Source organism: Rhipicephalus sanguineus, chromosome 8 (assembly GCF_013339695.2).
Source record: "Rhipicephalus sanguineus isolate Rsan-2018 chromosome 8, BIME_Rsan_1.4, whole genome shotgun sequence".
NCBI classification, from domain to species: Eukaryota; Metazoa; Arthropoda; class Arachnida; order Ixodida; family Ixodidae; genus Rhipicephalus; species Rhipicephalus sanguineus.
In genome coordinates, this window is record NC_051183.1 from 68172138 (window position 1) to 68405895 (window position 233758).

General features: G+C 45.1%; 5 protein-coding genes and 1 long non-coding RNA gene across 8 annotated transcripts; 5 read left to right on the forward strand and 1 right to left on the reverse strand.

Moving 5' to 3' along the window:
• Positions 1–18661: 18661 nt before the first annotated feature.
• Positions 18662–30340, reverse strand: LOC119402800 (uncharacterized). The gene is made up of 6 exons (XR_005185935.2): positions 30124–30340; positions 28242–28483; positions 22759–22883; positions 20800–20921; positions 19691–19870; positions 18662–18813 (listed from the first exon to the last, which is right to left on the reverse strand). It is a non-coding gene; the product is annotated as an uncharacterized LOC119402800 (long non-coding RNA).
• Positions 30341–43997: 13657 nt separating this feature from the next.
• Positions 43998–82374, forward strand: LOC119402045 (uncharacterized). The gene is made up of 10 exons (XM_037669125.2): positions 43998–44092; positions 44169–44266; positions 48019–48191; positions 50006–50095; positions 50588–50702; positions 51694–51771; positions 72161–72285; positions 73390–73467; positions 78718–78851; positions 82293–82374. The coding sequence occupies exons 2-10, from the start codon at positions 44188–44190 to the stop codon at positions 82372–82374; spliced, it is 954 nt and encodes a 317-aa protein (XP_037525053.2). The 5' UTR covers positions 43998–44092; positions 44169–44187.
• A 6277-nt stretch (positions 82375–88651) lies between these two features.
• LOC125759455 (uncharacterized) lies at positions 88652–90367 on the forward strand. The gene has a single exon (XM_049418260.1). It carries the CDS (start codon positions 88652–88654, stop codon positions 90365–90367), a length of 1716 nt encoding a protein of 571 aa, XP_049274217.1.
• A 32721-nt stretch (positions 90368–123088) lies between these two features.
• On the forward strand, positions 123089–166532 carry LOC119402801 (venom metalloproteinase antarease-like TpachMP_B). Of its 3 annotated transcripts, XM_037669868.1 has the most exons (14): positions 123089–123264; positions 127232–127404; positions 132036–132125; positions 133154–133268; positions 134168–134245; positions 137321–137445; positions 142319–142396; positions 147909–148048; positions 151025–151071; positions 155845–155953; positions 157950–158114; positions 164617–164761; positions 164950–165078; positions 166412–166532. In XM_037669868.1, the coding sequence occupies exons 1-14, from the start codon at positions 123186–123188 to the stop codon at positions 166526–166528; spliced, it is 1590 nt and encodes a 529-aa protein (XP_037525796.1). In that variant the 5' UTR covers positions 123089–123185; the 3' UTR covers positions 166529–166532. The 3 variants fall into 3 exon arrangements, with proteins under 3 accessions (XP_037525796.1, XP_037525797.1, XP_037525798.1); XM_037669869.1 differs by lacking the exon at positions 164950–165078; XM_037669870.2 differs by lacking the exons at positions 164617–164761; positions 164950–165078 and having other exon boundaries at positions 123090–123264.
• A 17602-nt stretch (positions 166533–184134) lies between these two features.
• On the forward strand, positions 184135–196761 carry LOC119402046 (acetylcholinesterase). Its single transcript, XM_037669126.1, has 4 exons — positions 184135–184351; positions 191581–191861; positions 192704–193917; positions 196289–196761. Exons 2-4 carry the CDS (start codon positions 191607–191609, stop codon positions 196428–196430), a joined length of 1611 nt encoding a protein of 536 aa, XP_037525054.1. The 5' UTR covers positions 184135–184351; positions 191581–191606; the 3' UTR covers positions 196431–196761.
• A 23262-nt stretch (positions 196762–220023) lies between these two features.
• Positions 220024–224793, forward strand: LOC119402047 (acetylcholinesterase). Its single transcript, XM_037669128.2, has 3 exons — positions 220024–220306; positions 222464–223677; positions 224628–224793. The coding sequence occupies exons 1-3, from the start codon at positions 220052–220054 to the stop codon at positions 224776–224778; spliced, it is 1620 nt and encodes a 539-aa protein (XP_037525056.1). The 5' UTR covers positions 220024–220051; the 3' UTR covers positions 224779–224793.
• The last annotated feature ends 8965 nt before the right edge of the window (positions 224794–233758 follow it).

Here is a 233758-nt window from a genome sequence, read left to right on the forward strand (position 1 = left end):
AGACTTACTTGCCTTGTTTTTTTGCGAGTACAATATCAGTGGCATTGATAGCTAGTAACGATATGAGTAGATTTTTGTTGTTGTTTCCGCCGATTCGTTATGTGTGGTGGTATCAACCATACAAAGGGTCCTGTGTGAATGTAAATCAGTTGGTTTCCTAAAAAGAGAGAATTGAAGAGTCCATCTTAGGCCCAGTGCGCACGATCAGCTGCGGTGAGCTTTCGATTCTACGGGACAGCAGTTCCATCGCGTCGCAGAAATGGTGATTGTGTGGTAAAATACGTTTTGTGGATCTCGTGGCCCCTGTAACGAGTATTTTTAATATATGCAATATGATTCATTGACTTATATAATATGTAAAGCGGCTAAGTTGATTTCTACAGCCAACGATATTGGAAGCAGGTAAAGTATTTCACCGTGCACATTTACGTTTTGCTTATTATTTTTTTTATCTGGGGTTTAACGTCCCAAAACCACGGTATGATTGTGAGAGACGCCGTAGTGGAGGGCTCCGGAAATTTCGACCACCTGGGGTTCTTTAACGTGCACCTAAATCTAAGTACACGGGCCTCAAACATTTCCGCCTCCATCGAAAATGCAGCCGCCGCGGCCGGGATTCGATCCCGCGACCTCCGGGTTAGCAGTCGAGCGCCATAACCACTAGACCACCGTGGCGGGGCGTACGTTTTGCTTAGGTGCAATAATCAGACTGCTGGAACTATGAAATCTGACATTGCCCCATCAATCTACCGCAATCTTAAAAGCAGGAATGAAAGTATCATTTTGCTAATTTTGCGATTCTTACCAAATGTCAAGTAAATAAAATGGGTGACAAAACCGCGACATAGCCACCTTCTGAGCGAGCGACTTGAAATTGTTCTCGTTTTGTTAACATCTGCACATGAATATTACATCGGTATTTGTTTATTGTTAAGGTATATCATGCAAAACGCTTCGTTAGTTTGATGTGGGCTTCCAAAAAGCCATCTCGACTGCAGCATTCTGGGCTATCCGTATACATCCTAGTAGTGTTAGCAAATGATGGTAGCTTCGGTCAGATCTCAAGATCGTCAATGTTCCGTAGTTTAATTGACAATATAATTATTACAGTGAACGTACCCCTTCACACGAGACATCACTGCCAGCTTTGAGTTTCTCGGCAACGTCGGTCCTCCATTGCTTGATTGAACACTAACGCATTTCTGTTGCACTTACAGCTATGTCGAACTTGACATTTGATTGCGATAGCAAATATATTAACACTGTCGACGGGTTTTGCCGTCACCGGCCCATTGCGTAGAAAGTCCCATTCAATACCATCACCCCGTGCACCATATGTTCTAGTCGCGAATAAAAGCTCGCGAGTGCTGGCGACGAACACGGCTGAAGCAGACATGAAACGAGCCAGCCATCTCCGTAGAACGGAGGGCGCAAGCGATAATACCATCTCGCGTAGGAGGCCTGCCGTCGATTCTACCTCAAGAAGAGAAGAGACGCACCGTCCGTTTTTCGTAAGAAGCATGCAGGGTCGCCAGGGAAGGGAACTGAGGGGGCGGGGTGCGTCGCTTCGAGTGGCGCTGTCGTGCGCGCACTATCTCTACAGACACCAGGAGACAGCTCGTAAATTTGCTGTGCTCTCAAAGCTTACTTCGCGTTTAGAGAACTGACCGCACGAAAACCGCATACTTCTTTGGAGTGGCCGTTTTCCCTTAAACCACCGTTTCGTTGAATTACGCGAGGTCGGATCCAAAAGAGTTATCTTTACTTCTTATAACAATACAATTGGCTTCTATCGTATTCATTGTTTCGTCCTTCAGCGAAACTTTTTTTAGGGGCGAAGCTCCTCAGGGTGTGAGCCTGTCCCTCCTTTGTAGTATGTAGTATGTCCCCACACATAGTGGGATGTATCCACTCCATGTGATAAAGATGACGATGACCACTGATGACCATGAATAAAAAGCGTTCCAGTATAGCGGAATGTACCCACTACACGTGATAACGATGACGATGACGCTGATGACCATGAAGTATAAGCGCGTTCCATGACGATGACGACTGATGACCATGAAGAATAAGCGCGTTCCAGTATAGCGGAATGTACCCACTACACGTGATAACGAGGACGCTGATGACCATGAAGTATAAGCGTGTTGCAGACCACACATTCTCTTTCTGCCATGGATGAAAACAATCGTGAAGGCGCTCTTGCCCTCGAAAGGCAAAACGGCAACGTCGACAATAAACGTTCCCCTGAGCTTAACGTCATATATGAGGACCCCCGCGTTTGTGTGTCACGTCTTTGTATGATGATCAAGTGGGCAAAATTTACGGGGATTGGCGGTTAACCAGATTACCTCCGGAGCTTCGCCCACTCATCATCATTCACTTCGTGGATATGGCGTGATTTTTTCAGATATCTACCAACGGCAACTTTATTTTTTCTTGAAAATGCACAGATACGGCTGTCTTCTTAATTAGCAGCCTTGACTGACGTCATTATCATTGAACGAGCCTGCGTCGCGCTTTCATTGACTGTGACGACATTCTTGTTCAATCTCGAACGAATTTAACATTTTATAGTGCCTTCAGGCAACTGAAGGGGAGTCATTGTCCAGCGCTTGCGTTTGTACCTTCTTTTGGTGTGCTTGAATCTGCATTTTGTTCGCTGTTGCATCAGTATCATGGGTCACAAACTAGCCCATCAGCATATATTAGGATAGTTCAGCGGCTGTTTTAGATGCGAGCATCTTATGGCGGAGTACAAACAGGTGGTGGTGGTGGTGTGCGGCGTGACCACCCTTACTGCGTATGCGCGAACCCTCTCCACACACCTCCTCTCCAACTTCCCCTCTCCGCCTCCCATCCCCCTTTCCTCTCTCCCACTTGCTCCCTCTCCCACTTCCCCTCCCAATTTCTCCCGCTCCCCTTCTCCTCCTCCTCTCTCACTTCCCCCTCTCCCACTTTCTCCCTCTCGACTTCATCTCCCCCTCTCCACTTCCCCTCGGAAACACGGGCTCGACATGCCGAAACACTGCTTCGCATCGCCTCATGGTCCCCTTTAGCGGAGATGGTGTGATTTTTTTAATGACAGTGAACGATTGCCCCGAGCGTTCAAACTGTGAACAGATTATGCGCGTGGTTTCCTGGTTTGGCTAAAGTTTACATGTGCAAACACGACTAAAGGCTTTCTTCGCAGTTTGACTCATCAGTATCATTTACGTTGGTTTCAAATGTTTCCCAGCGGCAATGTATGTAGTCGCGCTCAATATGACTTGCAACATAGGAACGCGTGTCGTCACGAGCTCACAGATAGCTTATGGCTTCCACTAGCTTTTACTTCCACAACTAAACGGTGTTCCGCCATTCGGGGATGATCCCCAGTAAGAAAATGCAATTTACTTGTGGAAATAACGGCAACTTGACGCCATGCGCAATCGTTTAGTTCGGGAGGCCAGATGCTCCCGTGTTGCAAGTCATATTGAGCGCAACTGTACATCCACACTTCGGAGCACATTGGTAAAGCCGGGTGCGGCAATGTATGCCACAGCTCACTCCAATGAAGCAACGAAACCTACAAGTCCACAAATTTCACCATAGATTTGCATATTGTTTGGCTGTCGATGCATTCTGACATTCGGTGTTACTTTAAAAATAAGCGCTCAAAATGAGCGTTTCATGAATAGAGCTCTTACCCTTGCAGTATCTGAAGGCATTGCTAGAGACAACGCAGATAAAGAATACGTCACGATGCGCACATGAATTTATTTTCAGTCAGAATATTACTTCCCAGCTGCAGTTTTAAAGGGGTATCTTTAGGGAAGGAAAATGCGCACAATTACTTGCTGCTTTCCGACATCGCAAGGCAATATGAGGTTGGACTTGAACCTGAAACAAGTATTTGGATTCGATTGATCAGACATGCCTAAACAATCTGTCGCGAAGTCTGACAACATGGACTTTCTCGAGCATCGATTTGATATCATTTTTGAAAGGAATACAGAAAACAGTCTGAATATTCGCATGTTGGTGTCGGAGCTCGGTCGGGGTGCGGTAAAATGTCTGTGTCCGTTGCTTCGTTTTCAGAGGTTTTACATCTGGGCCAACTGAGTGCTATTAGATTCGAGGGCCAGAGAGGACTCATTAGGCCCGCCTGGTGGCCAAGATGCTTTTAAATATATTCAGTGCCATGAAGATTAAGGACATCAGGGGAGCTCCCGATTCTCAATGTCAACCGAAATATGCATGAAATCGAAGGCGCGCGTCATATCCCTGAACCCGCTATTCTGAAGAACGTGATGATAAGTGACGCTTCTTGGAATAATCGGTTCCTGAATAGCAGTACACTCCCAGGCCATTCCCGGCAAGCCGACATCATTTTTGATGATGTAACAAGTGCTATCTGTACAGAAAACATTCTACAATAGTAGCACTGATCTCATCAAGCAAGTATTTGAAGGCAATATCGACGTGTTTGGAAGCATGACCATAATAAACTCCAAAACTTACCGAAGTGTTGCGATCGCCCCTTTTATCAAATTCGAGTATGAACGCTTTTGAGCAAAACGCATGTCTCCTTCACCCGTCTCCTGCGACGCTATACAAGGCCAATCAAATGTGGCCTTGTTTCTCGTAGTGGTAACGCTGTTACTCGCCCTTCTTTCACTGGCTGCAGCGGAAATGGAGCGTATGCGAGACTGGTCATCCGAATCTCTGGCTGCATCTTTGACGTTTTTTTCTGGCCTCATTCTATGGGACGTAAGCGACAGTTCCACGAGCTGGCTGCTTTGCCACTGTGTCCTGTTTCATTGCGGCCTATGGCTCGTAGGCACCCTGCCGTTTTTGAACTACTTCCGAGGAGAGCCCATTCAAATCGCCAAACACCAAGATGTGAGCTCCCCAGTAATAGGGTGACCTACGCCTGTGCTCACGCATATACCACACATCGCTTCAGGAATTCGTGAGGCAAAGTTCGTAGATTAGGCCGTGATAGCGGGAAGGCAGGAAGGCGTTCCGATTAGCGCATTACTGCATCAAAAGCCTAAACTAGAAGCGCTCACTGTCAGCGCTCGTTAGTGTCTTGATGCAATACTTCAATTCACCGATCAAAGACGGTGATATCTCCAAGGGCCAACATAGACCAGACGAATGTGAGAGATATAAGGCGGGTTGTGAAGCCTCTTGCATTGAGAAGCCTCATATGAAGCCTCATGCAGTTTAACTGGATGCTACAGCTCGGAAATGACCCCAATGAAGTTAGGGGAAGTTCATGGGCGAAAGGCCAACTTGATTGCTTCTTATTATTTTTCGGCGTCTGTGTTGGCGCCCACGGTTGTTATTTCGTGACTGGTTGTGCGGCACCTAATCGTATGGGCTCAAAACGTGTCACATTGCAATCGTTTGATTCACCTATCATGCTTCACAATCGCGACCACTAATATTTTGCTATTTAGAGTGATGCTCTTTTTTGACGAGCATGTGAGTGCAAGCCCTGTCATGACAAAGTCCAATTTCGCACTCCGCTCAATAAATATAGCCGTAAAACTCCATCTGAATCTAATGATTCTACAAGGTATGTAACCTTTATTACACCAGCGGTTATTAGTGTAGCAGAATTATTTTGTATGTATTCGACAAATTGCTTTCGTTGTCTTATTTACCTGTGTTAGAAATGTTTATACCCACCCCTAGTGTTGATCATTTATGGTGAACAATAAAGCTCTAGACCTACTCTCATTCATACTCCAGTATGCATTTACCTATTCATGTCTTTGGCAGTTATGTTATGGTTTCCACTAAAAGGTCAACCATATTCAACCTGTTCCTTTCACAAACTGCAATGCTCTTCTTCCCGTTCATACGGAAGGGGCGTCACCATGTATGGGGGGGGGGGGCGCCCCACTTTGCCATCCCCCGCATGAACAAACATAGAAAAACAGAATGTATAAGTTCCCGGCCTCGCCGAAAGCACTGAGGTGTCGTGTCCACCACTTCAGTAAAAAAAAAAAAAAATCAGCGCCGGCCCTGTTGTGTGAGTACAAATATGTTCAGATAAGCGTGCTGTCGCAGACCGCTTCTCCTGCCCTACGTGCAGTTTGTTTCGAGGAATGAAACCTTCGTTATTTCTAAATATTCCTTCGAAATTGCCACCCTTAACTGACGATGAAAACACTTTTCTCTGATGTGAAAACATGTATGAAGTATAATTTCAGATGACAAGTTAAGGCACATGTTGCGCCAAGATTTTATAGGTAGTCATTCGAAATTGGAAAGTTCACCTGGTGAAAACAATCGCTTGTTTGGATATGGATTGAAATGCGGGTGCGTGAATTCATTCAGATTAAATGATACATTCTTGCTAAAGGTTATGAGCAGGTGGTGGTTTTAGGCTTGTAAACTGCGACAGGTGCAGCTTACAAGAAAGAAAAATAGTTAAGTTATGCATATATGAGATAAAATAATCGGCCCTTGCACATTTTGAGGAACTCGATCAGCGAAAGTGTGCAATATTTTTATTCAACGTTGACTTACTTGTCGCACTTGGCGCCCCGTTTAGGCCGACCTTACAGGGTTTATCCGCGCGAACATCGCTTAGCCACCATTAACGAGGAACACATTGGTGCCGGTATTATTAAACAAGAACAAAAACATTTTGGCAGTAAGACACACGTCGGTTCATTAAAGTATTTGCCAAAGTAGTGGACCATAATGAGATTTGCCCAATTACTGTGGCATATACATTTTTTTTTTACTACAGACGACTTCCTAATTTTAGTGGACCTGTGTAGAGCAGTGGGACTTGCCCAGTTTCTACGCCGCATACCTCCTAGGAGTTGTCTGCGAACATCGCCAACGTTCAGGCGACTTATAGAGAGCCTCGCTGTAAACACTCAATTCAAGCCCAGAAGTTTCGATGTGCTTTGATACGACAGGATCGACCGACGATTGCGCTCGAGGCTATTGTTGCACTGAGCTAGTCACCTTTTTCTTTCTAGGCACGAGCTCGTTCAGTAAAGTGTTTCATCCTTTTCTGCTGGAGTTCTGCTTACTTCAGCGTCACAACCACGAGAGAATATCCCGTGGTTCATTCAAATACACCACTTCCTGAGGGATAACCAGGTGCAGTGAATTTTAAAAAGGCGTTACCTGCTTCAAGGCATTTTTCGACCCTAAAACTTCGTAAGTACATCTACAGTGTCTGAGACACTGACGTCGAGGCTTAAAAAATGTAATTTCCTGCATTAAAGGTAACTACGAAGGTATCGCTTTCTGCATATTGGAACAGTCATCTTGGTACATTTAACGAAGTAGATAATGCAGGTTTCTGGCTACCCATTTCCTGCTCGTTTCTTTCGTGCTTTCAAGAAATAAAGAATTATGACTCTAAACGGCATCATTGAATATTGTGACATATCCATCTTGTCATTTAGTTTGAACTTGAGCTTCAAGCTATAGGCATCATGCGAAAGCGCTCGAGAATCAATTTCTCGAGTTCAGTATGGCCGCCTATATGGTACAGCTGACATGCCAAGCCAATAGTAGAACAACTATGACATATCTGAAACGAGCGAATGCAGGTGTTCTGTTTTGCAGGTGCGTGGATCGCCGATAAATGGCACTTGGAAACGAAATATTTAATAGAAAAAACAAGGATTACGAAAGATATTTATAAAACACTGAACAATGGGAAAAGTGACTTGCCACCGGCTCATATGCGATCCGTCTCACGTTCATTCTGGCAAATATATTAAATATATATATATTTTTGCTTTGAAACACTATTTGTAGCTGCTTTTACCACAAATTTGATGCCCCATTGACGTCAAAACATTGCCTTGCTTATTTTTCATAGATTTTTACATTAATACAATGGCATTATGGGTCTGCTTGTCGAGTATGACGTTAAAAACTTCAGGTTTCAGAGAGCAAGTTCCCACTAGAATGCTCCTTTGTACATCACAGTTCACACAGAGAGTCGTTGTTTCTTCTGCTTCATTATCACCGTGTTTTTGTTTCTTGAATAACACGTTTCATTAAAGTCTGTGTAATGATTGCACTCTTTGCGGGTAAATGTTGAATCCAGCATGTCATGTAGCAAGAACACTAGGTTTAGTGATATCGACAGAGGCAGGGTAACGGTATCTCTTCGGGGCTGCAATTCAAGTCACTGTGTTTTCTCACGCCTGAATGTCACCCAAAGGAGCCAGATTTGCGGACTAGCAATTGGCGATGTTGAAATTTTTTTGTAGAGTAGTCCGAGAAAGGGCCTGCAAAGTTTTATTCGATACATCTGCCAACAGTGACAACACTGTTGGAGGTAACCCATTGTTTAGCAAAATCAATCTATAATGAGGTTATAATTAAATGCAATCGTTTTAAAATGCGTGCCAGGTATTTCGCAGGTCCGCAAGTGGTTGGACTTGTTCGTGTCACTAAAAACACACGTAGGAGTCTTTCTGTTTTACGGCCCAACCAGTACAGATAGACTATGGCCGCATTGTTGAAAGCTGCGTCCAATAGGCAGAAGACGTGATGATAGAGAAGAGTGGTTTTCTATGCAGTTTGATGGAAACAATGCACTGTAATGGACATTCGCACTGCACATTCAGGCACAACAACAAGAGACCTACTTGTCATCGCAGTCTTATAGGTAAATGCGGTGCCTGCGAATGAGTGCATTGCTAAAGTTCGTTGTGTACCGAAGTTATTATGCCATAAATTTACTGTTATATTCATTGAAACATTGTCTGAACCAGTAGTTTGACAATGACAATCGATTTCGTGGTAAGACCTCTTCCAAACTATAAACACGGGCGCATATTACTTGTTTGCATCAGTTTCTTTTTTCTTAATTATACAATAATTCGCATAGCAGGCATGAACGGCTGGATGATTTATTGGTCCTCAGGTTGAGAAAGCTCAAGTTACAGGGAGCGATGAAAACCAGACACAGTTTCATTTTCTATACTGCTACCATAAATTGTGAAAAATTTTCATTTTCTATACGCTATTGTCCTTGGAGGCTGACGATTGTGAAAGACACTGTTCCAGCTTTCTGTCGACTTGAAATTATCACTTCGGCCCAACTGCACTGAGAAAAAAACATCAATACCGACCTCCCTACATAGCGACCATTATGTTTCCTTTTGCCGCGGCAGCGTCGTTAGTTTCTCTCACTTGGAAAACATCGTTTCCGGACACCAATAGAGTATCCATCGCCAACCCCTCTTTGACTTTTCACATAATCAGCAATCTTCGCTATTGTTAGCCTAGACTGACACCGTTTTCCACGTACCAGATTTGGAGGTGACATCATTGAATTGTGAGATCATTCCAGTTATATCGCGAATCACAGCATTATTTTATATTGCGATCTCGTACTTTTCTCTCAGCATATTCTTCAGGTTCCTTGTTTTTTTCAAAATTTCATTCCTCAAGTGTATAAATCGGAAGCAGCATCAGAATATGGCGCGTGTGATTGTCTCTATTGGTTAAGGTGTACCTGTGCAATCATTTATTTGTGTTTGCGTCATGCGTTAGATTTTCCTCCATTTCTGACATCGCAGAACAGCGAAGTATATCTTCACGTGGGAGCCCATTTGCAGCGCAATATAAGGCATTATACATTGCTTCTCTCTAAATTAGAAACGAGTGCTACAAGGCTACAAATTACATCTCAGGTTTCGCGATGTTTCTGCAGTTGGTCGTGCATTCTTGCCATGAGAGCCCATTATGATACGTTAGGATAAGGAGTATATGTAAGGCAATATATAATCCCAGAAAAAAAAACGCCAAGAAAGACAAAGTCGCATAATCGTAGTAACAAGAAAAAGTTGCCAGAGATGACGCAGGTCATGTTACGATGTAAAAAAGCATTTGCTATTCTACTTGCCGTATTACTTCAGAACTGCAGTCCCAAGCTGGTACCTTTCCTGGAAAGAAGGTGCGCACGCTAACGTTCATTCACTCGCGTCAACACACAACGTTGTTGCACTTGCATCGTGTAACAGGTATTCCCAGCCGATTTATCAAGCATGGTTAAAGAATATATTGCGAAGTGTGACAAAGTGGTCTTTGCCGAGCCCAGATTTTGTATCATTTCTGAGAAACAATACAAAGGACAGCATGAAAACTGACACTACTTCTTTCCAAAATCGGTTCTGATGCGGTCAAATGCCTACATGTCCCTTTCTTCGCCCACAAAGCTTTTACATCTGGGCCAACTGGGTGATATTAGATACAAAAGCCCGACGCGACTCACTCGACACCTTTGGTAAACAAGCTCCTATTAAGTATATTCGCTGTGATACAGATCAAGGGTATCAGAGGACGACATTCAGGCTGCCTATCGTTTACATCAAGCAATATTTATACACGATCGCAAAGTTTGCACCATAGACATGAACCGACTCCACTGAAGAACACGGAAATCCGGGTCGCTTGTGTAGGTCACACGGCACTAAATCCCAACGCACCACCAGATTGTCATTCGTGGCAAGCCGACATCATTTTCGAAGCTGTCGCAATGCGAAATGGGACTGTACGGAAAACCTTCTACAGTAATAGGACGGATCTCGTACAACAAATGTTCGATGGCAACATCGACGTGTTTGGAAGCATAGCCGCAATAAACTCGGAATCTCACCCAAATTTTGCGATCCCTCCGGTGATTACATTCTGGTATGAAAGCTTTTGGACAAAACGCATCTCTCATTCACCACTGTCCTTTTACGCCATACTAGACGAGTCGAAGGTGGCCTTGCTGCTTGTAGCGGCGGCAATGTTGGTCGCACTTTTTGTACTGGTATCCGCTGACATGGGGCGTATTCGAGACTGGTCATTCAATTTCGTGGCTCTTTCCTTCACGTTCCTTCTGGCTTCGTTCTATGGCACGTCCTCGACAGTTCCACGAGCACGCCATTTCACCACGGCTGTGCGGCTTCGTTTGTGGCCTATGGCTCGCGGGCATCCTGCCATTTTCAACTACTTCCGAGGCGAGCTGACATCCAGAAGTGACGCTCCGTACGAGTCCAGAACAGCTTGACAATATTAATAAGCTCGAGCGCGCGCTTGACGAGGGCACTGTACTGCCATGTGTCGTTGTGCACACGTATTTGCATCACCCTTTGTTGGGCACCTTCACTATGGACAGCATTCACCGCAAACTGCACGAAGCGTTTGTGCAAAATAGCGAGCGTACGGTTTCTCAAGGTTGGTCAATTTCATGATTGCCTGCGCTGTAGTAATCACACAGATCGAATCTGCTTTGTGTACAACACACTACGGTGGTACCTGCTTCATTTCAAGCGCGGACTCGTAGAGTCTACGGAGCCATTGGGCATCATCTTTATCTCGGTACCCGTTCGAAAAAATTATCCGCGGAAGACTGGTTTGCACAAGCTCATCAGAAGAATTCTTGAAACGGCCGTACTGCGCCAACCCGAGGACTTCGCTAAACTGGAACACCTGCGTAACTATGATGACCAAAATGTTACAGAACCACGCCCCCTTAAACTGAGCGAGTTTGCCTCTTTCTTTCTCGTCATCATTGCTATTTTGTGTATATCTGTTATCCTCCTAGCGTTCGAGTTGCTGCTCAGACCAAAGCAAGAATATTAGTAACGGCAACAATGCCACCATGTTGCTGAGGCTTTGACACAGAGAACATTTGTCTTATGTCAAACGAAATTGAAAAGTTATCACAAAAATGACAAGAGATAGAACAAGTAACGCAGTCGTACAATCTATCTATCTATCTATCTATCTATCTATCTATCTATCTATCTATCTATCTATCTATCTATCTATCTATCTATCTATCTATCTATCTATCTATCTATCTATCTATCTATCTATCTATCTATCTATCTATCTATCTATTTAACGGAAACAAACATTTAATTTCTGTGTGTTACGGCTCTGGACTGAACGTTATAAAGGAAGAGCAGTCCTTGGATAAAAAGAAATGTTTAATGTTTGTAAGAGATTTTGCAATTATGTGTTCGCAACCTGCTTTGTGAACGTTTCGCGGCACCTAATCTTACGCGTGAAGGACGTGTCACTTTTTAGTCGTGTGCTTCAAATGTCCTGCTTCAAGCTTGAGACCACCTTTATACATGTATTCAGAGTGAATCTGCGTTTCGCTGATCATGTGATCAACGACTGCTCCTCATGTGCTCATAAAATTGTATCTTGCACTTCGCACGTATCACATATTGCATAAAACTTTGGCTGATGTTTCTAGAAGGCATACAGGCTTCATTATGCCGGTGATTATCTGTGTAATACCATTGTTATTCCTGTATTCGACGAATCGTTTTTGTTGCTACATGCATCTCTGTTACAAATGAAGTGTATTGACCTTGTTTTCTGATCAATAAATGTGAGCAATAAAGTCCTATAACCACTTTTATTCAAATTTCCACTACTTATTTGTCTCACTCGGTATGTATCCCATAGTGTTGCGATTAAAAAAGCAACTTGTGCTTATGCTCCTCCTTTCACCAGTCGTGTTTTTTTTTCATTTGTGACTGTAGAAATAACTCAAATAATAGCGTTTTTTCAGATGGATTCGCATTACAGTTGCGTTGCCAAAAATAAACCGTTCGATACTATAATTATTTCTGCAAATTGCAAGGATAACATCACCATCATTATCATCATAGGCCTTACCACGCCCACTGCAGGGAAAAGGCCCCTCCGATGTTTCGCCAATCAACGCGGTCCTGTACTCGCTTGCCCACGTTATCCCCGCAAACTTCTTAATGATACCTGACAACCTAACATTTTGCCTCCCCCTCGCGCGCTTGCCTTCTCTTGAAGTCCGCTCTGTTACTCTTCATACAAGGACAACATGGATAACATGCACGGATAACATAACATACAAGTATAACATTCACGCAAGGTTAATTGGAACATGCAAGGACATTTGGCTCATTCTAAAGCCTGTAATGAGGGAGGCGCCGTAATCACAATGTAAAGTACTTGCCACGTAATAAAGAACAAGACCGTGATAGCCGCGCATTACTATTTGGAATGTTTGCCTGTCTGGTAATTATGCACACTTACAAAATGCAGTGAAAAAGTATTTAGTTTTACTCTTTCTTACGGACGCTGATGAGCAGTCTCAGGGTTTTAGTGTTGTGAGTTGCAGAACGTGCCCGTATGATGAAATAACAGTTCAAGAATGAAAAGAGAAAAGTTGAGTCCAGGACATTGGGTTTTCCTCAGAACGCGAAGCACAGATCACGATAGCTAGGTATTACTCAGCAAGCGCAGAACACCTTCGCGGTCCATAAAACTGTACAGACTGTTCTAAGCTTTGGCTTGCTTACCACATCAAATTGCACATCTTCCTGCATAAAAAATGAAGAGATGTCCATCGCTGTGGACATCTCTTCATCTATGGTTCAAATCTATGGCTCCTTATATTAATCCAGGTAACTACTCTCATTGTTCTCGAATAGCAACCATTTCAACTTACACTCAATATATGCGCTAAGGTTCCTTCTCATAGCGGCAATGTTTCTCTGTTCGCACAGCGATTCACGATATCGAATAAATTTCAACACGAAGGTCTTGTCGCCCTAAAACGGGTTAAAAAATTTCTTAATCTTCTTTTTGTAGCATATCGTAGAATATAAACAGCTCGCACCAGCATATATGAAGCGAGATATGTCCTGCGTAAGAATAAGAATGACCACGGAGTTCATGATATAATAAATAATAATATCTGGGGTTTAACGTCCCAAAACCACGATATGATTATGAGAGACGCCGTAGTGGAGGGCTCCGGAAATTTCGACCACCTGGGGTTCTTTAACGTGCGCCTAAATCTAGGTACACGGGCCTCAAACATTTTCGCCTCCATCGAAAATGCAGCCGCCGCGGCCGGGATTCGATCCCGCGACCTTCGGGTCAGCAGTCGAGCGCCATAACCACTAGACCACCGTGGCGGGGTGAGTTCATGATCGGCGTATCATATACAAAGCCTATATTATATTTGTTCTAAAAAATGTTCAATAAAAGTTCACTAATACTGCAATACTTCCCAGATAGCGTCCTCCTTGAAGTTGAACACGTAGAAAAATACAAATGAAGTTGACATCGCTTTTTTTATCGTCGCTTTCAGGTGTGGTTTTTCTAGGAGATCAAAGAAAAAAATGCAAAATTGTATTAGTTTCCATTTCAATTCAGCAACGAAATAGATATCACGAATGACACACTCACAAATACTTCTGTCAGAGTGGTCCAGTCACACAGGCACAGTCGTAAGTATATGACACGTAAAATATTAAAAACGCTGAATAAGACTGTTTCAGCGCCCATTAACACGAAATGTATCCTGCGTGGTTCCAGGCCTGTAGCCAGGATTTTTTTTCGGCTGGGGGGGGGGGCACTTGCTGAAAACCTTGACTATTTTAGAAAAGCACCTGTTTTTATTATTTATTTTTTGTAAAACACCCCCTCCATAAGAATTTCAGGGAGAGGGGGGGCCCTAGCTCTACCCCCCTCCCCCAACTGGCTACGGGTCTGCTTGGCTCTGATACCCCATCGGTTCTGTTTTGTCTACATGGGTACCACAGTCATTGAAAAGAAAGTTGGTAGTGTTGCAACTAAGCGGCGATGAGCCAGTGTGAAAGTGTTGTGTTTCAGTGTTCCATTATTTTACATGGAGCTGCACGTGCGTGATTTTATTCGTCAGGTCATTTTATATTTCCATTTGCTTCCAGATGCCAAATCGAATGAGCGAGGGGCAGGCGTGTAGTGTTCCACTCGCTACTTGTTAGTATTAAGAATACCATGAAATATGAGCCTACCGGAGCCTACAACTGACGAAGAACATCAGCATGATACCTAATCACATTTAAAAAAAAAATAATAATAATATCTGGGTTTTAAGTTCCCAAAACCACGATATGATTATGAGAGACTCCGTAGTGGAGGGCTCCGGAAATGTTGACTACCTGGGATTCTTTAACGTGCACCCAAAGCTAAGTACACGGGCCTCAAACATTTTCGCCTCCATCGAAAATGCAGCCGACACAGCCGGGATTCCATCTCGCGACCTTCGGGTCAGCAGCCGAGCGCCATAACCACTAGACCACCGTGACGGGGCATTCTTTTTTTTTAAATTAAGACCACTGAAACGGCCCCAGGTATGTAGACGTTCTGAGCCATTACTCTTATGCTACGTGCGCGGTTGCCCTAGCAACTGTCCAATCATAAGAATGAGGGTCTTGGCTGCACAAATGCAGGGAGCTTCACAACACAGTGAGAGAGCTCCCTTAATGGTACGCTGTCGCTCATATATGAAAAAAAAATAATGTTAACTGGACGGCTCGTGCAATGAAAGGCGTCGCAGGCTTTCAAGGCGTAAATGGCTTAACTGCCGAATAATTACCCATGAAAGATAAAGAATGAAGGCCCTCCCGCGCCGCTGCTGTAATTGGTGAAAATTTTGCCACCATTATTTCAGCACAGCTTTGTCTGCCTACTAGTTGGCAGCAAGGCATCTGTAACTAAAACAAAACAATAGTTTTGCGCATATGCCTAACCCTTTTCTAGTTATTTTTCTTCCTACTACGCTCCTTCAGGTCAGCGTGCAAAACTGAGGGACACGTAGGTAAAGAATAGCGTAGAATGAGTACGTGTAGACAACACAAAAATGAGTCCTGGATTGTAGTTGGTACTGCCGTCTAATCACCAACATTGTGTTGGGACATGAACATAATTGAAAACTCTTGCAAATGTTAAAGTCATCAATAAGCGGCCAATACAAATTCTTGTATTATTCGTCTGGTACGTCTCCGAGCAACAGCGCAGTGATCCAGAACTACGATTCCTTATGGAGTACATGGAAGGGAAGACCGACGTTGTCACAAAAGAATTTAGGGAGGGATTGTCTTTGTTTTGCTAACAAGACGGCGTGCTCGTAAAAACTTCTCGACAGCTCGCGCGAACTTCTCGTCATACCCTCGCCAATGCGTCCAGACGTTCTGCAAACCCTGCATGACGAAGCGGCTGCTGTTCACCTCGGCTTCTCGCACACACTCGCGAGGATTCAGGAGAAGTAATAATGGCCGCGTCTAAAAGAGACCCTGCAACAATTTTCGAAGTAAGCACTGAATAGCTTCATTAAAGGAGCCTATATGTTGCCTCACGAATCGACGGCCGCAACACTTTTTAGTACCCATCATGTACGAGCGGAGTTAGAGAGATTTACCGCACGCTTTCTCTCTCCTTTCGCACCAGCGAGCGCGCTGAAAGCTACACAAAGGAAGATCACAAGGGTTCACTAAGCCTACGTCTGTTCGTCAGCACGCGTGATAACCTTGAATGTTTCCTTTTTTTTTCTTCGAACGCGCGGCTTTTTTTCAGTATGCTCGCCAGCGTGCGAGTGGGCACGTGGCGGCATCCCGCGGCGGTAGCACCCACCTTGCAGATCGCGATCTTCAGCCAATGGCCGAGGACTTTGTGTTTATGCCATCATTTGTCGAGAGAAGAGTGAGCGATTTCCAGCTGAGTTTGAGAATGAATTCTAAATTTCAGGCCGCGTTCTGCGCTCTATTTCTTGGCTAACGTGCTCTCGGGAGACTCGACTATCCATCAGCAGCGTTTTCTCACCATGATAAAAAATTGCTGCACGGCCCCTATAACACCGAGATTGCCCGTTACGTCAAAACATGCCGGGACTGTCGGCGACGCAAAGTGCATCCGACAAGGCTAACCACGACCGATACAGCCACCTTCTAACCACCTGGCTACCTTCGAACACACACGCATTCGTTTTTACTTATAAATGATGATGAAGGCTGCAGCAAACGTCGTAAAAATGTGCTGTCAGGATAAGTAGGTGCGACAACATAAAGGCGCCGTCGTCACCTTTATTCTCTTTCTACGCAGTTTCTTGTTTATCAATGATATCTGGGGTTTAACGTCCCAAAACCACGATATGATTATGAGAGACGCCGTAGTGTAGGGCTCCGGAATTTCGACCACCTGGGGTTCTTTAACGTGCACCTAAATCTAAGTACACGGGCCTCAAACATTTTCGCCTCCATCAAAAATGCAGCCACCGCGGCCGGGATTCGATCCCGTGACCGGGTCAGCAGTCGAGCGCCATAACCACTAGACGACCGTGGCGGTTTATCAAGCGCCTTCTAGCGTCAAGCAGGTGCCTTTAGCGTTTTGAACGGCTAGTATACATAGGATAGAGAAATCATTTATCTTTTCAGTGTGTCTGTTAAACACTGCTACCGAAGTCACATTTAGTGATAATGTACAATAGTGTATGAGAGGAGCCAAGGACACCTCCTGCCTGCTCTCAAACACAAAGTAAAGCTAAGTAGTGAAACCTGTAGCAACAGCGGCTTGTTTTCGGGTCAACTCCCGCTGCCGCTCGCGATAAGTGGCTTTTTCCTTGGGCACCCAAGAAGACTTGCCCACCTTTGTAAAGGGTGGGTAACCCCGACTTTGCACCCATAACCGGTCGCCTCGTCGCCACCTGCGCCTCTCCTACTCGGGCCCAGCGCTGCCTCGTATTGAATAACGCCTTTCCGGTGCGCCTCCCGGCCAAAGCCGCCTACAGATATCGCTTCGCCCGTGACTGAGGCAGTGATGCAATCTATGGGTGTATCTGAAAGCCGGAGCTTGACATGTCGACGCTCATGTGCCACCAGGCTGGACGCTCCGCCGTTAAAATAATAATCCAGAAAGGAGCATCATAAGGACGATAAACACCTTCTGCGATGGTTACCTCGTTACTTCGTAGTTGCTTTTGTCATGATGATGAATGCGTGCCATCTTGACAATATCCCGGCATCCCAATAATAATATCAATCTTATTTGGCGGACTTCTGTCCATTCATATTATGCTCACCTTTCACATCAAGTCAATCACTTCTCTGAACTTCCGCAGACGGCTGTTTACTCCGCCGCATATGCTGGGTGCAAGGTTGAATGAAACGTTGTACGCAAGCCAACTTAGCACTGGAGCGTCATGGACGATTGCGTAAGCGGCTCTCATCTAAAGTTAGAGATGGCGCAAGAGAAATGACATCGGAAGTTGACGTTTCTTGGCACAAACACGAAATCTTTTTCAACTCCTCTTCAATTCGAGAACTCTGCAAATGCGACAGACGAGAGCATATGGTCCAACAACTTCTCCTGCAGATTTCTTTTGGTGCCATGACTTAAGCTCATCGAGTAGTTGCGGGCACTTTATGCAAATTTCTGATTTTTTTTAGTCCGTCTATCTCTCCCGTTTCACTACATGCTTCAAATGGTATTATATACCATATTTACTGATTTGCAGAGCCTGCCAGGAAATTATGTGGTAAATAATGACTTTCTTTATTGTGAGGTATGAAAAAGAAAGAAAAAATAAAAAATAAAATAATATAAAAATAAAACCTCGGCCTGCACCATACAGCCGCATAAGCTCAGACATACGGAAACTCCCGTATTGGAAACCCCATATTATTGAATAAACATTTTTTATTATTCCTAATACACGGCAAATTAAGTCACATTACGTCGTAAAAATGAACCCTTCAACCCGAATTGTTGTGTCTCCCATAATATTTCAGTTTGTATAGGTTTTATAATCAACATTTCTGGCGCATAGAAAGGCAAGAACATAATATATAGGGTTACAAAAAAAAGTGTTCTTGCCTTGTCCTCTATGGATTTCGGCGTTTCGAATGTGAGTACTTCGTTGGGATATCTGCTCTCGACGAAGTTGCAACAGCCATCCGGCAGGTAATGCACGTAATTTATCGCATAACTTCCAGAATAAAGCCACGTGCGACAAACCTGTAAACACGAAAGCACACAATGGTGTTGGCATGCCGTCTTGGCACTCGCTTTTAGAGAGCATATTCTCACTATAACCAAATTTATGTGTTGAAGGTCACTGCTATAACTTAAGCTACATGATTTACATTGCAGTCGATATGTGCTAAAGAAAGGTCTACGAATAAAAGCAAGCCTCCCCAGTGCTAGCCCCGATACAGCAGGAAAGCCCCCGTTGAGCAACCATCGCCGTGTGCACATGATGACACGGCTCTCCTGGGTAACGGTGCTGGGCCGGCTTTCCAAACGTGCAGCCTTCTCAGCATCTTTGGCGGGAAAAACCTTCATTTGTGACGCAGTCGCGCCTTCTCTAGACCTATTTTGACATCGTCTTGACCTGTAGCGCCCTTGCATACCCTATTTGGTATTGACTTGACTTGTAGCGCCCTCTCTGTACCTAGTTTAGTACTTTGAGCGTGACGCCAAGCGACGACATCTGACGACAGCTCCGGGCCCCTAAATTGCTCCGCATATAAAAGATAAAGAAGCCCCCAAATCTTCAGGCACAGCCGGTCAGTATTCTGCTTGGGAGCCGGCATCGTGTAATAAACTACCTTGGTTCTACGAGGAAAGCATCTCATGATGAGCCAACATTTGATGCATCTAGGCTGCACACAAACGCTCGCGTAGATGCGGGAACGTTACTACTGGCCACGCGTTCTGGAAGTAGTCGAGTACAACGCGCTTGCGTGCAATGACGGCACGTACTTGCTCCAACGAGTACAACTGTAGCATTTTCTGTGGGCGCCAAAACATGTAGAATACTCCACGCTGCTGAGCACGGCTGCCGACATAAAACAGAACAAGCACTTGAGAACAAAGTGCTTTCGACCTTTACCACTTCGTACTTGTCTTCTGTCATATTTGTGCATTTAGCCCGCTGTATCGCATGCGGCCTTCCAGCTTGCATGATGGCACTTATGTCGATACCCTTTATGACTGTCATGGTCATACTCAGGGTAAGTGCAACACTGGAGGCAAAATTCTTCAATTTTCCGGTCATCTTGACAATGTCGACCTGCGGTAGAATAAAGGTAAAGAAACGCTTGAATGTTGCTTCATTTGTGAACACGAGTCAACAGAATATTTGTCAAGTGGGGCTATCAAAGTATTGTAATAGGGAGTAATAATTGCTGACCGCACTCACTACAGATTCATTTAGAGTAACGAGCAACCAAGTACAATTGCACGCAATATGTTTAAGTGCTCGCGAAAAGATTGCTATTGTACCTGAGGTCGCCTCATGAAAATGGAGGCTATAACCAAAAAAGTGCTAAATGAAAGAAATAGATTAAACCACCAGCACATAGCAGGAAATTGCAATAACTCAAATACTATCATTCTCTTTTAATCACAACGTTTCCATCCAACATTGCATCTGTAAAACGCCAAATGGTGTCAAGTTCTGTTCTTTCGGTTCTTCCGTTTGACTAAAGAAAATTGTATTCCTAGATATCTTCCCGGTGCTGTTTTTGTAATGAAGCACCGATAGCAGCTTGAAAGTGAGGTTCTCATTTCCACCGTTCGTTGATCCTACGACGTCAAGTTACTGCTGTTTACATTGTGGGCATACAAGCAGCTTAAGCATATGGCCTTTGGTTCGTGAGCGCCATTGTGATAGGCGCACAAACAGTTGACTGACATTAGGAACTTAACGGCTGTTATGACATGACATTGCTTCATTTAAATGACTGACACAATATGGAACATGTATACAGAGATATGGCTCCCAGACACTATAGTACTTCAAAGCACTGCTAATTGTAGCCGAATTTCGTGGCTTCTGTGTTTCAAATATATATTGGAGCAGCGTCTTATGCCTTATTTTTCAGAGAGAAGACGCTGTAGGTATACGCTGAGAAATTAAAGCAATTACTTAAATTATGGTTAAGAATATCAGAAAGATAGTATCACAAAATAGCTGATAAGTGATTAGCTATTACTTACCATCGTCAGTTGACTGCTGTTGCTAAAGAAGCATCCCGTATCCCACGAAGACCTTGCTTGAGCATAGCAAGGAGATGATTCGGAGTTTTGCGACTGTGTTAACAATGATGAAGCGGACAGCGCTAGAAAACGGGATACCGCAACGGTTTTATTAGAACGCACCAGAAATATCTCGCCTAAACCAAGCCTAAAGAAAATTGAGCTTTAAAAACACCATCGTCTAATCGTTCTTGATTTTCGTAGTGTACTCTCACGCGCAGACACCTCTCGCTAGTTATTTATTTAATATTGCTTTCTTCGACTTGTATTGTGACTTTTATAAGCCAAGGAGAGCACAAGCAAAAATTCACTGCTGTTGATTTTTCTGCAAAACAGCCTAGAACTAGTGACCAGCCAATATACACGCGTACATTATTTTAACAACTTTACACTTTAAAACTATTGAAGTTAAAAGCCTAGAGAATCGTACGCAGTGAAGCTGATGACTCAATGGGCCTCGTCATCCGGTCTCGTGAATGGCTCAAGTGCAAGTCAATGAGAACTAACAGACAATAATGCCAAGGAAAGCATAGGAGGTGTTATTTGTAATAGTTGGTATATAAATGTGTAGAAAGTAAAGTGGAAGAAAAGATAACTTTCCGCCGGCAGGGACCGAACCTGGGACCTTCGAATAACGTGTCCGATGCTCTACAACTGAGCTACGGCGGCAGTCATCCCCCGTCCACTTTATAGGGTATATATGTAAATTTAAACGTAGAAGTGTTAGCGCCAATCGCAGCCATGGCGGCGAGTGTGGAACACTCTTTTTCTGCCTGATGGCGTCACGTGCTACGTGCTCCGTAGCACGTGTGCCCTTAAAAGCCACCTTCTTTACTTCAAAGTGCAAGTCGCATTACATGCCAGTAAATTACAATGGACAAGAAATAACTTAAGGTACGTCTGCGAAATTTCGTTTACGCTCTCGTGTACGCCTCAGGGGCAAGTGGTAGAGTTTAGTAAAACAAACACTGAGTAGCACGTAGGGGAATAGTATACACACAGGCAAGGCACTTTTAGTGGAGTGAGTTGGCAGTAGACATAATAATTAGCGCAAAAAATGGGCAAGGTGAAGACTTCTCGATAGTTTGTTTTTTTGCACTAATTAGTTATGTCATACAGGCAAAACACATGACGGAAAGGATTACATGTGCGGCAAATTCTGCCTCTTAAGTGGTGGCTTTGATGCTCTTTTCCTACTAAATTCTGGCACTACGTCTGCAGCAGGATATCTTCTAACAAGCATGCAGAACACTTCACCAATTTCTAAAAAAAACTTCAATTTGGCATAAAGATTATAGAGAGCCATTTATTGAAAAGTAACAGTTTTTATAAAACACAGGGCTAAGGCAGGGTGTATGAACAGGCACTAATACTCTTATTGAAAACGAGAAAATAAAGTTTGTTTACACGAGTCACACCGGAGCATCGTAGTCACCTACTGACAGGTTATTGTAAAAACTCATAGGCACAGATCAAGCGTGCTAAGTGGAGAGTTGGTATGATTAGGAAATTTCCATGATGAATATTTCTTTCTGCTGATAACTGAGAACATCTTATTTATGCAAAGATCCTAAACTCTAGCAGACTTTTCTCAACCAAGTTTTACTACAAAATATTTTTCAATTTGGATGGCACTGAAATAAATGCTATATTTGGTACGAATTGCAAATCATATCACCACTCTCTAGCAGCCACGCGAGAAGTTCGTGCGATCGGTCCTTCTTAATAAAGACAAGTGAAAATTTGGCGCTGATGCGAGACTCACAATTTGTATTTGCTAATGCACATGTGGTCTTGCACTGGTTTTATAATTGTGAGCGTTCCCACTCCTTGAGTAAACGGTCGGCGTTGTACGTTGGTGTGTTAGCAAGAACGCGTGAACCAGTGTATCTAAAGCCAAGAAGCTAAATTTCTCCTTACCCGTCAAGGCCTTTCAGAAGGTCCTGGTAAACTGCGGTGTACTGAGTTGAGTCTGGCGTGACGGTGAAAAAATTGGAAATCTCAGGAGCTCCAACTCTCGCTTCCAAGAGATCATATTCCAGGTTCTGCAAGAAAAAAAGTAGTTTTGATAGATACGCTGTGAGCAACTTGGAGTTGGGACTAACGTTGTTGGAGTTGGTCCTAACTGGTTCTAGTGCAAAATATGGGTCATTGTCCTGACGAAACCACATAACTTAAAGCAGGTGCTGTAGCAGAGAGAGTAAGGAGAAAAGAGTTGATGGAAACACTATGTACACAGTTATTAAAGTGCGTAGCCCTTTAGGTGACCGGCTTCTCGTCCATCTATAGATCTCATGTGGCTTGGTCACGTTCACAATAAAGCGCTCAATACAAGCCTAAAACATGGCCAGGGATGCTCAAAACAGGATTAAAATAAACTAACCAGACCGAAATGATATAATTTACAGCAATACCCAAGAGGTAATTGCATTAATTAACTTAAAAACGCTAAAACACTTCGGAAACATGCGGTTTACTCCTGCCGCCGCCTCGCAGAGTTCACAACTGCTCCTCCCCGCTGCACTTCGCCGGAGCTTAATCCTGCATCTGAAGGGGGAAACAACGTGACGGAACTCGCTGCAGATGACACTTATCTCAACTGCCATAACAAAGAGAAAGTCGATAAAGCGCATCAAAGAGTAGTGCTCATGTTGTGTGCCTTGTCTGCGCATCTTTATAACTACATTCTACTCGTTACGGGGAAACCGTACATTCTTACCTTCAAAATTGACGTCATCGACAGGTTTGTTGAACGGAGCAGTACAAAATCTACAAACGGGAAACACTGCGTCATCAGTGCCACGGACTTCCTCAGGTTTCGCTGTAGCGGAGTTGTTTTTCAAGATATCCTCTGGCTTAACGTGCCTGAGTCACGGTAACATTGCGTAGCAGGTATTTGAGAAAATCGCTGGAATACCTTTGACACCGTAGATTTTCATGATATTGAACCCATAGATGCAGAGCTCACGCACTGAAGCGCCACAGTTTAGGGCTAAGAATACGCGTACTTTTTTACAGCGAAAGCTGTTGTGAGATCACAACAGCCGTTTTTGGCACCGTAGGTTTCCGCCGCCGCCACCGCCACCGCTGCCGCTGCCACCGCCGGTGTCTGTAACCGCTGGCGCGCATCAAGAAAAAAAGTGAAACAAGCAAAAATATCCAGGATGGAAGGGGTTTCGAACCTGGGCCCTCTCTCTGGCACCCCAGAGCCATGCCGGTGCTTCAAAATCCTTTACAAAAAAAAAGCCCTATACAGGTTTCATGTCGGGAAGGAACCCAATTAGCATATGGAATATAGCATCGTAGAAGAGTAAAATAACAACCAGGCGTCGCACAACGCGAATTCTGTAACCAGGCGTCACACAGTGAGCATTGCGGAACAGTGGGTCGTTGATGCTTTCAACCCTTTACAAAGGGCTGAGCCATAATTCTTCCAGGTCATCAGACACAGTATCAACAAAGTGCTCATAATGTCTTACATTTGTGTAGCGGGTACCACGGTTCTCCGCAGAACGACGAAAAATGGCATAGTGGGTGCTTCACAAAAAATATGATGATTCATAGCGTAGTGGGTACCTCGAAAGTGTTCTTGTATTAGTAACCAAGGAAGCCCATAAGGCCCCCATGATCCATTTCCTCAGAGCCTCAATAAAGTCCTTCCCCCCTCTCTCTTTCTCATTCTCGCGTTAACGTATGTTATATTGCATGGCAGGAGAGTGAAATAACGGCCGGGCGTCACACAGTGCGAATTACGTAATTACTGTTTCGTTTATAGCTCCCCACCCATTACAAGAGGCTCAGCCATAATTCTTCATCATCAGCCGACGTATCAACAAAGTACACATGATGCCTTACAGATGTGTAGTGGGTACCTCGCTTCTCCGCAGAATGACGAATCATGGCGTAGTGGGTGCTTCCCAAATTCACAAAAATGATTTATGGCATAGTGGGTACCTTGCAAGTGCGCTTGTATTAGTAGCCTCAAGAGAGTTCACAACGGGCTCTAGAAATGCCGCTCTTCCAGCTTTCCCTGTGACTGCTGCTGCGCTTTCTGCGCAAGCCTGGCATTTTCTCTTTACTTCCATCGTGTGCAATTCGTGTCATGCAGGCGTTGTTTTGACAGAACACTTATGTAAGGGCCAATATTACCTCTTAACTCATATATGCCCAAACTCAGAAAAAGTGCTAAAACAAATATTTTTTTTAACAGAAAGTGTACTTCTACCCTCAAAAGAAAGCACAAGTTGTTTATTTACTGCTAGCTAAACTCAACACTTTTTCAAGCCGTCCTATACATATAGGACACTGGGCGTTAGGGGCGCTATATGCGGGTGTGGTAAGCCTTGAAACATTTCCCCTGCACACCGACATTGCACTTCTTCTCCATGACGTTTTTAGTACAAAGCACGCGTTTGCCCGGAGAAAGCGGTCGGCACGTGGCAGCATGAAAAGCAAGCAATGTCTAGGCTTGCACACGTTTAGAACGAGGCCTGCTTAATGTGTGTAGGTGGCGCTAGTCATCAGCTAAAGAAATAGCGATGTTAGAGTGCATCAAAGAAGCGTCCTATATGTAGGACACTGGGCATATATGGGTTAAGGCCATATTCATCGCGAGGCGCGGAGTCTATACGAAGAAATCGCACATAGCAGTAGTTATAATAAAATGTTTTGCACTGTGCCTCAATCAGTAAGCACTGTACAAGTCACACTATTGTTTATGCGACTAGCGCGGATGGGAATCAGTGGGCTTCTGCTCATTCATGACGACGAGGCCACTGTCACTCAACCACAATCATAAGTAGTAGGCGAAGCCAATGCGCTTTCTGGTACGCCAGAAAATAGCAAACTCTTCGAAGGGCCACTGTGAGATTTACATTAAAGTGAGTACCCTTTGTCTTCATGACTGAAAGCTATGTGAACGAATCAGCGACAAAAAAACGGGCAGTTTATTTATAAGAAACATTTCGCATTCAGCCTCGCAGTTCTCTACTTATTGTCTAAGTAGCAATTAGTGGTTATGTATAGAATCATTTGATAAAGCAGTTAAAAATTTCTGATGAATACACTTTTATGGTCAGTGTGCTCATGCTCAGTGCGTAAATACCGATGTGTTCAGGCTGTGCCCGATATCATGCTTGGATAAGCGGCAGGAGAATTTTAAACGGCAGTTGGATTTATCAAGGATGGGGGTACTGATTATTCTAAAGCGCTTGGGAAGATCTGTACATAGTCCAGCACAAATTTCTAGCTAAAAGAACACTAATATTTCGTTAATTCAGAAAATAAAACACGTATAAATATTTACATATTCACAGACTCATTCGCTCGCAAATGCAATTTGTGACGGCGATTCAAAGAGAGTGAAACGCAAACATGTCCAGAGAGCTCTGGAAATGCGCTGATTTCACGAAAGGGTATCCTACGACGGATCACATTCGTGTGATCATTATGACTAACCTCTTCACATGATTTTCACATACTGTGAAAAGGCATTCGACCGGGTAGAGATACCAGCTGTTATGAATGTACTGGTCTTAAGGTAATACGTAAAGCACAGCTACCTCGCTTCTCAATAACAATTGCGAAAAAATAGGAATGTATACACTGCTCATGTAGGGTGAAACAATTTGCCCAGTGGTGTTTACTGCATGCTTCGAAGCATCCAAACAACCAGACATGAAAGGACAAGAATTAAAGACCAACTGCGACTTCATACGCCTCGGTAACATACAATTTTCTGATGACATTGCCCATTTCATCATCCTTGGACATTATTTTAAACAAAGCACTCAGGATGCCAACAGACGAAGCGGTTATGTAGGGTTCTAGATAAACGTACAAGAGGCAAAGGCAAATGATAAACTGCCTGGCGAAGAAAAACAATCCATGATTGGGAACTAGCCTCCACAAAATCGCGAGTGTTTCCCCAGGTCAGTCATTACCAGCGGACCAAGAGACCCATCCAAATTGTATTACTCCGCTGGAAGACTAGACTTTCGGCAGATGTTGCCGAATGCCTTCGAAAGAAAAACGTAGAATATTTGCATTATACCGGTACTAACAAATGAGCCTGAATTTTGATATGTTATCACATCGACTGGAAAATAAGTCAAAGACTGCGAAGCGATCATGGGTATTCAAGTGTTGCGTGCATAAATGACAAGAAGAGAGCATAGTACTATGGAAGAGGAGTAGCCGCTACTGTAGCTGAGATTAGGGGCCAGTGTAGCGGAGCAGGCAGCCTAAATAATAATAATACTATTTTGGGTTTCATGTTCTAAAACCACGACATGATTACGAAGCATGCCGCAGTGGAGGGCTCTGGAAATTTGGACCATCTGGTGTTTTTAACGTGCATTGACACAGCACAGTACACGAGCCTCTAGCATTTCGCCTTCACCGAAATGCGACCGCCAAGGTCGATTTCGAACCCGTGACCTTCGGGTCAGCAGTCGAGCATCGTAACCGCTACACCACTGCGGCGGACAGGTAGCGTAAATCAAGCAAGTTAGGGTGATTGAATGAGCAACGACAGATAGAAAACGCAGCAGAGAATGGTAAAGAATTAGCGGATGCTATCAAACTAAGACGTCCGCTATGATGAAATGAACTTCGGCAGTATGTTACACTCTGTGCAACACTTAAAGGCGAAAGCCTGCACTTGGTAACGGATGCAGTAATAAAGTCGCCGACCAAACTTGTTGCCTGTCATAAAAAGCCGTAGTGTTAGAGACACGCAATAAATGACCTACGAGACGTTAGCCCAGAAGTGAAGAACAAAACATACCTTCGAGAGAAAGATATTTTGCGGAATTGTGTACTGAATTTCATTGTACAGTGTTTACGTCAGAAGTGTGAAAAGCTGGGCCGGTTGGTTCATGTTTAGGTGCGAGGAAACCAGCGAAACTCAAAAACAAGGACGAAGATGAAGGCGCATTCAAGCACACACCATCGGCGGTGTGTGCTTGAATGTGCCTTCTTCGTCCTTGTTTTTGAGTTTCGCCGGTTTCCTCGCACATAAGCAGTGTTTACACCATCCAATATAATAGTTATTTTATTACGTGTGTTACTGCTTGCCGCTTTTATTTGCAATGAAAGTCAGAAACTCGAGCGTAACCCTGAACTTGACAAAGTGCCGCAACAACACGCACGCTTTTTAGTGACGCAAGTTTTTACCGGGTAGAAATAGATATACAGCAGAGAAGATAGTAGGCGCGCGGTCTTATATTTTAGAAACCTACGACAATTTTTCTAGCGTATTAGGAAATAGAGTCAAATAATGGCCAGTCATATAAATATGTACTCCCTCCCCAAAAAAGTTACATTGGACACTGTCCACTAAGCCGACTACCAACTATAATGTCCAGTACTTAGCGCAATGTGTTCGACAGTCGCTCGCTTACCTTGAAGAGATCGCGGAGTACAGGTACAATGTTGTTTATCGTGGATCGTTGGTGTAGACCGGGAATAGATGCAAGGTAGCCTAAGCCGGCAAACGTTGGCAGGTCTTTGCGTACTAAGGCAAGGTTACTGCGAAAGGCCTTATCGTGCGTTGCTTTCCTGATGTCTGCGGGCATGGCTTCGTCAATTGTGAACAGAACGACGACGCTTCTTGAGAAGATTAGAATGAATTCGTAGTCGGCAGCTGCACAGAGAAATACAAGAAATACAGTGTTCAGGACAATGGTACCGCAACGTTGCGAATGGCATATTTACAGTAAAAAATACATATACAGCGTTCGACGTGTAGTTCGCAGTGATGCCAACGTTTTCTGGAATATAAATGTGTAAATAATAGCAGCTGAATTATAAAGCCCTTGGCTGATCATATTCGCTTGCTATTTTTCTTTTTACCAATAATCAATCGGCAAATAGCTTCGGGCCTAATGATTTTTCCTACAATCAATCGGCCCGAAGCTATTTGCACCACACGTCGTGTTGTCGTGCCTTCTGTATTAGTATCGGTCATGACGGCGTCATCGGCTCTCACGTAACGACGCCAACGGTCACATTTCGCGTTTGATGAGTCATCTAAGGCTTTTCTCCTTAATATTTCAACTAAACATCCAAAAGGCAATTACATTCCAGCCTGCCAAGTAAAATGCAACCATCGGCGGTATTTTGCCCGGAACTATATACAGACGGCACACTGCCGCGCTAGGCTTGGCATACCCGCCTCATACTCGCTAGCGGCCCGTGATGAGCAGTCATTTGTAGTTTTAAAGACGATAGTCTTTCTTGGGGAACTTCAACGCAGAAATTTTGGTTTGCCTGTCTGTCACACGATTCAGCCACCTGGCCAAAGTTTAAGCACTTGCTGAATACCCAGCCATATTGAACTGGTAGCTGCGTTCATACTTGTGAACAATGTCGATCAAACAGCAAATATTACGCTTATCTGAGGTGCAACATCAATGAGCAAGTATTAGGTAGTGTGTTCCTTTGCTAGAAAATACATGGATACGTAATTCTCAAGACCCTAGTGTTTCTTACGCTGCGCTGAAACGGCGCAGAAACGGCTGGCAGAAGAATATCGTCTTTCGACGACATTTGCAGCGTAGCACGGAGATAAGCTGCCAATTGTTTTATCTGTAATAGCGAGGTCGGCGTGCCGACATTTATCGGGGCCGCGGCGCCCTTTCGAGGTCGTTTTCCTAAGCGGCCGCCGCGAATTGCCCCACCTCAGGTTTAAGACTATCTGCCACGCTCTTGCGTGTTCCCTGGGAACTCGCACTGCTCACGATATGACATCTCTAAGGTACGGTATTCCCTCTTTCCCTTGTACTCAGTGATCGCTTTCGTCAACGAGCAGTCTTACATATCGTTCACGTGATTGTGATAGTGAAGGAAGCAATCGCAGCCGGGAAGGGTCACTCTTTATTGGGCGAGCTTGTGCCCAAAAAATGAATGACACTCAGAGAGCAACGCCATCAGCGCACATAGACGTCGGTCGGCGAAAAATGTGAACAGCAGTAAATCGCGTCAGCATTTAAACATATGCCATCGAAGATTCCAGAGTTATCGTTGGTGGCAGGCTTAGTTCCACAACAAACCTTATTATTCGCGTTAGGCGTGCAATCTTATCGGAAGAGTCTAAAATAATCGGGAATGTTGGATATGCCGGCGCGGCGTGCATAATGCAGTGATGACACGTGTAACGTGTCAGTTACGTGAAAGCAGAAAGAGCGTGTGGGAATATTGTTAATTGAGCTACAATAGCAACTTCGCTTTCAAAATCTTGTCACAACTGCGAAAGCTCATTGCGAGCAGTTTTTAGTATCGTACCTTGGTAGTTTGGCGGTGACCCATGTGCAATGTCCACTATGAGGTAGTGACAGATTCCGGCAGCTGGGAAGAAGGCTGGGAATTGTTAGCCCTGACACTTTGGTTGAACCTAGTCGGAGACGTGACTGCGCACAGAACGGACTTTTTCGCTGCGTATAAGCATAAAGAAACGATTGTGTTCGTATTGTCCCTATTCAGACAATGAAGGTAAAGGGTGGTTCCGTCAGATAAGAAATGAGCAGCAGCCTGGTCGTTAAATAAAAATTATATGATAACTGTTTTCTGGTGGCAAGCATACAGCCTGGGAAAATTCAGCTGCGGGAGGTTGAGGTAATTTAGTAGTATAATTTACAAGTTTTATTTTTTTATTTATTTAAGCAATTTAAATGTCACTACGGCCTGCTTTCACATGTCGAGGTGCCTGTCTTTGAGAATGACAGATCTGGGTTGCTTGAAATGGAGTCGGGGAAGTCATTCAATTCACATAATGTCTTTCACACTAACGAGTGGAACAGCCTGTTAGTCTAGGAGAACGGATGGTGCACTTTGGAGTTGTGGTTCTCAGTGCTTTTGGAACAAGAACTCTCGCTACCGTTGGTCACGTTGGCTGATTAAGGAACGTTTCTCTATATTACCCTCAACACTTCTACTGTATTTAATATTAACAGCAAAATATTAAAAAGACAGGAGGAAGAAGAAAAGGAGGAGACAGCGCCCAGTTCTTCGCTTCTTTTCTTTGTTCTGTGTGCGCTCATTTTAATGCTTATGTGCCATTTGACAACATGTACCAACCTGCATAAACAGGCACGCCGTGGTGCACAGTATTTACCCTTCATTGTCTTAAAAATTAAGTTTCAGAACTCGTTACACTTTTACAGGGTTTAAAATCACCTTATGAAAAGCTCGTAGTGGCAAGGAATAAGTAACGGAATATGTTCGGCATATACCGGCATAATTAATGGCCTGTTCCTCTGTTGGGCCGTAAACAACGTATTACTATTCGTTAATTGACATGAGTGTTTTACAGGTGCAACTGTGTAATGTTAGCGATACTTTTAAATCATCTAGAAAGTCAGCCTTGAGATGGACGGTAAGCGAGCCTTAGCGCTATAGTTGGAAAGTAGCAATGGAAAAAAATCGGGTTGCTTTATATACAGTATGCTTGACGTCTGCATCCCAGGTTAGTGGGCATGGACTGAAGATTGCCGTTGTGAGTGCTTCATGCCGCTTGAGTTACGTCCGCGAAAAGGTGGTGGACATACAAAATTTCAAAAAAATATTTCTCAAGTTTAAAAAAATAGTGCCCTTTTCTAACTTTAACAATGTTCAGCTAATACATAGAGCTTTCAAATGAGGTATCGTGCACATTTTTAGTCCGAAAACCAAGGCAAGTTTTTTGATGCTGAATACAGAGCTTTTTTCAAAAAAAGTGCAATTCGCAATTTTTTTCAGACGATCTGCTGCACCTTCAGCGACTGAATTGTTTTCATTTTGTAGAATATCGAACAGGCCACCAGTACATAATTCATTTCTACCCTTTGAGTTTGGTTTGTTCCTGTAAAAAAATATCAAACTTTACAAATTTATGTCGCTCGTGCGAAAAGCCCTCGAAGAATCGATATACATGAATAAGTCATTATTTTTACAGTTACATCACTTCACTAGCTTGCCGGAAATACCATTTTATCGACTGCATCCCATAAACGTCCTTTGAAAAAATTGTTGTTTGATGCCCTTTAGCTCAGTTGGCACAGAACTACAGACTCTCACAAACAGGCGGGAAAATTTTTGGCAACAGAAATAAACGAGCACAACGAGTTTCGAACTTCAAGAGAAACGTGGAAATTTTTTCCGCCATATTTGTCATGGTCGGAAAAACGCGAGATGGTTTGGCATGGAATGACACCATGGCAAAATGGAGGTCATAGGCATTGGACAGCAATTTATGGCCGGCGACTTCACCGGCTTATTTGGACTGGAATCTTCTTTTGCAGTCCATTTTCTATATATATATATATTTTAAATTTGTGGGGGGACTGTCATGACCCCTTAAATTTATATCAGGGAAATGTCGCCCGGAACGCGAAACAGAGCACTATTTCCATAATAATAATCAAGCTAGGTTCCGTAGCTTATTGGGTATCGGGGCCAGTGCATGGACAACACTAGTAACGCTTACTGTCATTTCTACTTAGTTAGCAACGCTGACGTCACCAACTGTAGGATATTAAATGCAACAAGCACGTAGCAAACCCTAGTGACTACCATAAGAGCTTTTATAAGAGCGTGCATTGTCAGCATTGAAACTGGCTTCAAATATAGCACAGCTTACGTGGAAAGAGGGACACTAGTGACGGCGTGCTTGGGGTAGGCATAGACACACCTGCAGAATTCAATTATTATGAAACACCATCTGCGAGCAAGCGTAAAGTGCATGCAAGCGTAAGTTGTCATTCACGAAATATTGCCGGTGCAGCCACTGCAGTTACGATGACCAGTAAAAGTGAGCTGGTGAATGCAGTGACTGAGAGAACGTGAAGACCGTTTTGAACTTAATATTATCGAGACATTGTACACCCATGTGAATGGTGTAACTTAGATGTGGGCATAGCTCTCGGTAATTTCGCGTTACATTGTTTTTTTGGTTTTCTCATTGTGAGCACCTTTCTTACATTGTACTGACAGCGATACTCGTGAATATAATTAACATGACACTGTGGCAAAAATTCTTCAAATTTGAAAAAAAAAAGATAAATAATGTTAAACCATTCTTCACTGACGTTACAGTTAGTCCAACGTGACACATTTCGCAGAACAGCATGTAGGCTTCTAATGTATATGTATGGACAGGCACATTTTCGCTGTATTCTACATGAGCAGCACCAGTTCCTTTGATTCCAAGCAGTAGTGTACTAACATATTTTTGCATGTTCAATAGAACTATTCTCAAAGAAAACAATGGCACCACGTTGAAGATTGTCTGCAATAGTTTTCTTTGAAAAGTGAACAATGCAGAACGCCAAATGGCTGCTAAGGTTGGTTCCTCCTATGTCACATTATTTGCTGATGGTATTTTCAACAAGTAGTGTTAAGGCACATTCACAAATATATCGGTGCCTAAATCATTAAAACCTTATTTAGGGTGGCTGAAGATACTTACTTGTTTCCGCTGAAAAGCGTGTAATGCAGAAAAAAATAATTACGATTAAAACTGTGCATTCATTTGTACGAAGGTTACAGTATTTGCAGTTCAGTAGCACATAACCTGCAATTTTTATACAATGATGAAAGACATGCTAGGTGTAAATCATTGACGTCACGGGAACGAAGCTACATATGCTGTATTTAAGCGAAACGTCAGTAAATAGAGTGTATGTACGTATTATCAGCAAACAATATTGGCGATCTAAGGGGAAATATCTCTGATCACTTAGAGTGGTAATTGTTTCAGCGATCATGTAACATGCCCACGGATTCTAAAACCCTTTTGCTATAAAACAGCACTTTCATTCAAGTGTGGGCGACATTCCTCTGTTTTCAAAGAAAACATGCATATGAAGAACGATATACAGAACGACCGAAAAACGTACGGTTTGCAAAAAACACCAGGTGTTCTTTTCAGAGCATGAACGCTATTGAACATTGTCAGCAAAACAGCCGTTATTCACAAAGCTTACGCTTTGTGAAAACTTCGGCTATATGTTTATGTTCATAAGAGTGCAACAACCGCTCAGTGAGACCTCCCATATAAAAAAAAACAATCTCTAATGTATGCCCCCTATTTCATGTTAATTCATCTTGTTACATATAAAGTTGAGAATTCTATAAAAATGCTTCTAGAAAATAAACGCGAAATAAACTAAGCGTAGCCTGAATATATATATATATACATATATATATATATATATATATATATATATATATATATATATATATATATATATATATATATATATATATTGAGAGAGAGAGAGAGAGAGAGAGATACAGCCCGGTATTTCATATAAAGAACCACACAGGAATAAAGAATATTTTTAACGAGCTTGTGATACGTTTCCCATGGCTAAAATTTCTTGCATGCGCAGGTAACACCGATACATACGAGATCGCGTTAGATCCACAGCATGGTGAGATCAAGTAATGTGATAAAATGGTATGCGTTGTTTGTGCCTGTCATGTGATAGTCGATTACAACAATTATTTTGTATAGATAGCTAATTCAAACATACTGATAATGCCGCTTAGACAAAAATTACACCATTTTCCGCTAAAGGGGACCATGAGGCGATGCGAAGCCGGAGCACTTGCACGATCGCGTTCCGTTGGAGCTCGTTGGGCATGCTACCGACCTCGCGTCGTGGAACGCGAAGAGGGACGCTACGCGCGTCGTATCTTCCACCTAACCTGGCCGTTAATTCTCACAGGGCGAGCGGGGAACGCGGTCGACAGGCGGGCGAGAGGGGGGCAGCGTGGAAGAGGAGAGAGAAGCGGAGGGGACGCGCATGCGCTCGAGCTCATCGCGGCGTTGCGCAGGAGAGAATTTCGGCATGTCTAGCCCGCGTTACAGAGGAAGAGTAGAAAGGGGGAGGGGAGAGGGAATGTGGAGAGGGGAAGGGGAGAGGAAAGTGGAGAGGGGAGGGGAAAGGGTGAGTGGAGAGGGTATGCGCATGCTCAGTAAGGGTGGTCACGCCGCACACCACCACCACCACCACCACCGGATTGAGCTCCGCCTTAAGATACTTCACATGTAAAATCTGTGGATATTTACATCGGCCGTGCGCGACACTATAAACCTAGGAAATATTCCTAGCGAGGCCCTGTGTATTCTGGCTCTTATTTTAGATGGCAGCTGTAGAGAAATTGCCCAGTAAAACAGAAAGATAGAATGAGTATTTCGGGTATGTTTTAAACAGTAGGCGATTCTGCACAAAATATGAAAATTAAAACCCAGTGTTTTAACCCGAATCTTCAACAACAAACGCAGTATACGTGTTGCATTTGGAGAAGCTAGGTACGCAATCGGCCAGAGCGGAAGTATAGAATTGTGCGATATTTTCAGCATTACAAATGTCCCATTCTATCCATTATTCTCCGGCATAATTTAAATATTTTTAGAACAGAGTGAAAAGACCTTTCTAGCTCATAACTTTCCACCACCTTGCGGTAACATGAGTCCATGTGCTTCGTGTTGTCAGTTAAGCCCTTGAGCTTCCGATTGCTACCTTCCTGGTTAGCTCAACTGGTAGAGCGACTACCACGGAAAGGCATTGGTCTCGCGTTCGATCCTCAGAACAGCACAAATTTTTTGGGCAACTACGAAGCTTTCTTTCTGAAAATCCGTATGAATTTGCTTGTAGCTTTGCGCTACAAAGATGGACATTGTCAATTTCTCACTCTTCACCCTTCTGCTACCTTACGGAATTCCTGAGAACTGATTTGCATTATTTTAGGAACATTCAAGCTCACAAATAAGAGTTAATTTCTACAAGATACATTCTACATTTAACCGCTCTCATCAAATGCTGCACGACTATAATTCGTCCTAGAAATGCCGGTGAAACCATCTCGGAGTTGTATATGAATAATACTCGAATTAGACATGACCCTGAGTCAAACATTACTGGTTTACTCAAAGGAAGCACTTTAGCACTTTACTCACAGGACTATGACATAGTATGTCCGATCAAACCTTGTAAATGGGCAGCCGTGATTTTCTAACTCAGAGGTCTGTAGTACAAGCGAAAATTAATAATCAATTCAGCACGAGTGTAGATAAAATTATGACAACTAACGAAGACAGCCACAGCACTGATCTTTAAAAGATGTATAAAATTTTTAAGAACTTCAACACTCGCTCAACTAGAGTATTAGGTCTTTCGTGCATACTAGAAGAAAATAGACAATGTACCTCACCGTATGAAACACGTGTAAATTTCAGGAAATCCGAGAAACTGCCGTAGTTTGGTGAAATCGAAGTATGTATACCTCGACGTTCCAACCGGACCACAGAGAAAATCATTTCACGGTGAGCTGTAAACTGTCCTGGATAGCAGAGATATTCAATGCAAACGGCCTCCATGTTGGCGGGCAGCGTGGGAACAGGAACCGTGCTCGAGCAGCTGCGAGCGAAGAAACAGTGACTTGAGAATCAGCTGGCCCGGCGTTGAACTTATTCAGTAGCGATGGCGCTGTAAGCAAAAGGTGTAGTAATTCGATTGTTGCAGTTCGGTTAAAACCAGCCTCACATCTAACTGTCATTGCTTCGACAGAGACAGACTAGAAAACAGACTAGAAAGAAAGGCCTCGCCATTCGAAGAACACAGTTGCCTTTACACCAGCGGGTGGGCCGAGCTGGCTGGTCAGGTGCCAAGGGCTTGACGCAGAGGTGCGGGGAACCACGTCATGAACGTGATATTAATAATGGCGGCTAAACCTTTGTTAATACCCACAACAGGGGATTGCCATGAAATCATGTGTGTAAAAAAACTCGGTGTGTGTTTTCCGTGCGCGTAAGTTAGGATAAATGCAAAAATAACTATATCCAGGGCTAGGCAAAAATACTTTGAAATTGTATCGCGATACGATACAAGATAATCAGGCAAGAAGTATTTGAGATACAGATACAAAATACCACAACGATGATCGTATCCGATACGATACGTTACAATTGTATCTCAAGATACTTCAATACATTCACGAATTGGCACTTATATATTTACATAATGTAGCAGAAAACGCCTATGCACTAAAATGATCGCTTTAAAATTTATTAACTGCTACTAATTTTGTTTCATTTGAATGAAATTTATGTCAGTATCTCAAAAGTCTTGTATTTCTTGCTCAAGGTTTATTACTTTCATTTCGGAACAACTTACAGACGTTGCTTTAGCTGCTTAACATGACAGCTCTCTATACACTTCGCTGATAGCGGTTCTTGCTTCGTACTCTTGTAAATGATGAGAATCGCTGCTCTCTTTGCCACCTAGTTAGCGGGTTGCCATCTAATCACAAGAAATTTATATTCGTTCAGCGAACTGGGAGCGCGGGAACAGAAAGCGGACGAGGAGGTACCACACAACACGAGTGCTCTGTAGGGATGGCAAAATCGATGAACGATTAATCGATTAATCGATAAAGGAGCACCGTTTTCGAGTAATCGTAACCAATTTCCGCCTTTCTGTTAATCGAATTGATCGATTAAAACTCTTCGAATTATCGATTACGGCAACACCTCCCCCCCCCACCCCCCAACACCGCCCCTTGGCCGGTGCGCATCAGTGCGAGGCGGTGATTCGAGACGCAGAAGTTGAGGGCACCTACTCTTTTTGACTACAGCGCATATTTGTACGCTAGCAGAACGAGCCCAAAGCCGGCGGCGGCCCTATCCTACAGAGGCAGAAATGAACTCGCCCTAATCTCCGTCGCCTACAGCGTGTACCTCCAAGCCCTGCCCAAAGCAACCTCCTTGCCAAGGCTTCAAGCCCTGGCAGGAGGCGGCCCCACCCCGACGAGGCAGAGATGCACTTGACCGCTTCTCATCACCACAGCCTACCTTATTCACCTCCTCTCGCCTCTCTTTCTTACATCGAGTGCTGGTTAACCGTCGGCAAATTGAACGCGATGCTTGCTTACTATATTGCCTTATTATTACATTTTGTTGTGTACACTGTTTCCTTTTCATGTCACAATGGCGAGCAATCGCAAGAGGAGCACGGTGTGGATGTTGTTCAAAGAAGATCAAAAAACGACAACTGCGATGTGTGATACAGGTGGTAAGGATTACTCGAAGCCAGCGACAGAAACTCTTTAGATATCACCTGCTTCTTGCCTACTTTATTAATGTCCCAAAGAGTCATCCTCCAAAGAAAATGGCCATGAGCAAAATTACATTGTTGAAGACCCCGTTCCCGAAGGCAAGAATCCGCCTCTTCTGATAGGGTATCGGTAACTCGCTACATAGCCAAGAGTTTTTGTGTAAGTTATCTTGAAGATCAGGTCGCTCTTCAATTACATAAGCGATTTTTATGCTTCAAAATGTTGGACTGTTGTTAATTCGTATTCGTTCAAAAAGCTGCGTCCTCTTCGTACGACCTCTTCCTTGGTCCCTGTGTTTTCAGCGCTATGGCTTTTTGAATGAAAGCAGCAAGGCGGTGCGCCAACGCTCAACAGCGAAGTTTGTTGTTTTCTGTAGATTTCAGACGTGCTAACGCATCGTCTAGTTGTTGAATTTGTATATGTTCGTTTTCGGCTCCGCGCTGCTTCATCGTGTTTGATCGCACAAACTCAGCTCGCCCTGACTTTGATAAACTAGCGATTTTCTTCGCCTGGAGTGTCTATGGGAACTTTCTTGGGTATTGTATTTAACTCTCAGGTCCGCCATGGTGGCTTAATGGTTACAGTGCTCGTCTGCTCACCCGAAGGAAGCTGGTGCGAACCGGCCGCGGCGGTCGCATTTCGATGGAGTCAGAATGGTAGAGGCCCGTGTACTGTGCAATTGTTAAAGAACACCAGAATGCCAAAATATCCGGGGCCATCCATTTCGGCGCCCCTCGTAATCATATCGTGGTTTTGCGACATAAAACCCCACGTATTTGTTATTTGTTGTTTTTTTCCTTGTTTAACTGCACTATGCAGTGTTCCAAGAGGTGCCACATTGGAATATGCGTTGTTTATTTATTGACTGGTTTTTACTGCCGTTATATTTTACTCCTGAGCAAATAAAAGATTATTATTTACCAATGAATGAAAGAGAGAAAATATATTAGAAGGCAAGGAGAGGGGCCTGAGCTAGTACGCCTGGGCCTCCTACACTGCGCTGGGGAGAATACAACGGGGGAAAAGTAGTGAAGTATGATGATGGTGACAGAAAGGAGTGATATATATATATATATATATATATATATATATATATATATATATATATAATAAGACGAAGGGGTCAAGGAAGGCATTATTATTTTCCATTATACTATATACCAACTAGTCCAAATGTCCGCCTGTTAGCGTATATATACCCTTTTCATGATTGTAAAGCTAGCTTTCCTGCGATGCAGTTAGCCAGTTCATAGCAGTTAGGCTAGTCACTTCTGCAAACAGCGTGTTCAAGCGCAGTTTGCTTGCGCTATGACGCGGAAAATGTGGACTCGGCTCTATTTAAATAAACACACATAATAGACAAACCCCAGCACGTGCAACTACGTCCTCGCCTCCACTTAAAGCAGAACACGTGCCGCCTTTAATTCGGCAGATATGGAGCGCAAGGAAGCGCGCTCGCGGATTATGAAAAAAAGTCTAACAAATAGTCTAACAGACCCTGGAGAAAGGCAGCTTTCAACTAATGCTTGCACTCCCACCTCAGCCAGCCTATAAAGGCCCTCGTCTTCTGCTGTTACGCGAAAGGAGAGTCGCGAAATACAATGTGTTGTAATGAGAACTAACAGACAAAAAAGCCAAGGAAAGTATAGGGGATGTTATTTGTAGTAAATATGATGTAAATGTGAGGAAAGTAAAGTGGACGAAAAGGAAACTTGCCTTTGGCAGGGAACAAACCTGCGACCTTCGTATAACACGTCCGATGATCTACCAACTGAGCTACAGCGGCGGTCGTCCCCCGGTCCACTTTATGGGGCATATATGCTTTTCTTTGTGCTTAACAAAGAAAAACGAGCCATTAAAGTTCTTTTTTTTCGTTTTTATGTTCTAATGCCTGATACATTAAACACGCTGACAGTTCGGGCTCCACGGTGGTCTAATGGTTACAGGGCTCAACTGCTGGCCCGAAGGTCGCGGGATTGAATCCTGGCCGCGGCAGCCGCTTTTTGAGTTTAAGCGAAAATGCTTGAGGGGCGTGCACTTATATTTAAGTGCACATTTAAGAACCGCAGGTGTTCGAAGTTTCCGGAGCCCTCGAATACGCGGTCTCTCATAATTATATCGTGGTTTTTGGACGTAAGACACCGGATAATAATAATAATAATAATAATAATAATAATAATAATAATAATAATAATAATAATAATAATAATAATAATAATAATAAGTGGTCTGTTTGAGGCCAGTATGTTACTGTGCAATCTCCCATGGGTGACCTGAAAAAAGAGATCACGTCAGTCTGCAATTATAGTATTATCAAGGGCCTCCACAATACCTAACGTACAAACAGAGAAAAGATGGCGTGCCTACGAGTGAGAGTGTCTTATTTACTTCCTCTTCCTCCTCGTCTCTGCTTTCCCTTTCGCGGGATTTTGCCATGCTCCATGTTTCCGGTGCGTCTTTTCGACCAGTGTGGCAGCCGACAACGCCTCCGATTTCGGTGCGCTCGAGGAGGCAGGCTTTGAGGAAATACGACCAGCGGCCGAATTGTCCATGGATTACGGCCACAGATCCTTCATTCCGTGACATCACCCGAAGACGGAGGGTTCCTGGTAACGATTGGGCGAAAGTGCGAATTCTCACGAAGGCGCAAATGCGCACATATCATCTCTAGCGCCTCTGGTAGAAAGACTTCGGTCGAGATCAAACTCAAACAAAGCCTCTCAAACAGTGAGATATCTTTATTAAAGCACCCATCAAACTGCCGATTAATCGAATAAGCGATTTAAACATCACATAGAAATCAGTTATTCGATGAAAGGCTAAATCGACGAACGATTAACGATTAATCGATTAAAAATTTTAATCAACCATCCCTGGAATTTTTTTTTATTGCGATAGCAAGTATATGGACAGTGTCGGCTGATTTTTGCCGTCGCCGTTGCCGCCGTCATGCCCCGTATATATATCTATATATATATATATATATATATATATATATATATATATATATATATATATATATATATATATATATATATATATATATATATATATATATATAAAAGCCACAAAGTAAATTTCTTCAGAAAAACTTTCCGACGCGCGGAATCGGACGGGCGACCTCTCGCTTTCCAGCGCGCGGCGTTAGACGGTTATGCCACCAGCAGTACCGCCTTTCAGCCTGCGAACTGCGAGCTCTTTATATAAACTATACAATTTAGCATGCTTTCTTAGTCACCACATAGATGGCGCGATGTGCGGTCGGGGGGAGGGTAGGAGCGGGGGGTTATATGTCTTGTGCTTTCCCCGCGATGTCCGCGCTGAAGTCACAGAGCGTACGAAAGTCACTGCGCTCGCTGCAGCGGCTGCGTTTGCAAAATGTGCGCGCTGTTCAAACAGAAATAAGTAACAACTGTGGCAGTTGGTTCGCGCTCGTCCTGTGTGTACCTGTTATTCGTTCGTTTCGTGTGTACTGCTTTATTTTTGAGCAGTGCGCTTCAAGTGTCGAGCTTTGACGCATGATAGTTCGCACTCGTCCTGTGTACGTTCTTTTCGTGCGTCCTTTGGGCTCGATCGACGCACAGGCAATTTTGAGCGGCTTTCTGTTCTTCGCGTTACATTACAATTTATTGCTATCGCATTCATTGCTTCTCCGTTGCGGCGAAACTGTGGCTTTTTTCTACGAGAGAATATGTGCAGCTCGGGAACATCTCAGACATATTGTGTAGTTGCACAAAGCGCCGCTGTACACCACCGCTAACCACACTATATTGCCACTAATAGGTCCGAATACATTCTGATTAGTAATAGTAAAATGATTTAGGAAGCCTAAAAAAGGATATCAAATATATCTAAGTAAAATAGAAATGCGGTTCCGTATCAAACACAGGGAACAAGCATAGAAACATGGTAAAGGCGGTATCCCCAAGAGCTAATAATAACTACTGCGTTTTACGTCCCAAAACTGCGACATAAACATGAGAGGCGTGTGACCCCCAATAGCTATAACAATAAACGTTTAGGGTAAGACCACAGAAAGTTCAGTGCCTTTGGAAAATCCCGCGAAACATCTCGTTGAGATGCTGATTAGCAAAACGAAGCATTTGGTACAACAATCTTTCTCTAATCTCTTTGCTAAAAATTTTTCGATCGCTCCTAATAATTTATATTATAATGCAAATTCAGCTTTGCTATTATACTAAGAAACAAGCAGAATTTTTGCTGCTGTATAATCCAAGCACCTGCAGATTATTATATGTTTGTTTTCAACATCGCCTTGACATAGCAATAAACTCAAGTGGAATACAAATATGTAATCAGTAGCAGAAACGACACACACTTTTAAAAGTAAGAATAAATCAGAGAGATTACCTTGGTAGCTCGTTAAAGACACACACACACACACACACATATATATATATATATATATATATATATATATATATATATATATATATATATAGAAATGTAGCTGTAGCAATCTCATTTGCAAATAAGTCAGTCAGTCTCATTGCATATAAGTGAAGCTTGCTTCCACGAGGTCCTTCAAATCGCCGATGTGTGAAGGCCACGAGAAACAAAGCAACCCCATTCTTGCATTATTCAGACTTCATGACGAAGCACAACACAAGGGTAACTTCGATAACGACAATACAGCGGCATCACAATCTGTGCGAAAGACGCCGCCTGTATGGAGCGCGCAGCACAAGACAGTGGATAGGAGCCAAATGTGATGGCGCTGACACAACTCAAAAGAAAGACAAAACACCGTGAAAAGAAGAGGTCGGCTGGGCGTAGATGTTCGTGCACTTGTCTGTCCAGCCGATGTGAGTGCCATCACGTGACTCTGTTCCATCAAGAGGGACGCTCAGAGCTCATTCCCTGCCTTCTCCGGAAAATTGTGGTGGAAAGGTGAAAGAAGGTCACTGCCTTTAGTTTATTGTGGTGGCTGAGTGGCAGCAGTATCAGCATCAGAAGTGGAGTTCAGCCATCGTTTATTGTATCGCGCGCTGGCGTTGCGATTGCAGTATCTTGTATCTTAAGATACACTGTACATTCTTCAATGTATCGAAAATACAGATACTGATACGAGTTTTGCGACACGTATCGCGATACGGATACGAGATAACCAAAGAGTATCTAAGATAGTATCTGAGATAGATGTATCTTCGATACTTCCTAGCAGTGACTTTATCGCACTCTGACAAGACCGACTAGTAGAAAGGAATGTGTAGTTCTTTGAAGACAAGTCAAGATTGGTTTTGCTGGAATTTCCTAAAATTGAGAATGGTAACGTCTGATTAACGCAGCTATATGTGTTTGAATTAACTTTTGCTCGGCATTGACGCCCTTCACAGTAGGGTGGTAGAATGTGCAGTTTTAGCCCGCTGTGTGCGGGTTCGACAGCAGCTGACATGCGTGGCAAGATAACGACACCCAGTTACGAGTTATACATTAGCCTCCATATTTCGTACTAAGTATTCTGGGCCCAAACGCACACAAGATGAAACACGAGGAGTTCTCGGAAAATTGATATGTCAGTTGCTTCCTATGGCGGCATTTTTCTTGTTTTCATTCGTTTTCATTTATTTCATTCATTCAATTTTCATTTCGTTATGCTTCCTAATGTCATGCTCGGTGGCGCTAGAATTCTGTTTCGCATCTGAGAGCCGTTTCTTAAGGGCACATTTTGCAATGTAATTTGGCGGATATGCGAAGTACTTGTGTTGTCATCCCTTGGATATGTGTTGTACATGAACTTTGGAATTTTTATCGATTCGTCGAATGGAGTTCATTTCCCAAGTTTTGCTATTTTAATTCTCTGTGCGTTCGCCATATCGCAGATTAGGTGTGACTAGGATCAATTTATTGTCATATCTGTCGACTTGCCCAACAACCTGTGCTTGCTAACTTTGTCTCTGTTTCACATTTCGCATTTCATACAATCGTCGTCTAGGATGACTGGTCGAGCATTGTAACGAGGCCAGCTGTACGTGGAGCCATCGCAAATGTCCAGCAAGTGCTGTGACTCGTAGCACATAAGACGTATTCGGCGTAGGGAATGCAGGAATGCCTGACTCCGCAAACGCAGTTTCGCATTTGCAGAATTTTAATGCGGGAAGCTCTGCAGCCGCTAGAACAGTAGATTAAGCAAGTGAGTTACAATTCCGCACTTTTTTGCACTGTACATTCGCTGAAGTAAGCCTCAGGTATGTTTGGATTCACTGTAGACATTTCAGCTTGTCAAGTATGACCAGGCCAGATGTTTACCGTACAATTTCGCTGTCAGTTGTCTGGATGGTCGCAGAAGTTCTTTCGTCAAGGGCACGTAAGTGGTGTTACATTGTTCCATACAACGACCCACAAATTTTATTAAGCAATAACGTTGATACGTACTACTGAGGATGCACGTGGAGGTTCTAGAACTCATTCCTCAGGCAACTTGCTTCTACCTATAATGCCTTGGATACGTGTATACTTCATTTCTATAAACATGAAAACCGCTTATGAAGCATCATCATAGCTGGGAACGCAGTATTTGAGTGTGCATCATGTCTATACAAACCGAGCAAAGTAGCGATTTGGCCGAGTTGGTAGAGCTGTTTTATGATGATATGCAAACGCTTTGCCTAGCATACTTTGATTATCATTGGGAATTATTGACAAGAAGCAACGGCTAATACTTCGCAACAGTACGAGTAAAAATAAATGACAAATGAAAGTCGATAAGGTTTTCTGATAAATAGGCATACACTCTTGCATGATGGAACGTCATTGTGATGGCGTTCGCCAGCACATTTACTTCCATGGATATGTTCATTAATCGGTTAGTTTGAGGTCAGCCTTACATCATGCTCCATAAAGAGCAGCTAACATTTAAAAATATAACTGAGTAGAAGTGCGCTTGCCTAAGACCGAAACTCAGCCGCTACGTGCTAATATGGTTACCTTCCTTGCCTGCTGATCACACTGGTTCGATCGCGGCCGAGGCGTTCGAATTCCGACGCAGGCGATATGACAGAGGCCATTCTACTGTTTATTTCGGTAAACTTTAGAGAAACTCAGTTTGGTCGAAATTTACACAGCCCTACAATACGGCGTGCCTAACGATGTTATCGTGGATTAGGCACGTAGAACCCCACAAAATATTATTATTAGTTGAGAACAGTACAACAATATTGCCACAATGAAGAATACAGTCGGTGTTGCGCAAACAGTTGAATACTTTATTAGGTGAACCTACTGCCATCTTTACATTTATCGCCAAGCAACGCGAGTACTGACATTCACAGTGAGGCATAAGTGGCAAGCACAGCCATCAGTAGTAGGGATAAGATGCATGGATCGAACATGTCGTCTACTTATGCAAAACCATCGCAATATCAGAGCACAGCTGGTGCTCTTGTAAGTTCCTAGACATAGGTTATTATTTGCTTACGTCAGGAAATCTGGTATATTAACTACAGAAACAGCATTAATCTTCAAAAAGGTTTTGATTAAGGTAGATGCGTGTTGTGCCGAAGATTAATTTCGAAGCATTTATAAGCCGGTAGTAACTGTAACTGGACAGCATAAAAAAATCACAAGTGTCAACTCTTTTGAATTGAAGAGCGTAAATTTCGTTTCTTAAGTTCACATTTCGCTAGGCCAGTTCACTGAAAGTGTCTTCAATACTTTTGTCAATGAAGTGAAGCTTTGTTTAGATTCTCGTTTCTCCTCTCAGGTATTTCACTATTTTTAAGTAGGACACTTTTAGGATAGCATGTGTTCTATTCAGCGCACGCAATAAAAAATGTTTCTTCAGGAATAGCACTCTGTGTATGGCGAATATGTTTAGTAGGCTTTCCGCGTGTTCTATTTTGGGCTCACTTTATAATTCTCATATTCCTGCTGTCTCTATTCTCGCCTCCAACACTCGGGATATTATCGCAAAATATCACTAACCATATGTTCAATCTGAATATGCTAAGTACGTGTGAAGCGTTTGTAATTTATCTATGTCAAGATGAGTCAAAATTTATTACTTTTTTTCTGATATTCGTCAGATCAGTCCTGTAATATCTGCAAGGTCAACATTCCGGATTGTATTTAGCGCAAAAAACACAAACACGAAGGGAAGAACCACGAGACCAGCGCAGTCTCATGGTTCTTCCCTTCGTGTTTGTGTTTTTGCGCAAAATGCAATCCAGAATGCAATACCAACTCGCCCAACGCTCAGTTCTTCTAAGGTCAACATCTTTCACAAGGTGGTGAACCGTTTTTAATAAAGTCAGCGAGCATATTGTGAGCGCATATCAGATTTTCTTGCAAAATTTATTAGACGCAGCCTCAATTCCGATGCCAGAGCACGCGAGGCGCCTTTTGCTATCTACGCCGACGGTAGTATGTACTCTCATCTGGGCGCAGCTCAAAGACCAGATAATGTCGCTTGCATATTAAAAATGTTACCCACGTCACCCTCTATGTATTTTGCAAGAACTGCCAATAAGCTCTGCATCTCTACGCGCATGTTTACACCCCCTAAAAATGAATGGCGTCAGCAGCATTCGAAGTCGTGCTTTTGAAATAGTCGTTATTTTGCGCCTGTAAAGTGATTTCGCAAATGAGTTCTGTCAGGCTACCTTACATTAAAAAAAGCAAGAACTTGAAAATATTAGCATTACGTTTAGAAATGACGTGCCGCTCGGGATCCTGTTGATAGCGAAACATTTCCGTGGTCAACACCTAATAATAGTAACATCAGCCAAATACGACTTCGATAGTGCACTTTTATACAGGTGCGAAAGGGAGACATATTTAATATTTACGTGTATCTGTAGGATTGCGTAATGTTCTTATTCCTTGCGTATCCTGCGTCCTGTCTACCTCTATGTTGGCTGCATAACAATTGATCGATGTGTAGGCGTTTCGAATTGTACGAAAAAGTATAAACACAATCGTATACCTTGATATGCATCAAGCACATCAACCTGCCGCCTAAGAAAACAATTTTGCGGAAATCTCCAACGCCGGCACTTACATACATGTGACTGGGTTTATTCACCTAATGCCTCTTGCAAGATGTGTTTCGCATTAAGTGGTTTTGCAGCTGGCTGTCTGGTGTATGCCACTGTGGCGAAAAGTGAGGACTACGCAGTTTCAAGGACGGTGACGACACGCTGTTAGTAATAGGGTCTAGAGCACTGCAATGGCCCGGCCGACCCGAAAGCCCGGATCTGGCCCGGCCCGCAGGCCGAGCCGGGCCGTCCGAAGCGTTTTCAGCGGGCCCGGGCTGGGCTCGGTCTTGAAAGTGCGGGCCTGGGCTGGGCCCGAGCTTGAGGCTGTGCCCCAGGCCGTACTCGGGCCCGCTCAATAGAAGGCCTAAGTCGGGCCTCGGAGCACACGCGAACGTTATGCATTGCATGGTCTAAGGCATTTTGTGTCAAGCTGAATTTACACGTGCAAAGAGCTGGCTCTTAGTAAAGCTTAGCAAGGAAAATAGAAAACTTGAAGTTCTATTTTTTTACCAGTATAGAAAGATCTATACTGGTGCGTTTATTTTATGTTGTATGCTCATGAATTCACCTATATATATATATATATATATATATATATATATTGCTGATGTTATGGCGTGGGTAAGCTTGTAATCACCTTCAAAGCGTTATATTAATTTTTGCTTGGGCAGCGAGGGAGTTAAAGGGACATAACTTGTCCCTTTAACAAAGCCCAAGGCATCATTATTATGCATCATCAACAACTAATATCCTCTAGCGGGACGGGTCAGGCCTGGTCATGAAGACGCCCGCCGTGGATAAGTTTAGTAATGAACGCCCGTGTGCCCGGACCGGGCCGGGGCATAGAACCACGGGCCCGGGCCGGGCTCGGGCTGGGTTCGGTCATGTACGCCCGCGCCCGGGCCGGGCGCAGGCATGGAACCACGGGCCGAGGCTGGGCTCGGGCCTCAAAAAGCGGGCCCGGGCCGAGAAATCAGGCCCCTGCAGTGCTCTAATAGGGTCAGACTGATGTTTTGTTTTACATTCAATACTACTGTAACATAACTGAACCAAGTCTCAGTTAATGAACATAATCGAATTACAGGACCATTGACCGAGCACGAAGTATTTCCAACAGTAATTGCCGAAAACAGCTCGGCTGGAACTATTGCGCTTTCAATTGACAGAAGTATTACGTTAACTTTACAAGAATCGTCCGCCTTTGCAAGTAAATTTAGAGTATTTACTCACGATCAAGATGCTACCGAAGGAAAAGAGGTGAGATGTTATGCATTGCTCACTACATTGTATGCTTAAAACGCAATCGTTCCCGCGGCCACGGGATACACACTGAACGCATTTGTACGGTACTACATTTAACGCAGGTTGTTGCTATGGCTTACCTGTACATTACAAAGAACTAAACAGCGCTAAAGCGGGGACACAGATTCACAGATTATTATCGCTTATCAACGCACAGCTGCTAACGTAGAACGCCGAATCAAATCCGTCTACTTCTAACATACACTGTTTGAAGGTCGGCACACCCAGGCTGCATGTTATTTGAGAGCCTGTAGACTTTGTATGTAGTCCACTCTTGTAGCGTATAGAACAACTCAATAGTGCTTCACGCGCTCGTTTTTTCTCATTATTTTAGATGCCAAGCCGCTTTTGCTCGGGTCTGTGTCCGGCGGGGGCGTCCACGCTCCACTGCGCATGCGCCTACTCTCTTTCCCACTCTCCTCCTTTACGCAGGTGTTCTGTCGCCTTCTCTCCTCTCCTCCCCCGCGCTGCAGCCGCGGCGCAGCCTCTCCTCCCACGTGACGCTGCCGCGCCGCAGCCAAATACAGCCTGTAACCCAATCTCTCCTCTCCCTCCCCCGTTTCGTGTGTATCTAAGCGCGTGCGTTCGGTCGGCTTCCGTCATTCTCGCTTCGCCCTCGTTCAAATGAGTTAAAACGTCAACGTCGGCTCCACTCGTTCACCCGGCGCTAACGGAAAGCAACGCACAAACACAACGTAATGATAACACAAACAATAAATACAAACTTCACAAACTGACGGAAACGCCGAGTGAACGTTACGGAAACTTGGTGTGGGCCCACAATGCTGATTCGCATTTCCTCGTGGTTCGCTTGAGTGGGAGATGCTGTAATTTCTTTTTTATATAACCGGTCCATCACACATGTCATACTGCCTTGCGCACACCACGCCCGAATGACTAAAAACCTTCCAGATTATTTTAGAACCTTCCGTTAAGATTCCGCGCACAATGTGAACATTAGAGTTTAGAACCGAAGGTCGCGGGATCGTATCCGGGCCGCGGCGGCTGCATTTTTGATGGAGGCGAAAATGTTTGAGGCCCGTGTGCTTAGATTTAGGTGCACGTTAAAGAACCCCACGAGGTCAAAATTTCCGGAGCCCTGCACTACGGCGTCTCTCATAATGATATGGTGGTTTTGGGACGTTAGACCTTTAAACCCTAGATAATATTATATTAACATTAGAGTTTACTCTGGAACTTGCGCGGCCACCAGCAATAACAGTGGAATCTTCAATGGCGCATGTATAATATCCGATGCGCTTTCCCGCTTGGCAATCGCCGCTATCAGCGCACAGCGTGAACTGCTTGTACTTTGACTTTTCATTTTCAGGGCACAAGTTCACCAAATGAAGAGTTGCGTGTTTCTCAGTCTTGCTGCAGCATTCTTCACCGTCACAGCCACGTGACAATAGTATAGCTATGTCGCTAAAATGCGCGAAGCAGCCACAATTTCTGCGTAGATGACGATATTGCTGTCAGTACCAGTAATTAAATAATTCGCATGTTCCCGTAGCTGGTCAGTGACTCAATCTCTTGATTCATGTAGTTCGTTGTTCAGTGGACAAAGCGAGCACTGCATCCTCAAAGAAATTCTTAAAGGAAAATATTTCCATAACTTTTACACCACATGCACGACACAGAAAAGCGTTTTGGAGTGTGGAAAAATGTTTCAGCTCATAATCTTAGACAAAAGCACCCAATCGAAGCAGATGCATCACATTCATACCTGATTTTTTTATTAAATTTCTGTTCTACGAACGTATTTTCAGATACAGCTAACTGAGTTTGGTGGAAAAGTCTACGTAGATCAAAGTACGCAGGCTGTACTTCTGATTTCCTATGAGAACGGAGTCCGCGTGGTAAGTTGTTCTCATGCAAAAAAAAAATGATTTATAACGCGCAGTTCTATCTTTGACATGTCCATAACCACACACACAAAAAGAAACACCTGTCTTAGCTCCAAGTTACGCTATAGCTCTGCTACAAAATCTGCGTGCATGAAAGATTCTTGCACGTATTCCACTAAGTTTTGCCCGCTGAACACAGTTGCAAGAGGCCTGTGTATATTCTCAAACACGGCGTCTCGCTGGAGCGTCCAGCAACACGCCGTGTTCAAGAATATTCTTCTTTTCAAGCCTCTACATTCTCCTGAGCTCAGGCGTTTGTGTGTACAAACGGCTCAGATGTTACGGTGATTCGTGTCATGGCAAATTTTCTCTATGATAATGTGAAGAGATATCGTACCGTTGGGCAAGAGTACACACGACTTAATTAATTCAGTTACAATACCCTATTATAACGCACGCTAACGGTAAATATGTCATAATATGCGTGGTGTAATCCATCTCCAGACGGGACTGCTAGGTGGCGGAGTCAGGATTGCATTTAAGGAAAATTTAAAACCTCGCAACGATGGTCGGATTGCACATAACCTATTCACCGTTGAAGGAGATTACTCACTTGAGGGTAAGAATGTAAGAGTAAGTATTTTCGAGAACACCCGGTACAATATAATACATACATAGACGTCTACTGCACGCATACCTATAAACGCGCCTAGTCGCACACAGTATTCGATACACCGGCCAAATTACTAGCTGTTGCTTCTAGACTATCAAAATAAGGCAGAAGTTCAGGAGAAGATCGAAGCTTAAAGAGATCAAAAATCATTAGATAGAGGTTGCCGCTGGAGCCACCCCCTGTTCAATTTTTCTTCCAGGCTATCGATAATACTAAGAAATGGGGGTTTAGTGTCACAAATCCACGATTTAATTATGAGGGATGCCGTAGTGCAGGGCTGCGGAAATTTCGACCACCTGGGTTTCTTTAATGTGCACAGAATGCGGCCGCCTCGGGCGGTATTCTATCCTGCGACCCTCAGGGTCAGAAGTCGATAACCATAACCATTAGACCACCGTGGCGGGTTCCAGGCTATCAAATATTATAATTAGTTTTCGATGATCCCCTTGGTTATTCTTGATCCTTGGCTTGGTACGATTGCAGCAAATGAGAACCGAGACCTTAGGTTCTCGTTCCTTTCATTTGTTATATTTGAAGGTGCTCAGCTACAGCAGCTTTGACGTGTCCAGTTAGCATCATGGGTTCATCGGTAATCACCTTAGCGCAAAACGTTCCCGTACCGCGGGACGCCTGCGAATGAGAGGATATTTCACATTCCCCCAAAAGACCCAAACGCTGTGGTATGGAATCTAGTAGGTAGATTGAGCGTACGGGAATGAATAATTCAGGCAAAGTTTTTGACATTACAAAGAGGCATGCAGCAAACCTAGGTCAATTGCCTTCCGGGTCTTACTTTTAATATTTGTCACCTTTCTTTTATTAGTGCGGGAATATATCTTTTGTCTGCGTGAAAATAGTTGCTGGTACCACACAAATGCAGTAACGCTTCCCAACTATCTGCTTACAGAAATATATTTCAGCAATTTCTTACTTCCAGCGTTTTACCGCGACAATCGCAAAGTCAATGTGCCAAAGAAAGTCAAAGTGAATGCACGCAGTGAAGCGCCTTCCCGAGGTATGCCTTTCAATATAAGTACCGTACAGTAATTCCAATGTCTGCGTGAGCCTGATCATATGTTACTATTGTGTGTTCATTGTGGTCATGTATGAATACAAGTGGACTTTTATCCTAGATGAATTTTCTCCACTTAAATTCAATAAAACACTCGCTCCCACTTGATTTAGAGAAAGCCAGTGAAACCCGCTTTCAGAACGAGGGATACGGGTTTCAAAATAACCCCAGAAAAAGCTACCAGTTCCGTGTACGAATACAAACGATGAGCGAAGCTCCTTAGAAATGGGACGCAAACGTCTATGCGCCTGCTCTTTCTGCTGGCTTTCATGAAGACGGTAGGGTTGGGAGCGGGTGGGGAGAGCGTCTGCTGCGCTCGGTGGCGGGAACGACCGAGAGAGTGAGTGTGCGGCGCGCGCAGCGCAGGGAGAGAGGTGCGAGCGATGATTCGGCAGGGACCTTCGACGGCGGCGACGGAACGCCGCGCGCGGCATTCGGTGCGCGCAGCGTTTCGTTGTCTTTTCGCGCCGGCGCCGGTTGGAGAGACCATCTGCCACTACCTTCGACAAAGCGCCCGTAGTGCGCTAGAAAGATTGCTGTCATATGATAATCCACGATAAAGGTGGTGAAAGTGAAGACGACCATTATAACCAGTAGTGCACAGCGCTTATTTCTTTTAACCTCGAATTTCTGTTGCGCTAGAACGAAACCGCTCAAGGCCTAAACATTTCCTCTTAAATCACTGGCCACTGCTCCCTAAAGCGATGATTAAAGAGAAATGAGCTTCGACGACGCGGAGGAGTGCAGGGCTAAAAACTTCGTGTTTTATTGCGATAGCAATTATATGGACAGTCTCGGCTGGAAAATGTCCGTCCCCGTCGCCGTCATTCATCGTATATGTATATATATATATATATATATATATATATATATATATATATATATATATATATTGTAGCGAAGCGTTGGAAGCCTGTAATGGGTCGCCCTCTCGAGCGCTTACTAGTGGGTCGTCCTCTTCCGCTCTTCTCGGACAGCACGCTCCTCGCGCTCAGAGTCGGCACCCCGCCTTGACTGTCGCAGTCGTTTATCGTCGCCGAGTGCCCGCTAATAAACGTCTGTATAATTTGGTGGAGGGTGCTGGGCTTTCACAACAACTTCGGCCCTCATTCGATGCCCCTGGCTCTTCGATCCCGTACCCTGCCGCCTACGATGCCTCAAGACGCCTCCCAAGAAACGGCCCCGCCTACTCCGACCTCATGCCCAGGTGTGCCTCGTATCCGCGACCCTCCGGTCTTCACTGGCGCAGATGACACCGACGTGGAGAACTGGCTCGCGATTTACGAGCGCGTGAGTGTCCCCAATAAATGGGACGAGGCAGGAAAACTGACTAACGTCGTTTTCTACGTCGCGGGTGTGGCGGGCTTGTGGTACAACAACCATGCATCAGATTTTACACCGTGGTCCGACACATCATGAAAGGCATCGACGACGACGCCTTCACCATGCTGCTCGCCAAGAACCCCAGCACAGTGGCTGAGGTCACAACGCTCTGCCAAAGCTATTAGGAGCTGCGCCGGCAGCGATCGATGACCCGTCGCTCTCCATCGCGCGACGCCGAGCTCGCTGGCTTGTCGACCATATCCGACCACTCCGCGTTGCTCGCAGAGATGAAGACATTCGTGCGCGAGGAAATCGCGCGCCAATTCTCTCTGCTGGACTTTGCTCGCCCGCAGTACGTCCAACAGCCGTCGACCACCCTTCTGCCTCCGCTCCGTCGAGCAATTGAGCAAGAAATCGCAGAGGTCATGCCCGAGTACCACAAGCACCATACGGCTCCTGCACCCTTGAGTTACGCCCAAGTGGTCGCAAGAACGCCCCCAGCAATCCCTACGGCTGCCCCACACATTTACGCCGACGCCTCCGCTCGACCTCATTCTTTCGAAGCGGATGTACCGGTAACCTGCGCCGACGTCACGCACAGGCCACGACTGCAGCCCACCGTCCAGACCTATCAGTTGCCGCCCCGTCAATCCCGTCCTGCACCATGGGCGGGCCCTGCCCCAGCGAACCAATGGCGCACACCTGACAACCGCCCCATATGTTTCGCATGCGGTTACGCCGGCCACGTGGCGCGCTATTGCAATCGCGTGCAGCCGCCTAGAGTTGCGTCGCCTGCCACCAGCCCGGCGAACCGCCCATATTACGACCCACCTACGCCTCTGTCGCCAACGACTTGCCCCGCTCCATCTACCCGCCGTTCACCGTCACCACGACGCCGCTCGCTGTCACCTATCCGGCCACGTCTGGTCCCACGAGACCAGGAAAACTAGTCGTCGCAGTCCACGAGGCAAGGGCTGCGATGCTGTCGAACTGCGAAAGCCCTCAGCGAAGCCCATCGAACGTGATAGACGTGTTTGTGGACGGTGTTCGTGCATCTGCCCTTATCGACACTGGAGCCGCCGTATCCGTTATGGACGCAAAGCTTAGCCGAATACTGCGAAAAGTGACGACGCCACTTTCCGGGCTCTCCCTCCGTACAGCCAGCGCCCAAAGCATTCACCCTACAGCGGTATGCACAGCCCGCGTCATGATTAAGGACGCTATGTACGCCGTCGAATTGATCGTAATTCCTGCATGCTCTCACGACGTCATCCTCGGATGGGATTTTCTCTCCCGCCACGACGCCGTAATTCATTGCGCACCCGCCGAAATAGAGCTCTCACCATTCTCTAATTTGACGCCGGCAGACAGTCCATCGGCTGCGAGCAAGGTACTCGTCAAAGACGACATAAAAGTGCCTGCAAACTCGTCAACGGCGGTGTCAGTCTACTGCGCCAGCCTATCCGACACCGTTGCACTCCTCTCGCCATATGACCGTGTTTGCACGAGGAAAGGCTTGCTGGTGCCTTTCGCGACCGTTCAAGTCACCCAGGGCAGCACCTCTATTTTTGTAATCAACCCCTCCCCGTACAGTGTTACGTTGGTGCGCGGGGAATGTCTGGGCAGCGTAGAACCCCTCGAAGACGCACAAGTTATGGACGAGCCCGATGATTCGCACGGCCGAAGTTCGAGTACGCTCAGTGCTGTTTCGACGTCTGGTTCATCACACGCTGACGTATTTGGTTCCTCCATAGCTGACAACCTTACGCAGGTCCAGCGTTCCCAGCTTTTGGACCTGTTGGAAGAATTTCGCCCTTCTTTCGATGTCGCTCAAAATTCTCTCGGCCGCACGTCGGCCGTTACGCATGGCATCGACACTGGCGACCACCTGCCACTGCGGCAACGTCCATATCGTGTATCTCCCGCCGAACGCCGTGTAATCACCGAGCAAGTCGACGACATGCTTCGACGCGATGTTATTCGACCCTCCAACAGCCCCTGGGCGTCTCCTGTCGTTCTTGTTGCGAAGAAGGACGGTTCTGTGCGGTTCTGTGTGGAATACAGACGACTCAACAAGATCACTCGTAAGGACGTGTATCCACTGCCGCGAATAGACGACGCGATTGACAGCCTGCAAGGCGCCGAATTCTTTTCATCACTCGATTTGCGCTCAGGGTACTGGGAAGTACCTATGGCTGATGACGCTCGACCGAAGACCGCCTTTGTCACGCCCGACGGCCTGTACGAATTTAACGTCATGCCGTTTGGGCTGTGTAATGCGCCCGCCACCTTTGAGCGCATGATGGATACCGTTCTGCGCAACCTGAAATGGCACACGTGCTTGTGCTACCTTGACGACGTCGTCGTGTTTGCTCCGGACTTCTCCACGCATCTTCAACGCCTACGGCATGTTTTGACGCGTTTGAGCGACGCCGGTCTGCAACTGAATCTAAAGAAGTGCCGATTTGCAGCACGGCAGCTGACAATCCTCGGCTACGTCGTGTCCAAGGACGGAATTCTTCCTGATCCCGCCAAGCTTCGGGCCGTGACTGAGTTCCCCAAACCTACGTCCGTCAAAGAACTGCGCAGTTTCGTAGGACTGTGTTCCTACTTTCGGCGCTTCATTCGAAATTTCGCGACTATCATATCGCCACTGACGAAGCTTCTCGGAAGTAACGGGCCCCTCCATTCGTGGTCGTCGGAGTGCGACGACGCTTTCGCAAAGCTCCGTCGTTTGTTGACGTCGCCTCCCATACTACGCCACTACGACCCTGCGGCCCCTACAGAGGTACACACAGACGCTAGCGGTGTTGGCCTCGGCGCTGTCCTTGCGCAGCGCAAAATTGCTTCGCCGTCGCGGCGAAACTGTGACTTTTATTGCGATAGCAATTATATGGACAGTCTCGGCTGGAAAATGTCCGTCCCCGTCGCCGTCATGCACCGTATATGTATAAGTATGTATATATATATATATATATATATATATATATATATATATATATAAGCCCCAAAGAAAAGTAATTCAGAAGAATGCATTCGAAGCGCGGAATCGAACCAGGGACCTCTTCCTCCGCAGCGAGAGGCGCTAGCCACTACGCCACGAAACGCAGATCCTCCACGTAGGTAACGGCGAGCGTTATATACACATCCTTTACCGCTGGACGGACTCAGAGACGGCTGCGCTTATAAGCGTTTCTTCATTACCAGCGAGATGGCGTTAGGAGCGCGACAGGCGCATTTAAAAGTAGTCGGCGAGCTCGCTCTCTTCTTCTTATACTTGCGCAGGTAGAACCTTGCCCTTCCGCTGTCTGCTGGCGCGGTTTTCTTGTGCTGAGGGGAAGAGGGATGTTTCACGCTTTCACCGTGATGTCCGCGCTCATGTTACGGAGCGCACGAAAGCCACTCGAGCTCAAGGGACGCCGCTAAACCAACAAACAGAAGATGAGCGCGAACTATCAAGTGTCACAGCTCGACACTTGAAGCACGCTAGTTTCATTCGCTGCTTCGGCCGCCTTTGCAACAGGAGCACTGTTCAAACTGAGAGTATCCATTGGCGAGCCTCACTTCATATAGCATTAGTTTCTTGCTATCGCATTCATTGCTTCGGCCTTGCGGCGAAACTGTGACTTTTTTAGAGGGAGAGGTCAACTAAGCCATGTTTTCCAAGCTCATTAATCGTGTGGCAGTGACCTTCAGCCGCCGGAGCGCATATGTGGCAGGCGTGACGTCTCGCTACGTGATGTGCTGCGGAGAGGCGTCGCAGATGCGCTTGCCGCTGCGGTACCACGTGACTAGGCGACGGTAGAAGACCAACAGACGCTCACGTACTTCTCTTCGTTCCTTTCCGCCATCCCCAGCGGTCGACGTCACATCACCTCCCCGATTAGATGATGGTACGAGCAACAGACGCTATCAAGTTGGTGAGCTGTTTGTCTTCTAGAAGGCGCACCTATTCCCTGCTCTTCCTCCTCGCACGGCGAGGAAGGGCACTCGGAGAGGTGGAGAGATGAGCCGACGAACAGAGCGTAGCGAAGGAAAGAGCGAAATGAAAAAGGGCCACGTTTCCAAATATAAACCCCTGTAACTGCGCTACCACTCGCTGCAGACTCGTGCACAACTGCGACGCCACAACTATATGTCGCTCAACTTCAATGAAACACAGCGTGCGTTGTCTTTGCCAAACCGGGCCAAACATACCCTTAGCTCGTGAAAACTAGGTTTACAACAGTTAAAACTCAGTCAATTTTTATTCATATATTAAAGACGATAGGATTTCTTGGGATACGTAAACGGAGAAATTTTGGTCTGTCTGTCTTTCTCTTTGTCGGCATGTCCCTCGATTCAGCCACTGGTAGGTCTCTTTGTATACCTCCCATAGGGACGCGTAATTCAAACGTTCTGCGACGCTTGCGCCGAGAGCGCCAAGAAAGCCGTTGAGTTACGGCCCTGGCGAGTGGCGGCGCTGTAATGGCGGCGATGGCGCAGCTGTTACGTAACGATTGCGTTTTTACGTCGTCAGGGCAACAGTAACAACAGCCGCTCGCTTCTTCTCGCGCCCCCTTCCCTCCTCTTCCTCCGTCGCTTTCCTCGCGCCATTCTTCTTTCTTTCTTTCTTTTTTTTTGAGCGCGCTTGCTTTTTCTCCTCTCCCATGTCCGGTGCCGATTTTTTTTTTTGCCTTCTTTCTTGGCGGCTCCTTTTTCTTCTTTCATGCCGCGCGCCGTTTTCTTTTTGTTCGTGTGCGTGGCGCGTTTTTTTTTTTTTTTTTTCGCGTGCGCGCGTGCTGTGCTTGGTCGCGCATTCATGTTTTTCTGTCCGCTCGTGCTGCGCAGTGCGTTTGAATGCAGGCAGCCTGCATGATCCAGAGCGTAAGGGATGACTTCCACCAGTGCTGGGCAGTATCGAAGATACATGTATCTTAGATACTATCTTAGATACTCCTTGGGTATCTTGTATCTGTATCGCGATACGTCTCGCAAGACGAGTATCTGTATCTGTATTTCCGATACATTCAGTAATGTATCGTGTATCTTAAGATACAAGATACTTCTATAAAAAGAACACCGAGCGGAACAATTAACGGTGGCTGAACTACGCTTCTCAAGCGGATACTGCTGCTACTAAGCTACTTGAATAAAACTAACGACAGTGACATTCTTTTATATATCTGCCAGAGTCCTCCAGCGAGGGCAGGCGATGAGGTCAGCGCGTCCGTATTGGTGGAGCACAGTCACGTGGTGGCGCTCGCGCGATCTCGACAGAAACAAGCCCGTGAACGTCTACGAGCAGTCGAACTTCGCTTTCTCGCAATTTCTTCTTTCTTTTTACTCGTGTCGGTACCATGACACTTCCTCGTAAACACTGTACTGTTCTACGTACTCTAACGCGTACGAACCTCTCGCGAAAGTTTTGATGCTCCTAAAGTGTCGTTATCGAAGTTTCCCTTGCGTGGTGTTTCGTTACGAAGTCTGAGGAATGCAAGAATGGGGTTTCTTTGCGTCTCGCGCCTTTCACACGACAGCGATTGGATGTCATGGATGTAAGTTTGACTTACATACGATGAGATTGACTTATATCCAAATGAGATTCTAAATACTGTTGCTCCACCGTTGCTGATGCTAAGATGCCGTAGAACAAGCACTTACGTAACATAAGATATCTTGCTGTACTGTATTTTTGTTCTTCCTGCTAAATTATTCAAGCAGTTATTTTGATCATAATTTGATCGTCACCATGAGTGCTATTTTTTTCTGTCCTCCGTTTGCATCACATCTAAAGAAAGGCCGCGAAACATGACCACGTGATTGCCCTCGTGCGCTGCCGTACTGCAGCGCTCTCAAACCCGCTTCGAGCGCAACAAGTGGCGCGTGGACCATGGCGAAATAACCGGCCGCGGCTTTATGCATCGATTTCACAGTGCGTCAACATTTCTGACGCCCGCACACGGCAAGGAAACGCCGTCGTCCTCGATATGCTGACAGTTCGCGCGCCGGTTGTTATGCTCGAAGCACCACGCACAATGTACGTCGCCACCAAAAATTGGACCGGTCGTTTTGGAATGTTCTATACGACGTGATGGCACCCACTTGGTCGTAAATGAATATTAAAAATCATTTTTTGACTTCAGTTAATCATAACGGACCTCAGTTAATCAGCCAGTTAAGCGAAATATAAAACATGTTATAAGGAGCGCCACATGACGATAAGCCATACTCCATTGGTTTCATTCAGTCGCGGTTAAATGGACGCTAAAGAGAAACAATGAATCGGTTTAGATTAATAAATTGCACTTTCAGAACTATAATGTCGTTAATTTCACCATCATAGGTGTATCAATAAACGGGAAAATGAAGTTCCAAGTTTCATTTTTAAATTTCGCGCTATAATCTCCACGCATGACGTCATGGATTTCAATGTGTACGTATCGTTTTTTGGCGCCATTGGCTCAACAAAATTTCCTCAAACTTGGTGTGTTAACTCTATGGCTCCCTCAGAGGACAGTGTACTTCATTTTTACCGTTTAGGAACTACGTAGGCCCTAGTAGGCGCCGTCAAAATATGTGACGTCACGGCGAATGGTGTAGAAACTTCAAGGTGGCGTCGCCACCCACTTTGTTTTTGCGCGATTTCTCATTTACTAAGCGTCTTCTCGCAGCAAGCATGGTGTTCCTGATATCGTGAAAGAGTAGTTTACTAATACGAGAAAAATCGTTTTGCTCTTTAGTGTCCCTTTAACCACTTTTTTAGATATTTGATTCTATAGTTACGTGAAACGACCTGTAAACGTATTCACTGTGATTGATGCGGAACCGCCTTGCTATTTGGCTAAAATATATTGGTTTTCTTTTTTGAGGTCACCGTAAAGTTTTTCGCTGTTGCAAATCACGAGATAGTCGGAGCAATACTTAGCAATAACAGTGGTATTCTGCAACGCTTTGTGCCACTACAATACGCCTGAGACAATTCTCGACGGCACTAGTTCTCTCGGAGAAGAAATTTCAAAAGATTGCACGTTAGTCAATATGTTGCTAACGAACGCTTTACGCCAGCGGATAAGTAGAATATACAAATCATTGCAGTTTTAAGCCCTCAATGTAAACATGATGCGTAACGAAAAAGTATCGCTACCAGCGTTGTTGCTGCATTTCGGGTGATCCGGTATTGCGAAAACGGTAATACGCTTACGGGCAAGTAGAACTGCACAGCAGTATTTGCACCATCGTGCGGAGGCTTCTTATTGACGTTATTATATTCAGATAGCAACCCGCTAGCTGGTCGGCAAGTAGAGAAGCGGCCCCCATTAGTTACAAAAGTGTCAAACAAGAACCATTGACAGCGCAGCGTGTAAAGAGCTCTCATGTTAACCTGAGTTGTTTCGGAATGAAACTAATATATCTTGAGCAGTAAGACAGAAATCTGGGGACACAAAGAGATATTTTCTCAAAATTAAACAAAGTTGGTCGCAGTTAAGAAAATTCCGATTAAACATTTTTGTTCATAAGCGTTTCCTGCTTCATTATATCGATATATAAGAGCAAATTTGCAAATGTATCGAAGTATCTTAAGATACAATTGGGAAGTATCATATCGGATACAATTATTCCGGAAGTATCTTGTATCTGTATCTCAAATGCTTCTTGCCTGAGTATCTTGTATCGTATCGCGATACAATTTCAAAGTATCTTTGCCCAGCCCTGACTTCCACCCACAACATATCTGTGACTTCGTTTTATTGCTCCGTTTCCAAAACTCAAGATTCGCACATAACGGGGCACGATGCAAGTTCCGCAGAAGAAGAGAATTAAAGAATGCACAGTGTGTCCATGATTAAACAGCACAAAAGTTCATTGTAAAGTTCAGAAATCGGAAATTAAAAATCGAACACACTGAAAATGCAGGCCCTTTGACGTATACACATATAAGTAACACGATGTTTGTTTAATACAATACTGACCAAAGTGCACAAGGGCTTCTGATGTGACAGAGTCATGAACTTTAAAGAAATGTAAGCGAAATGTCAGTGCATGGCGAAAACAATAAAGATGCGCAAAATACCTAAATATGGAATAATAATGCAATGATCTACTTATTAACCACTGTACTAATACGAAACTCAAAACAACTATATATATATATATATATATATATATATATATATATATATATATATATATATATATATATATATATATATATATATATGCTCAGATGTTGCACAAATATACATAGATTGCTGGATACCTTCACTACTGATAAACAAGATGAAAAAGCAGATTTAGCAGAGTAAGCAGTACATCGCACTAAAAAGGGAAATACACAATATTTGACACTTGACCACTACTTGACAGTTAGATGGCGGCAACGGCATGAAGGCGATGGTCCGTTTATGCAGCAGCACATATAACATTCGAAGAAACACGTATTACCCAATGGCCAGGTGAAATAAGTCTACTACACAGCTTTTCTTTCACCGCGAATACAATGCATAGCTGTAAGATAACGTCACTGAAGTGTGGAGGACATGCCGTGTACACTGAGCACTTCATTGAGATAAACGCAAACAATGAAAATCTGCATATTGGACACTTGCAATACTCAAGGCTCACCAGAAAAAAACAACTCTCATGTCTACACATGAAGGTTCTTCGAACGGTTTTTCTATAGGTAATACCAGAGGTAATACGTAAACACAGAGTAGTTTTTCAGCTGTATATAGATTTATTGAACATTCACGCACCGAAAGAAAGCACTGGGGGCAGAGTAAAAAGCTGGTGCACTTGAAATTGCGGATCGAGACTTCGCAGAGAGCATATTCAATAGTTATTAACCCTTCCTTGGGCAAACGCGTCACTTGTGGCCATCTCCATAATTCAGAAAACGTTTACGTCCTGCAGAAAAGCAGTTGCAAACTGAATTCAAACGAGAAAAATTACGCAGTCACATAACGCAAACCTAGTTTCGTCGTCTCGGTATAGTGCAAGTTGAGATACACAGAGACTCAGAAACGCGTATTTACACGAAGGCGAGTGATAAACAGGCCAAAAAATGCAAAAAGCACTTCCAAGGAAGCAGTCATGTCAGAGACGCAGAAGTTAAACTATGAGTCTAAAGTGCTTTATTTTCGTTATTTCTTGTTACAACGATGCAAAATCGTGCTCTTCACGATTCAGACATGTTTAAAAACAACAGTTGTCCAACTGCAATGAAGCTATTTATGTGTGGCTGCGAACGCAAACCGCATACTCACCTATAGTTTTTTCGATCAGGGAAGAATCTTGCGGAACTCGGTCTTGAAGTATCCGTGCACCGCTGCATGATGTACGAATGGTGTGTGCCGTTAACCATCACGGCGGCAAGAGAGCACAACACGCAAACACCGCAAAAACTGCACATGCCAGCCAACGGTCGCTTCATGTAACGGAACATCACGAAACTTCACATCAACGCCTGCGACTACGACGGGCTCCGATGTGGCGGCGGCGGAGGACGGCTGACCATAACGACCGCTCCAATAAGTCTCAAAAGCGAACAATGATCCGCCAACCTCAACAAGAGACTTGCAGGTGTCCCCCAAGCATAGCCTGCCTGCACGGACAGCCTGGTGCCCGCGCTCAACGCTCGCTTCATGCTACAACGGAACTTTCGAGAAATTCAAAACTAGCGTTGCGGCGCGCGCGCGGCCTCCGCGGCCGGCGCGGGGCGCGAAGCTTTGCCGGCACAGCTGCGGGCTGCCATTGGCGGCTTTCATTTTGGCTCGCCGTCGACTCGAGCGCCAATTTCGCCTTCAGTTATCGCACTTCTGGTTGGCGGCTCAATCAGGCTCAGTTTCAAGATGGTGGCGATGACGTAACGGTGACGTACTTCTGTGGGACGCCTGAGCGGCAGCGTTTCCGACCGTTGATTCAGCCACTCGGCCAAAGTTGAACCACTTGCCCAAGGGACAGCCATCTTGAACGGCTGACTAGTTTCATACTTGTGCACATTGTCGACCAAAAAGCAAACATTACACCTATCTGAGGCGCAACATCACAAGGTAAATATTAGGTGGTGCGTTCCTTTAATAGAAAATGCATACATACGTAATTCTAAAGACCCTAGTTTCTTAAGCTGCGCTGAAAATGCGACTGCACTGAAACTTGCCTTCCTCCGTGCCATCTGCACAAGCTCATTGTTGTGTTTCGGTTCCGGTTCTGTATTGCACTCTACGAATGCCATGGGGCACCGCTCTGGCATTCCTGTTTTACCCAGGTGACGTGTAAATAAAAGAGTGTGTGGAGAGTACTCGTTGAGTGCGGACGTTTCTTCTGCTTCAGCGCTTCGCGCCAAACCGCGTGTTCGGGCTGGCTGGCGTCCCCGCCGGTCGCGTTGGTCACCGCCGGTCTTCGCCTGCTGCTGCGCCGGGACTACCAGCCCGCAACATAGCACTCATGTTTCCCGACGTATCGCCAGATGGCGTCCATATCTCATGCAGCGCCTCTTCTATTGTCTTTAGACGACATTTGCAGCGAAGCACGCAGATACGCGGCCAATTTTTCTTTGTGGCGATAATTGTGTTACGTGAGAGAAAGATGGATAGTTTTCTCGTTGGGTGGGCATAGAAACACTTGTACATGTAAAGGAAATTGGTGAGTCATTCCCCTCTGTGAAGTGGGAAGACCAGCGAAGCTGTGTTGTACACCGTACAGCGGTGACACTCAGTGTTGATGAAATGTAGAAAAAGATACTGAATTTTCATGGAAGAAACAGTTTTATATTTTAGTAGTATGCGTATGTTTGCCGCGACATGCGTTGTCTTGTATGGCTTGCCGCATGCACTTGCTATTTGTGCACGATACTGAGGAACCGTCCGAGCAGCGTGCGTGCTTTGGCCGCATCCTCCTCTTCGTGACAGTTTGGAGGACCAGAGGAGAGTAGTGGAGGTTGCCCAATTACTGTCGCACATGCGTTTTTGATGTGAAGCATCTTATAGCGGAGTTCAATCCGGTGGTGGTGGTGGTGGTGGTGTGCGGCGTGACCACCCTTCCTGCGCATGCGCAAGCCCTCTCCACACACCTCCTCTCCCTCTCCACTCCCTTCTCCTCTCCCCTCTCCGCTTCACATATACCCTCCCCTTTCCCCCCACCCTTTCCCCATCCCATCTCTCCCTCCATCTTTCCCTCTCTCCCCTCCCCTTCTCCACTTCCCATCTCTCCTTTGCCTCTCTCTTCTCCCCTCTCCACTTCCCCTCTGAAACGCGGGCTCTACATGCCGAAACGCTGCTTCGCATCGCCTCATGGTCCCCTTTAGCGGGAGATGGTGTGATTTTTGCCGGCAGAGCGGCAAAACGCATGTGGTGGGCAAAGGGTCATTTGCAATTTTTGTGGCAGCTAGCTCTGCTAGTGGTTTTCTGCATACGCATTGTTTCACCTGGGCATATACATTTGCGCTGTAACAGCCTAAATGGCAGCGCATGAACATTTTTGCATTGGTTTGCGCCAAGCATAATCACACACTTCTTTCCTACGTGGCATCGTTTTTGTAGGATGACAAAAGTCGCCACTTTGTTGATTCGTTATCCATTAGAACGTACTACAGTTTTCTTTGTTTTCGCGTGCATTGCGATGGTCGCAGTCTTTTTCTATGGCTTTATGTGGCGCTAATTCCCACGACTTCTAGGAGGGAACCTCAACGTCTTTATCTTTGACATTGTCGTTTTAAATGCGCCACCTTCGAACTAAGGCACGACGGAAAGATAACTGGTCGAACTTAAGACAGACTTTACAAGGCTATGTGGTTTCTTTGGTCGCGTAGTGTTGACGGAACACGCACATTGGTTAAAAGTACCTTCCTCCTTCCTATCCAAGCAAGTCCAACATTTGACCATTTTTATTTCATAACTAACTGTTTAAATGGGCGTTTCATTACGTGTGTTGCAAATTTGGATTAAAATTGTTCTTAAGATGACGTAAGTCTAGATACATATTGTTGTCGTAAAGTTTGGGACAGTCTTGTTTTCTGAATTTAGCTCATTTTGAAAAAATTAGCTACTCACGTCTATGTAAATAAGACATGGGTAAAACCGAACTAGGTAATGTGTGTTGATGTACGGATATGAGTCAGCACGAGCGTTGCGTTTTACATAATCGATATATGCGCTGTCCACGATATTCACAGAGAAGTTGCTTATGGGTAAGGAAAAGTCTGTGACGGCTCCCCCTTCTCAAAAAATAAAAGTAACGCAAACAAGTAACCTGATTATGAGCATCGTAGATGGATGAATAAACTTTATTTCGATCCCTCGGAACGCGCCCTAGCACGTTGCGGGCCGCTCCCACGTCGGAACAGAAAGACCAAGTCTCTCTGCTGCGTCGCGGGCCCGTTGGACTGCCCATAGTTGTGCTTCGAGTCCGGAGCTTGTAATAGCTTCTTCCCATTTTGACGGCGTGATGACTTCGCCGCCGTGTAACGCGGGGCACCGCCAGAGCATATGTTCGAGATTAGCGATATCTGCGCATAATGAACAGGCATTAGTTGGCTGTATTTCAGGATAGATCTTGTGCAATAGCGCGGGGTTAGGGTACGCCCCGACTTGAAGTAGCCTGAGTGTCAGAGCCTGTGGTTTGCTTAATTTTCTGTGTGGTGGAGGGTACTGTCTCCACCCCAGGTAAAAATGTTTGGTAATTTCGTTATACGAGGTGGGCGGGTCCCGATTCTTCAAAACCTCAGCGCGCCCTCCGGTAGCTACGCGGTCTACTAGTCATCGCGCAGCTATGTGGTCCGACTCATTGAGATTGGGCGGGGCTCCCTTGATCTGTCCCATGTGAGCTGGGAACCAGACGAGTGTGTGTGGCTCGATGTTCTTGTCCCGGAGGATCCGCAAGGCCGGTTCCGAGATGGTGCCCTTGGCAAATGCTGTAATCGCTGATCTCGAGTCGCTGTAAATCGTGGACCTCTTGTTGTCCAGCAAGGCTAACGCAATCGCAGCTTGCTCCGCTATTTCGGCTGCTGTCGTCCGGACCGTTGTCGAGTTCGTGATTATCCCCTCGTGGTTGGTGCTCACTGCCACATACGCCTTCCCCTCGGGATACCGGGCCGCGTCGACGAAGCAACAGTCCCCGGCCTGATCGTGAGCCCTTTCTAAAAGAGCCTTTGCCCTGGCCCGTCTCCTACCATCGTTATGCTCGGGGTGGACGTTTCGCGGGATGGCGACAACAGTGATTCGTCCTCGCTGTTCACGAGGAATGCTGCAGAAGCGAGACTCGATTTCCGTCGCTGGAGTCCCCAACTCCCGCAGAATGTTCCTACCGGAACGCGTGGTGGACAGCCTGGCGAATTGCGCCCTCTCCTGAGCCTCCGCAATTTCTTCCAGCGTGTTGTGCATTCCGAGACGAAACAGTCTCTCCGAGCTTGTGTACATAGGGAGCCCGAGAGCTCTCTTGATGGCCTTCCTGATTAACGTGTTGAGTTTGTCACGCGCCGCTCTCTGCCAGTTGTGCATGGCTGCAACGTAGGTAAAGTGGCACATCACAAAGGCGTGCACCAGCCTTACGAGATTATCTTCCACAAGTCCCTGTTGCCGCTTGGCAACCCTCCTTATAAGTCTGATGGCATTGTCCGTTTTTCTGGCGAGTCTTGCTACCGTCAGGTTATTGGAGCCGTTCGATTCTATAGTCATACCCAGAACCCGGAGGGAGTCCACCCTGGGGATGATGCAGCCTTCACCTGTTCTAAGAGTGATGCTGACGTCCTCTACTGGCTTCCAACCTTTCGGTTTGGGGCCCCTGTGCTTAGGCCTGTACAGCAGGAGTTCCGATTTCCGCGACGAGCACCGAAGACCAGTCGGTTTTAGGTAGTCTTCCGTGACTTCAATAGCTTCCTGTAGCACCGCCTCTATTCGTCCATCGCTGCCTCCAGTACACCACATGGTAATGTCGTCGGCATAGATCGTGTGGTTGATTCCGTCGACTTCGGAAAGTCTTTTAGACAGACCAATCATGGCGAGATTAAAGAGGGTCGGGGATAAGACTGACCCTTGTGGCGTCCCTCTGAAGCCAAGCCGGACCGGGTCCGAAACTAGGTCGCCCATTTTGAGAATAGCCTCTCTGTCTGTCAGGAATGATTTCGTGTAGTCGTGGAAGCACTTGCCAAGCCCGATACACGAGATCTGACTCAGCACGAAGTGGTGGAGAACGTTGTCAAATGTCCTCTCCAAGTCCAGTCCCAGTATTGCTCTTACGTCCCTTGTGTTGCGATCGATGACTTGGTCTTTGATGAGCTTCATGGCGTCTTGCGTCGAGAGGCCCGGCCTGAAGCCGATCATATTGTGGGGGTAAATGTCGCGGTCCTCCAGGTATCGGGAAACCCTGTTCAGGATGGCATGTTCAGCCACCTTACCCACGCACGACGTGAGCGAGATGGGCCGGAGGTTGTCGAGGCTGGGAGGTTTGCCCGGTTTCGGGATGAGGATAGTGGTGGCCGTCTTCCACATCTCCGGGACTCTACCACTCCTCCACGCCTGGTTGATGGCATCCGTCAGGTACTCCACCGACCTGCCATCCAAGTTTCTCAAGGCCTTGTTCGTGATCTTATCTGGACCCGGGGCCGACCTGCCGTTTAGGTCGTGCATGGCCTGTCGGATCTCCTCGATTCCGAATTCCACGTCCAGTTCAGGGTTAGCGCCCCCCGCATAGTCAGGGGCGGGAGGTGGCGGGCCGGAGGCGATTGGTAGGTACTTCCCAACCAGTTCTGCCAGTACCTGATTGTCCGAGAATCCTTGCCTAGCTGCATGAAGTATGCGAGTCAGTGTACATCTCTGGTTCGAGTTGGTGTTGTTCTCGTTCAGCAGGTGCTTTAGGAGGTTCCAAGGGCCTCCCCTTCGCATCTGTCCGTCTACCGAATTGCAAACCTCGTCCCATTGCTGCTTAGAAAGGACCTTACAGTGTTCCTCAGTGCTTCTGTTGACCTCGGCTATCTTCTTGCGAAGCCTGCGATTGAGGCGCTGCCCCTTCCACCGGGTCAGGAGGGACTGTTTGGCCTCGAGAAGATGAGTTAGTCTGCTGTGCATCTTTTCTACGGGGAGGTCCGTGGTGATTTCCTTAGTGGTAGCCTGGATGTCCTCGCCGATCTGCGCCGTCCAGCGTTCAAGGTCGAGCTTCTCCTCGCCCTCAGACCTCTCCTCTCTTAGCTTGCGGAACTTGTCCCAATCGGTCACTCGGAACTTGTGTTGTCTTGTCCGTCCAACCCGCAGGACAGTGGCGAAGAGGTAGTGGTCGCTACCAAAGTCGACGTTGAAGTTAGTCCAATTGACTTCCGCCACGTTCCGGACAAAGGTGAGGTCCGGTGTTGTGTCCCTGCTGGACGAAGTACCACATCTGGTGGGAAACGCAGGGTCCGTTACGAGCATCAGATCTTGGTTCATCGTTTCCCGCCAGAGGTCCTCTCCTTTGCGAGTGTCGTACGAGTAACCCCAAGTGTGGTGAGGAGCATTAAAGTCACCCGCTATAATAAGGGGGGCTCCTCTGGAGAGTTGTACGGCCTTGGATAGGAGAGTCTTGAAGCGCTGTCTCAAGTCCTTAGGACTGCTGTATACGTTCAGAAGAAAGATGCTCTCTCTGTTAGTGGGTCCTGGGATGATTTCTATCATGACATGCTCGATTTTGCTCGAAGCCATGTTAAGGTCGTGGACGACGTGGGTCAGCTTGTTGCTTATTAGCGCACCAACACCTCTTCCTTCTTTGTTCTTCACGACAGAGCGGTAACAGGGTAGCGTGACGTTATCGGTTAGTGTTTCTTGTAAGATTATGACGTGCGGTTTCTCCGAATGTGAACTAATAAATTGCTGCAGAGGGGCCCTCTTGTGAAGGAACCCCCTGCAGTTCCATTGCCACATTATGAATGCACTAGTTTGTGCGGCCATCGTGTTGCTGTTGCGATTGCGTCGTTGAATTATCCGTCGCCGGAAGTGGCAGCGCTCTCGGACCCATGACGGGTGCAACGACGCTTTCCAAAAACGACTCTATGTTGCAAAACCTCTGATTATATCCTTCCTCCGTGGCAAGCATGCTACCCTGGATGCGCGAGACCGTCTCGCTTAGCTGTTTTATGCTCTCGCTGAGTGAAGACAGCATTTCGCGAATCTCCGACCTAGCTCTACCCGAGGCCTTATCCTGCTCGCTAACTATGGCCCTCTTTTTGGCAGGCCTCTCGCATTCTTCGACTACGGGCACCTCCGTTGACTGAATCGATTCCCTGACGACCTCAACCGGCTGCTGGCCTCCTCCACTCCTAATCTCAGATATCTCAGCCATAAGTCTAGCTATCGTGTCTCTCATCTCCTTATTTTCGCGTTCGAGTTGCGCTAGCCTCTCATTATCCCTGTCACACTCTGGCGGTGAACCCCGCATTACCTTTTCCGCTGCACCTTGACGGACTCGGTCGGCCCATGATGGCTGGCCCCCGTGTTGGCGATCCCTGGAGCGCGACCTCCTCGTCTCGAACCGCACCTCTCCTTCTCGGCGCCGGGAACCGGAGCGCCCCCTAGACCGGGATCTGGACCTGGCTGTGTTGCGGGAGCTCCCTCTGGAACGAGAGCGTCCCCTGGACCAGGATCTGTATCCGGCTTTGGTGCGGGAACGTCCCCTAGAGTGGGAGCGCCCTTTAGAGCTAGAGCGCCCCTTGCATTCTTGTGTGAGTGGGCTCCAGGCCATGTCATCACCGTCCTTGCTTCCAGAAGCTTCTGCCGCCTTCTCCCATCTCCTTCTTCTCACAACGTAGGGAATCTGGTACCGTTGCCTACAGATCGTGTCTGCCGTTGTGTGCGGACCTCCGCACAACTTGCATTTTGGCGTGCATTGATGGTGATCGTCCGTGTTAGAAGATCCACAACCCCTGCACACCACGTCGTTGGGGCTCGGGCAAACGTCGGCTCGGTGACCAAGCTTGCCACACGCATAGCAATTGTCCACCTGCTTGCGATACAGGAAGCACCGCACTAACACTGGGCCGTAACGCACAAAGTTTGGCACTTTGAAACCGTCGAAAAGCACAATGACCGTCCCTGTATTCTTAATTCTCTTCACCCCTAACGCCAAGGGGTTCCTTGCGTTGACGATGTTTCTTTCCAGGTCCAGCGGGCCGTCGCTCAGCGTAATGCCTCTGATTACCCCTTTGCACGTAGAATGCGAGGCAGCCTCATAGGCGCTGACTTCGTGGATTTTACTCGCCACCTCGATCGTCTTGATCCTAGTATACCTCGACGCGTTCTCCCTGTCTGGTGTGCTAACCACCACAATATTCTGCTGAAAATTTGGACAGATGACGTCGCTGTTAGCCTTGGCTTCGTCGATCCCCGACGCCTTCATTATTGCTCTACCCACGGCCGTCACACCGACCCTGGAATCATCGAGCCCACCCCTGGGACGAAGTATGATCTTCGCATCTTCCTTAGGAAGCGGGGGCATCCGAGCTGCCTTGATCACTTTCCTCTTAACTCTGTCTCCATTCTGCCGCTCTCCAGCAGACCCTCCGGCCTTAGGCGCAAAACCTTCCATCTTGTTCTCAAAACTCCTGGCGACGGTAGCCTTGTTGGACGAGCGTCTAGCAACGGCCGCTTGCCAGCCCAAATCTTCTGAAAACAACTCTGGGGGTAAATCCTCCCCTTCCACAATCACTTCCATTACGCTCAGAGAGTTCTGGAACCACTTCCTCTAGCAAGAGATAGCCGCGTAGAACGGCGCCACGCCGGGGTTCGCCCTAGCCCCGCTAGGCCTAGCACCACCGCGGCGGCGTGGTCCGGACAAAAATCGCTAATAAAACCCGAAAAGTCCACCCACCGGCCAGAAGTTGGTGTCGGCGTAGTGCTCTCGTCTTATGCGCTCGCTGGTAACAGAAGGCACTCGAAAAAACTCGGAAAACCGGCCGAAAACATTTCAAAAATCGAGAGCCGCAGTTTGCACGACCATCCTACTACACGGTATTAATGACTAGCATTCCTGTTCAAGTAAACCGACGAGAGTCTGCGTCTGTAGGAAAGTAGAGTGATCAGAGAGAGACTCTTTATTAAAAAAATATATTGATTTTTCCCGGTGTCTATATACCGCTGGCATACTGCTCTGTATAGGGATATAATGATCAGCCAAAATATTAAAACTGAAATTCACCATATGCTTTATCGCTGTAATTGATGGATGCTCATGTAAGCTATAAGGAGACCAAGTATGAAAATATGAGTTGATTACAAATACTGGTTCTTATTTAAGTTTTTGCTTTCTATTGTGTGTTCTCTCCCATACTCTGAAGTTGAATTATAGTAGCAGCATATTGTCACGTGGTCATGACGTCGTCGAAGGCAGCAGTCAGCACGTCAGAGATGAAACTCTTTATTTGGCAGAACTTGTGGCCGGGAAACTGAAAGTCAAACTACAGCAATACACTGATAGCGGCGAACAGAGCGTCGACCGTCGATCAACTGACAAGCGGTGAAGCGCGCCGGCATTTAAACATGTGCCGTCGAATATTCCAGCGTTACCGCTGGCTGTCGCGCAAATTATAGAATAAGCTCGAGCGTGCGCGTCTTGCGCGCAATCTTAACAAAACGACCTACAATGATCGCGAAGCTTCTCGAACAATGAGGCGGGGTTCGCGCTGAGCGTTGCTGACAGTCTTTGTGGGCGAATACCGAATACAGCAAAAGTGTTAATAAACGCACGTGGCAATATTCATATCATAACTTCATATGCGAAGTCACAGCAGTATATATCTGTGAGCGTATGCGTATCACAAGCATTTGTTTGCAGGCAAGCGTAGCCTAAGCATACAGGCATCAGTAGACAGTACGAAGGCTTACGTGTGTCATTCATGGATAGATTATGAGACATGTAGCTATGTGTGGGGATTTCTTTTATTTTTTTGCTCTCAAGTAAAGGTCTACGGCAAAATACTGCCTGAGCATGTGCACATAGATTAATTTTGTTTTATCATGTCGCCGTTCTTATGAACAGATAATCCACAAACATGTTTTTCCTTATATCATAGAGCCGATGGTTGCCACGGCCGAGGCAGTAGTCGTCGTGAGTCGAGAATACAGTGCTTCGTTCTCCAACTCGACGGGGCACAAATACCGTCACCTCATAGATTACTTACGCGTTCTTTTCCAAGCAGTAAGTGTACCTCTCGTTTGAATTGTTTACACTCTTTGATCATATCGGCTACAGAACAATTGGTGTAGTGTTCTGCTGCTCACCATGTGATGTCGGTACACTCGCCATTTCTGTTCTCAGATTTATTCTTCAGTTTGTCGAATTTACAGCTCGAAAACAATTTCTTTGCATGCGTAAAACGCATAAGACTGGAAAAGCAAAAAAGGTACAAGTTCAGGGGAAGATGGAGCTTTGATATTATGAAAAGTCCATCGAGCACGGCATGACCGCTTGTCGAAACGCTGGCTGCAGCGACACCCCGTGCCCTGGAAATCTTCATCACATCATATTCGTGTAATATATTCTAAGTCTTTCCTAAGTATTTTAGGCCTTTCCCTTGTCGTGGCACCCATAACAAAAATAATATCTAGGCTTGCTTTCAGCAAAACTTTGTGTCATGATTACTGCTCTGTCTGTTAGGAAGTGAAATTTGAATTAGCTGTTAATGATTGAAATTGGTTACATGTTAACCTAACAGAACCCGCAAAGGAGGCCGAGTAGTTACCCGTTGAGTAAAACAGAGAAAAGCGTTTCCACTATTCAACTATGACGGCCTTCAATACCTGATCTCTTGTTTCGGGGAGTTGCGTTCCAAGCGGCACCTGACTATCATATCAGAATATTTGAAAATGCTTTGTTGAATGCCTTGTTAAAACCCCAATCCTACGATTCTTGCTAAAGCTGGACGTAGTGGGCTTAAGACATTTTTTCATACTTTACATTTCAGCTTAGTTATTTGTTCACAGTCTGTCGTAGTAAAATTCTGATTATCGCAAGCAGAATATTCAGTATTTCAATGTAACCCACTGTAAGCAGTTAGCTCGCTGGAGTTAGCAAAACGGTATCATATCTGTAGCTCAATAAGAAACGATTTTTCAACACTTTCAACATTGAAGTTGAAAATGAGAACCGTTTGCTTATGGCGAATATTTGGTGACATTCGCGAGTTTGGACGTTTTGAGACCGTATCCGAATAAAATTTACATGTCGGCAGAAACTATATACTGCATTAAAAACTCTAGCAGATAAGATCTCATCGAGCCTGAAATGTCTATTTATTCGAAGGCTAACCTAATCCTTCGGAGCACGGATACAGATATATTAGATGTGCAGCTCCTGATTGTTGGTGTGGTCATTTTGACGGTAAGTATCCCAGTAACCACTATCCTCATACTTAAAAAATAACATTGCATGGACAATTAAGATTACGTGGCACTGTTATAAAAAAAAAATCGGCAGATCCCACGAGTTGTGCGAATCGGTTTCATCCGAAGCAGTCAGCGAATAGTTCTATGAGTATGTTATGGCTTTGAACCAGGCGTTCCGAGGTGGATCGACGTGTTTTTGTAAGTGTAGTAGCTGTGTGCACATCGTGGGCTTACCAGGCACGTCGACAACACTGGCGTTTAAAGGGTAACTTGTTGTGTGACATGACGTCAGCCCTCACGTTAGAGTACATGCGTCAGTATTATCGAAACTAAGTGCACTTTATGGCGCAATCATGTGAATATTATGGGTAACTTTCGTAAATGTGTTCCTCCGGGGTCCACCAATGCTTCAATATAGCTTGCTGAATCACAGGTATACAAATGTAATGTTCATTAGAGTGCTATAAAAGCGGAGCAAACACTGGAACCACCGACATTAAATGATATGACGCATGTATCGTAGGAGTATATATGCAGTGTTTATGGTTTTGTTGTAAAATCCGATAGCCAGCACGACAAGCACAACTGACGTTACACCGCCATTACGCCTGCAGAGGCTCTTTTTCCAAACCAGTTTTTGGACATGGCGTGACTATGTAGTAGAATACCTGAATGCCACGCAGAATACCTGGGTTCGATTCCTGCAAGGATCCTAATTGTTATTCTTTCCATTCGTCGGGTCAACGCTGCCGACGTCGGTTTCTCTTAACGCTCTCGCATTTAAATTACCAATGTCTGTTCTCGCCGTTCCTGGGTAGATTTAAACTGTCGATCACCTGTGGCGCATACCCGTATACCCCGGCTCCTGGTATACGGGTATGTGCTACACGTGTCTGGAGCAAAGCGTTTGACGACGTACGCAACAGGACTTTCACGTTATCAATGCGAAGCATTTCTTAGCGAAGTGTTGGCACTTTGAGCGTTTCTATCTATCTATCTATCTATCTATCTATCTATCTATCTATCTATCTATCTATCTATCTATCTATCTATCTATCTATCTATCTATCTATCTATCTATCTATCTATCTATCTATCTATCTATCTATCTATCTATCTATCTATCTATCTATCTATCTATCTATCTATCTATCTATCTATCTAGCCGCCTACTTCTGGGTGCTCTCATGATTGCCTCCTGAACTTGGTGCAGACCACAAGTGGCATGCGAACGTAAGGAGCTGAACATATCGTAACTGGGGCGAAGCTAGAAACATGCGCCACAGGTGATTGACACATGCGCCACAGGTGATTGACAGTTTATATCTACCCAGGAACGGCGAGAACAGACACTGGTAATTTAAATGCGAGAGCGCGTTAAGAAAAACTGACGTCGGCAGCGTTGACCCGACGAATAGGAAGAATAAAAATCAGGATCCCAGCATAATTCAAACCGAAGCATTCTGCGCGGCAATCAGGTATTCTACCATAGAGCCACATGTCTAGACACTGCTTTCGAAAAACACCCTATATATGCAGGCGTAATATCGGTGCAACGTCAGTTCTGGTTATTGCGCTGACTATCTAGTTTTATAACAAAGCAATAAGCACTACATCGTACTCCTACGATACAGGGGTCATGTCAGAATAACGTCTGTGGTTCCAGCGTTGGCTCCACTTTTATAGCAGCCTAATAAACATCACATTTTTATTTCTAAGATTCAGCAAGCTATATTGAAACGTTGCTCGACCCCGGAGGAATACATTTACGAAAATTACCATGATATTTAGATGATTGCACCAAAAAGTTCACTTAGTTTTGGCAATTCTAACATATGGGCTGTAACGGGAGTGCTGACGTTACGTCGCACCATAAGTTACCCTTTAAACGCCAGTGTTGTCGACGTGCCTGGTAAGCCGACGATGTGCACACAGCTACTGCACTTACAAGAACGCGTCGATCCAACTCGTAAATCTTGGCTAAAAGCCATAAAATGCAGCATAGAAGTACTCACTGACAGCTTCGCATGAAACCAACTCCCACAACGCGTGGGATCTGCCGAGTTTTCATGTCATGACCCGACAAGGATATTCGTCAAGTACTCTTATCCTCTCATGTTAATTTTCGTCTACACCAAGTTAAGGAGGCGATTATGAGAGCACCCAGACGTAGGCGGATAGATAGATAGATAGATAGATAGATAGATAGATAGATAGATAGATAGATAGATAGATAGATAGATAGATAGATAGATAGATAGATAGATAGATAGATAGATAGATAGATAGATAGATAGATAGATAGATAGATAGATAGATAGATAGATAGATTTAAAGAATGGAAGTTTTAAAGCTTAAAAAGATGGGGCTCACACAAGGTTTCAGATACAATAAAACGTTTATTGCCATCAAGTCAAAGCGCATACTTTAGTAATCATGAATAAACAGGTATACTCATAAAGTGAACAAATAAATCAAGTAGGATGTTCAAGTTGAAGCAATGTGAACGCGATGATGAGAATAGAAGCACATCTCAGCACACTTAAGAAGTTCTAGCAGTGAAGGTAACACAATAAAAGTCAACCGTGATTATTTTATTTCGTAATCTCAAAATTTGAATAAAAGGGTCATAAAGCCACAGGCTATAGTACAAACAAAAAATCAACTAATTTCCACATTTGGGTGTTTTGGGGCCCTTGATGGAATAGCCACTGGAAGTCCACAACTGGCTGTCCCCTAGAAATCCTGTTCGGACAACCACAAAACAGCCCACTGGACATGGACCTTCCTAGTACGTCCCTTCAATGTCCGTGTTATGTCCGCTCTGGATATCCGAATTTCTCGACATTCGGATTTATAGCGGACAGCCGACGGATATCAGTGGTTACTTGGGTAGCGTGTTCACTAATAGAGTGCCCAGTCACGGTGGTCTAGTGGCTATGGCGCTCGACGCTTGACCCGAAGGTCGCGGTATCGAACTCCGACCGCGGCGGCTGCATTTTCAATGAAGGCGAAAATGTTTGAGGCCCGTGTAATTAGATTTAGGTGCACGTTTGAACCCCAGGTGGTCTAAAGTTTCGGTGCCCACCATTTCAGCGTCCCTCATAATCGTATCATGGATTGGGGACGTTAAACAACAGAAATTATTATTATTATTATTATTAATAAGAATAGAGCAATTCATGAGCGCCGGTGAGATAATCATATGCAGATGAAGAGCTGGAGTATGAATGAAAGATGAGGTAGTTGGTACATATCCATGAATAAAATTTCAAGCACGAGCTAGGACAAGGACTAGGTGTCATTCCCTTACTCGTCCTTGTGTCAAATCGCGCTGGATATTTCAACTATGGAAGGTGACGGGGTGCCTAAAATGTTCGTGGTATTTGTAATATTATGTCAGGGAGGTTGAGAAAGTAAGCGAAATTTTTGCCATGGGATCCCGGTGAAAATGTATGCGCAATGACACCGCTTTCATCCATACCTTGTGTTATGTAGCGAACAACCGGAACTATATATCTTAGCAATTAAATATCGACAAGTTTGGGCCAAATGATGAAGCTCGCAGTAAGCGATCTCCTAAACTATGGTTACTTGCACAGCGAGCTCTGCATCACACCCTGCCCTAAGACAAATGCATTTAATACTTCTTCGAGAAACAGTGTTCTCAGTTTACAACAGGGATGCCTCGACATCATATGGAATAGCTATGGCACGGCCGCTACCTGTTTTTTTATGTAGCGGCCGTGGCTATGGCCGCGGGCTTCTATTGAGTCGGATGGATTCATACATACATACATATATATATATATATATATATATATATATATATATATATATATATATATATATATATATATATATATATATATATATATATATCATCAGATCTGAAGTCTCCTCTACCTTGTTCTCTACATACTATATACACATTTCGGCAAGTGAGTTTTTTTTATTGCGCTAGCAATTATATGGACAGTCTCGGCTGATTTTTGCCGTCGCCGTCGCCGTCGCCGCCGTCATGCTGCGTATATGTATAAGTATGTATATATACATCAATATCGCAAAGAAAAATAAATCAGAAAAATGCTTCGGAAGCGCGGAATCGAACCAGCGAGCTCAAAATTCGCAGCGCGGTGCGTCAAGCACTACTCCATAAAGCGTTCATCCCTCAGGTAGCTAACGGCGAGCGTTATATAAACACCCTTTACCGTTTGCAGTCCTCCGAGACGGAGGCGCTTATAAGCGTTTCTTCATTACCAGCGAGATGGCGATAGGAGCGCGACGGGCGCACTTAAAGGCATCGGCCTGCTCCTCGCTTCTTCTTGCGCAGGGAGAACCTTGCCCTTGCGCTGTCTGCTCGCGCGGGCGCTCGAAAAAGCTACCGCAGTGTTCATGATTCTCAGCAGATGGAGCTACGTGGTAGCTTTCACTGCGCGTCGCGTACATGTAGCTAAAAGCGTTTCAGATGTCGTGCACGTAACGTACGTGTACTTTTCACGTTTGCGTATGAGGAGTCCCTACGCACGTGAAATTAAAACTGTCTAGTAGCTGCCGGGTAGTGATGGACGCACGGAGTTACAGCGCGTCCATCACGGGCCGCTTCTTTTGCTATCGCATTCATTGATTCGCCCTTGCAGCGAAACTGTGACGTTTTGTTTGCGGACGGCAACTTTCTTCCTTAGCAGCGTGTTCATGTACGCTGCTACGAATTCAAGTTGCTGCTCTGACAATAACGAACCGCCTTGACAAAACGTTTCCTCTCACGACGTTTCTGGTTTAAATTCGTCTTGTCTGGAAGCCACGCACGGTGTTTCTAACGCGAGGGCGCACAAGAAAGAAAAAAAAGACGCATATTTGGGAGGCTGAATCTGTCCGGTTCGTAAACTGCAGTCGTTATTTCTATACTACTGCCTCCTTATTTGAAGTACAGCCTGTGGAAAGCGTGTGCCCTGTCAATTATTGGCTTCTACCATACATTATAAGTGCATATAAAAGCCTCATTGCTAACTTGCGTTTTCTTCTCGTTGAAGCATCGAAAAGTTTATGCAGGAAGGGACAGTAGCAGTGTGAACCCAACAAATCTTTGAGCGTCACGCAAAGGCGTATCTCGATCTAATATTTGTCTGTGTGTCGCAAAATAAAATAAAACAAAAGCTTCTGCTTATCGTCCTTTTGCACACATTTAAGACTTGCCACGAATCTTGAACCAATTAACTGGCGAATAATGTTTTCTTTTTTTTAGGAATATACTGAAATACTAAGTAAGAATGATGAACTTGGTTTAGTGGAAACCAACACACCGGAAGCACTGCTAAGTTTTATGGCGTCTAACCGGCACCCGTTTCGTGAAGCAGATGTGGTGTTCTACATGAGCAAGTATGGCCAATTTTCTCCAAAGTTTCTTTTTTTTGTAAATTTAGTGCGGTATACGTGTATTTGCGTCGGTCTAGCAGAAACACCTTTATTTTTACAGTGCGTTTTCGGCTTCGTATGCATGCAATTGTTCGTTATGTTGTTTAACCAAGGGTGAACAATATTTCTGAGTTGGCCATTTGTTTCTTTAGGCTGGAGGAATGAATTGAGAATGACAAGCTACTGGAACGAAAAAAAGGATACGAAACGACAAGCGCTTGTAATGCTGCCCTTTTGTTTCCAATTTTCGCGCGTGCTAATGCTTATTACCAAAGGGTCATTCTAAAGCACACACACACACATACACGCACACATACATACATACATACATACATACATACATACATACATACATACATACATACATACATACATACATACATACATACATACATACATACATACATACATACATACATACATACATACATACATACATACACACATACATACATACATACGTTTTCTTACATGGCACACCGTTTTCAAAAGTTGTAGCGAGCGCCAGCGGCGTAGGCAGAAATTTTTTTCGGGGGGAGGCACCTCCTTGTGTTGAAGTGGGAGCCGGGCAGGCCGATGTGGTCAAGTTTCATGTTTGGCTCTGTATGACATAGCAAAGTGAATTTCGGGGGGGGGGGCAGGGGAACGGTGTGCCCCCCTCCCCTGGCTACGCCACTGACCAGCGCTGCTTTGTGTGCGGGTGCTTGAACGCCCTAACCTTGGGCATCACTCTCACCAACTTTACGTTAAAAGCCAAAAAGTTTCTTCGGTATTGAGTATAAGAAGAAAAATAATAAAAGAATCTTTCCAGCTCTCCCAAAAGATCGTATATATTGTAGCTAAGTTTAATAATTATCATTAACCCTTCAAAATAGTGTTGGTGTGTAAATGTCCTGCAACTTCGGTTTCTCATTCAGCAGATATATTTAACAGCCATAGTGTCTTGCAATTTCGGCCTTGGGCTTCCCACTGGACGTCATCATATTTATGGTGTACCAGGTGATCACAGATAAGCACGAGAAATGAACGAGGGAGCTACGTTTATGCATAACACAAGTTTCCATAAAATTGCCCGGAAAGGGCATAAAAGCCATGACAATAATAACGTTTTTTACACAAAAGCCATTCTTGCCAGGGCTGGTATTGCTGTCCAGAGTTAACGTACCAGCGTTTTATACAAATAGTTCAAGAAAGCTCCAGCCCGGTCGTCTTACGCCGCTGCTACCCGCACTTATACACTAGGGATCTATGTAAAACATGCGGGCACAGAGCAACGCTGCGCCACATGCTCTGGGAATGCGCCGGCAACAACAGTCGAGAAACGCCCGCCGTTCGCGATGCGTCTATGGCTGCTCTCAATACCAGGCAACAGGAAGCCTCGAGCTCACCCGTTCCCGCCGCCGTCCCGGCTGCGGGAGCCGCGGGGGACCTTCTCCGTCGGCGACGCCGCCGCTGGGAGGCGGCGCTCAGAAGCTCGGAGCTCAACGACCAGCTCTGGGCCATCCGGCAGGCTGAAGGTGCCGCCCGAGTTCAGGAACTCAGCGCCGCCATCTGAGGCCACCAAGACCAAACTGCCGGCCAAGTGATAGTAAAGTTTCTTCTCTCTCTCTCTCAAGAAAGCTCATAATGCACTACCAGTACCCAGCTATCAAAGTTCAACAGTGTAGCCGTGCTGTGACGTTGTTACGGCAGCAAAAAATATATCAAGCTTAATAGTCATTTATGGAACTCTTTATTGAGCTAACCTACGACCAGCGAAAGAAATTAACCTTCAGTACAACGGCAGCGGCGAGCACGGCGGTTGGTCGTTCGAAATACAAGCTACAGAGTAAACACTTCGGCCTTCGATTTATAGATGCATCACGTTACGTTCCATAGTATTCGCTGTTACTGGCTTATGAATCAGTATGCGCACCAGAATTCACGCTGCGCATGCGTTTTGATTACAAAGAGAACCATTTCGTTATAAAACTATCGATAGCGTTTGAAATAGCTATTTTACGCAAAAACGATTCCTGCGCCAAGGAATAACTTCAAGAGAGATGTGCGCCGGTAAAAAAAAAATTAATCGACGATCACGATACTGCCTAATGCGAATTATGAGCGCAGCTTCGTGTTGGGGCAAGGCCACCTCTGTTTGAAGAAGCACAAAACTTGATTTACGAAAAGCTTTGTTGCCTCTGAAACAAGGCAAAATCGTGTGGTCGTGCTCCTATTGCAAGGCACGCTGGCCCTCGCCATCATTTCGGCCATCCAGACCTTCCTGAGCTGGTCCCCAATGGCAGAGGTTTGGCTTTCGGCAAGGTATCGACTACGCCATAAATCATATTTTTTGTATAGCAGGGCAGCACCCACTACGCCATTATTCCTCTTTCTGTTGGTAAGTGAGGTACCCGCTGCACATCTGTAAGGTGTTGTGCACTTTATTGATGCTGCCTGTGGCCGATGACGATGAAGTATCATAGCTGAGCACTTTGTCGTGGGTAGGAAGCAAGAAACCACACACTCGTTGCGCAATTAGCATTGTGTGATGACTGGTTGTTATTTTACTCTTCTGCCACGCTATATTACATAGGTTAACGCGATTCCTTGTCCGACATGGCGCCCGTATAGGGGCTTTTTGCAAATGAATTTCAAGCACCTCTGTGGTCGAATACTCGACTGCCATGCATTAGGTCTGGGTGGAAATCCTGTTGGATACTGGGTATTTTTTCTCTCATTATAAAAAGACAGGGCGTGCAAACACGGACACAAGAAAGAAGTCAGAACACCACAAACGGCGTTTGTGGTGTCCTGACTTCTTTCTTGTGTCCGTGTTTGCACGCCCTGTCTTTCTAGAATGAATACTTACCAACTAGCTCAGCTCTCTGTTATTCTAAGTATCTTTTTTTCTTTTCTTAGTTTTTCATGTCTATCGGTTACGCCACCAATGGTGGCGGCCACGGCGATGCCGCTAAACGCAGGAACGGGCGCCTAAAAGCTGCGCTTTAAAAATCGCTACCAGCAAAACAAAATCTATGACGCATCTATGCAATCACTTGGAAGTCACCCCTTATGTGTTAACAGTTGCATAGTGATGCTCTAGCTTCCCTTCGATTGCCATTTGGAAAACATGCATTCGTTTATAGGACGACATTCAAAGTGGTTAGTCATATAGCATGTTCTTCAAGTAGAAGTAGAATTCACACGACGACACAGTTATTCAACATCAGCGGGCTCGCATTTGTCTCACATAAAAGTACAAATTTTATACCTTCAAGTTATAAAGGCATGAAGGTATAAATAGGCGCAGCAGCGCAGAAATAGTGTCCACGGGAGGTTTATAATATATCCGTTTCATAACTTAAACAGTAGCAGCACGTTGAGTATGATCTCATTCGTCTGATGTCTTTATATATTTCACAGGCACCACTACGCCCTGACTTACCAAGGAGGGCATCGCAAAGTAAAAGGCAAGTCTCTTATTTCTACTTGCGATATTTCGTAAAGCAGATGATTTTCGACAACTATTCCATTCTCGTTATAATTTTTCTCGACCAAAGAGCCGACGTCAGTAGGCGTCACTGATATCCATGAGACGTAAACATTCTCATAAAAGGACACCTTAAGACCTGGATCACGTCACGATCATGTACTCAAACACGTTTAGCCGCTTTAGCTTTTCTGGCACTGGTGTAAACATTGATTCGATTCGTTGCAAGTTCGTGCTGGCATCAGTTTGAAGCCTGTTATTTGCGTCGCATGATTATTATTTCAATATCTGGCAGACTCTGGTCTGTGGTCAAAACTGCATGACTTCTGAATGAAACGAGCTAAGAGATGAGGTGTGCACTGACGCTAACCCTCTATGTCCTACCTAAGCACACGACCGATTACATATGTGAGCACTGGGAGTGCGCGGCAGCGAATTTTTTTATTTCTTTTGCAATCTTTTTTTTTTGGAAATCGCAGTTTACCAACACATCAGCTCTTCCAGTGTTTTGCTACTTCACGTAGGACCAACCTATTGTGCAAAAATATGAAGTTTGAGATCTGAAACATATTGAAAAGCCGCACAAACACGACGCGGACACCCAAGAAAAAAGGACAAAGCTTCTTCTCCTGGACAAACCTTTGTGTCCGCGTCGTCCTTGCTCTGTTTTTGAATGTGTCCAAGAACTGTCACCAAGTGGTCGATCCTTCAATTCTTCTACAGTGGAGTTGGAGGATTTTTAATCATACATCAAGTGCATTGAATTAAAAAAATGGCGCATTGCTGGACGATTCGTGAAGCATTGGCCGATGGAATGATTATTTATAGTAAGACGAACATGTCTCATAGTCATGTTATAAGCAAGTGCGTAAAAAACTATCAACTCTATCCGCGGTAACCTGCGTGACCGCCCCGTATATATTGAACTTTGCCATTAGACTCTCCCCATTCTTTATAATCCAGAGATCGTATATGTACATATTGTTGCCGATTACTTTTTCTTAATAATTTATCTTTTTTGTTTTTCTTGTTTTGTGTGGTTGGCAATATTATTATCAATAGTATTATCAATAATATTATCAAGATTATTAGCAATAATATCCTGACGATAAGACATGCGGCTCTAACGCAGCCTGCCTTGCCGTATTTATTTAAAAAAAGATAAATACATCCGATTTCCGATCATGGCATTGAAAAGAAACAAGAATATTCAACTACCAGACTCAGATCGACACTTGAATAAAGATGTGCAATTTTTCAGCCACACACTCGAAGCATCACAAAAAGTTGTAAAGTAATCAGAGAAGAGCAGTCAGTTGAATCGCGCAAGGTGTTCCCAGAACAATTGCTCTGCTTGCTAATACAACACTCAAACACTTTAATCGTTCCTCGCTTTTACGCATTTCCTGCAGCAGTACCGTGCTTGCGCTGCAAACCCTTTCAATATGCACTTTAACCAACTAGCCGAAACAGCCGTTCTTTTTTCCTAAATGCGGAGAATACCTTGCCATAATCAACTCCTATATTTGTTCTTTACTTACTAGATTCCTATTAACCCAGAAGAACACCGAGAGTCGCGTGGTCGCGCAGTAAGCCAGTTATTATTAGGGATACTTCACTAGACGCGACCCATTTAAGAGCCCTTTCTTTCGAATAACTATAACGGAGTCAAACATACACCACACAAAATTATTGGTTATTGAAATAAATACTATCTATGTGTTGCTCGTTCGCCCCGTCCTGCCGCAATATTGTGCTTCGTTTTACAGCAAAGCTGCATATGGCTAGGGCAATCCAGCTGTCTTTGGAGAAACCCCTCTTCCCCCGGAGGTAGAGTGCGTAGGAAAGAGCAACTTTCTCCTCCCGCCTGCGCCCCGCACTGCCACCGTTGGCACTGCGCGCGGCGTGAGCGACTGCAGAGCCGTCGCTACGGTCAAGACTGCCGCAGAGCACCGCGCGGAGGTCCTCCTCGCTGATTACATGTCATGGAGGGTGTGGCGCCACCATGAGCGCAACTCAAGGCACGTCCGTCTGGCCTTGGCAAGAGAAGAGCCAAATGGCCAGAAGCGCGAGCCAGAGGAACAGAACATTCCTCGCTCTCGACAAACTATATAGGGCGCTACTGCCACAGCTGCTTCTGTTTTGTCCCTGCGTCTCTCTCGATCAAACAAAATGCAACAGCGACGAAGGCACGGGTGGAATTCCACATAATTTTTTCCTTACCTTATCTGGGACCCCTATAATGGATGCAAAGTGTAATAAATAAATATAACCTTCATCCACACGTTTTGGCGAGTTTAGTCAGACGAACAAACAATACTCGCGCTCCGAACCCTTCAAATTCTACAATGTACTGTAGTGAACTAGAATGTCAGGTAGTATGCTCAGGGAGAAGTGATGGCTGCCGCAGTCGATATCGAAAACCACGAGATGGCGCCACTACAGCATGGGCTGTCACATCGTGCACCGCTTCCGATGCGCTTCGGTACTTTGCACACGTCGCGCTTGGTAATCTGATTTTTTTATTGCCAACACGTCAGTGGGAAGTATATTTTTGAATAGTTGTGGTTGTACATGCATACGAATCAAAACGAAATGAATTGAGGCAGCCAGGCACGGTCCGAAAGAAAAAGCAGCGACTCGAAGCTAACAGCGAAAGAGTGAAAGCTGCGAAAACAAAACTCAGTGCAGTTTCTCTGCAATTTGGCCGATGAATGGAAACAACGTTTAGGGAGAAGATGGAAGAAAGGATAATCTGTCAACCCTAACGATTCTTATTAAGATACTGCAATAATGGATGGCAAACCTGTACCTTGCCGCTACTTCGATTTTCTTCGTTACGCGCGCGGCACCGTTCTTGGTTCTTCTCGAAAGTTGCATTGTGGAATAGTATAATTCTGTAGTTTTACGTGTTAAAACTAAGACGTTATTGTGAGGCACGTATGCCGCAATCAGACTACGGAATAATTCTGACCATCTGAGGTCCGTAATTGCATGTCTTGTATATACACGCACACATACAAACACACGAACGAGCATACATAATGGGTGGTTAAAGCCTCTCTGCCCTAAAAAATATTCTGGCTACACCCCTGGAGACCACCTCTACGCTCGACGAAGTGGCGAAGCAATTGCGCGTACGTGGCAAACGCGCGTCTTTGGCAGGCTATGGACGCTGCCCGCCATCGATGCTGGTGCTAAGCGCAGATTTTGTATTTCTTATCGTAATGATAACTTCGGGGGTTTGATGTGCCAAAAGCACGATATGATTATGACGCACGCCATAGAGAAGGGTTCCGGAAACTTTGACGACATGGTGTTCTTCAACGTGTATGGACTGACATCGTATCGCAGGCGGGCATCTAGCATGTAGCGCCCATCGAAATGCGGCCGCTGCGGCCGGGATGTTGCAGAGGCAAAAGAAAACTATGATGGGCTCCACTGCGGGAATGTAAGAAGAAACTGTTTATTTACAGATGTATGTGTCCACTGTATTGGACAGAAACACTGACCTTAAATTCATGACCATTGCGAATATTTTATCAGTTGATAAAATGGTCGCAGTGGTACCTATACGACCACCGAGTGATTGTTGCGTGCAGCTTTTCCGTATTTTAGATGCGAAGGCACCTCTTGCTCGGGGGTATGTCCCGCGGCGTTGGCCTGGTAGTCCGTACTGACACTACGCATGCGCAACTCTCCTCCTTCTCTCTCTCTCCAACAGCTGCGCGTTGCTCTCTGCACTTCTCTACCAGCTCCTGCTTGCGCTTCTCCTGCGTTCTCGCTTCTGCTTTCGCGGCACATGCGCTACTCTCCTCCTCTAGTCTCCTCTCCTTCAAGTGGTAAAGCGCTGCGCGCGTTCAGTCCAGCGCTTGCTTCGGTTGACACCTCTGAAATGCGGGCTCGACATGGCGAAATTCTCTCCTGCGCAGCGCCGCGATGAGCGCCAGCGCATGCACGTCCCTTCCCCCTCTCTCTCCTCTCCTACGCTGCTCCCCTATCGCGCGCCTGTAGACCGCGTTCCCCGCTCGCCCTGTGAGAATTACCGGCCAGGCTAGATGGAAGACACGACGCGCGTAGCATTCCTCTTCGCGTTCCACGACGCGAGGTCGGTAACATGCCCGAGATCGGTAGCATGCTCAGCGAGTGCCAACAGAACGCGATCGTGCAAGTGCTCCGGCTTCGCATCGCCTCATGGTTCCCTTTAGCGGGAGATGGTGTAATTTTTTTTCGGTTTGCCTCTCGCGGCTGCTTGACATTCTTGACGAGAACATGAAGTCTTGTTAGTATATAAAACTTTACCGCTGCTGCCATGAGCAGGTCAGCGTGCTGGCTGCAGCCTAAGGTACCGTCAAAGTATTTTCATGCAGCCACGTCGTGCACATGGACAATGCTGTTGCTTCACAGCTCTTCCTTGCTGAAAAAAATAATTATGCCCTCTAGTTTCTTCACAGCATGAAATAATGCGTCAGACGGGTAGGGAAGCCCACGTATTTCACAAAGCTCTGTGGACTAACAATTTTCGCCAAACAGACTGCATTGCACCAGGTCAGAAGCAGCGCCGTTGCTGCCGACTACTCGGCATTGCTTCGCTGTCAGATGGCCAGCAGGAACTATTACATCAGAAAGAAATCGCCAGAAAAGCTTTCGTTGATCGGGCGCTAACACACGCAGCAGTCACTGCACAGGAGCCGAGAATGTAGAGCTACATGGCTACGCTGACTACCCCACCAGCCCATGCTGCAGCAGCACAGCCTCACGGATCAGGTTTTCTTCCACGCGCACCGTTTCACGCCATGCATGGTGAGTGGGGGCGCCTGAACACACTCCCCGATATTCTCATACAATATAAACGTACTAAACAATAACGCTTGCTGGTATCCATACGTGACCCGAACTGGATTAGTCTGTAAACAGGCGTTCCCCATTCGAAACGCATTACGTCCTGTTCAGATGTGGTGCGGTGATCTGAAATTAGCATTCGTGTACCTCCGTCTTGCAGTTTAAGCTATCAAATGGTGCAGTTGAGTCCAGGTAGCAAACGCCATTCGATGTTTTCTTTTGCTTTTGTCGTTAACAGCATTAATGAACGTTGTAGAAAAGTTTCACGTTTTCTTTTTCTTAAAGGCATGGCATATATTGGCACTGCCTGTAGCAGTTCAGCTGGCGCTTTAGTTTCTGATGACGCCTCCACATTGAATGGCATGAGCACTGTTGCCCACGAAGCACTTCACACGTAAGTACGTAAGGCCCTTGTTTTTGTGGCTGCCATATATATTTTTTTTAAATTGACCCTTGGTACATAGCAATGTTTTGTACTTCCTTAAAGTGATTAATTTCTAATCCGGAGATTATTTGCGCAAAACATCAACCGTAGTATCTTAGAAATGCGCGAGAATTGTTTAAGGGATTAAGGTAGTTATTTTTTATCCATATGTGGTAAAAGGAGATGTTGGAGCACTAATCAGGCACCGGCGACTCCTTATTTCTTGAAAGGATCCAGCATACAGCACACAAATTTCTCGCAGTAAAACAAGGAGTAATAGAATAGCGCGATTAAAACTGCCAAAGAGCGCTCCAACAGCAGCAACAGGACCAGAAAGGAAAACACAAAAATATCAAACATTATTCTCAGAGAAACATCAAAAGAAAAATGATGTGCGGCACATACAACTGACGAAGTAACACCACGATAATGTCGACGAGACAATGTCGGAAATGCAATTGATATTGCACCCAATAATGTATCTAGTGATCATGAAGATGAAGGATCATATGTTGGCAATATAACACACAACGTATAATAATAACTATGATATACATGTAATAAGGGACGTTATATTAATAGGAACATAAATGTCTTAATAATTCATTCATTCAGTTTATTTAGGCAAACAGAAAATTTGCCTGGGTTGAAAGGACTAAAGGCAGATTTCCTCTGCCTGACTACGGTCCGTCCACCCATACATTTGCTCAGATGCAGTGCAAAAAAAATACATATTTCCCTTTTTTTTTGGATACTCAAGCTGATCGCCGAAGTAAGCGGACGTGCTTCATCGGCTCCGGCTTCAACAAATGATTTCGCAGCGATTTCAACCGTGCTTCACCGGAAATCTTTCACTAACGGACCTGTGAAGTCGAGAGGAATCGACAGATACCTGATTTTTAGGTGGGCCATCATTTTTCGCGGAGTTATTGAACTCTCTGTGCTGCGACCCAGCCGCAGCCACTCTGGGTCTAGGCGTGAACGCCTACCGCTAGGCCTAGCCGGCGCAACAGCTGCGTGCCGCCGATGGACGCGGTGCCACGTATGCGGACTCTTTCCAACGAAGCGGCACAAGCCGATGAACGTGACTTAAGAATGAATGTGCAAGTGATGGGGGAAGATATTTCCGCCGAAGAACTTACCGAAGACGCCGGATGGAAGACCGCTGGAACGCGGCGTTCGAGAACCCGGCACCGCGCGCAGGACTTGCCGCACGACATCGACGCAAGAACGGACATGCTCGGTTCAGGCCGGCAAGGTACGAAACCTAAGAATGTCAAAGGAAAGGTTATCAAGGCGGGACGCATGCCCAGACTACCGAAAGAGGATATCAAGATTGTGGTGCGACCACAGGGTGGCCTCGACATCGTCAAGGTCGGCGCCCCGGCAGTCACCGCCGCCATCTTCGCGGCTGCCAGTATGACGGGTGAAGAAAGCGCGGAAGACACGGTCTGTCCGAACTTGCACCAGAACATCGTCGTCGTCAGCACTCCGAAACGAGCGAACGCGGACCGCTACGCCAGAATGCGGCAGATTTACATCCAAGGGAAACTGCACGAAGTGAATGTGTACGAAACTGCACCCGATAATACAACAAAGGGAGTGATTCGAGGCATTCCCATTGAGGACGGACCCCGAGCGCTGGACGAGAACATCGTAAACCCGAGAAACCCACTGGCACTGGCCGCCAAACGCATAGGCAATACGTCCACGGTAGTCATCGCGTTCGACGGACTCAAGGTGCCCAAGCTCGTCAGGTACGGTGCAACACTCATCCCTTGCACTTTATATCGCAAGCAAATCGACATCTGTTACCAATGCGGCCGCCTCGGCCACCGTATGGACGTTTGCCCAAATCCTGCCAACCGGATCTGCCGTGGCTGCGGTCTCCGCAACCCAAACCAAGAACACCAATGCTCGCCCAAGTGTGACCTGTGCGGCGGCGCCCACATGACCGCCGACAAGGACTGCAAAGCAAGGTACAAGACTCCGTACGTGATTCGCAGACGACGATGGGAGCATCAATCTGCAAATAACCAACTGACGCAGCAAGACCTCCCGCCCACCGAGATGACCAAACCCAGATCCAAGTCGCGATCCCGTAGCCGGTCCCGGTCTTGTAGCAGGACAAGGCGCAGCCGCGCTCCGACAAGATCCAGATCCACGACGCCGGCTCCCGTAGACAAGGTGAGCTGGGCTGACAAGGTCCGGGGCACTGCGCGAGAGGGGGTCGGTAAAGCACCTACAGTTCCAGAGCAAAATCAAGCGACCAATACCGGTATTGTGGAGGAGCTCAGAAAAGAGAACGCGGTAATGCGCGATTTACTCCAAAAGCTAATGCAAGAGGTGCGAGAACTCAGACGCGAGCGCGCCGCGCCGGAACAGAGCAAACCTAACGAAAAACACCCGGTGCCGGCGAGCATTCCAGACGCGGGCGCACCGGCTCCGAAAAAACGGGCGATGCAACCAGAAGCCTACGCGGGAGGCTCCGAGAGCCAGGTACAAGTGGAAATTATAGACATCAAGAAAATGCTACGCACCATGCAAAGCACCATTGAGACACTACACGCAACAGTCCTCGGGCTCGCAAACAGGACCACTAACCTCGAGGGAAACATGCAGATGACAATGAATCACCCCGTATTTACGCAACACGGAAACGTTACGGCGAGCAGCGATGCGGGACCGAGCTCCCATCAAGGGCAGCCGGGTACCTTAAACCCGCATCATGGCCAACGCTAATCAAGGGATAGTATTATGGCAGTGGAATTGCCGCGGCTTCGCCGGCAAAAAGGCAGTTCTACAGCAACACATCAGGCATTCAACACGAAAACCAGACGTAATATTACTACAAGAAACGCTTACAAACGCGGTTACTTTAACAGGCTACAAAGCGCACAGCAGCAAAATTGAGGGAAGGGGTCTATGTACGCTCGTAAGGAAGCGTCTCACATTCGTTGACCACGAACTAAGCGGCGTCCAGATGGAACACGCTCTCATCGAATTAGTGCCGACTAAGCGGAGGAAAGAAAGCATATTCCTACTGAATGTCTATAGCAGCCCGTCGAAACAGCGCCAACGATTTCGGGCGTTGCTTCAGAAGACGCTCAAGATTGCCGGGTCCCGGACGCTTATTGCAGGAGGTGATTTCAATGCGGCAGACACGGCGTGGGGTTACGGATACAGCACGGCCAAGGGAAGACAACTCGGGCAAGACGCGCAGGAACTAGACTTCACGTTAATTACGGATCCAGCGCACCCGACTAGAATAGGCAACTCCACCACCAGGGACACGACTCCGGACCTGACGTTCGTCAGAAATGCCGGGGTGGCAGCCATCACGTGGAAAAACACGTCCGCCGACCTTGGGAGTGACCACATGATAATAGAAATATATGTCCCGACGCCGGACAAAGCGCAGGGCAGTAAACGCAAATTTGATTGGACCGACTGGGAAGATTTTAGAAAGAAACGAGGGCAACAAGTGCCTACAGAAGATAAGATCACGGACATCGAAGCATGGACCCGCTCACTGGTCGCGGACACAAAAGCGTCAACCAAGACAATCGAAACTGAGGTCGAAACAGACAGGATGGACAGCCGCCTGGCGCATCTCATCGAGGCGAAGAACTCAATCCTGGCCAGATGGAAGGGACAGAGATTCAATCGGAGACTCAGAAAGAAAATAGCGGAGATCAACCGCAACATCGAGGAACACTGCCGCACGCTCACCCGCCAGCAATGGGACGAGTTATGTAATGCAGTGGACGGGCAGCTACACAACGGGAAAGCGTGGAACCTGCTCAAGTACCTGCTGGACGAAACGAAGACTAAGTCCCACCAGAGGGACTGTCTTGCACGTCTCTTACATAAGGAGCTCGACAAGCATGGTAAAAATGCGGTGGCAGCGCGTTTACGGGCGAAGTACGTGCCGCACACTTCGTCCGTGCAACACCGCCCGTATGAGGGTGACGCGAACGAGGAATTGGATAAGGACTTTAGCGTAGAAGAGATCAGGACGGCACTGCACAATCTCAACAGCAGATCGGCGCCGGGCCCCGACCGGGTGTCAAATCGCGCCCTGAAGAATCTCGACGACCGATCCGTGGAACAGTTGACGGAATACATCAACGACTGCTGGCAGCGCGGTAGCCTCCCGCAACAGTGGAAAACTGCGAGAATGATCCTTATCCCAAAACCGGGTAAAGCGCCGAGGCTCGACAACCTTCGCCCCATATCACTAACGTCGTGTGTCGGCAAGACCATGGAGCACGCTCTGCTTAACCGCTGGCAAGCCCATCTAGAGCAGAAAGAGGCATATCCACCGTCGATCATAGGATTCCGCCCACAGCTATCCACACAAGACGCAATGATACAGCTGAAACACCACGTGCTCGATGGCAAGACGAGGGGGACCAGAGCAATTCTTGGCCTCGACCTCGAGAGCGCGTTCGATAAGATCGCGCACTCGGCGGTATTACACCAGGTATCACGGCTAAACCTCGGTTTACGCGCGTACAACTACGTTAGAGATTTCTTGACGGACAGACGAGCCGTTCTAGTGGCGGGAGACCACGAGCTAGCAGAGCAGACGTTGGGAAGCACCGGCACCCCGCAAGGATCGGTCATCTCACCCACGCTCTTTAACCTGGTCATGATCGGGCTCGCGGAAAAACTGCAAAAACTGGAAGACGTCCGGCACACAATATACGCTGACGATATTACCATCTGGGTGCACCAAGGCAGCGACGGCCACATCGAAACGGCGCTACAACTAGCAATCGACACTATAGAGAACCATCTCGTGGGAACAGGGCTACGATGCTCCCCGAAAAAGTCTGAACTCCTACTCTACCACCCCACGCAAAGGGGTAGACCACTCGGGGGCGCTGGGAGGGCGGCGACAATTAGGCAAGAATATGAAGAGATCAGGCTGCACACGAGCACCGGAGCAACCATCCCGATAGTAAAGAGCATAAGGGTCCTTGGCATGATAATTGAGGCCAACGGCGTCAACGGCGAAACGATTGCTAAGCTAAAGCACAAGACGACTAACGCCATGAGACTCCTCAAGAGGGTTACTAGCAGAAGAAGCAGAATGAGAGAAGAAGGTCTCATACGACTTATACACTCTTTCGTCATGTGCCACATTGCGTACGTCGCGGCATTCCACAACTGGTACAAGGCAGAAGAAGCCAAGATCGACGTCCTCATCCGCAGGGTGTACAAGATAGCTCTGGGGCTACCCGAGTCTACCAGCACGCACCTGTTGCTTCAACTTGGGCTTCACAACACGCTCAGCGAAATCGCCGAGGCGCAGCGCACTTCACAACTAGAAAGACTATCGAGCACGAGAGCGGGACGCCAGATCATGGAAAGTCTCGGCATTCGTTACCACACACAACAAGGCCAGAAAGCCGCCGTTCCAGACACGATCAGGCAAACGCTAAGGGTTGACCCAATTCCACGAAACGTTCACCCGGAGCACAACCAAGGCAGAAGAGTGGCCAGGGCCAGAGTTCTCCTCCACACTTACGGAGACGAAATGGGGGCGCGGTTCGTTGACGCCGCTGAATACGCAGAACGCTCACGATTCGCGGTCGCGGTCGTCGATTGGAAAGGCCAAACGAGAATATCGGCAAGTATACTGTGCGAGCACGCACAAGAAGCGGAGGAAGTGGCGGTGGCGCTCGCACTCACGGATCCGACGTGCACGACGGTCATCTGCGACTCGAGACAAGCAATCAGAAACTTCGCCAAAGGATGGATCTCGCGACGAGCGGCCCGAATCCTACGCAATAGCCAAGTCCATCGAGCGGTAGAATGTCAAACCAGGCTCATCTGGTTTCCGGCTCACATGGGAGAGGTATCAGAGACTCAACGCAACCTAAACGAGACGGCACACGCCAAGGCGCGCGAGCTCACAAACCGCACCGGCGACCGTCGTCTATGGGGCAACACCAAAGACCGCTTGACCAGCTATAATGAAATTACCAAGGCCTTCTGCCTGGCCCGCCGAACCTTTCCTCCGCCCAGCGACAAGCTGAACAGGACGCAGGCGGCGGCCCTCAGACAACTGCAGACGTACACGTACCCCAACCCCGCGCAGTGTAACAGGCTCTACCCGAGTACATATCCGACAAATATATGCAAGGTCTGCCACACTGAGGTCGCCACATTAAATCACATGCTCTGGGACTGTGACAAAAATCCGGAAGGTGCTAACTCCGGAACCCTTCCGCCGCGGTGGGCCGCTGCCTTGCGCAGCCCCAGCCTCGGCGACCAACTTTGGGCTGTCCAGCAGGCCCGCGAGGCGGCGGTGAGGCAAGGCCTCGACGTCCCCACGTGGGAGACCTAAAGCCCAGTCGGCGAAAGCTCTGCCGGACCATCAATAAAGTTGTTACCAACCAAACCTTTTTTTTTTATCGGGGCAACGGTAACGGTAAGTTCAAAAACTATAAAGCAGACCTGAAACGTACGATTTAACATATCACGCGACAGCCGACACCAATTTGCCCCTAGCAGACAAAAAAATAGAGAACTGATATCATGAGAATATTATCAAAAGACTTAGTAAGTACTATAGAGAAATACACATTTGAAATAAACGGAGACTTTTACAAAATATTACAAATGCACAAAAACACTAAAAGAAATATTTGTAATAGATAATATCCATAATATAATTACCACCAATACTAATGGCTTGATGCAGCATGCTTTGTAAGCTTTTGAAGTCTAATTACATTAGGAGACGCATCACGATTCCTTTATTGAAGCCGGTACATTGCGATGATATATTCCTATCGAAAAATTCTTTAAAAGGTCACTGATTTCACCATATGCATTTCTAAATTGTGCGACAATATGCATAACTGTTCTAGCGACGTTGAGGTTTTAACTCATAACACGCATTTTCCTAAATAATTAAGATGAATAACAACGCATTTTGACACACTTCTAACAGCGCTCAATGCAAAACTGTTCCCTGTTTCGTTCTAAGAGAACGTGCCTTGGAAACAACAGGATTTATTTATGCATTAGAATGCATGAAGTAGTCCAATACGTTAGAGGTGTTTGTTAGTATTTTGGGTAAAAATTTGATTATTCAGTTTGTTTTTCAGAGTGAGTTATATCCACAATTTTAAACGAAACCCAACCAGAGATACCCCCGCTTAGTATTCGCATATAAACACAATAAGCGCGCTCGTGGCTTATGTCACCGATAATATTTAAACATTCTATTTGCGTTTATATAAAATACCCTATATACGTCGCGCTTATAAATTTTTTCATTGTAGTAACGAGTTCATTTCAGCCTTAAACGCTTTTTCTCCGTTTAAAGAAATATTTTCGATTGCCATGTTGTGTAGCTCGTAGTTTTCTTAAAATTTACTAACACTCTAAAACTCACAAATACTTCTTCGAATGTTTATTACAGGCATGCCTATCTAAGGTATTTAGGAAAGCTGTTGAGTTCTCCTTGCACATGTTATAGATGTGTAGCTTACGAACGCGTTTTACATAAAGCTCTATAACTCATAGTAAACATATTCAGTTTACCAAGAAAAATCTCATAAAAAATTTTTAGAAATGGCTGTCAATTAGCCACAGGTAATACAAAGTAATGCTAGAGAATATATTTTTTACCTATTTTAGTCTGGGTTCGGAACATGATGGCCGACCACCAGTTGATTACATCCCAAAAAGCCCTGGCTCTTTACGTTGTCCGGACGATGGAAATCACGTTATGACAGTGAGCCCACCATACAAGCTGCTTTCAATGTCTACGTGCACCCGGGATCAAGTTGCTGCGTTCCTGAAGTGAGTGCGGCTTTTTTACACTATTTGATGTAAAAAAAACAAAAGAAAATGAATTCCATTTTGACTGCACAGTCTTTTAATGCCGTAGAATGTCTCGATTCTGCCATTTCCCAACGGGACATCCTACAATAGCGCGAACTGCAATGGCACCATCTTGTAACAATTTTCAAAAGAAGGAACTATAATTTACACCACATTTCTTCGCAATGCAAGGCACTTCGGTAATAGTGTGGTAGAGTGTAAACGGCAAAATTTCCGTGTGTTTGACCGATAAATTTACCTAATATGCATTGATGGGCTAGATGGTGAGCCATGGTATTTGATTAAGGAGCGCACAAAGGACACAATCACGCACACATAAAATGACGCAAAAAATAAAATTACAGCGCTTGTGCTTGCGTCATTTTATATGTGCGCGGTTCTGTCCTTTCGTGCGCTACGTAATCAAATACGACGTATAAATTTAAACAAGACATAAGGTCGGGGGAATGTGGAGTTTTGACGTCCTGACAAATCGCGGTACAGCGGTACAGGAGATGTCGCTATAGTGATCGTTTTGAATAATCATCTGCGTCACTGGTGCTTTATTCGTAAAAGGAGCTCTGTTTTATATAAAAAAAAAGTTTAGAGGGAACTTTGTTAACAGACGTCAGAGAAATACGTGAAGTTATCAAAGCAGCTGATTCATTGTAGGGGCAGGTATTGAAAACGAGAGAAAAATTCATCTCCTTGAAAGAAAGTTTCTCTCTGTGGTAATCATAAACAGGAAGACTATGGTGATGATCAAGGCCTTGCTTCAAGAATTTCAATATAGTATGGAGTCCACTGATGAAGTTCGCTGACAAGCATGGAGAAAGAAATTGTGCTTAGCATAGGCTTATGGTGATTTCAAAGTTTTGGCCTTGGGCCTCTTTACCGTGCCCCGTAGGTCCTGTGTTTTTGTCGTATTTATCTTCGTAGCCTGTCAGAGGCACATGTTTCCGTTTTAGTGCTATACCACGCTTATACTTAAGCAATTACTCTGTTGTAAAAGTGATATCGTTTTACTGTGGCATTCTTTGTTTTTTTTCTTTCAGAACTAAACAGGCATCATGTCTCATGGATGCTCAGCGACAGAACTCAAGCCCAATCTTCGAAGTGAAATTGCACAGTCCTATAATAGATCCTGACAGATATTGTCGATATCTATACAAAGAAGCCGCAACAGTACAGTCTGCCCCGGTAAGCTGCATTTCAGCAGAGATGTACATACAAGGCTTCAGCGCTCGCAATATATGGCGCTGTTGATTTAAAGCTTTAAGCGCGAGAAAAACAGGTGCCAGAAATGTTACTTTTTGAATTACTGTCGCCGAAGCGAGGGCATATGTTTGCACTGGAGTACTTATTTTTTGTTTTGTTTGTAGATGTACAGCAGCGATTACAATATCACAAAGTGCTACCTGGTTTGCGTCACGACCACTGCTGCCGGAGAGAAGGAACACAGGCTTCATATCGCACCGGACAACATGCGATGTAGTGAGACCAACAATAAGGTAAGTTGATCGTGGTCGTACTATAGAAAAAAACATTTTGATGTATTTTTATATAATGTCACTTATTGAGCAACTGTTGCAATGTTTTAGTAGTGTTTCAATAAATATTTGTGATGTGATCTGTCGATCTTTGAATTTCAATTGTCTCTGAGGATATGGCTACGCAGGGAGAAAGGGATATATGAATGAAATAAGAAATGGGTAAGTTATCCACGCAATTGCATGGTTTGGCATCCTGCACTGACATTGAATGAATGGACTAGAACAAATAGGTGGCAGACTTGCAAACTCACAGGGTCCCTTATGCATCCATGTAAGAAGGCTCGAAGACGAAAGCCACCTTTTTTTTTCTCAATCGATGTGTTCATCCTGCCCCGCCACCCTCTGAAAGCTTTATGTCCCCAACGCTGTTTTGCACTGCCTGCGTGACCGGACCGCATTTGACCAAGCACGGGTGTAATGTGATGACGTCGCCCCAACGTCACCATGTGACATCACCTTTATGTCTTGGTGACGTCACAGACTTTTGCGATCGCTGGCGTCGTGATGGTGTCATATGGTGGCGTCATCACGTGATGAGGATTTTTTGTATCACTTACGTTGATACCGCTGACGCGGGACGGCGGTCAAATTTCGCGCTTGATGAGGCATCTAAGTCTTTCGCCTTAATATAAAAATTGCAATCACACGTCACAGCTACCATTAACACCATTGGAACCATAAAACGTGCCTGCATTACAGTTGTTCATTCAGGTTTGTTGTTCGTGTGGACTGCGTCTGTAACCCTCCACTGCGACGGTGTATGAGGCCTACATTTCTGCTGACAATGGCGTTCCTGTGTCGTCAATAACCGCTACCGCAGTCGCGAATGTTCCACTGGGCACAGTATATCTAGATCATGCACAGGAAATGTGTTTTGTGTACTCTCGAGAGTACAGTCATTAAAGACAGTGTTCGCAACCATTGAAATGCGCAATTTACCACATTGTTGTTCGGCTATCTCCTAGTCATAGTTGACAAAGCGAAGTAGCATTGCGTCAACGGAGCATTTAGGAGACTCGCTTGGCATAGTTCAATCGGCGCAGTCAGTTGTCTTGAAATATTTGTACCTGTGAAATAGAGAACGTGATGTCTCGTGACAGCAAATTAGGCATTCTGTGTGTATCTGAGTGCCACATTGGTGTCAGCTTTTGAACTTCAAGGGCTCTCAGTGCAGCGTTATCTGCTCAATACTTATAGCCATGCATTGAATTGGCAACCATAAACGTACGTTATGTGGCTCCGAGGTCAATGTATCTGAATGAGCTCTCTGATCTCGGATACAGGTTCGCCATATGATCCGCGCAGCCGGTCTGACAACAAAAACCGCAAAGCCTACGGGTGAATCAATGTGAAAGGCACATGTTTTAGGCTCTACTTGGCTGACGAGTCGAACTGACTGCACGCAAAAATGTAAGCTCCACGATTGTCGATGTCCGCAGCTGACACATCCTGAAGTCCTATGTGGAGACCATTGGCTTTAATAATGAAAGTCAGTGTGGAGCCAATGGGGAAACGACAGCTTCTAAATACCTGGGTAGTCGCCTCATCAGTACCAATGTGTGCTGCGGCAATCAACACATGAGTTCTCTCTTGTTTGTAAAATTTGAAAATCGCACCTGACCTTGCGGTTGTTCGGTCACCTTTGGTGATTTATGAGGTGAACGCTGCAGTTGCGGTATGAGGTGAACGCTGCAGCCTTACATTATTACGTCGTTATGACGGTGAACAAAGCAGTCGTAGCCGGTAAAGGCCAAACTCTCTGTTTGGGTGAACTGTGCCCACAAAAAGAATGACATCCAAAGTGCAACGATTTCAGCGCGTACAGTCGTCGGACGTCGAACAATCTACTCAGCGGTTGAGCGTGTCGTCTTTCATACATCAGCCAACGAACCTGCCAGCGTTATCGCTGGTGCTCACGTAAGCTCTCACATTACGTTCACTATTCGCGTCCTGCACGTAATCTTAACAAATTGATATCTAATAATCGCGAAGTTTCTGAAACACTGCAGCGCGGTGTGCGCCGAGCGGTGCTAACAGTTTTTAGCGCAGCTCTTAGGCACCCGTTCTTGCGTTGAGCGGCGTCACCATCGCCGTTGTCGTCGCCAGCGGTAGCGCAACCAAGAGACATGAAAAATAAAATAAGAACAAATTACCGAGGATAGAATAGTATTTGAACCCGGGCCCTCTGCGTGGCAGTCGAGTATTCTACCACCGAGCCACGCTGGTGGTCGAAACTCATCGCTAAAAGACCCTCTACAGGCTGTATTTCAAGATGCCATCAGCGCATAGAACAATTGGGAAGGGACGAGACAATCGAGGTAAAGGTCTCGTTCCTTCCTAATCCTTCTATACGGTGTTAACATTTTGAAATGAATCAATAACAACTTGCCCAAGCGTCAACCCTTGCCTCTACAGGCGTCACGTCGGGCAAGGAATCGCTTTTACCTATGTATTATAGCGTGGCAGAAGAGTAAAATAACAGCTAGTCATCACACAATGCTAATTGCACAAAGAGCATGTGGTTTAATGCTTCCCCCGCAATGCAAAGTGCTCAGCCACAATTCTTCATCGCCATCAGTCACGTGCGGCATCAACAAAGGGCACGTAATATCTTACGGATGCGTACGAGTACCTCGCTTATCCGCAGAAAGAAGAATAATGTCGTAGTGGGTACTGCCCTACAACACAAAAATTATGACTTATGTCGAAGTGGATACCTTCTATGTGCAATTGCATTAGTTGCCCCAAGAGAGTTTAGAACAGACAGCACCTTTCCTGCCTCCTCTTCTCTGGTTCCTGCTTTCCATGCGCTAAGCCTCGCCACGAATCTATACCACCTCGCCCACAAAAACCCTCTACTTCAGGGTTCTAGAAAAGCTGCTCTTCCAGCTTACGATGGGACTGTGCTGCGCGTTCCGCGCAGACCTGGCGTTTTAAGGCCCGACCCCACGTACGCGTTGCAGCGCGTCAACGCGTGACATTTTGACGCGGCGCCGCGCCCTCTCCCTATGGGGAGAGAGGGCGCGCAGCTTCGCGTAGCCGCGCATCCTTTCTCCCCATAGGGAGAGGGCTCGGCACGTCGTCAAAAAGTCACGCGTTGACGCGCTGCAACGCGTACGTGTGGTCGGGCCTTTAGAGCGCAGCTCTTAGGCGCCTGTTCCTGCATTGAGTGGCGTCGCCGTTGGCGTCAGCGTAAGCGATAGAGCGATCGCGTGGCACTCGAGCGCTGGCAGTTTCAATGGCAATATGTAACGAATGTTACATTGATACGACTGCGGAAAGCCAAAACTTCAAACACAGTTGGCGTTGGCCCAACATTAGGCAGTATCGAAATCGTCGGTGAATATTTTCGGGGGGAATACCCGAATACATTAAAATAAAGAAATAAATGCACGTGGCAATATGCTGCAAAGTATATTAGCTTACATACCAACGCATCACGGCAAATTTAACTGCAAAGCTTCTGTATTCTGCGGTTGTATGCGTTTAACAATATAAAATGAAGTGAACTGACAAACAATAAAACAACAGAAATGTCGCCAATCTCAGCAACTGCTTCAATACAAGCTTTCTGGTATAGTAAACAATGTTATTAGAATATAAATCAGCAACTTCAAAATCAAATATATATTCATTTGTATGAGTCGTACCTAATTTACGGTTAGCTCTATACTAGCTTTTCATTAAAAATACAAATGCCACTACTAAAAAGCATGCATTGCAGTGACATGTGTTGATGGCTGAAACATGACGCAAGTCTGTACTAATTAGTGCTGCTTTTAATTACATTGATTAGTCAAAGTACATGACAATATAAAGACAATGCTTGTGCTTATGCTGCTGTCATTCTAAGTATGGCAATGAAACTGCCTCAAGCCACCCTAGAATGACTTTTGCCTTCGTCATTCCTCACTTTCATTAGGGCAAACCAATTTAAAGGAAATCGATCAGTGATGTCCAAAGATCGAAATAGGCCGATAAGGTTACGCGGGATCGAACCCAGGCCACGGCGGGTGCATTTTTCGATGGAGGCGAAAATGCTTGAGGCCCGTGTACTTAGATTTGGGTGCACGTTAAAGAACCCCAGATGGTCGAAATTTCCGGAGCCCTCCCCCACGGCGTCTCTCATAATCATATCGAGGATTTAGGACGTGAAACCCCAGAAATTATTATCAGGCAGATAGGGTTTTCACGTTGAGGGTCTAAATAGAGAAATTAGTCTCCAGCGAGATGTATTACTCGTTTAGTGTGTTGAAGTGAAGCGCAAAGTACACGGCACTTCACTCGAGCAATGCGAGTAAATCCCATGTTCATAACACCTCTAACATATGCAACTCTTCATTGCAACTCTACATATGCAACTCTTCATTCAAAAAACTTTGCTTTCTCGACATAAGCTAAAACATACACCTGCTAGTACTAGATTAACGGCTTATACTTGTCTGGTATCCATACACCAAAACTAACATTGATACTCTCGAAATGATTCAGCGTAAAGCTGTGAGATTCATCTTTTCTAAATATCGTAATAGTGATTCACCCTCTAGTTTGATGACGCAGCATAGCATTCAACCACTCCAGTTACGTAGAAAAATACAGAGACTAAAATTTATGTTTTCGCTCAAAAATAATCTTTTAGCTATAAACCCTAGTCATTATTTAAAACCACTTACAGCTCGTAGAACCCGGCATCGTCACGCTGACTCTTTAACACCTTATCGTACAAGAACTAATCTTTTCAAATATTCCTTCTTTCGACGCACCATAACAAATTGGAACAACCTACCTTTTTCACGCCTTTCTAACGCCGGTCTTTTAGAACATGTAATCATTTGACCCTACAGTCATTCATGTTCTATATTTATACATTCATTAATTGGTTATCTCGTGTTCCCTGATCCAAAGTCTAATAAACTATTTCAACAACTTCTGGAAAGGGTTTTTTTTTCACATGTATGTGAGTATCTGCATATCACTTATGTTTCGCTCAAAAATAATCTTTTAGCTATAAACCCTAGTCATTATTTAAAACCACTTACAGCTCGTAGAACCCGGCATCGTCACGCTGACTCTTTAACACCTTATCGTACAAGAACTAATCTTTTCAAATATTCCTTCTTTCCACGCACCATAACAAATAGGAACAACCTACCTTTTTCACGTCTTTCTAACGCCGGTCTTTTAGAACATGTAATCATTTGACCCTACAGTCATTCATGTGCTATATTTATACATTCATTAATTGGTTATCTCGTGTTCCCTGATCCAAAGTCTAATAAACTATTTCAACAACTTCTGGAAAGGGTTTTTTTTTCACATGTATGTGAGTATCTGCATATCACGCGCTCTTATTAATGTGGCTTTAACTTGAAATATGTGAACATTTTACGTTTGACTATATTTTGGTGTCTACTTTTGGTTTTTGGCTACTTTTGGTGTTCACAATTCGCATTGTTCCTTCTGAATAATTGTACGGTTTGCGCCTTCCTTCTTTTCATGTTTGTTTTGTTTTATACTTAGTAGTGTTTTTTTTTTTTGCTCATTATGTATTATTGATATTTTCTAACGTTTGCACGCGTTTCGCGTTGCTTAAATGCATTTCTTTGTACATTCGCCCCCTGCTTTGGCCCCTTTTTGGGCCTGCAGTATTCTGTAAATAAACTCTTCCTGGGCATGCTCATGTGCCATAGGCCTAAATACCCATGGCATATCCCTTCCACTAATCCATAACAGCAGTAAGATAAGTTCCTGCCTTATTTCGATTTCAGTCGAAAGGCTCTTCGTGCCTGATACTTGACCATAGTTATGGTAATCCCTGAGGAGCGGTTATTCGCTACCTACGTTATTGTGCCAGGACCATTATGAATTTCGAGAGGTCTCCGAAGCACCGGAGAGTAAAATGTGCAGAGTACCAGCTTTGGCCTTGCACTCGAGGCTACCTGTGTGGCCGATACCTTTTCAGCTATTCATGCACACACTGGACCAAATGGATCACACAACAAGGTTATATTACCAAATGGTGTACGGAAGTTCAAAAAAAACACAAAGCATTTCATAGTTCGCTATTCAATCCGGAAAATCACGCACATTAGCATACGTAATTGAAGCACTTCTCCGAAACGATGTATTGCCTCTAGGTCTGTCAGATAAATTATATTAGTTACAGAGAACGTTTTGGTGTTAACTCGTGTACTCATGTCAGAGGTACTTCTTGGAGAACTTTTGCAGCTCAAGGACGCATTGCCCGCTTATAAGGCACACATAAAGCAATGTATTCACGGGCCTACACTCCACATAGTTAACTTAGAAGTAACGTTCGTGCTATATCGTATGTGCTTTGCCTTTGGTGTGTGCCTTAGTCGCGGCAAAGAACTGTTTCTGCTATTTTAGGCATAGACTGCAGAGTTTCCAAGACGGCGTTCACACTTTGCTGCGCAGGCGAAAGCGGAGTACAGACACAAGGTCTCGTTTCTAACAATAAAGGAAACTTGGTTGGTTGTGCAAGTAGTTTTACAGGTCCGTACATTGTGGCAGAAAACAAGAGATTAACCAACTTTCGTTTTGCAGGTTTGCATTGACGGTATTTGTCGAAGAATACCAATTCGACCAAACGCACTGCCCGTACAAGTAAAAAAGCTTTCAAGAGAACGCCTGGCGCTACGAACTGCGCTGCATGATAAATAAAATGCAGGTCATACTCTGTTCATTTTCTCTGGCGGGAATTTTACAAACGACGTCTTCTCCGGGCTCACCAACGTAACCCCCCCCCTCTTTCTAGAACGGGGTACCATAAACATCTTGACCGCATTGAACAACTGCTCTACTTGCACAATTTCACTGTCTGGTAGTGAATAATATCTCCTACTGTGTGCTAAAGTTCCCGAAATAATGGCCATTGCCAGCCAATGCTGACTAGACATGGCTAAACCTTGGCTAATGCAGGCAAAACTTGGCAAATAATGGTTAGAGACGGCTAAAGGCTGGTAAATCTTTAACTTCACTATCCGCCTTTTCAATCTCTATTCGGTGATTAAATTGTCTGCCATTTGTTATTCAGGGAATACATGCGTCGTACAAGCTATTCTTCAAGACATCAATATAAAATAAACACTTAAAGTAACTCCTGGATATTTCTTAATAAGCGCGTACAATTCTGGTGCTTAAATTCGATGGCACCTTTGATATATGTAGCCGGACGCTTCGCAAATTTATTGTTTATTTGTAATGCTGTACTGTCTTCGTCCCATCTACGAAATTCTGATAACCTAACACATGCACCAAGTGACGTGAAAACAAGTCGTTATACTTCCTATTATGCCCTTGTGCATTTTGCATTGAACATCCTGTTATAAAAGAGAGAACCCAATAACCATACCGATGCTTTCAAAGCAATACTTACAGTAAGGTCCTCGCATGCATGCAAGAAGTGCTGCGAATGTATTCGATATATGCCGAACTATCAACATCGGTACAAATGCAACTGTCTTAATAATCTAAACTGCCATTTTAGTACCTTCTTTCACGACAGCGTTGGTTTTCTAATCATTGGGCCATTGTTTTATTTCACTATAGTGTGCCCATAAAGTATGCGCAAAAGTACGCCCATAAACTGTCCATAAAACAACCTTAAAGCACGTCTCATCCGCCCTTTGAAAATTACCTAGTGATGGAATAAAATTAGCTCTATACCTAATACCAAAGGTCAGCATCACTTCGTACAACCAGTGCTTTCAATGTGGAAGAATAAGAAATACCATTGAAATATAATACTCCAGTGGCACGTAGGTATCTTTCACAAAAAAGTCATATATGATCATATTGGCTCATGAATGAAGGAAGGGAATTTTTTAGAGCTCATTTGTTTGTTTGACACAACATTAACTAAAACTAGAACATAATGAAGCGGATAGTGAACTTGCCATGATGGAGCCCAGCGGCACTGACTAACACTCCCAGGCTCCATGCACATATTGTAGCATTAGCTACACTTGCCTAGCCGGAGCCGATTTCGCGTGGATCGTCATGAGCCGTGCTGCGCATGCGCAAGCATCACTGATGTCACACAGTTGGCTCACCGGAGCCGGCATCTCACGCTCTCTCCGCCACCGCCACGCAGGCTCGCCGCTGCTTGTCTGCGCGTTCGGTAGGAGTGGCGTCGTACCCACGGCAGACAAACTGGCGCCGGCGAGCGCGCGGACTCCGCCACCGCCGCGCGCGACTCGCCGCCGCCGGTCTGCGCTTTCCAGACGAGTGACGTCGTAGCCTTGGCAGACGTATTGGCGCCAGCGCGTGCAGCTATTCGCTTTCGCTGTGCAGTCGCCGTCTGACACTGTGCTGGAGCCGCTTGATAGTGCCTTTGACTGGCGTTTGCAGGTGGGTAGCGCCATGGAGGAGGAGAGCGCAAATGCTGCTCAGCGGCGCAGAAGTGCCGAGAAGCTTATCTCATCGTATCCCGAAGTAGTTGCCTGGCAATTAGCGGTTCAGCGTACGGAGAATGAACAGAAGAAGGCTAATCATCCTAGACAATCTGGAAAGCTAAGAATAATCAGCTGAACCTTTGCTAACGCTACGTATATCCTGTCGTAGCCGAGCTAAGCCACTGCAATTTTTTTATCCTATCATGTAGGTCAGGAAACGACCGCCGCGGTAGCTGAATTGGTATGAGCATCAGGCGCGTAATCCGAAGACTGGTGGTTCGGTCCCAGCCGGCGGCAAGTTGTCTTTTCGTCCACTTTACGTTCTTCATATTTATATAGCAAATACTACAATACACATAAAACGGTACAATTAACGTCCCCTATACTTTCATTGGCTTCATTAACTGCTGGTTTTCATTATATTGGGTCATGAACAAAACCTTTGAACGTAAGTTTGTCTTTGTCAGCAGATATTGAGATACTGCATGTGCATGTGACACAGCTGGAGAAAAACACACAGACCTGGAGGGGAATCTTTTGTTGTTCGTTTATGTGCGCAGCCATATTTCGCGCGCGCTGACTGCAAAGAGCTTAAGAGGCCGTAGTAATCGTAATCACTGCTACGGAGCTCTGTTGTATCAGCGCGTGCTGGAATTCCCAGCACCGTAGTGTACTCACAGAAAACACTGATTGTGTCCAGGAAACCATAAGTGCCTCCAACCGTGGCTGGAGACAATTACGATGTCCTACACTATGCGACATTTCGTAAAGCCTACTCAAGCAGTTGGAACGCACTTCTGTATCACGGGAATTTGCGTGCAGTGTAATGCCAGCTTCAGTAGCTCAGAGATTGCCCTTAACCCTTTCGGCCCTGGCGGTGTCAATTGACACCATCACACAACATTTTCCGTACCACCTCGGAAATGAAACCAAAACTGCCCATTCTTGGGGGAATACTTCTTCAATGATCCCCACTGCGATTGACACCAAAATGGTGTCATGCTTGCGGAGCTGGGAGCCACAAAGAAGAAGAAGCTTGACCAAAGTCATGGGTGACGCCCACGCAGGTAAACTGAGGCGGGTAAGCGCCATGTTCGGGTCGACGTAGCGAAGCTGTTTCAATGAGTATCACACTGAAAAATGACATGTGGTTCACATTTTGTGTACTCTAGTGATTAGCAGAAAAAAAGATGCCATTTTTCCGATTTCACAACCGCTGAGCCCTGATGACCTAATTTGATGTCATGTCTCTAAATCCATTAATACTTGCAGTATTGGCTAAATTTTTCATTTGTGGTCTTCTGAGGTAATACCTATTAGGAAAACACGCACAAAAGAAGTTCCCGACCAAAATAAAAAATCCAGGGCTGAAAGGGTTAAGGACTAGTCTCACTCGCAGCAAGGCGCATTCGATTCCCGTGGCTTAAAGCGAAATGGTTTGGTCGAATGGTTCGCTAGGCATTAGCGAAGTAGAAAAGGTGACGCGCAATGGAGATAGGCAGTCGGGAAGCTATATCCAGAATACAGAATAAAGGTGATAATCTATCACGGAAAGTTGTTGCGAAATATTCGATATGAACCAACTCAGCTAGTGATCTCTGTATATGCAAAGGAATCATTTGGATGAGCTTGAATGAAGACCGCGAATGCGGTTAGCCTACATTAGGCAATCATTGCTATCATCCTTGCCATCATTTAAATAATGGAATCCAATAGTAGCTGACAATCATTTGACTGGCCAACATAAGCGGCAGCATAATCATATTAATACATTAATAACCATTATTCAGACTACATTAGCTGACACTAACCAACACTTAGCCAATATTTAAAAATTCTGAACCAGTGCTGGTCGTACACGAGACGCTAATGTGAGGCTAATGTGCGAGTGATACGGTATGTCAGCACAGAACCACTCGATATTCGTAGCCATTTTTCACAATTCACCATTTACTGATCGCTATTTCACTGCTCCTTCACAAAGCGTGGTTCTGGGTGCTAGGCTGTGATATGCTCTTGTCGTAGGTCGGCAGACTCACTCACGAGTTGACTCACTCAGACTCAGATCGAGCCGTGCGTCTGAGTCTGATTGAGGCCTGGCGAGTGATATTTTGGTGAAGTTGAGTCCGAATGTGTCAGGTTGAGAAAAATTTCTGTCTGTCCGAGTCCGAATGAGTCCGGTTGAGGGAAACTTTGATGAGTCTCAGTCCGAGTGAGCCCTAAGTGCAAAATATATTTCTTGAATGAGTCTGAGTGAACCCCATATCTTTTGCTGACCTATGGCTCTTGCATATGAAAAGTAAGACAGGCCGTCATGCATTCGCCTAAGACGACACGAAGGCAAAAGCTGCCTTCTTCTTTCTTTTCACACTACATTGTGTTGATCCCCCCCCCCCCTTCCGAACAGCTACCTATGCTTATCGTAGTTTCCATTGGCTCCGGTATTGCAGTTTGCAAGCTTTATGCATCTCACGTGCTTTCGTAGTGCTTCCGGGATCGGCCCACCTATGTTCAAGCGAGGATGTCTTGTGTCGTCATAAGACATTACAAATTTTGCACGGTCTGCGACGTCGTGATGACGTCCCAACACGTCGTCGCATGACCATTTATTGTTGACGCCGACGCTGCTGCCAACGGTCACCTTGCGGGTTTCATGTGGAGTCTAAATCTTTCGCCTTAAAATATTTGTATACGAGTGCAACTTGACTGTGAAAATTATTACCTACGCATCTGCGCATGTCAGTGCAATGTAGAGTGGATCACAAAATGCACTCACATGCTACTAAAGACTGACACTACACGCGCTTTCTACCCTCATAACGGCCTGAAAGAGACTCCCTTGCCTAGATGCTTGCTTAAGAAGCCTTCGCATCACGAACGCTGCTTTCACGCCTGTGCAATGCCCCGTGAGATGCGCTTTTCGAAAACTGCTGCATTGTAGTTGCACACAAATGTGAAAATGGTTTGGTCTGTCCATAACGTAAACATACTTTTGCCGCAAAGTGGCGTCACGTTTCCTGCTGTGCAGCGCTGCAGGTAGCCTTCCCTGTATGAAGCAAGAAAGAAGGTCGCATGTGCAATTCTACGTGATTATGTCTAAAAAACCACACAGGGTCTCTTATGTATTCGGCTAAGACGACCTGAACGCGAAAGCCATCTCCTTCGTTTTTTAGGGGCGAAGCTCCTCAGGGTGTGGGCCTGTCCCTCCTTTTAGGGGCGAAGCTCCTTAAAGCGGCACCCGTTCGTCCCCGTCGTAGTGCGTAACCAGTCTTAACGCTAGTACCAGATCTTAACCTCCAAGGTGGTACCGGTGGGAGATTTCTCCTGTGCGTTGTTGAACAATAAAAAATTCGCAGCGTGCGCGTTACCTAAAAGCCGAATTCTTCTGTCTCTCATTCCCCATTAGCAGCCGTTGGCATGTTCCAGTAGGAAACGTTAGTAGAAGTAGAGGTGTAAGTGTTAGCTAAAAGCCGACTTCTTCTGTCTCTCATTCCCATTAGCAGCCATTGTTTACCTCCAAGGTAGTGCCTGGTGAGATTTCTCCTGTGCGTGATTAAACAATGAAAATTTTGTTCAAAACGCCGTTGATTGATGAAATAAACCAACGAAAGACGCCAGATGTTTTCTAAAAGCAAAACGAAAAGACGCCAGATATTTCTAAAGCAAAACGAAAAGACGCCATCAGCTTAACGAAAGACGCCAGATGTTTTCTAAAGCAATGGTTTTCTAAACAATGAAAATTCACAGCGTACATGTAAAATTAAAGTGAGCTGCAAGTCGTCATAACTCTCATCGAACCTTTAGTATAAACGCGCCCGATCTCACGTCACTGATGATGTAGTGGGCAGAATTCACGGAAGATTCACTGTTTACCGATGAACCTCCGCAGCTTCGCCCACTCATCATCATTCACTCCGTGGATATGCTGTGATTTTTTAGTATGTAGTAGTAGGTAGCCACGCATAGTGGGATCTATCCACTCCATGTGATAAAGATGACGATGACGACTGATGGATGGTGGAACTTTATTAAATATAGTCCTGAGAGACGCGACTAGCGACTGATGACCATGAAGAATAAGCGCGTTCCAGTATTGGAATGTACCCACTACATGTGATAACGATGACGACGACGCTGATTACCATGAAGTATAAGCGCGTTCCATGACGATGACTGATGACCATGAAGAATAAGCGCGTTCCAGTATAGTGGAATGTATCCACTACACGTGATAACGATGACGATGACGCTGATGAGCATGAAGTATAAGCGCGTTCCAGACCACACATTTTCTTTCTGCCACGGATGAAAAGAATCTTGAACGCGCACTCGCCCTCGAAAGGCAAAACGGCAACGCCGACAACAAACGTTCCGCTGAGCTTAACGTCATATATGAGGACCCCCGCGTTTGTGTGTCAGGTCTTTGTATGATGATCGAGTGGGCGAAATTTACGGGGATTGACAGTTTACCAGATTACCTCCGGAGCTTCGCCCACTCATCATCATTCAATTCGTGGATATGGCGTGATTTTATCATTCGGTGCATTTATCCTACACCCCCTTCGAAAGCTTTCTGGACCTCATCAGGTTTTGCACTTTGACCATCGATGTTGCCATGTGACCACGTCACAATGTCATCACAAATTTTGGCAATATGTGCCATCACGATGACGCCATATTTTGACGCCATCACGTGATGATGATTTTTTGCATCACTCGAGTTGGCGCCCAAACCATCATAGCCGACAGTAAATTTTGGCGTTTGATGACACACCTAAGGCTTTCTCCTTACTAGCATCGCACAAGCTGGAAGAATCCGCTGTTCGTTTTAGGAAAGAATTCGAGGAACTAAATTTTTCGCTGCCAGCAACGATTTATTAAATAATAATGATATAATAATAATAATAATAATAATAATAATAATAATAATAATAATAATAATAATAATAATAATAATAACAATAATAATAATAATAATAATAATAATAATAATAATAATAATAATAATAATATAACAATAATAACTGTTGCTGGGGTTTAACGTCCCAAACCAACGATATGATTATGAGGAACACCGTAGTCGAGAGCTCCGAAAATATCGACCACTTCGGGTTCTTTAATGTGCATATTGAAAGGGTTTGCAGCGCAAGCACGGTAGTGCTGAAGGAAAGGTTTCAAAGCGAGGCACGGAAGGCAAAGAGGGACCTCGGTTTGAAACCTTTCCTTCAGCACTACCGTGCTTGCGCTGCAAACCCTTCCAATATGCATATTAACCAACTAGCCCAAATAGCCGTTCTTCTTCTTTAATGTGGACCACAAAAGTACACGGGCCTCGAGCATTTTCACCTCCATCGTAAATGCGGCCGCCGCGGCCGGGATTCGCGAATCGAATACGCTTTATTTTGTATGGCTTCTAGTGGTTTCCACAATGTTATGTTATGATAGGAGCTGAAATGTGTCCTCTTTGTAGGTTTTTGCATTAAAACGAAGAAGTATAAGGACACAATAAAAGAATAGGCACATACAATGCACCACACGCCTTGCATGTCTGTTCCTTTCGTCTCACTCATTACGCTAGTAGTGCTACACAGAAACGCTTGCCAAATTGCGCATAGACAACTGCAGGACCTATATTCACCCACAAAAACATCTTCTGCGCGAAAATATTTGCAAGGAACTTTCGGAGCCAACCCTGACACTACATATAAAATTAGAGAAGCCCACCGTCCAATGACAACGAGAAATATGACACCACTGTAAATAGAAGAATTGAAGTCTGGGCTAGTTGGCGACAATTCTTGAATATTGAAACAAACCGCAACCGCGACGCGGACCAAGAGAAAGAGGGACATGCCACAGCGCTCAAACGACCAGCTTTTTTAATGCTACCATGAATTCACTCAGACGCCGATTGCATTGTCCCCGTGAAATAAGTTGAGTTCACGCACGTGCTGGGTCCGCAAGATTACATTTCCACGTATTTACTCTTCCTAAAGTCCATGACAGTGTCTCCGTAGTTATACACCTAATGATGGCAGCACGCATTTGTAAAGCGCACATAGTGCATTTCGACTGAATTATTTTTCAATCATGAGTACTCCATGGCATTTCTTCGCTTCAAGTTATTAAATAAACACTTGAGTCATATTAATAGTCCACGCTAGTTTTTGTGTTCTTTTTCCACTGGTGAAATGCATCTCGTTTGAAGCTGAGCAGCTGCCATGCTAGTAAGTTTAACATTTATTTATTTATCGCCAAAGAATCTAATTAACGGGCGCTATGCACGTTCCAGGAAGCACTCTGTACTTATTGCCTGTAAAGCACTATCTGCATAACCAGCATATAGCTGTCATCGCTTGTCCTAAGTGCGGTATTGTCGTCTTACGTATTTAGGAAAACTCATTTTATGAATAAAAACTCAAAATTTCCTACAACATTTATTCATATTATCGTACTATCAGTATCAGAATTATCGAAACGAAGTGCAATTTACGGTGCGATGATGTGAATATCATACGTAATGATTGATAGCTTATTCCTGCGGGGTCGAGCAACGCTTGAATATAGATCGCTGAATCATAGGAATACAAATGTAATGTTTATTAGACTGCTATACAGCGGAGACTGCAATATAGCGGGGCCTTTAAGGAAATAAAGCTGAACTGAACTGAACAATCGACGTCAAGCCGATATGATGCCGGTGTCATAGGAGTACATATGTAATGCTTATTGATTTGTTATACGGTTACACCACCCGCACTGCAACTACAATTGACGTATTGACATTGCACCCACATTACGTCTGCATGGGGTCTTTTTCCAAAGCAGTTTCAAGACCTGGTGTGGCTCTGTGGTATAATACCTGACTTCCACGCGGAATGCTTGGGTTCTATTCATGCTGGGATCCGGATTTTTATTCTTTTCATTCGTTGAGTCGACGCTGCCGTTAGAACGCCAGTGCAGTCTACTAGTCTGGTAAGCTCACGATGTGCCACACTACTACACGCGAACCGGCATGAGATGTATTCTCGCTACATACCATCGCTACCATGGTATCAATTAATGTTCAAGAGCTACGTCTGCAGCGTTATCCACCGGCACGGTGCCCATGACGCGGTAGTGAATTGGAAGCCGAGGAAACGTTACTTGGTACCGAGGTCAATGTATATGAAGGAGATTTCTAAAATCGGACACCGGTTTTTTGTGTCCTCCGCGCCACAAGGCTTATAGAAAAGACCACTGTGCCCGCTTGTGATGTGATTAAAAGGAAAAAGTAAAAGTACTTTAACTTCTTCTGAGCTGACAAGGAGAGAAAACTGAGCAAAGATCTGGAAGCTGCACAGCTATCAATGTCGTCGGCTGATGCGCCCTGAAAGTTAATGCAGTGACACTTGCTGAGAAAACGACGTATACTGGAAAATTTTGCGTAGCTGCCTCGTCAGTACTAACACGTGTGGCTGCAGCAATAGTCACACCGAGCTACCCCATGTTTCTAACATTTCAGTATTCACCTAACCTTGGTGATGTTTGATGATCTTTGCTGTTTTATCAGGTAAACGCCACAGTCATTGACGCATGGTTTCGGCAGTGCTGTACAGTAAGTTCGACTGCATGGGAATGCGCATGATAAATTTAACTACGAACTGTAAATAATCTATAGATATAGGCGTAGGATTATGTGTTGAATATACCTAACATATAGCATAACAAAGCAACAGAAATTTGTAGTGTGTCCGTAAATGCTAAAACACAAACTTTGTTCTTTACTGTACTAAAAGACAAATTGCCATCAGCGAATCTACTAATTTCACTTCTATTTATATTTCCAAATGTCGCGACTTGAAAGCGTGTGTGATACCGACGACCTGCTGTGACACATGAACACATTTATTTATTTATTTATTTATTTATTTATTTATTTATTTATTTATTTATTTATTTATTTATTTATTTATTTATTTATTTATTTATTTTCATGAGACGAGAACCAGGGGGAAACGCTTAAACTTATGAAAGTGTCTCAAGCTTGCTGTCTTGCCGCAGGAGTTGACATCAGCCGCAGCATGATATCCTTTCAATACGTCTGCGCGTTGCAGAAATCCTTTAATGAACTATGCATGTGGTTCTTCATAAATACCATTCACATACATGCATGTAGACGGGTGTTAATTCAAATAAAAAATACGAAGCAGGGCATCACCATGCTTACACATGGTGAAAAAGGCACAAATGGTGAAAAAGGCACAAATGTTACACAACATTTAGGCAGTGATTGATCGGACGTAGCCCGCGTTGTTCATGAACAAAAAAAAATGTTTTCCTCATTAGCTAATTAAGATATGAGTCATAGGCTTTGAAAATGCGTTGTTCGAAAAAAAGAACGGTGCGATTAAACAAACGACATCATGAATCATCCCACAGAGAGACGTTTGAATGCGATGAATATTTTCCGCATGATTAAAGACTGCTGAAAGGAGAACACCTGTAAAATAATTGAGGCATCTTAAATCAACGTTGAAGCTGCCATCACTTAAGCCGTAATCATAAGCTGGGTACCATGAAAAAAAAGTTGGCGAAGCTTGCACTGAGCCGCGGAAGGCTTAGAAAAGTGAAACTGGACGATTCTGAAGACTAATCTGGCTGCTTCTAGGTTGTTTGTAGGCCTTAGTTAGCGGATGCAGGTTGTTTCTATGTTGTTTCTAGGTTGTTTCTAGGTCGTTGCTAGTCTTTAGATAGGTGATGCTAGGTTGTTTCTACGTTGATTCTCAGCGCAGAGAGGTTCGAGTTAAACCACAGACAGTCACATACATGACACAGTTGCTCGAACTCCAGAGACAGAAACTCGCGATGAAACCAAGCCGTCGCCCCTCTCATATATCAACGTAAATTGTGCCGAACTGCGCCAGAGTCTCGGGCATGGGGGCGTCTCTCAGCGGCAATCGCCCCGCCGGCTCATCGAAACATGTGCAGCTTAACCTTGGGACCGCGAAAGTCACAACCCCGAACCAAGAGTAATTCCGCTGAATAAACGTGCCTCCCGAGTAAGCCACGATGCCGTGCACGGCGCGTACGCAGCTTCTGTTTTACAAGTCGGCTCGACGGCAAAACGCACTCTCCTCAGAGGCTCGTGAGGTCTTGGCCAATCGTTCACGAGAAAGTGTGGCGGCGACTCATCGGCAGACGTCGTCTATTCAAGAAACGCTGCTGATAGCTCGTTTCAGGAGCCGCACGGCGCGTAATTGAAGCAATGTTCAGTAATAACGAGAAGCGTGCCGCTAGAATGTCTGTCACTTCTGTTTCTGGATATCCCGAAATGAAATCTGGGAAAACTAGCAATAGATATATGGAGCAATGTCGAATCTTCAGTGCCTTACGTCCATGGAAGAGCACGTGAACAGTGGGAATGCGTTCACACATTTCATCAAATATACTTTGTCCCTGGATCTTCATCCAGGGGAGCTTTTTCGTAATTTTCTTCCACCAGCACCAGCAAATCCGGGTTCGTATTGTCTCTTGCGGTAATAACCCCTGAAAGGCCCTGCCCTTTTGAGCTCGTGAGAAGTCAGGACCGCAATTCAAATATTTTTCTTGTTCGCTTTTCAAATGTCATCTCATTAATTAATGAACGCCTCCTGGTCGGAGCAGCTGCTGCATGAAATTCTGTTTTAATTTGTGCAGCTGTCAGTAGCGGGCCCGTCGCTGACGGCCATCGCATCGGAAGGCCCAATGTGAAGCGGCTACGATGTTATGCGTCCGCCCCTCGCTTTCCAGGGTTAATGGCTAACAGTTAAAAAAAATTAGTTGCGCTTAGAGGTGAAGCAGTCAACGCGATAACAACAAATTGTATTGTTATACGAATTAATGCTAGAAGCTAACTGTCTTGGATACGATCTTGCGTAACACAACAAAACGCACATTTAAGAGACTACGGCCGCTTCAGGGACCGAAGTAGTTTTCGTGCTTTCAGTTCTCAGTACGTGAAGTAAGCGTTGCGAGCACAGCAAGTTTACGACCCATCTCCTGATGCCTGTAGAAATAGCGCGCGCCAACGACCGCGCCCTTCGAGCGACGAAGCACCCCCCCCCCCTCCGCCTCCACTCACGCCCTTTCATGCTCCTTAACCCTTTCGGCCCTGGCGGTGTCAATTGACACCATCACAAAATATTTCCCCTAGCACATCGGAAATGAAACTAAAACTGCTCATTCTTGGAGGAATACTTCTTCAATGATCCCCACTGCGATTGACACCAAAATGGTGAAATGCTCGCGGAGCTGGGAACCGCAATGAAGCAGAAGCTTGACCGAAGTCATGGGTGGCGCCGAGGCGGGTCAACTGAGGCGCGTAAGCGCGATTTTTGGGTCGCCGTGCCGAAGCTGTTTCAATGAGTATCAGACTGAAAAATGAGACGTGGTTCACATTTTGTGTACTCTAGGGAATAGCAACAAAAAAGATGCCATTTTTCCCATTTCACAACCCCTGAGCCATGATGACGTAATTTGATGTCATGTCTGTAAATCCATTAATAATATCACCACGGGCTCAATTTTTAGTTTGTGGTCTTCTGAGGTCATGACTATTAGGAAAACACGCACAAAAAAGTCCCCGACCAAAACGAAAAATCCAGGGCTGAAAGGGTTAGGAAAGACGGGCGGGGCGTTTCCTCTCCGCTTAAAGGGCCCCTCACCAGGTGACATAACGAATTTCAGTTAGGCATTGGAAGTTGTTGCGAGCCCGATAAAGAGCATTATGCCACAAGAATTTTCCTAATCGGTCCGTTAGAAGCTGAGAAAAACAATAATTTGTAGCGGCGCGAAACCACGATGCGAGGAGGCGAGCTGCAAACCCTTGCGGCTAGCCCCGTGTAGCCTTCGCAAGCCAAATCCCTTCCCTGCCCTCTTCGGCACGCGAGCAGGAGGATCACATGACGCATACGCATGAACACGTCATGCGCACACAGTGTCACGAGCGCATGACGTGCCCGAACCATCCCGAGCCCTCGAGACGCGAGCGGTGTTGTGGCGGTGTTCTTTGCGCTTTATCTGTGCAAGTTATGCCGAATGCGCTCTCGCGATCACTTGGCTTTCACCTATTACTGAGCACGAAAGCTGTGACATTTGTATGGACCCGAGACTAGTGGAGTGCCGCATGAACATCTTTAGACGCTGGATGATAAATGATCCTAATGAGCGCTGGAGCGCGGTAGAAAATTAGTTCCGTTGTAAAGGGTGGCGTCTTCACGACTCGCAAAGCGCGAGAACACGAACGCGTGCGAAACGGAGGTAGATTAATTTCGAATCTCGCTGCCTGCGATTCGCAGTAAACATTAAAAAAGAAAACGCAGACATTCCGTTTCCGTGTTTTAATATTGCTCTCAAGTTATTATTGCTCTCAACAAATTACACAAACTACACGTCGTGTCAAATAATTATCGCAGTGTCACGTGCTACTGTTGGCGTAGTCGGAGTACGGTCGTCTACGAAGAGGAGCGACGTCACAGCACTACCATTTACGTAGGGCCATTGCACCATGTACGTCATCCCCTCCTTCTCTGGGCGCGCGGCCGCGCGAAGAAGGGCAAACAGCGTTCAGCTTGAAAATTTGACTCATTTACGCGGCGTGTAGCGTTGCAAATTTTGACAGACGTAATCGTGAACGCCCAGTGCATGCATTGCGCTCGTCAGCTTAAAATTGTCAAACCTGGTGGGAGGCCCTTTAAGGAAAAATCGACGGCAGGCCTCGCGCACAGGGTACTCGCGAGGTTTTACTCGCGGTTAGAACACACGATGCGCGGGGTGATGTCATCAGTTTGGACTTTAAACTGAAAATGACGGCAACGGCGACGCCAAGAACCAGTCGAGAGTGTGCATATAATTGCTATATCAATAAAGAGAAAGAATAAATATGGCAGCTTCAGAGTAGTGGTGCCAAACCTGAAGAAGGAGGGAGCTGGGTGGCCTTCCTTGTTTCTCATTATTTCTTTCTATCTCGTTCTCTCTGGTTCTTGGACATCTGTTTTGTATCGGTTCCTTTCTCTTTCTTTCTTTCTCTCTGTATTTTTCTGTTGCGCTTTTTCTATCCTTATCTCTCTCTCTCTCTGTCTTTCTTCAGTCTTGCTCTGTTTTTTATATCTCTTTTTCGGGTCTTGTTTTATTTTCTCTCTTTCTATGTCTTTTATGTTTTTCTATCTTTTTGTGCCTTTATTCCCTTTATTTCTTTTAATTTTTTGTTTCTCTTTTTCCTATCGTTATCTTTCTCTTTCTCTCTCTCTCTCTTTCACGTGTTTCGCGCTCTCCATTTCGACGAGCAGAGTTTTCGTTTAACGCTCGCACCTGCTGTACTCGGGGGTGGGACTTGCTCAATTCCAGTGGCGCATACCCACCTGAGGAGTTTTGCACGACGGAGCTTAAGTTACCGATAGCTTACACAGGTGCACTGATAAAAAATGGCGAGCCATTTCACTCTTTAAGCTGGACGACAAGCGAAGCTGTTTAGCGCACGGCACAGATATGACATGGTGGACGCCAGTTTGGCATGTAAAGCCAGGTTGTTAACGGCCGGGCTGTTAACGTTCAGTATTCATTATTTTTTGCACTATTCTCTAGAGGGCACTAGGGAATGTCCTAGCTGTATACAGCTCCACTCTGAAAGGAAAACGAAGTTTGTTATATCAGGTGGTCTCTCGTTTAATGCACTTTTTTCTGGCACTTTCGCGGACGCTCGGTTTAACGCAGAGCTCCATCTTCCAGGCAGTCCGGCGCATGCGCAAGCGAGAGTCTGGAAGCACTCAGAGAATGCTCTTGCTACAGTAGAGAGAAACCTCAGAAGAGGGAAAGGAGTGTCGGGAGAAGTTGGCTTTCTGAGCCCAGCTAAGTGACGTTATTTTGCGCCCAGCAATACAATCGATCTAGGAAAAAAAGGACCTGGCCTTTGCCTTTGAGTCGTCTTAGGGGAATGCGTTGGCGACAGCGTGAATCTCTAGCATTCGGACACTGTAGTATATCGCGGCGTTTGTCTATCGCTGCTGATAATTACGTAAGTGTATTTGGAATTTTATGTCATAAAGTACAATTTTCAGTATCCAGTATTTTGTCTATTTGCTAGTTTCGAAAAATAATTCCTGAACAGGTTATTTGAGACCACTCAAGTGCATGACCCCTTTATTTCTGCATTATGGAGTCAAATGTGGAGTGCTCCTGAGATAATTTTCTCCATGATATTTGCAATCAATCAAAATATTTCTAGTTAAGAGCCCCATAAAAATTAATCAGGTGCTTGAATGTAAATGCAACTTGCTTCTCCAGCGTTCTCCAGGATGTGAAATTAACTGCTCCAGAGTGCTCCAAGATGCAAAATTAGCTCCTCCAAAGTGCTCCAAGATGTAAGTTTTTGTTGCTGCAAAGTGCTCCAAAGTGAAAATTTTCCGGCTTCAAAAAATTGCTCCAAATCAGAAGTCCTCGGCATCGCCGCGTAGGCCTTCCATCACGTCGGGGTCTTCTCGCAGCCGCCGTTGTCTTTCCCTTTCGCAAGTATTGTCTCTTTGTACGTACTCCGTGTCTTCGGATCGCCGCATTCGCTTCACAGCCATTTGTTGGGCTAACTAGTGCCTTCTTCATTTTTAGTTGACCAGTGGTGAGTTGTGCGATTTACCCAATTTCTGTTTCACATGCCCCTTTCTTCACGGCCATTTGTTGGGCGAACTGTTCCCTTCTTTTTTAGTGGACAAGAGGTGAGTAGGGAGATAAACCCCATTTCTGTAGCACGTATACCAGTTTATAATGATGATAGTTTTCTGGATCGACTCACAAGGAATGATTTGCTAAACAGTTGCGCTGTTAAAACGTCGTCTCAGCCTGCAACCCACAGAGCACAACGTCGTAATGAATGTATATTTGCTGAAGCCGTCGGCCGTGCATTCTGTTCCCAGAATTTTATCAGCAAACATTGAGGTGTATCCGCAATGGTGGGCGCTTGTATGCACTTAGCGACTACCTTTAGGATTGCTCTGTATGAAACACAACTGCACCATTTTGTGTAATTTGTATTGATGCCGCAGAGCAAACTAACGCAATAAGAAAAAAAATGTCACAGTTTCTCCGCAAGGGCAACAACCTTTAGGATGGCTCCTTATAAGAAAAGTCGCAGTTTCTCCACAAAGGCGAAGCAATGAATGCGATAGGAACAAATTTAAGTGTCACATGAAGAATGGCAAGCAGCTCGAAACTTGCAAAGCGCTGACCAAGCACAATGGACGCACGCAAAGAAGACACACAGCACGAGCGCAAACTAACAACTGTCTCAGCTCGTCACTTGCAGTGCTCAAACTCAAAGAAGGACGCACGAAAACAACGCACAGGTACACGCGGGACGAGCGCGCACTAACAACTGTCACTGTTAGAGCTTCGTGTTAGAGCAGCACTCTGCTTGACTACGCACCACCAACTCGCCCATACTTCGGCTCTTATAGCTAGCAGCTCATTCCTTTCGCAAACGCGGCCGCCGCAGCGAGAGGAGTAACCTTCGTGCGGCCTATACCTCCAACACAAACTTTGCGGTGGAAGCACAAGACGTCCCACCCCCCCCTTCTTCACGAGATAAGCGCGCGAGCACAGGCGACCATTCCCCGTAGTGCAAAGTAAAGGTCGGACGCGCGCAACGTTATAAGCAAGGCTGGGCGCGCGCATCCCAACTCCTGCGAAACGTGAGCGGCGCCGCTACCTTCGATGATGATATATGTGGCAAATTAACCTTTGTACCTGGCGGACGCGCTATTGGTGTCTTATCCAATTAAAAATAAATAATAAATATACACATAGCCAGGAGGCATATACCTCCAGCACTCTGCGTGTCTATTGTGTCCTTCCACCGAATCTCGCTTCCACAACACCCAATGGATCTAGCATAGCAGCTACCATGGCGTTTAGAGCGCGCAATTCGCGCCATCTTGTGGATGAACAAAAACACTGAAGCACCTCCGAGCTCTGCGTACCGCCAGCGGTAAATGGTGTATATAAATAGTTCCCCCTTAATATGCTGCAGGATGTATGGTGCGTGGCAGAATTCTCTAACGCGGTGCGCTGCTGAGGGAGGAGGGGCCGCAGGTTCGAATCAACGGTCGCGTTCTTTGAACATTTTGTGTACTGAAATTTTTTTGCGGCTCTGCAGGAGTATCAATAAAGTTGTTACCAACCAAGGCAGCTTCGTCGTGGAAAAGTGGAAAGAGGGTGACTTTATTGCCCGGAGCACATTTCCAACGCGTCGATTGCTGGTCGTTCAAAATCAGTCAGGCGCGAGACACGAGCCGCCCGCCCAAAACGCCCTAGTCCCATCGTCATTTTCTTCTAATGTTTAACAATATATATGGCGTTTTTTTTTCCAAAACGAGCCATATGCAGAAACCAAAGCGGTGATAAATTTTACGGGAGTGTAAAGCGCGCCTAAGTATCTAACTTCTTGAACAGCTGGAATCAATACCGACGTACCACTAATACGGATATCTTTTTTTTCTTTCTGTTGAGGTATGCTTCTAGCGAGGGAGCATCCTTCGGTCAAGAATATTGTTTTGGGACATTTTCCTATGCAATGCAGCGTGTGTGGATGTGAGGCAAGGTTTGCCAATATCCCCATTCTAGATAGAAGCAAGGAGGTGACTGAGAGAATGATGCTCGACGCACACCTCATCCGGACGAAATATATATATATATATATATATCTATATATATATATATATATATATATATATATATAGATATATATATATATATCTGTACTAGTAATACGTCGGTGGTGCTGCGTTCAGCTGAAATTGATTTTTTTGACAGGTTTCTGAACTAGCACGTGCATTGAGAGTGGCCGATTGATGGATGTGACGCTTGGTGTGTTATTACGCATGTGTGCCATGGTGTATATATTGCGGTTGATTTGCAAAAAATGATGTAAGTTGCGAGTTGACGCCATTTCCTTCTTCTCGGTGGTTTGTGTCATCGAATTTTCTTTTAACATGATTTTACGTTAGTACCAGTGGCTAGGTTCATATTACAATATTCTCACGTCATACCAATTGTGATATATATACACAAGAGCACCGAAGCCGTAGCATGTAAGTCATGCTGTTCATGACATGCATGTCATGATTTTGATGTTATGCCCTGTCATTATGTTCCTCATACAGTCATTTTATGCCATACCAATTTTGGTCTACATCCCGTTAACGAAACGTCCGGGAGAGCACGAAGTCGTAGATAGATAGATAGATAGATAGATAGATAGATAGATAGATAGATAGATAGATAGATAGATAGATAGATAGATAGATAGATAGATAGATAGATAGATAGATAGATAGATAGATAGATATAGATAGATAGATAGATAGATAGATAGATAGATAGATAGATAGATACGCTCAAAGTCGCAGATGTTCGCTAAGCAATGCTTCACATTTAAAAAAGAAGGCGACAGGACAAACCTCTCCAGCTTTGTCCTGTTATCTTCTTTTTTGCGTGTGTTCTTTGCTTCCATGTTGGTATTTCATCTTCAATCATGTAAAAACTGGTCCAACTATCGACATTGTAACTATGACGTCATAGACTGCGAAACTTGTTCCGTCATCATTACGTTCTCACGCATCCCATAACATGGCGTAACATTATTACGTCATAACATGACGTGGTTGCTTGGTCAAAGTTGGGCTTATCACAAGGGAAGTGCAACACCATTTGAGGTACAGAAATATCGAGGGGCGGGAGCGGGGGAGGATGAAAGGAACAATACAATTGACTGAGAAGAAAATAAGAACAAAATACGGAACAAGAAGATGGCTTTCGCCTTCGAGTCGTCTTAAGCGAGTGCACAAGGGAGCGCGTGGCTATTTGTTTTAGACGATTTCCTATCGCCGCTGGCGCATGGCTGTTAGGAGACTGATCCGAGCTCCGGCAGCTATCGTCACATTTCTTTTCTTTATACTTCAAAATGTCATCGATGATGACGCTAGAATGTTTGCTGACATCTAAGAGACGTTCGCGAAGGTCATGTTTTCGATTTTCGACTCAGTTTTTGGCTGTGTTGAGAACGCACCCTGTAAAATCGTTGCCATTTAGCAAAAATTAAAGCATTTCGCAAGGTTTCTAGACGTAGCTGTCTTTTTATTTAAATTATTGCCGCTTAAGCGGCACCTAGATTATTGCTTGGAAAGCTTCGATTGCTGGAGTCACATTTCACAGCATGGCAGAGAATTCAACTTCGCGAATCAATGTTAAGCCTGTGCATTTGAGTTTCGTTTGCTTTATCTCTTGACATGTGTAATGAAATCATTATTTATCATAAGTGAATGTTTCCGTGAGCGCCATAACGATTAGTCATCAGATCAGTGCTTGACATCGTCTTGGCCTTTCGTGCGCTATTAAGGTTTCTCATGTTGCAATACCAACGAACACACTTCGTTATTTTTTTCCGGTATAATCTGGCTTTGTCATAGGCGTGTCTCTTGTCACACTGTCGCGTTTGATGTGAATAGCGCTTGTTTGCAATATCATTTGCATTGTGAGCAGATTATTACATTGTTGAAGGTCCAGGATTATCGACATACTGGGCACATACCTAACAAGATACACGCGGCTCTGTAGACAGCATGACAGCGTAATATGGTTAACGATCACTCATTATTCCTCGGCATCAAGTGGGCTTTGTAGGCGCAAGCGTGAAGTCTGTTTTGGACACATCAGTGAATTTTCGTATTTCAGCCTAGTATGGCTAGGCTGAATGTTTCACGCGCCATTTCACTCTCGTTTGCTTGGATAGTTGCAGAACTTTGGTCGCCCCTAGCAGGTAAGTATTATCCCACGTATTTCAGCCTACTGAGTGAGTTTACTCTTTAGAGCATGTTGGAAATGAACTGTACTGCCGAGTTAACCTCACTTAATCGAATAAAAAAGTCGAGACAGTTTCGACATGCCTGCTTATTGGACGTCCCCTGCTTCTTGTCATGAGTTCTTTGCACTTGCCCACCGAGCAGCTATTTCTCCTTAATGAAACAAACAACAAATCAGGAAGCGGCACGCCCTGACGAAGCACGATGTCTTAGAGCCAGAATGGTCCGTGCTCGACGGTCTACTGTATTATCGCGTCGTTAACACAACCTGGGGTCTTTGCGCACTGCTGCAATTGGACATCCCTATACATATTTTAATCAAAAGTGATGCTACGGCAGCAGATCGCACGCTGCATTTATTCTGAACGTGACACAGTGATACGGTACATAGTGATGCGCCCCATCACGCTGCATCCCTATTGTAAAGGTTGCCTTGAATCTCAATAAATGTCGTTGATTTAGGAATCAGCAACATGTAATAAGAAATGTAGCTGAACAGCAAGTATTGCAGAATTTCTGACGTGTGTTTCTGAAGTGCGTGCCCTATGGAAACCTATTTTTTTCTGCTTTGCTCAGTTGTTGGATCAAAGACCCCAAAGCTGGAGTTATTTAGGAAGGCGGTGAAAAGCCCAACGCGCACATACTTGACGATAATAATTTTAACTAGAGAAACAACTGCCAAAAGCCACTCAAGTGTCTCTTCACATTAGCATCAATATAACAAAAATGTTTGCGAAAGCGTGTGTGGTCAGCTTGACTTCCACTTTTGAATTCCCGATCGCTTTCGAGAAGTGAATTTTCCGTCTTAATTTTCAACTTGCCGGTACCGTTTCACGAAAAATCACGTCATATCCCCGAAGTGAATGATGATTGAGGAGCTGGCTCAGAGATAATCGGGTAAACCGTGAATGCTCCGTACAATTCCTCTACTGTCATATAAAGACGTCTCACGTTGTTATAGTAGCGATTGTAAGCAGGTTGTCGAAGCACAAGAGGTCGCAGGCCTTGCAGCTGTGGCCGAACGTGTGGTCGAGGAAATCGCACTTGAAGCGCGCGTGCTGTATGCGGTTTGGCCTGCGCTATTATCATCATCAAAGCGCCACGTCTTTAAGTGCAGTTCAGAAATAAAGACGTAGTAAGCGTTCACCTATATGTGCCTATTATTCGGCAACTCTCGAGATGAGGTGATCATGAGGTCGTTGTAGGGTGTGTGCAGATAAGATCGAACACGAGGTCCCAGTCACCACTCCCGATTTTGATGAAATTCGCTGTAGGTCTAGGCATGACACCCAGAACAACGGTTTCGAAGTTAGTTTTGCGAAAAAAAAGTTTGTTGGACTGACCAAAGATATACAAATTTTGGCCGTAAAAAAAAACACTTTTCCGCCAGTTTCACGACTTCTGAAGTTTGAGCGCACATGGGGAAAAAACGTTGCACTTCTAGGTCACAATATTTATTCCCCTTAAAGAACAAGTTCAATACAAATCATGAGTCTATTATTTTCCTTGCTTATTGAAGCACTTTTTAAGAAAAAAAATCACAAACTTGGCAAATCCCACAATATACCTGTATTTGAGGAATTCATCGCTGCAAACAAGTTAAAGTGAGGATAATAAAAATCAGTACATATTACGTTTGATACTTTCGCTCTCTTTTAAAATATTTTTTGTGGTTTTATCACGCGTCATTTTATTCGATAATTGGGCTGAAACGTAAGTGGTTTACCAAAAACGCGGAACTTTCAAAACAGTTTTCTCAAAAAGGCCATCTTTATTTTTTTAAAAAAAATCCCCCAAATGGAATTCGAGGACGTCACCTATCATTGTGCATAAAAAACGTTGCATTATTTTGGTTGCTAACAATTTATAATGTGTGAAATGTGACCAGGTCAGCATAGCGGTCGCGTCGTTCGTTATGTTCTGAAACTCAGATATAGGTTGTTCAAAATTATTGTAGGTGACATAATCACAAATCAGTATCTCCACACCAACAAATGCGCAGCCAGGTGTCATGGTGCGGCAAGCTTTGTCGTGCGTTCAGCCGCTTGACAAACCCGCAGTAGCGGCCACTCGATGCTGCGGGCGCTCACATTACATGAGTGCCGCTTCGACTGCGGATGAGCTCCGCTTGCGCGCCAAACTACGCTCAGAGGACGAAAGAGAGAACGAATGCATCACTGTGAAAGTTAAAGGCTGTTAAGTGCTAACAAAAGCCATATTATACAACGAAAACTGTGCCGGTTTTTTGTAGTGAGCGCCTCCAGTAGTGCGCTCATGTGTTGCTTTCTCTCTTCTGATGGCCTAAAGATAATTAGGGTCACTCTATCAGCAATATATGACACAAAAACAAGCCATTAATTTTAAAAAGAATTAAATATGGCCTTTTCGGGAAAACTATTTTCAAAGTTAGGCGTTTTTGGTAAACAACTTACGTTTCAGCCGAATTATCCAGTAAAATAGAGCGCGATAAACCACGAAAATTATTTTAAAAGAGAGCGAAAGTATCAATGTTAATATACATTGATTTTTACTATCCTCTCTTTAACTTGTTTGAAGGAATAAATTCCTCAAATACAGGTATTTTGTGCCATTTGCCAAGTTTGTGATTTTTTTCTTCAAACGTGCTTCGACAAGCAAGAAAAATAATACACTCATAAGATTGTATTGAACCTGTTCTTTGAGGGGAATAAATATTGTGACCGAGAAGTGCAGCGTCTTTTCCCTAGGTGCGCTCAAAATTCAGAAATCGCGAAATTGGCGGAAAAGCGTTTTTTGTGGCCAAAATATGTATATATTTTTCTCAGGCGAACAATTTTTTTTTTCGCAAAACTAACTTCGAAACCGTTGTTCTGGATGAAATGCCTATACCTATAGCAAATTTCACCAAAATCGGGAATGGTGACCGGGACCTCGTGTTCGATCTTATCTGGACACACCCTGTAGGTGGCCGGCGGATCCAGCCTTGCGAAATTTGCGTATGGCAGTCGTAGACATTGAATATTCTACCGCTGAACGTAATTATGAGCTATGGAGCAATGATGGGGTCTCGGTAAAGTGAAGTTCAAGATTTTCTTTATAAAATATGTACACATTTGCGCACTGCACCTATTTAATGATTACCTGCCAGATATATTCGATCGTTTACTTCTGCACCCACAACGAAGCAGGTAGTCACAGTAAACGGACCCTATCAGATGTCTACTACTTTCAAGACATAAGTCATTTTGAACACACGTTCACTCCATGGGTGGTTCTATCTGGAAAAACTAAATAAAGAGCGAATTTGTTTGTTAATTGGACATTTCTCGTTCACTTGCTGAAATATAGCGTTACGGAAAGCTTTAAGCTAGAGGAAAAAGTGAGCACCGCTTACAGTGACGTCACATGCCAGGTGTTCAGAAATATATGCCAGGGGTATCCTTCAATTATGCACTGTTGGGAAGAGGCCAGGATCATTGACATTTGCTTCTCTTGGTTTTTTAGGCGCCATGTTAGCTTAGGAGGCAATGTGCCGCGCTGCTGAGCTCGAAGACGCGGGTTCGGTTCCCAGACACGACGGCCGCGTTTTGATGCGGGATAAATGTAGAAAAGCCGGTGTGTTAGATTAGGCGTATGTAAAGTAAACCAAGATTATCAATAATTATCCTTAAACCTTCCCTGCGGCATGCTTCACGAGAACGGTATTGTTCTCGTCTTAAATCCGCACGTTAGTTTCTATTAGTTTGTGTTTATATTTTCACAGCGCTTTTCTCTTTTTCCGTGGCCTTCCTCTCGCCAAGGAGCTCGCAGATATATCTGGTTATTCGTTCCATAAAATTTTCTTCCAAATTTATCATACTTCAGAAAGCGGAAACATACACAAAGGGTATTGATTTGAGAGAATCTTTGTCACAAATTTTCTTAATCTGTTTATTCATTTTACAGGGCCCGTGACAGAACGCCAGGTATTCCCGACAGTGATCGCTGAAAACAGCTCGGAAGGAACAATATCTGTTTTTATAGACAAAGATATTATATTAACATTGCAGGAATCATCTGCTTTCGCGAGTACATTTAGAGTACTCACGTGCGGCCAAAATGCCATTGATGAAAAAGAGGTGAGAAATTATCTGTTGGGCTGTTGCTCAACGTATTGCTTTAACCGTGCAACTTTGTGGGAGTCGTCCAACCTTTGAAGATGCCTTATAGCCGAACATAAATTAACTCAAGGATAGCTTGAGAACAAAGTGAAAAAAAATCAGCCGAGACTGTCCATATAATTGCTATCGCAATAAAAGAAAACAAGCTTCGAGCTCTGTAGTAGAAATCCCATTAGTGCTAGCAAAACGCCACTTTCACCATGAAGGGACTTTTGTTTACCCATAAAAGTTACAGAAGCAAAAGTGAAACGGTGAACATTGTTAACATAAAACTTATAAACAATAACGTATTACGACACTGCTCATATGCCTAGTGTACCTTGTGGCCTACTGTGCTCAAAGTTCCCAAGTATAGCGTTCCTCACTTTACAGACATAAATGACTTTTACAGCGAAAGCTGTTATGAGATCATTTCACCGGCCGTTTTTGGCGCCGTAGTTGTCCGCCGCCGCCGCCGCCGCCGGTGTCCGTAACCAGTATCGATCGAAATAAGAAAAAAAACGAAATAAGAAAAGAATTCCAGGATGGAACGAGGCTCGAACCTGGGCCCTCTGCGTGGGAGCCCAGTATTCAACCTCTGAGCCATGCCGGTGCTTGAAACTGCTTTGGAAAAAGGTCCTATACAGGCTTCATGTCGGGAAGGAACCACATTAGCATATGCAATATAGCGTGGTAGAAGAGTAAAATAAGCACCAAGCGTCGCACAACGCGAATTCTGTAACGAGGCGTCACACAATGCGAATTGCGCAACGAGTAGGTTATGAAATGCTTCAAACCCATTACAAAGATCTCTGCCATAATTCTTCGTCGTCATCAGGCACAGCATCAACAAAGTGCGCATAATGACTTACATGCGTTTATCAGGTACCACGGAACTCCGTAAAATGACGAAAAAAGGCACGGTGCCTGCTGCCCTACATCTCAAAAATTAGAATGATTTAGAGCGTAGGGGATTCCTCGCAAGTGCACTTGTATTGGTTGCCAAGGAAGCCTATAAGCGCAGATCCATTTCCTCGGGGTCTCAGTAAAATTACAATGCTTTATAGCGTAGTGGGTTCCTCGCAAGTGCACTTGGATTGGTTGGCAAGGAAGCCCATGAGCGCATGATCAATTTCCTCGGGGTCTCAGTAAAGTTATTCGCCCCCCCCCCCCCGTCTCTCTCCCACGTCAACGTATGTTATACAGCATGACAGGAGAGGGAAATAGCGAGCGGGCGTCACCCAGTGCAAATTACATAACTAGTGGGCCGTTTAAAGCTTCCAACCCATTACAAAGGGCTGAGCCATAATTCATCGTCATCAGTCGTCGCGTCAACAAAGTGCACATAATGCCTTACAGACGTGTAGCTGGTGCCTCGTTTCTCTGCAGAATGACGAATAATGGCTTAGTAGGTGCTTCCCAACTTCACAAAACTTGTGATTTATTGCGTAGTGGGTACCTTTCTAGTCTACTTGTATTGTAGCCCCAAGAGAGCTTACAACGGGCTCTAGAAACGCCGCTCTTCCAGCTTTCGCTGTGACTGTGCTGCGGTTTCAGCGCAGGCCTGGCGTTTTTTTTATGTTAATTTCGAGACTAATGCATGGGATAAAGCAACGCTTTGCCGAGATGTTGTGTTCCATTAAAAAATATCACATACGGACGTAGGCAAACGGGCATCAACACTAACACAGTTTGTGTTATTTTATAACGCAGCACTTATCGGGCACATTCTGCTCACACGAGTATTGTGGCAACAATGATACATATTCTCATAGAGTTCTTATAGAGTAGAACATAAAATAAAGAAAATTGAACTTGTGCACTATGTTGTTACGTGAGATATAACAACAAAATACACGACAGTCTAACCGCTGGCTAATTTTGGAGAATTTTCTTTCACTGAAAACATCGGCTCTTCATTCAACCTAAACAAGCCTCTAAATAAGCGGCCTATTTCAACAGATTCTCAAACGTAGTTATTTATGCCCCACTTGGGGATGTAGAGCCTGTGAGTCAGAGTGAATGAAAGTCTACGCAGTGGCACCATCACAACACTGACTGCAAGAAAACTCCAAAGTTTTAAATAATTCGCATCTGAATTAAGGCTGTGTTTACTATTGCTAGTAATTACCGGATATATCCGAGTAATTTGGTCTGTGATAGATTGCTTTGTTCAATATCGTGTAAAACAGTTTGTCGCAATCCTAAGAAAGAATGTCTTTGAAGCGGTACATTCGAAATGTGCTGCGACCATGCTAGACCTTGTATAGAACGCTATGGAATTTGGGCTGTTTCTGAATCTTAGCACATTTCAGTGTTTTGATCGTTGAAGACGTTATGGAAGTTCTGCGAGGCAAGAATTCACTGTTCTGTCACATATCATGCAGAATCCTCCCACGGGGTGCTTATTCAAGAGTGCACATTTTCCTCGCTTTCTCGCTAAAGAACAAACCTGGGTGTGACATATACCAGTTTTACGGGATAACTGTGTACCCGATATATTTTAGTAACTTATCGCGACATATTTGACTCCACCGTGCACGATCTGATCAAGTATACAAATCTTTGTATTACATTCCCTGCACCATAATGACAAAAACCCAGAGGGTCTCTTATGCGATTCCCATAAGACGACTGGAACGCAAAATCCATGTTCTTTGTTTTTTTCTTCTCAGTCGATGTATTTAAGATCGCCCGCACCCCTCCTAGATATATCGCGCCTAACGTGTTTTTCGATGGCGGCAGTCAACCGGCTCAGGACCGAGTTTTTTTATTGGGCGTACTTGTGCCCTGATAATTAGGAAACACTAGCTGTATAAACGAGTAATACTCACAATACTACGATAGCGGCAAGTACGGTCGTCGATCGTTGAATAAGCGGATCAGCTGGTGAACACGTCGGCATTTATGCATGTGGTGACGTACTCCATTAAAGACCTATCACTGGTGCTGGCGTATGCTCGAGAACTAACTCATCTATTCTCGTTGTGCACGCAGTCTCGTCAGAACGTTCTAAAAGTGCTGTGAATAATTGCATTCAGGCTCGCGTAGCCCACGCCGAGCGAGAGCCCTGAGTTTTAACCGTTTGTCCAAGACCACAATAGCTAAAAAGAGAAGTTCGTCTGCCAATATTCCTAGGCGCGCTTCTATTGTTATTGTTATCTAACTAGTTAGTTGCACTCGTAACCGCTGCCTTGCGCAAGCCGAGCCCTAATGTCTGGGAACCTTCCAGATTTTTTTACAATCTCCTTCCATGTTTGAGCGCGCAAACGGGAACAGTTGAGGTTATTCCGGTACTAACGCGGCCACCAGCGATAAGGCTTGAGTGTTCGATGCCGCATGTATAAATGCTGACGCGCCTTGCTGCACATCAGTTTTTCGACAGCCGACGCTCTGTTCGCCGCTATCAGTGTACACTGTGGATTGCTGTAGTTTTACTTTCCGATTCCCATCCACAAGTTCGGCCAATTAAAGATTCGCGTATTTCTGTTGGAGTCTTCTGCTGTAGTTTCTTCACCGTCCGGACCACGTGACAATATAGTCTTGGTAATAAAGTTATCAATTAGTCAACAAAACTAGTATTTCCAAAGCACGAGTTGCAAACCAGTCGTTTCAAAATACTTTTCCGTCAGCGAGATAGAAAAACATGGATTGCATTTGTGAAAATTCAACGTGGTATAATCATATTGTGTTTAGTTTCCTTCTTGTGATGTAAAGGTCCTTACAGATGTTCATATGATCAGGCAAAAACGACATTTTATCATACACGATATATATATATATATAGGAAAAAGGTATACGCTTCTAAAAAACTTTATTTGTCGACGTTTCGATCGGAGGCCGATCTTCATCAGGATGTGAAGATATATATATAAGAGGTATATATAATATATATATATATATATATATATATATATATATATATATATATATATATATATATATATATATATATACATACATATATATATATATGCAGTTTGTGTATATTACAATGCTGGAAATTTTACATAAAGAATAGCAATACCGATTTACACTTCATTCGATGGCAAACGCGTGAGGGGGAGACAGAAAATTAGGTGGGTGGATGAGATTAAAAAGTTTGTAGGTATAACGTGGCAGCAGAAAGGACCGGGTTGATTGGCGGAACATGGGAGAGGCCTTTGCTCTGCAGTGGGCGTAGACAGGCCGATGATGATATATATAATATATATATATATATATATATATATATATATATATATATTCCGTACATAACATACATGTATAAAATTTAACAGGGGAATCACTGGCAGATGTTTGCCTAAAATGTCGCAGTGATCACGAAAGCGCTCCCATTACTGTGAGTGAATAACGAGAAGCATAACTTTTAGTGATTTGTTATTACAAAAAACAGTGACCTCGATTTCTTTAGTTCTACTTATTATTATGTAGTGAAAGAATACATGTTTAGTTTATGTTTTTCTGCACAGGACTGTTGAGCTTTGCGAAAGAAGAAAATGCTCATACGCGTCAAAAAGAGCGGTACTACATATGTTTCGCTTCCTCTCAGCATATGCGTCAGGTTTCTAACTCCTAGTAAATCCCCTTTCATTCACCCATTTTCGCAGATAAATCTGTCTGAGCTAGGTGGAAAAGTTTACACGGATCGAAATACACAAGCTGTGCTTCTGATATCTTGTGAGAATGGACTACGTGTGGTACGTATTTGAAGTCGTAATAAGTTAGTCACCAGCGAAATTGAATCTGCAAGCAGCATATTGTGCCGCTCGCATTCCTCTACGGAAGATAGGAAAGCAACGGGGCTCACTTGTGACAAGTTGCACCATAGCTTGTGGCTGATTGTAGAGGCCACATTGTTAGTTGCAGGGTAAACGCCTCATTATTGCGAGTACATATGTGCAAGAAATGATCGTCAGAGGCTAAAGGCAGGAAGCAAAAGCATGGAATTAAAATTTCGATCAAATTCTTTTTGCGGGAGTTCGACTGAAAGCGCACGAATACACGTGTGTCTCGACTTAAAACACCCTCACTATTTCAACTATTTCACGAATAGAAGAGTGTTGTTCACTGTACGAGTTCTAGCGACAGAGGTTGCAAGATTGTAGGAGAAGCGTGCTAGTTACTGCCAGCGTGCGCTACTCTCTGTTGTGTATATATTCTTGTGATTCTCCTAAAAATAACGTTGGAAGTTCGCGCGCCACGCGTACTCCTTTCAGTCGTTCATCTCTTTGCCCTAATACCCGTAATACGGATATTATAGCTAATTCTAATTATACAATCAACATGAATCGCTAAATTTCCCAAGCAAAAGCGCTTTCTAGTTAAACTTCAGTATTTCTTTGCTGTGTCCTTATGTTTATGTCCTTATGCTACAATTACTAAAGATCTTGCATGTCCCAATGTCTACCTTTTGCATATTGCACCTAATTCTGCGGGCGGTATAGAGGTTGTTTTCTTTACGACCGAAAGGTTCTGACCATTCTGAGTATGTTATTTTTTTCCCAAATAAATAAATGCAGATCTCGCGTTGCAACCGACACAAAATCGATGCAGACCAAATGAGAACTGTGAGCTGGTTCAAGGATAGACTTCAAAAAGAGCTTCAAGCATTCTAACACAATAGACGCCCAAGCTTACGTAACTTTTATTTTTTTTTTTGTAAATTTTGCAGCTTCAAAATCTCAATGTATAAATATTATCTTTACATGTTCTGTCACATTTTCAGACAGGATTTATAGGTGGCGGTGGTCGGATAACATTTAACGAAGACGCTGAGCCCAGCAATGGCGGGATAATTGCTCATACCTTACTAGGCATTCACGGGAATCACTCAATGGAGGGTAAGTTTGAAGGAATGTGCGTTTGCCAGACATCCACCTGCACATTTACATACATACATACATACATACATACATACATACATACATACATACATACATACATACATACATACATACATACATACATACATACATACATACATACATACATACATACATACATACATGCTGGGTATTTGCTCGCTTGCAAATTTTTAAATGTCGCAAGTTGGCAATGGCATATAATCGAATATAAGTGTTTTGGACAACATTACCCGAAGATTCGGATACGCTTGCGCGAGTTATCATAAGGCATACTCCACGAATTCCGCGAACTCCACGAATTTCTAGAATTTGCACCTCCCCCAAATTCCATGTTTTAGACGACGAATACAACAGCGTCTTAACACAGCTGATTTTGTCGTCAGCTTCTAGGTATTCGTTCGAAAATTGTGCCACACTGTTTTCAAGCCCTGCAGGTAAAGTAAAATTGATATTGAATGGGTTATTTGTTAACGAATAAAGTAGTGCGGCAATGCATTTCTGCGGCAAGTACATCAGAGCAGAAAACTATATGCAATCTCTGGTCAGCGTCATTTTTACTACTGTAACAATAGGGAAATCAGTTCATAGAACAAAGAGTAAAATTGTAAGAAACATTGCATGTTTGAAGCCTTCATGCTTGCACGAAACTCTGAGGTAAGTGCGCTGTCATGACAGAGGACTGTTATACCTATGCCACTTTTCATCAATTGTGACTTCTCTGGCTATGTTACCTTTCTTTTGCACGGTGTGGTAACATTAAGTCGTGTTACGCAAGTTTTGTTCGGTGCAAAATAGTGAGAGGTCTTGTTTAAATGAATGAACACGCATTAAATGCACTGTAATAAATATGTAAGCGAGCACTGTCTTGATTTCAGGGTTTTTTCGCGACAGAGAGATTGCTGCTGAAGCGGAGAATGTCGAAGTTAATGCACGCTGTGGCACACCAACTTCAGGTGGGCTGCTTTTCTCTATAAGGTTCCAAGCCGCGTATGAGTGAGAAGTGAATATCCCTGCCTATTGTTTATATGCTATGCGAATGTATACAGAACTTAGCAGTCCATTTCCCAACTACATATACATTTACGCTTACCCTTTAAAATCATTTAACCATCGCGCTTGTTTTTACTAGGAATGAACCAGTGCAAAAACAGGACGGGCAAAACAATGACAGGACAAAGCACTGGGCTGTTTTTAGCGCTGTTTGAGCACTTGCCATGTGCCCATTACCTTGTAAACACGGGTTGTTCCTTGCATTAATGCGAAAGCCTTAAAAGCCTCATAGAACACGAAATTTGACCGTCGGCGTCGGCTTCCCGCGTCTACGGCGTCGGGGACGAGAGATGCGAAAAATAATCATCATAGGATGACGCCACCGTATGATGTCATCATGACGTCGCAGACTGCCAAAATTTGTGACGTCATCATGACCTCACAAATTTTGGCATGACGTCACTTGATGCCGTCATCACCTGACATCGTCGTGTAGTGAAAAGTTGGCAGATCACGGTGAGAGTGGAAAACCAGGTGAGGTGCATCGGATCCTGGAGGCAATGCAAATCCACGCTAGGTGCTTAAAGCTTTCAGAGGGTGGCGGGGCAGGATCTATGCGTCGACTGAGAAGGAGAAGAAGATTGTTTTCGCCTTCAAATCGTCTTAAGTGAATGCGTAAGGGACCGTGTGAGTTTTAGGCTACCGAGGAATCCTTTCTGCATTGTGCATGCATCACCAGGCAGTTCTCATATTCCTTTCTCTGACTTAGAAATCTTAATTAGCGTTGGCCTTTTTCTCTACCCTGTTGGGAATATGCTTATTAAAGACACGTAGCACACAAAAACTTTATTCCCTACGCATGCGCATATTCCGCATGAAGTAGTGGATATGGTGGGACAAAAGCTGCATAACGGCAGCTTGACAGTGCACTCCTTCAGCAAAATCCCATCCTAAAAACAGAGTGATAGCGAATACAATGCACGTGCAAAGTAAAAAAGTATGTTCGACAAACAATTATTTTTAACCGATGAGGGAGAAATACAAAGCTTATTACAGTTCTTTATCTCCGTGTGACAGCTCTCTTGCTTCTTTTCCTATTGTTTTATTTTTGTATTTGGGATTTTATATTAACTGGGACCGCACATAAAAGCTCCCTATATATGTTTTCTATTGGCACTAAGGTTTTGCGTGATTATCTGAAATCCTGAATGCTGCTTTAGAAAAGGTTTTCTTGGGCGAATTCATTCATAGCCTTAGATGAAATACCCGTCACGTTTTTCTAATGGTTATGGTTCTGACCCGAAGGTCACGGGATTGAATCCCGGCCACGGTGGCCGCATTTCGATTGAGTCGAAGTCTGGAGGCCCGTGTACTAAGATTTAGGTGCACGTTAAGAAACACCAGGTGATAAAAATTACCGGAACCCCTCCACTACGGCGTCCCTCATAATCATATCGTGGTTTTGGAACATGAAACCCCAACAGTTAGTATTCATAACTTTAGGCGAAGGAACAGGAGCGCAAAAGGAAGAAAGACGTCACGATAACACACGAGTAGCGCTAGCCCAATGTTGGAGAAATGTGGCTTCGTAAAACGTTTTGTTGCACTAAGCGACATTTATCCTACATTGGGCTACCGCCCATCCTGTTCTCTTGATCGTGTCGTCCTTGTTTCTTTTGAAGAATGCTGTTTATCAATCTAATACCGCCTTGTGTTTATAACGCATTGTTGCCACGTTGACCATGAAATAGTTTTTATTATATTTCTTAGTTTCTATATATCTAGGCATAAATGATAACCATATGTGGAATATACAGGGTATCCCAGCTATCACGCAGCACGATTTGAAAAAAGAGGAACGGCGAGACGCGAAGCAAACCTACTGCATATTGTTCCTAGCACACTGGAGTAGCCACTGCTATTTCGTTGATGAGGCTTGATTAATTAGTCATAATTATATTTGTAACTCGCAAGTACTCACCTAATTGTCAAAATGTGAATGAGGCGTATGTAGGCATGTTCAAATGGCATCTATAACTGCACTACTTTCAACAACGTGCTAGTTGCGCGCTCATTTGTTCCGGTTGATCAAGAAAGCTCGCGAAATATGAAAAGTGACACGTGACTAGACTGTTGCGCGCGTCGGGAACGAGCGCCCTCAAACAGGCTCCCATGAGGCAGGCAGCATCAAGGAAAGAATGCGGAAAAAAATTCATCGCCCAATCTGCCAATTCCCGGCCTAAAAAACGCACCGCTTGGTTTTACAGAGTCAGGCCGGAATCAGAACACTTGCCGCGTTATCAGTGAGAACAGTAGGCCGTAAGATATGGATAATGATAGTGGCGTACTATCGAACAGAATAAATCCCAGTGAAATTGCACGCATGTCGTTAGCGCCCGACCTGTATCCTTGCCAAAATGCGGAACGCTGTCTCTCGCAACGGACAACAGGCAAAGCGGTTGTTTGCAGTAAGCTTATATGAGGGCGCTGGTTTCCTTTGCGGCTGGGAGCGTAGTCACGTGTTATTTTTCATATTTCGCGGGCTTTCTTTATCAGCCGGAAAAAATGAGCACGTAATTAGTATGTTGTGAAAATTGAGCAGTTATGTCCTTTGAACATGCATACATACGCCTCATTGACATTTTGACAATTAGGTGAGTACTTGTCGAGTTACAAATATAATTATGACTAATGAATCAAACCTCATTAACGAAACAAATAGCAGTGGCTACCACAGTGTACTAGGAGCAATATGCAGCAGGTTCGCTTCGCGTGACGCCATTCCTCACTTTTTAAATCGTGCTGCGTGATAGCTGGGACACCCTGTATACTGGTGAAGTTAAATCTGCCGTTATAACCTAGCCTAGAAACTGCGCTCAAACTGTAGTGTATATACTGAACTTTTATTAATTTTTTTGCTCACATCTCTTACAAATGTATTTACCTTTCCTTTCATAATCCGTAACAAAAGATAAACCTTGGTATATATCTCTCGGAATATTTCCCGTGAAAAAAGCACAGCCCTATTTATGCTTTAGGCCCAGCGTCTGCCGTAATCGAGGTAGTACTCGTCGTAAGCCATGAATACAGCACTTCATTCACCAGTACAATTGGACAGGAATACAAGGGCCTCCTTGATTACTTGCGCGTCTTTTTGCAAGCAGTAAGTATCCATCTTCTTTTCAAAGCTTCAACCACCTTCCTTAGGCAGCTGTATCGTTGCGGTGTATTTCTATGTATAGCCACAGGCCGGCATTAGGTGGACGAAAGAACAGGAACCTTTATTGGAGGCTTGTTTATATAGCCAGACCAATGTGTATTGTGAAGGAAAAAGAGAAAAGGCATGCTTGGCGCCGAGTAGCCGAACTAGACAACATGTCGGCGCATATCTTATAACGTGGCAATGGAGACACCACATCAAATCCGTGCCTATCCTGCTGCTTGTCACATGATTAGGGGGTGCGAGCATGAATCGGAAAAGGAAGATTACTGTTGAGGTCACACTCAAAGCACATGGAGAAGTGTCACGTGCTACGTGACGCCAGCTGGCCGAGAAAGAGTGTTCCACATTCGCCGTCATAGCTACGAGCGGCGCTGACCAAAACTCGCAGGCTTGTATGCATATAAATACCGGATAAAGTGGACGAGAGGACGACAGCCATCTTAGCTCAATTGGTAGAGCATCGGCCGTGTTATCCGAAACATATAGGTTCGGTCAATGGCGGCGGCAAGTTGTTTTTTTTCGTCCACTTGACTTTCACATCTATATCACAGTTACTACAGTACACTAAAAACAGTACAATTAACGTCCCTTATATCTTGCTTGGCTTCATTATCTCCTGGTTTTCATTAAAATTGGGTTAAACCAAGAAACGAGCCCTAGAAATTTTCCCCTTTTTTCAATAAAAGCAAATGAGTAATTTACTGTGCAAGTGAAGCACATAACATTATCAAGAACGCTAACATACGGTTTGCTTGTCAACATTTATGTGCGTGTTTGTTTGTCAACGAACAGTGCCATAACGATTAGGCTCTACCTAAACTTTCGAGGTGCTGCTCCTCAAGTTTACTTATTACAATAATTGAAACATCAGTAGTTAGGACAGATCCACCTTGCTATATTGGGGGCTATATTGAGTTCTAAGCAACACCTTGAAGGGGTAGTGATTGCGGCATAGCTTGGAATCTATCACATGACGACATTTCTATTGAATATACCTAAGTATCAGGCAAGGCGTTTCATCCACCTGATGCCCAGAAATTGCGGACACTGCCCTTTCCCCAGCATTTATGGAGCTTCACTGTAATAAAGCAGCTTAACTGAATAATAGGCTTTTTGAGAAACAAAGATATGTATCTCAGCGTATCAGTCGAGTTTCAAAAAGTTTTAGGCAACAACGACGGAAGTACTGCCTTAGAACAACACATGCCAGGGGTCTCAAACACGCGGTCCGGCCAGCACACGACTGTCTTCGTCCCCAAAACTTTTTGGCACCCCGTGCAGTCACGATCTGCCGAGACGTAACAATGGAACGAAAACTTTTTAGTAATTCAGGCGAACAGATTTTTATTCATTCGGGCGGTCGGTTCCGATATGTTTCTGGAATCCTGACCCCAAAGCCCCTTTAAAAATGTCACATATATTATGAAAGGCCATCTGTCAACAAACTCCTCCTATACTCTAACTCCTCCCCCCCCCCCTTCATTAACCTTCTTCACTGTCCTGGCCTTTCGGGACTAAATTCTGTGACTTCGGCCTGCTAGATGCGGTGATTCTGATTATAGCATAGGTAAGATCCCTTACCTATGCTATAACCGAACTTGGTCGTAATTGCGCTACCGAGCTAGAGCGATGTTTGTATCAGGGACCAGCGGTGACACCGCTTTCCTGGAAGGTTATAGTTCACCATTCTCATGGCAGAGACCAATTGGAATCGAGATGTGCCAAAGGTAATCTCTAAAGCGTTTTAGAAGCATTTGCATTGGTCTTGGAATGGTAGAGCGTGTATTCTTCGGGTTTCGCATGTAAGCGCAAGTCTTGGTAATGCGGGAAGGGCGGAGATGACGTGACCATGCATAGGCACATATTGTGTCTGCGTGCTATGTGTGGGTGCTTCCCTTTCCGTCTAAATGCGAAGCATTTCTTAGCGAACATCTGCGACATTGAGCGTATCTATCTATCTATCTATCTATCTATCTATCTATCTATCTATCTATCTATCTATCTATCTATCTATCTATCTATCTATCTATCTATCTATCTATCTATCTATCTATCTATCTATCTATCTATCTAGCCGCCTATGACATTGTGCTCTCCTGGCCGTTTCGTTCATGGGATGTATACCAAGATTGGTATGACACAACATGACCAAATTACGAACATAAATGACAGGTCATAACATGAAAATCATTACATGCATGTAATGAACAGCATGATTTACATGCCACGGTCTTGGGGATCTTGCGTCCGTCTGGTTAATTTGATATATACCAAAATTGGTATGGCGTGACAGGAGTGTATGACAAACCTAATGACAGGTCCTAAAGTGCAAATCATGACACGCATGTCATGTACAGCATGATTTACATTACACTGGTCTCGGGGCGCTCGTGGCCGTTTAAATGAATGGATACATACCAAAAGTGGTAAGACGCGACATTTCTGTGTGACAAACATAACTGACACATGGGAACCTGAAAATCATGACATGTATGTCATGTGCGACACTGATTTACATGCCACGCTCATGGTGCACTCGCGGCCCTTCGCTCGCTTGATATACACCAAAATTGGTATTGCGCGACGAGACTCTATGATTGAGGTAAATCAGAGGTGGTAACGTAAAAACCATGACATGTAAATCATGTACGACATGATTGACGTGCCACACTCATTGTCCGATCGCTGCCGTTAAGCTCGCTTGATACAGGTCAAAATTGGTATTGCGCGACGAGACTGTATTATGAACGTAAATCAGAGGTGGTAACGTGAAAATCATGACATGCAAGTCATTTTGACATAATTTACTAACCACGCTCATTGTCCGATCGCTGCCGTTTCGCTCGCTTGATATACGTCAAAATTGGTATTGCGCGACGAGACTGTATGACGAACGTAAATCGGAGGTGGTAACGTGAAAATCATGACATGCAAGTCATGTATGACATGATTTACATGCCACGCTCATGGTGCCCTCGCGGCCATTTCGCTCGCTTGATGTACACCAATATTGGTTTTGCGCGACGATACTGTATGATGAACGTAAATCAGTGGGAGTGACTTGAAAATCATGATGTTCATGTAATTTACAGCATGATTTACATGCCACGCTCATTATCCGATCGCTGCCGTTTCGCTCGCGTGATATACACCAAAAAAAGGTATTGCACGACACGACTGCATGACGAACGTAAATGAGAGGTGGTGACATGAAAATCATGACATGCAAGTCATGTACATCATTTACATGCCACGCTCATGGCGTACTCGCGGCGGTTTAGCTCGCTTGATATACACCAAAATTGGTATTGCGCGACGTGACTGTATGGCAAACAAAAATGACAGGTGGTAACATGAAAATCATGACACGCATGTCATGTACGACATGATATACATGCCACGCTTAGAGTACGCTTCCGGACGTTTTGTTAACTCGATATTGACATGCCCGCTTCTTCTTTTATTTTGTTGTATTCGGGTTTGACCAGCAAGGGCGGTTATCAACGCTCGACGCTGACCGCGCCGAAGTGTTCGAGAAGCTTCGCGAGTGTAGTAGATCGTTTTGTTAAGATTGCACGCAGGACGCGAATAGTCTAAATTATTCCAGTGCTTGCGCGACAACCAGTGATAAGACTGGAAAGCTCGATGCGTGATGTATAAAAGACGGCGCATCCCAGCCATGAGCAGTTGATCGACGGTCAACGCTCTGTTCGCCGCTATCAGTGTATTGCTGTAGTTTGACTTTCAGTTTCCCGACCACAAGTTCGGCCAAATAAACAGTTTCATCTCGGACGTGCTGACTCTGTCTTCGTCGACGTCACGACCACGTGACAATATATACCAAAATTGGTATGGCATGACACGAGTGTGTTATGAACATAAATGACAGGTCATGCATCGTATATTCCACAATACACGTTTCATTAGCACGGTATATACCGGATTGGACATGCATGCATGCATGGCAAAACATGCGACATATAGTGAACTAAATGCCATGGCATTAATGACTTCATTTGCCTCAAAGACGACCAAGGCCACGTAGCAGCTCTTTGCCGGCTGCTTCGCATTACACCGATTCTCACAGTGCGTGGGATCTGCCGCACTTTTCTTTATGGGGAAGTATACTTTAAATGCAAATGCATTTCTAAGTCGGGGCATATCAGGCGTCTGTCGGTGTCCGCGCGCCGGCAGGTGTTATCTCTCCGCTCTCACTCCCTCTCCCATAGAAACAGCTGCGGGCGCGCGCCCTTATCCTCGCCCCTAGCAACCGGAGCAGGTGGTGCGGGCGGAGTAGCGGAGAGTGAGTGGAGAGGAGGAGCGCGCTCTGGCGTGTGAGGGCGCTCGCATCGCGGGAGCTCGGCGGAGCTCCCACGTGTGTGGAGAGAGTGTAGGAGATGGTAGGTGCAGTGCTTCGCCGCTCCTTCTATCGCCGTTCACTCTCTCCCCTCCCTGCACCTCACTCTCCTGTCCGCTCGCTCGCACGTATATATAAATGGAGTGAAGCGATTACTACGCCGTGTACTCTCGGCGCAAGAAATGCATTCGCATTTCCTCACGATTCCTTTCGGGGAGGTGGGGGCATTTTTTTTCTATATCGTATGCTTTACTACTGCATCACTTTACTACTGCAACATCATTATTTAATTAGAGAGAAACTAAAATGATACGACTAATAGTAACCCCAGCGTTAATATTCGATGAAAGAATTTAGTTGCGGTATAAGACAGTTATAGGCTGAAGAAAACAATAGTTTAATATGAAGAGTAATCAATTTTGTTCAGCAACTCTCATTGCTCTCTTTTGTTAATAGGTTAACGTAATTCTCGGCAATACGCAAAAGGATGTGTTGGATCTGAAGCTCGTCGTATTGGAGTTGATTGTGTTGACGGTGAGTTTAGGCGCCATTAATTTCATACTTGCAGCGATTTGAAAACCATGTTCAGGTGTTTCATGAGCCCATGAGCTACCTAAATATTGCCTTTGGAAATTAAGGAAGATCATTTGCGCACAAAAATGTGTCCTTAGGGAATATTTCTCTATGCGTATATGTGTATGATATGTAGGCTGTAAGACTTGTGTCGTGTACGAATCGAAGCAGTGTTTTGTGGAATCCGCTACGTATCGAGCTGTGATAGCTGGTCGTCACCGTGCAGCGCAGGCTGACTTGTAACAGGAGACAGGAGCGTTCCAAATGTAAGCTTGAACATGTCTAAATTAGGTGGTACGCATCTGAAGATGCAGTAGACTTTGTGACTGCGGCCTCCCACAACCATCCTGCCTAAAGCGGGTACCTTCCGCTCTTAGCTTACTCAAGTGGCACTCTTAGCAGGTGAAACTTCTCTATAGACATTGTTGCATTACGCAGGCGCTAACTCTTTTGTTCAATAGAGCTTTTTATATTTATAGTAGGCACTTTCTTATCGCGCCTCGAAAGCAGCGGTTAAAGGTTTTGTTAAGTTTCACATGTAACAACGAAAGTACAATCAATGGTTATTCTTGATAAACCAACTGATGCATATAAGCAATTTCTTATAGCAAAATGCATACTAACATTCTATAGACCTTATGCAAAATTGCTGCCATCTGTAGGAGGTTTGACGAAACTACCGATTCGGCGCCATGTTGGAGGCTTGTTTTCGAAACGCATTGCTGTCGCTTTTATAACTTCTTGCTTGTTTCTGCGTTTATTGTAATCAATCGGGCCATAAAACTGTCAGACGGGTGTGTTAGGACCTGTACACGTTACCGACCTTTCCTAGTCACTGCGTTGACAGCTAATACTTGTAAAAAACTGCCTCACAACGAGAACATGTAGGCCTTCCGTCGTTGAGAATTAAGCTATGCGATAGGTTGGAAATTCTGTTGTCAGTGCAGCAAATGAAGCTTTGTTAGCTATCTGGATATCCTGCGTGTAGCGTAGGATGGTTGGGAAGAGGCTTTAGCGCGCTACACGACTAAGCGCAGCGATGACGGTAAGTAAGAGAGTTCTGTTGACCTATTCCGAAGCGTATTTCATAAGGGGCAGCCTACGTCCTGATGTATTGTGCATCTCATTGAAAATAAAACGTTGTCCATCTTTTTGAAATAAAAAAAATATTTGGCTGCTGTAGTCACTGAAGTATGTTATGTATAGGATTAGTGTACGGTTAAAATGTAAACAAAAATTACGCATCTCATGCACGTGAAAAGCGCACATCGAAAGCGTTAGTTGCTCCAAAGAGTTGGGGCAGATTAGTTGGTATTTTATGCAATATCCTACTGACGTGTGCTCGTATATAACACGATACGCCAATAATATTCGCGTTCACATCGTCGCTTTTAGGGCCTACTGCAGGAGGCCCCGTTTCGCCCGTTGCAGACAGACAGTTTTTCGTCGCCGACTGAACGCTTGCGAAACCACCACAGCGCGTAACCAACGGTAACACACCCACGGTCGAATGTAACCCATTTCCGGGAACATCATTTTCTTTTTCAGTTTCATAAGAAAGTGCCTCACACTTGAAGCATCTGTTGACATTTCATAGCACACATGGGTGGATACAGGAATTTTGCGAAGGGCCCGGGATCAGCTTTTAAAAGAACCTGATATTTCCTCTTCTTGGGGTATCGATTAAAAAAAACTTAAGGGGGGCGGTCAGGACATCCGGGCAGCCCCTCTGAATTCGGCAGTGGTAGAACATGAAATGCTTGAAAAATACGCATATTGAAGCAATACGCGCGCAAAGCATTCCAGGAAACGCTACCTAGTTAAACTCCACAATCCTAAACAAACCACAAACAACACGCTCCAGTACAATCGGTCCGTTCGCTGAGAATCGATGACGCGCACGAGCTACCTGCCTAACATGTAATTGTTATCGCAATGTAATACAAAAAGTAATGACGTCAACATCAGTGCAGGCATGCGCGAGTAGCCGCGATGCAGCTTCGAAGCCCGTACACGAAGCCGGTTTGTCTGTGCCTGCAAGCACACGGAGCGCAAACTGTATCATGACACGAAAAAGTGTTCTCTGATGAACGCGGATGCTGGCACATACCGCATATATTAAGAACGGCGAACGTAAACAAGGCTTTAGTCGTAAGCAGCAGCCGCAACAACGGAACGATCTGCCGCTTCCCGTCGGCCGCGAGGAAATCAAATGATCAGGAGGTTGGTTTGCTGCAAACCTTTTTTCAGCATCCCAATTTCCTCAATCTGAGCAATACGGCACACGTAAATATGTCGCCATTGCCGTTCCTATCAAACGCCACACGTTGATACGTACGCTCCATGTGTACACATGCAGAGCGCACTTAGCCTTCAACATGGCGGAAATGCACAAGGCGACCGCTAGATGGCAGCAGATTTTGCATAAGGTCTATACGCCTGCACGCGGAAACAACGCCCACATACCATGTAACAAAACGCTTAAAAAGAAAACAACCAAAAAATATTAATAAATAATAAGAACTGCTACTGTGCAGCGCATTTCCGATCGTTGCTTGACTAGCACTTTCACCGAAGCTTCGCTCTTCAGAGTACTGAAAAATGTGTTAAAAATTGTTTCAACGTGTAACCACGTATGAATTGGACACGCTCAAGGTTCCCTGGGAGTACAAACCATCAAAAAAAAAGTATTCAAGCTTCGTACTAGTCGTGCAAAGCCTGAAGGAAGAGCGGTGCTGCTTGGCCTTCCCTGTATTCTTTTTATTTTTTTATTTTTTTCTTTCTTCTCTTCCTATTTCTTTCTCTCTGTTTGTTATATCTGCTTTTGTATCTGTTTCTTTCTATTTCTTTGTTTCTCTTTATCTTTCTGTCTGGCTCTCTGTTCTTCTATCTCTTTATCGTGTCTGTTTCTTTCCATGTCCTTCGCTCTTTTTTATATGTCTCTCTTTCTATCTTACTTTCTTTCTTTCTTTCTCTCCCCCAATGTGCTTCTTTCTCTCTCTTTGATTGTTCCTTTTTATTTCTCTCCCTCTTTTTCTTTCGGTCTTGCTCTCTGTGTCTGCTATCTCTTTTCTGTGTCTGTTTCTTGCTCTCTCTTTCTATGTCTTTCTGTCTTTCTATCTTTTTAAGTCTTCATTCCTTTTTTTTATTTTTCTTGTTATCTTTCTTTATATCGCTTTCTTTGTCTCTCTCTGGTTTTCTTTCTTTTTATCTCTCTCTCCCTTTCACTTGTTTCACGTACTTCACTTCGCCGAGCAGTATTCATTTAACACACGCACCTGCTGTACTCGTTAGTGGGGCTTGCCCTATTCATGTGGCGCGTACCCACCTGTCGTTTTCTGCGGACACAAAGTTTTTACGGTCGGCTTACACAGCTCCGGTATTTAAACTTGCAGGCCTGCATTCATTCAGCTGCACAAAACAGCCGTCCTCATCTTGGCAGGTTAACATTATGACAAGATGCGTGCACGTGAAAGACGATTGGCATGTAAATTCGTTCGTTGCAAAGTGTAAGATGTGTCTCACACAAAAGCAATATTTCTCCTTACGCGCACATTTCATTTTTTTCTTAGCGATGCCAGAGATCTTTCCGAAAGAGGAGAGTGGTGCCGAAAAAACAATGAAGTTAAACTATTCCACATCTTCTGACTTGGCATGAACTTATTTCTGTGTAACATGTCTTCTTTCTTCACTGAGCAAAATCGAAGTACGAATGGTTACTGTTTCTGTTATGCCCTGTGTACATTTTACAGCGAAAGCAGTTATGAGATCCCAACAAGGGCCGTTTTTGGCGCCGTAGTTGTCCGCCGCCGCCGCCGCCGCCGCCGGTGTCCGTAACTACTATCGCTCGAAATCAGAAAAAAAAAACGAAATAAGAAAAAATTTCCAGGATGGAAGGAGGATCGAACCTGGGTCTGCGTGGGAGCCCAGTATGATACCTCAGCGCCATGCCGGTGCTTGAAACTGCTTTGCAAAAAGAACCTATACAGGCTTCATGTCGAGAAGAAATCACATTAACATATGTAATGTAGCGTGGTAGAAGAGTAAAATAACAACCAAGTGTCACAAAACGTGAATTCTGTAAACAGGCGTCACACAATGCGAATTGCGCAACGAGTAGGTTGTTGAATCCTTCCAACCCATTACAAACGGCTCTGCCATTATTCTTCATCGTCATTAGGCACAGCATCAACAAAGAGCACATAATGCCTTACAGGTGTTTAGCAGGTACCGCGGTTTTGCACAGAATGACAAAAAATTGCATAGTGGTTGTTTCCCTATTCCACAAAAATTACGATTTATAGCGTAGTGGGTTCCTCGCAAGTGCACTTCTATTGCTTGCCAAGGAAGCCCATAAGGCTCCCATGATCCATTTCCTCAGGATCTCAATAAAGTGAATTCCCTCTCTCTATCTCTTTCTCACGTTAGCGTATATTATAAAGCGTGGTGGGAGAGTGAAATAACGACCGGGCGTCACACAGTCGAATTACGTGACTAGTGGGCAATTTAAAGCTTCCAACCCATTACAAGATGCTCAGTCATAATTCGTCATCGTCATCAGCCGTCGCATCAAGAAACTGCACATAATGCCTTACAGATGGTACCTCGCATCTCCGCAGAATGACGAGTATTGCTGCGGTAGGTGCTTCCCAACTTCACAAAAATTATGATTTGCGGCGTAGTGGGTACATTGCCAGTGTAGTTGTATTAGTAGCCACAAGAGAGTTTATAGCGGGCTCTAGAAATGCCGCTCTTCGAGCTTTCGCTGTGACTGTGCTGCGCTTTCCGCGGAGGCCTGGCGTTTTTTACACTTTTAACACTACTCCATACAAGTGTAACTCTCATATGTAACTACTTTTCTGATGAAAAGTTGGCGAAGCTTGCGCTAAGCCGCGCAAGGCTTGCAATAGCGAAACTGGGCGATTCTGAGGACTAATCTGGTTGCTTCTAGGTGGCTTCTAGGCCTTAGCGACGTGATGCGGGCTGTTTCTAGGTTGCTCTATGGTCGTTGCTGGGCTTTAGCTAGGTGATGTTAGGTTGTTTCTACGTTGATCCTCAGGGCAGAGACGTTCGAGTTAAACCCCAGACAGTCAGATACATGACAAGGATGTCCAAACTCCAGAGACAGAAAGCCGCGCTGAAACCAAGCGCTCGCACCTCTCATAGATCTGCGGGCACGTCATCGTCGGCGTAGGCTTTCCATCGCTTCAGGGTCTTCTCGCAGCCGCCGTTGCCTAGTATACTCTCCTTGTACGCACTAGGGGTCTTCGACTCGCCGCCGTCGACTCGCAGCCATTTACTTTTGGGTTTACTGCTGCCTTCTTCATTTTCAGTTCACCAGTGGTGAGCAGGGGGATTTATCCAATTTTTGTGGCACATACCTGTTTATTATGATGAGAGTTTTTTGGTTCGTCGGACAAGGGACGATTTGCTAGACAGCTTCGCTGCTAATAGTTTTTTCACTGTTTTTCAGGAATATACCGAAATACTGAGCAAGAGGTATCAAAAGAACGATAAACTAATTGAAGCCAGCACCCCGGAACCATTGTTAAATTTTATGGAAGCTAATGAACATCTGTTCAGTAATTCAGATGTGGTGGTGTATTTGAGCAAGTACAGTAACTTTCCTCCCACGTGTCTTTTTGCGTTCTCTTTCTCAATGTTGTTTCGGTATTGCGCCGGAACTAAAAATCTTTCATAAGCGTGTATTTTGAGGAACTCGTAATTTTCTTTCACGCTATTCGACAGCGGACTATTCTCATTAAAATTAACTTCTTTGCGCGGGAGCTGAAATGGTAGCACATAGAGCTACAATTCAATGTTGATATTGTCATAAGTTTATTTCTATCTAGGACTTACTGCAAGGTAGTGTTACACGTCTAAGTTGTTCTGTTGTGTAAAAGCAGTAATATCAAAAGGAATTAAAGAAATATAACTCTACGCAGTTGATTACACGGTAACCCCGCACAATGGACAAGGGAACGGTTTGCCTGTTGGTCTTGCCGCTATGAGCAAGAAGCCGTGTGTCTTTGCTCCAGAGAATGAGAAAGAATAAACATCTTTATTTTTATTAGGATGAGAAACATTATGAAACATCTTTTAAAAGCGCTTCTGTAACGCATGAGTGAGAGGCGCGTGCGCGCTTAGGCCATTCATTAAACGTGTTTTGTGCCCAAATGATGAAGAAAAAAAAACTGGAAAAGCGGTAGTGTGCGGGAAATAATTCTACATGATGTTTCTGGGTGGGAAGCACGAATCTACATGTGAGCTTCAAGTATACATTCAAGTAATAAGTATAGTAGAAGTAAGTCAATTTTTTTTAATTGTGTAATCCATGCTAAACACAAAAATTGTGCTCGAATGCACCCTGCGAATGTCGTTGGCCGGCAGGCTGCAGTATTACCGGAATCGATGGAAAATCTGACGCAGCCTTGAACGCCTGATCAATGCGCGACACAACCTTCTGCATTGTTTCGCCACGCTCGGGCATTGCGCGGAGCCGGTAGGAAGCGGTGCGTCCTGCCTAGCCTGAGCATGAAGTCGTTGTGTATTTTCACCTTACTGCTCCCCACACTGATCATTGCGTTCTTTGGCAGTCCTAACTATTCGTGATCCTACGAAATCAGTGGCTAACGAAAAGCCGTTTCGCGTATTGTACCTCTCTCTCTCTTCATTTAGTTAGCTCTTACCGCATTAGCTGGTATACGATGTACACTGTAAATGGCCTTCCATACTTACTGGATGGTTATCTGCTACTTGCTCTGTCCATTGATTCGTCTTATTCTTTTTGAGCAACCATTGAGTGGCTCAGTTAACATCGCTTTTGCATTGTCTCCCTTTTATGAATTAAAGGTGTAGCGCACGTCCTTTTGTTTATTGCTAAATATATAGCATGTAAATCACCTTTTGGTTTGGTTAAGGAGCGCGAATATTGAGGAACAAACGTGGACCTGAATTCAATGAAGGGACACACGGCGTACGCATGTACTCCCGCACTCTCAATTATGCACGCGTGCAGGCGCAAATGGCTTTCTTTTTTGTTGAGAATCGTGAAAAACAGTTGCTTACGTTTTTGAGAGCACTATAAACGTTATTACTGATACAGAACATTTGATACTCGTATCCGGGTTATACGATGCTACCCTGCTTCAACTGGCGCAAGTTTATTGTAAATGTATGAATTTTAAAGCACCTCTTTTAAGGTCGAGGTTGGTCGTGTGCCGTGGATAGAAAATGATCATCACCATAAACCGGCACGCGCCATCTCTGTCCTCTTCTTTATCTCCTTCCTCTTCTGCTTCGCTACCAGAAGACTTGATTTGTCCGGCGAATGATGCAGTAACTTCATGGCCGAAAGAACGAGTACAGAGAGAGAGAGAAATAGGAAGAAAGGGAAAGAGAAATTCTTGGTGAAAAACGTTTCTGTCGCGGCGAGATTCGAACTGGCGCACCCAAGATCGGACGGCGAGCGTCCTAACCACTCGGCGATCCACGTACGCTGGCAGAGCAGAGCATAGCCTTGTGTAATATAGTACAGTAAGGTGGTGGAAAGGGTTAATGAGGGTTAGAAACAAAGATTTGAGCTTTAAGAGAAGGAATAGGAGGAAGGGAGAACGCGACAGAGAGAGAGAGGGGGACAGAGAGAATTAAATAGAAACAGAAGAATATATAGATACAAAGGGAAGAAACAGAAAAGATAGAAGGCGAGAGACCGACTGCAGAGAGAAAGAGAGAAAGAAATATTAAACGAGAGAGGAAAAGATTGTAAACGAGAGACAAATTCCACAGAGACAAAAATGAGAAACGAAGACATAGAATGAAAGATAAAGAGAAAAAAAAAAACAAGAAGGGTAAGAATGATAGAGAGAAAGAGAAAGAGAGAAAAATAATAAAACGGAAGAATCAGAGGAAAAGACAGAAAAGGAGAGACCGGTCCCACAGAGACACAGATAGAGAAACAAAGACATAGAAAGAAAGATAAAGAGAAAAAAAAGAAATGTAAGAATGAGAGAAAAAGAAAAACCGAGAAAGGAATAGACAGTGAGCGAAAAATATAGAAAGCCACAGAAACAAAAAGATGATAGAAAAAGAGAGAGATAGCGTAGCCATCGACAGTATAGCAAGTATAGTTTGTCGTGTGACGTAAGAAAAACTATTAGCTTCATCAACCGGCACGCGCTCTCTCCGTTATCTTCAGCTTCCTCTTCTTACTCTTGTGCTTTGCTTCCAGAACACGTGCGCAGATTTGTCCATATTGGAATGCAGTAACAACGATGGGCGGGGGATGCTGCATTTAACAAGTCAGCAAATCCCATAACACATAATACATATTTAATGGACTTCACAAATAATGCATAATGCATCATAATTGCGCTGCACAAAGCCACCACCAGTACACCAGCTCTACTTTGACCCATCCCTGCGCGACTAAGTGCAAGCTGTGCTAGTTTTGTTATATAATAGCAACGGCGCAGGTCACAATCTTCGATGCATGCCACGAGAAGTTTCTATTATGTCGCTTTCGTACAAAGGAAAAAACAGCCTGTTTTTTTTTGCTAGATATTTCTAACTTCTTTGTGTATCGCACAGGCGCAACTTCGCTATGACTACCGCAGGAGGATATAGCCAAGTCCGAGGTAAATAAATATTTCTACTTAAGCAAATTACAAACCAAATATTCTTAATCAACTTTTTGATCATCTGTTGCTTTCTCCATCGGAGTATGGCGCCCTTCCAATAAAGTGCAGGATATAGCGCAGCATCTAAAGTGCGAGCCACACTTGAAGGGAACAGTTAGCCAATAATAAACAGACCGCATAAGCGTTCGTACCTTATTGTTGCAAGTCACCCGATATAATCATTTAGACATATACTTAAACATCAAGAATGTTAATCCCATGCAAGCAGCGTACCGGAGCAATAATCGATGGCAGATACCAAATGGTGTGTTCCCCTAGTAGTGGACCACACTGCGCATTTCTAGTGTAACTTGCTTTTTTCTAGTGTATTTATGTAACCTTGCATCTTTTAATAAATTTAGTATGAGCCAGCGCTCGTGCTATGTATTAGGTTCATTCCGCTTTGTGCACATTACGTTGCGCTGTTTGTTTTCATAACACCTTATTGACTCGAATCGCTAGCGCAAGCCGTATAGTTTAGATAGAGCTGCAAAGTTTTATATCTTCTCAACGTCTACAGAAACACAAGGCGGCACATTGACTTAAACAAATTATTTACCATTTCGGCACCAATTCATCTGACCTACACGAGCGTGCTGGGTTGGGCTAGCTGGTTTACGTTCTTTATCGGGAAAACAGTGTCGATGACCCGACATGTTAACTGAACCCAATACACTGTCATGACTGTTCCATCCATATCCTTGTCCGCCTTCTAGTTACCACAATACTACTACTACTACTACAAATAATAATAATAATAATAATAATAATAATAATAATAATAATAATAATAATAATAATAATAATATCGATGTGGGGCAAAATGCAACAAAAGAGCGCCATGTCGATATGTACTGATGACGATGTTGGTACTCAATGTACTATGATGACCCAAAGTGAACCGCGGCTGTAGAGAGGCCTAATCTACGTAAATTGGGATCAGTGAAATTATGATAGAGATTAGAGAATTTACATTACGCAGACAATAAAATTTAAAATATTAGCCGCGGTGCTAACTTAAATGTTGTCCTACGGTTTCATGTGGATGTGCTAGTAGGGCCACATATAGAGCTACGGCGTATTTACGGATTAGGTGTGGTAAGAGAACTAATATCGTTGTGGGACAAAATGCAACAAAAAAGGCGATGTTGGTAGCCAATGGACTATGATGAACCAAAGTGAACCGCGGCTTGTTGGCTAGTTGGTGAGAATTCACTGTCTTTGTAGCGCGACAAACGTAGACAGACGTCTGGTAGATAGGTCATTCATTTTACTGCTCGAGTTTGTGGTGTGAAAATTACCCTCTCAATATCGCCAAAGTTTTTTTCCCACCGAAAATAAGAAAAACATAGTATTCGAAAAAACGAAACAGACTATGTGAAATGTCCAAGCAGGATTACGGCGAACTTGAGCGGGGATCACCGTTTAATGTGTGCTGGACTGTGGCCGAGTGTATCGGAACGAGTGAATGAACTATCTCGAATCTCACAGGAGCCCAACACCAACACTTTAAAAAATTCGACCTGATCAAATCAGAATGAACGCTACTCATGTAGGTTTTGCTTTTGCCCCTCCAGCGTGGAACAAAAACAAAAAAAATTCTACCATCTCCGCTTCGCGGACAACGATGAAACAGGAACGCTGGTGGCGTTCCCTTCGTCAGGCTAACGCATTTCTATGTTTCGCAAATCTTTCACATATGTTGTATTGCTGCTCTTTTTTAAACACTATTCGTTAAGCTTTCATGTAGTAATACAGTTTTATTGCATCTTGACCAAACCACTCTTATACACATGTTTCCAAAGAAGCCTTCGCTTAAGGTGCTCCTAAATGTTGTATCACTGCTCTTTATTAAACTCTCCATTAAACTTTGAGGTGGTGGTATAGCCACCACCTTTTATAACCACATAGTGTCACGTGACAGTGTTGTGAGTGTGTTTACGTGCACGGCATTTGTTGGGCTAACTGTTGCCTTCTTCTTTTTTACCGGAAGTTTTGCTTAGGTGGGTTTACCCAATTTCTGTGAGACACACACGCATTTAGGGTGATAATAGTTTTCTGATAGGCCCAACAGATTTCTGTGGCACATACCCGTTTGTTGGGCGAACTGTTTGCTTCGTTTTTTAGTAGACCAGTGGTGAGTAGTGGGGTTTACACAACGTCTGTGGCGCATTTCCGTTTATGTTGCCCACAAGCGTTACTACGGATCCCGGACATGAAAGGCTCTACCAAGAAAGAACAGCTTCATATTTAAAAACTCAAAAAACGGTTTGCTTCCACAGCGCCATTCTAAAACCAATATTTCACGCAGTTCACTTCCGCACGTGGAAGCAACACCGAAACTGATCCCAAAATAAGTTGGAGACGCTCAAAAAGAAAGCAGTAGGTAATAACGTTGACCCACTCAATCTTTATCACATCATTCACTGCCTATGCAGCAATTGCAGGTAGCAACTCGGAAGTTAGTAAATGGGCCACCATGACATTTACTACTTACAATTACTACCAACAGCGAAGGAACAATAGGGTCATTCCACGTCAAACGTCCCAGCCGTTTTGGCGACCATCTCAAATGTGATCTAAAAAAATTGTGCTGATTTCCTGCATTGAAAGCAGCAAATTGCTAGAATATTTCTGAGAGGAAAACATTTTTTGGTCACATGGGAGCCTTCCAAATTTCGCAGAATGTCGTCTGAATGATGTTTGTTAAAAATTATCTGAGAGTATCATTTTTTGTTTCAATGCCAAGTTTGTTTTAATTATTAAGCAAAAGCGTCTGCGTAAGATGTTCGAGTATCAGTTATACTACTGCTAGTGTTCTGCCATATACGCCTCCACAATTTTTGTCAAAATGTTCTATGGGTGCATTTTTTTCCTTGTAATACTGCGCTATGTATGAATGTCCCAGTGATCAATACTTACTCTACGGAAGGTACATGTTGCAAGAGAACTGTTTGTAACCACTGAAATTCCTAAATCTTACGAGAAAAAATAACAACTTTTGTGAAATTCTTTATTTTGGTCCACATTGAGGCGCCATTCATACGACGTGGGGCTCCATTAAAATATCAGCTTTATACCTCAATCGAAAACAATTAAATAGTTCTTATATGGCGACTTTTATCATTGAAATATTCGTTTTAAGCAAGAAATTAAGATTTGAATTTCTCATTGAGGGCAATGGCCAACTTCAATGACGAAGCCGCCCTGTGAAAAAACGGGAAGATAGCCGGTAATGGGGAACTTCAAATATTATTTTCGCCGGTCCCCCTTTCACCCAAGCGGAAATGAAGAGGCTCATTTAGGCCCAGGACCAGAGCTCTCAAATCCTGCCCGTCCAGAGGCCCCGCGCGAGGGCCGTCAGGTTTAACCTGATGGTCTCCGAGTGGGCATAGCCCGGTGACGTTCAGTTTACTCGCGTCTATTGTGGACCGAATAAAGTTGTTTCACTCACTCCCTAAAACAAAATTTCACTGATAAAACTTGCGATATAAAATAGCTGTTTATTTGCTTTCGATTGAAGTATAAATATGATTTTAAGTGGAGCACCACATAGTGTAAATTACGTCTCACTGTGCACCAAAATGAAAATTTCCCAAACTGATGATTTGCTATATAAACCAAACTATATAATATAATAAAATATATAAACCAAATTTTGCATTGAAAACTTGTGCCGAAAGGGCAAGGAAGGGTGTTTCAGCTCCACTAACGTGAAACCTGGGGAGGGGCGAGGCATGTAGTGTGCGCCGGTGGTTCGCACAGCAAAATCTTAACTTTTTACTGCTTTACTCGCCATCGGTCCACTAACGCACCATCACTTTGCAGATATGTTTCAAATAGATCACTTAACCATACAGATACACGTTTATGTCTCTGGTCTCTGATAAAAAACCTAAGCGCTTTGGTAAATTTTTTCGTGATTCTGACACCGCTACCAAGCCAAACATAATGTTTTAGGCAGTAACGACGAACCTTTTACTCGTAATATGCATAGTATGAACCGGTGGCGGGTAGTATGACTTACCCAATTTTTGTGGTGCATACCCGTTTATGATAGACCGTGACAACGACATGACACGACGGCAAGCCGCGACTACGACGACATGACACGCCGACAAGCAGAGACCCTAGGGTGCTTCACCCCTATCAAGGAACGACTCTCTCAGAATTAATTTTTTTTAACAAACGTCTCTCAGACGACATTTTGCGATATTTGGAAGGCTCCCGCGTGACCAAAAAAAATTTTGGTCTCCGAAATATTCTAGCAATGTACTCTTTTCAGTGAAAAAATTCAACACAATTTTTTTATCGCATTTGAGATTGTCGCCGAAATGGCCGGGACGTTTGGCGTGGAATGACCAATCCACGCCCCAGTTTACGAAGTAACTTTATGCGTACTAGCTTGGTAACTTGTCTATATTTTATCATATTCAATACAATAACAAACGCTTTACTGCTACAAATAACCCCTTACTATTTCGCTGTGCTTTATTGCGAAAGCTGCTACTCTTTTTTTAATTAGTTAATTCAATGCTGTGATGTAAATATTAGGTTTGTATATCATTAACCATAAAATATTTGCATTCGAAAACCGTCATCGCTTATTCCAGAGATCATCAGGGGATATTATTTAAAATAAATCATTACAGATAATTGGTGTGTTTTCCATGTTATTTCCATACAGCTCTCGTTGCCTTACATAACCCTCACTTTTTTTCTTTCTTCAAGGCATGGCATATGCTGGTACTGCGTGCACCAGTGACGGTGGTGTCTTGGTTGCTGATGATGCTACCATGACGAATGGCGTGACAACTTTTGCTCACGAAGTACTTCACGCGTAAGTATAAGGAGCGTTCATTTTTATCACAGACATAATTTGTTCGCATTGGCCGCAGCATATATCGATAGTTTACTTCCTGATCAAATTATTATGAAAGGTGAACGCATTGTGCACAAGAATTTGGTTGGTTGGCTGATTTGTGGACTTTAACGCCTAAATGATTCGGGCTATCAGAGACGACATATTCGGTAGCCCCGGATAACATTCACCACCTGGGCTTTTTTTTTCTTTCTGTTGTTTTAGGTGCACTCACGTCGCACAGTGCACAGACCTCCAGCATTTCGCCTCCATTCAATTGCGACCAGAGAGGCCGCGATCAAACCCGCGACTTTGAGGTCAGCTGCCGAGCAGAGTAACCACTTTTATAAAGCGATGGCACGAAGAAACCTGATGACAGCATTTTAGTAATCGCGAATGCTTAATCACTAGCGTTAAGGCTATTTCCTTCATGGCATAAGTTACAATTCACTGAGCTTACTTAGTCGGTCACTTCAAAGTGTGCATTTGGAACATGCGTAACTCGTAACGTTACGTTCTAAAACAATTAGGCTGTCGTTGTGGTGTACATTGCAGCACTTACACAATACAAGGTTTCGCCATCGCTGCCATTTTCTGCCAGTATGATTGCGCTTGTGCGGAAAACGCGCTCAAGGGAACCTTTTATTGCGATAGCAATTGTATGGACACTCTCGGCGGACTTAAAAGGAACAAAGAATGTTCCCCAACGCTTTCTGTGTCTTAAAGTGGTGGTGTCATAAAATTTGTGGCTGGCGCGTTCATTGTTACAAATTTTTCTTATTTCTCTGGTAAAGCATATTACATGTTCCAAGGTTCATGTATTCTCGCTAAATAATTTAATATCGCCTGATTTATATGAACAAATTTCGGTTTTGGTTTGTGGGTCAGCGACTACACTATGTAGGATGACTGAACATGTGGTCCCACAAAGCTGTGAAGCACGCAGTGATGCATCATCTGCTCTCGCACACACACGACAAACCATCTGGATGCCTTCAAAATTCACTAAAGTTCTCTAACAGAGAATATTCACGTGTAAGGAATTTCGGTATACGCAGAGATCTTTGCGGAGTACTGCGGTGCCGGAGGATGGGATCCACATCTTGTGACGCTTCGTGCAACCACAAGTGAAGTCGCGCTTCTTTGTTTTCGCTGAGTGACCGTGGCGAAGAAATGTTTAAAAAAGCAACGGATTCGGTAATACGTCACTCCCGAGGTTTAACACCATCAGAGAAATAGAATACATTAGATTTCTGAAACAGAAATTCTGTGCTTCCCTGGTTCATCTTAGCGCCGCCAGGTGCCCCCCCCCCCCCCCCCCCCCATGCGGTCTGATGTTTACCGCCACGGTAACCCTGTATGCTCAAGCAAAGTAGTGTGCGAACAAGCTAAAATTCTTCGCGTGACGATACGATGCCCATTGCGGAGTGCGAACAAGTTTGGCTATTTCGGCAACACGCTGGAAAAATGAATGTGGGATCCAAGCCGATGCTCTCTTGGCTTGCGTGGTGCAGTGTAGGTGTGAGTCACCTCTCATTTCAGGTCACTCTCTTATGGTCTGACGTCACTAAAGCTTTCGTTACACTTCCTACACAGTGACGTCGGTGTCAGTCGAGCTAGCAATGGCTCTCAATCGCGAGAATGAGCATTTAGACACGCTTTGGAAGCGCATTAAAATATATTCTCAACGTTTGTTGTGTCCAACACTTCGTGCTGAGTGTCCTTGCATACAGAGGAACCCTACTGCAGGCTTTTTATAGCCTCTAAATGTGGTGGAACCAACCCTTTAACATTAGGCTGTGTCTAAAAAAGAAAACATTATTAAAATTTCACATTCCATAAAAGGCGCCTTCAATTTTCCATAGTGCTGGAACGAAATAAAAAAGACTAGCTGATTTCACGAGAAATATGCATTAACCACACAAGATAAAAATTGCACCCTTGTCCAATAATAAATTTATTTTTCTTATTCTAGTTTGGGATCCGAGCATGACGGCAGCCCGGCACTTGATTACATTCCAGGAAGCCCTGGCGCTGTAGATTGCCCCGACGAAAAAAAATACATTATGACAAAGACACCATCAGCCGATCTGCTTTCATTGTCAAGATGCACCCAAGATCAGGTTGTGGTGTACCTAAAGTGAGTTTTGCCCATACATTTTATAGGCAAATGAATGCGTCATGTACATTTGTCGTTTACGCTTGGGTTGCCAGACAGCGAATGCAACAAAGAAAATGAAGTTAAGCATCCAGTCCCGCATCATCCTGACACCCGAAAAGCGACCTATATAACGCGTGTTGTTCTTAAGCCGTCGCTCGTAGTCACTATGTTAAGCGTTTTTCATGATGCTAAGTCCACAGTCTTAAGTGCGCTTTCGCGGATCCTCACTTCATATTGTTCTCCTTCTGTGCAATGGTCCCCTGGAGGTGAAAGGCTCCCCCGGCTAGAGATCTCATGGGATGAGACTACCTCCGATCGAGAAGAGGTTCGGGAAACGCGGGTCACAAAAGAGGGGATCGTGCTTATCATGAGACGAGAAATAGAGATGATACTTTATTTGACCAAAGGATTAGGGGCACGTAGGTCATGACCCAAGCATCATCCGAGGGTATATTTTCGGGCAATAAGAAGGGCGGAGCGCTTGTCCGAGGACCGGGAGGAATGCGAAGCGAGTACTAGTGACTAGTTCAATCTGTGTTATGATTATTGGGGTGATGACCTGAAGGCAGTGGAGAATGCTCGCACTTTTGAAGATTTGGGAAGTAGGTGAATATCCACAGAAACACATAGCTGCCTAAGAACGCTGAAACAGCCCTAACGGTGCATCACAGAAAAAGAATCGCAGCGGGCTCAACCCAAATACACTTCTTACTGTAATAAACTGAAATACGTACGAGTATCCCAGAACAAGCTGCTTCCAGTGCATGGAAATGTGGGTCAATAGGCTTTATTGGAGAAAGCTTGCTGTCTAGGCCCCATCGATAGTGGTCGTCTTAAAGGGACACTAAAGAGAAACAATGAATTGGTTTAGATTGATAAAGTGTGCTCGGAGAACTCTTGTGTGGTTTATTTCACCACCGTAGGTTTATTATTAGAGGAGAAAACCAAGTTCAAAGTTTCATTTTTAAATTTCGCGCCGAACTTTGTAATTCGTGACGTAAAACCGCAGCCTGCTGTTGCGAATTTCTGTTATTGCTAGATTCTAGAATGTTGTGTATACCCTCGTCAGATCTTGTGTTCTGTTGCCGCCACCGCCTCTGTCTGATGTAAAGGGGGGTGAGAACGTAGTCAAGCGGACAGTCGCTTTTATTCTCACCCCCTCCATCAACTTTGTATTGGTGGAAATAAACGTTATTATTATTATTATTATTATTATTATTATTATTATTATTATTATTATCATCATCATCATCATCATTATTATTATTATTAAAAGGTTTCAAAGAGCATTTAACGTATTTTGGCGCCGCTGGCTCGACGAAATTTTCACAAACTCTTTATGTGAAGTCTCTGGCCCCCTCAGAGGACAATGTACTTCGATTTAACCGATTAGGAACTACGTAGGAACAAGCAGGCGCCGTTAAAAATATGTGACGTCACGGCAAATGGTGCGAGAATTCCAAGGTGGCGTCGCCACCTGTATTTCCTTTTTGCACGTTTTCTCGCTTATTAAGCGTCTTCTCGCAGCAAGCGTGGTGTTTTTGGTATCGTGGAAGACTGCTTTACTAATGCGAGAAAAATCGTTTTACTCTTTAGTGTCCCTTTAATGTAGGTAGCCGTTGGATTGTGTTAATAGCTTATCCTTGTTCAACAGCCATAACTGGTACTCTGGAGATAGCCTTGCGAATGAAATGAAAAGTCACATTTCCCTGCAAGGGCGAAGCACTGAATGTGTCAGCAACAAATTGTAATGTCACACGAAGAATGGCAAGTAACTTGAAACTTGCAGCGCGCTGGTCAAGCACAAAGGACGCACGAAAAGCAAACACACAGGCCGAGCGCAGTACTAACAACTGCCACAGCTCGGCACTTGCCGTGCTCAAACATAACAAAGGACGCACGAAAATAACGCACAGGTATAGAGAGGATGACCGCGTACTAACAATTGGCACAGTCGGTACTTCTTTTTGTTCGAGCAGCGCGCTGCCAGTGTCGACTACGCACAACCAACTAGTCCCTACTTTGGCTCTTCTTGCTAACATGCAAACGCGGCTGCTGCAGCGAGCGAAGTGACTTCTCTTCGGGCGGCCTATAGCTTCAAGGCAACTTCCCGGTGAAAGCGCAAGATGTACAAACCTTCCAACCTCCCGAGATAAGTGTGTGAGTCTGGGCGAGTCTTTCCCCTCTAGGGGAAAGTAAAGGTCGGACGCGCGCAACGTTACTAGAAGCGCTGGACGTGCGCATCCTAACTCCTGCGTAACAGGAGCGGGGCGACGACCACTAATGCGGATTATATGTGCGCCTGATTACCCTTTGAACTGGGTGAACTCGCTATTGGTGTCCTAGCCAAATCAAAATAAATGATATATACACACATAATGTGGAGGCACATAACTCCAGCACTGTGCTTGTCTCTCGTGTCCTTCCACCATGTCTCGTTTCCACCACGCCCGATGTATATAGCATATTATCTTACCGCCTCATCTAAAGTGCGTCCTTCGCGCCATCTAGCGGGTGAGTGAACACGATGAAGCACCTCCGAGCTCTGCGCACGGCCAGCGGTAACTGTTGTATATAAATATCTCGCCGTTAACATGCTGGAGGACGTATAGCGCTTGGCAGAATTGTCTGAAGCGGCGCGCTACGGAACGAGGAGTCGCAGGTGCGAAGCACCGGTCGTGCGCTTCGAAAATTTTTGCTTCTGATTACGTTTTGTTTGTGGCTTTATATATATATATATATATATATATATATATATATATATATATATATATATATATATATATATATATAGGCCTTGAAGCTTGAAGAAGACAAGTCACATTGTCGGAACGTCGGCTCGAGCACCCACCCCTTGTTTACGGATTTTTTCATCGCAAGCTTCCACCTTCCACTTCCTGCTGTTCTTTATATATATACAGGGCACCCCAAATATCACGCAGCACGATTTTAACAAAAGATGTACGTCGTTACGCGAAGCACAGCTAGTTCATATTGTTCCTATTATAATTTACCTCAATGAGGCATATGTAGTCATGCTCGAATGATATCTAACTGCGCTATCTTCAGCAACGTACTAATTACTTGCTCATTTTTTTGTACCGCTAGCTACATTTGCCTAGCCGGAGACGATTTCGCGTGGAGCTCATGGGCCGTGCTGCGCATGCGCGAGGATCAGTGATGTCACACAGCTGGGTCACCGGTGCTGGCATCTCACGCGCTCTCTGACACCGCTGCGCGCGGCTCGCCGCTGCTTGTCTGCGGGTTCAGGAGGAGTGGCGTCGTAGCCGCGGCAGACAAACTGGCGCCGCTGGCGCCGGCGCGCGCGCAGATTACGCCACCGCCGGTCTGCGCTTTCCAGAGTGACGTCGTAGCCTTGGTAGACGTATTGGCGCCAGCGCGCGCGCAGCTATTCGCCTTCGCTGTGCAGTCGCCGTCTGACACAGTGCTGGAGCCGCTTGATAGCGCCTCTGACTGGCGTTTGCAGGTGGTTAACGCCATGGAAAAGGAGAGCGCAAATGCTGCTCAACGGCGCAGAAGAGTCGAGAAGCTTATCTCATCGGATCCCGAATCTCGTCATCGGATCTCATCAGCGTACGAATAATGAACAGAAGAAGGCTAATAATCCTAGACAATCTGGAAAGTTAAGAATAATCAGCTGAACCTTTGCTAACGCTACGTATATCCTGGCATAGCCGAGCTAAGCCAGTGCAATTTTTTTCCGGCTGATAAAGGTACGCGCGAAATATGAAAAATAACACTGGACTATGGAACCACCCGCAAGAAGTGGGGGCGTAGTTTTCACTTGCTACCTCACAGTGATACTGTTTGACGATGCTGCTTGCTGATTCGTGCTGCAGTCTAATCACGTGTCATTTTCCAGATTTCTTGGACTTTCTTTATTAGCCAAAAAAAGCGAGCACGCAGCTAGAACGGTGTTGAAAATAGCGCAGTTAGATGTCATATGAACATGCCTACATATGCCTCATTGACATTTTCATGATTACGTGAGTATTTCTCGAGTTAGGAACATAATTAGGACTAATTAATTAAACCTCATTAACGAAAACAATAGCAGTGGCTACTAGAGGATACTGGGAACAATATACCTTAGGTGTGCTTCGCGTAACGATGTGCCTCTTTTTTTAATCTATGCTGCGTGATATTTGGGACACCTGTATATATAGATGTGTGTGTGTGTGTGTGTGTGTTGGGGGGGGGGTTACGTGTCAAAACCACGATATGGTTATCAGGCACGCCGTAGCGTAGCGCCCCAGAAATTTTGAACATGTGGTGCTCTGACATGCACTGACATACACTGGCCTCTAGCATATCGTTTCCATGAAAATGCGACCGCCGCCGCGGTCGGTATCGAACCCACGAACATAGCGACTGTACCACCCAGGTGGACGGCTTGTGATCTTAGCTATATTGATATATTGAGCAGGTTTGCATTATTTCTGTCTTTATGGGCACGTACGGATTCGACACAACGGGCGCGGCTTGAACGCACCCCGACCCGATCACCTCGATGCTCAAAACTTGTTCAAGGGCTACATTTGCCAACCTTATGCTCCAAATGTTGGCGCCTTCATACTTTCCCGCACACTTCTCTTCTGCATATAAACCATAGAGTAAAAGATGCCTAAAATTATATGCTCGGAAATAAATATGGCACGCGAGCCACGAAGGTTGCTGCACCATTTAGCAAAATAATATATGTGTGCGAGTTTGTAAATAGTTATATGGCTTCTCGTTGTCATTTGTTTCATATTTATCTGTGTTTCTATTCTTTTTCTGCTATGCCTTTCTAGTACAGATTTGTATTTTCTTAGAATATGTCAGTTTTAGTAAGCACTTCTGTCTCTGTCATCTATGTCTGTATTCTTCCCCTGCTGTACTACTTATCAACCAGCTCAGAGAACGCGAGGCATGTGGATGAAAATAAGGCGCAATTCGGCTGATGCAATATCATCATTTCACACAGACTGCATTTCTTAATTTGTCAGTGTAGCCCATGTGGTGCCACTGAACCTTTTAAGAAACTGTAGACTTTCTGAAGACTTCGTCGCCTGTTTTGTCCGACATTGGTGACCACTGATACTGACAGCATGGAACCCCTGATCGAAGATACAACGGTGAGCAGTATCTTCCAGTCACTGTCGTTTTCGCAGTTCCGGCCGAGAAGCCGCTGAACTTGTAACTCAAGGAAAATGCACAATTTCATCACCACGGCATGGCGCTACAGCTTGACCGGTACACTAAGACTCCAAAAGCTGAAAACTGCAGCACAGGCAGCTAATCGCTGGCTGCTTCGCATAAAATTGATTTCCCTAACGTGTGGGATCTCGCGGAATTTCCTCTCTCCAATGTGACGCGAAGTCACTCCCATTGCTATGCGACGTGACGTCGTGCGCACAAAAGGCCTCGGATCTTCGTCCTAGCCCAACTTCAACCAGCTTCCTGTCTGCCGCGCAATCATGCTTTTACACATCATTGTTCATAACAGCAATCCTGCTCGTCTAACGTCATTTTAACTTCCCAAAAGTGCATTAGATCCTCATTGTCTTCTACTGCAAGCGCGTATTGTTCTCTCCAGATGTATATGAGCGACGAAGTTCTGCAGTGAATACAGCTATTTCTCCGTTAAAGCTTTTTATAGCTGCTGTCTTCTTTTAGACCTGCGTGTTGCTCGGTGGACTGCTTAACGAAGGAAAGAATTAGAAAGAGCAATGAAAGTGGAAAACTTTCAGGTATAAAAATAGAGTCAGCTATTGCACAAGATCGGCAGTTTGAGATTGAGAGCATGGAATTACGTTCTGCCGAGGACATAAGCAGGGGGTTAATAACCAAGGTGATAATGCAAGCCCTCTTTCAAGCAGCGCAGTAATTATTGAAAAATTATAACTGCGCTAAGGACGAGACACCAGAAACGAAGTGGACAGGACGATCGCAGGCTGCGATCGTCCTGTCCACTTCGTTTCTGGTGTCTCGTCCTTAGCGCAGTTATAATTTTTCAATTATGTCTTACCAACTAGCCCCCCAACGTACGCTTCTCGAGCGCAGTAGTGTAGATTCCTCTTGGGGGCGCTAAGTAATGTAGACAAGTGACGAGTTTGGCTGAACAAGAACTTTCTTTTCACGACTTAGTAGTCATAGTATTGGCCTCACGCTTCTTGACCACATCGTCTATGACTTGCGCAAAACCGTAGCCAGCATTTTTTTGTAGGGCGGGGGGGGGGGGGACACTTGCTTAGAGCCTTGGATATTTATAAAAACTCTTATTTTCATTATTTATTTTCGGTAAAACACCCCTTTCATCAGAATTTCAAAAGGGGGCGGGGGGCGGGCCCCTATGGCACCCCTCTGGCTACTAGCCTGGACCTGCGGTACAAGGCCCGAACATCGCCGCGATATCGAACTTATAGGGAGTGCAGAGCATTATTTGCTTTATTCAGATTCATAATATTTCCTGTTTCAGCACTCAACAGGCTTCATGCCTCAAGAATGCAGATCGACGCAACTCACCTCCGCCCATCGCCGCAAACGTGCGAAAGCCATTTATTAACGCGACGAGATATTGTGAGCACCTTCACAAAGGTGCTTTAACCGTAGAGTATATCTCGGTAAGCTACTTCTTGCTGGTGTTTTTTGCATTAAATACATTATGGCGCTTATGTTTTGTAGTATCTCAGCAATCGAAACGTAATGCCCCGGAAAGCTATTCGAGTAATTTTATTGGAAAGTCTCAATTTGCTATTTACAAAGCTAATGCATATTTACCTCCGAATACAAAAACTGTTTCTTGTTACAGAATCACAGTGATGGATTCAACATAGAAAAGTGCTATTTGGTGTGCCTGACAATAAATGCAGAAGGAGAGAGGGTGCACAATGTTCATAATGCGCCTGATTACATGCAATGTAGTGAGACAAAGAAACTGGTAAACTGATCATTCTTGTCCTAGAAATCTATATTATGCATACGGTGTATATGTCATTTATTCCACTAACGTTACCATATCTACGAGATGAAAAAATCCGTAAACTAGGGGGTGGGTGCTCGAGCCGACGTTTCCACAAGTGGACTTGTCTTCTTCAAGAGTAATGTATAGCAATATTCTTTCGTAGCTAGTACTAATGTCTTTGCTGTTCTTTTCCTCCGTGCACCGGGACGTGTGGATGAACTACGTGTGCTTTCTGATACTTTCAGCAAATGAAGATTATTTCCTGTCTCTTTTTCATATGAATGTTTCCATAATGTTGCTGAACATTTGGTCATTCTTGTAGAATCTTTGTTGTCGTAATATGTAAACGCTAACAAACAAAGTGTCAGGAAACTTTAGTGGGCACCACGATGATAATTGTAAGGGGAGGCTGTTGTTACATCTTTGGTCGCGATTGAGTGTAGCAATAAATAGACTAAAAGCCGATAGCTATAGCAAAGACAATTCCGTGTTTTCGGCTCTCTTTATTTCCTAAGAGTTCCAGCTCCGCGTTGCTACCATAAACACGGGATTCGGGATTTTATAAATGTGCGACATATATTCGAGCAAACTAAGGGAACTACATGGAGCATTGCAATCAGCTCAAATGGCGTTCATACATTCCATGGCGTCATTAATTCACATCATTCACGCCACTATTCGTATATTCAGAAATACTCTATAAATGAGGAACCATAACGTTCTCATGCTCTGCCAGTGCCATGCTCTGCCAACTTAGCTCTCGTTCCTCCATTCACTTTCTTGGTGATTTCTGAATACACCTAGTGCCATTCGTGTTAATCACGGCGAACGTGCGGCATTCTACTTCGTCAGGTGGTGTGTGTGTGTGCGCGCGCGCGTGTGTGTGTGTGTGTGTGTGCGTGTGTGTGTGTGTGTGTGTGTGTGTGTGTGTGTGTGTGTGTGTGTGTGTGTGTGTGTGTGTTTCGTCTCCCAAGTCTGAATACCCACCTAGTTTTGTCGATCCAAACGGTTGGCAGGTCGCTCAGAATATGTTATCTGCATTTGATGGTGACCCGTTTGTTAATAACAATATTTCCGATGGGTGATTGCTAGCCTAAACTAACGTCGCCATAGTAAGAAAGCAAGGGAACCTATATTGCCCCGAAGCAGGGCTTGCGCTATTTAATACGGGAAACGGAGGAACCAGGGCAAATTTTTTGGCAAAGGCGAAGACGGTTTGTGTTCACAAATCGTGATACTGAACGACACATATAGAGCCACAATATGTGTCTGGTGAAATGTAAACAAGTGATCATCTTTCGCTTTGCAGGTTTGCCTTGGCGGTATTTGTCGAGCGGTGCCTCTGAGGCCGAAGCTACCACATCAGAGAGTACAAGAAGTTGCCAGAGAGCGTTTGCGACTACGAAGTCTGATGCACAAGCAATAAAACATCATCAGTAATACTCGTACGTTATTTTTTTACAGGAGAAACGTCTCCACTAGAAATTATAATTTAGTACGCCACAATATGAGGGACAACAAACATACCGCTCTAAACTTGTAAGCATGAAATATTACCTTCTTGACATATTCATGGGAGCTCCTTGGGTTATAACAGTATTTTGCTGGCAAACGAAGCTACGCTCTCAGAACTTTACGACGCGAGAATGTTACCCATCGGAGAACAAAACCCACTTTTGTACACGCATAAACGTGTTGGCCATTTTAGTTTGTGCAGTCATATCGCGCATTCTACAGGGTGTTTTTTACACAATACTGACTTTTCAATGAAAAAGCTATGACAGTCAGGTCCCTGTCGTCTTTGTGAATGAACTGTACGCCGAGGCGGAAAAGCTTTGCCGCACCTTAAATTATATTGAAATGAGTAATGAAGAAAAATCGTTAATTAGCTCATAAATTATTCATTTGAGCGCCTTAATAAAAACCAGCAGATAATGAAGCCAAGGAAGGCATGGTGGACATTAATCGTATTGTTTTAAGTGTATTGTATTTGAAGTGTTTTGTCAAACAAAGATACAAGCCCTCAAAATTCCTTTCCTTAATTCATGCACTTGAGGGCAGTTGTTTTTATGGAAATGTTTATGATATACCCGTTTTATATAACGATTTATGATATACCCGTTTTCTTAGAAATCCCGAGAAACACACGCATTTTGATATATAAATCATTGAAATTATACGCCCCAATTCAAGAAATATCGAAACTAGGCGTACCGGGGGCGCATGAAATGAGCCAGCTGGGTTACTTCAGCCGAAAAGCCGACGGGAGGAGCTTTGAAAAAAGGTGCGTCGCAGCAGAATCTGGAGGAGGAAAACGCAACTCGTCGCAAATATACAAATGGAACGCTTATTCTTGGCGTTTGATGTGTAGTACTCATCTGTCTCTTTTCCACTGTGCCCACGAAAACCGCAATTGCCACGTTTTCTTTAACTGTGCAGCGTAAAACCATGCGGCAGCCCCTGCGGCACTACTTCCCTCCGACAAGCGAAAGAGTTCATTGCACTTCTTCAGATTTTAACACAGAAATTGATAAGCACTGCAAATCAAACGGAAATAATAAGCCGTCAAGTTTGTGTATTTTAGACGACTTGCCGTTTTCACTGAGCAGATTTTGCTGCGACGCGCTTGTTTTGAAAGCTCGTCACGTGAACTTGCATTCTGACGTAACACAGCTCGCCACTTCCTGCGCGCCCCGAGCGCTCACTGTCGATACTGCCTCCACCGGGCCACCAATTTCGATTATTAATATCTCGAATTGCGTGTCTTATTGGGGGCCTTTTAAACCAATTGGTATGTCATAAATTGCCACGTCCTACAACTTTTTCATATAAACAACTGCCCTTAAGGTAATAAGTAAAACGTTAATTCACGATATTTTGTTAATTACACATTGCAATGTAACTTTAGGTGCGGCAAAGATTTTTCCGCCCTGGCGTAGAGTTAGCTTGCGGAGACGAAAGGTGCCTGACAGCCATTGCATTTTTATAAGAAAATCTGTATAGTCGAAAAAAACAAGAAAACCTGTGCACCCACTTTATAGAGAAAGCGTTCTTCCGCGGAACACCAAACAAAATCTAAGGTTGTGGACTTATAATTTGCTTCAGCATTTTAGTTCATAAATCCTCTTATACTACCATAGAACCAATCCAGGCATCTAAATAATACGAAGCTATTGCCATACACGCTTCTTTTGTTATTTTTATGTAACTAGTCCGTTGCACGCGTAGACGTTGCCTTGTGCAAGCCGCGCCCTGATGTCTTGGAACCTTCCAGATTATGTTAGAATCTTATAGGCTGGAGTGCGCAAACGCGAACAGCCGAGATTATTCTGGAACTAACGCGGCCACCAGCGATAAGGCTCGAATATTCGATGCCGCATGTATAAATGCCGCCGCGCCTTACTGCACATAAGATTATTGACGGCCGACGTTCTGTTCGCTCTACCAGTGTAAAGCGTGTATTTTGACCTCTCGTTTACCGGGCACAGATTCGCCCACATAAAAAATTTCACGTTGAACCCGTCGACTGCTGCCTTCTCCAACGTCACCACCACGTGACACTATTAAGGTAATCTGTTGGCCTGAATTCATTACAGTTGCAAAGTCCCAATAAGTAAGCAGAATCGGGAACGGTGATAGAATATTTACTGCCATCGGTGTGTAGATAAGACTAACGCTGGGTATTGTCGGCGTGAGTAACTGGGTCATTACTCCTAGCTTTGCTAGGACATGCCTGTAGATGTCAGCGCCCAAATGAACCACTCATATTTTCCACTTCGTACGCGCCATATTTGCCCAAAGTAAGTACTCACACTCTTTGTAAATTGATAGATCTGCAACATTTCGCAGTCACCTAATTTTTGAACGTGGATAACCGATAAATACGACTAAAATACTGATTAAGTAAAACGACGGACCGATCGGCGAATAGAGTAATAAACTATTGTGCCGGCTAGAATTAGCTCTTTCAAAAGAAACATCACTCTATCGGAACATCATTGTCCACGGTTCGTAAATTAGGTTGTTCACACAATGCGGCTCTTACTGAGATTGCGCCGTGAAGCAAAAAAGAAAGTTAAAAAAAACATGCTGGGCTTGTCACGTGAACCGTGAACATGACGCACTCCCTAAGCGCCAGCCATTTCAAGGGGAGGAAGGGAAGGAAACAGGTAGAGAGAGGAGGAATTCAGAAAAGAGGGAAAGGCAAACTATACATTGACCAGTTTGCTACCCTACACGTGCGGCCGGAAAATGAAGGAGTCAAAGAGAGAAGTCTTGGGCTTGACGAAAACTTGTCCAGCGAGGAAAAATCATGGTCAAAGAAAGCGTACAATCGCCAACTTAAATAAAACAACAACTGAATTGACGTTTCGGCGCCCAATACGGGTGCCTTGTTCGAATTAACGAATGCATGGTGGTCTTTATTACATAAGGGTAGAAAGACCAAACGCGTTTGCGTGCACCTCAGCAAGTGAACCCCGTGTCCGGTTTATTGTGTTTGCAGTAGATTGTATGCAAATAGATTCGATGAGCAGGAGGGATGATAGTTTTTTTTTTCTCTTTTACGATGATGGAAGCCGATTGCCAATCAAGACCGTGTCCAGTCACTATGTTGAGCCCATGCCGATTATTGAGAATCCATGTTCTTTTTTAATCTGACTGCCGCAGGTGGCATTGCTATATTTATTTGTGTGTAGCAACAGCATTAGACATATGCAAATGACAACCGATGTATATTCTCCGCCAATTAGTGTTAAACGACCGCTGCAAAAAAATTGACTGAAGCGACAAGTGCACATAGTCTCCTCTGGATTTTGTGCAGTCTACAGGTCAGCCATATTTCATGTTCACACATGTTTGTTTTCTGCGATTGAACGCATCTGGTGTGACGCCCCCGTGCTAGCAAATGCCGTGATTTTTATACTTTTACATTACCAACAAATCTATAACTAACAGGCGCTACGCAGTATCGGACGAGCAACCGATTTAAGAAAACGTCTTTCGTAAGTGCTTATTTGTCATTGGCTGGTCGGCTTTGGTAACTATATGGTCAGCATCAGGTAATTTGGCTGAAATATTGTCTTACGAATATTTTGATCGCAACCTTTTTGTTGTAAATATGGCCCAGATTTTTTAGAGTGTTGAGCGCAAAAAAAAAAAAGATGGCTGATCCCTCCGTCACAAGAATCGGTATGACACGAAAGTGAAACGTGTCGTCACAGAAGTAGTTATTTGTTTATGGTACATCAATATATGAGAGCTTTTACAATGTCTGCAGTTGTCTGGCAGATATGTCTGTCTCTTCCACAAATTTTTTTTTCATGAATCCTGAAATAAAACGCACATTGTTCTCGCTACCGTCTTACGTTTCATCTCGCCTCGACCATAACTTCAAAGTCCATGTGCCATTCTGCCATAACAATATGTACTTCCACTCCTACGTGCCGAAGACTTCATCCGAATGGAACCACTTTCCTGCCTCCATCGCCAGCAACCCTGATTATGCGTCATTCAAGACTGCCATCTATAACTTGTGACCACTCCTCTCTGTAACGCCGCAAATTGCATTGAGAGTATTTATATAAATAAATAAATAAATAAATATAACACCGCTTGATGATGTGGACGCACCCACGTTGACGCCTAGTGGCACATCTCCGTCCCAAAGACAAAGGCTCACGATCATGATTTAACCCTTACGGTAGCTGAAGTTGTTAACATATAACCGGACACCGCATGTGGTGAATCCCGCGCAAAGATGGCGTAACAAGCGCATAGTAAACACTGATACTCAATATGCACTCCTTCAAGGCGTCGTGAAACACGAAGAGAGGGTACGACAGCCAGGTGAGCGTCTGAGAGATATTTTTCCATACGAAGGGACGCTATGAGCAAGGCTTGGGCTAAAGCCGCCACCTCACCATGTGTTAAAGCGTTGACGAAATTACACTCGGTGGTAGCAACAGTGGACACCGCCCCGCGAACCAACGGCACTGTGGGAGGAATGTGCGATATATATATATATATATATATATATATATATATATGGGTCATTCCATATCAAGTGTACCTGGCAAATTTTCGATCATCTCTAATCATGCCGAAATAAATTCGGCCGGTATGTGTGAGTGCCAGAAGTTGTTATTGAGGCGTTATATTTTGGGAAAAAATTTGCGTTGCCTAGAGGGCGCTTCGAACTTGGGGCACGGAACTGAAACTGTGTTGTACATAACGATTTATATAAAATCAGTGATTTCAGCCATTACTAGGAAACAATTTTTTTCTTAATTTCAAGGCGCTGCTCTTTCATGACTATATAGTTCATTCATTTTTGTTTCAACTATCACTATTTCTTGCTTTGACAAAAAGTCGCAAGATGCTGCATGTTTAGCATTTCTTAGAAAGAGCACCGATTTTTGCGCGAGTAATATATTCACACTGAGGGCTTTGTAAGTTCCTATAGTAAGTGATAAAAATACTGCGGTATCGAAAGAAGAAGAAACGTTGCCACAATACTGTGACAAATTAGGAAAAAAGAGCGTTTTCACCTATATTGCGGCTTCATTTTCACAATGTAGCGGTCCAAGTAAAAATGACTTTTACATCGTTGTGTAGCACGCTTTCTGGGTATGAAGTACAGGCAGCTTGAAAAGAGTAGTTTTTGTTTTACGCGAGAAAAAAAAATACTAACTGAACAACCGGAATGTCGTACGAAGTTTTCCTTTGCCTGGCTTTCACTGCATAGCACGTCAGCGCATGATTCCAGCGGGGGACTTTTCGTAGCAAATAATGAAAGTCATAGAACGGCTTGCCACTTATTTTAGTAATACTGCTGCATATAACGTCAAAAATGCCAACAGTGCCAAAATTCTGGAATGGTACTACCCCCTTGGACCATCAAAGGGCAGGTAATATCCAACCGCTTCATCGCCCAAAGGGGCAGAATTATAATGTTGTCAATGGCCTGCGGAGCCGTTCTGTGGCGTCGTGTTTGGCTTCTGATAATATTGATACATAGTCTTACGTAATAATTAACGGCATAATTAAGCTACAGTTTGCTTAATCGTATTTATGATTTTTCAGGTATAAGCCAACACGTGCCCTGTCATCATATATATATATATATACACAGAAGAACCGCGGTGATATCATCACGGACCCATTAGCCTGCTATATAATGAAGTACGCTTGTTACGAACCGATTTTCTCCTGGTGACGTTTGATACGAACGTAGGCTACCACGAAGGTACGAACAGGTCCTGCCCTTGCTGTCGCGGAAGACGACGTAATCAGGCGCGGTCATGCGCGCAGCGCCTCCACTTTGTCAGAACAGGCCATCAGCGGCGCGTCGTAACCTCCGAGACATCCGAGACTGTGCACGCGAATCTTGGAGGCCTTAATGCGCTTTCATGTACCTTCGTGTTTAGATTACAGATGTTGCTAACGGAGCGCTCTCTCTCTCTCTCTCTCTCTCTCTGTGTGTTTTTTCTAACGCGTCGACGTGTGCTGCTGTGCTCGAGGCAGCGTCATTGTACTTTGTTTACACGTGCATTCCACGTAGATTCAGGCCATGCCTTCGTGACGGAGCTAGGTCTAGCAACGTCAACATGCACGACTGCTCGGGACACGCACACCTGCCAACTCTTCGATTTCCGCAGGAGATTCCCGAATTTTGAGCAAACATCCCGATTAGAAGGGCACGGCCGTAAATCTCCCGAAACACACCAAAACACCACCGTGATAAGAAAGTAATAAAAACGAAGGGCAGCGGTCCTAAAATTTTTTGACGTTCGATCGCGTGCAAAGCGCTCCATAAGTGACTTTCGCCACAGCACTCTCTTGTCATGCAAAAAAAAACGTACTAAGAATTGCAAGCGGCAACTGGGTGTCATGGGTCACAGCACGCATGGTTAATTAATTACACGCGCGCGCACACGCAGCATATTTACGAGTACAAGTATGATCGTTGACATCCAAAAAGAATACTGGCAATCATTCAGAACTGTTGTTCATGACGTTGCTGGACCCCTGAGAAACAATAAATGAAAACATACGCCAGGTTTCTGTACTCGCATATTAATTTTCGATGTTTTCTGGTGATACGAATTTCGGATTATACGTATATTTTCGGTGACCCCAAGAGATTCGTATCACAGCGGCTTTACTGTATAGATATATATATATATATATATATATATATAAATGAGAACTAACAGACAATAACGCCAAGGAAAGTACAGGGGGTGTTATCTGTAGTATTTAGAGCATAAATGTGAAGAAAGTAAAGGGGACGAAAAGATGACTTGCCGCCGGCAGGGACCGAACCTGCGACCTTCGACCTTCGACCTTCGAAGGTCGCAGGTTCGGTCCCTGCTGGCGGCAAGTCATCTTTTCGTCCACTTTACTTTCTTCACATTTATGTTCTAAATACTACAGATAATAAACCCCCTATACTTTCCTTGGCGTTATTGTCTGTTAGTTCTCATTAATATTGTGTCTAACAAAGATAAACGAGCCCTTAGAAAATCATCTCCTTTCCTATATATATATATATATATATATATATATATATATATATATATATATATATATATATGACTCTTTTTCGGTACCGCTGGTGGCAGAACGTTACCTTGGCTACTGGGCTGCTTTTTGGCTCCATATTTGTTCCCTTGATTTCAAGCAAACCGCCAATATCTGGTGGCATCGTAGCCACTGGCGTTCTAGTATGCGGTGTCAGAACATGGCGGCACAGGCGTATTTCCAGCTCCCGAAATTTACTTTCACACTGGCAATAGAAAAAAGAAATTCTTTTTGGATACATGGCTGCACTCGGGGAGAACAGTTGCATGGCGCCTCATTTTGGAAAACATATATTGCTGAGTATTGCTGAACGCGTCTTCAAGCCCTGATCGGAAGTGAGCAGAACAATCGGAAGTGTTCCGCGTCCAGGGTGCTCTGCACTCATCGACAGTGGAAATCGGACATCAAACAAGAAATGACTGCGAAGCCACAATGTTGCGCTTCAGTCCAAGCCATTCTGGTTTTGAGCACGCATCATCCCGTGCTCATTTTTATTGTCTCCACGGCTGTTACCCCTCGTCTTTTTTAGACTACTCAAGCAAGACGCGTTCAAACGTAATTTTCGCGACAGCGCAGCAAACTTCGTCATGCTGCACGAAATTATTGCTAAGGCAAACCATTATTCTTGAATCACAGCTATATTGGTTTTGGAGGATTTATTTGCTGTACTTATTTACGTTTTCGCCGAAAGGTTTTTGTATTTAGTAAGTTAAGTAAAAGCGTTGAGCTTTCACACATGCATTGCTAATTTCGGCTACATTTACTGCTCTTGGCTCATGTTGGCTATTTTTTGCCTAGTTTTTACAATTCTCCGACATTTTTTTGCCTTTTCGACCCGGCCACCCTACCGATCGCGGGCGTTGCTTGGTGTAGAAGTAAAAAGCGAATTGATAGTGTGTGCCATCTAGGAAAGCGAAAGAGCCAGAAGCCGTGTAACAGGGTGCTGCGTCTCTCGGTGGCGTGTAGCTTTGTGACCGCAGGAACAACGTCGAGCGGTAACATTTTCCTTCGCTTTTATTGCGATAGCAATTATATGGACAGTCTCGGCTGATTTTCGCCGTCGCAGTCGCCGCCGTCATGCTGCGTACATGTATAAGTATGTATATATACATCAATATCCCAAAGAAAAATAAATCAGAAAAATGCTTCCGAAGCAGGAAATCGAACCAGCGACCGCTGAATTCGCAGCGCGGTGCGCTAAGCACTACTCCGCAAAGCGTACATCCCTCTGGCAGCTAACGGCGAGCGTTATATACACACCCTTTACCGTTTGCAGTCCTCCGAGACGGAGGCGCTTATAAGCTTTTCTTCAGTACCAGCGAGATGGCGCTAGGAGCGCGCGGGCGCACTTAAAGGCGTCGGCCAGCTCTCTCGCTTATATTTGCGCAGCGAGAACCTTGCCCATCCGCTGTCTGCTCGCGCGGGCGCCCGAACAAGCTACCGCAGTGTTCATGATTCTCAGCAGATGGAGCTACGTGGTAGCTCTTACCGCGCGTCGCGTGCGTGTCGCTAAAAGCGTTTCAGATGTCGTGCACGTAACGTACGTGTACTTTTCACGTTTGCGTATGAGAAGTCCCTACGTACGTGAAATTAAAACTGTCTAGTAGCTGCCGGGTAGTGATGGACGCACGGTAGTCGCAGCGCGTCCATCACGGGCCGCTTTTCTTGCTATCGCATTCATTGCTTCGCCTTTGCGGAGAAACTGTGTCTTTTTCTCATTACGCAGGTTAACGTATAATATGCACATGGAAGGACATTATGGTGTGCGGAGACTTCGATGGCATGTACCTTTTGGAATTCCCCCAAGACGTAAGTCCGGTCGGAGATAGAATCGCTACATTGATAGTTTATATCAATGAGTAACTCTGGGATACAAAACAAGCACCAGTGGCTGAAAAATCACCGCCGAAGCACTCCGTGCAGGTTGTTAACCATCGAATGTCAGACGTATGGCCCAGGGGTTTACCACAGTGAATCAATCCCGAAGGTTCATTAAAGTCCCGCGATTATTGGTTACTTCAATTCACGAAGCTCAACTCGTATTTGCCGCCTGTGTGCTCCCTTTTTCATTATTAGTGGACCAGTGGTGAGTTGTGGCGCTTGGCCAAATTATGGGTCACATACGCTCGAGCACTTTTTGCGTTCATAGGATGGACGAATTTTGCTTTCGCTTAGTGGTATACAGTTCCGCTCTAATACCGTCACTTGCAGCCAAATAATGCACATGTCGTTGGGCCAATGTATTACGGAGATACACCTATGGAACGCCATAAAGAAATAAGCCTCGCTAGGCGTCAGCCATCATCATGATAACGCGAGGCGTCTGTCAAAGAACGCTTTCTCGACTAAAGAGGACGAAGGAGAAGATCCAAGATGTCGACAAGCGGAGACAATTCTGGAACTACTACAACTACGACGACAACTACTACTGATACAACTACTTCATCGTTAGCCATGACGCCCGCTAGAGAAGCAGCTGTGTTTCTGGGCGAACTCTTTCCGGAGACTCCAGCTAGCATCGAGAAGCGCAAGTGGCCAGTGATGGCAGCAACCGCGGATGCGGGCGACCATCAAAGTCGCGTTCCTTCAACGCAAGAACCTCGTCGCGATCCCAGTCTTGTGTACATGCTTGGCTTAACCGCTGTCGCGGTCTTCGCTGCGATTGTCATCGGGGTCGCCATGCTGCGCCGTGCTCGCGAGAAGCACATGGTGCGTGGACATCAGCGAAGAGCTACGCCACGTGTTGCGGAACCGCAGACGGAGGCCTACCTGCCGCCGATGCAGCATGCCGCCCGACGGCTCGGAGTACATGGTGTCAGTGGTGCCGAAGGTCATGCCTCCAATAAGAAGCCAAAGGAGCAGGTGGGTTTGAGTGAATCAGCACGTTAGCACGCAACAGGGTAAAATTTGGAGGAAGCTGACAGTGTTCTCGAAGAAATAATCGACTAGGTTTCAGAAAAGAAAGTACAAATAATAGTCATGCCATAAAAACAAACAAACCAAGCTCAAAGTCCCGAAGTCCTCTCTAAAGGGATCATTTTCAGCATGAATTTGAACAGCGTGACTTAACGCAGGTAGAGAAGGACAGGGGCCCACAAACACACACAGCACTGACTTTCAACTGAATAGGTTTTTTTTCTTTACATGCGCATGTGACTTATATACACGTTACGCAAAGACGCTCTGTTCAAATTCATTGAATGTCAACCAACTAGCCCACCAATCCATTTCGACAATTCTCAATTCTTCAATCGCTTTCGCTGAGGTAACATATATTGACATTCGCGGTTTCTGCTTTTGTGCACCGTAAAGCATGCAAAAAGGTTGTCGTGTTTTTGAATAGAGAAGTTTCGGAAAGACCAGGAGGACTGTTCTATCAGTACTGTTAGTCAAACTGAAAGCTACCATCCTGATGCTGGAAAGGAAATGTGCACAGTGTAAAAAAAACACGGTTGATTCCTCCGTCATAGGAATCGGAATAACACCAAAGTAAAGCGTGCCTTTACAGAAGTAACTGAATGCTTACTGTACATTGATATAAGAGAGTTTGCACAATGTATATTGATGTCTGGCAGCTAATGACGCCGTTTAACGTCTATGCACCCACTTTGATGATTGGTGGTACGTCTCCATCCCGACGACGAACGTCCATGTTAAATGATTAAATAAAACCTTGTGGTAGCTGTAGTAGTTAACGGTGAAAGCGTAATCAGAGAACGAGGTGTGATAGCCAGAAGAGCGTCGCATATTGGACGCAGAGCTTGGGCGCCATCCCTCGGCATGTCAAAATGTGATTGAACGCCACGGCCGGACTAGAGGGAAACGCAAAGCGCGTCGTGCCGCCCCGGTAGCCCGGCCGCGATTTTTCTCGGGGCGAGCGCGTGAGCATGGAGCGCGCTGTTAAAGCCAGGTGAGGCAGGCGTGCGTCGCAGAACTATTTTTGGTTTGTATTAGCGTGATGCTGAGCGAGGCCGACGCTTTTACGACGCTTGGGCAAAGGTCGTCACCTCGCGGTGTGTTAAGGCATTGACAAAATTCAACTTTTACTGAAAACGCGCCGAATGGGACGGACGCGTAAACGCGTCGCAGGTGCTAGTCGCGGAGGCCACAGAAATGACGAATTACTTTACCTTACCACTCCCAGAGGTCCACACCACCCAGCCGACCGGGAGAGTGGTAGATATAAAAGGCGCGTTCGTAAAGCCTCCTGCGTCTGTGACCGTGGCGCAGTGGATAGCGTGCCCGGCATCTATTGTTGCGAACCGAGCGGTCGTGGGTTCGATGCCCGTTGACGGTACCTTTTTTTCTTTGCCATCTAATTGTGTACATTTTTTCGACGTCATTTCCGTGACGGAAATACGTGACTGAAGTCTTGGTGGACCCCGGCATAAAACACTTTCGTGTTAAAAAATGCTATGACGAAAGGTTTTTCATTTCTGCTCCGGAAGCTCGGAAACAAGCGCTGAATTCCAAAACTTCTTCGCCCATAAAGCTGCATGGCTTCTAAAGTCTTCCTTCTTTCATGAAGCGCACTCACTACATTAAGATTGCAAGCTGGCCTAGCTGGTTGGTGTTCATGAACGCTGCACAAAATTTTGATCTTGAACGCACGTACTACGCCTGCCATGACTCGTAGTTACTGTTAAAAACTATATTTTAGATAAAAGAAGTCTTTTGTTCATTGGCGGACGTATTCTTCAATTCGCAGCAGAGCTTTGTTTTTATGTTAGATTACGACGGCATGTAGTCGTATGTAGAAAAATATTTGTAATGGTCGCCGCTACAGCGGCGCCACTACGCTTGGGTTGCAGTAAATCAGTCCGAAAAAAAAAAAAGACTGTGGCATCGTGTGGTGCCTATTAGACACTGACTATATCAAAGAAATCAAAATTACAATGCCAGAAGTGAAAATTCTTATCGGCATTTCTATTTATCTGGGTTAAAATACGAAAAAAAAGACTGGGGCATGGCGAGCGATTCATATCATACTAAACGGTGTCTTAGGTACTTATTTGTTACAATACTGAAAGGCAAATGCGTCCTTTCGTTATGGAGCACACTTTATTCAATCGCGAAACAGAACACGAATGTCTAACTCAGTGGCATGATATCCACGAGCAGGACGGTGCAGAATATTCATTCTAGCACCTAGTCAGATGTTCTAGTACGGGGAACTGGTGCCACTATGTTTCTTAACTCTGCAGCAGTGGTGCTGCTTACAAAGTGATCGCGTTTGTTGAGCATTTATACGAAATGAACGTCGCTTACCGTGACACTTGTGCTACTTTTACAGGTAGAAGCGGCTGAAGAGGAATAAGACTTGACTTTGCGTCTGATTTGAAGCTACGCTGGGGCGAGTAGACTGTCTATAAGCACCCAGTGGCTCGTCACAATTTCCTTGTAAAGAAAGTAAAAAACTCGTGTTCGCATTTAATATTCTTGTGCTGGTACATGTACGCTACTGCTCTACACAAATCGCTCTTGTTTTTATTTTAACTGTACATAAGAGACAATTTTCAAAGAAAAAAGTTCACTTTTTTAAAGAATAGAATAATAAACGGGTACCTAAACAATCGATCGACGTAAATTTTACACCTATGGATACGTAGAGCGCCACCATACTGTACGACCGCTATTTATGTATTCTTTGTTGCCCGTGTAATAAATACCGCGCCACTGAATTTTATAATCGTCATCAGACTTGGCATGAAAACAATATAGTAGGACCGCGTTGCTCACTGTTGAAAGTTGACCATCTGTTCACACTTAGAGGTTGCGATAGGCAACCTCTGTAACGGGACCTCACCATCTCCTGGAGTGCGCTTAACCTCAAGTTAAGAAAAACCTGGCGATTGGACGAGCCTTATGATTCAACAACTCTTTTGTTCGTGGAAGGTTTTGACCCTCAGACATGATGGTACATGCCCAACTGGTTCAGCACAACACGCTGTACCGTAGTGGGTAAGTGGGTTCTGTGCAACGCAGAGGAAACGCTCTTGAAACATTATCGATGGCCACAAACACTCACTGTCGCAAGGCCGGCATCAAGTACTTGTGCGGCGCGGATGAAACACTCCATGACGTTTCGTTTTATCGTGTCTCGCAGATTCGAGATTTTGCGACCTCTGAAACTATAACGACGCCGTCTTCTAACAAACTGCGCAGCAGCGCATGACACAATGAAATAAGAGAGAGATGAGGGCAGACAAACACCTGATTTATCTTCAATAAATCAGTTGAGAGTGTGTCGCTTCTTTATTCGTGTCATGTCATGTTGCGCAGCTTGTTAGATGGTGATCCCGTACCAACTCACCCAGCTTTCAACGCTAGTTATGTAATGGCACTTGGCGCTACAGCGCACCTGCAGCTATGCCACTCACCTCCGGTCACCATAGCAGAAGCAGTATTCTTAGGTAGCTATAGGGTACTGCATATTGGATTCTTATCAAATCAGTCTGGTCAAAAGCCATTCGAAGGAGGCAGCGAATGTATTAAGATTGATACCTACATGAACTTCCCTTCCATTTTCCATACGTGATAACGAAGAATTGAAATTGCAGGCATTACTTATTGGCAAGACAGTTGACAGGGGTGTACGAAAAGCAGTAATGAAACCCTACAGAATACTAATGGTTCTTTAATATCCCTTTATCTGCTCCTAAAGCAAGGCAAACCATATTTTCTACTTCGGTCTTATTGCAGTCCACATCGATCGGAGTGAACGGGTTTGGTCCAGAAATGAGACTCGCCACCACGTTCTCAAGATTGTAGTGGCGTGGGCACAATAACAAAGTTTGAAGTAATGTTTATTACAAGCCGTTGCAACAAGGCAAGCTCAACAGAGCTGCGTAAGCGTTACAACAGTTGTTTGAAGTACGAAGTATTAACGCAATGAAACTCAGCTTTAAATGTCACAAATAATATGGCTCATACAGACGCTGTACAAACGCACAATGGCTGAAAAAGAATGCTTACGTTGTATGTATTTACACTCTTTCTGTGCATGCAACGGCAGTTTTACGATTCAATAGTTGTACATGCTCATTCACCGGGATTTTAAAGTGCATAAGGTGAAAGCACACGTAGGCTGAATGTGTTTGCATAATTTTGTCAGGCTTTTCTGATACAATGCGAGCGCACATCTGATATTATTTACTGAAACTGTAATTCAGGTACAAAATCATCTAGTAATATAGCAAACGGACTCAAGAAGCGTATGTTGGGGCGCTAGTTGGTGGGGGGCAACATAGCAAACAGACGTTTCTATGTTGTCGCCGGCTGCTTACCACGGTCCTAGCAAATGGAATCTTGCACGTCTGGCGCCAAATCTCATTCATTTAAACAAGGGGTCTCAAGCAAGCGGCCCGCGGGCCGTTTGCTAGCTGCTCGGCCCGCAAATAGCTGTCATTTTTCCATACTTTACTTAGTTTTCTTAAATATTTTGATGAGCTACAAAGATGTGACTGGTATCATGTATTTTTTTTTGTGGGGCACCCGATCCGGCCATGTCTTCAAATATAACTGAGGAAAGAAAACTAATGTTTAAGAATTAGCTCCAGATTTCAGTCATACTAGAAATCAGTACGAATAGCTTTCTCGAATCCTGCCGTCAAATCCTCTTCAGACATCACCTATATCTGAGAGATGGGGAAGTCATTTCGTCAAATAGCAGCATCAGCCGACAACAGAAGAAACTCGTTGCAGCGCAGACTGGACGCAAGCACAAACGAAGGCATGAATGAACACACGCAGCATTACGAGCAACAACAATCCTTCTAAGATCGTTGTCCCTAGTAGTGCTGCGTGTGTGTCTGCTTCGCGCATTCGTTTGTCCTTGTGTCGAGTTTGCGATGCAACCAGTTGCTTCTCATCGTTGTTGTACGTAGCGTGGTACAACTCATCGATTACTTGTAATCAATTTCATTTTCTTGTAATTTTGTAACTTAAAAACTTTTTCGAAACTGTAACGTTCTGAGTAATGCAATTAATTTTCTTGTAACTGATTACTGCTAATCAATTTCCTTTTTTTGAAATCAAGTTGTGACCAGTTTTCTGCAGCAGCTCTCGCCGCGAAAAGTACAGAACCGCTTTGTATAGGGACACCCGTGCTGTCAGAGGGGGGGGTCATTAGAGAGCCTACTTTAGGCGCTGGCTCGCCACGTTCTTAAGCTAGGGCAAAGTGCCGAGCCGTAATCGCAACCTTAGTTCCAGAGGCGACCGCTACAGGCGCAGCTCACGCGAAAGAGAACTTTTCTTCCTCTTGTTCTTCGAGCACCTTGATGATGATATTAACGCAGGCAAAACCACATATAGCATAGCCAACTGTAGCGTGCGCACGCTCACGCAAAAGAGAAGTCTTCTTCCTCTTGTTCTTCGAGAGACTTGATGATGATGATAACGCAGGCAAAACCACATATATCGTAGCCAACTGTAGCATGCGGCGCTCGCTCCACTCCGGCAGTGCGCTTCGATACTAGTAACATGAACGAAGAAGACAAGGCGGCGGAGCGGAGGGCTCGTAAGGCAGCTGCAGCGCGGGCTAGCCGCCAAGACCCTGCGGTGAGAGCTCGCGAGGCCGCAGACAGACGTCAGAGCGTGCGGACCCCAAGATACAAGCCCGCGAAGCCGAATGAGCGCAGAAGCGGCGGCAACAGAACCTCGAAGTGGTTCTGTTGAAGAGGTACGGGCGCGGGATGCAGCGGCCAAGCGCCAAAAGCGGTCGCTACTTGAAGCTGGTGGCGCCGACGTGCGCTTCAAGCGCGATTTCCTCGACCACAGCTGGTTCGGCCACAGCTGCAAGGTCTGCGACCGCTTGTGGTTTGACAACAACCTGACAACAATAGGTACTATAACAACGTGTGACGTCTTTTATCACAGTAGAGGAATTGTATGGAGCATTGACTGTTTACCCGATTATCTCCAAGCCATCTCCTCAATACTCATTGACTTCGTGTGTATGGCGTGATTGTTTTCCTCTTTGCCTTACCTGCAACGCCTCACTCGAGTGCCAGCTAACAGCGAAGCGCGACGCTTCATAGAGGACACGGGCACTAGCATCGAAGCACTGCGCAACTGCGAGCTGTTGCGCAAGATGTTACTACTTTATAATACCGTCGTTCCCTCCAGCGCATCCAATGATAGATTGGTCAGTGTAGCAGCTTACCTCATTATGACGAAACGCGGAAGAATGAGCAGCGATAGCTTTGAAAAACAACTCCTATTGAAACTTGACAAGGTGTAACACTATGTCAGAGAAGCCACAGTAAGCTTTCCAGCCTTCAGGCAAGCCTCCAGCCTACTCTCTACCGTACAATCCAGAGTAGTTCATTGTAGTTTGAATAAACTTATGTTATTGTGTTACCGCAATGAAATTTGGAAGGAAAGTAACACAAAAGTAGTCTAATACATTTCTGTAATTCTATTTTTCTGGGGCGGTAATTGACGATTGCAATCAATTACATTTAAAGGTAGTCATTCTAATTGTAATTGGCTACATATTTTCTGTAACGTCGACAAGTCTGTTTCTAATGATCTAACACGAATCCCACTTTGCGACTCTCATAAGTGACTTCTTGTTCACCTCTCTTCCCACTCGAATCTTCACTGTCCGTGCACTTGCGTGAGAATACGAAATTCCGTGACTGCAGCTCACTAGCTGAGGCGCGTTTGTGACTGCTGATTTAGACAGTGAAGCCGCCCGACAACTACACTCACACCATTTGTGTATGTAATTTTTTTTTAATTATTTACATATTTGTCTCATCTTCCAAGTTCACGATGTCATGGGACTCGCGGTGCTTTACATGCGAGTCGCCGGGGTAAGTCATAATACCGGTCTTACTTGTAGGTAGGAGAATACATATAGTGTCGCGTTATATTTCGTGTATATCAATGTCTTGGTGAGACCACTGCCGCTGAATTTATAATAGTGTCTTGACCTCGCCTATAGCACAACGTATATTTAGGCACACTTAGTCTGCGGCGCCCGTCCGTTTCTCATAATGCGTAGCACGAGGCCCGAATTTTGCTTTATATTTAAAAAGTAAGCCGTATAATAAAGCATATGGCTGCGGTTTATATACAGCACCGAAGGACCAGTACAGCTCGTTCATTTACTGCGCATATACCCCAACTACTTCTTACTTCTGATGTGCGCCTTAACATGGTCGCACAATGTTTACACAGCTTCAACGTATACACACACAGGTCTGCGTGGATGCATGTGTACGTTGCGTGCGTGTGCGTGGGGGGAGGGGGCTGAATAGGGCAAGTTCACCATGTTGTCCGAATAAACTTTCGTTTTATCATGTAACGTGGTGCGGTTGTTTATGGGAGGGGAAAGTGTGATGGTGTATCGCAGAGCTTTCAGCACTCCAAAATGAAGTGGTCCGACGTGTCTGATATCGCTGGATCCTTATCGGCATAAGTAGCCTAGGCCAAACACTTCTCGTGGGGCTCTTGCTCGTTACACGCTATAAATACACGGCCATTGTCATATACTCCTTGAGAAGCTACATCGTCAAGCATTTGGAGCAAGTGTGCCTTCTGCCCAGGTGGTCACTCCTGCCCAACGGTAAACGCTGTAGTGACACTGCTTTCGTCGCAAGCACCGCCCCTTTGCCACAGCATTTCAAGCAGGGCTGCAAAACCATAACAAGGTTTGAAGGTATTGCGCATGCAATTACACGTGATGTAATTGTTTTCGTTGAGCACGACTGTTTTGCTAAAGGCTTCCATATTGTTTAGCCAACACACGGCGGATGTGGTCCGTGTAGGTGAATGTGCAGCGCATGGGCCTTCTTTATCGCTTGCGCTTTTCGTATGCAGTCTTTATGATCGACTAACCAAAGCGTATTAAAGCTGTAGAAATTGCGCAGCCTATGCAATAGGTCAGTAAGCCTTCACGTATCATCTGTAGATGTAGGCATTTGTAAAAAACACCTGACCTGCGCGGAACAATCAGCGCAGTCACAGCGAAAGCTGGAAGAGCGGCCTTTCTAGAGCCCGTTGTAGACTCTCTTGGGGCAACTACGGCAAGCACACTTGCAAGATACGCACGATGCCATCCATCATAATAGCTTTTGCGAAGTACATAGGGAAGCACTCATTATGCAATTATTCATCATTCTGTGGAGAAGCGATGTACCCGTTACATACCTGTAAGTCATTATGTAAACTTTGCCAAAGCTGTGGCTAGTGACAATGAAGTATTATGGCTGAGCCCATTGTAATGGTTGGGAAGCTTTAAACGACCTGTTCTTTACGCACTTCGCATTGTGGGACGCCTGGTTTTTATTTTTCTCTTCCACCAAGTTACATTACATCTTTTCACGTGATTCATTACTCGACGCGTGACGCCTGTATAGCGTCTATCTGCAAAACAGTTTAAAGCCCCGGCGTGGCTCTGTGGTAGAACACTCGAATGCCACGCTGAGGACCTGGGTTGAAATCCCGCTCGATCATGGATATCTTTTTCTAATTTCTCGCGATAGCGGTTACAGACATTGGCGGCGGACAACTACGCCACCAAAATTGGCTGTTGGTCTGATCTCATCAGAGCTTTCGCTGTAAAAACTCGTCTGCTGGGCTGCTATGCAGCGTACTTGATCTGCCCGCTGCACCGTTCTAAGGAGTGACATTTCGCGCTCGGGAGGGCACCAGATTGTGTAATTGTTCCTCTAGTCACCATGGGTCACACCTACTACGGAGATCGGCCAACAATCGGTTGGTTTTATAGAGTTATAAACATTCTTTGGAACACCTGCGCATCACAGCTTGCAAATAAAAAAAGGAAGAAGAAGCATCAATTTCTTCTGATGGCTGAGCTAGCATAAGCACGCCCTCTGCTAAAATTTAGCATTATTCTTTACCTGAAATTTTCCTGAAGTGATGCAACCATACGCGCAAGGTACGGTAAGCCTTGAAGTAAATTTTTAAAAGCGGAGCTGTTTAAGGTTAAAGCAGCGCAAACCACACGGACGAAGAAGATGACGCAACGAACGCTTACCCTCAGCTCCTGGTGTTTTCTCTTTCATTCATGTTGTTTGTAGTTTGCACTGTTTAACCATAGTGGAACCTTACCAACTTGCCCACTTGTCAGCCTTGCTAGAGCTGTTTGGGGTCGAGGTTAGTCGATGCGGAGCGTAAAGCTGGTCCTAGCGGGTTTGTGCCACAGCAGCTGGGCAGGCCGCACTACTCACATTCGGTCCACTAAAAATGAAGAAGCGGTCTATAACTAGCGGATGTGTGCCAAGGAGTTCCTAGCAGATATGTGCCAATTAAGTTGGGCAGGCTTCACTCCTCACTTCCGGGCCACTAAAAAAAGAAGAAGCTGTCTAGCCACGCGAAGAAATAGAAAATATTGAACATTATTTCTTGTCGTGTCGCAGATATTCATGTATTAGAAAAAGACTTCTGATTAATCTGCTTTCAAAGATAAACTTAAACTTAACTGCAGAAACTGTACTCAGCTAACTTCGGTGCCTCAGGTTTAGGGCATTGCCACAGGGACGCCTTTGATGCGGTGTGTAATTTAGTTTAAGCTACGAAACGTACACCACTTTAGTCTTTATTTCAACAAATAGCCGTTATGTAATTATAACATGCGTTAAAATCTAACACATCTATCCGAAATGATTCTGATCAGGTTAATACGGCAGTCTGGTCTACTAGCGCAATCGCACAGTCATTGCCGTATTTATTTGATATATTACGTATTCCCTTTTTATTTATTTTTTTCTCATTTAGCACTGTATAACTTATCTTCTAAATTTTAAACTACGAATTCTTGGCCAATCCCCTGAGTGGGTTTGTGCCATAGTGTTGATGGTACAAACAAAGAAACAAAAGCGCCAGCAGAGGGCAGAAATTCTTTCCCATGGGGCATCTTCTCTGGGTCACATCAACAGGACCGTTTGCTTAGCCGTATGCGAATTTCTTAGGGACACAAGAATAATTCCTTGTTAATTATTCTCAATGCAAATTTGGTACATCCGACTTCCTCGCGCTAATTCATTGTATTCCATACGATTGGCACATTCCCATTTTGATTAGTCCATAAAATAATAATTCTTCAATATTTCTGTATGACCTACACGCCGATTAGTTGCTTTTCCTTCGTCTAAATTCTAAATTGCCCCACTTATATAAACCGCCGGTTTCATGGCCAATTCCCCGTAGTGGGTAAGAGCCGAGAAAGAAGGGTCAAGCAGGCACGCAAGATCCAGAACTTCGAGTGTGAGAAGTTGAGGTTAGACGTGAACGGCTTGCATCGGACCCTGAGTTTAACACAAGGTGAGACGACGCACGACGCTGTTATCAATTTGAAAGTTGAAGCAGGTTCACTGACTTTACGTCGCGACGACTGCATATGGTGATTAAACTACGTTCGAGCACAGTCAAGCAACGAAATAGCAATGTGATGCCGCCAGCTCCACTGCTGAGCCAGTCTTCGCGACATGAAGTCAGCGGAGCTTTCACATTTTTTAGCGTCCCCGTTATGTGAAATGGTATGAAACTTTGTGGGGACGCAGCAGTGGGGTTCTCCGAATCGATACCGACCGTTCGAGACTCTGTCTGCCGCAGCAGCATGGATTCATGCCGGTGACCTTGAGCAGAGCTACGCAAAGTGTCGCAACAAACGCTGCGTTGATGGCGAAAACCTGAAATACACATGCTTCAAAGCTAGCGAAATGTTGCGATATTTAGACACTCATTCACTGTTTCACTACTTCATCAATAATGCTGAAACTTGTATTGTAAAGTCCCACAGCAGAAATATCTTGACGCCTACCTTACCGTAAAGATCTGATGATCAGATCTTTTCTGGGCTGCACATCTAGCAGCTATATCGTCGGAAGCTTGCATGTTTTTCGGATATCTGCATAGAAGCCTGGCTAGCTCACCTTCTAATGTAAGGAAATTGGCCTCTTTAACCTATGTTCGTACGCAACTAGAATTCGATTCACCCACATATCACAATATCAAGACTACCTTATTCGCATGTCGGAAGTTCAGAATAGCGCAGCCATATTGACCTTGCGTAACTACGAGCATCATGCTAGCACAACTCGAACAGAGAATCTTGGTGAACGCTTGAGCTTCGCCTTCAAGAGAAGAACGCGATCGTAGGTTGGCCTCGTTCGCATCCCCTTCTAAATCGCTCGCCTATCTTCGCTATCCTATCCCGGAATCCCCAATGCAAGTACCATTGCGAAGTGCCCACTACGCCATAATTCTTGCATCCGCAAATGGGCACAGTACACACGGCACCTCCGCAAAGTAACATGCGCGATTGCGCACATTGTTGATGCTGTCGCTGATAATGATTATTAATTTTGACTTTGGCCTTTGTAATTGGTTGGCCTTTAAATGAAACACTTGTTGCGCAATTCGGATGCTTTGACGCCTGGTGCGATTTCTCGTATCTGCCAGGCAATATTATGTGTGTTGAGACTATTCGCACTACATGACATTCTTATAAGAGTCTTTTTTTGTTCGATACCATTTCGACACTAGCGTGGCTGTGTAATAGAACATTTTCTTGCCACGCGGAGTTTCTGGGTTCGATTTCCAACCGAACCGAATTTTTTTTATTTTTGTTTACTTGTATCTATCTCGAATTTTCGACCGCGGGCAACGCTCATTTTTTGCTCGCCACCAACGAGGCCGACGTCGACGCCGACACTGGAATTTCTGCGAAACGAGCTCTCTAACGCTATCGCGGTACCAAGATATTGTATCACGCAGTTCTAGCGTACTAATAGTAACCTTTGCTTTCTTACCTTTCTATTCAATGCAAGCGTTTTTATTTTCTTTTACCTTCCGTACTCAATGCCCGTGTATGGGTCTTTGTTAAAGTATTGTGAATAAATAAATATTCACAACCAAAACAGTATGCAAGCAAATAACTCTCTCCTTACCCCCACGAAACCAGTGAATCTTTGAAAACATTGGCCGCGTATCTGCGTGTTTCGCTGCAAATGTCGCCGAAAGACGATAGCCTTGTACAGGCCGTACTACATCAGTCCTCCTCGCCTACGTTGAACCACCGCATCTGGCTCATAGCATCGCATTTTCTGCGCAGCCTAAGAAATACTAGCATTTTCAGCGCAGCCTAAGAAACATTAGGGTCTTTAGGATTACTTATCTAGGTATTTTCTAGTAAAGGAACACGCCACCTAATACTTATGCATTCATGTTGCGCCCAGATATGCGTAATATTTGCTTTTTGATCGACAGTGTTCACATGTATGAACGGCCGTACCAGTTCAAGATGGCTGGGCGTTCAGAAAGTGGTTAAACTTTGGCCGGCTGGCTGAATCAGGTGACAGACAGACAAACAGAAAGACAGACAGACCAAAATATCTGCGTATAAGTTCCCCAGGAAGGACTATCGTCTTTAAAAATCATTAGCATATTACTCGTGTACCCTTACACAAGGCTACGCGCCACCAACATGCTTGCCACGGTTTTATTAGGGTTCCAGACGTCGTGCGCTCATGCGGGAACCAAGGCGTTACGTATGAATAAGCTTTGTGTCGTTGCGTCGTGCTTGACTTCGCGCAGAAGTGGGACACGAGCAGCCGACGCTCGGTTCCAGGCATTTCCCAATAACCTGTAGAAAATAAAAACGATGCCCATAGTTGCACCGGCTAAGACGTGCGTCATTACAAAGCATGCTCGGCCTGGGCACGGGATAAGTGGAGGAGAAGAATAAATGACACAATAAGACAACCGTGTCATAACGTTCGCCTGTTTGCGTCACGCTACAGGAACATGCTTTTACATGCAAACGCACCGTCCTGGCAAAAAGGAAGACTGATGGTTGCGCGGAATATACAAAAGCGCTGCTGTTTTGTTGCTCTTAACCCAGGCCACTGGGGCAAACGGTCTTTACTACTAGGCCTAGGTCGTTTGCGGTGGCGGTACTGCTTTGAGTAAAGAAACGGCGTTTGCCTGTTCATCCTTGTAGGATTTTGGGCATCCACTAGGAGTGTCATCATCATGGGACAGAGTAGAGAAGGACCTGAACACTCATACCCCCCATAGCGGGCTTAAACAAATCACTTTGATGTCGCTCAGCTGCAGCGCACTGCATAATGTAAGCCTATTCAAAAGTAAGATAAAGGGCATTGTTAAGAAGAAACTATACATGTGGGACTTTTAGCGTTTAATAGATAAATATCAATTATTTACTACATAACGTCACTGCAGTGGGTAAAAATTTATTGGGTAAGCATTATGTGACGATGTCCTGCGCTAAATCCTGCCGGTTTACGGTTTACACCGTCGGTTAGAGGCTAGCTGACGAATGCCTTTGCTCGAGAGAGTCATCAACATACCGGGTAATCAAAATGAAGATTTATGGTGTTATCCAAATTCAGCAGTGGGAGATGCCTGAAAACCACCTTCGCATATAAGTGATGTACCCATAGGGACACAAGGTGAGGCTATAATAATCGCTGTAAGCAGCCCAACTAACCATTATTAAGTAATCAACTTTTTAGAAACTTCAGTAAGCGGGCATGTTTGTTCCGAAGACTTGGATGCAGTGGTATTTCGACAGAGCACGCTTGAAAGAATTCTTCTAGCATTTCCATGCGCCCAGATATCCAGCGGCAATGTGTAACTGCGGTTTAGATCATTACGCGTGCAAGACAGTGAGGACTGCCGCAAAGTTGCTACCGGATACGCCGCAGAAGTTGTGTGCGGCGTTTTATCTGGGAATGCTCCGAAGGCATAGGCAAATGTGATAACGGTTACCGTTTTACAAAGGGCCGGCGATATCAACGAATGACTGCGCGTTAGATCTGGGAGAAACATCGCGCAGATGCGAATAAATGTGTTTCACCGGGAGTTTATACTTTTCATCCCCACGCTTAACTCAATAACCAGGCACCTTCTGAAATATTATTAGATGCGGTAACCACGCACACATATCTACATTATATATATGACAAAACTACATTTCCCATGTGCAGCTTTCTCTTCAATATATATATATATATATATATATATATATATATATATATATATATATATATATATATATATATATATATATATATATATATATATAAAGCTGAGGGAATGAGTTTTAACTCATCCCCTGAGGAACAGATATCCCCTCCCGAAGCTGTTGGGAAATAAATATTTATATCACTGTTGACAACGCCTCCGTTTTGTTATGCCCACTACTCGAAAAGAACTGGCCCATTGAACCAATGATCTACACTTTATATTATTTATATATATATATATATATATATATATATATATATATATATATATATATATATATATATATATATATATATATATATATATATATATATATATATATATATATATATATATATATGTGTGTGTGTGTGTGTGTGTGTCTGTGCGTGCGTTTATGTGTCTTCACTACTACTACGTAATGCGTGGTGGACGACATCCAATAACAAAAGACAAACACGCAGCTAGACAGTTTATTCAGCCGAAAATAATGTCTCCGAAGCAATAGAAGACTTTTGGTTTTGGTGTGCTCGCTGATGGTTGAACTTCATAGAGCAGCGCTTAAAAGTGCAGGGACAGAGCCACATAGTAGATAAGACGGCCCCTGCAGCGCCCGCCGTGTCTACCACGTGTCTCTTTCCGTGTGCTTTATTGCGCTGCATCACTAAAATTCGGCTACAAAGCAAAACACGAACAAAGCCATATAAGCTGCATTTGTCCATAACATCATGGTTTCCAATATATATAACAAACTTCCAATACGGTTTTCGGCTCCCCTATAATGTTTCCAGCAATATCCGACCCAAAAGACATGAATTGTTACGGTCCGGAATGTGTATACAGAAGATGCCACAAGCCGATCGTCAAAGCTTATCACTGAACATTGCTTTACAGTGGACGCGACGATTGGTGTCCCGGTCATGACGGCAGTGGCCGCTCTCGTGTTCCTTTTGGCCTTGGCCTCACGTGCCGCGGCCTTCGACGTGGAGACAGTCACTAGTCTGGGCATTGTTGGCGGAAGCCGTTTCGACGTGCTGGACCGTACATTGGAGGTGTATCGCGGGATTCCGTACGCGCAACCACCGCTGGGACCGCTACGCTTTCGTCCACCGGAACCTCTGCAAAGTTGGGAGGGCATAGTGGACGCCACGAACAGGAAGATTGGCTGCGCACAAGTACGTACCGTTTTCGTTTCTGCTTTCCTGCTTTCTTTATGGAGGACAATACCAGAACTCACACCAAAGAACACCGCGAACGCTTCTAGCTAGAACTGTCTTTCGTAAAGAATTTTAGCTGCTCATTAAATGCACTAACAACACTTGGCGACATTAAGCCAACACTTAGCGGGCATTAGTCAACATTGCGGAGAATTTAAGCGGAAACATTTCAGTCATTTTTCGCCCAATGACTCTTTCTCTTCAATTTTTTAGGGCTTTCGCTAATACTTGCGTTCAAAAATAATAATTCTCTTAAATTTTACTCGCTGAATATAGTGTTAGTATGCTGTTTTATATGCTCCTTTGCCTCACTGCGTGATATTTAACGCCGCTCTCGTCCGCAAAGTGGCTGCTTTCAGGTGCAGCACAAAAACTGCTCGTGAAATACCCGTTTAATTCGCTCAGAAGCATTCGCCATATTATAGCGCTGAGAGGTTCTTGCTCTGCTGTCGGCTGTGGAAGCGTTTATCTGTGTGCAACCTTCTCTTAAAATTTATAGTTGTGACAGTGTTCCAACACACATTAACACTAGAATTCCTCATGAGTGTAGTCATGTATATTAATTACTGAATGTTAAATACTCACACACTGATGACACTACACAGTGCGATGTAGCGTTAAACGAGAAGCCTTGATCCCTAATCAATCTTGGATGAGGAAGCTTTTATACAGCAATTATTTACATTCACCTGAGCAAACCAAATTACTTCGCTGCAGTTTACGCTCATGTGGCTGTAGCAGCTTAAACACTCCTTTCAGTAAAACAATTCGCTACATATTTTTTCCATCTATCGTCGCAGACCCTCTTTAATGAGGTCCTGACAACCGGCGTGGAGTTGACCGAGGACTGCCTACACCTGAACATATGGGCCCCTGCGGAACGCGGTCAGCTGCCTGTTCCTGTTCTCGTTTCTTTTCACGGTGGCGGCTTTTCGTACGGCTCGGCCAACACCGATGTTTTCGACGGCGCCGCCTTGGCCGCCAAGACTGGATTGGTCGTCGTCGCCCCTAACTACAGGCTCGACATTCTGGGGTTCCTGGACGCAAACTCCACAGAGGCACCCGGGAACGTGGGGCTGATGGACCAGAACATGGCCCTGAAGTGGGTACGGGATCACATCCACCACTTCGGGGGTGACCCTTCGCAAGTGACCATCTTCGGCATCAGCGCGGGAGGCATGAGCGCCCATTCTCACGTGCTTTCGCCGATGAGCAGGGGCCTCTACAAAAGGGCTTGCCTGATGAGCGGCACGCTGAACAGTCCAGATTTTGTCGAGCATGTAAACGACAGCATAAGCAAAGGCAACATTGTGGCACGGGTCGTCGGCTGCGCCGATGATACCACCACGTTGGCCTCAAATCCGGAATCGGTGGTGGCGTGCCTGCGAACCAAAACTACCAACGAACTCTTGCAGGCCGCAGCCGAAAGCTTCAAGACCAAGATATTCACATTTCTCCCGACATACCCGAACCAATTCATGCCCAAAGAACCTGCTGTAGCAGTGAAAGAAGGATCGTTCAACCAGGCCGATCTTATTGTCGGAGTGACCACGGACGAAGGAGCGGTGGCACTGCTGTACCCTCCCAGGCAGGAACTGTGGGGGGAGATGATCGAAGTTATGGACGACGAGTTCTTGAACAAATCTCTGCGCGAGATTACCTTCACCTGGTTGAAAGGAAACTCCACGTACAACCTCGAAGCTTACACGGCCGAGGCGCGAGACAAAATTTCCCTGAGACGCGCATACGTAGATTTCATATCAGACCGGACCTTTGTCTGCCCGATGCACTACACGGCCGAGGGTCATTCTGAAGGCGGCCAACCTGTGCACTCCCTCGTCTTTTCGTACCGGTCAGCAAAGAGTCCCTTGCCAGCGTGGATGGGCGCTCCACACGGAGAAGACGTCAGCTACCTATACGGGGCTCCGCTCGTTCATCCGGAAAAATACGACGCCCGGGACGCCTCCATGTCCGAGGCATTAATGAATGTGCTGTCGACGTTTGCACGTACAGGGTGAGCGAAATTGATGAAAAGTGTATGACTCTTCTTAATCGATATATATTATAGATTTCAAAACAGGAGAAAGTGCCTCAGATCAGGCTGGCCGACGTTTCGATAGGGGACCTATCTTTGTCAAAGGCGCCTTGTCATCCCTGGCGTGTTAGTTTTATGGGGTTAGTGATGACGTCATGTCCAGCGGCGGCGTGTCTGTTGCTGTTGGTTGCTGTTTGCAAACTCTCTTGAAATGTGGCAAGGGCTTTACTCCTCTGCTTTCGAGTTTCTCTCTTTCCAGGCATCAATTACCAACAGCAACAGACACGCCGCCGCTGGACATGACGTCATCACTAACCCCATAAAACTAACACGCCAGGGATGACAAGGCGCCTTTGACAAAGATAGGTCCCCTATCGAAACGTCGGCCAGCCTGATCTGAGGCACTTTCTCCTGTTTTGAAATCTATAACGTGTATCCATCCGTCGGCTCCCTTCTTGATCTTAATCGATATATAGTGGTTTTGGTGTGATCTTCATAGTCAAATTTATCATATTCAAGCTCTTTGCCAGTCCCTAGAACATTGTTTAATCTGTTGTACGCGTATCCGCCTATAGGAACTGTTTGTAAGGTTCTAGGGTAAAAATCCACGTTAATGTCGTTCTTGCTCAGATAATGGTGTAGTTCTAGATCCTGCGCTAAAAGCAGCTCCAGTACTGTGAGACCTGAGGACGTGCGCAGCACGGGCACCCAGCGATTTCCGCTGCGCTGTTCTTAGACTCCGCCTATGAGTAATCTATGGCAGGAGGTCATAGCACCGTTGCCGGTGAAAGGAGCAATCAAGTGCTTGGCGAAGCGGTGGCGACCTCCCTTGCGCGGCGCGGGTGTTCGCCGCATGTTTCCGAAACGTTTCTAGCTATTTTAAGTTAATTGTTGCGTATACTTCACGACTATTTCTTGCAATTATATTATCTTAGACCTTGTTCGTTTATGTTTACCCGGCTTTGAGCATTGCTAGCTTTGTTTTAGGTCTGTATTCACCACTTGACTTTCAGCGTGGTCACGCCACGTGAAATCTATAGATGAATAATAAGCCGGGCCCCAAAAGTGCTGCACACTTATTACTCAGGAGGCGCTTTGTGCAGTCAAAAGACATGGAACAGAAAGAAAGAAAGGTTAGAATAGTTGTCATCCAAGTGTAGAGTAACTGAAAGTGTCTATGGACAACTGGTACGTATCAGAATGAAAGTAGAAAATATGGTTAGTTGTAGCCGCATAACGAAAGCACAAAAAAAAAGATCACAGGTATTTACAAGTGCGGCAAAAAAAAAACGTATGGCAAAATATGTAGGACAGTGCAACAATAAGCTCTCTGTTTTTTCAAACCCGAGCTAGTTGCTTGAAGGCAACGACCTACCAGAGAAAAATTTACCGACATGAAGAGCCATGTGCACAATGTCCGCACAGAAATTCCAAAAACGGTTGAAGATATAGTTAACAGAATGCCAGATAATAACCCAGGAAAATCGCTGGGAGGCGTCGTCTACTCACAGGCTTCAACATTCAAAGTGTGTGAACGTAGTCCCTAGTCAGAAGTTGGGATAAACGGAATACGCTTAGAGAATTCAGCGTAAATATGGCACTCTACAGCATACGATAGAACCTGAATCGTTAAAGTCGTAGCTAACATCGCATCCGAGCAATAGCCGCTTCCACGACGAGACGAAAAAATAATGGAAGAAACTAACAACTGATCATAACAAAAAAAATTGGAGTGGCTTCTAGTCATCACCTTGTGAGAAATGGGTTGGCAATCGTGATCATTGCAATGCTACGCTCTCCTCTTTTTCGTTTAGGCCTGGCTAGCCGATGCCACGAAAGCTCGCTTCTACCAGCCAAGTTTACCTGTTTCCACACTTGGTTTTCTTTTGATGTTCGTGCATACTTCTCCTTCTTAGACGGTATTATCGTATCCACACTATATCCAGGGTGTACACCAGATGTACAGTTTTCTACGAATGAAATTTCGTGTTGTCATATGGGAAATCATTATAAACCTCGTGAACAATAACTGAGGCGTCGAAAACGGACAATAACGGTCAAATACAATTAAACAAAAATTCTAGAACACCTACACGTGCTATACAACGTAATATGAGAGGTGTAACGTTACGATAAGTGACGAACGATCGAGAAATACCGCAATTTTGACACAGAAAGTAACCACATTAAGAGATGCGGTCATTTATTACGTGTGCCGCATTCTTTTTTTTACATAGATATCTTGGAAGATCAGTTCAACAAAATAGAAGCGCATGACGAAATGTTTGTCGACCATGTCCGCTTAAAGGCACATCACAACAAACGTAGCAAATTTTTGTTTCTTGCGCAGGATGCCTCAGCTACCGGAGGAGAAGCTGTGGCCGACGTACACCAAGCATAACCCAATTTCCGTGCTATTCGACAAAGACAATATTGCTGTCGTCACTGGTTTCCGCAGACAGTTTTGCGATGCGTGGAGGACAAATGAGTAATCTTTTTGAATGTGCTTCATGATTAATCATCAGCGTATTAATTATTTTTCCCACTGGGGCCAAACAAGACATCAGTGTTGGTTGACAAATCGTGCCTCGTGCACACATATAAAGTAAAACAACTTATGTTCGTCTTCAACTAAGGCAAAAATAATTTTTTATATTATTAAGGTGACTGTGACCATATATAGTATGGTAATCTTCATGAAGAGTGTACTTCGTATTCTGGAGCGTCACCGACGTTGCGACCAAACTCATCAACGCCCCTGGCCCGGCCTGAGCCTAGGCCTCAATCCGCTGATTTGTTCAATAAAATTGTTTCACTGACTCACGTATCTGGTTTTAGTGGTTTAATTTTTTGCTTTAGCCGTTTCCTTCGCCATCAGTATGTGTAACACCGTTATTAACAAAATGGGCTTGTAATCAATAAACAATGCCACCGCTGTCGAAGTCCCTCAGCTTTTCACACGTTGTTTAATACCACCACATATATTTCCGTTGTGAGGAGCGACGTTCTTTTGTAAGCAAAAGCTTTAGATGCTTCACCAAACGCGAAAATTGACCGGCGTGCCATATCAGCGGCGTCAAGAGGAGTGATGAAAAAAAAAACTCATCACGGGATGACGTCACAGATCGTCAAGATTTGTGACGTCATTATGACGTCATTGTAGCGCCGCAGTGACGCCACATCCCGCGATGTCACATGATTACGTCATCGCATGACATCGTAGCTTGGCCAAAGGTGAGTCGATTACGGAGGCAGTGCAAACCCGCGTTATGTGCGGAAAGCTTTCGGAGGGTGGCGGCGTAGAATCCGCACATCGACTGAAAAGAAAAAGAAGATGGCTTTCGTCCCGCAGTAGTCTTAGCTGCCTGCATTAGGCGACCCTGCGAGTTTTTTTTTTTTACCAACTGTTTCTTTTTCACGCGCCCTATTAGGCACGCCGCCTCCTCCTTCCCCTCTTCCACGCCCGTTAGCACACTTGTCCTCTCTTGCTCTTTTGTTCGGGTTGAAGGAGAGCGTAGAAAACATGCACATACGCGTGCTAAGCTAGGCATTTGCAGACTCGGAGACAAGTCCGCTCGTCGAAACGTTCGCACCAGCAACGCCCCCTCTTCCAAGAATTTTTCACCGTTTCAGGTTTCCATTTTTCACTGACCTAATATGCTCTCGTGGAGCAGAACGTTCTTTGCTCCACGGCCAGAATCTTCAACATTTATCAATGGTGACAGACACTAACGATGCAGTCGTGGGCAAGGACACCTTTATGAGGTGTCCTTGCCCACGCTTCTGATCCAACGCTTCCTCCTGCTTCCTTTTGAAGCTTCTAGGATACCGGAGATTAATAATAATAATAATAATAATAATAATAATGAGAATAATATTATTATCTGTGGTTTCACGTCCCAAAACCACGATGTCATTATGAGGGACGCCTCAGTGGAGGGCTTCGGAAATTTAGGTCATCTGAGGTTCTTTAACGCGCACTGACTTAGCACAGTACACGGGCCTCTAGCGTTTCGCCTTCACCCAAATGCGATCGCTGTGGCCGAGATCGAACCCGCGACCTTCGGGTCAGCAGCCGAACAGCCTAACCACTATACCACCGAGTTGGACACTACGCAAATCTAACTGTGTATAGGGCACGTGGGAACACAACCCCCATGAAGATAACAATCACACTAGATGTATTTTGCCACTTTCAGTGACCACAAACTACCTCCGCAATACGGCGCTTAGGCTTTGTATGGGCCTTCCTGCGACTCTTCTAGCGGTTCAGCTTGTTAGCCAGCGAGAGCTGTGCCTGTCAAGTTAGGGAGCAATAAACTTAACGCGCCTTTGTCGGTTGGTTTACAAATTCAATAGTAAGCTATTTCTCATGCCTCTGTCTTCACGGGATGTGCTTGCATTTACATAAGAAACATAGGGACAAGCGTAATCTAAGACAATGTTGCTTTACGTATCGCCAAAGCGACGACAACAACAAAAAAAGAGAAAAAGGCTACAGCAGGTCCACGGGTGAATGATGAAGAGCTTGGGCGAAGCTCCTGAAGCAATCATCGTTACACCGTGAAATGTTCAGTGGTTTCGCCCAGCAGTAACTCTCGAGCTCGCATCTCGGGATCCTGCCGACGAGCACGAGACGCAGCGGCCTTCCACACCCGGCGCTCCTCGTCGTCCATGGTCTGCCAAGCAACACGATCCGGCAAGCGCACTCCTCCCCCTACGGCGACGATCAAGGAGAATGAGAGAAAATAACACCATTTCCCGCTAAAGGGGATTATGAGGCGATGCGAAGCTGGAGCACTTGCACGATCACGTTCCGTTGGCGTTCGTTGGGCATGCTACCGACCTCGCGTCGTGGAACGCTAACAGGAACGCTATGCGTGTCTTGTCTTCCCTCTAGCCTGGCCGTTAATTCTCACAGGGTGAGGGGGAAATGCGGTCGACAGGCGTGCGAGAGGGGGGCAGCGTAGGAGAGGAGAGAGAGGGGGAGGGGACGAGCATGCTCTGGTGCACATCGCGGCGTTGCGCAGGAGAGAATTTCGGCATGTCTAGCCCGCGTTTCAGAGGAAGAGTGGAAAGGGGGGGAGAGGGGGGAAGTGGAAGGGGAGTAGAGAGGGGAGAGGGGAAGAGGGCAGGAGGAATAGTGAGGGGGAGTGGAGAGGAGGTGTATGGAGAGGGTATGCATATGCGCAGTAAGGGTGGTCACGCCGCACACCACCACCGGATTGAACTCCGCCATAAGATACTTCGCATCTACTAACGGGCGCAGCAGCCAATCTGGGAGCAGCGGCGCCCATAACGGCATCTAGCATGCATTCACCCAACTGCCATATTGCACACATCTCTATGGGACAGCGCCATCTAGTATATTGTCACCCAACTGCAGTTTGCATGGATGGATGGATGGATGCTATGAGCGTCCCCTTTATAACGGGGCGATGACATGTCTGCCACCAGGCTAGAAGGAGAAAAAAAAAGAAAGAAAATAAAACTTCCTTGTTTCATGTTGTCCTAGTGCCTTATCTACATTGGTTAAATCTATGTTATTATACCAAAAAATATAAATTCACGGTCCATCTCTCTGCCTCTTAAGGCAGAATGACCTTTTCCCCCCCCAATTATTTATTTTTGTACTTTTTATTTATTTTATTTTTATATTCTGCCACCAATACTCTAACCGTCTCTTACTTATTTCTATCGCGGGCGTGTTCAGCTTTTCATTGTTGTCCCTAAAACCCAAGGCTTCATGTAGACTCGTGCCCACACGTATACCTGGGTGAATATCGCCACATTCAATCAGTACATGTTCCATCGTTTCCTTAGTTCCCCCGCAGCATGTACATTGTTGTTCTTCGTTACTGAATCTGGCTTTATAACTACGCGTTCTAAGGCAACCCGACCTTGCTTCAAACAGTAATGGAGAGGATGCATTTGATGCAGTAATGGAGAGATGCATTTCTATGGGACAGCGCCATCTATTGAATGATACGGGAGACGCGACGGCGGGGCAATGCTGGATGGAGCGACGACCGACCAGGTGATGCTATAAGGAGCTTCGCCCGTAAAAAACTGATCCACTAGCGCGAAACCTAGGGAGGTGCGAAGCACCGGATTGCAGTGTCCGCTTATTGCTAGAGGCAGCGTCACAGACAGCGTGCAGTGCCCATCGCAGAAACAGAGCTTTTCCTCTGCCAACGCGCCCTCTTACTTGCCACTCGGACAAGCGCACATGGCGTAGTGTCTCGAGGCCGAGCGCGCGTTGTCGCGAGCTTTCCCTGAGCGAATGCGCCGTCTTATTTTCCACTTGCTTTACCGTGACGGACGACGACAGGAGACGCCGGCAGCCCGAGCGCATAAGGTGCTTCGTTCATAAATGCAAGCACATCGTCTGAGCGCGAAGGTATGAGAAATAATTCGGAGGGTCCCTTGTGCATTCCATTAGGACGACTTGAAGGAGAAAGACATCTCCCTTTAGATGCGAAGCAGCTTTTGTTCGTGGCTGTGTCCCTCCTTCCCTCACGCGTCCTCTCCCTCACGCGCATGCGCCAACTTTCCCCCACTCCTAGCGCTCACGCGAGGAGGTGCGGTGAAGGAGGTGGCGTGAGCGCTGCTTGCGCTTTGTTTCTCCTCTCCCGTTTCTCTCCGCCACAGCTCTGCGCTCGTATATATTGTGGTGCGCGCTCACTCCCGTTGCACTCTCCTTCGCAACGGCGCTATGGACGCTCGCGAAGCTGAACGTAAACGGCAACGCCGGCAAACGAGTCTCGAAGTTGCGAGGCAACGCGAAGCCGAAGCACAACGGTAACATCGAGCTGGGGTGGGGGGGGTAACATAAGCGGTACACAACATATACACAACTCCACACACAAATGAAACGTACACGGAAACATTCAAATGGAACAGTACCAACACAAGTGAACACAGAGCGCTGCTTCGCACCCCCACATGGTTCTCTTTAGTGGGAGATGGTGTAAGTTTTTCTTCTCAGTCATATATTGATACTGCTCCGCCACCCTTCGAAAGCTTTGTGCACCTAAAGGTGCTTTTCCACCATCTCCAGATCGGAAGCAACTCACCTGACTGCCTCCGTGATCGGCCCACAATTGTCCAAGCTACGATGTCATCACGTCATGACGTCATCATGTACCGTCACACACGTGACGTCACTGTGACGTCATGACGACATCAAAGTGATGTCACAAACTCTGGCGATCTGTGACGTCATCATGACGTCATCGCGTGATGATTCTTTCTGCATCACTCGTGTTGACGCCTCCGACGCGGGATGCCGCTCAATTTTCGCGTTTCATGAGGCATCTAAGGCTTTCGCCTTAATAATGTTCTAGTTAATACGTAAGCTATAAATCCTTCGTTTGCTCTGGCAAATCGCAACCGGCAACGAGAAAAGTCGATGCATGCATGCGCATAAAGACATGCAAACACACAAATCAGCATACAAGCTTACCACGCGCGTGGCCTCTTTCCGTGGCCCCAAGTGAAAAGCGGCGTAGTGAAGCGGATATGCGAACCCGCGCCCAGTGACGCGGAAGACGTCGTTCAACGTAAACAAAAATATTGCTCGCTCAGTACAACAATTAGCCCGATCAAACTTTCACAAATTATTTGCTTTGAACACCCTTCCAAATGAGTACTAGCAATCCTTTCCTATAGGGAGGCATCACCAGTCGGCATTTGCCTATAAACACGAGGCGTCTCACACAGTTTGCAATGTTTTCGCGCTTTCCACTTGAAAACTATTATGTTGTCGCATACAATACTTTTGTGACACACATAATGGCAATTATTCAGCCTCGTGATGTAATTGCATCGGTTGTACGCGCTCTACAGTCTTTAAAATTCTGAAACCGGTGCTGAATTACCATATTGCTTCACCACAGACCACATTGTGAGCCAAAATAGCTTGCGCGATTGAGAGATATAATAGGAAAGCTCCATTAAATTTGGTACGCAGTGACTATTCTGTGGTCCAGACCACAGAATAGACTGCAGCTTTATCCTGTGGACCAGACCACAGAATAGAGTGCAGCTTTATTCTGTGGACCACACAATAAACTTGCGCGCTGTGTGCTGTGCAGAAATGCTCTGTAGCCCAAGCAGCCCACCTCTCTTGACGACGGTTTCTGCGCACCAGACCACGGAATAGAGTCCCAATCTATTCTGTGTACCAGACCACAGGGTAAACTGCAGCTTTGTTCTGTGAACTAGACCACAAAATAACGTGCAGCTTTATTTTGTGGACCACACCACACCAAGGACTTGTGCTGTGGACCGTGCGTACCAGACATCGCTGTACCCCAAATAGCCCACCTCTCTTGACGACGGGTTTCTCTCACAAATTGGCAGGGTTTATTCTGTGGTCTAATTCAAAGAATAAGCGCTGCGCCCTCCTCTCTTGACGACAGCTTCCCTCTCGAATCGCAATATTCGCTCGCAGCTTTGTGAATAAGTCCGGACCAAGGAGGCCATTTCCAGGCATAGTACGCGATGAAAGACGCTTATGCGTGAAAGGTTCGAAATACGAAGGCGAAGCCCACCTTTGGCATGCTTGCTGGTCTGACATGCCAAAGCAGGTAAACTTGTCGTGAATTGAAGCAGCAAAAAGAAGGCGTATAATAACAAATGACAGCGGTTCTAAAAATTTCTGGACCTGATCTATCGAGTGCGGAACACTTAAGTCACTTTCACCACAGTACAATAGTGTCATGCAAAAAGAAAATGTGCACTAAGATCTGCACGGGAGACTCAAATTTTGAGCGATCCCGCCGATTGTGCGAACACAGCCACAGATCTCCAGTCAACGCCACCGCGAGAAGGCAATCATAAATATAACGACAAAGGGCGACACTACTAAATTACCCTGGCCCTGATCTCTCGCGTCAGGACACACTTCACTCACTTTCACCGCAGTGCATTAATGTCGTGCAAAAAAAAAGCACTGAGATTGGCGAAGGGCTACTTTAGCTGTTTCTGTAAATTTTTCAGACGTTGATGATCATACAAGTACTCGTAATTATACGGCGCGTGCAAGTGTATCTAATTAAGTGACAAAGTGTGCTGTGTCCAGTGACAACTAGTAGGTTCTCGCCAATCTTATTGCGCTTTTTTTTTGCTTGACACAGGTATACTGCGGCGAAAGTGGGGCTTAAGCGTTGCGTACTCGATGGATCAAGGCCAGAAAATTTTATGCACGCTGTCATTTGTTATTATTTTCTTTTCGCGGTGGCGTTAGCCATAGGCGTGCGCAGGGTTCCCCATTAGGGAGGGCGAAGGTTTATCGCAGCGCCCCCCCCCACCCTACTAAGTCCATGTATGGGGCAGATTTTGCGCCGCCCCCCCCCCCTCTTAGGTGACTAGAAGGGTCGATGTACGGGGTAGATTTTGCGCCCCCCCCTCTTGGGTGATTAGGGGGGGGGCGGCCGCCCCCCCCTGCCCCCCCTGTGCGCACGCCTATGGCGTTAGCGTTCTTTTACGGGTGATTCATGGCCGCGCCCATTCAGAAGGATTGCTCAAAATTCGAGTCTCCCATGCAAATGTTAGTGCACTTTTTCACATGACACAAGCGTACTGTGGTGAAAGTGACTTTAGTGTTCCGCACGCGATAGATCAGGTTCACGAAATTTTAACGCGGTAGCGTTAGAGAGCTCGTGTCGCAGAAATTCCGCTGTCGGCGTCGGCACCGTTGGTTGTGAGCGAAAAATCATCCGTGAGCGAAAAATCGAGAAAGTAGCAAATAAAATAAACGATAAAAACTTCGGTCCCAATGAGGATCGAACCCAGGCCGTTCGCGTGGCAAGCAAGTGTCTTACCACAAAGCCACGATGTTGCTTGCAGCTGCGTCGGACAAAAACACTACATAAATGTCATGTAGTGAAAGGAGTCTCGACGCATTTTGTTCGGCAGGTGTCACGACGAAAACGAGCCCATACGGTAGGCGCATTCGCGAGGCCATCAAACTACGTTGAAAAACGCCGGGATAGTGCAGCCATCGCCGCTAAATACACACACGAACTTTCAAACAGCTCTAAAAATGGACAACTATGTCCATCTAGAGGAAAACATATCAAGCAAACGCAGCAAACGCTAGATAATGTGCTGCCATCTGTGAGGCATTGTGAGAAATATGTCTGGACTTTTCATGGCATCCGAGAGGGCCGGCGCGTGGCGTATATGTTGGAGGCCATGCGACTCTTGCTTTAGATCGAAAGCCTGTAAAATTCGCGCGCGTGTGTGCGTGTGTGTGTGTAACAATACACATTAATAAGTATGCACTTAGTGGTTGAAGTGCGCACTAGGGGCCAGATTTCGCTATCGCGTTCAACTCTTAAAGGCGAAGCTTAAGGGTCCCCCAATTTTTAGAACCGCTGTCATTTGTTATCATTATACGCCTTCGTTTTGCTGCTAACAAGTTTATCTGCGGCTGATATCAATACTGGCATATGTCAGAACATTGGAATATTTCACGCATACGCGTCTTCAAAATTTGCGAGACAAGCTGTCGTCAAAGGAGCTCGAGCGTTGGCAAATCGAAGTCTTTATGGGGTGGGTTCAGTTCCTTCTGAGGGCATTAAGAGTGCCTGTTCTGTGGACCCGACCACAGAATGAACCCTCGCAATTTGTGACAGAAAACCGTCGTCAAGAGAGGTGGGCTGTTTGGGCTACAGAACGTTTCCGCACAGCCCACAGCGCGCAAGTTTATTGAGTGCTCCACAAAATAAAGCTGTACTCTATTCTGTGGTCCGGTCCACAGAATAAAGCTGCACTCTATTCTGTGGTCTGGACCACAGAATAGTCACTGCGAATTTGGTACACAGCAGAACTTTAAGGCGCACCGAGTAGCGTCCACATTTTAAAGTCTTCTTTTTTAAGGTGCGAAGCACCTTAGGGTCTCTGCGTGTCGGCGTGCATCGTGCATCGACGCCTGCTGGCAGCCCGTTCCATTTGCTTGAGCGCAGGGCTGGGCAGAGATACTGGAAAAAGTATTCCGGAATACAGATATCGAAATACGTGGACCGGGAGCCTAATATACAGATACTGAGATACATTTGCCTTCAGCGTAACGGGATATTTCAGAGATACATTTGCAATATGACGAAAAACGTTTTCCGGAATACAGATACAAGAATACTTCTTTTTTTTACTTCAAGGATGCTCGTACTCCGCAAAGGGCAATTATAAGTGCTGAATAATGGTGTAAATAAAGTTGCAGTGCATTGAAACTTTCAGTTTATTTATTTATTACAGTACCCTCAGCGCCATAGGGACATCACAGAGGGGGGGGGAGCGGCTTACCAAGTACATAATTAGTAATAATGACATAATTACACATATCAATCGCAATAAAAAAGTACACTATTTCACCGCAACAGTAACAAGCATTTGGTACCGAAATCGACATGCTTTGTACAACTAAATGAGCTATGCTAGAAATAGCATAGTTTAAGGAAATCACTCGAATCACTAATGAACACCGGTGAATTGAGAAAAAAACATGCAATTACTTTGATCATAAGATCTGCTTTGCTCAGTAGGTTGCTGTGTGACCTTCTGAAGCAGGCTGTCTTCTAGACAGCGTCGATTCGGCCTCAGCACAAGCCTAGCGCAAGAAAAAAGTCTATCTAGCGCTGCAGACGGGCACAAATTCGTGTTAGTGTGAATAAATACCGCCTTCATAGCCGGATAGCCCTGGAGCGCGGCGACATCTCTTCTCGGGCCATCTAGATACCGAAACACTTCCTCCCTCACGTGGGTTGTTCTGACCGCGCAGAAGCCCAATTCGGTCCCCACCTTGGGAATCCTCAGCTGTCTGGCCCGGTGGGCGCCGGGTCAGACGGCTGAGGATTCCGCTGCCCATATAGGCCGGTCATAATTACATACGCGTAATGGAGCCCAATATGTCGAAACTGCGCAATCCGAAAATTGGCTTCCTAAAATCACGTTGTTTGGGGGTGAGAGGGTGTAAGCACTCCGAAGTCGCTCCTGCAAGCTCTCTAAACAGACGTGGAAACAGCGACACCTGCTCAGTGCGCCCCATCAGAAACTACAGCAAGCACTAGTCGCCTAGGCCGGAAGGGTCACTCTTCAAAAAGGCGTCACACCACTAACGCTACCAGCACCAATTTCAGCAAGCCGCAACAGGTGAAGTCGCCTCCGGCGGTGGGGGAGCCTGGTACCACAAAAGACCGTTTCACGCTTGTGATCACCTAGGAACGCACCCTGACAGGCTGGAGAGGTGGCTGAAAGCGCGACAAAGATAGCCATCTTCTAGTCACTTCCGCCGCGACTATGGGAACTGCTTTTAGAAGTGCCGCAGCTTTGAGAACTGAACGCACGCGAAGCATTGCAAAGCCTCTGTTCCAAGGCGGTATCCGCGCGGGGGTCACCAAGTAATGGCTTGCCGCCCGAAAAAAACTACGCGAGCTGAGCTGGCTTTGAGAGACATCGACTTTCGTCGGCAGAGGCCGACAACACTGCCTGCGCGATTCTGCCGTCTGCGGCGTCGCGCGCTTTACCATATGGGCCTTTCTGTGCTTGAGGGGAAACCATCGCCGCCCTTTCTGTCGGCGACCGGCAACGTGCCTTTGCTTGTCCTGGCACAAAAACAAATGAAGAAAAACCGTCATACCCTCTTGGAAACACGCGTAAACACATTTCCGACAAAAAGAAAATGTAACGAGATACCCGTGTCCTGCATTGTATCGCGATACAAGCGATACATCGTAAAAGTATTTCACTACAGAGATACAAATACTCAAACATATCTCTGAAATACTATCGCGATACTCTTGTATCGCGATACTGCCCAGCCCTGCTTGAGCGCAAGACAGGGCGCCACGCCTCAGCGCTCGCCATGTGACGAGAGAGAGCGAACGGTGCGCGTTGGCTATGGAAACGCTTTTTCCACGATGAACGCTGAGCTACCAGCTCGCAAGGAACGAGAACGTGCCCTCGCGCGCGAGAGACAACGCCGACGCAGGCAGCGTCTCCTAGCGAGCTTATTGATTGAAGAAACCGACTGCTTGCGCTGCACAAACGTTCACCAGCCACCCCGTACATATAGGCATTGCATCTTGACCTGCAATGTGTGCCGGTGGGAGATTTATCTTGTGCGTAGTTGAACAATAAAGATTCGCAGCGTGCACGTTAACTAAAAGCGGACTGCGAGTCTCTCTGTCTAATCTTTCTGCTGTCTCTCATTGCCCATTAGCAGTGATGTTGCTGTGGGAAACATCGGCGCACACTGCATGCTTCACCCCTCCACAGCTTTGACGTTGGTGGAGCTGAAACACCCTTCCCTACATGCTTCGCCCCACCCCAATTTTTTTTGGCAACGCAGGAATCACCCAACAGAGCAACATTCAAATCAATCTATAAGACAGAAAGTTTTTTTTTTCCAAAGCACTTCATGAGAATATATCCTCCACAAAGATGATTGTCCAAATCTGTTCTTTTTTTTTGGAAAAGAATCGAATAGGGTCGAGAGGAACATGTGGGGCGTTTGGCACCCATGTGCGTTGTCGCCAACGGTGGATACCGCGAGATGATCACATTCCACGTCTCATCAGGCACTTACGGCTTTTGCCTTAATATGCAAAACTGCATTAACAGTTTCGTAAGATAAGGTCCTGCGCGATGTACAACTGCTGGTTATAACGTTTCGTAACTATGTTCCAATGCTAGAAAGCTGTGCTCTGCCATACATCACTGGTAATGCGGTCGACGATACGCCAGACAAACAGAGAGAGAGAGAGAGTAGTTTTAATGAAAAGCTGGAGATGTTAGCCTCGCTTTTCGCCTGATATGCTACTCCGGGTGCTCGGTGATGGTTGTGATATACAGGGTGTTTGTTTAACTGATACAGATTTTTCTATAAAATATCTATGACTGCCAGGCTTCTGTGTTTTCGCACATGAACGTGATGTCCAGGCGGAAATACTTTCCCACGGATAAAATGACGTTGACGCGAGGAATTAACAAAAACTTGACAATTAAATTTTTAATTGCTGAATGAGGACGGGTGTTTATATTACAAAGTTGTAGAGTGTGCCAATTTATGGCATATATATGTTTTTAGAAATCGCTAAATTCGCAACGTAGTTCTAGATATTCATAATCAAATTTCAAGGGCGAAATCAAAACTGATCGCGCCCGGTGCGCAGAAAGCGCGGCGGAATAGCAGAATGCTTCGTAACAGGGAAGTGATCAAATTTGAATGAAAGAGCGCCAAAGCAGAATCTAGTCAGAAAAATCTGCCAGCATAATATACCTTAGCAGACAGCTTAATGTTTTCGTGCGATGGGCGGCGCCTATCTGTTTCTTTCTTAAACTATGAAGAGGCGCGAAAAACTATTTTGCCTGTTTGCAAGAAGAATCGCCGCAGTGGCCGCCCCTGAGTTTTATGCTTCCCAGACAAAGAAAAGGTTGGTATTGCCGTTTTCATGTACACTGTTCGAAATAAACATAAGCACCAAACACTACACGCAAAAGTAAGACGATGCGTGGGCACAAGTGAGATGGCTTGCAGCTCTTCACGGAGACATACGGCCGGGGCGCTCCGTCATTCAAATTTCGTCACTCCCATGTGCCGGGTATTTCCGGTCTGACGTAGCAGAACGGTCGCCATTCGCGCGCGCTGGGCGCGATCAGTTTCGATTTCGACCTTGAAATTAGGTGATGAATATCTCGGACTACATGCAACTTTAGTGATTTCCAAAAAAAATGTATGCCATAAATTAGCACGCACTAGCACTTTGTAATATTAACACTTGCCATCAAGTCAATTTAAATTAAAATTTCAATTTAATTAAAAGGTTAACTAACAAGTTTCTGTTAAATAGTCACACCAGTGTCATTTTCACTGCTGCGAAGTATTTCCGCCTTCACGTGAACTTCGTGCGCGAGAACGGCAGGAACCTTACTGTTATAGAATTTCTATAAAAAATGTCTATTGTCTAAAAAACGCCCTGCATACACTGATAATCACATAGAACATACAGCGACGCACACAGAACGTTACCCATGCCCTACATGCTTAGAGAACATGGCAGCAAACGTCAGCAACGAAACTCCATAAAAACAATAAACGACTGCAAATTTTACATAATCTAGTACGCTATAAAGCAGTCATCCTAATCAAGTAGAATGCACCTACGTTCGATTCTGCTGCGGATTGTGCTATTATCACCACAAAAAAATAAATGCATGAGGGTGGCGCTTCTCAAAGCTTTATGCCTCTGTGTGCATTGATCCTGAAAAAAAACAGCCTTCACCTAGTGGTGCTAAGTCTGTTTCTATTTATTTAGAAACAAGAAAGGCGACGGTGTTACAGCGCCGCCGTGGTACGAGGCTTACAATGCTTGGAGGACTCCCAGCCTGCTGCACGGGACCAGTGCTATTCTTCTTAAGAAAGACTTTATATTAGAGGGACAGAAAGAAACTGGCACTCGGCGAAGTACAAGCTTGCTTCTTCGGCCACAAGATTTGTTTAATAAGTCAGAACTTAGGGTATAGAAGCATAGCAGGTTCTTCATACTCATCGTATCTACAACGCCAAACTAAGACTGGGAAGTTTGCTAATGCAATGCTCAGATGATCAGGTTAAATTTTCGTTCACTTTGTGAAATTCACGGTAATATTTCCAAAATGTTATTAAACAGTGCTGTGTTGTCGCGGTATAGGGCGGCCCAGCCTGCACAATATGTTTGTGCAGATTCTTCCTCGATTTAAAACAAACAGTATTGAAAGAAGAAGTCATCTGATCAGCTCTATGACTCTAACAAATCACCTCAAATCATATATATATATATATATATATATATATATATATATAATATATATATATATATATATATATATATATATATATATATATATATATATATATATTTATTTATTTATTTATATATATATGTTACAGCGCCGCCGTGGTACAAGGCTTACAATGCTTGGAGGACTCCCAGCCTCCCACTCGAGAACGAGTTGGTACGCCACTGTCAAGGTGCCTATTGACTGAGCGTCTATGTGGCGTGTGCAGTGCTTGTAACCTCAAACTCAGTCTATGAATGTTGGTACCTGAGCAAGTACAGAGTTTAACACGTAAGGCGGTACCGTAATGGGTAAGAAGGTTCCCTGCACCGCACAGGAAACGCTCTTGAAACGTTATCGACGTTGTCAAACACTCGCTATCGCAGGACCGGCATGAAGTACGCCGGCGGTGCCGATCAAACACCTCATGCTGTTTCGTTTTATCGGGTCACCTATATTTGAGATTGAATGGCCTGTAGGACTGCAACGGCACTTGGCCACGCGGCACACGTGTAGCAATCTCCCGTTACCTTAGCACAATAGCAATGTCCTCACGCTGCCTGCAAGGTATGACGGGTTCAGTGTGCATGCGATCCGTATGGCCAGAGCCATGCTCAGGCTGGGAATGCCCTCTGATTGAGAACTGTTTGGAAAATTTATTGTATATTGCGACCTTTATTGGCAAAAAAAGTCCCGAGTGGTGTGCGAGAGTGGCCGCAATAAAACGCCACAGAAAAATCACACTGTCCCTTATGCATATGCCTAAGTCGACCCAAAAAGCAAAAATCATCTCCTCTTGCTTCTTCTTCTTCTTCTCAGTTGATTGCGCTCATCGCCCTACACCCCCCCTCCCCCCGTAAGCTTTTTGCATTTAACGTGACTCTGCACTACCTTCAGGATTAGAGGCATCGCAGCTTTCTGCACCAAGCGGGGACTTGTAGCCCTGACACGGAGACCAGCCCATGTTTAAACAAGCAACTACGTCACATGGTGATGTTATCTTATGTGACGTAGCGTTATGCGACTTCGTAATGACGTCATAACGATGTCACGAACTTTTGTGGCCTGTGACTTAATGATGGCGTTGTATGCTCAGGTCGTCAGATTAGGTTTTTTTTTCATCACTTCGTGTTGACACCAACACCCCTTACGCAGGACGTCGAAGGACACATTTAGTGTTTGAATGGGCATATGACGCTTGCATCTTACTAGTATTGCCCGCTTAGGGTTCCGTGCTGGCACCCAGAGCACAGCAAGCAATCTCCTAAAAGTACGCAAGAATGGGGAGTTGGAATTCCATAGTCAAACTGAAAGGCGCAGAAAAAAAAGGGGGTCGGGGAAGAGTTGAAGACGCTCGCGTCTTCTGCCTAGCGTCCTTAATTTTTTACGCCTGTTAGCTTGAGAAATGAATTCCGTTTACGTGCCGCGTCAACCGGAATGAAATGGCTTCGTTTGGAAATTGAACGCGCCACCCCCTATAAATTTACTTGCTCGGACCCTGTTCTTCATTTTTTACAGTTAAGGGTTACGGATGGGCAGGGTTCTGACCCTGATGTTGCACTCCAAGAACTCTTTACCTCCCATTCATACTCAGTGAAAGTCGGGGACCAAAGGCAGGTGGTTGTGAACAGCACGTCATATCTTAATTTTCATGGTTGAAACCATTGCGAAGCTTGTGTTTTTTTTTTCATAATTCATCAATACGAGGAAGGCAGATGGGTGCTGCGTTAGAACTTGCCTCCGCCCCCTCCCCGCCAGCGGAGAACCTGCCCACGCCTATGGCTACAAGCCGTGTAAAACAAACACATACACAAGCAGAGATGGGTGTCACGACAATTGTTATACACCTGACATACAAAGCCTAAAGAAATACACCAAGAAATAAGCATACAAATGCTACTCACAGGTACAAAGTTCTACACGAAAGAGAGAGAGAAAGCTCTTTCATGATGTACAGAGAATTTTGCCGGCGTATATAAAGGCACGTACACGATACTCTGTACAGGCTTTCTAAGCACGAAAACAATGTTTACTATATATGTCTGTATACTCTTCCTGTCTACACAATGAGAGTTTTACCATTCAAGTTTTATACATGGGCATCCACCAGCGTAAAAACAACCATGAATGGGACGCACACGTACGCAAATAAATTTGCACGCAATGTAAGGTTTTTCTGGTGAAGGCTAAAAAATCCCAAACGTTTTCCTACAAAATCCTTTTGCATTTGTAGATGCTTTACTTTGGAGTCTAGGGGAGAGTAGATTGAGTGGTGTTCTTACCGAGTTTAGCGAGGTTCTTGCATGTCTGATATCGCTGGCTCCCTGTCGGTATAAGGAGCCGACGTGATATTCCTCTGATAAGGCTTCAAGTGTTTACCTGCTAAAAATAATCTGCCCTTTCAAAAACACTTAAAACAGCCGTCTCCTAAGGCACTTCGAGCAAGAATGGCGGCTGCACAACGGTAACTTCTGTTTTCGCGTTTGATCCAGCCCGAACACCACCACGAGGCTACGGCGATTCGAGGAGTGTTTCGATACCGTGAGCAAGTGCGCATTCATTTCGTATATATGTATATATATATATGTTTCAGCAATGGCGGATGTGGCTCATGTCGGACAATGCGCAGCGTTGTTTCTGTGCGTGCTACTTGCTTGCGCTTTGGGTATGCGATGTGAACAAACACCAATTAACCCAATCAAATTGGAGCTGCAGCAATTACGCGCGGAATAGAACTGGCAATGAACAGTTACGCGCTATTTGTTCATGCACGTATACTGGTAAATAATACTAATCTGCCGGATCGGTATGCACTGTACTTTAGTTTTGCAACGCAATGCTCTGACATATAGACACTTTGTGTGCGTTAACGCACGGAACTTTACTGTCCTCAAACTAAAGAACAAAAAATGCGTCGATTTGATTAAATGTTAGGCTAGCTACGCACACATTGCTGGCACGGAGATTTTGCCAGGTGTTTGTGGATAGAATTTCGCACAAAAGTAGTTTCACCAGATGCACAATACACGGTATACTTTCGAAGCAATCTATTTAGCATACATGTATAAAAGTTTATACACCCATCTGAAGGTGACGAAGGCACTTTTGAGGTTTTTAAGAGAAAACGGACTTGGACCAGCTGGTGTGACCATAATGTCGCGTACCACGCAAAAGTGACGGACTGTGACTGACTCTGTGTGTGCTGAGTTATGTTCTAGCTTTCTTTCTCTATTTCCTGTCCGTCTTTAAATCTCCCCCACCCATGTGTAGGGTAGCAAATCGGTTTTCCTAAATTGGTTAACCTCCCTGCCTTTCCTTCTCTGCTATTTCTTCTCTCTCTATACACCCATAGCCTAGAGAGCATCGATGAAGTTATTTTGACCATTCAAGGCTTCCCGTCGTGCGCTGCTATCGTAGGGCGGCGGACGCCGCATAGACTCGAACCGGCGACCTCGAGGGTAGCAGCGCAATTCCCGCCGCGCCATCATGATGGGGAGCTGCAGACGCGTACCAACTTCAAAGCTGCCAAAATGTTAAGACAATTGTCCATGAAAGAGTGCGATGAAATGATTATTTGCACCCTATCTATGCCAGATCCGTAAATCCCGCTATCTCCCTTTCCCACATATTCGTGTAAACATCATGGAGAGTAGGGCGGCCTACGTGATTTTCACATTTCTAGTAGAGGTCCAGTATGAATGAATTCCTGAGGGGTATCTGAACGCGAACTACGGATTGACATTATGTCGTATCTCTGTGCTTAACATCGTGCGCAGGCGGTGCACGAAAACTAAAGCGCCCCTCTATGCGTTCCCCACAAATTAACCGAAAAAGCCATTCAAACGGTCGCACCGGTTAAGGTGTACGTCATTACAAGTCTCACTCGGCTTGCACACGAGCAATGCGGAAGAGCAGAATACAAGAAAACATTGCGTTCCTGGTCTCGTGGCGTTCATTTGCTTGCGTCACGAAACAGGAATATCCTTTCATATGCAAACGCGCCGTCGAGGACGCAACGGAAGACTGATGGTCCCGAAGAAGACGGAGGAATCGCTTTGTTAGCGCGCCTAAGCCAAGCCGCCGCACAAACGGTCGTTTCTACAACGCCTATGTCTCTCGTGGTTGTGGCATTGCTCGTTGGAAAGAAACTGGTCGTCCTGCTCCTTCTCGGTGGATTTTGGACAACACTCGGTTGTGATGCGAACGTGGAGCAGCATGGAGATGTTTGTCACCTTGCTCTGTCCTGATCAGTGGCCAAATCAACTGTTTCGGTGAAAGGTTCTGCGCGCTGCTGAAGGTAAGCCGTTGAACCACATCACGTGCCTGTCAAATCCAACGCGCCAATAAGTACATCCCTTGCTGTACATCGGTGGTGTACTCGATCCCACTTTCATGTGACCGTGTGTAAGCTTGGGCAGACGGGGCGCTGCATTTATGTGCGCCTGCGTGAGCACAACAATTCTCTCAAGGGCCAAGCTAGCTCCCACTTGTTGCTACGCTGTCGCGAATGCGATTGTGTTCCTTTGTTTGGAAACGCCACCATTTTGTACCGTCACGGGTGGCAGACGCCACGGGAAATTGCGGAGGCTGCCCACATAAGTGATTTGTCGGATACATGCGTCGCTCAGGCCTCGGTTGCCTTACTTGACAAAGAGCTGGGTTATCTAAGCGTACGAAGATAGTTATCGTCTTTCTGTTTTTTTTTTAACTGGTTTTATCTTGCTTTTCTAACCGGACCCTCTTGTGCACGTGGTATGCAGCTCTGTTACTTAAGCATGGTTACGCGTAATAAATGTTTCAGTTGGCAGTCATCGCTCGTCTCGTGTCGTTCTTCCCTTTTGTCTATAGTTTTTCGCGCTGTCTATTGCTATAAATCACAAAACACGATGATAGAAAACAACGTATATTGGCACGCGTATTCGCTTTTTCTTATGTTTTTGCTGCCGTTCGGCGCAGGCCACGACAACATGCATGGCTATGCCGGCGCCGATTCACTAACATCGGTTCCCTATAACACGGCGCACACGACGCGAGTGGATGAGTTGATTCTCGCACATATGCGAACAGCAGCGATATTGCTGGAATATACGTTGCCGTTGGATAAACATCCACGCGTTTACCAGCTGGTGAGATTATGGAGGATCGAGGACTGCTCTCGCCGCATCGTTGCACTGCGAGTGTTACTTCTTTTTCTGGGCACAAGTTCGCCCAATAAAGAATGTCATCTTTACCAGCTTCAGTTTTGTTGTGTTCACCGTCATTACCACGTGACAATATGTAGGCGATAGCAAGCCCGTGTGGCCAGGGGGGGGGGGGCTAGGAGCCCGCTCTCCCGCCCCTCCCCCAAAATTCTAATGAAAGAGCGTGTTTTACGGTGTTTTTCTAAAATAGCTGTTTTTCTAAAATATTCAAGGCCTTTAGCAAGTGGGCCCCCCTCGAAAACAATTCCTGGGTACGGGCCTGGGCGATAGGTAGTATTTAGAGATGTCACATAGCTCCACTGTAGTGGTTCAGATTTTTGCGCTCTTTGCTCTCTGTGGTGTAAAGAGATATTTTGGTACCTGAATTATGCTTCGCAAGCCATATCGCGAGTTAAGAATGAAATGTACCAAGTACGCTAGGTACAGTAGGGACGGAAAGAAAGGCTAACAGCGTGGCATCTACATTCTCTGCTGTTTTCCATTTCTTTTCAAGCGGTTGTAGCCTGCATGGTGATAAAAAGTCACTAGAGTCATCCACGACACAATAAAGTAACATTCTAGCATATTTTTATTGCCACGAAACTCAGACCGGCATGAAAACAGCGCGCCGCGCTGTTCGCGTTTCTTTCTATCCCCCTTGTGAATCCGTTTGCAACAGATTTCGAGCATAATGTCAGTATAGCGGCCAATGTACAATTTGTCGAATGAAATACATGCCGTTTCAGTTATTTTTATGCTACAAAGAGTCAAACGCTGCCTTCCCTTCAAAAGTAAATGACAGATGAATGTACTTTGACGAGTAGTTTGACGGCAGATAATCTGAAGTCTTCTGCACCATCGCGAAGAAAGTGTAGGAATAGGCTTGGAGATTGTTACGCAGATAGCATGGCGAGTTGAAAGATAGGTATAACTGCTGGGGCTTTACGTGCCAAAACCACGACCTAATTATGACACACACCATAGTGGGGAGCTCCAGAATAATTTCGACCACCCAGGGTTCTTTAAGGTGCTCCTAGGTATAAGTACACGGGTGTTCTTGTATTTCACCCCATCGAAGTGTGACCGCCGCAGCCGGGAACTAAATCCTCATCCTGGAGCGACATATCTATTGCTAAGCAGCCACGGCAGGGTCGGCGAGGTCAGGCTGATGGTGAATTCCATTGGCAGATTCGGAGCACTTCCGGTAGCAATTTTTCTGCTCCATTCGGAGCAAGTCTCTTCCATTGGCGGATTGAGAGTGCTCCCTGTTTGTTTCATTGGCAGATCTGGAGCAGCTCCGGCGCCAGATCCACTCCACGGAGCAGCTCTCGCTACTCCGCGAAAAGCGGCGGATTCGACCCGAAGTCGCAAGCTCCCCGCGCGTGCGCAAAGCGTGGCGTACCGCGTGTGCGATGAAATGCGCTGTCCGACCGCGCCCGTTCTCTCCGCTCACGTCCGTGAAGGCAAAAACTGCGCGAACCGCGAGGAATGCTGGGCGCTTGCGAAGTAGATGTGCGCTAGCGCCCCCTACCGTTTGCTCTGGCGAGGGCGCTTGTGTTGCATTGGCAGATTTCCTTCGGATGCTCTCCACGGAGTGGACTGCTCCGGCGTAGAGTTCGTCGGCCACTCTGAATGCGCCGATGGAATTCACCATAAGGCTTATGCGCCAACGTACCTTCTTCTAGAACAAGTACGCTGTGGGAACCCTGATCAGAATGTAATTCCTAGAATAATTAAAAGGGGTTGCAGCGAAATACCAAGCCGGCATCATGAAATCGTGACTTTCAGCTTGTCACTATAGTTAAAATAAAAGTTGACAATCAATGAATTCAAGCAGTTCTAAAATATGGGGCGCAAGAAATAGAGGTTACAAGGAAACACCAGAATTTGGGGACCGCTCACCGAGTGACGGAGTGGAACATGTTTCGCGTTTTATGAGAAGGTTAGAAGGTAGCGGTGTCCAACAGTGACAGAAGCGAGGTAGCCGATATTTAGGGCTCCGCGTTTTCGGTGTTTATATTTCTTGAAAACCGGCGGGTGTTTATCGGAGTTCATATTTTTGGCGGAAATTGACGTTTATCAGAGTTTATTTCTCGTTAATCCCGAATTCTCCGAAATTCGGAGTTTTACATTATTCTCGAAACTCCAAAAGTTTAGATCAATTCATATCCGAATACTAAACCATCCCAACACACGAAACACATTTTAATTTTTCTAGAAGGTTTGAATGCAAAAAAAAACATATATGCACAAGCGAAATACTTGAAGACAAAACACCTTTATTTGTGCGTATAACAACCTTAGCTTAAAATTTATTGTAAAACACGCAAGCATACTTTGCGAGGTTGCTGTCAGTGATCGAAGCTCGCTCCTTTCGATTGACGACTCTGAACTTTGAAAATGCCCTTCCAACGTTAGCGCCAGAAGACGCAGCGCGCAGCGAGAAAGCACTGGCCACTGTACATTGGGAAGTCTCCAAAACACAGGGTTTCAACAATGTTACGTATTTAATAGCACTGATAGTTCGCAAAAACACTCAGGCGCTGGCTCATGTCGTCCGTTTCAAGAAGCACTAATTGAAAAATAGGCGCATAGGTTTGGAACGCGCAGGGCATCTCATGCTTCACATTTGGATTCACAATTTGAACACAGTACCAAAACGATTCTTTGCTGTACTGGAGATCATCGCACAGGTTTCTCTCAGATGTCTGTCTCAATTTTTCGACGACAGCAGCGTAATTTCGTGAATGTCTGCGACAGTCGTTAAGCGTTCATTCTCGTCAAGAAGGTCGAACAGACTTGTGACATCTGATGCGAATACCTCGGTTGGATCACGCAATTGACTGATGAGTGCGTGCAAACGAACCACCAGTATGGGATAAATTTGGTGTGCCAGGGTACTCTCTGCCTCAAGTTCCTTAATGATTGAGAGCACGGCACACGAATTGGTCTTCAGAAAGCTCATCTTAACGAGCAACTTGTGTACACCTTCAGGCGATGAAATAAATCTTGAGCTTCTCACACTTAGTTCTCTTGGCTTTGTCGCTTCCCAAGAAAGACAAAATGGCGCGCCAGTAGTCCAATATATCTTCTAGGGCTTCATAAAAAGAGAACCATCCCGACGGACATACGGTTTTCAGCGACTTCAAGGACATGCCCATGGCCAAGCACACAAGACCAAACTAACGGCGCAGCTCCCACGACGACTTCACGAGGGCAGGAAAGAGCACAACAAAATCTTGAACTACGTTAAACGAGCTCGTCCTGATTCTATCCTCGAGAGCGTTGTTGAGTAGGTAGCACGGATCTTTGAAGTGAAGCATACGAGGTTAGAGAGTTGCAAGTCCTTGTGAAGCTTCTGCTCGTAGGAAGCTGAGTCGGGGCACAATACAGCTACATCACCTGATGCAGCTACGCGAGGTAAACTTTAAATCGGTCAAACCAGAAGATGTGTCAATGAGCGCTTAGAATTTGCCCTCTCGATAAAGAACGGAACCATTATAATGAAAAATTGGGCGAGTTGGTTTTGGTCCAGCTCATATTGTCCCTTTAAATCGGAGTCTATGGGATAAATCCGAATTCTCAAAAATTTTACCGGCGAATGTTTATCTGATTTTTTTCGGAAGAAACCGAAAACACGGAGCCCTACCAATATTGTAGAGAATAATGCGAGGGAAGAATCACTAGGCAACTCAATGATTCTGCAGAAGTCAAATAAATGCAATGTTTTGTTTTCGTTGCGCTTGCTCGTTTTCTCAGATATCACTTCCAACTTATAGAGGTGGGAATTTTTTAACAGTGGTCCTTTCTTCTTCAAGGCAGTTGCAGCTTTGACGAACATTTTGTTCCAGAATATCCACGTCTTTAGGCCTCCATCTTCTGTGAACTTCTGACTTTCAACTTATGTCGAATGACTTCGGGGTCAACATAACTGTCTTTCCCCTTGAAAAAGCTTAAATAGTGTGTAATGTAGACCTCGAGAGGCTGACTACGAACTTTGTCCTTTCCCTCTTCTTCGAGTCTCGGCCGCCAGTTTTTTGCACTGCTTTAAGCACTGCGATTTCATATTCGCAGCGCGAACTCACGTTCCTCGCTACGAGTTCATCATCCTAGCCTCAAGCGTTGGTCGAAGTTGTATCAAGTAGCCAATAGACGCACGCTGCTACCTAACTTCCTTCGCCTTACTTAGTACAATCACAGAACTACCTGATAAACATTTCCGGTCTTCAAATGGCACTCCCCTTCTAAGTCTCCTAAGCACCTCTCGTCGACAATTTTCGGTTATATTGTACTGACTTCCGGTCCCTGGTTATCCTACTTTCTGTCTACAGCACTCGTACTATACCCTAAGGAAGGCTTTTGCTCGTATAACCAATCAACGTTTGGTCAGAAATTTCAATTGACATCCTGTCATCGTCGCTCGCAAATTGAGAAACCGGTTTTAAAGAGGTCCATGGAGACATCGGCCTCAAAGAAGATTTGAGAAGACAAGTTAATAAGCCGCGCAAGCAGTCGGTGTTTCGTCAATGTAATACAATAAATCCCGAGGGCAAGGGCACGCAGCTGAGGACGCTAAGAAAACATGCGGTGTGACGTAGTTAGAATATTTCAAAATACATGCCATCGCCAATCATCTCTGTGAGTGTGCTCGCTCAGTGCGCCAAGAAAACAACTGTCATAAGTGTTAAGACTTGACAATCACCCATTATCGCAGGAAAGGGTCTTGGGACACCGGCCGAGTCGGCACAGAAGGCTTCGAGAACGTTGTTGCGTTTCATGCGGACAACTGGTCTTAGGGACCGACCGTAAGCAGTGTCTTTTATGGTATTACTGTTCTTTTTTGTCTCTTTCTTCTTTTTTGCAACATCTCTTTTCTATCATCTTTTATTCCCCTTCCTCCTTCCCAGCACACGGTAGCCAGCGGGTATGAGAACTGGCTAACCTCCCTGTCCTTCCGTCTCTCTCTCTTCCTCCTCCTTCTTCATTCTACGCAAAGCATCTTGATTTTTTTCTGAATGAACATTGTCCTGCAAGACACTGGTGAATAAACGACAGACATAGCTAATTATTCAGCTTTGGTTTGCAGGTCAGGTGACGAGCATGCTCTGAAGATGACGGCAATGGTCACCGTGCTGTTCCTTGTGGCCTTGGCCTCATGCTGCGCTGCATTCGACGTGGAGACTCGCACAGCTCTGGGTGTAGTTGGCGGAAGCCGTGTAGACGTGCTAGGCCGTACACTGGAAGTGTATCGCGGAATTCCGTACGCGCAGCCACCGCTGGGTGCGCTGCGCTTTCGTCCACCCGAGCCTCTACAAGGATGGGAAGGCGTGCTAAACGCCACGAATAGGATGACTGCCTGCCCACAAGTACGACATTTTCTTATACATGTTGTTTTGATGGGAATAAGACGTTTTTACTAGTGCGAGTAGTTTTATACGGTCTATTACCTGGTCGGTGACGTCAGTGCTAAGCACAATCAAGTGATGCAAGTGCAGCGCTTTTGTGCTCCATTTAAACATAAAACTAAAATGGTATAGCATGTCCCAATGCAGTGATTTCAATTCTGGGTTTGTAGTGCCGAAGCTCGACGTTGTAACCACTACGCCACTGGCGCACGCCGCAACTGACACAATAGAGCACTTTTACGAAGGTACCGCTTTCAGGAAAGTGAGTGGAGATGGTCGACAACGTTGCTCCTTTCCCAGCAATTTCGATCGTGAAAACGGGGAGGTGCTGGGGACCAGTGTGCGGCGTCTTACGGGATTGTGGAAAGTCCACTCTACCGGAATTCGTTTATGTTAACCAAGTAAATGCTATTTGTATTTCGAAATGCGGAATGTTTCATGCAATACCACGTAGCAGAAAAACAAAGCAAGCATAGTCAACGCCGATCACGCGAAGACAACGAGCATTCTTTATGAGAACGTAACCTCTGCGATTGCAATCAAGTAAAACACAGGAAGTCCAAGAAATGGGCCTGCCAGACGAAACAGGACAATAAAGTGAAAATGGATAGTATGGGACCCGCGAACACATCTTGAAGGTGCTTTCAGAACAGCTTGCTTTATTACGCAGTAATATTCCTTCGCCGAAAGTCTGTGCCTCTGTGGCGAAAACAAGGCGTCGCGAATTGAGTGTTCCATAGGGCAACAAAGCGCTTTTAGGGATCATGTCACCTTGGAGCTCAGGGATTCCCTCGGATTCTGTAGTTATTCAGTACTGGCCGAAGATCAGCGAACAGTATAGAAATCCAGTTAGGCTATAAGCCATAATACAAATTACAAAAGCTAGTTGGGCAACGTGAAACGCTTATGATTTTGAAAAATCAGGCAGTGGTCGAACAAAAAAAAATTCGCTCAGCAAACAAACACATAAAGGTATATTCGACAAGCGTTCGTCAGCGCAAATATAGGTTCTGTAGTGACGAGAACACAGACAAGGCCAAATTGCTTTGCGGGCTGTTCTTACTCTCCTTCGTCTTCCTCTGTTCCGCCCTAGCTTCCCGCGCGCCCAATCCCCGGTGTCGTTCTTTGTCATCGCAATTTCATTTCGTAGTGCATCTGCGGGGTCCAGATGTAAAGAACCGGCAAAAAGACGGCTTGTTCAAATACAATGTTAATATGAAAACTTCTCAGCTATCCCTCGCAGAATGGCTTAGTTAGGGTGCATTCAAAAACCTCTTGCAAGACCCCATTAACATCCAACGATAATCATCGTCATAAGGTATTACTCAGAGTTACTTCTGCCATTGCCTGCCCGGGCAATTAGCGATCCTTTCCAATGTTCTCCTCAAATTCATGATTGTGACGTTGTTCCCCTGCATGCTATCGGTAAGAATCATCACCAATGTAGTCGTAAATTAATGACAAGTAACAAAATACTGTCCTACTGATGACACCATTACACAGTCCGATGCCACTTTATGTCACAAAATGAGCCAGGTATTCACGACAAAAGCTTCTGTCCTAAAACGAAAACCAAAAGAAAGCATTTTATTAGCCTCTTTTGAACAATCCGCGTTCATACGCAGCCTGTTCTATGCCCACTGAAAGAGAAAGCGAGAAAATAAACATCTTTATTTCGGTATTATCTAAGCGTCGTCTTCGGCGTGGTCTCCCCCTTGTAGGAAACCATAGGATTTCACAGCGTCGACAGCCCTCGCTATCACAAGGACCTCTCCAAGTAATCATGAATTCAAGCTGTCCTACGAGCACTGATTCAATGCTTCCGCTGCGTACAACTAAATTTCGTAACTAGCTGCGTTCCTTGGCTACCTTTCCAATATCTTAGTGTCCATCGCATTGTAATAACTTTCCATGGATTGTCCGTCCAAGGCATTATGTGGGCAGCGCAGATCAAATTTATTCGCTTAATATCGACAAGAATACCGGCTACCCCTTCTTGTTCTCTTACATAACAGATCACACATTGCAGTGCAGGAAACCGCACTCACATTTCTGAAGCAATTAACCCTCTCCTGTCAGTATAAGCATTCGCCATCTATATTACCTATATCTCTGCAGGTGATTCTTGCTCCCATCATGACTGCTGGCGTGCAATTGACCGAGGACTGCCTATATCTAAAGATCTGGGCCCCTGCGACAGGCAATCAGCCGCCCGTTCCAGTGCTCGTCTCAATTCACGGCGGCGGCTTTTCGCATGGCTCTGCCAGCACTCCCATTTTCGATGGCAGCATCTTGGCAGCCAAGACAGGTTTGGTTGTCGTCTCCTTCAACTACAGGCTCGACATTCTGGGATTCCTCGACACGAACTCGTCAGAGGCACCCGGCAACGTCGGCCTCATGGACCAGTCCTTGGCGCTAAAGTGGATCCAGGCGCACATCCACCACTTCGGGGGCGACCCCCTGAGAGTGACCATCTTCGGCGTCAGCGCGGGAGGCATGAGCGCCCATGCTCACGTGATCTCGCCGATGAGCAGAGCACTCTTCAAAAGGGCGTCTCTGATGAGCGGAACGCTCAACAGTCTAGATTTTGTCGAGCATGTGAGCGAGAGCCTAAGGAAAGGCCACCTTGTCGCACGAGCTGTCGGCTGCGCCGATGGTGACACGACTTTGTCTTCTAACCCAGAATCAGTGGTCGCGTGTCTCCGAACCAAAAGCGCTGACGAGCTCCTGCAAGCGTCATCCCAAAGCATAAAGCCAAAGATATTCACCTTTCTGCCAACGTACCCCAACCGATTCCTTCCCAAAGATCCAGCGGCAGCGGTAAAAGACGGTTCGTTCAACCCGGCCGATATAATAGTCGGTGTGACCAAGGACGAAGGCGTGGGGGCGCTGATGTACCCCCCGAGAGAAGAACTGTGGATGGAAAGCATCGAAGGACTCGATGAAGAGTTGTTCAACAATTCTCTCCACGAGGTCATATTCTCCTGGTTGAAGGCAAACTCATCAAGCTACCTTGGACGATATACTGCAGAGGGACGAGACTGGCCTTCCTTGAGGCGCGCTTACGTTGACTTCCTCTCGGACAGGACGTTTGTGTGCCCTATGCACTACACAGCTGAGGGTCACTCCGAGCGTGGCCACTCCGTGTACTCCTACGTCTTCTCCTACCAGTCGGCAAAAAGCCCCTTGCCAGCGTGGATGGGTGCGCCACACGGAGGGGACGTGACCTATATATACGGATTTCCTCTCGTTCATCCGGAAAAATACGACGCCCGGGACGCCGTCATGTCCGAGACTTTGATCAACGTGCTGTCGACGTTTGCATCCACAGGGTGAGCGAAGTTATTGTTTAGTGTAAGACCCTCGTGTAAGACCCTCGCTTTCTGGTTGGAAGCTAGAACGTTACGGCACTCCAAAATTGATTGTTCAGAAAGCGGCTGGTCATCGAGGCGTGCTAGCATTGCTGAGAGCTGTTGTCTTTGGGAGCTATAGTGAGGACAATAACACAGGACGTGCGAAATGGTTTCCTCGCTGCCACAGTGAGCACAGGGAGCACTGTCTGCCATTCCGATTCGGTAAGCAAAGCTGTTCGTGAAAGACACTCCAAGCCACAGGCGGCAGATGACTGTTGTTTCGGATCGGGATAGTCCCGACGGAATTAGAATTTGAAGTCACGGATCCAGACGGTGAAGGCGGGTATGCAGAAAACCAGACGTATTCCACATTGAATGCGTTAGATCACGTGAGAGCGAGCGAATCTATGATGCTGCATCGGTTCGTGATAATGGAATGGCTTCCTGCACGCCACCTTCATGAGCATTCTTTGCAGAATTATCGGCATGTTCATTGCCGTCGATGCCACAGTTGCCTGGAAGGCACTGAAAGTTATGTCATGCCCTTTGTCTTTTAATTGCTGATAGGTTTGTCTTACTTCCAATACTAGCTGGTCTTGTGCACCACGACGTAAAGCTGACGACAATAGATACGAAGGGTGCACTACAACTGATTACAAACTTGGCAAGTTTACATGTTATACCATCTAAGACAAAAGAAACAACGCCACAATAAACTACAAGAGACCTAGAAATGGACTAACAATGACAAAGTAGCCACTTTAAGAAATGATATCGTGTATTACGTATGCTACATTTTCAAACAAAAGTACCTTGGAAGATTGGTTTTCTTCAATGAAAATACAAGTGCATGACGGAACGTTTGTCGTTCACGTCCACTAAAAAAGACGGAACCTCACGAACTTCATACAATTTTGTTTCCTGCACAGGGTGCCCCAGCTACCGATGGAGAAGCAATGGCCAAAGTACACGAAGAATGAACCTTTTTCCGTGTTCTTTGACAACGGGAACATAACAGACGTCACTGGTTTCCGAAGGCAGTTCTGCAATGCGTGGAGGACGGACCCCCAAAATTACTAATATATTCAACATTTAGGATTCACGTGTGAATATATTTTTATTTTGCTCCACTTTGGCGAAACGTGACATATATGTTCGTCGACGAATCGTGGCAGGTGCGCGCATATAACACGAAATTACTAATATTTGTTCACAGACAGCAGACAAAATAATTTCGATCTCAATAAAGCAAACTTATGGTGGGAATGGCAAGCGCCGACCAATCGTTGAAACAAACACATAAATTGACGTTTCGGCCCCGCTACGGGGGCCTTGCCCCGTAGCGGGGCCGAAACGTCCATTTATGTGTTTGTTTCAACGATTGGTCGGTGCTTGCCATTCCCACCATGAATTTTCCCGACCAGACAGGTTTCCGTCGAACCCTGGACTTCAAAGTAAACTTAAAACACTTGTTGCCCTTGTGAGGTCGTGCGAAAACTATATACGCTAAGGCAGCCTCGTCGAAGAGTTCATTTCATTCCGTAGCGTCAGGAGAGTTACGAACAATTAGCGTCATTTCATTCCGTTCATTCCGTAGCGCCAGGAGAGTTACGAACAATTGCATTAACGAATCAGGCAGAATCTTTGTTTTGCTTGACCTCCTCCTTGTGCTCTTACGCTGGCGATATGTCAGTGTATGCATTTTTATCCGTAAGCCTATGCTTGCGATTAATACACATTTCAATCACCGTAGTCGAAATCGCACAGCTTTTCATATCTTAACCTAATACCGCCGCGCACGTTGGGTTTCAAAGGAACGAAAATACTCTCAGTAGCGGATGAGAACGTACGGTGCTCAGCGGGCCGAAGCTTCAAACGATGTTGATGGTGGCGGACACTCACTGTCACAACAACGTCGCGTACAAGGGCACCTGCAGTCAAGATTAAACGCTTCGAGCTACTTCCTTTTATCGCCTCGAAGATACCGGAGAGATTACGCGACGTTATATCAGCGTAATCACGTTGAAGCACAACACACTTGAAAATACCAGCCACCTCGTCAGGCACACCTTCGCACTTTCAGCCGACACGAGCTACCTCCAAGGCAGAACACGTAGGCTTTATTTTGAGCGTTCATTCGACCTTGTTTGTGGTTAAAACTGTTAGGCAAGAGGAACTGCGCTGAATAACGCTTTAGACCTACACTTCATGAGTGAGTTCTAGACTAGGATTATCATAGCGAGCTTGCGAAAGTCAATGCAACGACCTTCGCTTTATGTATGTTTTACGCATACGAAAGAATTATTGAGGTTCTTTATATGAGTTTATTAAGATTGGCTACTGTGGGTAAGAGAAGGCAGATTGTATCGCGCTGGTACGGTTAGTCCTCTGCCGAAAACTTTGAACACCTATTTTTTAACGCCTTCGCGAAAATAAGCGAGCTTAATATAAATGCGAAAGCCTTAGATACCTCATCAAACGCGAAAAATTACCGGCGGCGTCAACACGAGGGCTGCAAAAAGCATCATCACGTGATAACGTCATCATATGACGTCATCAGGACGTCACAGATTGACAAAACTTGTAACGTCATAATGACGTCATCACGAAGTCACGTAACGCGGCGTCATATGATGGCGTCATCACATGTCATGGTCGCTTGTTGGGCCGATTCCGGAGGCAGGGCAAAGCAACGTTAGGTGCAGAAAGCTGCCGTAGGGGGCTTGAGAGGATCAGTGCATCGAGTGATAAGAAAAAGAAGATAGCTTTCGCCTTCGAGTCGTCTTAGGCGAGTGCATAAGTTATTTTTTGTTATTCGCTTCATCTGAGAAATATATCGAGCTAGCTTTCTGCATGTGCGGTGCTCAGCACGCTAGACGTATAGTCGCAGACGTACGGCGTTGCGAACACTAACAGGATGAAGCGCGAGGTTACATTTGGCGCTTCAATTCTTCTCTTTCTATATTTAACAACGCGGTTTTGAAAACCTCCTTTATCTCCATATTACACTCATTAACTTATGCATTTCTTTTACAGAAGTCGTATAACGGTGGCAGATGAGAGACAGATAGTGGGGCGTTTATCCTGTGTCCCCATTTTACGATATTGTAGCGTTAGCTACACTTGCCTAGCCAAAGCAGCTTTCGCGGGGGTCATCATGAGCAGTGCTGCGCACGTGCGCGCGACTCTCCGCTGCTGCTCCGCGCATTCGGCATGTCTAGCCCGCGTTTCCTCTGAAACGCGGGCTAGACATGCCGAAATTCTCTCCTGCGCAACGCCGCGATGAGCTCGAGCGCATGCGCGTCCCCTCCCCTTCTCTCTCCTCTCCTACGCTGCCCCCTCTCGCCCCCCTGTCGACCGCGTTCCTCACTCGCCCTGTGAGAATTAACGGCCAGGCTATATGGAAGATACGACGTGCGTAGCGTCGCTCTTCGCGTTCCACGGCGCGAGCTCGGTAGCATGCCCAACGAACGCCAACGGAACGCGATCGTGCAAGTGCTCCGGCTTCGCACCTACTCATGGTCCCCTTTAGCGGGAGATGGTGTATTCGCCTTCGCTGTGCAGTCGCCGTCTGACAGTGCGCTGGTGCCGCTTGATAGCGCCTCTGACTGGCGTTTGCAGGTGGGTAACTCCATGGAGAAGGAGAGCGCAAATGCTGCTCAACGGTGCAGAAGAGCCGAGAAGCTTATGTCATCGGATCCCGAATTAGTTGCCTGGCAATTAGCGCTTCAGCGTAAGAAGAATGAACAGAGGAACGCTAAACGTGCTGCGGAAAGCTAAACGTGCTGCGGAAATCTGGAAAGCTCAGAATAATCGGCTGAACCTTTGCTAACGCTACGTATATCCTGGCATAGCCGAGCTAAGCCACCGCAAATTTTTGATTTCGTGTCAGCAACAAGCATACAGAGTAAATATAAGCAGCAACTCGCTGGAGAACTTGTTATGGCACACTTATTTTTCGTAACCCATAACGAGAAGCCTTAACCGGAACCTCACTATGTAAAGTTGTATATGCCGAAGGTTTGAGTTTTGTTTGCACTTCTTACGTGTCATGTCGGGGGGCACAAAGTTGCCACTGGCTTTGTAGCTCCGACTCTGACCTCACGTTTATTTCCTACACCAAATTTTAGATATTTTTCCTTATTACGCAGGTATTTGTTATGCAAAACAACTAATTTTCAAAGTTATTCGCCTCTCTACATTCTAGCCGAATGACTAAAGATATTCCTTTCTGTGGGGCATGTGATGAGCATCCTTGCTTTCTTGAGGGGCAATTTGAGTCTATTCTCCAAATAATGCTCTAACAAACCTGATCTAAGGAAAAAAAAAGACAAGGTACGTATGTTGTGCTTTTGCTTGAAATGTGAAGCAATCTGCAGGATTTCAAATGGCGTGTTGATACAACCAAGCTTCCACCATTTCAAGTTGGAGTGGTCCTTGTAACGTCAGATATCGGTTGCTCCTGACGGCTATAAAGGCACTATGCATACCACCTCTCACAAGGCTTTGAGAGGCTACGAGCCTAAGACAGTTTGTCGTTCGCAAAAAACAGCTCAAGAACTGCCTCCTCAAGCATCTCGGGCTTGTATCGTTGGCACTGGTGGTCAGGGTATTCTCTATCGCCTTTTTTTTTCTTTTTTTACTACAAAATCTGCCCTGACACTTCATGATACGCTGAGACCACGTTGTGGCTACTGCAACTGAATGACTACCGTACGGTAAAAAAAGTTTGAAGGTGTTGAAAGTACTAATTCTGGTACTTTTTTATAGCGTGAGATAAAATCTGTGCACGCAAGTTCCCATTAGTTTCAGTTCGTGGTTTTTGTTAAGTTAAGGTTCGTAGCTGCCTTTATATTTACCGTTTGGTGTCCATGAGAGGAGCGGAGCGCGCGTCATTTATGCCGCGGAGCTACAGTGGCGTGCTTAGCGGAGTATGCAGCGCTTACCGTCGCGCTGTAACCCTTCGCAGCATCGTGCGCGGAGCCGCAGGTTTGTTGCGCAATACCGGAGAGGAGAGGAGACAGGGAGAGGATGGGGAAGAGGATGCGCATGCGCATTGGGGGTGTGGACGCCGCACGGCGGAGGGAGGGAGTGACATAACCCCGACCATGAGCTGCTTCGCATCTAATATCTGCCCCATACCTTTTAGTGCCCTTTACAGTGAACCCACGGAAAGTGCTGCTTCACGTTACATGCAGTTATCCCTTGAATGATTGTTCTGCTTGTAGTACCTGTGTTACACATGCGAACCTAACACATGATCTGATTCAACGTTCACCATTCCAATTAATTAGCGATGTAGTTCACAGTAAAGGTGCCGAGATCAGATAGTTCGTTCAACATATGAGATGCATTGAACTATTTGGCTTTCTGCCTTTGTGTATAAACATCGCTGCTCTGCTGGGTCTTCTGTTCAGCTTTATTCTTCTGTCTCATCCACTGTTCGCCAACAAACACTTTCATTCGGAGACACCCACGGTGTAAGATTACACTCTTACACCATGGAGACACCTATGAACTTCAGTTTCCGCAGCTTCGTGGGAACCTTCATGGCCCTCATAAATGTTACCGACGAACTTAATAAACTTACTGTGCTAGCAAGACATTTTAAATTATCAAAACGCTAATATTGTCCACAGTGGTGAGTGACTCATTTAAAACTGTGTCTTCTATGTTTACATATACCTACTGTGTATTTACGTATCCTATTCAATTATAACGCGATGTCCTCTGCGCGGTCTTGACTATGGGACATCCATCTGAAAGTTTGCATAGTAATACCTATTTGTAAACTTACAATAACATACAATAAAAAAACTTTCAACTGTATTTAAACTCTCAAGCTGAACAAACGCTGTCTGCATGGAAGTTGAGTTTTCGTGGACGCCATTTTCGAGAATAGGCCACGACACATGACGTATAATATATTTTCGTTGCAGTTTTAGGTATAGTCATTACTGTAAATGTTTAGAAAATCTTATAGGCACCCTGGTTTAGTGGTCCAGGGCTTAATTTTCACCACTTTGTCATTCAAAATGTACATTCTAGTCTAAAGCAAATCAATTCTGTTGGAGCCCGCATTTGGTAGGAGTCCTCATTAAGGGGAATGAAAATCTTGTCAACCCTTTTGTAGGGCGAAGCGGCGCACATTTTTCAAGGATAAACCTTGCCGGTTAACGATAAATGCCGGACTAAGAAAACTTTTTCAGCTGCTACGCTTTGTTTTTGAGAAGCCTGCGTGATTTTTTCATATACCTCCGGATAACAATAGGGTCGACGAAAGCTTTTTTTAGGGGCGAAGCTCCTCTTAGTCTAACCTTGTCACGTCTCCGTTGTCCGGCGTAACCACCTTTGCAAACTGCCTGCTACTTCGTCTTTGCAAACATCCCACTACGACCCATCACCGATCCTTTGCAAACTGCCCTCTACTTCGTCTTTGCAAACATCCCACTACGATCCATCACCGATCCATTACTTCACCGACCATAAAGCCGTTATAATGAAGGAGGAACGGAAGCCACCTTTGCAAACTGCCCACTACTTTGTCTTTGCAAACATCCCACTACGACCCATCACCGATCCATCACTTCACCGACCATAAAGCCGTTATAATGAAGGGGGAACGGAAGCCACATCTAGCTACCACTTACGATTAATAAAATTTATTGTATAAATATATACAGTGTTTGTCACGTCTTTGATGATGTACTGGGCTATCGCTTTGAATTCTGCTGGGCGAAACCACTGAAGATTTCACGGTGTAACCACGATTGCTTCAGGAGCTTCGTCCAAGCTCTTCATCATTCACCCGTGGATATGCTGTGAATTGTTTTTTATTTTCTCCTATCGAAATGCAAGTGCGCTTGCAGCAATGAATTCCGCCTAACCGGAATGTGACCGCCGCGTTAGTAATCCAACCCACGAGCTCGACACAACAGCGCATGCGCCCACTACGCTTACGCCGTCCACGTTTTGAGCCATGAAGCAGCCTCACGGCCCCGAAAAACTGAAATGACACCTTGTAACAACTAAGACGATCCGAATATATCACAATTTACTTCACTGACAAACCAAGTAAGCTAAATGGAAAAGGTGGGCAAGTTGTTACGTATTCATGATGAAAAACAGCGCATAAAACAAGGGAATTCTTGAAAGGGAAGAGGACAGGCGCTGCACCTGTCAGACATCCCCCTGCCCTGTTTCCTTTCAACGAGATCCTTGTCGGCGCGTGCTGTTTTTCATCATGAAGACCTAGTATATAAGCGCAAAATCTTCAGGTTGCTAATTATTCATGCAAAGACTTTTGAAAGTGCGCTTCAATATAGCTAGAGAAGGACGTGGTGCTACTGTAGAGGTTCACGCCAGCCCCCCCCCCCCCCCCCTGTTTCCAATAACTTTTGCTGATCTCACGCCCTTATATACACACCTATACATAAATGTTTTGGAGATCTCCCAAAACAAAATCCTCTCTGCCCCGCTGAAACTACCTGCTAACTGCGTAGTATAGTTTTTATAACGTTCTAGTCAACGTGTTTTCCTGGGTGAGAATAAGCAGACGGCACGCGAACGTAAACTACGAGTATTTTTTATTGCGATAGCAATTATATGGACAGTCTCGGCTGAATTTTGCCGTCGCCGTCGCCGTCATGCACCGTATATGTATAAGTATGTATATATATAAAAAATCCGCAAAGAAAAATAATAGAGAAAAATGCTTCCGAAGCGCGGATTCGAACCAGGGAACTCTTGCTCCGCAGCGAGCGGCGCTAACCGCTACGCCACGAAACGTAGATCCTCCTCGTAGCTAACGGCGAGCGTTATATACACACCCTTTACCGCTGGACGGACTCTGAGACGGCCGGCGCTTATAAGGGTTTCTTCATTACCAGCGAGATGGCGCTAGGAGCACGACGGGCGCATTCAAAAGTCGTCGGCGAACTCGCTCGCTTCTTCTCATTGCGCAGGGAGAACCTTGCCCTTCCGCTGTCTGCTCGCGCGGTTTTCTTGCGGTGAGGGGAAGAGGGTTGTTTCAAGCTTTCACCGTGGTGTCCGCGCTCATGTTACGGAGCGTACGAAAGTCACTCGAGCTGAAGGGACGCCGCTAAATGAACAAACAGACGATGAGCGCGAACTATCAAGTGTCACAGCTCGACACTTGAAGCACGCTAGTTTGCTTCGCTGCTTCGGCCGCCTTTGCAACAGGAGCGCTGTTCAAACTGAGAGTATCCATTGGCGAGCCTCACTTCGTACAGCATTAGTTTCTTGCTATCGCATTCATTGCTTCGCCCTTGCGGCGAAACTGTGACTTTTTTTTATTTCTGTAGCTTCGTGCTGAAGCTACGCACGGGCACTTGTGCCCGCCTCCGCGCGTTTGACAACTTGCGAAACACTGCATTCGAAACGACCCCAGGTACGTCACAGGAAAACACAGCGCCAGCTCTTTGCATGAGGTAAGCGGAGGACAACGCACACACATCACTGCCGCTTTTCCCGCGTTCGCTTGGGTGCGTCGCCGTACAGCGACGTGCTTTCACATGCAAACGACGTGCCGCGAACAAGACGCGGAATGGTTATTTCGGAGAATGCAATGCAAGCACGCCCTCCTTAAGCCTCCGGGAAAGCGCTCGCTTCACCGCTACGCCTATGTCGTTCGGGTCGGGGCTACTTTGCCCACCGGAAAACGGTCAATCTTCTCTTCATGGGAGATCGCAAATGAGCCAAACAGTGTGACGTCATTACAGAACACGTGTCGTCCTTGTCAATACTGGTAAATGGGAAAAGCAAGCACGTTGAGCGAAGGCTGTACGCGCTGCTTAAGATAATATTATGTAATGGGAATGCTGAAGCTGACGTTCTTAGAGAGGGGAAGGATATGTGAGACTATCGAGAATTAAGAGATAGCCATGCATTAAATACTGCGTGGCTGCCCTATAAGGTTAACGAATTTGTGCTCTTCGTAGTCTAGTGTGGCTTATGTTGTGCAAACAGTTTGCCATGGGAGTTAACAGGCTTCGTTCACAGCGTCGGTAATAGCCTGGGTCATACGACGAGACATAACTTGAAGTCCCCGCTCATACAACGAATACGATAAATAAACAAATAAACAAATCAATAAATAAATAATCCACGCTTTTTACTGCAATGAAGCCGGCCCAAGAAGTTCATGCGTTGACTATTTTAAACCAAGCTATTTTTTTTCTAGATTGAATATATTTGCATAGACTGCTTGGTAAAGATTGCGTAATTATGCGCATTGAATTCTGTTCCACGAAAAGGCAGCAAATGCTGGCGCGTAAATCCAGAATGGAAGGCTGAAAATATGCAGATTATATTTTCAACCGTTACTTAATCCACAGCACTTATTGCAACTCGTGAATTGAAGAGGGCCAGTATGTTACTCGCGTTTAATGATAATAATTGTTAGGATATGACGTCTCAAAACCACGATGTGATTATGAAAGACGCCGTAGGGGAGGGCTCCGAAAATATCTAGCACGTGGGGTTTTTAAAGTGCACCTGAATATAAGTACACGGGCCTCTAGCATCTACGCCTCCATCGAAAATGCGGCCGCCAAAGTCATGATTCGATCCCGTAAGCAGCAGGTCAGCAGTCGAGCACCATAACTACAAGACCACCGGGGTGGGTGCTACTCGTGTTCAGGCGGAATTAATTGTAAGGATGACGTAATTTTTATCCGTGCTCATTACCAAGGTATGCAGCATAGTAAACATTGAACTTCATAATAAAATAATAAAAAACTGCGAATGTGGCCACCCAGACGGGGCTGAAACGGCAACTGGCGAACTCGGCTAATTGGTGTACGTGACTGCGACCCTGAGAGCAAAAAGCAGTCTGAACACACCGTAGCTCCGCGAAACCAGTGAACAATTATCTACTCAAAAGGAAAACCTCTTGAAGAGATTTGCCAAAGAAATTTGGCAAATCTCTTCAAGAGATTCTACTCACCAATGGTACACAAGAACATGAAAAAATAAACAGAAACACTTAAGTACATAAATAAACGAATGCCCAAATACGTGTATAAATAACTTTAAAATT

Bases quoted from the DNA above. Each gene is read 5' to 3' on its own strand.
- LOC119402045 (XM_037669125.2), top strand. From the start codon at position 44,188: ATGACCAGGCCAGATGTTTACCGTACAATTTCGCTGTCAGTTGTCTGG. The intron at 50,096-50,587 runs GTAAGTTGTTCT...ATCCATCTCCAG, and splicing joins ATGAGAACGGAGTCCGCGTG to ACGGGACTGCTAGGTGGCGG. The intron at 73,468-78,717 runs GTAAGTATCCCA...TCTTTTTTTTAG, and splicing joins TTGGTGTGGTCATTTTGACG to GAATATACTGAAATACTAAG.
- LOC119402801 (XM_037669868.1), top strand. From the start codon at position 123,186: ATGGCTAGGCTGAATGTTTCACGCGCCATTTCACTCTCGTTTGCTTGG. The intron at 137,446-142,318 runs GTAAGTATCCAT...TTTTGTTAATAG, and splicing joins TGCGCGTCTTTTTGCAAGCA to GTTAACGTAATTCTCGGCAA. The intron at 148,049-151,024 runs GTACAGTAACTT...TGTATCGCACAG, and splicing joins GTGGTGGTGTATTTGAGCAA to GCGCAACTTCGCTATGACTA.
- LOC119402047 (XM_037669128.2), top strand. From the start codon at position 220,052: ATGACGGCAATGGTCACCGTGCTGTTCCTTGTGGCCTTGGCCTCATGC. The intron at 220,307-222,463 runs GTACGACATTTT...ATATCTCTGCAG, and splicing joins GGATGACTGCCTGCCCACAA to GTGATTCTTGCTCCCATCAT. The intron at 223,678-224,627 runs GTGAGCGAAGTT...TTTCCTGCACAG, and splicing joins TCGACGTTTGCATCCACAGG to GGTGCCCCAGCTACCGATGG.
- LOC119402046 (XM_037669126.1), top strand. From the start codon at position 191,607: ATGACGGCAGTGGCCGCTCTCGTGTTCCTTTTGGCCTTGGCCTCACGT. The intron at 191,862-192,703 runs GTACGTACCGTT...CTATCGTCGCAG, and splicing joins GGAAGATTGGCTGCGCACAA to ACCCTCTTTAATGAGGTCCT. The intron at 193,918-196,288 runs GTGAGCGAAATT...TTTCTTGCGCAG, and splicing joins TCGACGTTTGCACGTACAGG to GATGCCTCAGCTACCGGAGG.
- LOC125759455 (XM_049418260.1), top strand. From the start codon at position 88,652: ATGGACGCGGTGCCACGTATGCGGACTCTTTCCAACGAAGCGGCACAA.